The sequence below is a fragment of the Larus michahellis genome, chromosome 3, assembly GCF_964199755.1.
Source record: "Larus michahellis chromosome 3, bLarMic1.1, whole genome shotgun sequence".
In the NCBI taxonomy this organism is placed as follows: Eukaryota; Metazoa; Chordata; class Aves; order Charadriiformes; family Laridae; genus Larus; species Larus michahellis.
The window spans coordinates 15078653-15336684 of NC_133898.1; the positions used below are offsets into that span (position 1 = coordinate 15078653).

Below are 258032 nucleotides of genomic sequence, written 5' to 3' on the forward strand. Positions count from 1 at the left end.
TAGGTGATGCTGCTCAGCTTTAATTTTCGTCTGCCTGTTCCTGACATGGACTTTAAGGAGCTTCTTCGATCCCAGTGCTTCTTTCTATGGATTTAGGTTCCGCACTAGAGTCAACTGTGTGTTGGCTATAGGAGAAAGAATAAAACCTGTCATCACAGGAACATCTTTCCAAGGGAGCACTTATTTTTTCATTCTTTTCTTCACTCTCACCCATTTTTCACAGCCCTTGAAAGCTGAGAGGGGCCGACAGCGTTCTCCTGTCGGAGTACTCGGTGTATCCAAAGGAGACTAAGCTTTCTGCTGCTCCTCATTGCTGCTTTTATCGGATTACCGTGGGCTACTTTATCAGAGACGTTGGCAGCTCTCACCTGCGCAGTGTACAAACGTGGGATTAGTGTGTTTGGGGGTATTTAGTCAAATGCTGTATATGACCAGCTAGGCAATGTAAAAAAAAAAAAAAAAAAAAAAAAAAGCAGCTAGCATATTTGCCTAACAAAGCCAACCTGCAGAAAATCACATTGTCGGGTACGAATTCTATTCTTACCCCGTAGGTTTTTTATCAGCTGAAATCTCAGACAAAGCACCCAGCTGGCGTGTTAGACCGTGGCGATGCTAGTGGAGGTACTTTACCGTATACCCAAATGTTGCAAATAGGTATTCCACTCGTAACCACAGTCACGAAATTAGGACAAAGTGAATCTGAATTTCACGTCCTCCCCGTCTCCTCCTGCTGCTGCCTGGGGGCATTAATGCCTCGTAAACAGTATTTTGAGCCACATTTAGATTATTTTTAATACCTAACCATCTTCACTGGCTGGTGGCCACACTTACTCCTGCCTGCGCCTTTTTGTTGTTGTTGTTATTTTTTTTTTTTTTTTGCAGTTGCAACTGAGCAACAGGAGAATGAGCCTGCGTCAGGGAGCCGCAGAAGCTGACATACACTTGCCAGCAGACGGCTTCTATGTGCCTAAAGGTGGCCGTAAGTTTAGGAATGTTTAGCCAAGGAATGTGTCTGAGCCCTGTACTACCTGTGTACAAAGGACGGCTGGCGGCTTGCAAGCTGTGTCTAACCCTGTCTGCAGAGTCTCCTGGGCTCAGTAAAGGTGCCCGACTGAACGTGGTGAAGGGGCACGGACTTACAGGCTGGTGAAAACGATCCATCGTAGCTGCCCTGTTCCCTCTTCCACCACTCCTTCCCAACCTGCGTAAGGAACTGTACTGCTCGCACCCGGATGTGGTCTGCAGACGATAGCCACTCGGCAACTTGCACGTGGGGAAGTGACTGCTGTAGGAGCTGCCCTCGGCTTAAATCTCAGACTGTCGGTCAGTGTTACAAGTCAAACCGTGCCAAGTTACTGGTTCTGCTCCACTTCCAGCGTATCAACGTGCAGGTCCAACTGCAGCCCCAGCTGGCTGGTCTCAGCACGGAGTACAGATGGGGCCAGTGAAGCATCGTCAGTGGTGCTCAAATTGGGAAGACCATATAAAGCAGAAGAGCAAGAGTCCAGTCCTGTAAAACACTGGCCCTTGCCAGCTCTGGAGTTCAGTGAAGATCTTCCAGGCAGATCCCGGATGGACTGCATGGATCAGCCAGGCACGGGTCTCACAAACAACTGCACAGTTACTTAGCTGTGCCATCTAGGCTTCTACCCTAAAAGCATATTTTTTTTTTGTTAAAAAAGCAGGCTTTGCTCTCTGACAGCTGCTGTTCTGGCAGTGGACAGCTGAGCCTGCTGCAGGCAGCGTGGCTGTGAACAAGATTCATGGTGAAGGAACATGTCTGTGGTGCAAAAACCCTGGCATGAATACCAACAGCCCTGCTCTAGCGAATTTTTCCAAGTCGTCCCCCTGACCTTGCCTCCTTGCATGAATCACAAGCCGCCAAGAGAAGAGGGAGCAGCGTTACCACTGTGGCACAGGGAAAGGCTACCACCAACTCAGACAGCTCTGAGCTCCTGCGTACCTGTCTACAGGCACGAGGCAGGAGCCGCATCATCGATGCTCATATTAAAACAAGGGAATGCTCCTGGTCCTTGCCATCATGTGTTTTAGGGTTGGTCACAGCCGACTGACTTGTCGTGATGTCGGGAAGAATCACGTACCTCGTGGGGAAATCTTACGGCAACCTGGAGCACAGCTCTACAGGAGGTGTCAGAGAAGGAACAGGGGCTGCAGCTGAAATGAGACCCAGGTACCATCGTAGCCAAGGTCCCTTGCCAACAATTCAGGTGGTGTTTCTGCTTCACATGGCCACACCAATAAATGTGAGAAGACACCAATGAAAAGGTAGACCGGTTTTAATGGCATGATCAAGAATCCCCTTTTAATAACAAATCTAATGACAACTGTGTCTGGTATGAACAAGAATTGGCATCATCATTTATTATTTTTTTTTTTTTTAAGACGTGTTCTGAAGTAATGACAAATGCCAGGTGGATCTGTACACAGACAGGGCCTCTGTGATGCATGCCAGATTTTATGGCCAAGAAATTTGCCATGCAGTTGAACCGGATTGTGGTTCCTCGGTCGGAGTCGTACATTCTGTTTGCAGTGTGTAAACATTCTCCAGCTGCTTTCCTAAAGAATGCAAAGAAGATATGTAGAGAGATTTAGCCTTGGGACCCAGTCGCATTTCCAGGCAGGCAGTACCAAGGAGCAGAAGTCCTGTCTCCAGACCAAAAGACTTTGTCAGACTGTGCCAGAGGCGAAGGAAAACGACGTCGGTGCGCCAGATACAATATCTGAGTGTAGAGTCACATGCTATCGTGTTAAAAGGAGATATACAAAATTATCTGTGTTTCCAGCTCCAATTCCTGTCCGGAGAAGAAGCAGCCCATGGCACAGCCGTGTCGCTGACACTGGTTTTCACACGCAGTGTTCTGCCTGGACTCCTTGCCTAAACCCCGGCGTCCTGCAGAGCTCGTCACACCATCTGCAGGCGATCGTCCAGGAGCCCCTGCCCCGCACCCCGGCAGCCATTTACCCATGTGCTGAGTAAACGTCAGCCTGTGCCTCCTCCAGCGACCCCGCGTCAGACCCCCTCGGGCTCAGGGCAGGGGCAATATGAGGCAAGCCAGGGGCAGAGCAGCTACTGGCAAGCCCCATGCTAATACCAGCCCAGCAGAGATCTCACCCCTGCAGCCCACTCTGGTTTAGGAGCTAAGAGCAGGAGGAGTTCTCACCTTGGGCCCTACCTGGAACCCACCTCTGGGTTTGGTGTGGGACCTCACTTCCTCCTTTTAGCACAGAGGGCATCAACGCCCACTTCAAACCTGCTTTCCAGGCATTTGCAGCTCCAGAAATAGAAGGGATAGTGTTCCCCCCTACAACCCGGAGCAACCAGCCTGCTGCATAGGTTGGTGGCCAAGCCTGCCTCAAGCTTTGCAGAAATCCAGGAGGGCTCCAAGCCCCCGGCTAGAGATGGACTGAGCTGCAGGGAGTACACGGTGACTTTGAAGACAAGATTTGCTAGAGGAGGTAAATTAGGAACGAGGGGACAGCAGAGTTATGGCGTGCAAATCACTGTCATTTCATGGGATCCTGGCTGTGCCCGGGACCACGGCTCACCACAGCCTGCAACCAGGGCTATTCTCTGGTCTCACAAAGATACCAACCCCAACGCTCACCGAGATGCTGCCAACCTGTCTTAACATCAGCTGTCTCTGCTGTTACCATCAGCATGGTCCCAGCCCCTCGGGGCACAGCAACAGGCTGAGGAAGACCAAAACAACCATTCATGGTTCTGCAGGGGACCTCGAGAGCCCATGGGCACCCACCCAGTGGTACAGGCACGCACCACAAGAGGGAAGGGCCCGAACAGGAGCCCGAGCTCTCTCCCTCGCATGCAGCTGTGCAGCTGTCAGAGTAGCTGTCAAACAGATGGAATCAACGGTGGTCGCAAACTCCCAAGTTGTCCCACGTGCTTTGTGAAACCAGCCTAGCGACGCTGGAGCACGGGCACATTTCGGTTAAGCCAGAAGAAACTCATTTGAAACCAAACCCGTTATGTCCACAACAGGACTTTTACTGTGTTCACAAGATTAATTTAACGGCAGTTGATTCATATAGTTGATTGCAAGGCCTTAGGTGGCCACCAGTGTCTGTGCACGTGGAATAGTGGTGGGATCATGCCATGGATGAGTAAACTATACAGAGTAAAGAAAGAAGTGTGCTAAGGGACCATCGAGCTGCTACTGGAGCTGATCAGGCTATCAACAGGTACTTAGCCACCTTCTTACAGAGGATCTACACCGAGAAAATACCTCTGTGTTGGAAAGGAGAAACATCAAAGATTTTCTTGCTCCAACAGAACTTGCTTTGGATTGAAGTGTTTCACTAGCAAACAAACCACGCTCGTGTTAGTCAAGGGCAGCCATGTGAGCAGGGACTCTCCAAACCACGATCCACGCCACGCAAAGACGGGTGGCAGTCCACCAGTTACAACAACTCTGATGGCAAGCATCGATGGCTGCCCACCATCCAAGCTGGGGGGGGGTTTCGCCCCTGGTTCATGCTCTGGCAAGCGGAGCCTCACAGCTCACATGTGGTACCCTGTTCCTCCATCCAACATCTACTGCACACAGCGGTCAGTCCTGCACACATCAGAAGTCACGTAGCATCAGGGCGCTTCTTTGAAGGTAGCAGGATCCTTTTCAACCTTTAGCCACTATATATAATGGGCACTACTTATATTATATCATTATAATAATATATATATTATAATATTCTTTACTTAGAAAGGGCAAGCAAAGTCTCCTGCCTCTCACAGACTCCAAGCACACTGTCTCAGAGGTGTCTGCTACCCACACACCTTTTGCACCAAGACAAGCAGAAGCGTTTGTGCTGCCAACCAGATGAATCAAGTTAAGCAGCTCCATCCACGTGTTCAAGCCGCTCCACGGCGTTAGTCTGACTGGTGCCATCGGTCCTTTTGCTTCCTCTGCTCATAGAACCTGTCATCACACTGGCTTACCACTAAGAACTTTCAGATTCGCCAACTTGGCACGCCCCTCCCTCCCCCACCTCCCCGTATCGCTGTTTCTTTGCAAACATTTCCTGGACAGAGAGCAGCCATTGACTCATTTTTACCAGCCAGTGTGCCATCTTCTCAGCTGGCAGATAAGAAAGCAGGTGGGACCTTTGCAGACCCGAGCAAAGTGAAGACTCTCATCAGAGCGTTTGCTGTGACTCACGATACCAGGCGGTCCTAAAGACACTTATGCTCCCAATGTACACAGGACCCCACAGTGCTCCCCTGCACAACTCCTGTCCGTTCCTACCACCCATCACATGCACACACAGACGCAGGCACGGTGGCAGCCTGTCCCAGGAATCTCCTCAAAACACACACGGGCACAACCATCTGCAGCTGGACAGGACAGACCCTGCAGCACACATACCCATGGGGAACCACGTAGTGTCAGGCTGTTCCCAGAAATTCCCGCAAACATGGAAAAGTGCTGAGAAGCCTGCTTCTCCTCCCCTGTCCCCACCTGCTCTGGCATGGGGGTTGGACTAGATGATCTCCAGAGGTCCCTTCCCACCCCTATCATTCTGTGATTCTGTGATTCCTCTGCTCTGGTCAGCTCGATCTTCTCTCCTTTGCAGTGAAGCAAGGATGCAGCCATACATCAACAGCAGCGTTTGAGCAGCCCTGTGTGTCCCTGAGGCTTGACAGAGCTTGCACACCACGTATCATGGCGGAGAACAGCAGGGTCTTGCCCCTCCTGCCTTTCTGGGATGTGACACTCCACCATGTCCTGCGATGTCAGACTGGATCGTCTGGCATCCCTCAACCACCTAACTTCTCCCTAACATCACAGACCTCGTTCCCACCTTCCCCCAGACATGATCTCCTGTGTTTGCTCCAACTATGGCAGGTGCCCTTCTGGCCTCCATGTGGTGTAGAGGAAGAGGAGAAGATAAGAGGAAAAAGAGGAGTCGTTGACACTTCTGCAGGGCTGTTTTCACAGAGACACTAGCAGAGAGCATCACTACTGGTCCACCTGCCTGCCAGAGGATCCCTCCAGACAGACACACAAGAGGAATGGGAACTCCTGCGACCAGGGTGTGCTGAGCACCCCAGTAACGGGCGTACCCTGGGGTCACACCCACCATCAAGCAATGGAAGGGCAGAACCTTGAAAATCAGAGCCAGGGAGGGGATCTGGAGCAGCACCCACGGCTTTCTTGTGTCCCTCTGTTGACACCTGAAAGAGGGATCAAGCCATCACCACCTGCAGCACGCGGGCTGCTAACAGGGGGCTTACAGGGCAGGCAGTGCCCTGTGACCACCTCTGCCAGCAAAACGCGGGTCTGTGGACCACCTTTTGTTAGCAAATTCTTGACAGCCACCTAACTGGAAAAGGCCAGCGCCAAAGCTCCTGTAAAAATAACTTCAGTGAAGGAATGAAGAAGGCGATGTGACATCCAGCCAGGATCACAGCACCTCTTGCCACAAGGAAGGGGAGCAGGTCCAGAGACCCAAACCTGTGGGATACGCGGGGACAGTCAGGCCTCGCAGGAACGACCCTTTGAAACCCCTCAGTGACAGCGCCCGGCAGGTCCTGCGCAGGCTCTCTGGGGAGAAAGCATTGCTGCAGTCAGCCCCCTTTCACTGCCATCGCACCTGATGGCACAGCCCTCTCTCATCCCAAATGACCGGGGGAGCACCGTGCTGTTGACCCACTCTCCTACTCTCCTCCGTGCCAGAGAGAGCCGGGAAGCAGGGCTGTGCTGGGGCGGGGAGGCTGGAAGCACAACCGCAAGGAGACGACTCACGCCAGCCCCAGACCTCTGTGGGCCCAGCTGCACCCTCAGCCCAGCCCTGTCAGACAACACTGGGAACGGCTGTTATTTTCTGTGCTGGAAATCTTTCACTGGCTTTCCGAAAGCTGCGGGACTTGTCTGGTGGCTCTCCAACATGCGACAGCTTTGACATGGGCCCGGCAGGACCAGGAATCTACTGCACGACAAAGAGAGATGATACCTTGGTGTCACCAGCATCCTGCCTGCTACCTGTGGTTGGGTCATGGTAGGAAAACCTCTTAGAAGACAGCTAGGTTTCTCAGAGAACCTTTTAATAAGAAAAAAGTCCCCACACTCTTGTGAAAGATTTCACTGGACAATTGCTTCGCAACTAAAAGCCTGCCCTATTTCTTCAGCTGCCACTCTCAGCTACTCCATCTTCCCTGCTTTCATGTGCCAGACGGAAGATCTCTGCTCTGGAGCTTCCTTCCTGACATGGGTATAGCTGGGGCATGGAAAACGCTCCTTTAAACTTTCTCTTGAACAAATACGTCAATTGTGCTTTATTGGCCTCCCATGATAAGGCAGGTTTGCCACCCTGTTAATAGCCCTGTAGCCCTCTTTCCAAGTTCTTTTCATGTCGTTTTCGGCATGTGTATCTAAGACCTGGATGGAGCATCTGGTAAAGACTTCATAACAAAGTCTTACCGTCTGAGCACTCTAAAATGAATATCCCCCCAACAAATTAACAGGAGTGCCATTATGGTTTATATTTCTGGAAATAATCCGTGTTTGGGTTTACTCTGTTTTCTGGTTTCTAAACATGTAGGGCATATTTAGGTTGTAGCTTGACCCACACGTCAAACTCACATGAAGTTACAGTGCCACCAGAAGACCAGAAGATACTCTCTGTCATCTCCTTCCCCCACTTCTGCTGTGTGACCAAATGCTGAATCAGACTGAGGAACCGAACCAGATGAAAACCAAAACAGCAAACCAGAGCTCTTGGTGTCATGCTGGATCAGCATTTCCAGCCACTTCACCAAATAGTTGCCCCGGTGTAAGGGGGTGGGACAGTGCACGAAGCAGCTGGAACCTGGAGGGACCACTGCTTTTGGTGGCAACATCAGGTCAGTCCATCAAACCGCAACCTGACCTTGGAGTTCCCATTGCTTCTCTGCAAAGACGAGGGCATGTTTTTAGACTAGAAAGGGTGCTTCTTACTCTACCAGGGAGAACAACATCAATGAAAACCAGCAAACACTTTGAGCTAGATGAAATAAATTCTTAGTGTTGGCAACACTGAGACTGTCATATAAAGAAGTAATTCCTGTCACCTATTTCTATACATTTCCCTGTTCAGATGAGGCACTGGAACAGGTTGCCCAGAGAAGCTGTGGCTGCCCCATCCCTGGAGGTGTTCAAGGCCAGGCTGGATGGGGCTTTGAGCAGCCTGGTCTAGTGGGAGGTGTCCCTGCCCAGGGCAGGGGGTTGGAACTAGGTGATCTTCAGGGTCCCTTCCAACCCGAACCATTCCATGATTCTATGTCTAAGGAGTACCCTTTTCTCCCAGCCACCCTGCCACAGCTCTCATGCTCTTTTCCAGAACGGTTCCTGTAGATGTGAACAACTTCAGGATCCCTCGGACTCGATGGCCATCAGTGTGACTGTTTGTACCTATGTTCAGATGAATCAAGGTCATCACTCTCCAGATTCCTCTATCAAACTTTGTTGTCTGCAAATAGTAAATATTCGGAGCTAGTTGCAGCTGTGGGAATGAGTGTACAGAGCAGCCGCATTTTTGTTCTGCCTCATGCAAAACTTCTTTTGGGCATGACAATGGTGTGAAGCCCGAAGTATTTGGGTCTGGAGTGTTTCCCCCTGTGAGGTGCGGGGAAAATTTTGTGACTGCTTCAAGATCTCATCAAGCTCAGACAGGTATCAGTCTTCCTGGCTTTAATTTTTAAACCTTCCTAATTAGTCTGGGGGCTAAAAAGTTGGTTGATTTAGTTCTAGCTGAGTGCTAAGCTTCTGCTCTGGTAATATTACTTTTAGAGCACAGCCCTTGGTTTTATGTTCACATTGGTAGTTCTCACGCAACGTGTGGAAGAGCTGAGCACCAAGAAAGAGAAAGACATAAACTCAACTTCTGCAACTCAACCCACTATGCTCTCGGATAGAAATGCACGAGGAACCCATGGCGTGCCAGCAAACCTCTCCTCGCAAAGCAGCAGCTTTTGAGTATACTACAGGATAATAATTTCCCACCCTGCTGTGTAGGGGAACTTTCAACCACAGTGCCAAAATTCACAAACACCAAGAGCGTGACAATAAAGCACAAGGAATTTAGGTGCAAGGGGCACCCAAGCTAAAGGCATCCAGTGACTATTCACATCTTCAGCTGTGTTTGGTGGACTATAGGTCTGTGGCACCAGCCACACTCAGGTCGAGAGGAACCACCCATGTTGGGAGATGTGGTCTCCACAGATCACAGTTTGGTATTTGAGACAGAAGTGGCTGCAGTGTGCTCCCTTCTACATCAATTAGCAAGCGCTCTTGACTTCCCAGCAAGCTGCCAATATGCAATTACTTCCATCTAAATACCCACCACACAGGCATCTGCTGAGACATCAGCAGTGTCGCCGAGCAGCAGTGCCAGATGGCCTCCTCTGTGGGACATCCTGGAGCAGGTAGGAGCATCCAGCGAGACCTGCCTGTCTCCCACTCCCACTTGCAGAGGCATCTCTGGAAAGGAGAGAAGAGCCCCCTCCACCCTGCCCCTGCTCTTATCTCAGCTCACAAGGACACATCCATCCCTCTTGGCTAAGCTGGTGACAATCCCTTGCTAACACAGGTGACAGGAGGCAAGCCAACACTCGGGTAGATGGCGGTGGCCAAGGCTGGCATTTTCCCAGCATGGAGAGAGGAGGGAGCTGCCTGCAGGACAGGAGCCTTCCTCTCCAGCAGGCCTTGCTCTCGTCACCTCTGCTCCTCTTTCCAAAGCCAGGGTCAGTGTTGGCGACTGGTATTGCTAACAGAGAGAGGGGAATGCCTGGGGAGGGAGGAGGGTCAGGCACTAGGCGGGCTGCCTGGGTCGCTGCTTGGTGCTGTGCGTTAGCAAGCGTGAGCTGCGGGCTGGATGTCTCCCTTGAAGAAGGCTCCGTGGCTCAGAGGCTCTCAGGCCCGTGGGAGCTGATCGCGACGGTGTGGGGTGAGAGTGAGTGAAGCATTGAAGTACAGCTACTGCTATACACTCATGGGTCCAGCGTGGAAGGCTGTGCTGCAGCATCTCAAGTGTATACTATATGCAGAAGTTACCCAGTCTGTTGGGCTGGCAGAAGAAGATCATTATCTGGCAGCTGCCTTACTTTCCAGGGACACCTGCTTTCCTTTGGTTGCTGGACTCTGAGTCTGGGTTTTTCCTCTTTGTCGTTTTTTGGCCACACCAGGAGAGGGCAGGGAATCTCCTGTTGGCCCCAGGGCCTGAGCTGGGGGCTGAGGTCGGGGGGAAGGAGGAACTCGCTGAAGAGCAGTCCCTGGCTTATGCTGTCGGCCAGGAGAAGGACTTTCCCTCCGAGGCGGCAGCTGGCTTCTGGGGGAAGCACTGGGGTTTCTTGAAGGAAGGACAGGGCTCCGAGGGGATACACAGCTGGATCTCCGTGAGCTGCTCCGTGGAGGAAGAGAACTAGAGCTCGGTGAAGGAGGAACCCGACTTTGTATCTGCGTTATTCGGCACTCGTTTGGGACACTTCCAGCTGGTCTCTGTGCCTGAAGCCTGCAGGGGAAGAGAAGAGGGAGGATGAAGGAGAATTTCTGCAAGGGGCTCCAGGCTCCTGGCAGGTTTGGCACGAATGTTGCTGGAAAATTACAAGGAGTCTCCAGCACCAGGATGACAGGAGCTATGCCGTGAACAAGATGGGGCACTGGCTTGAACACCATCCTGTAACTCTCGATGCTGTTCACTAGCATTTGCCCTGATCCTCCAGCACCTTCCGGGACAACACGCAGGCATGGCTTGGCTGATAGCACAAACCTGGGACTCTTCTTAACATGCAGCATGGATGCAGCAACCTCTTTCAAGGCAGGAGATACAATCTGGGAATGTGGGCGTGAGCTGGATTGCACCAGTTGCACTGTGCTGGAAGATAAACCAACCCACCGGGATCCTGTCCCTTCACCCCATGTCTCTGAGAGAGCAGAATTTGCTGGACCTGTGGCAGAGTCACAGCAGCAGCTCTGCTCCTTGGCTGGACCTCCCAAGCCCCAAGGCCAGGCAGAAAAGCCAAACACTGATGAATTCAGAAGGTCCACCTCTACTTACATCTCTGTGCTTATTTGATAGAGAGCCAGGTACCTCCCAAAAAAATTAAGGCACAGGGATGTGTAGAGAATTCAGACCATGTGGAGGTGACCCACACTGTTCCAGGTCACTGCCAAAGCCCATGCGTGTGCACCTCCCTCTCTCCCGCTCTTCGCATGCTGGGCATCTTCTGAGGCAATCACAACTGGCAACCTCACAGCCCGTGCAGCTCTAATCACAATAGCCAGGCCAGGTCCCCCTGCAGGGCTATGGCTGTGCCAAGCATGCTACAAAACTGAGAGCTCAACACCAGAACGATCTGCTATTTGCAGGATCAGACCAAATGAATGAGCTCGTGGAAGGCAAAAAGGCCTTAAAGCCAGGGCAAGTGAAGAGGGGCTTGGCCCTTTGGCCAGACTGAGCCAAAGAAGACAGAGAGGTGGGAATTTCACACACCAGTGAGCTGAAATGACTGTAGGAAACAGGGATGGACCACGCATGGAAGCCAGGTGAAAGGCAAAGCAGTGGGAGGTGAGCCAAGCCCTGGCTGATCCTCCTTAATAAGTCCAACATTTTGCATTGCTCACTCTTTTAGTCTTACCTGTAGGCAACAGCCGCATCCTGCGGGGAGCTACACAGCACTGCCATTCCGACGGCCGTGGAGCTCTCAGACTTTGCCACCTCTAGCGGTGTTTTCACTGGCGTGATGGGCCGAGGAATTCTGCTCTTTGTGCTTATGGGTCTCTCTTCTTTCCCCAGGAGGGCAGGCTTCTCCTTCCCCGCCTTCCTCGGGACGGAGTCATCAGAGTCATGGGTGTCCTCCTCAGAACCGGTGGTTGACAAGGTTTCTGAGGCCCGCCGCCTCTCATCGCTGGAGGACGCTGAGGAAGAGGCCCCTGAGGCCAGCCGAAGGAGGCGGTTTTGCCTCTTCTCCATCACTAGGCGAGCCAAGTCAGGTTGCTTTGCCCTCTTATAAAGCCTCTCTTTGGCCGAGAGTGAAGTTGAAAGGTCTGAGCCGGTGTCCTCCTCAGAGAACAAAATGGGTATCCGACTTCTATACCTGGAGCCCAGAGGTCTTCTGGGGCCCTGCTGCGGTGTGTCGAGGAGGGGCTCTGCTCGCTTAAGGTGTTCTGCCACCGATGCTGACTTATCAAGGTCAGGCTCCCTTGTAACCATCTTGCTGGGCTCTTCCAAATCCAGCGAGAGCGCCACTTTGTCAGAGAGCTCCGGCTTGTCCTCGGGAGGCTTTGCTACACCATTGGGAAGTGCCAGCTGCTCTCCCACCGCCTCTGAGGTGGTTTCAATGGGATTAGCTGAAAGCGCGCAGCTCTCTGTCTCTGCCCCTTCTAGCCCCGAATGTATGCTTCCATTCTCTACCAGCACCAGGTTGTCCTCCAGCTCTTCTTCAATAATGACCTCCTCAAACTGGCCCGGAGGGCAGTATTCCTCATGCCTCATCAGCTGGCCACTGGAAGACATGACATTTAAGTGGGTCTTTTCAGCAATATGAACAAATGTGCGCTCAACTTTGGTAAAGGGGGAGGAAGCTGTAGCCACTGCCACGGGAGGCTTTGGTTCAGATTTAAGGACTGAGGAGAGGGTTCCTGGCTCGGATACATCCAGTTGGCTACCCATAGGCTGTGGCCGCTCACTCTGAGGTGTCAGTGCAGCAAGAGTGCCCAGATCAACTTCTGGAGCCAAGTCTGTGGTCACCGGAGACTTTTTCAGATCACCTGGTGAAAACAGCACTAGTGTTTTTGAGCCTTCCTCCAGCTCCAGGTCCCCGTCAGCCGTGGACGCTCGACCTTTGGATCCCTTCTGGTCATCAGCCAGCAGCGTGGATGGTGCACACTCCTGGCTGCGCTCTGTGCTTTTTTGACTCAAGTCGCTGCTGGAACCGCTGTGCATGTCAATCTCATCTCCTTCCTCCTCTGCCTCCTCCTCTTCATCTTCTTCCTCCTCTTCTTCTTCCTCCTCTTCTTCCTCCTCCTCTTTTCCATTCATTTCCAGATAAGGTTCCAGAGGTTTGCAAGGAGCAGTCAAGACAACATTTGAGAAATCAACTTTCTTTATCCGCTGGGATACCTTAGGCTTTTCCCAGTAGTCTGACACATCTTTTCTGAAGTCTTGATAAGGCAAACTTAAAGGCACCGCCTTGGGCAGACCATTCATTTCAAATGACTTCAGCATATACGCCTGCAAGAAGACAGATGTGACAAAAGAAAAGGGTTAGTATTCAAACATAGCATTAACACAGAAGACATCAGGATCAACAGCAGTGGGAAGCATCAGTGGAAAGCATCTAGTCCATCACGCTTCCAAAATACACGCCTGAGCAGTGACCACTTGATCATTCAATTTGTACAAACCTTAGAAAGGAGAGGTTCACAGATACGTATCAGCGAAGGCAAAAAAATGTGCCAAAGGAGCTCCTTTGTTAGCAGTCTTTAACCTGGACCTAAAAGAGCTGTTTGCAAGCAACTCCTCATGAATTTTCCACGTTTCCCAATCTTCTTCAGTTTTTATACATTTGTTTCAGTATTTATATATTTACATATGCACTCCTTCTTTACTGGAACCATTCAGCAACTCTCATGCCCAGGCCAGAGTGAACTCAAGGGGCCTCCCTTGTGCTAGACAAATTTTCTGATCACTTTTCAGTCCCATCCACCATTGTCTAGGGGGCAATAACCCTTCTAGAGCTCCTGTGCTCCCCTGCTGTGCTATTCATCCCTCCTTTCTGCTCCCACATCCCTCCAGCAACTCCTAGTTCTGTCTTCTACAGGCTTCTGACAAGAAAGTCACGAAAGCTGACATATAAAGTATCATTATTAGACTCTGGGGTGTCCATCCCCTAAAAGCAACGGGAGGACGGGACAGTTGGTGGAGGCGGTGTTTCTCGAGCAGCCCTCTGTGGCGGAGACAGCCCATAAGGTGCCAGGAGAAGGCTGCAAAATGACTGCAAACGATACTAACGGAAAAGCAGCAGCTCATACACATGTGCACGCGCTTGACCAAACGAGCGAAAAAGGGCAAAATAAACAGGAAACGCCTACGGATGTTTGGCCTAATTAACAACTGGTTGTAAATGAAAAGCCGCTGCAGCACCACTCCGCAAAATGGATTTAAAAAAAAAACATTTAGGTCACCATTTTATTAAGAGGGCTGGAAAACAAAAGCCTCTCCATAAAGTCAACCAGTCAATAATGCATCACATGTTACCCTTGAAAAGTCCTAATCACGAGCAGAAGGGCTCCAAACATCTGCGTTTCCAAGCGGCATTTGACAGCGTCGAATATTTAAGCTACACAACTAAACAAGCACCCATTTAACTCTGCGGGCTACAGAGCTGCCAACAGCTAGCACACTCACCTGGCTAGGGGAACAGAGACCTTTTGGTCCCTAGCTGGGGAAAAAAGTCCTCAGCAGCTTTTCAGTTCAATGACACAATTTCAAATTGTGCTGAAAATCTGCATGTTGTTCTGTGCAGAGCAACCGCCCTATCAGTATGCCTGAAAAATGCAACATCTTTATGCTCATGTATAACAGGGACATTTCAAGTAGGTTGGTGGGCAGCATCAAGCTGTTATGTTTGGTGGTAAGTTGCTATCCATTTAATCTTTATTTTTATAACTTATAATTAAAACGCAGGCTGGGTTTGGCAATGCCTCTGGAGTCCAAAGCTCCTTCTCTTTGTTCATTAAAGCAGAAGCCTGGCCCCAAAGGTGGGCCTCTATTAGCCTGATCTGGGCTTCCACTGACCCACTCTACCTTTTCTATCGGGATGGCAGATGTGGAACTTGGACTGGTAAGAGGGAGTTACCACCCTTTGCAAAGGAAATTACTCCCTTGGCTTCCTCCCTCAGGCATTTCTTGGAAATTAGTCCATTCGGCAGCCTAAGGTTGGATTCTGCCTGTTGGCTGGATTTGGTTTTCCCAAGAAATACACCCATGGCGCTATTCCTAGAGTCCTGATCAAACAGACACGCTTCCCCAGTAGGATTGGGACCTGATGAAGAAGCCCCGACCAACACTTTGCTTTGTGCTGAGCCTCCCGCTGGAAAGAGTATCCCCAACCCCAAAGACCTGTTTGCCTGTTGCTCTACTTCCCCCCAGTTTTCTAGATGCTGTTGTTGATGGTACAGTTGGAAGATTGCTGGTTTCTCTTTGCATATGTAAACCTTCAAACCTCCCTGCAGCTCTTAGGAGCTTGTGTCATCTCATCTGCTTTCTGGCCAAGGAGAACTGAATCCAGCCCTGCAGCCCACATCCCATACAGGCCAGAGATACAGTTTCAGTGCCCTGCAGTCTGTCCCACCAGCAGCTCTGTCTCCGGCAGCCCCTCTTTCCTCAACAGCTCTTTCCCTTGGAAGACATCAGAAATTTTTCTGAGATGAGATTGAACTAAGTGATAAGGTATGACATGGAGCTGGACAGCATGACGTTGCTGTACTAAAAATAACGGTTCTTCTGCTCTGGTTCCCCTTTGCTGTCATTGAGTCATGCTGCAGATACCTTTCTAACCTCCACGTTCTTCCACCTCTGGCTGTACAAATTCCTTGCGGTATTTAGCAAATGGACTGCCTTTCTGCCTGTCATTTCATTTTCCCCATGTATTTTCTATTTCCTTGCATGGACATTGCATCCTAAGCACAACAGTGATTGCTTGGCTTCTACCTACCTTTGGGAAAATGCCAGAAGGCATTCCTTAAAGCAGCCTGAGACTGTGGTTGTTTTGCCACTGTAAATGTACCATCCAAAGAACATAAATATGCCAAAAAATATGCCAAAAAATATGGAGGACAGAAGTTACCGACAAACCCAACTAAAAGAAACTTCACTGAAATGACTCTTGGGTCAAATATTATTTTAACACATATTTTCTTACCTTCATTACTATCAACACCTGAAGCTGTTAACAAGGAAGACTGTCCTAGGGCATCCAAGTCTGATACTGTCTTCACTGTTGAGTTAATGTGACCAGCAGCTAGCTGCAAGCGGACACCCTGCTGAACAGGGTGTTCCCAGTTTGAACCCCTCACTAGAGAAGCTTGTTTCCTCTCTTGACAGTCATCACGTGTCTTTTGTACTACAGCACACTCAGCTGCTCTAGGACCATTCCCCAATGGCTGGAGAAGAAATTTTTGGCTCTGGGGGAGGAACTGTGGGAAGGTGTCAGAAGATCAGGAGTAGAGAGGCTTAGCCTGTATCTTAAAATTTCAGAATAATAAAGGTGTAAGGAATCTCTGGAGGTCTCTGCTCCAACCACCCCTCGAAGCATGATCAACTTAGAGTTATCTGCTCTGGGCCCTGCCCAGCTGAGTTTTGAGTACCTCCAAGGGTGGAGATGCCACAGTCTTTTTGGGACCCTGTCCTAGTGTTTGAGGCTCTTCATGGTGAAAAAGTTTTTCTTTACCTTTTTTTCCCTGTATCTAATTTTCCTCGTGTCCATCACATCTCATCCTTTCACTGTGCACCTCTGAGAAGAGTCTGGCATCATTCTTTCATCAGGTAGTTCAAGGAAGAAATAAGATCCCACCCCAGTCTTTCTCTTTTTAAGGTGGAACCGACCCAGCTCTCTCAGTCTCTCCTCGTGTCATGTGTTTCTAGTTCCTAATCATCTGGGCAGCCCTGAATCTGAGTCAAAAGGGCGTCCTTTACCTCCAGCAAGCTGACCTCTGACTACGTTCCTCACTTTTCCAGAAGACACATTGCCTGTCCTTGGACGGTGAACCACTTTTTCCCACCTGCTTGGGCTCAGATCTTCACTCCAGTCTTTTGACTTGTTAGTCAAGTGTCCAGGAATGCGTATGGCAGTACATGTGTCTGAGTGTGTGCTCTCCACAAAGTCTGTACATTTCACCTCTTTAACACTCGGTCTCTCTATAAAACTTGACTGCATTTAAATTTAATTTGGCTAGTAACTACTTTGGGTAACAATATATATTTGGAAGACACTAAATATCTCTGCTTTGCACAGAAGGCAGAGTTTGAATATAGAGGGGAAGAAGAGTCAGGAGAGAAAAAGATCTACCTGCTTACAGTTGTCAGAGGCAGAAACCAGCCCCTTCAAGTCCATCTCTGCCCCTGCGCTCATGAACAGCTTAGTGGTGACTGGGGGTTTGTCTTTACTGTAAACTGGTGGGGGTTCAAATTAGCAGGGTCGTTGGAACCGGGACATCCTCAGAGGAGACTTGTATCACCCAATATGGGCAGCAGTAAAGTTCCTACATCCCAGTGATGCTGCAAATACTGCAAAAATCAGCAAAGATTCAGTCTCCACTTTGCTACAGCAAGTTTACACCCATGCATTAGAAGTTCCTAGGTCTTCGTGTAGCCGGGAAGGCAGCCAGACATGTCCTTCTCAGACAGCACCACGGAGCAGACTCACGCTGGTGGGTTCAGGAGCGGTACTGGCATCCAGCTCATTAATGTGCTCATCTATGTCCTGCCCCGTGCCAAGTCACACACACTCTGCCCAGGTCCCAAGAGCAATGAAGAGCGATAACAGTACCTGCTCTGCCTGTATGGCTTTCGGTGATCTCACGGCTCATGAGGGCACAGAGAAGACCTACAGCTTGCCTGTGCCTACGCCCCCGCAGCAGAGCAGTCTGTGGCACGGCACAGAGCAGGCCCAGTGTCCACCAGAAAAGCCTGTTCTCTCGAGCAGCTCTGCACTGACCTGGGGGAAAGGGAACAGTTTCCCCTGTGAGCCTAATCAATTTTCTCTCCCATCTCTTGGTTTCAAACAGTTTAAACGCATTAATTTGTAAAAAAACCCACCAGCAACAGTTACGGGAAAAAAAAATCACAATATTTGCCTAATTCATAAAATCAGGAAATGCCGCGACTCTTCTATCTACTCTTCTGTTTCACACCATGCTCTAAACCGTGTCCCAGACCGCAGTTACCGCTATGGCATCAGTGCATCCTTCTGCAGACGTACACACCTGCCACCCACCAACAGCCTTACAGAGGCGAAACGAAACACACTTTGAGGCGTTCAGCATAGAGCAGACGGGCTTTGGACCCTGCTAGTTGCAGACTCAGAAGCAGCCTGCCACCTCCAGACAGTTCCCAGGAGAAAAAAGGGACTTCCACGCTGTACAACCCTATCAGTCAGAGACCACAGCCCAATCCTAGCTCCTCCTCCCAGACCCTCACCTGCCTGTACGAACTGCTCTCTGCCTTTGAGGCGTCGGGGTCTCGTGCTTCTCCTGCGAGGGGGAAAGTTTCCACCACCCCTTCCACAGGTACCAGAGCCTTTGCACGCACCTACTGCCCGCAGCCTCGCTCCCCAGCAGCTTGCAGAAAAACACCGAATTCATGACTGCGCGCTTCACACCAAAGCGGACAGGGTCTATCGCTGTGTTTCGTCTTCCAACCTGATCCCAGACAGACCCACAGCAACTGGGGTTGAGCCACGTGCCGCTCTAGAGCAGAGACTGCTTTCAAATAGTTACGATAAAGGCAGAGCGCGGTCGGATCCACTGAGCAGCCCAGGCAGGAATACGTTACTTGCAGGACGGTCACAATTTTGCATCCATCTCCCTGGGGTTTTGGGGGGTGGAGGGGCTGGAAGTTTATCAGATGTTCCTAAACACCTTGTCAAATGTCTAGACTGAGGGAGCCACCCACCCACCCACGGCACACCGCGCTGCCAGCCAGAAGATGCCCACTGTGAGAAACCAAGAGAAATGTGATAAACTGTTTCTGCTGTGTTCATAGGTGTTGAATTGTACTAGCTTAAGTTTAGGCAGTTTGGATGCTGGTAACCATCAAGGCAGAGCTCTAAAAACTTATAAAAGTTGGGGCTAGGACTGGGTTCAAGTCAGTGAAATTGGTACTAGCCTAAATTTACATAAAGCGAACTCACATTGTGGCCTTCCCAAAATGCATGAAACACATCTCCAACAGTCACGGAATTTTGTTTCTATTCCCAGATCTGCCTTAACTGCAAGTTTTCAGTGATCACGTTAGTAAACGATAATTAAACTCTCCCTGCCCATGTACCCACGGATGAGCAGAGGACACCTTCCCAGAGCTGGAAAGCAAAGGGAGTAGAAAAACAAAGCAAGAAAGCAAACAAAAAACCCAGCCATCACCAAGGTGCTGCCTTCGATTCTTTAATAAGATTTTGGTAGTATACAAGCTCTTTTTTTTCTTTTTTTTTTTTTTCCCGATTGTCTGGATTAACATACATGGATTTAAAAAAGGCACAAAATCCATTGCACAGCTTCTGTTTTGTTTGTTTTTGATGACATTGCCTGTTCATTGTGGTTTCAAGTGTAGGATTTTACAGTACTCTGCAGCATTTACAGCATGGTCTACATACAGGTAATCAATGCATGCTTTTATACAGGAGACAGAATTCAAATTCTCTCTCAGTATTTCTATATACACAATAATACAGTGTTTTTCTTCTGAAAAAAGCTTTAAATTGGTCTTGCATGCTCGGTGTGCCAGAAGAATTAGTGCAAGCATATATTACAGTGTTATTGCAGTACAAAAAGGGGTTGACCTTAGGCTCTAAAGGGATTAGATACAGGAAGAATAAAAAGACTCAAGGAAAACAAGCTTTGGATCCCTTTAGTCAACTACGTCCTTCCAAATGGATCCCTACTCAGTACCGCCTTTAAAGCTACAGCAGGCTGCTTCCCCTCTGTCTCCCTGCTGCCCTCCCCCTGAGACGAACTTCCACAGCTTCTTCAAACCTTCCGTCCCTAGCAGTCGATGAGGACTTCTGGCAATTCGAGGAAGCCCTTCTGCTGCGCCTCCTAATGCTGGAGACCGGCTTGAAGGGGACTTTCCTGAGACCCACTGCTTCAAGGAAACTCAAGTCCCGGCAGATGAAATTTATCGAGCGAACCGGGAAGTACGACAGGTTACCTACAGCTTTTGTCGCCTCTCGGTAGAAACGACTGCAGAAACCCACATTCACCTCCCACTTGAATAACAGTTTGTTAAATATGGTTTGGACTTTCTCCTGCTTAGCAGCGACAGAAGTCTAACAGGTGACACAAGGTAATGCAAAGGAAGGATATGCTGGTCCCTGAGATTCTTCATGGGAGCTGGAAAGTCCGAGAAGCAGAAATCAAGTTCCCAACATGACGTTAATTGCTCCATTGGGAATGGGAAGAGGCCTTAGTCCTGAGAGATGCAGATGGCACACAGACAGCAAGAGCCGTGGTCCGGTCTTCCCTGTTACAGCTTTGATTTGGATACTATCAGGACCTTAGCATATCCTGGAAGTGACATTATCCTCTGCCAACATAGACTAAAGCTTGTTTGGGACTGGGAGATCTGGCAGGATTGGCAACAGCGAGTGGAAAAAAACTAGAATCTGAGTTTCTGAAGCAGCTCTTTCTTCAAACCAGCATCAGATGAGGTAAAAGTAGCAGGGGTCTTAGAGCTGCCAGGCTTGCTTACAGGATCTCTGCGTTCCAAGAATCAGCACCATAAATGTCAGAGAGATGTTCTTCTTTCCAGCATCTTACCATCAAATGCTCCACAGCCTTACTCTTTTTTTTTTTATTGTTGTTGTTTTTTGTTGTGTGTTTTTTTCCTTTTTTTTTTTTTACCAAGGTGAACAGGACAGTCCAGTCGTATGCTGGATAAGTGCTCTGCTCCTCCCCATTTGTGCTTTCATATGTTGTTAAGTTTGTGCCAGCTTTCCTAGCGTCTTGGACGGAAGCAATAGCTCTGTAAAGGTGGTACACCTGCCACTTAGCTTCCCACCTCTGCACCCACCAGTGTCTCCAGCAAGAGTCAATGCAGGGCTCCCTGTCTGCGCAGACACGAGGACCACCTCATTTTTATCACTCGTAAGAGACTCAGGAAATGGCAAGCAAAGTGGAAGGAAATGATAATCCAAAAATTGTTCTAGTCCCTAATTGTAAAGGCAACTTAATAGCAGCAAGAAAGAAGAAGGAGGTTCTGAAAGCTAAACATCTTCCTTAGTCATAAAAATAACCAGAAGTCAGCAGTGCTGAATAAGAACCTGATCTGGATTTTTTTTCAGGAAGGACCAAGCGGAAGGGGTAAGAGTCCCATGGAAATCCTCCTTATCTGACTTGTTCAGAGGAAATTTGTCATTACTGTGTTTCACGTTGCCAGATCAATTAATCGCACTCATAACTAAACTGAGAAACATGTCGGAGTTGTTGGAGGAAGCCCTGGGGATTCTTATGAGGCAAGTGCACTAGATGAGGTAACCGACCTGAAACACTTTGCATATGAAAAAATAAAACCTCCAAACATAAAGCAATTTTCTTTTCAAACACTAGAAGACATGCAAGTGAATGTAAAGTGGGGATTACTTCCAATCCCCAGGTTACACGGTTAGCAGCTTGTTTAAAATGTACATTCATTGTAACATCGTTTTTTTAAAATGGCAGGTGTAATACAAAGGAGTTGCAGTACATTAAATAATACTTAGAAACATTTCCCAGAAATTAATCTCTGCGCTTCCCGTGGAACTGCAAATGCAGACCTGTGTGTTATAGTGACCCAAACGCAACACACGTGCTATAAAAATGCAACAAAAAGGAAGGTAGTACCGCCATGATCGGCCTTTACACATTTTATTTAATGTTTTAACATTGCCCAAAATAGCTGTTTGCATATGAATAAATTATGTCCCAAGTGGCTGCACCGTTCCCATCGGCAGAATACTCTGCCACCAGCTGATGGCAAATGGAGGGATATGTATGCTACAAGACACTGAATTAAGAAAACTGGGCTGGGCCAGGTTGCCGAAATCAGATCTGCAACGTGCAAAGGAGGCCAGGTGTGCCACCTGAACCAGACACCACGAGGATACTTTCTGTAACCGACTGAGATTCGTTCTTTGCAACAGCCTTTTGAGCACTTGGATGTGTGCAAAGTGGCCCATTGCCGGCACAGAAACGCTTCTGTAAGGCATGACCACGCGTGGCCGTTCACCCTCCACATGTGGGTCACGAACACATGGAGATATACATACAATCAGAAAAGGAAGCTCCAGCAAAAAGCATCCCAACACCACCCTCAGGCCAAGAGCGAAATCAGGACGCACATCTGGCTTACTTTGGTCAGCCTCTCCAGAAGCTGTAATCTCCTCCAGTCACCCTGGGGAGGGCTGGCAACTACAGGGGAAGCAGGTCAAGAAGAAAAGCACCCCATGGTTCTCCAGCTGCGAAATATCTGGGGAGCGATTTATTGACTACAAACACTAACAGGAGTTTAGGGATTTGCAAATCGTCCACGATTTTCAAGGCTTCAGACCTTGTCTGCTAGCAAACACAATTTTATTTTCTTCAGCTAGCCTCTTGAAGCCCATCTGTTACTGCCAAGCAGAGCTAGACAAATATACAATAGCCATCTCCAAATAGTTCTTTCCCATTTGTCACCAAAGGAAAAACAGAAATATGAAAATAAAAATAAAAGCTTCCCTTTTGAATAGATTGGGATAAAAGAGCCCTTTCTTATTCAATCTGAAAGTCGCAAAATGGTCTCAGCTCCAGGTAAAGTTCTGAGAGTGGCGTGAATGAATCTCCACTGACAACCATTAATAAAACGTGTCATTCATCTAACCCAGCAATTTACAATAAAATAAAATAAATTAGGTCATCGACGCAGTATTATGTGGCTGTAATATGAACGTGACTGGATACCACAGAGACTCCACCTGCCTAGGGAAGAGATGCAAGACCCACTGGACAAACACGGTTGCTGTCTGTCACCAATCCCTCCAGATGAGCAGTAGAAAATCTCCTTACATTTCAAAGGATAATCTCGTGCCGCTGTCAGGCACTTAAAGTTCCACATATATACATCATGGAAGATCAATTGTTGGAGGCGTGAGAGGAAGGGCACTAGAAAACAGGAAAAGGACTGAACACATCTTTCCATGCTTTCTAATCTTCAGTCTCACAGTGCATCCTATTGTTGAGCTATTTTACAATACAGGACTAAACTAGCAATGGTTATATTTTCTGGCCTTAATTTATTTACATAGGAACACAGCACCAGATTCAAATAGTGCATTTTTACGCGAGAGAGCAAGTGAAGTTCCTGGTCATTTGCAAAGAAATGCCGCAATGATCCTTGTTATATTTGGTATATAGGTCCCACCCCCTGCCCTGACAATTTCCAGATCATGAAATAATGTTCTGCCTCCTGAAATTCTCTCTGTGCAATCAAACTCCCATGTCTGGCTTCATCCTGACATCTTCTGAAAAGGCTTTATTTGCTGCTGACTTCCTCCAGCTGTCCCGTGTGTCAAACAGCAGGGAAGTGACCCAAAGGAAAAAGAAAGCACTTGGGGATCTCTTGGGTTAAGAGGCCGTAGGAGGGTACGAGTACTGTGACTATTAGTGTTGCTTCTGAATAAACTCTGGAAAGGCTAAATCGAGGTGTTTGCCCTTCTCTCCCACCTGACTGCAGAAGGCTTCTACTACAAAACAAATTATCAGGTCTCTCAGAAGAGGCCTTACACTTTGGGGCAGTGTAGTCAGTGATAAAGATGGTAGCAAAGGCTGGCGATGTTACTGGAACAAAAGACAAATGAGGTAGTTAAACACTCCAAAGTGAACCCTTTGGAAGACATGTTTTAAGCACAAAGCAGAGAAATCTCCCGAAGAACATTTGTTTCGTTTCTCATCTTGAAGCGCTCACAGCCTGGAGGAGTTAGAAAAGAAGGTGGATGTTACTTGGCTTTAGTCACCTTTGGAAAAGAAACACAGCCCAACTATTGAACTCAACCACTCTGCCCAAAGACCAGGCTCGGGAAGCTGCTAAGGACACCTTTCCTTATTATCGCTGACCAATTTGAAACAATAGGCCTCTTTCCAGAAGCCCTATATGCAAAAAATACATCAAAAATTGATTTTTTTTTTCACCTCAAAAAGGAAAAAACATTGTTGACTGGTTCTTAAAGGCATGCTGCCTTCTCATGTAACACCCGGGTTTGACTGTCGCAGAAGCAGCTGGGGAGAGCTAGCTGCCAAATGGGATTGCAGAAGAAACGTGCAGCTTGTTTAAAACAAGAAGATACTTTGATGGCGTAATAATGCCAGTGGCACAGGCTAGATAAGGGATGAACTGTCACTGTATGTGTCAAAGTGAGGAACACCAATCCTCAAGGAAAAAAAGCCACCACTCTGTGATAACTACAGATAAGACAGGCAACGAGAAGAAACACCAGCGAGTTGAAGTTTAGAATTAATGAACAAAGTGTGAGCACTGTTGCACTTAAAATTGCCCTGTCCTGGCTGTTTGAAATACCCTATTTATGTATATTTTCATTTAGATACCCCCCAGCAACTCCCAGGCTGGAGAATGGGGACAGCCACTTTTGACGGCCCAGAAGACATCCAGTTGGAAGAGCTTGTACTATTTGCAACTGGAGTTGAGACATTTTCTCACTCACAGAGACCAGGCACCGATTTAAATGGAACTCGGAGACATGCTCACAACAATAGAAGTGGTGTTTAATCAGCTATTTACACGGTTTGCAATCACAGACGGTAGCTGTGTCTTAAGGGAAAGTGCATTGCCAACTCTCTAAATTTAGCTGCTCATGTACACAGTAATTTTGGGGAGTTTTCTAAGTCCGAAGGATTCCAGGATTTGAAACTCATGAAACTGTCCTGAAAATGAAGGTTATCTTTCATTATCATCTTCAAAATGAAACTACCTTTAAACAACATGATTGCTATTTCTCACACAGACTCCATGTAGAGCTGAGACTCCTCCACGTGCCAAAACTGTACCATTTTTCACTGTTTCCTCCAAGGAAATCAGAGGGAGGGAAGGCAAGAGGCTGATCAAAGTGCTACAGGGACTGTATGTTGCAACATGAGATATGCAATGCATAGGAAACTGGTGCAGGAGGCAAGCCTTGCATATTCTTGGGAACGGCAAAGGCAGGAGGTAGTGCAGGTACCCAGGGACGCGATAAGGATGCGAGGGATGAGATACCACAAACGGCAACGGAGGTAAATCATGGGGGCAGGCGATTGTGTGGAGCGGGACACGCGTCGGCAACTGGCATGGAGTAAAAAGAGTTTTGTCACATAGGAAAGAGATGGGATAGGCAAAGGGGAACAAAGAGGCAACCAGATTTAAGAGAGCTTCTCAAAAAGTGAGGTGAAGATGAGAAGGTTTTGCCTCCTCATCGCACCGTGTGTGATCAGCTACAGTTGACATCTGTTGTTCGTGCATCTAGATTCAGATTTAAATAAAAGCTAACTGGGTGGCAGCTGAGCAGCGATATCTCTGCTTATGGAACATTGGATGAGATCCCAGAGGAGAACGTCAGCCAGTCCTGGAGTCAGCTGCCTTATCTCAATCCAGTCTGGAGGCCAACTGTCCAAGTACAGCTTCTTCATCCTGGGCTGGGGAGCTGGCAACTGCCAACACCTTCCACAGCTCAGGTGGTGCCCGCTGCCTCCCAGCACTGGAAGGGAGAAGGTGTGCTCAGACTCTCCCCCTCAGCCGAGTACCTAGCTGGAGCAGCTTCCTACACACTCTTCAGAAGTCATTTGGACACAGGATTTGAGAGGTGGGCTGATCCGCCTCTGTCCTTGGGGACCCTTAGAGAATCACCACATGAACTACAGGAAAAGAGCCGAAGGAAAGGTCTTGGAGTCAACATCTGTGATGCAGAAAGGAAAGCAGCAGTCCAGGCTGGAAGTCTCTAGGAACGATAAAGACGCTTAGCCCAACAAATGCAACTTCTGGACCATTTGTCCCTTTCAGAGCAACAGTCTTACAGCAGCCTGGACCACAACAATGTCCAGGTTCAAAGAGAAGGAGCGGAAGAGCAAGAGATACTTTTAAAACATCATGAAGAGGTAGCACAGGGATGGGATTATATCACCCATATGGCTGTCTTACAGAGCATTTGCATTTTACATTTTGTCATCGCTGTAACAGAAGAGACCTTAAACAGTGAAAGAGGCGATGCAACATGACTCTTCCACTTACCTGCCCCTCAGCACTGGCAAAAAAGTATGGGAATGGTGGACAAAGTCAGGTTCACACCCGGGACTTTGTCAACATAGGTATGTCGACAGGATACTCCTAATGCAGACGCGCTGGCATCTGCAAAATTGTACCCTTGTCAGAACAGCTTATCTTCAGCCAACCCCCTCCCGCCAAAACCTTCACTACTGAAAGTGAATGTGTGCCGGCATAACTACATTTACCCAATTCATGCTAGCTTAACCCAAGTATTTACAGTAACATTTTCACAGAAATCACACCTCATTAGCTCCTTCCCGTGGGAAGGAGGCTGGGGAGAGAGTGATACATTGGAAACATCTCCCATTCTGCATAGAAAGAAAGTGAAAGGAGCCGAGGGACCAAGGTATAAAAAGATGGCTTTAGTATGTATATACAATTGATGTGCATTTGCTCACCAAAGTAGAGCATGAGATCCTAGCAACAGCTGCCTGTCCTTCTGAGGCTAACGATCTCTGTATTGTAAAGGAGTGGCAAATGCTCATTTCAATCGTCATTTTGGATTCTGAGGAGAACAACCGCTACGTACAATGGGAAATAAAACCAAGAACATCTCTTTCAGGATATTTTCCTGAAGGAGATCTTTTCAGGATCTCTTTCTTGGACCCTTCTGATGAACACAATTTGCCTAAGAGTCTGATGCTGCAAGGGAATTTTATTTCACTCGTATTGGTTTACACTGACTTACCCCAGCTGAAGAATTTAAGGAACCTTATAAAACATAAAAGGAAAAATAACCAGGGCAACTAATTTTTCAGCCCGTAGCTCCATGATCACTTTTTGTGTCATCAGCCCTCCATCGGTTGGTTTTTTCCCTGCTGATGGTGGCTTGCCAGAGCTGTCAGTTGTGCAAAGGGACAGTGAAGCAAAGCAGGAAATGAACCCAAGCTGAAACCAAATTTCCTTCTCCCCATGAGGTCCATGCGGCTACATGAACACCAGCACAGGCACAGGGGAAAGGGCTGAAAGGGATGGATGGGATGGGGTGGGGGTAGGAGAGTACCTCGTAGAGAACAGGTACTTCTGTTCCCCTAACTTGACCACGAACGCGCAGCCTTCAATGGGAAATGGCTGCTTGCCACTGCCTTTGAGCTTTCTAGTTGGTTTGTTTTTTTTTTAACAACTGATTTTGGACATATTTACATTTATAATTGCAGTCATTATAAATGAAACACAATAAATAAATGCAATATAAATGTAATCTACAGAAGTTTTTTAGAATTGCACTGTAACTAGTTTTAATATTAATTTATTACATTTCCATAGATATAAAAAGAAAGCTATTTTCACATTTCTTTAATTTGCCAACTGTTCCTCAACAATATGTGGATTCCACAGTATTTATTACAGCATTAGATGAAGATGTTAAAAAAATCTGCAAATTGACTATTTTTAATACTCTTTGCATACTACCGTAACACCCGGATTCCAGACATTAGCACCAATTAATTTGTTCAGAATTAGATTTTAAAAGCCATATTGATTATGAAATAAAATTTCCCATAAAACCCAGGCGATAGCAACATGTCCAATTATTCTGGTATAGAGCCCAACTGTGATGGTTTAACAGGATTGGTTTAGAAATCAATATCCCACCTTACAGAATCTGAACAGTGAAAAACTCAAGTGTCTTTTAATAATGTATTTCAGCGGTTTACTACCCACCTATGTCTTTAAAATGAGCATCTCGCTTCTAGTTTGACCTGTGTTACTTTATCTTCCAGCACCTAAACCCATATCTTTGCCTGGCGGATTAAAAACCCATCTTGCTCTCTTCAGGCATGTGCTCCTAACAGCAATCCTGCCACTATTTAGTTTTGCCTTTTAATAACAGACTGCGTTTCTCCAAGCTCATTCTCCAAGGCGGGTTTTACAGGATCAAACAATTCTTGTTTCACTTCTCCTTTTTTAGGTTTTGAAAATCTTTCAAAAAAATTTCCATACAAGACTTGGATATGATGTCTGGTAGCGATCTCACCAGTACAAAAGATCTCCCCTCTGCTCCCACATTTTCCTGCTGATACATCAAAGAAGAATTTTTTTTTTTTTTTTTTTTTTGCTATAGCAGCATAATGAGAGCTTACATGCAACTAATTATTTCCCCTAACTCCCACCTCATTTTGGGAGACGACACCTCCCAGGGCACGGTTTCTCCCACTCTGTGCGTGTGACCTATATTCTTCGTACTCGAAACATGACCTTGTCCCTGGCTGAATGCAATAATTAGTTCCAATGCAAGCAACTTATCAAGTGATCTAGATCTTTCTGCAAAGCTGGCCTGCCAGTGTTATTTTATCGAGCCACCCATCTCCCTGTCACTGAAAACTTTCTCCTCTGTGATTTCTTTTTTCCTCTTGACAGGCACTAAAGGCATGGAATAGTGCTGAATTAAGAGCAGGAGTTTAGGAGTCCTAACGAGAAATGTCCCCACTTGGAAGAGATACCAACATATAAACATATTTTGTTTGCTTAGTTGTTTTTCAATTTTTTAGTAATTTTAACTAGAAGAAAGTCTTACTGAAGTCTCTATAAATCAACCACCTTTATCAATCAGACTTTTCAACTCAGAGGAAGAACAGAATCAAGTTTAGTTGGAAAGAACAGTTCTATCTTTAACCATGATGAACGGCATTAGATAGATGACTGCCCTTTAAATTTCATGTACGGAGCTACTTATCGGCTAGTCATAGTTTTTGTTTGAAACGGGCAGGTTAGAGTTTATAAATACCCAGTTATCCTGTTTGTTCCCTTTTCTCACTGGCGAAACTAAAAATTGTTTTTTTAAAGAATAGAACAATAAAAATTTTTATTCCTACAACTGACCTTGAAAAGCGGACATTGGTGTTTTGGAGACTATGAACTCAAGATTATTAAGAGCTACTGATTTTAAATCTACTTCTTTCACAAATTCCATTTTCTGTGGAATCTGCTGTTCTATGAAAATCTCTACTGAACATGGAAAAAATAACATCAGAGCGGAGTCTACTTAAGGAAATCATCCCTTCTCATGTCACTTTGAGAAAAGCAAAGCCTTGCTCTTTCTGGTTTCTCTTGACAAGAGAAGAACTGCCAAATAGGATTAGGCTACTAGTTAATGCAGTCTAAGCACTTCTGGAAATGCTCACTGCCTTTTTTAAAAATAAAACTGATCAACAAATTGCAAGATAAAAACTTTGGCTGGGCAGTAAAGTGTCCTGTTCACTCATGTTCTTGGGGCAAATCAAAAGAAATTGATCTCAGTGATTCAAGAATGACTGTGGGAAGAGACTGGTCATGCTTACGCTGAATCTTCTCAAGGAAGGTGCGTTGCCCCCTCCATCTACATTCCTGCACCCACCGGGATGCTCTGTGGGCGGGCAGGAGGCACTGCACGCCCAGCCTGCCTGAGCATGTCCTACAGCATGCAGACCCACCAGGCTAGCGCCTACGAGCTTCAGAAAGTACCACCCACCCTCTGTAGGGTTGCGTTGTCTGGAGTTGCTTATAGAAGGGTGAATCTGATATTAAGGGGAGCCTCAGGCAGGCCAGGTATACCTACAGCAATCCACTGGAAACACCCTACCTGTGCAGTAATACCTCCATGTCACAACTTTCTTACTTTGGACTCGCACTTTCTTAAAGCCCTGAGTACCAGCCACGACCCCTTCTTCTTCTTTAACACCCATACTGCCTCTTCTCCCAGAAGACCAAACCAAAGGCTCATTTCAATAGAAGACAGTTACTACTTTCAGTTAACTATAGAAGCTCTTCATACAGCCTGGTGTTTTACACTGCAGCTATACTGCGAAGGGCAATGTATCCCACTGCATACGACAATTCCAATTAACTTTGATCTCCCTTTTCCTCTGAGATTCAAGTCAGTTTTAGACAAGGGCTCCAGGGGCTCCGTGTACTGAGTGCTGAGGCCAGTTTATTACTCAAGGGAGATCTCTTACCACAGGCATTTCCAAACAAGGCCAAGAAGCAGGGCTGCTCTGCCATTGAAAAGCTGCAGGTGCCTAAAATTTCTGGAATTTGGAAACAGCGCACTATACAGCTGGATCAGTAAGAAAATCCTTGCCATCCAGCTCTTGACAGGCAGCACCTCTAGGGGAAGGCAGGTAGATTTGGAGCAGCTTAGGAATGGAGAGCAGACAAACAGGTCCACCGTCATGTAACAGAGGCAAAACCAGAGAGACAGACATACGTGGTCAAAGTATGGAAACCAAACCGCAACAAAGCAAGGGGATTTCCAAAGCCAAAGCAACAAAGAGATACACGATCGTAACTCCACAAGAGGGACAAATCCTGAGGTCCTGCCTCAGGTGAGCTTCCAGTGGGAGTCTGCCTATATCTAAATGGAGTAAAACCGCCTACAGATTTGGCCCAGTGTAAGATACCAAGAAAGATGCTCGAACCAATTTGCCCGGGGAAGGTAACGCTTGCTGATACCTCCACGGTCTCTCCACTCGAGTCATAATTTGACAATGTTTGTGGCTTGATTGCGTGTGTTCAGTGAGGCGGCCCTGCGCTTCCTACCCCGGGGCTGCAGGACGTGCGAGCGAGTCTCTGAGATGAGACCTGGCATCCACCTCTTTCACACATCACACGTTCACCATCTGCGTTCTCATCTTCGGCCATGCTGCCGCCCCTCGCCCAGGTTGCTGGGAGGTTTAGAAAGGCAGATGTTTTCAGTCTCTGTGGGGTCTGGTTGCAGGGGCTTTGGAAGTTACAGTACCTTAGGCCAGTGTTGTCTGGGATTCAATATTGCATTAAGTGGTGACACATTGTGGGCAGGTGGGATCTATTATTGCATTATGGAGGCTGCTGCTTCCCTGAACAGGCTATGTTTTGTGTGTGAAGCGGGCCCACACCTGCTGGAGCTGGGACCTGGAAATGCGGAGGACGGAAGGCATGAGTCTGTGGTTTCCTGCCGTGAGGGGCATGTGCCTGCGGTGGGGCATGCGCACGGGGCTGCTCTCCGCCGAACGGCTGCGCTGTATGAAAGTGCCACCAACGTGAGGGTAGTGTTCTGTCTCCAGGGTTGAGGAGGAGAAAACGGAGGACGCCAGTCTTCTCAGGGGGCTGTACCTCGGGAGGGAGTGCTGAGAAGGCCTGTCCTCCTCCAACTGAAAAAGACCAAGAAGAGTGGAGGAAAAGGTGTCAGGCAAAGACTTGACTCGCCCCTGGTTTGTGATGCGCATGCTGCAGACATCTTCGCCGGCGGATGAAAAATGCTTTTGCTCTACGCGGGGCTTACTTACTGCTCTGTGTCTATAAAATTGCAAATCTAGAAATCTTCCCAGGGGTCCTACGGGCACCACGGGAGCCTGCCATTACAGGGGGCCTGCCATGCTCTCCCCAGCCACACGCGGACATGAGCGACACCAGCAGTGTCAGGCTCTGCTACGTCAGTCCCCTCCTCTGGCTCTTCAGGCCACACGCCTCACCTCTCTGTTCCTCTGGCATCGCTCATCTTGACACGTCACTAGGCTATTCATGCATCTTGCATATAGGTAACAGTCAAACACACTTGGAAACCATGTGTACAAGAAAAGGTGAAACACCTGGTACTATAATGATTACGTGTATTTAAAAGTGAGGGATTCTCAGAGGCTGTTTCAATGAGCCTTATTAAAACTCGCCCCAGGGATTTGCAAAGGCAACTTTGGGGGCTGTCAGTGGGCTTTTCTCTCACTCACGGCCTCCCGATACACTTTTATATTGAGTACCTGCAGGGGGAGTGTTAATGCTTCCAGTTTTGGTAAGCAGAGGACAGGCAGCAGCTGGAAAGACAGGCAGAGTATAATTCTCCTTTCAGTGAGAAATTCAAAACACAGAGCCACGGGAGGACATGAGGAGAAGATGCACTTTTAAGTCCCTTTTCTGCTCCTGTGATCCTGGTATGGCCAGGAGAGGAAGGAAAGTATACTCACAGAGGACAGCTTGTGCCAGGATGAGATCGCAGTCCCTACCTTCCCTTTATGCACCGAATGGAAGAGAGAGGCATTACGGGAATGACTTCAGATTCTTCACCCTGAAAATGCTAAGCTCTTCTTCCCCTTTCTACCTCTGCTATGAAACTAACACTTTCACAGGGGTCAGCAACCTCAATTTCCAAAACCAGACTGTTTTTCCTGGAATTACATTTTTCTTTTCAAATCCATTCCCTTCCTTGTGCTGCACTTCTTTTCAGGAAGTCTCTGCAGGTTTCAAAATGTAATTGGGAAATGTGAGAAGGCAATACTGTATTTTCTTAAGCCAACACTGATCTTCTTACCTTCCTAGAGATGTTGCCCTTGCAAATGATATGAGAAAAAGAGCTGAACTTCATCCAGTCTCATCTCTTTCCTGTCACCTTCAATATCTTTGCAGTGCTTTGAGGCAGGTATCTTATCTTCATAAGCATCTGAGCTTGTGGTGGGCATTAAATGTGAAAAGCAATTATTCACAGTCCTAAATGTACTGCACGTCACTGCATAGATCAGACTCTGAGATGATAATAATGTAATGCTGTCATACAGAGTACTTGAGAGAGACCAAGAAATTCTAGACAGCAGCTCTAATTTCTCATAAAGACAACCATCTCTTCTTTGCGTAGATGGAGTAGAAATTCAGTCCTGGGTGTTCTGTTTGTAGGCTGCACAACTAAGCATACTGGAATTATTATTATTACTTTTTGCTCCATGTTCGGGCTCAGCATATTCTATGATTTCCAATGTATCATCCCAACATGGTAATGAATTCTCAGATCAAAAAGGATCACTCCAACTACCCAGACGGACCTCCTTTACAGCACAGGATCAAGGACCTTGCCCAGGCCATGAAGGGGCAAATTGCACCACCCCACCAGCAAATGCACTGAGATATTGCTGCCTCCTGGCTGAAGCTGAGGTTACAGACACACCGCTTTCCTTCACTGATGCTCTAACGCTTAAATTACACAGCCAATGCTGGAGGTGCTGCCCCCTTTCATCCCTCTGCCCTTGGGAACAAACAGGCTGGACCACCTTCCGTCTGGCCTGCACGGACAGGAGCAGTATGGCACCTCTCATATGAATTCCCAGAAAAATGTGATGTTGATAGAGCTCAATATATTTTAAAGAATATAAAATGTAATTAGGAACTTCTACTGAACCTGAAGTTTTGATTGTTATGATTTGTATATATATAACGAGCATACGTGAGCATAACTTCTCTTATAGGATCACCCTTTTGCTGATCCTTTATTACTAACACACGGAAGGACAGGGATCCTGAATCTAAAGAGCATAAGGGACAGAGGACAACTCTACATACATCAGCATCTTCTCTATCAGCTGGCAAGCTCTTCTCATGAGGAGGGAAGCCGGAGGAGCTGAATGTCAAAGAATCGCATCATCTACAACAGGCACTAAACGCTGTTCAAGGGGAATTACACTGAGCGAGGGGCAATGAGAGTCTGCCCCTCTTCTGCAAATGCCCATTTCTCACCACTGAGAAACGGTCCCTCACGTCCCCTCAGAGCAGCTCACAGACAACGCTGTAGAAGCGAAAGGAAACCAAGACACACAGCACCTTTTCATATCTGATTTTCCCTGCCACCTTCTTCCCTACCTCCTCTGCCCAGGGTTATAAACCTGAGAGCCTGCTGTTTTGCTTCTACCCGTTGCTTGATTATTTCAGCCCAGCTTTTCTCCTTTCTGCCTCCAAGCCAGTGAAGCTGTAGTTTCCATTCTCTCTTCCTGCTGTCCGTAGGCACTCTGGGAGTGCCAAGGATTTCCCCACTGCTCCAGGGTCTGGGGCCACAGAGGTCACTGGGCCCAAAATATAATCCAGAGAAAACTCTGCTCAGCTCTTGGTCTTCAATCAAACAGAGTTTCTCTAGATAAGAGACCGGGGGCAACCCAGGCCTCTACACCACACAAACCAAAGAGGCAGTACAGATCACCCAAACTGCTAGAGCCCTATCCTTGCTGTGAGGCAGCCCTCTCCTGTGTCTCCATGTCCCTTTCTGAGGAATAATCATTACAAACTCAAATCAATGGAGGTAAAGAACTGCACACTGGGGTCGCTGAAGCGGTTGTCACCTAACCAGCTGCACTGCTCCCATGGGTATCAGGCCACGTCCAACTTGGTCTCTTCTCCCAAATAAGAAGCGATAGGACAAGAGGAAATGGCCTCAAGTTGCGCCAGGGGAGGTTTAGGTTAGATAATAGGAAAAATTTTTACACTGAAAGGGTTATCAAGCATTGGAACAGGCTGCCCAGGGAAGTGGTGGAATCATGATCCCTAGAGGTATTTAAAAGACAGGTAGACGTAGTGCTTAGCGATAGCGTTTAGTGATGGTTTTTGTCAGCCCTTCCAACCTACACAATTCTACGATTCTATAGCACCCCTCAGATGAGGCAATGGTGAAGTTCAGGAGCATGGGGACACCTGTGGGCTCAGCACCAGAACAGAGAATTTTTTCTTGGCTCAGTGAGGGTCCCAGAGCAGTTTTTTACAGAAGAAAACCAGTCATTGTACATAAAGTTGGGCTCCCAGGTGAAGCTGGCCCAGGCAGCCTGTGCAATGTGCTTCTGACTGCCTCCTGTCTTACCTTTTCTAAAAGATGTACTCTTGGCTCTGGGAGATGGGACTGTAAGACACAGTGCAGGCAAAAAGCTCTCTGAACACTGCAGAATATATCCAAGAATAGGCAAGGAAGAGTTAATATGATCTCCCGCTATTGCTTCACTTTTCTTGTGTTTTTTAGATGCAATATCATTTGGGCAGGCATGTTTTAAGAAGGCACGTCCCAAAACATTTCGTACAATGCCAACTGCACTAGCAGCAAGGGAGATTCAGAATCAAGAAATCTGCACAGACCTGAAGTCAGAAGTAATTGCTAAAACTCATAAATGCATGAACATTTGCATTTTTTTCCAACGCAGAAGACAGCAGTAAGTTGCCATCTCTGTCAAGCGTCAGTGAATTTACTCAGCTTATTTAAGAACTTGACAGATTTTTAAGTTATATTGCTAGGCGTGGATATAAATGACTTCCAACAATAACAACAATCCTATGCCAGGATTAATATGTAAACAGAAGTACAGGTTCAAACTTGTTTTTTTACTAATTTTTAGCTATTTCTATAGCTTTATCTGCACATTAGTGCATAAAAATAAGCAGAGATTTATTAGTACATTCTTAAAATGTATACATTAAAAAGTAAACCCTAAGAGCTCTGTTAAAACACCTTGCTGGGTGCTCATTGCTGCACTAAGCGGTGCACAGACAGAAGGGCTTGAATAGCCTGACAGACCTGGTCTCCCTCTGTACCAGGGCGCCCCATGAGGTCTACGCTCCACTGCAGCTGTCTTCTTGTGAGCTGAAACTGGAAGATATCTAATATGTGAGAATATTTGGGTCAGAAATTCCCCCAGGCTATTCAGAGCCTCCTCTGTACTTGACTTTTCCCACAGTAGCATCCGTTCACACTGCGCTCCCTCTTACACCCACACAGTTTCATGAGGACACCACCATCCCTCACACTTGCACTATAACATCTTTCTTCCAACAGATTCATACATTTGAACAAACATCTGAGCTCTAAATGAGGATAACTTCAGGAACTACAGGCTGGTCAGCCTGGAAAGGGCACGGAGCAAATCCTCCTGGAAGCCATTTCCAAATATACGAAGGAGAAGGTGGTGATTGAGAGCAGTCAGCATGGATCTATGAAGGGGAAGTCATGCCTGATGAACCTGATTGATAGCTTTCTGTGATGAGATGGTTGGGTGGGAGGTTGTTTACTTCGACTTTAGTAAGGTTTTTGACACTGTCTCCCATGACATCCTCCTAAACAAAATGATGAAATATGGGCTAGATAAGTAGAGAGTGAGTTGGACTGAAAACTAGCTGAGCTGCTGGGCTCAAACCATAGTGCGTAGGGAAACAAAGTCCAGCTGGAGGCCAGTCACTAGCAGTGTAGCCAGGGGTTGATATTGGGGCCACTACTGTTTAACAACTTCATTAATGACCTGGATAATGGGACAGGCTGTACCCTCAGTAGCTTCGCAGATGATACAGAACTGGGAGGAGCGGCTGAGACACTGGAGGGTTGTGCTGATATTCAGAGGTGCCTGGATAGGCTGGTGAAATGGGCAAAAAGGAATTTCACGAAGCTCAACAAAGGGAAGTGCGAAGTCCTGCACCTGGGGAGAAACAGTACACGCTGGGGGCCAACTGTCCGGAAAGCAGTTGGACAGAGAAGTACCTGGAGGTCCTGGTGGACACGAAGCTGAACACAAGCTAGCAAGGTGCCTTTGTGGCAAAAAGGGCCAACTGCCTCCTGGACTACATTAGGAGGAGTGTTGCTAGCAAGTTAAGGGAGGTGGTCCTTCCCCTCTACTCAGCACCGGCGAGGACATACCTGGAATGCCATGTTCCAGTTCTGGGCTGCCCAGTACAAGTGAGACACGGACATACTGGAAATAGTCCAGCGAAGGGTCACAAAGATGATGAAGGGACTGGAGCACCCCTCACTTGAGGAAAAGCTGGGAGAGTTGGGACTGTTTAGTCTGGAGAAGACAAGGATCGGGGGGGGGGATGGTTGTCAACATTTATAAATACCTGAAGGGAAAAAGAAGATGGACCCACACTCTTCTTAGTGGTGCCCAGTGAAAGGACAAGAAGAAATGGACAGAAATTGAAATACAGGAAATTCCATTTAAACATAAGAAAAAGTTTTTTTACTGTAAGGGTGATTGAACACTGGAACAGGTTGCCCAGAGAGGTTGTGGAGTCTCCATCCTTAGAGATATTCTGATTGGACACTGTCCTGAGCAAACCTGCTCCAGTTCATCTATTTTGGAGCAGAGGGTGGGACTAGATGATCTCCAGAGGTCCCTTCCAACCTCAGCCATGCTGTGATTCTAGGATAATCCAGAAGTCACTGTCTTTTTGCCAGTAACAAGTAATGGCTTATATACTGGAGTCAGAGAATGGAGGAACAGAAGAAAACATTAAAGCAGGGATTACCCATTTCCTCTCAGTTGGTACTCTGCTGACACCAATGGACGATCACCAGTTTTCACGAGACCAGAATGAGGTCCCAAATCGGTACAACAAGGTCTATGACCTTTGTGTCACGGTAGTTCTGCATTTAGTGACATTTTCACCTATCTTAAAGACTCAGTTCATATTCAAAGATAAGGAAGATTTACTCACACACATACTACCTAATCACAGTTTCAGTCAAACCCAGAGGAAGCCCAAGCCTGAGCTACAGGAAACATCTGTCATTGTTAGTGAGGCCTTCAGTATTTTCATTAGTTAAGTCCTTGGCCAACTTCTTATTAGCATCCCAAACAACTGTCCTTCCATCTCTGCTGTACCTGAGGAGAACAGGCTTTTGCTTTCCTTTAGGCACCAAGTAATTTTTCCTTTCAGAGTTAGCAGTTGGTTTTGTGACAGCAAATGGAAAAATATGAATGTCACTGCAAAGCTGTATGTATAGAGGCAACTGAAGGATCTAGACATCAAAGGAACCGCAACTACATACCGGAGAGCCAAAAAAGTACAGTGTTGGTCTGTATGTACAAAACTAGGCCCAGGAATTACTAGAGGGTATTTCAGAAGACAAATGTGCAAAAAAATGTGCAGTCTGCTGGAGAACTAAGGTTGTCTAATATATTAGCAGTGATCACCCACAATCCCATTGTTTTAGGTTTTTTGCCTGCTTTTTAAGTATCACTGTGAAGCGATAAGCAGCCTTCATACTGCACCATCCCCAACTCCCCCAGGCATTTCACATAGCAATATTATGTCCTATGGCCAAGAAGGCACCTCCAGCCTTCTTTACCTACACTACATATGTCACGGTGTCCCTGCTGATTCTTACAGCAGGTTCTTACCAGCTGGCTCTTACCATGTTCATTGCATCTTGCCGATCTTGCACATGTTGCACTGACCAGCCTAATAAGTGTACAGACAGCAAATTCAGGCCCAGACCCTTCCAACCATGCAACCTCTAGCTATTTGGGGCATTTAACATATCTGCTTTACATAGCAAACACCTCCACCTTGCAGCTGGATGCAGTCTCCATGAGAAGCATGTACTGCTACTATTCCGCGCTCGGCAGGACAGTCCCGCTAGTGCCTGCTGTCGCTGCTTCTATCCTTCCTGTACGTGCTGCAGCCTCATACACTTTAGCAAGGAACACCTTGCCTAGCAGGCAAGGATTTGGTTTGATTCTTTTAACATAGTTTCATGTATCATTCATGTTTTGCTGAAAAAACGAAGTCCCTTTTTTCTTGTACCTCTCCGGCATCCAGAGAAGAGAAGAATCTGGGCAAGACCTGAATAGAAGGATGTTCTTTTAACACGCTCCAGTCCAGCGAACACTTCCTTACAGAGTAAGATCAAGAGAGAACGGGAGATGGAGTTACCATCTTCCAGAGGGGAACAAGCGACCGCCCGAATGCCTGCTGTAGGAGGGTATCGCTGTGCACACGACCTGAGACTCGCCTGCTCTTTGCTGCGCTTATGGATCCCACGCACATGAGAGATCTTCATTAACATACCAATACAAAAAGCCCTCAGGAGAACAATTTTATTGTCTCTCGTAGTGAACACTCTGGGACAGCCTTCTTCTGAATGTCTGAGAAATGAAGATTAGATATGACAGAGGAACTCTGAGCCTAACAGTATATCATGTTTTCCCAGGTAATCTAATAAATTACCTCCCACTAAAAATTGAATTTCTCTATATCTTCAGAGGACCACAGAAAAAAGCAAAACTAAAAGAAAAAAGCCCTTTACTATCTGGAAAAAACACAGTAAGTAAAGAACATTTCTGTGAGTCAATACCTGGTAAGAACAATACCAGTCACTGAAGCAAGGTCGACCGGATGTGTATGCTGGTTACTCTGAACTTTCTATTTAGAAGAAAGTTTTATTTCAGGGAGTTATTTTGCAATTTGCATTGCTGCAGGCCTGCCCAGTGCTGGTGTGTGATTAGATTGGAGGGCATTCTCTTGCCATACACTGCTATTGCTGCTGTGAAACTACGCGGAGCAGATTTGCTAGCGACACCTCCATACAACTAAGCAGTTATTAACAGAACACCGTGGGAAAGCAATAAGAGAACTGATTAAAGATACTCACAACCACAGCTGTGCTCTCCTCTTGTCGCTGTGCCAAAACAACTGAAAGATCTTGATAATAGTGTGTCCTTGTTAGGGGACAAAATTACTAGCTATAGGGAGCACTTCTAAGGTGTTCACAACATTTGCAAGCACTGTCAGAAAGAGTTTCACAGGACCATCCATGCTTGGAATCACAGGCTTCTCCAGCACAGCTAACTTTTCCTAAGATGATGACTTTGCTATGCTAGGCAATAAGATACAGACCCAGGGATCTTACCTGTCTCTGAGGACCAGTAGGTTCAGATTCTCGTCTCCTTTGTCGGATGGCTGGTGCTGAATGTAGGGGGGAGTGGGCTGGACTTCCTGTCTGCTGTTCATGTTTACTGTCAGATACTGTTTGAGAAGGTCCTTCATGTCTGTGGGAACTGTCCTCCTCAGTCACAGGCTGCATACCCCGACTTCGCCCGTCATGCGTCTTCGGCCTGACTGCGGCATCTGCCCCCAAGCGCCTTCTCTCCTCTCCATCTTCAATAGGTCTTAGCTCCTCAGGCTCCTCATCCGTGGTTCCAGAGGTGCTTGGCTCAGCACCTGGGTGAAAGTCCTTCAGCTCTGTCTCCTTATCAATGATAACCCACTCCTTGCTATCAAAGTCCTCCTCCTCTGCGAGTGGCACTGAGCGGAATGCATTGCTGAGGGCTTCATGTTCCACCGAAGCAGACACATCCATCCTACCACTTGCCTGCCGGTCAGCCTGGCCAGTATCTATGGACAGCATCTGGGCTGGCTGGGAGGAGCATACAAGCCGTGATGGAGAGCCAGGTAAATCCATTCGAGATCTAAAAGCAGAACATGAAGCCATTAAAAATACATCAGATTTGTGGTTAAAGTTAGGAATCATAAGAGTTGAGAGAAAACCCATACAATCCTTCTCACTCATTTCTTGGTGCACTTCAGAAAGACAGGCTTCAGCAAAAATATTTCTCTAGAACCTACAATGGCATAAAGATGTTCCCCCTAAAGTGCTTCAGTATGAAAACCAAGTCATCATCTCTATTCCTTGTAGATGACTGGATGATAGCCAGTTTTCCTTAACAAAACCAATATACTCTTTCCACTTTGGTAAATTCTACTGTTTGTGGGGGGGGGAAAAATAATCAAACAAAACACCACTAAATCCTAAATCTACTGTCTGACCTAACAGTGTCTCTCCTGGGCTCCTATAACCTCTTCAGCTGCACTGTGCTATCTCTGTGGTGGCCGCTGAGGCCTCTAAAGCAGACACATGAGTTCTCCGAAGACAGCAAGAATCTTTGATCCCATTGTGCATAGATGACCCCAAAATACCTTGGAGGAGCAGGAAGGAAATATGGCAAGTATCCTTTTACAAAGAGTAGTACAATGTTCAATGGCTCACAGTCTAAATAGCAGCAGCTTCTGCAGCCATGCAGAAATACCTTTCAAAGAGGCCCTGGAAGCTCCCTTTGCCCCAACGGCCCTGGCAGCATCTCAGCTGGAAAAGCCAGTGGCACGTCTGTCTTTCTGCTCCACAATGTTTATGATCCACACTTCTCATTTGGCCTGCACCTGCCGCTTGCTTTGCTTCTCTGTCTGTCACAGAGGCTAGAAGCTTGCTGCACAAAGCGAGAGTGTCTGCTGCCCAGAAAAAGGCAGCTGCAGCGTGTTTTACAAAAGGATTTCAACGAGCACCATACAGGAGCCTTGCAGACTCTTCTGGGAAAAGCTTTCCACATGTGAGAACGCATGAGGGGAAACAGAAGGGACGGACCATTGGGTGGGGGCTGCTAAGCAAAACTAGGTGTCTTTAACGCAGTGGAAGGTCAGAGCTGAGACGGAAAGAATTACAAGCAAGAATGAAAAATTTTTGGTGAAGAAAGGGGAATTAGAGGAGGTGAACCAAAGGCTGATGTAGAGAAAGTTGTGAGCAAAACCAAAGATCTCAGCAAAAGCCATCTGATGGATCTGAAAGAAGCAAGGCTGTACTTGTTAAAGTCTTAAAAATACATTATTATGAATAGGGAACACTAAGTATGCAAAGTAAGAATGAAAAATGGCCTATACTGTCTGTGTAAAGAACTGGGATTTAAAGAGCTGTTGCTAAAAAAAAATAAAAGAAACTCTGAATTTAACCAATGTCTTCATCCATTCCCCAGCTGAGAAGAGACTCCTGGCATGGAAGAATTTACTCCAGAAAGCCAGAAGAATTTCCCAGTGCTGGGAGTCACGTCTGTGTTGTGAAAAGATGAAAACAGAATAAAGAGAAGACTGTGTGTCAGAGTGGGACTGTATTTGCTGCAGGTTACTTCAAAGATAAAAAAAATATCTTTCTTTTAAAAACAGGAGCTGAGGGAAGAAGGCAGGAGAAAGGGATGTGTTTTGGATAATACACATTTTCTATATCATTAGCATAGACAAAGAATAGTGTGAGAAATAAAGGAAGGAGTTAAAAGCATTCAGTGAATATACAGGGCTAGTGTTGCTGACTGGGTTTTTCCTTTCCTATTTTAAAGAGCCTTTCTTCTGAGCAAGAAAAAGAAGAGGTAGCAAGACCCAAGATTTGTTATTCAAACCCTAAATTATTAATAGCAACGCAATCTTTTGTGAATTACAGAGAAGCGTTACAGCTTCTCCCAGCCACCCAGAATAAAACAGTACCTAACAAACTCGGGGTAGCACTAGGGGTCATTCTCTCTCTCTAGTTCTTTTTGATCCCCCTTCATTTCCAGCTACTGTCTCCTTGTGACTGTTCATCTTGGCTGAAGTCTGTCAGATTGTCTCTGAGAAGGCGGCCTGTCCCTCCCCTACTTCTTCTAGAGAGGCCATTTCACCAGTACATCCTGCAACCACAGTCCACGCCCTGACTTTCAATGGGAAGATGACACAGTAACAAAGGATGTGAAGCGGGTTACCAGCACTAAGGGCTTATGGCTTGTAACACGTGTTCTCCAGCACACGAGACTTTAAAAAGCTTATTTTCATTATTTGTGTTATTCTTGGTTTTTTCTTTATTTCTTTGCTGTGGATCTGAGAGAAACTATTCATATTACCCTCAGAATCAGTGCGTAATGTGTACTTTTCACATGCAAACAAGTGCAACGCTATATGCTGAAAAATGAATACTATTATTACTATTAATGAAAAATAATGACATAATGAAACCCACCAGATCAGGATCTGCCAGCTAGCTCCCAGAATACATGCATTCTTGTACGTACCCTAGCAAGATCCATTCTTCTCTCCCACCTCAGGTCAGCCAAAAGCTTTGTGACTATTTACATTATCTCTGACCTGATGCTTTGCCTCCCTCTGACAAAAGTCCCTGCTTCCCTCTGTGGAGTTCTTCCCATCCAGGGACAGGATGAGAATCATTCCCACTGACTCTCCTTATTAACAGACATGAGTGTCTCACCAAAAAGATCATAAAGCCCATGAACACCTCCACCTAGAAATGAACTTCCAGTGCCTGCTTATCTAACGGTTATGTTGGTCTCAACAGTCAATCTTCAAGACACTCCTAAAAGCAGTAGGACACTACAGAGGTTAAGCAAACCTTCTTTCATGTAGATCTGCTTTGCCATCAGCAGTGGAGAGGCGTTCCGACTCAGGGCTGTTCACACGGCGGTATCTTAGGGAGCGCACTTGTGCGGTAGGGGACTCCGGAGGCACTCGGACAGGGGAACTGGGGCAGACACCATTTCTCTGCTCCTCTTCCACCATGCACTGAGTCTGTAGGGGATAAACACAAAGAACCTCAAAATCTGACCAAAGACATTGATTTCCCATCCTTCACTGCTGCTCTGTGCTTTCTTCCAGGGTACAGTTTCAGCTGCATTTTCACAATCCACACAAGCAACATTTGAAGGAACGCAAGGGCCCATATGCCCTGGCAAGTATCTAATATTAAAACAAGGTATGGATTTTAAATCAATTAAAATATTTAACAGATCTTTACAAGGTGGCCTTTCCATTTCAATAGTTGATCCAAAGGAGTTACCATGGGCAAACCCACTGCATACACAAACCCTAACTGCTTATCCCAGATGTCTAAGAGCCCTCATTTGTCAATATTTGTCTATGCAGCATCCATGTATTATAATGCACTATACATACTTCTACTTCTGATGAACTTGATATGACTAAGACCTCTCCTAATTCTCAGGGTGTTTGGGGATTTTTTGTCGGGTTTTTTTTTGTGGGTGGTTTTTTTTTTTAAATCTTGGTCCTCTAAACAAAGTCCTCCAGGACGCACACTCAACCGCAACATCTGTAAGAGCTTTCCACAGACCCAAGGTCATGCAGGGACTTGAACATGCTCGTGGACACTTGTGAACATCGAGTGTTCATACTCTACCACTACGTATTTTATATTTCCATATGGCCTTAGTGAATTTGATTTTTTTGATTTAGCAGCAAACAAAGGAGCAACAGTAGGTGACTGTAACACAGCTGCCTTCTGCCTTCCACTGTGCTGCTTCCCCTTGGAAGAGAAGACCTGCTTGGGCAAAAGAATAGAGGCAAAATGGTCCAGGGGCTACAGCAGCAGTCTAGAATTTGCATTCAACCATGTCGTGATGCCAGCCATGCAACATCAGCTGCTACTCGCTGCTTCTGTGGGGGGATGTGCCAGTGCAAGTTCCTAGCATGGAGAGTGTTTACCCTTCTCTGCAGCACGCCCTACATTCACTTGTCCTCTATTAATGCCAGAGGCTCTAAATGTAAGCAGGCTTCTCAGGAAAATGCTGCTCAGTAAAATGCTGCTGATCAAGACAGCTGCCTTTGTGCATGTACTGTGTATGCCGCAAGTCAGCGAGTATCCATAAATTAGCAGATCTAAACTATCCAGGCTGGGTTTGGAGTGCATAACTAAGGAGCCTTAGCAGCTAGGGAGAGCGGAGGAAAACTTGCAGGCATTACAGAAAAAGCAGAATAGATTATAATGATTTAATCTGTAATCCATTCAGGCCAGGAGAAGGTCAGTGACAAAGGAAGGCCAAATGTGCTTGTGAAAGGAGCAAAATGCTGATGTAACTGTAGGGTAACAGGCAACTTGGAAAGATCCAAGGGCAGAGAATTAGGGGAGGGTGTGGGAGAGAAGGAAGAGGCTTCTGAAAAAAAAACCAGAATGAGAACTTTGATCCAGTGGAGGAAGGAGAACCAGAAGGAAGATTTAGAAAGGTCAGTGATGGTAAGCAAGGAAACCGTCCTTAGCACAGAAATGGGAGAAGTAGGACAGAAGGAGATCTGAACTGTGTGCAATGAGAAATAAGGATGACCTTAGAGAGGTCTCAGGGAGAAAAAACATGTCAAGATCTACTCATCACCTAAATACAAAGAGCAAGACAGGGAGAGCCAGAGTTACTTCTAGTGTTACAAGACTGGAAGATGAAGGATGGTGAAGCTGTGAATAGCAGAAGGGTGATTTACACACCAGCTGCCCTTGCAGTTCTGAAAGACACAAGGGATGCCTGAGATTACAAGCAGAGGTGAAGCTGTGCCCTTACATGTCGAATCTGCTGCCTCCTTTTTTTCTCCGTGTGGTGACTGCAACTTAAATAAAAACCGATTCTCTCTCAGAGAGCAGTCAGACTAAAGATAATAAGCCTAGCAGAGCAAAAGGACAGGCAAGAGTCAGACTAAAGATAACAAGCCTCACAGAGAGAGAGGACAGACTTCTTTAGCTTTGGAGAGCATGATGCCCTGGGCTCTATTTCATAGACTGCTGCGTAGCTACAGAGCTTGTCAGAACTGAAGTGCTCATTGCCACGCTGACTAACCCCCTAAGCTCCTTTGCCAGTAAACTGAGAAGAAATAGCATATCCCTTGGCAGGAGAGTCACCTGGTCATGCTGTAGATCTTGTAGAAACCTCTCCTGTCTCTAGCTGCTGTTATGACAGGGCTTGTGAATGACAGTGCCGGGTAAGGTACCTAAGACATGACGTACAACTAGCACGCAGAAAGGACATTTAGGACTCCCTTGTGCACATCTCAGTCTGACTGAAGAGCATCAAGGCACCTGGTGGTTCAAAGGAACAGAAAAACACATAGGAGTTACCAGAATTTTTCTGTAATACTCCTTTTTTTTGTTCGTTGTGGAAGCAGAACTGTACCACTCTAACAGGATTTTCTTATTTCATCATGTGCCTTCAAATAAGAACTTCTGGGAATGCACACCATTTACCAGTGAGAGATGAAGAAGTGATTTGAACTTGGTTTATAATTCTCAGCACTGGGGAATGCCACTGGTAATGTTCCATACAGGTAACATGTTGATCCAAATTATTTGCATTGGAGAATTTAAAGCAAGTTAGATGAGATTACTTCTTGTCCATGAAAAATGTTTTCTAATAAGACTAAGGATAGAGGAGATATCTACAGAGCCAAAAGAAGGACTAATTTTGTGCCAGTAGAGACTGAAGGGAATTCCGGTCGGACCGAGAAGACTGGTAGATATGACACGCTAGTCCACAAATGTCCATTAAAGACAGGTTTGTGAAGTGAATCGGATATGCCTTGGTAATATTTTAAGTCTGTTTGATGAAGGTTTCTCTGCTAACAGATTCTGTATGTATCTGATGTCATGCCATGTGACATTCGGGTTTTTAAATAAGCGAGATCAACATAACAAATACTAATTTACTTACAATATGTAAGTTTATCTAATAAATACACTAACTGGTAGATTCTCATACTTAACTTTTACTATGGAATCATCATTCAATGGGGATGGGGATACCTTCAAGAAATTAGGTCACATTTACAAGAAAGGACTGAGAAATGGTTTAGGGATTATGAGAAAAAACAACTGAAGCATACACTTTATGCACGCTAAAAAGTGTAATATGATCTTGGAATGCAGAAATATGAGAATATTAAGTGATAGTTTCTCTCACTGTTCACAGGGGTGAAACCATCATTAGATACTCTTTATTGATTGTGAAACCCTTGGAAAGGTAAAAAATTGTAAGAGAAAAATTAGTGATGATTCGAGATGTGGAAAAATATAGCTTATGAAGAAATTTGTGAAGAAATTTATTTACCCAAGAGGTCAGGATACAATAAAGTTTTGGTTTATAATTTCCTAACCTGTGACATTTCTGATATTGTATCAGCAATGCAAGGATTAGAATTCCACTGCTTGAAGTATCGAGATCCTAGATAATGATATAATGATTGTATGAAAGAGTCACTCTAGCATTATTTGCCCCCAAAATGTCATTTGCATAAAAATCCAAATTAATCCCAATGGCTTTTACTCTGTGAAAAAACTGTTTGTAATTTCCCATTTCCACAGGTAAATTCCACAGTGCTTTTTGGGCTGCACTATGTAGGATGCTACATCAGTGGATCCAGATGGCTTCTAGCAGTCTATGAATCCATTGCCCTAAATCCAACAGCCACAGGAGATATATAAATGTTCTTTACTTTGCTGATGCTGATCCTGAGTTTGTTGCGATTCACATCTGTCTCTTCCCAAACTTCAGCCTCATTGAAAGGCGTGTTTGGAGCCTGACCGAGACCTTCCGCTGGCCGGCCTGACAGGATGGGAGGAGCGTTCTCTTGATCACTCAGGTGTTCACCCTGTAGGACATCCTCAGTGTTCTCACGAAGCAAGTCCCCAGGTACCGGAGTGACGTTAACCACCCTATGGAAGAGACAAGAAGAAAAGTAAAGTCATTAGTAGTTACATAAGGAGGCCTATCACGCTGCCCCACAGAAATTCCTCAGCAGCTTTTAGGGTATTACCAGGTTGAAAAAACAGGCAGTCCAGCATTATCCCAGATATGACAACCTGGAACGGCATAGGAGGATTCCACTTAATATATAATCACAAAAACAGTGGGATGGATCAGTGAAAGCATCTTGGAACTTTTTATATGCAGGCTGCAGACTTCTTCAGAAGTTCCCATTACACAATATTTAGCTTAGAAGAAACTTCCCCTCTTTGCATGAGCAAATGAGGCTTAATAGGCCTTATAGCTTTTGTCTTCTATAATATTAAGCTTTTACCTTCTATAATATCACTAAGGATTATTGTTATCCCTTAATGTCAGCCCCCTCAAAAGCACCCAAGACAGACAAAAGAGCTAAGCCTTATAGACTTGTGTTTGGACTCATTTCCATCTCTGAGCACCAAGCTCTGTGTACCTGTGCACCCTGTAAAGGTCGAGGAGCTCTGTTCGAGGTGTGACCAGTTCATGCACTCTGCTGTGTTCAGCTCACTACCAATCACAAACCCACCCCACAGCAAGGCAACAACTGCCTCACGGCAGGCGCTCTCACAGAAGCTCCAGCCATGTGTGCCATATAATGTGCAAAATATACAAGCATATGGGCTCCATCAATCCTAGACAAAAGTCTGCAGACATCCGTTAATGCGACTCCAACCCACACGCTCATCCCCAGTAGAAGATATGTTTTCAGAACAGCAAGGCTATGAAACTGGGTTCCACCACCTTAGATATATGTTATATATATATACAGCCAAATCAAATGGTGGCTGCCATGCAGCTCCAACTTCCCAGGACCATAATGGCCTTGAAATCTTTCAAATATGAACTTGTTACTAAGCTTTTTATTGAGCATGTCCACAGTCTGACTGGTTCAACTGTAATACTCACCCAAACATGGCTGCTGTTTGCCTGGTGTTTTGCTGTGGTGGAGTAGAGGTGCTAGTAGACAACAAGATATCTGTACCAGCCTTCTCCCAGTCAAAGGCTTCATTTTCAGTGATGCCTCTTTCTTTCATGCTGTTCTCGAAAACGGACATGATTAGCTGAAATAAATTTACAAAAACAATTTCTGTTACGTACTTGAGGGTGGGTCTCAGAAAAAACCTGAAGTATGAGCATGAGGACCAAGCGCAGTTTATAATCTCCATCTTGCCTATGAAAGGTACGAAAAAATGAAAGCAAATGTCATAGAATCGTATCAGTTTTTTTCTCAGGCTGGTTTTGGCTTGGTAACTGAAATTTCTTTGCATCTACAAAAGAAGTGCATGCAACATTTTGACGCTGATTTGATGAAATCTTGCAGCTGGCTTGTACTCTAACACTTAGCTTCGGCTCAGCTTTCCTGTAGATTAGACATATACAGAACAGTACATTTGATACGTAGAGTTCAAGGGCTGCCAGAAGACATAAACACAACAGAAAAACACAGTCCTGGGATGCTGACTCGTTGCAGTGTCTTGCCCAAGTACAGCTTGGTCAGGAGCCCTAGGATATGCTCATGCACGACGTGGCCTGCCACATTTGTCTGAGGAAGAAAACGAAACCATAAAAGGGATGATAAAATTTTCTCGGTAAGATGGCAGGTACAAATGCTCATGCTGACATGGTTTATGCTCGTTGCTTTCTAAGAACAGATATTCTTTAGGAAAGAATGAAAGTACTGGCAACAGTGCTCCGTGCATCAATGCGTTACCCAGGGAAATCTGATGTTCTGCTGTCAAAGGGAAACTGGATGCTATAGGCCAACACAGCCGTAGGTGAGGTCCTGCATTTCTAATAAAATTATGCAGCTGAATAATGCGGAACTGAGAGGATTCAGTCTAAAGTCCATATGGAGAGAGTATACGGTGACAAATACATTCGGCTTATGGCACAGAATTAGCATTAAGTTATGAATAAAAATTAGGATGAACAAACCGCCTATGTGTTTGCATTTGTATTCCAGTTCTGTTTATCAGCATGATCAGAAGGCCAGGAGGGACTGCCATTTCCTACTACCTTATACCAAACTACAGTAAAATACCTATTATTTGAAGCTTTCAGTTGAGCCATTTTTTCCCCTCCTTTTTTGACCTAGAATCTGGTGCTCCAATCCTGCAATGGCACTACGTTTGATTATAAGAATTCCCAGAGTTGATTGTTGGTCAGGCCAAGGAACAGGTAACACGGCTCCAGAAAATGGACATGACATGGCAGTGGCAGCAGCTTCTTTGATTTGAAAGGGATTTTACTGTTGTGACAGTTTAATATGACAGGACTGTGTTTCTGCTTGTTAGCCTCATGTCATGATGCCCCCTTTCACCTCTGATGGAAACGGGAGTTGTGCTGCCACTGTTGGCAGGGAATTTCTTGCTCAAAACTGAATGTGAGTAACTAAAGGGTCACAGTCTTGCTTTTAGAAAATGCATTTCTGGTATTTAGTAACCTGAGGCGGATGTTTTCTCATGAATTTGCCTAATTAGTTATTGAATGCATAAGCTTTTGGACTACACCTATTTTATGGCAAAGAATGCACCAATTACGTGAACTATCTTCTTTGCTCATTCAAACCTAGCACCTGCTAATTTCATTTGGCAGTTCCTCATTTTTGTATCAGAAGAAGCAGAAAACAATCATTCTCCATTCAATTCTGGCCATTCTGTGTTTGATTTTAAAGATGTCGTGTACATGTCAGTCCTCTCTTTTTTTTTCCAGAGTGTACTGTCCTAGTCTGATTAGCCTTTCTGTATCTGGAAGTGAATCTGTTTGGCCTCAAGTTGTGCCAGGGGAGATTTAGATTAGATACTGGGAAAAATTTTTACACTGAAAGGGTTATCAAGCATTGGAACAGGCTGCCCAGGGAAGTGGTGGAATTGTCATCCCTGGAAGTATTTAAAAGACAGGTAAACATAGTGCTTAGCGGTATGGTTCAGTGATGGTTTTTGTCAGTGTCAGGTTGATGGTTGGACTCAATGATCTGAAAGGTGCCTTCCAACCTAGGCGATTCTATGATTCTATCTCTAGCCTCCTTGTCACCCTTCCCTACAACTTCTCTGATTTCAAGATATCCTTTTTGAGATGCAGGAATGGAACTACACACTATATTTAAGAGTATGCGTCACACAGATTTACGTGGCAGTATAAGGATATTTTCTGTTTACCCTCTAATACTGCTCTAATTATTCTTAGAATTATATTTGCTTTCTTATTACTGGTTTGTCAAGGATTACTGTCAAATGTCTTTTAGAAATTAATACCCCACATCCTCAAAGACTCCTTCCAAGAACTCCATGTATTTGTAGGCTGATGCCCTTATAAAAGCCATGCTGACTTCTGCTCATTAGACCATCCTCACCCATCTGTCCGCTAATCCCAGTCTTTATCACAGTTTCTGACTCTGAGGATGAGATGCACCTCAGAAGAATCTATCTCAGTCTTCCCTATAGGTAGTAGAAGGCAACAACCAGGATCCCTTTTGTTCCTTCACTTCTTAAGCTCAAAGAAACCCGCTTCTCTCAGACTCTCCCGTTATGGCACGTGCTCTAGCTCCCAGTCATCTTGGTGGCTTTCCACTGGGCTCACTCCAGTTTGTATGTCTTTCTTGTACTGGACACAGCTTTCCTGATGTCATTTAACAAGTGCCTAACAGAAGGGAATAATCACTTCCCTTATACTGCTGGCTATGCTTGTCCTAATACAGCCCAACAAATGGTTAGCTTGCTTTGTCACAAGGACACACTACGGTTTCATGGACACCGCTAAGACATACAGGTCTGTCGAAGCAGAGCTACTCCCTAGCCAGTTAGTTGATCCCCAGCCCGTACTGTTCCACGTGTTTTATTCCAGCCCAAGTGTACGACTTTGTACCTGCCTTTGCTGAACCTCATGAGGTTCCTGTAAGCCCATCAAGGTCTCTCTGAGTTATCAGTACTACCCTTCAGCATATCAGCTGCTTCTCCCAAATCTTCTGTGAACTGGTGAAAACGTGCTCTGTCCCCCTGTCCCATCATCCAGATCTTTAATGAAGACACTGAACACTCTTAGCTCCATGAGAGATACCACTAATGGCCAGCCACCAACTGAACTTTGCATTGCTGATCACAACCTTCTGACACCCAGCAATCCAGACACAATTTGCCACCAACCTTGTGGTCCACTTATTCAAACCATCTCTTTCCAATCTGGATAAGAAGACATTATGAGAGACTGTGTAAGGTCAAGGTAGATAACATTCACTGCACTCTCTGCATCCACAGAAAAAGTCACCTCCTCGCAGAAGGCTGGTCAGGTTGGTCAGGCATGCTCTGGACTGGATAAATCCATGCTAGCTCTTCCCAGTTCCCTTCTGATCTTTCATGTACCTGGACATGCTTTCCAAAAGTATTTATTTCATAATGAGCCCAGCATCCCTCTTCAGCAAGAATATAATGCCCACCATAATGCCGGTATACACCACTCCGTTAAGAATTTTTTAGTTTGTATACCATGGACCTAAGGGTAGATAGAGGCTAAACTTGCCATATTTTCTTGTCCGTAACAGACCTGGCCTTTTGGTGCCTGGACAGAACACAAAACCAAGGAAAGTGATTAGTCACATTTTCCCTTGCTGCCTTTGAGAAAAGTCTGCCTCTGTTCTCCCCACAACTGCCCTTAAGGCAGTGGAAGACAGCAATCAGATCCCCTCTTTGACTTTTCTTCTCCAGTCTAAACAAGTCCAGTTCCCTCAGCATCTCCTCAGTCCACCTCCATCCCTCTATAGCCTTCCATCTTAGTGGCAAATGTTATTTTTCCGCTGTCCTATCCAGAAAGTATTTGCCTTTTTTTTTTTTTTTTTTTCTTTTTTAAAAAGTTGTGGTTGCTATGCTGCAACATGGACATGGCTAACATAAAAAAGCACTGCTGGAGAGAGTTTGCTGAAACGCCCTCCTACCATTTTCCCACTCATTTGATGCACTATCAACAGAGGCAGACACTCATTTAAGACTGCACAAATCAGCTAATAAAATGTTGTTTTCATCATTCTGGCTTTAATGTACAGTGAAAAACACTGTGATAAAAAAGGGACACAGAATCAAGTCGCCTCAGTTATACTGTGTTAGCTGAGCTACTGTAACTGATCACATATATGCTGACAACATTCAGCAAACAGTGAATGGGAGAAAAAAAAATGTTAAGATGAATATTAAAGAAAGAGACAGTAATAGCTAAGGCCCATATGAGTCTGCAAGAAAACAAAGGAGTTGGTGTGCACTGTTGAGCTGTTGGCATAGGCTCTTTGCAGACTTTGTCAAGCTGTGCTAAAATTCTGTCACGTTTGGAGTATCTCAAAACTTCTGTGTTTTAATGAAAGCCAAAAGTACTCTGTTGCTTGGGAAGAGCTTTCTGGTCTGGAGTACAGGATTACTTTGGACAGGGTGGTGGCAGGAGAAGAAAACACTTTTGAGATGTCGAAGAACTGTACAGGCCAACCTTTTTCTCCTGGTCCTAGGAAAGGTATTTCTCAGCCAGGTATGAACACGTGCATGGAAACGTTAGAAAATCCAAATGCCAATCCAGTGTGCCACGCATCAGACTGGTAACAAAGAAAGGCTCCTACCTGATAGTCTGGCTTGGTGAAGTAATCTAGGCTTGCAATATGATCCAGAAAAAGGTGGAACTCTGAAGGCATGTGTTTTAGCAGCATTCGGTGTTCATACTTTTCTTTTATCATGCCAACCTGCTCCTGGAAAAAAGAAAATATCTCAGAGCCAAGAATCTCTTCTATTGCTTCATAGTCATACAGTCTTATCATTCCTGGAATACCATCTAGTGTTATCATTCCTGGAGCACGGCCTCTACTTAGACCCAGCACTGTGTCCACACACTTCTCCTGTTTGGCGGCCCTAGCAAAGCGAGGTTGGTCACTGATGGTAAAGGTCAAAGGGGAATCCTGAGTCAGAAACGCTCTTCAGAAGCTGTCCCTTTAGCACAGCCTTCTGCACAGGTGACCTATTTCTTTCCAGGGATTTTATTCTCCAGCACAAAGTCTTTCCAAGACAACATGAACGGTTAACTTTATTCTATTTAACTTTCCAGTTGCAATTCCCATTTGGCTTGTTTGGCATGGCAAAGCGTTATCGTTCCGCCTTTCTAAAGGCTCTGCTTTTGTCAAAAGAGTAGCTCAGCCTTCCCACTTTTGTTGTTTGCTTTGCAAGAGCAAAGTCAAAGTCGCTTGATCAGATATGATTAACAATGTGCATAAGAAAACGTCTAGTTACTCCAAATAAAACAAACCCGACGCTGTGCGTCAGAACACACAAAAGCAGGTTAGCATCTTGCAGCGAGATCTGATGAAAAGCAGGCGCTGGCTTTACTTCAGCAAAAAGCTGCACTGAGCTGCAGGAGGAATATTAAGAGTCATAACTATAAAAATGTAGCACCCTATCTTAAGCACAGTCACTAGGTTTCCTACCTTATCTTTGATCTTTCGCCATGGAAGCTGACCAACCGCAAACTCCACCAACATGTAAAAGAGGGACCACAGATCATCATGTCTACCCATCTCCTGGAGAAAAGAGAGACGAAGACTGAGGAGCAAAGTTCCATGCTGCTCAGTAGTCCAGCTGTGCTCTCCAGATGAGCTACCTCATTTTAAAAAGCAGGAAGAGAAGTCATACTTCCCATTCAATGATTAAAAAAGCCAGATTAAAGACTAAAGATGTAAAATCAAGCATTTCTTAAGCTTGGCAAGGTAAACACAGTCACCTGAATAACCTCTTTTGTTTTTTTTTCCCCTTTTTGTGAATATATTAGGAAAGAAATTTTATCTATACAACAGAACACAAGCTTTCCGTAGGACTCTCCCTCACTGAGTATACAAGAGTGGAATGTTTATTAATGGGATGTGGACTAACCTAGATTAAGGACAAAAAACCCACAAACTGCATGTAGAAAGTCTTTTTTATTGTTGTTTTCGAGCTAAATACCATTCAAAGTCTTTTTGCAAGACAGCATTTACTCAAGGGCTTTTGCAAAACAACATCAAGCACCACAACAATTTACAGATGTATAACATTTCCACGTACCACTCTCCTCCTGGCCTAGCAAATGGGAAACTGAAACGTGGGGATTAAAGCTGAAACTGTCAAAGCACAAGAAGCCATTTTTGGTGCTCAACATCCAATGTCTAGAACATGATTTCTCAGAATAGCATGCATTATGCAGCATTTTTTGTGTCTAAATATACCTTCAGCTGATGCCAGCTACAGCTGGCACTATTCAGCTCTTTCAAAAATTATACCTCAGGTTTCTCAGTGTCCCAGGGAACAGAACGAATTCCTGAAGGCATTCAACTGCCCTCCCCACATCACACTTTCCACCTTCTGCAGACAATAACTTCCTTCCCTAAAAAAACTTGAAACTTTCCCTACAGACTCATCCCAGATAAGGCCAGAAACCTAGAGATAATGCAAAAGGGCTGACAGTTTCCATCTGGCAAGCACTTAGTGTCCGAACCAGAGGACTTACAGTGTACTGTCAACAAAGGAGCATTAGTGAAATAGGACAAACGAGTGTTTTGAGAAGAATGTTGGATGAGACTTCTGGAAGCGTTCAGAATGAAATAGGCCAGACACTATGTAAATAATGGCTCTTTTCAGGGAAAAATAAACCTAGCTATCACTAGGTGGCTCTTTGCCTGACAGCATGATGTTAATATTAAGAATTCCAGGTGGAGAATGGATCTGGGGACCTGGGAATTGGTCATTCACAGCCAAGTTCTGCTAGAAACTAGTAGCAAGCAGCCTGGCACTTAACCCGATTTCCACTTCTGCATAATTTCTTTTTCCCCTTAAAAAGTGTCTGATAACACAATAATTACAATAATTAAGGCCGCCAACTAAAGAGGATTCAATAACTCAATAATAATTTTGATTTTACAGTCAACAGCCTTGACCACCTAGTGGAATTCATCTGATATACTAACTTCCGTAGGTAACGGAACAGAACTCACACCTCTTAGTCCTCTGCTCCTGAAAACAGGTTTCTGAGGAGAAATAACCTTGCTGTTAACTCCTTAAAACCAAAAAATACTCACTCGGTTTTTGTGTGCATTCACCGAAGCGTAGCGGACCGTTCCTCGAAAACCAGCAACATTGCGAGGCTGAAGGGAGACAACAGAAAATCTCAGAGACAGAGCAGATTACTAAATCCCCTCTGCAGCTAACTCCTGAGAACTTCTCGTCTATACTGTGATTTCGTATGTGCCCAAGGGATACAAAGCTCTTACTGCCTCCATCTGCTCTAGCAGCCAGCTAAACAGACAGCATTCTCCAATTCTGCGTTTCTAGAAAAGCTTATTTTACAGAGAGGGCAAAGTGGTTACAGTGATAGGTTAGAAGCATAATAGTGTAGGCATAGAGCTAAGAACATTATCCAAGATCGTATTTTCCTTTTTAGACTCCAAGTCAAGGGAAAAGCTAGTAAAGAAGCGCAAGTGCAAAACTGAGTCATCACATGAGCTAAGCAAAGCTGGAGGGCAGCCTGGTCAGGCCAGATGACCATACGCGTTTGCTGACGCTGCGTGTTAACATCTTCTGTAAGACTTAAAGACATTAAGAACCTCTGACTTTCAAAGTTCTTGCTTTTTTTTTTTCCCCAGAGTGTTCCCAGTATATCCTAAACCATGTATCTTTATTTTCTCTGATTCTCTTGTTCCTCGTGTCCTGGGGAAGAGAAGGTTTGATACAGTGGCCTTGGCAAGAAGGCAGTTCTCTTGTGACTATTCCTCTGGGCTGGAGGCTTCCTCTGTTCTGGGGGCTGAGCAACACTTCCAACTCTTTCCACTGCTGCCTCCGCAAGAACATTACACCATGTGAGTTCACTTACTGAAGATGTCATTGTTCTGGAAAAAATGCATTTAAATAATGACATCCACCAAATCCTTTCAGCTGAGCTAGAAGCATGAGAGTTAACAGCAGTGCTTTCAAAACTCACATGGCAAAACCAGGTTCAGGCCCAGACATCTTCCATAATAAGGTTATGCTTGGGCGAAGAGCTAAACTTACTCATAATTAAGATCCTACTCTTGCAGAAATTGGAGCAACAACTCTACTTGGGTAACTTGTCCCACTTAGGTCAGTTGATTCATGTTTGTTCTTTCAGCTGTGCCTATGCTTTCAGAACTAAGCCTAAAACTGTACTTTTATTCTTGGGCACCTTTCTGTCAGCTTAAATACATACAATTCACTTGCTTCCTTTTGCGTTCAGGGAAGTTGCTCTTAGTTTCAATATTCTCAGAAAGGATAAAACTTCAAATGTTTTTTAAACAAGTTCACCAACATCGTGCCACTAACATACACCCGGATGGTGTATAATGCAGCTCTTAAGTTATAGCGACTCCAAGCAAAAAAAGCCACAAGTCTATCTTACAACTCCTTTACATTAATCAAATGCCCACAAGGAGAACCCGTATGCGTATCCCATGCACTTAATGTGGCATTTAATCTTGCAGTACACCAGCTTGAGCTATAAGCTACTTATTTAGCAGCAGGTAATAGTCGAGATACTATATTCATGACCGTGTACCTCATTGCTCCTGGGGCATGCATTTAGGATTAGCACTGAAAATGACTGTGAAATATTTTTCAGAATTCCAGTGAATTCACTGATGTGAGTTCCTGAAAAGCATAATATTGCCCACTGGAATACATCTGTTGGAATCAGCCATCACCGTAAATGTCCTCTACATATTCAAAAGCAAGAGGACGTTCCTCTCTTCCATTATGAGCGGAAGCTAGTGTGTTTGGATACTTTTCATAAGCCATAAAAAATGAGTGTATTGGAACAACTCTAGCGTGTAACCCAGAATGTTTTCAGAACAAATATTGTTCAATATTTGCAGTCCACGGGAGTTTGTCTTCCGTGTTCTTTCCCCGCTTCAATGTCATCACTTATCAACTGTGTATGTACTGAACCACGTACCACGTGTGCTGGTTTCAGTACGGTTGGCAATGTCTCTGAAAATCTCTTTAGATCAATACTTACTATTTCTGGCAGACAGGCTATCTTTGCAGTCTTTAATTAGATCTATTCTGAAAGCAACTCTAGGCAGTTTGCAAATGTTTTCCCCTCCTCTTTCAGAAGCAACCCAAAAACTCAGCCATCTTTTAACTGTGCATCTGTCCCACCGCCAACATGACACCGCTCACCAAGGCAGTCCTGCAGCTGAACCCCAAAGGGCTCTCTCTCCAGTCCTCTCTCATGTGGTACCTCAGCGAAGGCAGAGCACTGCAACTCAGCAAGACTTTGCAATTGTTTTGACAGGACGTTTAGACCTTTGGACAAAATAGGCAGATGCTAACTGTGTTAACAGCATCTTTTCCTCATAAAGGTTTCACCTCTTTTAACCGTATTTGACTGCCCTGCCAGTCACAAGGCAATTAGTCATGCCTTTTGACTGTGTCACTAATCACTGCAATCAAATATTTCCATGGCTGTGGAGATACTTTGTTTTTCATCCAAACAAACAGCTCCTGCCCGAGCATTTATTGTAGCACATTCTGTATACCCCAATGTTATTGACTTTTCTTCTGAATTCATCCATATTAATTTTCCAGATGATTTCTTTACACGCTTCGTTTCTTCCGGTTAACAAATTTCACCCCACCACTGCATTGCCCAGCAGTGGAAAAGAGCCTGGATAAAGCATCCCTGCTGTCCAGACTGGTCCACATTTGACACAGAACGGACACTGTAACAGTTAGGAGCTTCAGATGATGGAATCATATATAACCCAATTGATTTGAATCCCCCAAATGATAAGAAGGTAATAAGCTAGCAAGCTGAAATACAATTTTAAACCATGCATGATTTATGTTTTAATTTTTTCCACATCAGTATTACTATCAAAAACAGTACTCAGGGTAAAGTATATCTCTTCCTGCATTCAGATTGTGTCTAGCACAAAGCTAAAGTAATTTATTACACAGAGCTGTCAGCGAGATGACAGAGATATGAAGTATATTGAATTGTGTTAGAATTTGGTTTAAAATGAGTTTTAGCTTGGGAGAATATGTTAGATCACTACCACAGAGCAAAAATTATACTCTGTGTTCCTTGCAATATATTGGTGATGTACACTACATAAAAGACAAAGACAGAATTAGGTAACAAAATCCTGTCCAAAGTGGATGCATTGTTCCAAACTGTGCTCTTCTGCACCCATCTGCTTTTCATCATTCTCCAGTTCAAACACTCATGATTATTTGTATTTTAAGTGTCTCCCTTATCATTCACCTGAAGTCTGTCTTTCCTGCATATGCTCCCTTTATTTCAGGAGTGCTTGTATTTCCTCATTAATCTGAATCCCTGCCCCTTACACCACACTCATACACAGAGATTAAAATTTTTCCTCTCGCCTCACTGGACCCTAGGTTGATATTTTGAATGTCCCGGTTTCGAGCTTCCTTCCTAAAAACCTTAGATTTGGATGCCAGTACTTTCCTCCTGCTGTTTCTTATGCCTGTGGTCCTCTCATAGAACATGACTGCTGGTTCCTCCCCAACTTTCTGGAGGCCTGTGCAAACACCTCATGAGAGCCACCACCTTTGCCCCTGGCAGGCCTGCTGTCACCTAGGATCATAAACCCACCTCTCCTGGAAACAGGAAAAGGACTTCCAGCAGTAAGAAAATTAAAAGAAAGTTAGCGCAGATCGAAGAGAAGGTGGTAAGGGGAGAGTGGAAATGCCACAGATCATGGGAAGCACTTGGAGATTTATCTTGCATTGAAATGACTTGTTGGAAAAGTTGTAATAAGAAGGAAAAGTGAAAGGAAGCTTTAACTGAACTGAAAGGAAGTATCTCTGTGACTTCTAGGAATGTCCTGCTTCCATCAGTTATGCTCACGGGGAGATGCAGGGACATGCATCTCCACCTCTCCTGCGGAGACAAATTCTGCCCCTCTTATATGAGTTTTAACTTGCTAATTTCAACAGCAGCACTTTGTAGAATCATTAATGACAGCAGCATATTTTATCCCAATGGGGAGTCAGAAATTAATAGAGGAAGCTGGAGCCAAAAATGTAAGATGAGAGAACTCCCCTCCCCTTGCCTCTGAAACCACAGAAGTGACAAAACCACAGTCTCTGGCACCACCCAAATGTCTGCGAGCCCCTCAAGCAGAATCCCAAGTGTTCTAGGCCTCTGCATCACATTTAGGTAGCTGTCATGATCCTGCTGAAAAACAAACATATCATGAGGGAAAAAAAGAAAACCAGGTGTAATTCGGACTTCCATATATAACAAAAGCACAAAACAAAATGAAAACCCAGAAGCATGGTGATGGCTCACTCACAACTCATAGCAGAGATGGTTACGAGCAGCGGATGGGAAGCCAACGCATCAAACACAGCCTCAAAAGAAGAGCCCAAAAGAACTGTAAAACAGAGAGAAACCCAAAGAAAAACATGATAAAAAACAACAAAATGAGAAAAAAATTAAACAGAAATGAATTAAAAAACAATTTCATATCGTATCCCTCCAGAAACCTGAGTCTCTTGTTCAGCTGTTGCCATCTCCCGGCATCCTTCCCAGGGCTGTTGGCCCATGCTGTATTTAGTTTCATTTACACACAAAGCGTTTCGTGAGCCTGTGTGGATTGTGAGCGCTCTGTAGAGTGGTGAGAGGGGTCCCTCTAGAGACTAACTTCCCCCTGCTCACATATCACACCTAACAGTATAAGAAGCAAAGTTGAGAGCAGAGATGCACACAGCCTAGCCACAGATCAGTTGTATGCTTCTACCGTGATTTTCCGTCCTAAAATCATCTGATACTTACACATCCCTTCCTCCCCCAATCACACTGATCTAATAACCAGCAAAGGGATTTGCTCTTTCTCATCTCTTGCTCTTTTCACCCAGAGCAAATTCTAACATCAGCGCATAAGTTTCCAAAAATGATTAGAGATGCCCCCTTCCCCATTTAAATTGTCATGGGTTCCCACCAAGATGTTTGGCTTTTTCCCCAGCCACCACCTTGCTTTCTCACCAGCAATCTCTGTACAATCACTGACGTGCCAATTTTACAGGCTTCACAGCTTCATCTTCCCCTTCCCTGATAACCGCTGCAGTGCTCCACCGAGAAATAGCGGGGTCTCCGCTGCCTGTGGTGGGATGCAGCATGGTGGTTTGTAAGAGAGCAGAATGAAAGTCAGTGCTGCTTTTGGGTCGTGTGGGCAGTCACTGTATCTTAAGATGTGAATTGCACAGTATGGAAACACGAGGGCCACCCTGATCAGAGACCAGAGCTAATGTTATAAAATACTATATAACCTTAAAACTCAATTCAGTGAACTGAGGAAAGACCTCGGCTAAGAGACAATTATTGCAAAAGAAATCAACTAATCAAAAGCAATCAACCCAATGGAGCTTTTTATTTGAATCTCAGTATTTCTCTTCCCTAAAAACATGCAAGTTCTAAGAATTCCATCGATTTTGCACAAAATTTAGTTTTGAGAAAGTTACTTAATAGCCTCCTACTATTCTTTCCAAAGCAAAAGACCCAAAGGAGATGAGTTAAAAATGCCATCTTTCCTTCTTTACTTTAGGAGAATTCAAAATTTCCAACGGATTTTAACATCAGAAAAGACTAAGGTAATAATTTTGTCTTTCTGAATACCATGCACCAACCGTGTCATCATGCAATTCCTGCGCCAGAACTTGTGCTGGAGATGAGGATGCCTTTCTCACATTGGAAACAGGGCAAAGAATGATCACTTTTTTAATCAAAAGCTTATTCCAGCTGTAATCCTATTATTTGATTATCACTTGATTTTTAACAAGAGAATTTTGGCCTCAGAGCCACACTTGTTTCTTACATGTGTGGTCCCATAGAGGAACAAGTAGCACAGAATGTCTCCATGGAAAGTGATAAGTAAGGAAGAGAAGTTCTTCATGTGCTGTAACACAGAGCGGGGGAACCACTGACATTGAAATGTTTTGGAGAGTGCTGTAGAGAGTTAGTCACATCTCATTTGTGATTTACAGCTCATAATGCTTTCCTAGAGTCAGATGGAGAAAATGGTCTTTTTCTACCAAAGACGACAAAAGACAGTCCTGGCAATCACTGAGATGCTGCAGAGCTAAGTTCAAATCTCTCCACCCCCTGGACAGACATGAAAACCACACTTCCCTCCTTCCAGAGCACACCCTCACCCCTAAGCCACAGGGTGCTTTGAGATGCAAGTCTAAGAACATCCGTGTTGGAAAGGATCCCTTTTGCACAGAATAATTGAATATTTATTACCAAGAGAGAGAAGGTGTACAACAGGCACTCTGTAACTTGGCAGCAAATGCACTTACCTGATGGAGGGGAGACTTGACTGTCAATCCAACTCAACATGCACCTGCCCAGGGAGTGAAGCCCCTGTTCCCTCACCACCGCACACAGTAATAGTTTTCCGTTCCTCTCTCTGCAGTCCAGTGGGAAGAATAATCAGAGCTTCAAGTGGAACAGCATCGACCAGAAGGAAGGACACACTCAGATGTACCGTATCCCCCCTGCAGCCTGGCAGGAAAGGTGCTCGGAAATGGAAAATGGGATCTCAGTTCCCTGCAGGCATATACGGGATTTGAGCCTGAGCTGTCCTTCCTTTTCCCTCACCGCTCTAGCACAAGAGCTCTAACCAGAGCGTTGCTACATAAAATAAACCACCAACAAGCTGATGTAGATGATCTGAGGTCACCCTCACTGAACCAGGGCTGCCAGGGGAGGAAAGCAGAGAAACAGCTAGTTATAACAAGATACAAGAGTCCCTGCTCGCTAATAGATTTTCAAATCCATCAGCTAGTCTGCTTTTCGTACATTTAATTTCAATTGCACTGGCTTTCTGTAGTTGCAATGTTTTAAACCAGAACGTGAACTCTGTTCTCAAGTCCAATAATGAAAGTTACAACGAGAACCTTTACATAATTTTCACAATGATCTGTTTTATAACTAACCTATTCCCACAGAAACAGCATTTCTATAATATATTAAATGCGCACTATTTTTAAAGACATTGGTTCACTTTTTTTTTTTTTCCTTTTCCCCCATCTCTGGTGGCTCTAGTTGCATGCTCTAGTGGCAGAGATTGTAGGTTGTTTGGTTGGACTCGATGATCTCAAAGGTCCTTTCCAACCATGCAGATTCTATGATTCTATGATCTCTGTGTGAACCAATGTGACTATGTTGTGCTTTCAGCCTTTTCTCCAACTACCTTTCTACAATAGAAAGTTCGAGACAAAACTTATATCCCTTCCTAAGGGATATAACTCCGAGTACTACAGCTCCACAAATCTGTTTATTCTACTGCAAAATGTTCATCATCTCCTACATAACGTAACAACTATTCATGTATTTCAAGTACAAAGTAAGTATAAAAGCTAATGGGCTTCTATGTTTGAATATTTGGGGTCTTAGGATGTAGGTGTTAATATCCTTTGTGTTATTTTATAGTTCATTTTCCAGTGGGGGGAAAGTACTTAGTAGAAAAACATACCTTTCTGTCCTGTTCTAATACCTTGTTTGCTGCAGCAAAGTTTATTTTTAACACTATGAACAGACACTTGGAAAATAAATACCTTTTTTTTCCAATTAGCTGACACATTTCTGCAGCCTTCATCGTGCTCGTCTGAACAGGCTACGCCCTGCCCTGCCTACAACATCTTCTTTCTGCCCACTGACTCACAGAGCCGCCCTCGCACATGTACAGGATCTTCGGCAAGGCACTGCAAACTACTGCAGTGCAGTCTGAGCCACGAGGAGACCGAGATCTAATCAATGGGCTGCAGCTGACTAAGCTAAAAAAATGCTTTGCTGAGCATAACAGCCCAGTGTCAGATCCTGCAAGGGGAGAGAGACTCCAGGAAAAACATAGCCTCTCCTCTGTTTTCCAATAAATAATTAAGACCAAGCTGCTAAACCCTTGACCACTTTCAATTAATATTTGTGGAGCCCCAGGGAATATGTTTCTGAAGGCAGGGTGTCACAGACAGAGGAAAAGCATAATGCTTTCTGTACTGCATGTTAGTGACAAATCTAGCAGACCTGAACAAAGACCAGTAATGATCGAGGAGTTATTGTCCAAAACCTGACCTACATTAGCACAGAAGACCTTCATGACTCAGAACACCTCCACTATACAAGTGTTGTTCATCATATTATTTGTATAACAACATCTCTGTCTATTTTCTCCTCCAAGTTCAAATTTTCTGCTCAGCCTTGGTTCCCTGTATCAAACGCGTTCTGCTAGTCCAGCTCTCATGCTATAAAAATTAATGCAAGATGAAAATTTTGACTTGTGCACTTAGAAGATACTTCCACAAATTTAAAAAAACCCCAGCTTTTCTATTCTTTCCCCAGTTGCTTAGCTCTGTTGTCTGAAGACGTGCATCAACATTGACTGCTTATACTGCTGCATGGCAAAGGTAGGTTGTACAATCAGGACACCACAGTGAATAAAACTGCTCTTATCTCTACCTGAACCATGGCAGAAGGTTGCGCCTAGAGGAAATAATAGTTAAAACCCTAAAAAAGCTCTCTGCATCTTGTAATACAAAATTTGTTACAGAAGGTCTTGCGATTCACCCCAAAATGGACTTTTTCACGGGAGAGGTGAAAAAAAAAAAAATCACAGAGAGAAAACTAGACTTTTTTCTCAGAAGAGTACCCTCTGCATCTGAAAGCACTTATTAACTAGAACTGAACTAACAGATACCCTCCATAAGCCATCTCTTCTTAAGCAGATCTCCAAGACTTCCATGACTGAGAAACACATGGCTTGAACTTCAAACACATGCCCACTTCAAACCCACGTGGATGGGAACCCTCGTGCTGATAACGAAGAGTATAACACATCGGCATAACTGTATAAAAAAAACACGCTTCCTTGCCACTGAAGTTATACAATAGCACAAATCCTAGGAAGATCCCATGGAGAAAAAGGTATTGTGGGGTGTGGGAGGGTGCAGAATGTAAGCTGGAAAACAAGGACAGAGGCCTTGGATGAGGTAATGGGATTGCTTTAGGTGTTAAGGAAAGGAAATACTGCTTCCTATATGCCAGGTTAGATTGGTTCAAGACAACACTGCACCCAAGCTACTTATATTTCCCAATTTTCTTCTCCAGCAAGGGAAAAATGGGGTGCAAATGTTCTGCAGGCTGACCGTTGATATGGAAGAGAACACCAGTTCTTTCTTTTACCTCCATTTTTGATATGTTTCTAAACAGATTTTATATTTACGCGTTTTCCTGCTGCTAGTTTGCCTGGGCTAGTTTGCCCGCATGCAACCACAAAGTGAAGCCACTGCAAAAATCTCAGAGGAGAGGGGTTAAAAAGTAAAGCACCCTACAGCAAGCTCTTTTAATAGTAGATGGCAGGGATGGCCTATATCCACAACTGCTGCTACCATCACACTATGACCAACACAAAGAGAGAGGCCCTTTGCATGAACAAGGCCAATAGATACTCAGTCCACCTCAGCTCAGTCTGAAGTTTACTCTCAGGTATGGTATGAGAACTCTGAAAAGCCACCCCATTCTCATCAAAGGTCACAACAGTGATCTCTGATTTGTCCTGAATTCCTTTCCCGATGAATTCTAATGTTTGAGTACCTTCTTGTAAGCTGTTGAGTATCAAACCTATGTTTTCATGAAGCTATTCCATAACATCGAGGTCTCAATTACCAGCGATACTTGTCAGTTCAGAGGCCACTGTGAACTGTGAAATTAGAACTGTTCTCCCCCTGCCCCAACACACACCATGAGCATCACTGTTTATCTACGCAGAATTTCACCTGCCATTTTTTAGTACCCCCCCTATCTTCTATAGCTGTCCCTTACCTTTATCACAGCACACTCTGTCCCATCGCTGATATTTAGACCAGTCTCTGACCTGCACGCATGTGCTGTATTACTCTTCCCAATGCGCGCTTACTACCTGTGGCAGCAAGTGATGCCTCATGAATAAATGCATCCCTTTATTGGTTTAAATGCATCACCTATTTCACTGACTATCTTGTTCCTATGTAACCAAAGAGAACAGAGGCTCTCTCATTTGCTTCTGAAGACTTTATAGTATCTTACAGACTTGTATAAAATTTCTTTTATTTGTCTTCTTGCTCAGTTTATAATTACAATCTTTTCCATCCCTCTTCAGGTGCGTTTGTCGTTACTGTCTTCTGAATCCTGTTTAGAGCTGGATGGGTGGTATCTTATGCATCACCAACTGTTATCTCATCTAGATTTGCGTAAAGGCACCAAAAAAGCTTTCATCATCCTATTCAATATGGACCGTAACAATTGCAACACTGGCCTGACGCATTTGGTGACCTGCCTCCAGTCCTAAAGAAGGTGCTTCTGGATACCCTACAGGTAGGGTACATGTAGCTGGGCACATGCGGTCCCCTTGCATTCTGTTCAATCTAGCACGTGCAATACTAATTTTTAAAAGGTGTGATGTTGGTTCAGATCCTGTGCACCAGAACGAATACTTGAAACCCTCCTAAGAACAAAATCAATTGAAATATGGCTAGCTGGGATGCAATTAGGAAAAGTCTGCACAGCTTTTCTAAGGGAAAGTACCGGATCACCAACAGTATATTCTGCAGCATTTGTGCCTAAAGACAAGGGCAACATAGTCCATATAGTACATCTGAATTTTCCAAAACATCAGGCCCTGAGAAAGTCCACACTTCAAGAAATTACACTGCAAAAGACAACGTTTACCTCTCATTTGAGTTGTGGCAATTACAGTTGTCTTTTAAAAAGGCAACAAATTAAAGATGTGCACACAACAAGAACTGTATGACACAACCTAGTCAAAGTTGTGTTTTCAGTCTCCCCTCTCTTGTTAAACTATTTGTAGTATCACGAGACAAGAAAGTTTTGAGATCAGACAAATTCAGAACCTGATTTCCTGTAGATCAAAGTTTAACTGTGAGAGTCTCAATATTTAACAAAAACTTGGACATGAAAAGAACGAACATTTTGATTTAATAACAGAGCTGCAGCAGTTGTGACAGCAGTTAGCAAAACAAGGGTGTGAAGGGGCCCGGAAACATTGCTCAGGACAGCGTGGACCTGACTGAGGCTATAATGATGGTGGTGATGGGCCACAAGGCCTGGTCCCCAGCATGGGCTGATGCAACTATCTTTAGCACGCTGGAGACCTCAACCCAGAAAAAGCCTTAAAGGAAGGATATGGCCATTCACATTGGGCTTCAGAGAGCACCTGATGCCTCATTTCTAAGAGAAGTACTCTAGTTGAGGTGCGGAGTTACCAGTGAAGGAGCTGTAGTGAGGTGGGAAAGGAGGTGAGCAGATTGTGTAGCATCAGGGAGGGTGAAGAAGAGATCAAGAGAATCTTCGCAGAGTCTCTGAAAGTGAAGATCATGCACCCTGCAATGCAAGGAAAAAGGGACAAATAGCAGTTATGCTCAAAGGAGCAACAGATGGAGACTCCCAAGAGGAGGGAAGCTTGCAGCAGAAGGGAGGGTCCTGCTCCACATGCAGATCTGCAGCTGCTGAATAGATTTAGTAACCTGGGTCAGGTGAGGAGGAACAAGAACCGTCAGGGACGCCAGCTGAGCCTGTACCAAATGTCCATACCAAGAAGCAGAGGTGAGTGATGGTCACTGAAGACGTCTTCCTGTAGGAAATGGAAGCCCTATCTACTAGCCTGGCTTGATGTCTCAAGAGCTTTGTGGCTTGTTGGGGGTGTGTATGAGAGATAAGGACACATTGCCACGGTTTGTGTCACCCTCTGGCTATTAACTTTTGCCGCTCATTCATGGGAGCACCAAAAGCCCCTGGTTTTGAACAGGTTTTTGAAAGGGTGACCTTGAGTATACTAAGAGTGACTACACATCTGGCAGCATGGGGGCCCCGGTGCTGTCCTACTAAATCCTGACAGTGAGTGGGAAAGACTTAGGTAGAAGTGGATGCATCCTGCAAGTCACCACCTAGTGATCAAAGACAGGGCTTTGGCTTCTATGACCATGGGTCCCTCTTTGAGGAAAAAGGAATGTAAGTGAAAGAAGGGACTTATCTGGCAGAGTGGCGAGAGCAGCTTTTCGAAGGCTTTGCATCTAGGCTTGCAAACCTAGTGAGGAGGGCTTAAAGCAGGTACAATGAGAGAGGATTACCGTATCCTGAAGCGAAATGGAAGAACAGAGGCTGTGAGGAGGTGTCCTGGGAGAGGATGATAGAAGCTCTCATGCCTCCCCTGGGAAAGCAGCACAACTGGTGGCTCACCTCAAGTGCCTCTCCACAAACACCTACATATGTCAAACGAACAGGAGGAGTTGGTGGTCCATGTGCCATTGCAAAACTACGATCTCACCGGGATTACAGAGAGTTGGTGGGACAGCTCGCATGGCTTGAATGCCGCAATGAATGGAGAGAAGGACTGGGAAGGCAAGGAGGTGCATTTGTGCAGGAGTGGTTTGAATGTATGAAGCTCTCCTTGGAGCAGGCGATGAGATAGTCACTACCGATAGGTAAGTGATCAGCACCAACTAACACAGGTAATGTAATGGTAAGCATCTGCTACGGACTGCCTGATCAGAAAGAAAAAGTAGATGAAGCCTTCTTTAGACAACTGAAGGAAAGCCCTGCAATTGCAAGCCCTGGTATTCATAGAGGGCTTGAATTCTTGGGTCTGCCTGAAGAGGCAATATGTCAGGGTGAAGCAACCCAGGAGTTTTCTGGTGAGCATTGAGCAGAACCAGAAAAAGAAGAAATGAAGGTTCAGAGTCACAAAAAAAGGACAACACTGAAGAGGAGCACAGTTTCTTCTCTACAGCATTAGGTCATTCACACAAAGTTTGGAAGTCTCAGATTAAATAACCTCCTCTCCTACAGGTGTTCCTGCATTCTCACCTGACAGCAGGGTACCACAGACATCGTGTATTTAAGGTGTATTGAAGCTTCACAGCGTTGCGTAAAATTAAGACATATTCCCTAGAAAAGGGACCTCAGGAGTCCCACAGCCCTGGAGGTGGCCCTGTTTACTGTGACTAAGTAATTTTTCCACTCTCTGTTTCAGTAAATATGTAAGTATTGAGCACCAAAAGATTTACTTAGGGTAATGGACCAGGAATACTTTGTGAATTATCACTTGATAAATGGGAAATCCCAGTTCAAACATACCATGCTGAATACAGATCACAGATCTTATCCAGTGTGTGCTACCTTTCAAACAGGAGAGAGTGGGGCTTGGAGAGGCAGGGAGCAGCAGTAAAGAAATGAGCATCGCCTCCAGCAATTTTGTCAAGCTGCCTGTCTTTTCCTTCATTTCCCTGTCCTCACAAGTGTTTGAAAACAAAATCCTCTGGACATATTTTTGCACTAGCAGTCTGTCCTGTTTATCGTAATAGCCAGAGTCCCTCCTGCTAGCCAGGATGTTGACTCTGATCCAAATGACAGAAATGCTGATGGTAGTCAAAGTAGCAGCCTTCAGCCAGGCCCTAAGCAGTTCTCAACACACAACGGGCACCAAATGGCTACATGGCTGATGCACATCTGCTCTACCTGTCCAAAGGAGTAACTATCAAAAACTGACTTCTGCAACCCTCAGTATCAAGTAATGAGACTGTTGAGAACAGCTGAGTTCCCCTGATTGCTAACAGAGGGAAAATTGTTGCCGATGCTTCCTTACACACCTTCTGGCTCCAACCATCTTGTGTCTTTATAGTGCAATGTGAGTTCTTACAGACTGTAGGAGACTCCAGAATCCAGGAAATTTTACAACATCTGTCAAGAGGCTAGTGGTAGAGAGGTGAGACCATTCTCATGAAAGCAAGTCTCGGCAACAACAGCTTTTCCCCAATGAGTAGCATTTGTCTAATTATTAGCATCCCACATAAGGCAGATCAGTTTTGTTTTCCTAGAAGCACAGAAAAAATTCATATTCTGAAAAAATTTACATTTACCTAAGCCAAGTGGCCCGTAACTTTATAAACGCCAAGCAATCAAGCTGAACTTTCAACTAGCTATGCTCTACAAAAATATACAAACCAAATAAATAGTACTCATCAGAAGCTTAGCAGAGTAACAGCTCCCTAGGTAAAAGCTACTGTGGTGGCCCTTGAAAGAGAGTCTGTAAAGCCAGAGTGGTGACAGCTGACGACGGAGGAATTAATGCTCAATGAAGACCATGGACAATAGAAATGATCCCACCTCAGAGCTTTAATCAATCTCTAGAAAATCAGAACGAGACCTTTTAAATGACAGCCTATCCTATCTGCCTACTAAGGAGCTCCTTGCCTTTTCATATAAAAAATATTCATACTCTTTGGCGTCAGTGAATTGCATGTAAAAAGATAAATACATACATTCAGTGCCAACACAGCTTTCTAGAGGATCTTGCTCCACAGAACCACTGGCTTTTCTCTTTTTCAAAATCAAAGGTGTTTTCAAAATAGAAAAGTGACCAAAAATAAAAAGGCAAAAGGTAAGTTAAAAAACCGAAACAAAGCCACAGCATCCTAAAGGCCAGGCCGATTATCTGTATTACCAGCAAGTCATTCAGAATCTTTCTGAAAAGCTGACAAGCAAGATTGAGGTTATGAATCTCAGAGGATGTGAAAACAGCGAACACTTTTTATGGTATTATTCATAAAGTATGACAATGGTTCTGAAACTGTAGGAAAACTGCACAGAACCTACTTGAGCAGAAATCATCTCTTAATAAATGAATATGACTGAAAGCAAAATTCAGACATGCTTCCAGAAAAAGAGAAAGTGAGCTCCTTCCCCTACCTATCCTGTGTATTGTACCTCAGAACCGAATCACAAAAAGACTAAGCTCAGGATGATCACATTATAAATCTGGGAATTGTGTTCTTCATGGATAAAGGTACTGAAAGAGAATGGAGAAAGAAGAATCTACCTTACCGGCTAGAAACAATCCCTTTGGTGAAATAAAAGATTAAGTTCTTAATTAAAAGAAGAAAAAAAAAAAACATACAAAAAAAAATAAATCTCGTTTCACTTGGCTTCATTCTGTCCTTCACCCCCATCTCTTTCCTAATCGTCAGTGCATTATTTGGGCAGCAATCACACCATGCTTCGCTGGGCAAATGTCTCAGCCCTTTAAGTGCGACTCGACAGTGGCATCAGGCAGCAGAGACATAAAAGGATCAAACAGCCTGGTGACTATAGCATAACGTTAAAAGGGACTGAATATATTCTTCAATATATTCATCAATGACCTGGATGAGGGGATAGAGTGCACCCTCAGCAAGTTTGCCGATGACAGAAAGCTGGGGGGGGTGGCTGACACACCGGAAGGCTGTGCCGCCATACAGAGAGACCTGGACAGGCTGGAGAGTTGGGCAGAGAGAAACCTTATGAAATTCAACACGGGCAAGTGCAGGGTGCTGCACCTGGGGAGGAATAACCCCCTGCACCAGTCCAGGTTGGGGGCTGACCTGCTGGAGAGCAGCTCTGTGGAAAGAGACCTGGGAGTCCTGGTGGGCAACAGGATGACCATGAGCCAGCAATGTGCCCTTGCAGCCAAAAAGGCCAATGGCATCCTGGGCTGCATCAAGAAGAGTGTGGCCAACAGGTCGAGGGAGGTCATCCTCCCCCTCTACTCTGCCCTGGTGAGGCTGCATCTGGAGTACTGTGTCCAGTTCTGGGCTCCCCGGTTCAAGAAGGATAGGGAACTGCTGGAGAGGGTGCAGCAAAGGGCTACCAAGATGATTAGGGGACTGGGAACACCTCTCTTATGAAGAAAGGCTGAGAGATTTGGGTCTCTTCAGTCCGGAAAAAAAATGGCTGAGGGGGGACCTTATCAACACTTATAAATACTTCAAGGGTGGGTGTCAGGAGGATGGGGCCAGGCTCTTTTCAGTGGTGCCCGGGGACAGGACAAGAGGTAACGGGCACAAACTTGAGCATAGGAAGTTCCACCTAAACATGAGGAGGAACTTCTTTACTTGGAGGGTGGCAGAGCCCTGGCACAGGCTGCCCAGAGAGGTGGTGGAGTTTCCGTCTCTGGAGACATTCCAAACCCACCTGGACGCGTTCCTGTGCCACCTGCTCTGGGTGACCCAGCTCTGGCACGGGGGTTGGACTAGATGATCTCCAGAGGTCCCTTCCAACGCTATGATTCTATGAACTAAATATTTATGTATTTTGTATTGAATCATTTTTGTCAAAAAGCTTCACCACCTAAAGAGTGGCATGGGAGAATAGGTACATTAGGTATATGAGACTCTACCCCATATGATCCTCCCACATCCCAAACAAACTGAGACTTTTTGCCACTCTCAGCAGAGCATACTCCCACCCCTCTGGGGATCCCCATGTCTTTTTTCAGGAAAAGATTATGTGTCATAAGTCCTTTCACAAGACCCATCTGTGGCAAGCAACAACCATCCATCAGAATGACCAGAATTAAGACCGACCTTCTCAGAGTCGTGCATCCTAAAAAAGCCCATCCTCACCCACACCATCCCAAGCAGGACACAGCTTGTGACACACAGCTGAAGAAATCTTTTGCTCTGAAAAATGTCAAGGCTGGATGTAGTGCTGTTTTCAAAAACAGGGCCTGGGAGTATTCTCTAATGATGTAGCAAAATAACAGCAAAGTAATTTTAAATTAGTGGGAGAAAGGAAGAAAAGAGAGGATCCAAAAGAAGAGACATCTGGAAAAAATAGTTTTTTCAATTGTAAAGAAAGAACAGTGTTCAAACAATGGTATTTGAAGTACAGATATAAAACACAGTCGCTTCACTGAGGCAATGAAGAAATAAATTTTGCAAAAAACCAAATACCAATTTCAATCCATAATGATCTTGAATTCTGAATGCAGAAAGAGGAAAGGAGTGGGGCTGTATTTTGAGAAGGGCAGTATGGAAAAAGGGTTATCCCCAAACTAAACAGCTTTGACAAGGAAGACCAGTACATATAGTGTGTTTCTTTTTAAGACTAAGAGGCAGACACAACCTTTGGAGCTGCTCCCATCTACGGCTAAATAGAAAAGGCTCGCAATGTCCAACTGAAAATACTTATAAAAAAAGAAGAAAAAATAGAAGAAAAAATAGAGAAAAATCCTCCAGCTGTGTTGATAAAATCTGCTCACTGATCTTTGCTTTCTTCCCACTCCCCAACCATATCCTGCACTACAGAGTCTCTGAATTTAGCTCTCACGTTGTCAAGATGTTCTGGAACAACAATTATCTTGCAGATCGAAAAGATGTGCAGACCAAAAGGTATAAGCCTAGGATGATAAACAGAGAGATTGTCTGAGCCCTCCCTGCTTGAGCTGTGTTCCAAAATAAATCTGGGAATGCTCTGACTGATACCTAGAGCATCTGAAGCTTCGTGCATCCTTATGAGTGACCCCAGAAAACACAGTGCTGGTAAAAGGACTGGAGATAACACACACATCACGTGGCGCAAGTTAGGCCTCCTGCCCTTACCTCCCCTCCAAGCAGGCACACTGAAATATTCCTGCTAAGAAATCTGGACAGGGGGCAATATACATAAAACCAAAGCCAGGCAAGGTTGAGTACAGCATTACCAGTTGCAGTTCACAGTAAGCCCAGCCTCTGAGATCAGGTCAGCCTCTAACTTCTAGCATTTTTTTCATAAAAAGCTTTAAGAATGCACCAAACTGGTTCCTCAGATCACAGAGAACCGAACTAGACCAGTCCTCTGGGACTACAGAAGTTACATGGCCAGCACCGGGCTCACCCTCGTTGCTTGGCCATAATGTACTCAGTAAGTATTCCAAGCCTATGGAAAACATGATTATCCTAAAGGGAAAAAAAACAATAAATAAAAAAGCACACACCTTGTAAGACAAAAGCAAGCATCCCTTCTTAGATTCCCAACTCAGCTGAAGTCACCTGCTGCTTCTCACCTTGCAAAAATGCAGTGCAATATAATGACCAAGCATAACAATCACAAAACAAACAAAATCACAAAACCTTTCCATGCCTAAGCAGTTGCAAAAGTGGAAAAAAAATACTTAAAATTTACTTACTGGCCGGACTTCACCAGTAGTGTTGGTATACTGACGGGCCAGACCAAAGTCTAACATGTAGCACTTCCTGTATGTTGAAGGTAAGCGGCCCATGGCAAAATTGGACTAGACAAAGAAAGAAAAAAAAAATCAATTTGATACCAGCAACTTGGGTAAGAGTGGCCATTTGTTAACAAAACTTTCCCATATAGACACACGTGCCTCTGGTGGAAACATAAGTCAAAGGAACAATTTTAAGATGCATCTTAAACATCATGATTAGAGAATCACTGCAATGTTAAGAAGTTCACTTTGCAGATAAGTAACTGTGGAGTCTCAAAATAACTAAAATTCACATTAGCTTATCTAAATTTCAGCTGCTATGAGGAAGAGCTGCATTTAACACCAGTAGCTCTGCAGCGAGAGCTCCATCACTTGCATAACAGGATGGAGTTATTGTAGACAAACGCTTCTGTTCATGGTTCAGCTGCTAGCATGCGTTATTCTGCCCTAACTCCCAGAATCTCCATCCACTGTATTGCATTACCTAAATTTATCCGAACATTCAGACATCTAAAAACCACTAGGTTTGGTTCTTAGTAAATAAACTGACAACAAGCAAATGGAACAGCTCTTTTTAAACCCCCATCTTAAAGTTTTATCCTTTACCCTAATGGATGGCTGCCAAAGGATTTGTGGCCAGTCACATTAGTGACTGATTTTCAGCTGAATCTGATCAGCCAAAACCAGCTAATTTTAAAAGTAGCAAATGATTTTGCTGGAATCAAGATGGTCTCAGGTACAGTGGAGAAACAAGTGTTCAGGTCAAGTAGTGAAGAGCTACAGGAAAAAGACTGACTCCTACAGTGAGACTTGGAATTACTGTGTGTCACCTAGGCAGATGACCAACACTGTGACTGTGTTTCTGACACTGGAAACTGTACTCCAACTTTTTGGCCATTGCTCAGAAAAGATTAAGAGGATTATTTAGCTAAGTCAAAACATGAAATAGCATTTATTCAAGTGATGGGTCATAGAGCAAGACATACTTTCTGAACCCCTTTTATAGTAATAATTGGTTGGATTCCAAATGGTTCAAAATTAGATTGTTTTGCCATGTGATCTTGACTGGTGCAAGTATGACTGACAGCTACTAACCCACCATGAAGTAGCCTCTGCTCATAAAACCTAGTTTGCTCTGCCCTTAAAGGAATGACAATACTATATTACTATTCTGTACTTACAGAAAATAGCCAATGTATCAGAGAGTGGGAGTGCGCACGGAGGCCTAAATCCCTCCTTTGAGATCTGCCCATATTCAGGCTACCTTTATTGACTCAAGCAGAACAGAGACATACAACCAAAAGAAAAATTTCCAAAACAACATACAGGCTTGATGTCACGATGAAGGAATCCCACAGAGTGAATGGCTTCTATTGATTCCAGAATTTGTTTGCCTAATCGCAGCGTTGTGCTCAGCGTGAAAGTCCCTCGAGGCTGACTCCTTCTGAGATCTGCAAGATTTCGGCCCTGAAACAACCAATAAAACATTTAAACCGTGACATTAAAGCATAACATTTCACAGCTGCAAGTTCTAACATGCATCCCCCAAAAAGCAGAAATGCTAATCAGACAGGTGCTCACCTTCTGTCTGCTTTATTTCTTGTATATGATTTTCCAATACTTCCTTTTAAGTGATGTATTTGCTGATAAGAAGATATCAGACTGTTATCTTGGCAAGTCAGCTGATGTACTATTTGAGAAATAGGCACAGCATGGACAGCAGTGCCTCGGACTGCGTGGGCCCAGCATCTCCTCACTCTTAAAACCAGACTATATAGAAGCTGATTTAAGAACAACCTTTGACTGTTCTCTGAGCCATCTAAAGATTAAAGCAGTACAAAAATGATAAGCAGGTCATGAAGCCACTATATATTACAGCTCACAGGAGCAGTTTCATAAGAAACTCTCTAGCACCCAACTGTCTGGCTCAAGCTTAAGTCAGCATTGTTGTGGCAACACCACAATGGGGCAAGCTGCCTATCAAGAGAATCATACTCAAAATAGGAGAGGATTTTTCCACTGACTTAAAAAATACTTGTTAAAAAAATTGGTAATTTAACTCTAGTTAATTACATTTCTTGGGCAAAAATGTCTATCATCAGCTGTACATGAAAATAAAGACAATTTAGCAAAAAAAAAAAAAAAAAGAAAGAAAGGACAGACTAAACACCAGAAGAATTACAGTATTCTTTGATCTCTGTCATCTCAGTTTTGTCTATACCTCTTTAGATTTGTAAAGAGAAAGAAGGTGTTAAAACGAGTATATTCTATGGCACTGTACCCCTCTAATCCACAGAACTAATGCATTTATCAACTGATCGAAAACATTATGCATAAGAGTCCTCTGTTTCAGAGAACATGCATCAAAAACAAAAGTTACCGGGACATGCTAATTATCATTATACTATAGAATCTCCTGTTTCTGCTTCTGCAAAGACATACATACTTATATTACTTATAATCCAGATGCACTCAAACAAAATTCGCAACAGAAGATATATAAAAGATTCCAAACATTTGATGAGAAAGCACAGATGGCTCTCCAAACCAGTGAAATGCCATTTATTCGTCCACCCGTTTCCAGTTCTCAAGTTATTTACAGACATTAAAGGGCCAACTGCAACTGGCTCTTTCAGTGTATGACTACTCTCAAATTGCTTTGACCCATGTTTCACTCCAGGGCTCTGGTCCCTCGAACAACCACGCTTGACGTTGGTCAGCTAATACAGATACAGCCAAACCACAGCAACTGGCCCAGGTTTGCTCCTTAGCATGAACAAAATAAGACTAAGCTACTTCTCCAGTGCTTATCTTTTTTAATTCCTGTGAGAGTTTACTAGAGGCAGCACAGATTTGTCATCACTGTCCTGAAAGATCTGAGTTACTGAACTGACAGCAGATCTTTCTTTCCACTGTAAAGTGGTTCCTTGGACACGAACTCTCTTATCCAATAGTAATAGGCAAAGGCAGATTTTTTTTTCAGAGCCGCACACTGAAATGTGCCATAATTTTCCCCAAGCTGTTCTGGGAGATGGTCTCAGGCGCCTGCTCTGCAGAAACAACCCAAAGCATGTGAATATTCAGTACTGCCCCCAGGAAAAGACAGAAAATGAGCGTTATTTTCCAAATAAACACCATCAGGCTGGCTAAGAAACAGAGCAGATGCAATGAGTTGCAAAGCTTAGAGTGGAAGCCTCAGACCCAGTGACTGAAGAGAAAGGGATTCTGCAATACATGACAGTCAGAGGGACACATGATAAACCATGTCTCCGCAGACCTTGAAGCTGAAGGAGAATTTTAGCCTGAAGAGTGATAGTGCAAAGCTAACTAACGCTTTAAGTATTGAAGTCTTAATTTGCAAATAATTAAATGATTTTTAGCTCTGCCTACTCTATAAGCTCAGCTACATAGTCAAGAACAGGCTAGAAAGTAAGAGATTCTACACAGAGAAGTTTTTTTCCAAGGTATAGTCATCTTCGTCAGGCTTGTTAAGGACAGGATTGGGGGATTAGAAACTTTGTTCTTCCATTAGCTCCAGATTAGCCCTTTCAAGAATTGTATTCACACTCACGCTGCAACAGCAGCAATAACCAGGGTTGTTTAGAAAGCAAAAGGTTTCTCTTTCTGTAACAGCACCTGGGATGCCAACAGCGCGTAAAAGGCAAACCCAAGCAACCGGGAATTTACTGGTTTTATACATCTGCCTTGCAAAGCAGAACTACACTTCAAAAGAATCAGAAGTTTATTTTAAAGAAGCACTGGGGTCTGCTGGTGCCAATTTTACTTCGTTCACTAATTAAAAATAACCTTCCAGTTTATGCAGCAGTTTACTTCCCATTACTTAGTGCTTCAATCTTCTCACTTTCCTTCAGCACGTTCTATCACCCAAATTATACATAAAGAAACATGACATGGGCTGCAAGCTCTCCAGGGGAAGGGTCGGTTTGTATTGTATTGTCTAACCATACAGTGCTTTGCCCAGCAAAGCTCTGATCGTACAAACAGCAAGAGAGATAGGACAAGCTCCCTGTCAACGCTTATGTCAGGTGCTGGAACAGACCAGCTTCCAAGGCAACTGTGTCAGAAAGAAGCACCTTTAGTTTGAAAAACATTCCCCTCGAGCCAGGGACAACCTCCCTCTCCTTAAAGGCCTTTCTTCCATGTGTTTTTGACTCAGATATCTCTTCCCACTTGCTCCCCTCCAACTCTTTCTCCTGTGACTGTACGCTGTAAAAAAAAAGCTGCTTTCATGAAAAGCTGTTTACATGACAGAATGACCATATTTGGGCTCTGAAGATCGAACTATATATGCTTTCTTGGTGAAGTTCCATGCCGAACCATGCAGAGGTCCCTGCAGCTCCTGCTGTTATTGTGGCTTGCGTAGACACCCATGTAAGGCTTCAGGTGGCTAACTCTGATGGGAGCAGCTGGCTGTCTAGCAGTACAGTCACCATGTGCTAGCTGCCCAAGTATTTACCCATATTGACTTAATATCAGCAGTGTTCAAACGGGAGAAAACACTTTCACAGCAGACGCCAACCTGCTGCTGAGCTTGGTAGAGATGGGGGAGCCAGAGATCACTCCCTTTCACAGAGAGGACTGTGCTGCTGCTGTGACACCACTGGCTCCCACCGCACTCTGAGCTCTGATACAAGATGCATTTTGAACACTGCATCACAGAGCTCAGCAGGAGATATTTCAAACAGCTGCCACTGCTGCACGATACTGTGGGTAGCTCTTGCAGGCAATCTGAATTGAGTGCTTTCTCAGAAAATTGTCAGAAAGCCATCTTAAAAGAGAAAAGCAGAGCTATGAAATATCTTAGTGCATCTTGACAACTGGAGCTACCCCAAGGGATATCACAGCAACACCACCCCTTCTCACTGTCTCCCATTCCACCCACTTTCCATGTACAACAAAGTCTCTATACCAGTGCTTGGCCTTATTCTCTCACTGTAAATCCTTTGCTATGATGCAATCTCCATGGCAGAGGGGAAGCACAGAACTCACCTGAAGCTGCATGACAACATAATTAAATTTTTCATTCCTTCCACAGCCAATAAATCTGCAAACATGATCCTTCCCTGAAAAGAAACAGAAACATATAGAATGGAACATAAGATAACAACTCTGTGATCGCGATTTTTAGAAAAATGTTTTCTGATCAAGGGCTTGTAACCATGAGTGGCCTCAGGCAGGGAGTTTTGCGGAACAGACTGATTTTGTTTCCGCTTCCCAGTCTCATAGCTCAGGAGAGTACTGACATACAAGAAAACTGCCTGTGAAATAGCCATGAGTGGAAATCGGTGTCATGGATCCTCTAATTGTGACACAGGACACAAGTGAGTATGACAAACCACTAGGTGCAAGCAACACCACCACAGCCACCACCATCCCTGAACTAAACCACGGGTAGCACACATGACCACATGGTTTCACAGGTTCACTGGCAGCATGCTTAAGCTCATTAGAATCACAGAAGGGACCTTAAAGATCATGTAGTTCCAACCCCCCTGCCATGGGCAGGGACACCTCCCACTAGACCAAGCTGCCCAAAGCCCCATCCAGCCTGGCCTTGAACACTTCCAGGGATGGGGCAGCCACAACTTCCCTGGGCAACCTGTTCCAGTGCCTCACGGCCCTCAGAATGAAGAATTTCTTCCTAATATCTAATCTAAATTTCCCCTCTTTCAGTTTAAAACCGCTACCCTTCATCGTATCACTTCACTTGCCAAAAAAGAGTCCCTCTCCATGTTTCCTGTAGGCCCCCTTTAGGTACTGGAAAGCTGCAATGAGGTCTCCACGGAGCCTTCTCTTCTCCAGGCTGAACAACCCCAACTCTCTCAGCCTGTCCTCATAGCAGAGGTGCTCCAGCCCTCTGATCATCTTTGTGGCCCTCCTCTGGATTCACTCCAACAGGTCCGTGTCCTTCTTATGTTGTGGGCTCCAGAGCTGGACACAGTACTCCAGGTGGGGTCTCACAAGAGCGGAGCAGAGGGGCAGAATCACCTCCCTTGACCTGCTGGCCACGCTTCTTTTGATGCGGCCCAGGATGCGGTTGGCTTTCAGGGCTGTGAACACACACTTCTGGCCCAGTCCTTCTCAGAGCTGCCCTCAAGCCATTCTCTGCCCAGCCTGTATTTGGCCTTGGGATTGCCATGACCCAGGTGCAGGACCTTGCACTTGGCCTTGTTGAAGGTTCCCACAGGCCCATCTCTCAAGCCTGTTCAAGTCCCTCTGGATGGCATCCCTTCCCTCCAGTGTGTCGACTGCACCACACAGCTTGGTGTCGTCGGCAAGCTCAATTCCATTGTGCATGTCCCCAGCAAAGATGTTACACAGCACCGGTCCCAATACCGACCCCTGAGGAATAGCACTTGTCACTAGTCACCACTTGGACATCGAGCCATTGACCACAACTCCTTGAACGTGGCCATCCAGCCAATTCCTTATTCATTGAGTGATCCACACATCAAATCCATGTTTCTCCAATTTACAGATGAGGATGTCATGCAGGACAGTATCAAATTACACCAACTTTACTCAGTAAATGCTGACTTTTACACACCATCACTACACTTGCCTATGAGCATTGCTTACCCTGAAACGGCTAAACTAACACTACTTCAATGTGGACAAACTCTGATTTTAACAGTCAGAACCATCTGGAAAAGAAAGATCCTTAAGAAAAAACTCCACTGAAACGTTAAAGGAATTTCATAATAAAAGAAGGAAACAAACCCAGGCAATTTCATGTTGCGTACTGTCATAGTGTTAGAAATACAAACTACATCTACTCAGAGAAAACCAAAACCAACCAGCCCCCCCGCAACACTCAGCTACTCCTCCAGGTTTGTTCTCTGTGGTACAAAAGCGCTGCTGCAACATCTACATTTCTTCACATGGCACCAGGCAGGACCTATCTTAAGGAAAAAAAAAAAAAAAAAAAAAGAAAAAAAAGCAGAGAGAGTGGAGGCTGTGGCTTCAGATCCTGACCCATAATGGATCTGTGATGGTGTGCTCTCTGTATTAGCAAAAGGGGATGCATGTGTTCCTCTAATAGCAGACTTACTGATAACAGAGTAAAGGTTGATGCACACCACAATGACGAACATTTGATTCCTGGTGGGGTTTCTAAGCACGGAAAATAGTGAGCATCATTGCATAGCTTTGCCCTGTAGTTCTTTGTAGCACTCGGGCAATTGTGATTTTAATTAGTTTTTAAACCAAAGATTATTGTTTGATACTTCCCAGTTTTAAAATAAAAAAAGGAAGAACAGGAACATATAGAGTACTCGGTAATTGCACTGCCTGTAGCACCCTTGGGACCCTGCTTTTGCTCTCATTGTGTACACCATAATCCTGGGGCATCAAAAACCGTTGGGGACAGCAAGATGTGATAGAGTAGGGACCTGGAGGGCAGGAGACAAAAAAGCATCTTTCTCACTGGAGAACCAGAGCTTTGACCAGAGCAGTACCTACAGCTGTGGAATATGGAGCTCCATCCGAGGTCTCTTGGTAAGAGCATCAAGAGCCTGTCCTCCAGGGCCCAGCAGCATCCCATAACAGAACACCCACACACTCTCTCCTACCACAAGGAGATAACAGAGCTGCTGGCAACCAGAACTGGAGGGACAGAGGCCTTGGCTACTCCTTACTCCCTTAGGAAGAAAACACTTAAAACCAACCAACCAACTAATCAATCCTAGTATCCACCTCTATCTGGTTAGATAAGCAGGAAGGTTATGTGGCTGCAGATCCTTCATGTCTCTGGCACAGACTTAAGGACATCGTCCAGTTTCAGGACTGAGCGTGCAAGACCGCGGTGAAACCATCAAGGAATGCCACAAGCCACCATATTTCAGGAAAAGATATTCAGAGATCAGGAAAGCATCCTCTTCAGCATACATCAGGACAGCCCGCACACTATTGCTTGACCCTTTTTCTCACATACCAAGCCCACATCCTGTGTGTGCCCATGAGTGCTGGGTGCCACTGGTTTCCTACCATCTGCAAATTCATTGCAAATTCAGTGTTGATTTTGACATACGGGTCTTTGGTTTTCTGAGGGAACTTGAGACACTGTCTGGTTATAGCACACGTCCTGGCGTGGGCATTACCAAGAAGGGACGGCCGGCAAACCTCAACTGTCCTACACACCTTCCTGCCATGGGTCCCAATATGGATGGCTATGCTGCCTGCCAATCGATGTGAAGGCAGCCTCAAAGCCAGATTTGTAGCTACCAGGTCAACATATCTGGATAACCTCAGAGAGAACCGGTTATGTTTCTTTAGGAACTTGTGATACCGGTGTCCTTCAGCAAACTGGCAGTCTACAGAAGCCTCAGACAGGATGGACAGGCCAGTGCAGGTCCACTCTCATCCCAGACCTAACTCCTTTAAGTCCGTAGAAATTCACAGCCTGGCTTACTTATAGACGCACTGTGAGTCCCACTTTGCTTTGCCTTTCAGAACACCAGGAGATGGATATTGAGGTAACAGCCAAAACAATGACTGTTTCAACTGGCAAGGAGAGCTACTGTATGGTAAATTGCTCCAATTTTTACTGGCTTTTATTGTTTTAAATAATTGCAAAGCACTGATAGGCAGGACACCATGTGCTTTTTATTGCTGTAAAACGACAGACAAGAACATTAAAAACCAATCCTCTGACAGGGAGAGCCTGGCCAGCTAAATCAATCATTTCAGCGAACAGCAGTGTTAGTGTCCAATACGCTTGATTGTGACTTAAGACACATCCATGCTCTTCTGATTTTGAGTATATTCCTGAGACTTTTTTTTTTTTTTTTTTTTTAAAAATCACTTTCTTCCACAACATAATGGTTTTCTGGATCACAAAAATCTTACAGGAAGAAAAAGCATTTAAATTTTTAATTTATTGTCTTTGAGAATTACATGCATGTTTAGGCTGACAACATGTTTCTGTTTACTTTCATTTTTGAAAATGATGAACTGACTCACAGTTCTTGATGACCACATCCCCAAACTGACTTGATTTGATACTGAATCCTCCTTTCCAGCCTAAAATGAGCTCCGACCTGACCTGTTGGTTTTAGGAATTGAGGCGCTCCCTGGAACAGCTCTCCCATGTGCTATTCTGCAACACAAGCAACACCAGGAAAGGAAGAAGAAAGGGGGAGAGGGAAGACTGCCAATTCCTGCATGAGAAGAAAGGAATATAACAGCAGGCCACATTTAGAGGTGGGGTATGTACAGCCAGCTGGTCATATAAATGGGATAAATGCTTGCAGCATCAACCCCTCTGCGTTTCCGAGGCTTTTACTCATTTTTCAACTAAAGGAGGCAGCAGGTTACAACTGTTTGCTCTCTCAGAGGAGTTCGTGCCATGCAGAAGTAGCAGATGGAGGCCGACAGTCAGGCGTGACTTTGGGATTCCTGCAGATCGGTCCTGAGGCTGATCAGAATTATGAAGCCCACAAGAACAATCACCTTAATAACCTGCTGTGCAGCCAGGATGACGGGACTGTCATACTTTCCTTTAAGGCAGAAGGAAATAGCCCTCCTTCCTCACACATGCCCTCCTTGAGCATGAAGATCATAGCAGAGAGAGAAGCAAAGTGTATTTTAACCCAGAAAAGTAAGAAAAGGTAAAAAGTTTTTCCAAGGTATAGTTAGCATGGGGAGCCTCACAACCATTTCACTGCACTAACCGCCAGATCACACTTGCTCCTTTGCTGAACAGCTACTCTGGTATTACAGAAGATCACAAGCTCATACTTTGGAAAATAAGTCCTATGTCTGTATTTCTTTATTACTAAAACAAAGCAGTTATCTTCCAACAAAGTAAAGGAACAGAGCAAGAGATTATAAAGAGTTTTGGCCTGTTAACTAACATAGGTTGGAGGAATAAGTCAGCATGATTTCACGAACGCTGACCTGAGAAAAATTTCAGAGAACACGTGCTTTATTTTGTTTCACATGCATTCATTTTCCCAACCATTTAGTTAAGGCAATGCTTTAATATTCACCCATAGAAGAATATTCTTTCTACTGCTGCTTTTAAAATAAAATAAATGTAATAAACTCCCATATAACACCGTGTAAGAGGCAAAATATTTCGGTTACTGAAATGGTCTTCACCATCCTTGTTCTGAAGGAACTTAAAAATTACAGTCAATGGCCATGTCCTCATGTATAAAAATAACTTCAAGTATCTGGAAGACCCACCCTAGGATAGATATTCATCACCTTCTAGAGAAACAAATTAAAACCCCATATTAATACTTAAGAACTTTCATTACATGAAAAACTTTCATTACGCAGCAGTTAAAAAATTAGTTTATGATCCTTTTTTGAGTGTATTTTTCCACATGGATCAATTTCCAACTGCTAGAAACCAATATTCATTCCAATCTTTTACTCGTTTAAATTCTTAAATATTCCTAACGTATTTTCAATACAGCAATGAAACTAATCAAATAAATAGAGTAAGAAAGAAATATGTGACATTATTGTTGCAATTTGAAGTGTCTTGGTTTGGTTTTTTTTTGGTAGCAGACTCTGTATTTCCTGAATTTTTACCTGCAGAAAACAAATAACCACTCTTCTCCCCAAAGGAGTTCAAGAATTTAAGCTTTTAAATTTATGCCAAATTTATTTTGTGATTCATCTCCATAGATGAGCTGTCTCATTGCTAACAGTCCACCCAAAACACTGAAGAAACTTCTTCTGCATAAATTATCATAAATCTCATCGCAATTATTGTTACTCTTATAACTGTTACCTTACCGATTCTTGTACTTCTATGATTCTACGATTTCCTCTGCGGTACTAGACCAACACTGACATAATAGTGCGAGTCCATCAGCAGCCACCAGGATGGTTGAGGGAAAAGGAGAACGTGACATTCGCCAAAAGTGTCAGAGAACTGGATTTGTTCGGCCTTAGGAAGGCAGCAGAGAGGGATCTACCTGCTGGTCGGAGCCACCTAGCAGAACAGTGCCGAGAAGATGGAGCCTGACGTTTCTCAGAGGTGCACAGAGAGGCATCGGACACGAGCAGCAACATGTGAAATTCCCATTAGGTGTCCTTTCTTTTTCACCACGAGGGTGGTCAAACCCTTGAACAGGGGTCCAGAGATGCTGTGGGATCTCCATCTTTGGAGATCATTCAGAACTTCACCGGAAAAGGCTCAGAGCAACCTGATCTATTTCTTTCTGCTTGGAGCAGGAGGTTGTACTGGAGACCTCCAGAGGTGCTCCCTGCCAGCCTAAATTATCCTCTGGATCTATCCATGTCAAACACTCATGTTTCTTTAAGGCCTGCCTCTCGCATCAGCAGGGACCTCTGACCTCTCTAATCACAAACTTGGCTTAATTCCAGAATCATCAGTCAAGTATCTTTTTATTCCGGTAATCAAAACCAATGGTACACTGCCGGCCAAAAACAACCAGCAAGGCACAGCTCAACCTTAAAGACAACTACATAGGAAAAGCTCAAGTGCTTAGTGACGTAATTTGCTTGAGCACTTGGCACTGCCAGGGTCTCAATTATATGCACAGTTGTGGACATCTAGCTATACAATTGCTCTCACCGGCATTTGGAATGATGCAGCTATTTCTCAGACTCTACATTATAGACAGAATATACATTTTACAGCTATCCTGTTTTTTATTCGCCTGTCGACATCAGTATCAGGTTTATCAGCTAATCACAGATTTTGTATTGTGAGGATATTGAATTCACTTCTGTACAAACACTCTAAAGAAATGGAGGATCCATAGGACTAGAAAATGAAATGAGAATTATTTTCATCATCTTCTAACTTCACTTGAAAATGGTGTCTGTATCTTGGCAAAGCTGACTAGCATACAGTTTTCTTTCCTTTGCAGTTAGCAAGTTTCATTTCTGGCCAGACAAACTAGCTGACTTCAGGGACTTGTCAACGCAGCTGGAAACAAGGAGTTTAGAATATGAAAGGAAACAAATTCTATGTTGGAAGTAAGGCTTAAATAACTACATTATCCAATAGTAACCAACTAGGATTTAATCAACTGGGTTAACCTTGCTAGTGCTTCTGTAATAAATGAACGAACTAATGCATATAAAAACAAAAGGCTGATCATCATCTTCTAATCAAAGAGTAAAAGGCAAAACTACCTGACCTGGCATGGCATAATATCCTCTTCTTATTTCCCAAGACCACTAAAGACTTTAAGATAAGCAATTGATAATAGATCCAACACATGGCAAAGCAGAATAGCAAAGGAGCAAGAATTCAACAAAGCCTCAAAAAAATTATGTTTTAAATCCTCTTTCATCCATCCCATGTCCTTCCCCCATCCTGCGACACCACAGTTGACACAGAAAACATGTGGCCCAAAGGCCAGTTCATTCAAACACCCATAGGACTCTTCCACATGGAAAAATGCAGTGCTGAGCAGAGAGGCTACATCAGAGCTACATCAGGTGCCTGAATCTGCCACCCTGTCATAGCCTAAAGACCTGCCAAGAGTAATTTACCCTGCTTTCCGGCCTTTACAAATAGCTTGGTTACATCAACCTAGCAAAATACTACAGAAACATATAAAATGTGTCTACAAAAGTAACAGAAACTGAATCACAGAGAATTAAGGCACCACTTTCACATGAAAAACCCACATATGCAAAAAGAAAAGACTAGGACTGGCAAATGAGAAAAAAACAAGCAAGATCCCCTTCCTTCCCTTATTTTGTTAGGAAACCCTTACCTGTCCAAGCCCTGACAGTAACCAGGGAACAAGCAACACAGACCTGCTTCGCTATCTGCTGTAATAAAATCAGGTACTCAAAAACTACAATGCCTGTGACCAGGCTGCATCTTGCACAACTACTCAATATGCAGAAGATCTCTGCACTGCAGAATAAAATTAATCAGTCCTACGCAATGAGATCGGTCACACTGAAAAGAAGGCATTTACAAAGACAATGACACACTGAAGAGAACTTAGGAATATCTGGCTGCTGAGTGAGGTCGAAGGCAAGTACATGGGGCCTCGCAGCCTCACACCAGGGCAAAATTGCCACTGCGGATGAACAGAAAACAGTGCTCAGCACCAGAATAACCTGGCCACTTTAACTGACAATCTGGCTGTTACGCTGCTCCAAGGAGAATCCCAGCACAGGAAACTGAATGCCGTGGCCACACCCAAATTTTTGGAAGCCTGCGGACCAGAAGGCATCTGAAGTGCACACCTCGTGAGAGATCCTTTTGCACCGTCCGAGTCTCACAAGCCCTCTGAGTGCTCCCAGAGGGACCTATCAAGAAGTGGGTAAGGACAGGAAGAACACTTTTGAATTCAAAGCATCTGCTGCTGGGCCTCACGCAGCCCCAGTTGAGCATCTAGAGCAGGCACAGTGCCTGGTTTGGCATGTAAAGATGGTTTCCACACCCCTCTCTGCAGCAGCCTGAAAGCTAGAGAAAACAATCCACCGGATTTAATCAGGGATACTGCTTCACTATTTCTGCAATTAAGGCTGCTGTCGGAAAGGCAGAATGACACTGAGGTAGCTCAAGTCAAGCACCTCAAAAGCTCTACAAGAGCTGCTCTAACAGAGCCATTGGGTTTTGATTAACCTTAAAGACCTCAGAGATAGGAAACAGAGCGCGGATAGTATTTCACCTGAATGTCGCTCCACAGCAAATGCAGGGTGGGGAAAAAAAGTCACAGAGAGAGCAGGCAGATTTCTTTCTGTCTGTATTCCAAAGGATTAGAAAAGCATTGAAGATATGTAAAAACATCTGCTTTTCTAGAAGTGACAGGCTCTTCCATCGACGTGCTCAATGACAAGAAACCATCCCGTTTTTTCTCCCAATAATTCCAAAGAACAGGAGTCTCAGAGTCCTGCTTTATAATAGCAATGCGGTTTTAAAACAAGCCCCCATACTGCCTTAAACCATTGCAATTATCATGTCAGTGTTGTTCACAGAGTGGCTTTGGGTCATAGAAACATTTCTGAGCAAACAGACCTAGAAGCTCCATTCCAGCTACACACCAAATACTCCCCAAATCCTAAAGAAGACAGTCCAAACCAACAACTGGTCCCTCAGACAGGGGGACCAGATTAAAACTAACCCAAAGGAAGATCCCCAAAACACATGCTGTTTATGGCGTAAAATCCCCAAGCCATATTTGCTGGAGATGCATAGGCCTGAGCAACTGCTTCCATCCACTGATCTGCTGGTAACGTACTGCTCACGAACGTAGACATAGCTTAAGCGTGTGAAACACAGAAAACCCAGCAAAGGCCGTTCGTGCTGTCTGGATAATTAAGTTGCTAATTAGGCACACAGATCTTATTTCCATTCGCTTTTTAACATATGTGATGAAAAGGCTTGTCTACACAGCAAAACACTTGCAGATACAACTAAACCAGCATCCTTCTCCGCTGGAGAGAAGGTGTACCTGCAAGAACTACTTTGCCAATGCAGCTTAGGCTTGGTTTCAAAATGCTTGACTGCAAAGTAGAAAAGCCCAATAGGTTAAAATTACGTTCAAATGGTACAATCATATACATTTATGTCACTAAAGATAATTTTACAGTAGTGATTAAGGTAATAAAATGAAGGCTTGGCACTAAAATGGTATTCTTCTGACATAGAAGCTGTATTCATGCAGAAGTTCCCTGTGCAGATGTGCCAAACTATCCCTGAAACAGTTTCTGAATTTGTTATAGGTAAGATTTTCATCCCTAATAGGGTAATTCTCTATTAGCTGTCTTTAAAATTATTTTTCTTATTATCTTTTTTCATACTATTTGATTTATTATCCCTATGCTACCCAACTACATACACACATTTCTTATTGCTGTACACCATGAATTTTGGGCATAATTTCCGTATTTCTTGATACTTATTGCATATTTTAGAGATAAATATGTATATAAGAATCTGTTACTGCAAAAGTTTACTCTCTGATGTGGTTCCTTGGACTCTCCATGACACCCAGCAGCCTTCTTCAAGGAATGAAAATTTTCTGATCCTCAAGGTAAACTTAGTCCTGTTTACTCCTTCATCCACGGAAGGGACAGATAAGGCAGAGATAATCAAGCCCAACAGAAGTGGTGAGCAACTCCTGTAGTCAGGCCAAAAGGGTTGCTCAGGCTGGTATTGATAAGTAGCAGAGGACTTCACCTACAGCAGACAGTGGGTAAACACATGGTGGGATCTCAAGTAAAAGAGAGGTCCAAGGTTATAATCTCTAGTGGCCACTGGTTCTACAACAAGGTGTGCTTGCCTGAATGCCACCGCATGGTGAGGATTTGGAAAGAAAGACTTGTTTTCAAATGGTGACCCTCATGGAAGAGGCCTGGCATCATGGAAGATCCCATATGCTCATGCTGCAACGATGACAGGGGTAAAATCCGGCACTGTGGAGGGTGAAGGCCTCCTTGAGCAGCAAGGACAGTAATACACATTGTGATGCTGCGGTCAACATTCCTAACGGTACGAAAAAGAGAATGCAATTTCTCTGTTCCCCAAGAAAACTTACCAACACACAACGAGTAAATGGCCAAGGCCCTGTCAGAATAGAGGAGCAACAGGACAATGTAAGCCAAACAGTGCTTGACAAAGACGAAAAAGAAATGTTACCTTGTGGTACTCTGATTAGTATTGGCCAGATAAAGTATCACCAAACAGAATGTCCTGAGCCCTACAGCCTGAACAGGGAAATACTCTACAGCAACTCTGTGGGACCAAGAGGTTTTGATTTTCACTAAAATAGCCCATGGAAGGCAAGAAAAAACCCAGAAATTTTGCTGGAAACTTTTTGGGTAAATGTGCAACAACAGGACAACTGAGAGCTTCAGCTCCTCACCTGCTTGAGCAAGAAACTCTGTAAGCTGACTTCTCAATCATGTTTCACCCAAAGCCTAAAAGGACACCATTGCTGGTGCTTCCCAGCCCCAAGATAGTATAAAGATTTGGAAGGTTGGTCAGAAGATGATCTACAATCCTTGCAAGCAAGAATACAAGTCAGAAATAACTTTGCCTTTGGCAAAGACATTAATATCTAAACAGGTAACGAAAAAGCACTACACATCTAGAAAAATCAAATCAAGGAAGAACAGAACAGAATGAATCTACAGGGCAGTTGAGAGATACTGAAGTGGCAGTGATCTCACATAGCCAAGCACAAGTTTTACAGAATCATTTTTGTCGGACGGGACCTTTTGAGGTCATCTGGTCCCCTACCACTTTTCAAGCAGAGACAGCTACAGCAGGTTGTCCATGGAGACATCCAGTTGGGTTTTGCGCATCTCCAAGGATGGAGACTCCACAACCGCTCTGGGCAACCTGTGACAGTGTTTGACCACGCTCGTGGCAAAAAAAAAGCTACCAGCCTCACAGTAGAAAAATACACACAGTGTTTTCTTAGAAGGTATAGAGACTCTCCAGAAGAGTCATTAACTCATTAGTTCTGCAGCTGTTCTGTGTGGACTGACAGTGCAGAAAGGACATTGTGAGGGACCTGCAGCTGTGTTACTTATGTGGCTATTGCAGAAAGTGTCCCAGAAAGTCTGACTGTTGGCAACAGCCTGCAGTCCAAACCAATCAGGAGCTACTGCACTGAGAGGTCGGGCTGCACCTAAACCAGGTCCTGAAGTAGGTCTGCAATACGGGGTAATGGCCAGCCTTCTCTATGCCAAACTCCGTGACGCTCTAGCAACTTGCAAGACACTGATCACAAGCTCTGAAAAGAGTGGCAGCTCATTAGTCCTTTAATGTTGGTATGATACCTAAACAGAAAACAATAAAGTTGTACTATTTAAAAAGAACTGCAATGTTAAATTCTACCAGAAAAGTGCAAAGGAATTTTAGACAACAGTGTTCCCTTGCTTTTCACCTGGAAAACCATGAACCGACCATATCACCTATGGTAATACCACCAATTTCCTCCATCCGTGAACTGTTTGGATAAAGTCAGCATCTCCCTTTCTGAAATGTTTCACACCTTTTCGCAACAGCTCACAGTGAAAACATACACAATACATGATTCCCAACTCTCTCAACCTTATTTCTTATTTTAACTTTATCATTTATTTCAGTAAGACATTTGGGGATTAACCTTGAACCCAAAAAGCTAAATTCTTCACAGAACAGCTTGATTTATAAAAATATGGCTGAAGTAGTTTGTCATTCTTAAACGTGGGATAGCTGATGCATAATCAATTCTGCTTCTTCTGCCTTTTCTGTCCCTTAATATTTGCTAACTGCTTTGCCAAGGGACTGTCCTAATTTCACACACCACCACGCCCTCTCCCCAATTACCAGGATCATGCTGTGTACTACTGTGGGTGTTTTTTCAAGCATTTGGTATTCTCAACTATTTTCCATAAATAAACATTGATGTCAAAGCACGTGTATTAGTCAACTCCTTGCACATTTTCTGATGCTAGTTCTGATTTGGCAACTTCAGGTCATGCTTTTCAAGCATTCCCTGCCCTGGATGTACCACGTATTGACACTAGCCAGCATGATGGCATCGTCTCTTGGTATTTTAATAGTCTGTTGCTCTACACAGTCACACTCTCACTCAATTCAGAGCAGTTCCAAGTGTACAACCAAATGTAAAAATCTAAATCTCTGCCTGTCTTGCCCTCACTACGTTGCTTTCAGACCTCAGCTACCTGCTCTGCTGTTCTCTGGGAGTTCTGTGTATCCGGGCCTTTCACAGATCAACAGAAACCTTCCTCCTAAGGACCTGGGTTGATTTCTCCTTCGTTGCGATTCTCTTTGCACAGCTCAGCTGCATCTATTATAATACGGTGTATTCAAAAAAGGCCTTATCAGTCCTCCCCTTAAGAGCTGGACTGTGGAAAACTATTTGACCTTCCAAAATAATTCACTGACTTTTACCCAGAGGTTACCTGTCGCAAACACTGAGTAAACTCTGTTTCACAAGATCTGCAACAGTCGCCCCCTCTAATTCAATCATATCTCTGGAGATTTTGTGTAAGGGCAGAGGTATAGACACGGACATAGGGCCACCATACTCTCTCTGAAGCATAAGCCCTGGTGATAAAGATGCTACTCACTGCTTCATGGGAAGGTGTTTCCTCAGCCCAAGTGGGAATAATGCAAAAAGGAACATCCCTTCAAAGGCATACAATACTACAACATGTAAACTGTACCTGTCAATAGCTGGCCTTCACAAGGAAATCATGCGCAATGCACTTGAGCAAACAGCAGTTCTCTGATCCTCAAAGGCAGATTTGGAAATCTCTTGTTTACATCCTCCTCTAGCAATCAGTTTTTAGAAGAAGCCCCCTCACTGTTCCTTCAGCCAGGAACAACTGCAGCAGGATTGCTCCCTTGCACCCCGTGGTGTTAAACTGTATCCCATCAGCATAGCAAACGCCTTGGGGATACTGGCTGACTTCCTTCACCCTGCGCTACCAGTCCACTCCTGAAAATGACTGTGACTTTAAAGATCAGCACAGGAAGTTTTAACTTTTAGCCTTGTTTATAGTTTCACCTGAGCAAACAGAAAACAGCATCCTAGCATAAGGCAAGTCCCCTTTCAGTGTAATTTCTTAAGTAGAAGCAGGGTTGGATATGAGTCAAGGAAGGCTTCCATTTTGCTGCTTCCCAGTCAGTTTGAAACCTGCTTATAAGCTTTGCCAAGGTCAACTTAGAAATCAATGGTCCCAGGGTTGACTTCAACATCCAAACCAATACAAAACTGTGTTAGGGAAAATTAAGAATAGGCATATAATTCAAATTAACATAATTCAAAACCACCACTCCCCAGACTAAAAGGCCTAAAATCATTTCATACTTTGCCTTCAGGACAGTCAGGTACAGGAAAAATTAACTAATTGCCAGTTTCCCTATACTTCATGTAAACCCCTTTTTGCACTCATCTACTAGTCAACCATTTTACTTGGAGAGTCCGTCATGCTCACAGTCATAAACATTGTCCTGGTCCTCTGGGAGGCAATCAGCTAACCTCATTTCTTAGGCCGGCACTGCTTGCTCTATTCCTTATTATCTCATCAGTATCACTAGATTGCACAGACCAGTGTACCAACAGTTCAGTTCAAGATTCCTCATTGTTCTTACAGCCTATCAGACAAAAATAGTCCCTGTGGTTGGAACTCCCTTGAGCAGGACGCTTTGCAGAATGTAATAACTTTCTGAGCTGAATGGCTTAATGTAACTTCACATATAGATGGAATCTGAAAATTATAAAAAACATTTGCAACTTTGGATTCTAATTGTTAACATGCACAGTGACCTTTAGCACTTCCAAAGAGCTTTCTGCCTTACCTTGCAGCTTTTTCAGGACAGCCACTTCCATCTTGAGAACTTGCTTGGGCTGCTGGGCTGATTCCACTTTCAAGGCCACATTCTCACGGGTCAGCAGATCCATCGCCTCATAGATCTCCCCAAAGCCACCACCACCAATCTTCTTCAACTAGAAAAGTACGAAGAGATTTGGTACAATGGATGAGAGACCACATCAAATTGGCTCTCACAGAGCCAGGGACTAGCTTCTTTACTGCATAAGGAGAACAAGCCCAGCTCCCAATCTGTGCTGTGCCTGAATCCCTTCACTGCACAGCTAGGCAAAAGTCCAGCTACCCACTTGACTGTGCTATGTATAAATTCATTTTTGTAACAACAAAGAACAAGCCTAGCAAGCGATGACATGTGATACATTTAAAAGCAAATGATAACGCCTATTACTTCAGCATTGCTCTTGCAAAAATTCAAGGAAAGACCCTTCAAGGAGATAGTAGAACCACTATCCAGACCATGGTAGATAAAAACTGTCATTCCCTCTCAACAAACACATCTCGGCAGCAAAACACAACCATGGTAGTTGGAACTAATGCTTTCAAGAAATAAGTTAAATGAAGTTTACATCTCTTTCACAGGATTTTAAATACAGAAAAAAACATCCACTGGAATATTTTACAGGTTGCTTGACCTGCTCTGCTAGTGAGGTTACTTCAGTGACACATTTCAGAGAACTGCCAACTGCATCACCACAAAACAGTTACGTACAAGCCACAAGTATAACTCCATTGTTTCTCATTCTCTCTTTCTCTCTCTTTTTTTTTCTTTTTAATTTTAAACCACACCGAGCAAAATTAAAGTTTCTGAGCAAAATTAAAGACTGTTTCACAATAGAAGGATATCACTGCTTGGAAATCAAAACAATTTCAATTGACATAAACTCAAAGCTAAAGATGTCTAAGTTGCAGCATATTTGATGTGCCCCTGCTAGAGATAGATCGTCTGCCTGTTCTAGAGTAGCCACCCACTCAGAGAGCAAGCTGGGATCCTCTGCCTTTCCTGGAAGGTGATTCCTTGATTCTCCTTCTGCTGGGACTTGACAGCATATGCACATATGCATGTATAAGACAGACTCCTAACGTGTTGCAAGCGTCAATGTCTACGCCAGGAAAATTATTTTATATTTGTTTTTCTTTAAATATATTTAAAGAATACTATGCTGCCCATGAACAAACTCATGTTTACAGCAGAGCTACATCAGGGCTCCTTTGATCTGCTCAGCGCTTGTTCACTGAACCTAGCTGCAGCCCTTCCCTTCAGCATTTTGTGTTCCCTCTGCTCGCGACTGCTGAGGAAGCCCTGAGCATTGCTTCTTCCCAACGGCAGCAATGACACTTGAAGAGAAAAAGGAGTTTAAATCAGGCAGATAGTTAAACGTGGATCTTACGCAATCTTTAATGAGGTTTAGATGATATTTTAGTGTCTTCTGCGCTCCAGAAGGCCTGTCCAGTTTGTGCATCTGTCCAGTTTGCTGAACAAAGGGCCCTGCCTCTCAAGGGCAGGTTTGTTTGCGTTTTTTTTTTTTTTAAGGTAACCTGAATCATTTGCTTTTCTGGCTCCCAGGTCAAGAAAAATCAGCTCTGCATGAAGAAGGTAGTGGGTTTCGTATTAACAGCCTGACTATTGTCTCTGAAGCTACTTCTTGATAACCCTTTGAGAGTTGCTGCCAGGAGTCCTTCTTCTTCTCCTTTTACTTGTTATTTTTCCTCACAACCTTCCACTGGGCTAAAGAGGCATATTCATACAGTAAACAGCCCAATAAGCAGGTCACCACACATTATTCATACATTATTACAGTACAGCCCTATTTCTACTTGGAAATTCACACTAAGTGAGCTGGCTATTAAAAATCTTTCTATCAAAACAGTGCTACGTTCAGCATAGCAACAACATGCCAGCTAATACCTCAGGATTCAGTCCACAAGATCTTCTGTTGCCTGACGTATTGACAACACAGAAGGAAAAGGGAGAGGGACAGTAAAAGCTGCAGAAGGCAAAAAGTTTAGTTGGGATCTGGAAGGACTCTGAGGAAGATTAAAAAAGTCTCAGTGAGAAAATAGGTAACATAGTAAGCAAAAGTCAGTGGTAATAAATATAACACAACATAGCTGGGATGGACAAGAAACATAGGCGACCCAAACAGCTCATTGGATTCCAAATTCAAGAAATGGATCTGGGAAGAAATATTGCTGAGCCAGCACAGATGCACACAATGATCCTTTTCCATTCGCTAGCCTTAACAGGGAGAGCTCCCATGTCCAACACAGCTGTCAAAATGCAAAGCTACTAGAATATAAATGGAACAACACAGTAATATGATTAGGATAGCGGCACTATAAGGATCTGTAGGAAGGTCTAGTCATGTACAATACTGACCACCTAGGCTCTCACTGAGTTAGAAGTGGTTCATTTCAGGATTAAAAGAATGACCAGGAGCCTAAAAAGACTAAGAACAGACTAGGACTGCTACCTCAGAAAAAGCAAAAGAACATGTGCATCACAGGAACAGGTTCAGGAAGAAAGGTGCAGGCGTTCTAACTTCTGCTCACCTGGGAAAACAGCCAAATGGGAGGACCCATATAAGTCTACAGAGCAACAAATGCAAAATGAAATGAGATCAAGACCAAAGCTTTGCTGAATCAGGAAACCGGCTGCACTCACAGTTGCAGTCAAGGGCTCAGTGACCAAGTGGCAAGTGGCATTCCTCAGGGGCTGGTACTGGGGCCAGTGCTGTGTAACATCTTTGCTGGGGACATGGACAGTGGGATTGAGTGCACCCTCAGGAATTTGGCCAACCACACCAAGCTGTGTGGTGTGTTCGACATGCTGGAGGGAAGGGATGCCATCCAGAGGGACTTGGACAGGCTTGAGAGGTGGGCCTGTGGGAACCTTATGAAGTTCAACCAGGCCAAGTGCAAGGTCCTGCACCTGGGTCACGGCAATCCCAGGCACAAATACAGGTTGGGTGGAAAATGGCTTGAGAGCAGCTCTGAGGAGAAGCACTTGGGGGCGTTGGTTGATGAGAAGCTCAATATGATCTGTAAATGTGTGCACACAGCCCAGAAAGCCAACTGTATCCTGGGCTGCATCAAAAGAAGCATGGCCAGCAGGTCAAGGGAGGTGATTCTGCCCCTCTGCTCTGCTTTGGTGAGACCCCACTTGGAGTACTGTGTCCAGCTCTGGAGCCCTCAATATAAGAAGGACATGGACCTGTTGGAGTGAATCCAGAGGAGGGCCACAAAGATGATCAGAGGGCTGGAGCACCTCTGCTATGAGGACAGGCTGAGAGAGTTGGGGTTGTTCAGCCCGGAGAAGAGAAGGCTCCAGGGAGACCTTATAGCGGCCTTCCAGTACCTAAAGGGGACCTACAGGAAAGATGGGGAGGGACTCTTTGTAAGGGAGTGTAGTGATATGATGAAGGGTAGCGGTTTTAAACTGAAAGAGGGGAGATTTAGATTAGATATGAGGAAGAAACTCTTTACTGTGAGGGTGGTGAGGCACTGGAACAGGTTGCCCAGGGAAGTTGTGAATGCCCCATCCCTGGAAGTGTTCAAGGCCAGGCTGGATGGGGCTTTGGGCAGCCTGGTCTAGTGGGAGGTGTCCCTGCCCATGGCAGGGGGGTTGGAACTACATGATCTTTGAGGTCCCTTCCAACTCTAACCATTCTATGATTATAAAACTGATTTTATACACACATTCCAGCCAATGGATGCACCTCACTGTCCAAGAGCCCTCAAGCTGCCTCTACATCCTCACATCCTTTCTCACCCTCTTATGGAAATTATTCTCTGGCATACTTTTCCCAGCACACCAGATGGTCCTATTCATCATTCCCAGCACTGCCATCCTCCTTGATTTTTCAGCAACATCCAGAGGCCATCAGCAGCCATTTCCTTTTCATTGTTGCAGAGCAAGTTGTTATCTTGCAACTCAAGGTCTTGGCTGAGGTCAAGGGCTCACCACACATGCATTTCCTCATTGCTTGGGTACTCTGTGGAAGTTCACTGTTTAAGGTGAACTCAGCACAGCCTTCCGCTGGACACAAAGGAGTGATGGGCATATACCACTCAAGAAAATAAAACCATTAAACGCAAAGTCAAGAAAGAGAAGGGAACATCTCACAAGAATCACCTAAGTGGTAATCATGAGTCACCGGCCCATGCTAAGCCTCACTGCTCTTTGAATATTCTCTTCTCATCATGTTTCCTACCTTCCACCAGACCATTTACTTTTAAGACCGGGATACAGGCTGACAACACCAGCAGGATTCGTTCTACTTAAATGCATGAGCCTGAATGTGAGCTGGGTGTCCAGGTTCCCATTACAGCCTGTAGAGTCACGTGAACGATTCCTCTGATCAAACACAGGTATCTATTTGGACTTGCACACAGACAACTAAAATGAAGCAAGCTACATCTCAGACATGATTTCAGTCCTTTCAGCATCTTAATGGCCACACGACCATACAGCTCATTGCAGTGCTTCTTCCATATTCTAAGAGGTTTCATGCCACATTAGGCCCTTGGAGTACACTGTCACCAAAAAGCCACTCTACTTGACCCCCTCAGTGTGGCAGCCTACAACTATGAGATTCCAGTAATTCCCCAAACTGAACTCAGGACTACTGACAGAAACCAGCCATATCCTGATGGGAGAAGCCACTCTGAAAAGGCCTCCTGGATGTATCAGTAGTTACACAGCACACAGATGGCTCCCTTTGAAGTCTCCTTTAAATATTCTGAAATATTTTGGATTTATCCTGAAAAGACTCTTGCAGCACAATTCTCCAGAGCCTATTAAAATAAAAAAACCCCAAAACAACACCACACAGCCTTGCCATTAAACAGGAATCAGTACTCACAGCGGGACAGTTCAAAAAACCAAGGCAAGACCCCCCCACCCTCAATCAAAACTAGCCTTCAATTACAAATTTAGCCTTTTATTCAGCAATTGTATAAGACACCACTGCTCTAATCAAAGTCTGCCTTCCAAGGATATGATATAAAGACTAGACCTTCCCAGGAAAACGCTCTAGGACCAAGGCATGAGTGTTTCAGTCTCAGGACTGGTGGCAAGGTCAGGAACAGGAACATGGGCTCTGAATCCAGAGCAAAGGACCAAACCAATGCTTCAGCTATGGTGAACTCAGCCAGGGTCAAAGCTGTCACCCACAGGCTTCAAATGCTGACAAGGTCAAACAGTGACTACTGTGACTGCCTTTTAGGAGCACTTCTATAGTGAAGCCTACAACTCCTGCAGCCCAACTCAGTGGGCTACTTGGTCCACAAATGGCTACCAGGCCTCATCTGACTTAACAACAGGTGAGGAAGAGCAGACCTATATTCACCAAACTCTCAAGAGTCCACTCAACTTGCTTAGGAGGACTGGAGTTATAATGATCTCAAGGGAAAACTAACTTATATAAAACAGACATGAACTGAGAAGCCAATCAAGGAGAAGTCAACAAACCCCATTCTAGATCATCTGAAGACCTTCCAAAGTCCACTTAAAGCAATTCTGCACAGTGAGACCAAAACGGGCCCCAAGACTGACAAAGCACCTTCCTTGTCCTAAGTTCCCTCTTGGAACCATAAATGGCCTTTGTGACCAAGAGAAGGTGAAGAGTCCACAAAAGTTTGTGCAGCTTCCAGCAAGGTTTCCCAAATAAAAAGAGTAAGGACCAGTGTAGCCAAAACTGCAGTTCAAGAATTGCACCTGACAAAAGAGCTTACACATGTACAAGAGTCACCACTTGTACTCAAAGTTCAGTGCAGGAGCTGCCAACTCTGTCTTGCTAATAAGTCTCAGTAGTTAATCCCCAGTACAAAGCGCTTAGGTGAAATAGATACATCCATTCTGCCTTAAGATCAATACCTAGTTCAAAGCAAGTACAAGTTATGTTTGACTTTGTTGCTTCGCCCGAACAAGGCAGTTCACATCATTCAGAGCATGTGTGGATCAAGTCACCCTCTGGGGTCTCAACAAAAGTCACGTGGTTCCAGTAATGTCCAAATTTCATCCAGTCAAAGCATCAAAAATATCTGAAAGTAAAGAATGATGACTCAAAAGAATACTTGTTCAAGTCCAAAAGTTTTGATAAAAAGCATAAGCACTCCCTGTCCATCCCTTTCCCCAAAAGTAAGAACAAAAATATAATAGCTGTCAGACAGCCAAAATTTACTGACTTGGAGCAACAGGAAAATGAACTACAACAGGCTAACTGCAGAGAACTAACATCTTCATTTGTCAAAGCTTTGTCAGCCAGCATATAGGAGGAGACGAGGAAAGGAATTCAAGGAATACATTACACTGATCTAAAATTAGAAATTGGCTCAATGCTGGAAGTATGCCAGCACTAAGAACTGCAAGGTTCAAGCAGATGCCCAGCCAGAGACAGTCACAATGGGAGGACAAATTACACAAAAAAACCTTCTGGCAGCTGAACCCCAGCACCACATAAATATGCCACACACCTGCCTGAGCAGGATCCATCACTCACAGCAAAGCTTGGACTGTCCAGCTTGCATGCTATGGGTCAGATTCAGAAAGGTCTGCAATAAAGAAAAAGATGCTACAACTGACGTTACAGCTGTATGTTCACTTTAAGGTACACTGCCTTTTTCATCTGTCACTTGATCCTGTGCTACCCATTTCCTTTGTCCAACAGAGGTATTTTAATATTTTTTCCAAATTACTTCGAGCCCCATACAGCTCGCAGTTCTGACTGGTCCCACACCAACATCAAGCACATGAAGGGGACAGAAGCACAGAAGGCCTGCCTAAAGGGTGTGCACTTTTGTAGCGGGGCAGAAATGACTGTTCAATGAAGGCTCACAACGCACAACCCAGCTAGCACAAGGCCAAATTCCCAGCTCCACTCAGAGCTGGGAATTAGAATTTCTCATTGCTATCGACGCCCTTAAGCAAGTCATGTAATTTCTCAGGGCTTTCAAGTGGGGCAATGACCTCACTGCAGTATTGAAGACTACTGTGAGACAACATTATAAAACATAAAGGGCTATTTCTCTGGTTAGAGGTAGTTGTTGTTGACAATATAGCTGCACATTTCTATATTTTCTAAGGCAGAGTTAGTGGGTAGAGCTTCTAGCAGTCCCCAGTCACAGATTCATGCAACAATGAAGTCACTGAATCCCACATTTAGTGCCCCTACCAAATTTAAAATTAGTTTGAAATGTTCCCCTATGAGCATAACTGAGCATATTTTAGGCTTTATTTGGACTTTTTGGTGCTTTTAAGAGTTCTGCTGTTTCCAAGAACAAAGCTACTTTGTTTAGACTGTGTTAAAAAAATACTCCCATAATTTACAGAAGTTTTAGCACTCCTGCCTATGAAGGAGAAACTCAAAGTTTGATGAACAGTAGGAATGGCACAAGCTGAAGTTAGCTAGGGTAAAGGACAACGGAGAAGAATGAGCAACATGGACCTGAAGCAATGGCTTAGCATCAGGAGAGCATCTAAATTCAGCTTCGCAATGAACATACACCAGTCTGACCAAATTGTAGCCTCTGAGGAAATTTCCACTTGTGCAGGGAGGGTCAGATAAAAGCTGCAAGCAGTATTTTCTGAGAAGTCCGTAAGCACAGAGCATGTTTCAAGTCCTGTACGTCAGTTAGCCTGACATGTATCATCCTGCCAAACCAAGTATGCGTGCTCCAGCCCAGAGAACTGCAAGAGCACAGCAAGACTTTCCTTCAGCTGTGCCAGAAAGCTTGGGGAGGGGGATAGGGGTTGTCTCCATTTTGGTGTCTAATCACAGAGAAAATTGAGATTCTCCATCTGCTCTCAGCAAGCACGGAGAATGAAGAGCAGGTTGCATGGCTTAAATATAAATAGGCTGTTCGGGGATAGGCCAGACAGAAAAGTGAAGGCTGCGGAGAAAGCAGGAGCAAAGAGCTAGGATGGAGAGGCAGGCAATGGGGGAGTAACAAGAACAGGGCAAGGTGAAACTGTCCAGGGCAACAAAAAGATACAGGCACGAGGCAAGTCTAATGAAGGGATAATATGTTGTCCTAAGCGGGATGTTGAAAATAACCTGTCCTCAGCCTGGAACTGAAACGAGTTCAGAGTCCTGAGTCTCTTTAGTCCTCTGCTCTTCACAGCCCCACTGCAAAACTCACAGGGCAGCTGTACCACAGCTAGCGAGCACAGAGACATGACTTAGTGCTACTACTACAAATCACTTGCAGTTCATCTAGCGAGGCTTCTGCTGTGAGTTTAGCGATTCAGACACGGCTGGTAATCCCAGTTAAAAATGGAAACAATGGCACACATGGGATTTAATTTTTTTTCCAGCTTTTGAAAAGCAAAGCTTTTAAAGCCGGAAAACAAAAACCCTCAGAAAACACATACAGAATTTCAAGAGGTATAAAGGTGCATGATCTTATCAAGTATTATATTCTAATTTCTTCAACTGAGGTGATAATATAATGCTTCTTCCCCCACTATCCTGGAGACCTCACTTTATGACTAAAGAGAAAGTCTGATATGTAAGAGGAACTGCACTCTCTGAACAAATCTGGTGGCAATGAAACACATGTCTAGAGGATGAGATTGTCCCCACGTCTCTATCACAGTATTCTTGCATGATTCTGGTCAAGCTGATGAAGTCTCTGCTCACAAGCCATCACTAATCACATGCTCATTTGGTGGGTGCCTAAGGCAAGACAGACAGGACCAACCTATAGAAGTGCTGCGTGTGCCTAGATGCCCACGATGTCTACTGGAGTTGTGTTTTGGTCATAAATATTTAGCACTCAGTAAAAAATAATAAAAATCAAGATCAAGAAACTCTGTAAAAGCAAGCTAATAGTTCTGTCTTGTATCACCTGGTAAAAGCATGAATTAAAAAAAAAACACAACCCTATATCTGACACAGACACAACAGCAATGAGAAACATAAAGAGCTGAATTTAAATGGCAAACTCATGCCATGAATTTAAATGGATAATGAGATCTGCAGCCATACAATGAATGCATAGAAGACGAAATGGCTACTAATTCAGTGTACTCCATCCAGCTTGCACAATAGATGAGACAGCTGTCCCATAAGGACTAAAACTCTTTAACATGTGAGGATATAGTTTTAAAAAGTATCCTAATAAATTTCCACAGAAGTTGTACCAACAGGCTAATTATGGAATTTTTTACTTTTGAAGTAGCTGACATTCCAACCTGTAACATTTGCTTTTAAATTATTTTATTGTAATGCAATTTATTCATAGGCACATCTGTAGTATTCTTTGCCACAGTAACTCAATATCTAAGTTTCTTAGTAAAAGATGACTCAGCCTGCTGCAACGGTTCAACCCTACCTAAAAATCCTTGGCAGGTTTAGCCTTCTAAAAATACCAGACATTCTAAAAAATGTTAGAGCAATAGTAACCATCTTCTTGCAGTATCTTACCAACTTGTCAAACCATACCACTCCACTGTTGCTTGCCAGAGCCCGCGATTAACTAGACAAGTTTCTGTACTACTACAGGAGGAGGAGATCTGTTTGGACCACCAAAGGAAGCGCAAAGCCAGAGCTACTCACCACTTTCCAGCGATCTTTGACCACATAATTGGCCGGAAGAATGTCGACCTGCTCCCCTCCTCCACTCATGTTTGGTTCGTCCTTGATGACTGCTGCTAGGCACTGCATTTGCCAGCCAGAGAGTATTTTAGTAGCTCCCAATTTAAATGAGCCATTTATCTGGGGAAAAAAGGGGCGGGGGGAAGGAATGACAAAATTAGTACAGGTCACAGCAGAAGTACATGCTACATTTCCACAGGTTTTGCTTATGACTAAATCAGGACCGATGTCTTAGGAAAGAAGGCAAACTCACCTTGCAAACACCTGAGCTCACTCCATGCATAAACTTGGCAGACGCAACCATGCTTCAAGTCAGCAGCACAAACTAAAAGGGTGACAATTACCAGCTTTACCATGCAAGAGTCCAGTGCTCTCGGGCCTGACAGCCAGCAAGTCAAAGAGAATCTAATGCCAAATGCTGCAAGAGCTGTTATTGTTACCAGGCAAAAAGGTCTTGCTTTAACAGAGCAGCTGCTACATAGGCAGTTTTTATGGTTTTCATTGGACAACATCCAACACAAATCAGAAAGGTTTGCCAGGTATTGCATTCAATAAGCCTCAAAGCATCTGAATAGGGTAGAAGGGCCTTTACAGAGCCAGGATTACAGACACTATCACTGTGATGAACAGCCAAGCAAAGAAGATGGGGATGGTTAGAAAGGGCTTCAGCCATGGATAAATTAGTCCTTCTCATAGCATACACACAGTGCTAAAAATGATCAAATTAAAATACAGAGAGATATCTTGCTCCTATGGTGTTTGCATTCTACCTCATGCCCCTTTTTCCTGCTTTTAGAGGGAGCTCCAGATAGCCTATGCTGAAATTAATTTTGTTTTGACGTTTTTGGTTATAATTCTTCTACAAATATGACTTTCAGATACACATTAACTCCACTTTCCTGGAAGAAAATTAATTGGAACAGGACTAATATAAGATTTTTCTATTGCATTTCATCTCTTCCTGTTAGATATTTTGCTGGTTTTAGAAGCAGGCCGGATCTTTTATTAAGCATGGATCTTTTATTAAGCTTTCTCGGCAGTTCTATCATCCTTCTCCCAAAATATGTAATATTTTCCTTCCTAAAAATGAGTGTTACTGTAGCACTCTGACTGCAAACTTAAATAAGATTACAACATAAATACCAAATTAGGAAAAAAGACTAGAGCTGGTCATTCAACCATCACACTTCTTCAGGCCCAAAAAAAGGAAAAAAAGTCACCAGTGAATTATGAGCTCAAGTACAGAAAAGAGCTCATTCCCTAGCAATGAAAGGACTGAGAAGGAAAGATAGGAAGCGACCAGCATGTAGTGTGCACAAGGAAGCAGCAGACAGAAGTATGTCAAAAGTGCAAGACATAGAGGATGATCAAACGAAACATGAACAAAAGATTTCAAAGAGATCTTCTCAAAAGATCTTCACAAAAGAAGACTTCATTCCAGATATAGAAGGGAACTACATGAAAAAAAGGAGCAGCAGACTAATACAGAAAGAGGGCTGCTGAGGAACGTTCATACAATCCGACCTCTGCTACAGTACAATCAAAATGGTAGAAGAGAAATAAGAAGAAACTGAATATTAAAGAAATTCAGAAGAAAGATGCTGCAAAATGCTCTGAATTCTCATAGAAAGAGTCCTGCATCTGTATGGGGTAGCAGCCCTTTCAGCCATCAGGTACTAAAATAAGAAACTGGAAAGCTCTCCAATGAGAGAGTACACGCTGTGTTTGGCAGCACCACGTTTGTGCTGCTTCTTCCTAATGAGCAAGCGTGATGCCATTTCCAGGCTTCTTTATGTTCACCAGATCACCTGAACTGAACACCCCTAAACTACCAGCGAGCTCTGCAGAAGCTGTGCACACGCTGTGCACCCAGCCTCCCCGCACATCACCACAGGCTGCACAGGAGAGAGAATCCCCACAAAAATATCTTCTTAGGCTGGCTTTTCTTCTGTTATTTAAAGAAAAGTAATTTAATTATAGAGATCCGAAACTCCCAACATTACAAAAACTATAAAAACCCCAACATTAACACCCAGGTACAGAGGCAGGCATCCCCTCCCTACTCTTGAAGGTCTGTCTCTTGGCATCACTTCATGAAGACAGGTACAGCACAGTGCAGGCTCTGGGTTGCAGGGGATACAAAAGCAGCCAGAGATCCAGGACATGGGGTGGTAGTAGCAACAAACACAGGTAGAAAGAAGTTCAGGAGTTTTCCAGAAAAAGTCAGCCATGCGCTATTTTTCACTTTGAAACAAAACACCTGAAAACTATAGTACATGATGTACGCATTAGCGATGCATGTGCATAATAAGATTTCGGTCTAGTGACTAGCAGTGGAAAGTAATTCCAAGGAATAATTTTAGAGGAGAGACACAGCACGGAAGTCTACGAGCACTCAAAGCTAAGCAAGGTAGAACTGCTTTCCCTGGTGCACAATTCCATTTTCCTTTATCAATGTTATAATACATGTGTGCAAAGATAACACAATTATTATTTAAAGGAGTCACATAAATCTTCACTGGCTTTGAAACAGAACAAAATCCTCCTGGGCACTACCATAAATAGCAGCCATTTGGCAATGCAGAATTACAGAACTAAGTTTATAGATATACTCTGGTGTAGCCAGGGTGATGCAGCCAAACCAAAAGCCAATTTAATTACAGCCTAAGACAAATTTCAAGCTGTTTTAGATCACAGTAGCAGCACAAAGCAGTGTTAACATATCAAAAATTTCTTCCTGAGGCAGTACTAACACTGCAGAAACATGCTCAGGCCTATGGACCATGGGTTTACCAGAGTAAGACTGAAGCATTGCCTACACCCATGGCAAGACATAACACATTAACCTAGATCTCCACAAGCGTCACAAAGAGAGGGCAAAAGAAGGGATGAAGTTACCTTAGTGCAGAAAACATAAGCACATTTAAATGATGATTCTAACCTAGGCATTATTGCAATTCTTTCTAAATGAATAAAATATAGTGTAAATATTGTTTGAATAGCATCAAGCCTGCAGCCAGACATCTGCTAGCGCTGAATTTGCTAATGTAGCTACAAAAAGGAGGTGGTGAAGGATGGTTAGTGAGGGAGAGGTAAGGCACTACCACCTCTTCCCAGCACACAGCAGAGAGCATCATTTCGGCATGTTAAATGTTAAGTGGTGTTAAGGGGAACTGGAGGAGAGATGGAAGGATTGTCTCTCTCTTGAACTCCTGTAAAGCTGTTCCCGATTCAAAGGGTGACCAAGCTTATGAACTTTGACATATCTGCATTACCTTTAGCTTTAAAACGTACACACTGTAGAATGTAGAGATATGTAATTCTGAAGATAGTGATTGAGAAGACAAGAACTTTTAGATTGTCTTTTCCTGTAGAAAGTGTACAGGATGTCAAGAAATGATTGTACCCCCCTTCCATGAGGACAGGCAAGAGAGTTGAGCGATCCTAAGATACTGTAAAACTGGCTTCCTAGAAATAGCAAGTGAAGCAGAAATGAAAGCAGCTGTGAGAAAGAAACAGTGACAACAACAGGACCAAATCTCATCTCTTGGCCAATCTCAGCATGAAGAAGTGTGAAATCAGCTCTGGCATCCTGCTGTCTCTTCCAGCCCATACTGCAGAATCTTTATAATTTTATAAATCTGGTCTTGGCCTTTAAAAAAAAGGAATCAAAAAACCATGCTTCAACAGGCTAATAAGCCCCGCTATGTATTCTGACACACTGCTCTGCTAGCCGTTCCTTCCATTTGGCACCAAGACAGTTGCAGTCAATAGCACTCGTGGGTAAATGGTCTCCTTATTTTCAAGGCAGCTTACAAAAATCTGATGCACTATAGCAGCAATTATTTAGCCGACATGAAAATCAAGACCGGGCAGAGAAGCATGACTGGGATAGGCAACAATAACAAAATTAGGAGGAAAGTCTACAAGAATTTCAGTGCAAGGCCTGATGTTGCAATTAGTGTGGCAGAGTCTTACATCAAACGCATCTGCCTTGTTCACACGTGTGTTCATCAGGAGGCAAACTAGACCAAGCAAAAGTAACTTCATACAAGTTGTTAAGCTGAAGAAATCTTCGCTGCAGATGCTAAAAGCTTACATAGATTCAAAAAGTGACTTGACAAATTCACTAAAAATAATAATAAAAAAAAATTCCATTAAACAGTTACATACAAATATTCCATCTTTAGCTTAGGAAGCCTTCAATTCACAAATCACTGAAGGTGGCAGGAACATTCTGCGGAGTCATTTTATATGGTTTTCTGCTTTTATTCTCTACCCTAGATATCCACTCTTGGCCAACTTAGGACGGGACACTAGCCCAGATGACCTGTGATACAACTCAGTATGGCCAGACTTGTGTTTTTATCAGTTACTTCCAGCGGAAGTAGTGTATATATAATATATATGTCTCCTTTATCCCTTCAAGGGATAAAAAATCAGAGACTAAAAAATAAAGAATCAGTCAAAAAGTCCCATGTACACAACACAATTACCTATCTTAGAATGTTCTTTTTCATGCAAGCAATATTTTAAACAACTTTACTGGAAAATATATTTCCTAATTTTACAGGATCATAGCACTCTTAAAATTAAACTTAAATATGGAGCATTCCCCGTGGAAATTCCTAATGTATATACGAGATCTTTCCTATGTTAGCTCACTTCAGTCTCAGTATACTGTGGCAGCAGTGCTCAAAATACAGCCAAACTCAAACAAACATCAAGTTGAAAACTCATCAGTCGGAAGGTGGTTATTAAACAGCAGAACAAAGCTATGGAGGTCTGTCTCTCACCATCTTACTAAAGGTCCTGGATAATCTTAAGTGTCTTAATCTCACTGTTGCGGAATTGCAATATCCCACTTTATTTCAGGACACATCCTCACCTCTGGAAGCCTACAAATTAGAACAATTAGAACAAGTGAAGTTTATTGAGACCGCTGTAGCTCATGACCCTCTTTACTCAATCAAATTCCCCACCATGAGCACAGATCCACCTTAAGAGCAGATCCCAATGGTGTTTCAGAAAGGTGGTGCAAACTACAGCTTTTTAGGTGAGACAAAGCTGGACATCTGCAAAAACCAAAGAAGTAACCCCAGTAAACTGCAGTCTAGAAATAAGATCAACCTCCCTGTCCAATACTTGCATGGGAGGAACAAACAAAAACCAGTTGTAAATAGAATTTAAGCATAACTTAGCTGTTCCCAACATGAACTTTACTGGCATTAAGCCAAAATGGAACAGATGGGGTGGGGAATAAGAGAATATAACAAGTAGGATTGAGAGTGCTTAGAAGTAAGAAAATAAAACTGGAGCTTCCAAGTGCAACTGAGCAGCAGAACTAGGGCTCAGTTAATGGCAGCATTAACTGCACACAGTCAGTGTCGCTCACTGTTTTACAAACGTCATCTGCTTCCACCACAGAATATCAATTACAAAAATTAAATCCCTCACATTAAAACAAACAACCCCCCCCTCTTAAATCTTTATATAAATAAGTTGTACCATGCACTAGCATTCTGTTATTAGGGTAGAAATGCATATGACAGTACAGGAAAAATGTTCATAAAAAAAAAAAAATACAGTGCACTGGACTAACAGCCCCTCAGCCCTGGAATACATCATACCTCCTGCTGAACTTGAAACAGCAATTAAAAACAAGTCATACGCTGTTAGGGTAGTTCTGACAGCAGGAGCTCGAAAGGTTCTGAATTGTTCCTTGAAGACACATATCTTCCTTCATTGCCTGCCTCTGCTGTAGCAAACCCTGCTTAGAGAGCAGGCTCAACTCCTAGCAGCTGCGGCTTAAAGTCTCCTCTGTGACATATTCTTCTCATAGGCATGCAACGGCATCAGCCTTAGAAATTCTGGATTTGCTATTCACAGCATTTCATTTCTGTAAAAAACAAAACATCTAAAGGTGAGGTTGCAAGACACTGGGACTGTTCTTCACCTTTGAAAGGTTTATGACCCTTAAGGAGTGATGTAGCTATGACTGGGAAAAACAAAAACCAAAAAGCCAAACCAACCAACCAACCAAAAATATTCCCCCCGCAAAAAAAGCTGCAATCAAGACAGACAGGTCCAGATTCTCTGCTAACACGAAGCTGCACTGAACAGAACAGACATAAATATATTAAATATAACAGATACACCTTGACAGCATTATTATAGCTACCTGGTTGCACAGCCAACTGAACGTAGCATTGCCTGCACAGTGACACTTACGAGTAACAGCATACGACCTAAGCAAACCAAACAAAACCCCCAAACACATAATTTCATACTGCCAGAGACTGTATTCACATACATTACAGAGCAGCCAGACATACCAGAGATTTCTGTGCCAAAATCACCTATCTACAGGGAGAATCAGCACAGTTAATGATGACAACAAATCATTAGGAACGCACACCAGATAAGCATGCCTGCACTACTGGCAGTTTATGTGATCCTAATCCTCTCCAACTACATCTCGGCAGCAAAGCTAAAAAAATTGGAAGCAGGAGAGTTTGAGAGGAAAGTCTGTTACCTTCCACCGCTCTCCCTGACCCAGTTGCTCCAATTTTTGATCCAAGCAGAAAATTAAATCCAACGCCAGGAAATCCCTCCAATATCACAACCAGCTCAACCTCTACTAATTTAACAGGCAAACATTACAGTCTGCTTACAATTAACTGCAGCTTAAGTATATCTACCTGCAAAGTAAATATAGATCACTACTTGCAAACCTTGTAGTATATATGTGAATAGAAGCAAGAACTAAGCAGAGGTTATACTTATGGTATCAGACTTAAGCTACACCTGACACCACCAGAAACACCACACAGAGGTACGTTTTCACCACCTGATCCTGGGACCAGTTTGTTTAATTGATCCTTAGGCAAGTCCTCTCCCTTCTCCCTGCAGAGCATTTTTGTGGGGAGCCTGTTACTCATCTTCCCCCAAATGTGGCCACTCCAAGTCGCTTCTTATAGGTCGCCCTCATATGGTCGCCCTCATATAGTCGCCCTCATATTGACTAGAGGTCAATAGTACCCTCCTCAAGTCCTTATTCTTGGAGAACAGTATTTTACCTTGGAAAAATCAACTCAGCCATAACGAAAACTGAAAACACCTGTTGCTCAATGGTCTTGTATATAATCAATTATATCAGGTTATTAAAAGGCCCACAGCCTGAGATCAATCATTTTAAACCTCCATTCCAGGGAAAACAGTGCTCATCTTACCCATTCAAATCATTTTATGATAGACGCAGTCACCATAATTATCAAGGATTAATAAACTTGTCAAAAAACTATTCAGAGATTAGGAACATAACAGTAAGTTCCAGATCAGAGATTTGGTATTTTCATTCAAATTCTGGAAGACAGGGTATTTTGCAGGGAAAAATCAGCTATTTATAGATTTGCTACACAGACTTCATGTTGCCAAGCGCTTTCTGAAATTTAATAAAAATTAGCATAAGTGGAGTAACTGCCACTTACTGCACTGATACCTCATATCAGACTAAATGAGATTAAGCTGGACAAAAATGTTGCAGTTTTCAAGCCCACTGCTGATCATAGCAGAGATTCTGTTTGGTATTACACAGAAGAGATTGCCCGGGACTGACAAAAACATTTTATCATGCCAACTGTTAGTCGCTTAAATTGTCTCTCTACAGCACTTCTGTAACCATTTTTCCCATTTTTGTAAGGAACTCCTTCCCCTGCTTGGAGCATGCTCGGGGGAGCATATTCAACCTTCCTGCAAATCTACAGTTTCATTCTCTGATCTGCAGCCTCACCATTTTTTACTTTTCAGACAGCTGGTGACTTGCCCGAAGGTGATGTCCTCATGGCTGACCCACTTTTTCTTCTACCCTTGGGAAATCCCAGCGCATTCTCCACCATATTCAATGGTTTTCTGAGCTTTTTTCCCAAAGACAGAAGTCCCCAGAGGTGTAAAACTTGGTTTTAGACTGGAAGCTCAAATTTAACTGTTATTTGGAGGATCTACAGTTCTAGAGGAATTTGTTTCCTTTGTAGTTAATATCTAAATATAATATTAACAAAGAAAACAACATCAAGGCAGATAATGGCTGTGGCCTGCACCTGTTTTTCTCTATGCCTGAACACCATAGAAAGATATATGAAAACTCTTGTATATGCAAGCATGGTCTGTTTAATTTCTTTCTGCGCTGCTGTGTCACTTTCCAAGGAGAAATGGTGTTACTAAGATTCTGGAAGAGTTTTACAAGCTCGCCTGGACTGCCTCTGTTAAGCCACCTCCACATGTGTCAACGATGCCATATAGTCCGTAACTGTCAGTAGCTGCTTGCGTTCTCCTAGCCCATGCAAATAATCATTCCCCATCCATAAGTCCGGCTGTCTGTTGAGTTAAGCAGTTCTATGACTTAGGCATGTGTCTTCTCATTCTGCTATCAGATCTTACACCAGCTCGTCGTGCTTGACAGAAAAATCCCTTGACTATTATTCTCAGGTAAGAAAAAAAAAAACAAAACCAACAAACAATTCAAAATGTGTTCTTCAGGGTAGATTCATTGTAATAAACCTTATTTGTACTTTGATCCTTAATTTGCCAGTTCTATGACAGGTAACTGAATCCTGAGAATTTCCTATTACAGACCACAGATGGTCAGAATTTGTTTCCATAAAAAGCACCATAAATCTTATGTCATATTTGATTGTAAAAATAATTTCTATTCTATTCATAGCTGTAATAAAGTAATGGAAAACTGAATTTTGTACCTGAGCTGTCCAAAGCTCATAACAATTTTTCAAACTGATCTCAACCTGAAATGGGAAATTGCGCATTCTGTGCTCAACTTGCCAGAGTAAGCTGGCTACCGACAAATGCTTCTAATAATATTCCACAGACAGAACAATTACTGGTTTAAGTCCAGCCTAGGATGTTTGGAGGGGCAAAAAAAATGTATATCATTTCACCACAATCAGAAACACGGGCAGCAAGGTTAAAGAAAATCTGTTCCACGAAAGAAGCAACAGCCACACTATAAATATCAGCTGCTGAGTTTCCATTAAATTTGAATATATGCTGCAGAGACCTACACGACCAGATAGCCCTGAGTCCTAGAACCCAAATGCCTCCTGCCTTTTCCCCCACATCAACTGCTACAGGAGTGAGAAAATACTTGACTACCCGCTCTTTGCATTTGTACCTTTTACATTTTCTCTTTTTTCCTGTTAGGTCAATGGACAAAGCCCCTTAAGCATCATCTCTACTTGATAAGCAAGCGCTCCTGACTCTTTCTAGACACAGAGAACAGCAGAAAGAAAAAACGCATCTTCCACAAAATGCTTCTTAATACAACAAACTTATGCTCAGACATCTATGGATAAGTCATACAGGTCATGCATACAGAGCACAGCATTGCTACAGGGAGAAGCAGATAAAAAGGGAGGCAATTCGGTCCTTGTCTACAACTGGGGAGAGACAGTGGAGTCCGGTAAAGGACCAGCATCCTTGCCTCATGGTCACTAAAAAAGCTGGAGCTGAAAAAAGACTGAAAGACACCTTCCAGCCACCTGAAAACTAAACTCTTTAAAATGCATGTATCTTATCCAAAAGGCACACTGAAAAGTAAATTAATGTAGTGTAGAAGTATCTCCCTATGATGAAAATTTAAGAAACGGAAGGGCTCTCCCATTCTAGCTCATCTTCGGCTAGAAGCTGAAGCCTGACAACTACAAATTAGTTTTTCATGGCAGTTTTCCTTAAGGACAAGGCCTACAACGAGGGAGATGGTGGATTCTAGATCTCTTGCTCTTTTCAGATCAAGGCTTGGCACCTTTAAAAAGGAATGTTTTAGCTAAAGCAAATTTTACTAAAAACAAAAATGACAAAAGAGCAAAATAAAAATCATATTTTTCGGTGCTTAGACACTAATGAATTAAGGTTGAGAATCAATATGGAAGCACTGTTACACTGGATTACCTACATTCCCTCCTCCATAAAGCCTACAAACAGACGCTGATCCTGGATCCACAGCCTCGGGCTCCTGGTTAGCCAATCTAAAAACCTACCTGCAATGAAGAGAAACAGTTCCCCTCTCTGCTGCCATCTCTAAACTCCTGCACACAGGATTCCACCACGGGCCAGTTCAGTGACTTGTACTAGCAGAAAAACTATTCCTCTTCCTAATAAATACGGTTATTTCCTTGGCTTAGAGCTCCTTTAACTGGTTCATGGCAGGGTCCGTCAAATGCAAGTGCCAGCACAATGGAGGAGCGGTACCTCAGATCCATTTCAGCCTCAGTCAAGATGTGCTCTGTGTTCTCCACAGCAGGAAGCCCTCGGCCTTCCATGAGATCACAGGATTCAGCAATTTCTGCTTAAAAGCAGTGGAGTGACTCTACCTGAGGCCAACTTTTTTGTTTTCAAGGAAAGTAAAATTTAAAGAAACCAGTTAGTTTCGATAACTTACTTACATAACCCCTAAACTAGTAAATTTTGGAGTCTGATGCAGCTAGATTCTGTTCACATAATTCAAGACGTAATTAAACCACAAAGTGCTAAGTCTCCTAACACAATGTCACCACAAAGGTGACTTCTATTCTCTGACCAAGGCACTTCGACAAGCAGGCAGCAACTTTCTTTTCTTCATGAAATGAGGGAAACAAACCACACAATTTATGGAGCGTCCAATCAAAAGAAGCATTGCGCTGATGCCTATATGAAGGGAAAAGCGTAAAACAGCTACACCCTCCCCTTGTCTGAGTGAGCAGAACACATATAAAGAATTTAAGCTATACGTCAAGAAGACTATGAAGTTCCTAGTCCCTAACTGTAAAAGTGAAATGAAAAAAGTGATGCTAAAAGAAGAGGGAAACAACTGAACTACCTACCGACTGCCCTCCACTACCTCCAAAAAGGCTGGAAGCTGGGAAGCGGGCAGCGGTGCAGCAGAAAGGTGGGACAGCTATAGTCTCCTCCAAGCACTGCGTGTACAGCTACCTACCTGTGAAGAGATGTACGCGCACCTCTCAGTCCTCAGAAGCAAAATGTTGCTTCTTCACATTAGGGATGGATGAACTGCACAAATTGGGGGAAAAGAAGAACTTCAGGTACGTTCCTACCTTCAGACTATGCTCCTACCAAGGAGGGGAAAACACCTTGTGGCAATAGGTCTGAGGGTGACTAGCAAAGATCCTGTTGGTGAAACCTCCTCACCGGATGGCAGTATCCCGTCCTCTTGCACCAGGAATACCCACCCGCTGGGCAGAGGAAAAGGAAGGCGGCAGAGGACACTCAGATACCTGGCAGGCACACAGTTACATCTTAGGTGACAGGACTGTGCGGTGTCCTGCCCGTCAGGTGCGAGAGTGGCACACCAGCTGCCGGGAGGCAGATTCTTACAAAGAACAAGTTGAGGTACAGTATGATTGCGGTCTACACAACCAAGTTCCGCATGGAGAAGGTGAGCAAGAAATGACTGTTCACCAGTTTTTCCAGTATGTTACAGAAGCAGCAGCAGACAACTCTAGCAGGTGGCATGTTTGAAACAAATGTAAAGAACAAATGAGTTGTGCAACGCCCTGCTGCAAGACACAGTGGAGGTTAAGCATTTACACTGAGTCCAAAGAACAGGGCAAATTCATAGAAAAAAAAACCTAAGAAAAACAAAACAAAACAAAACAAAACAGCCAGTAGAGGACAACTGAATACAATGACAAAAATCTTTGACCAAAAAAATCACTGAGCTGAAAGCGACTGATGCAGGGTAGGGAAAAAATGGGCAAAATTTTAGAAGAAACACCCCCCTGCCCTCCAAGAGAAGTTCTGCGGGTAGGTCATATTTAAATGGGACTCAAAAAACCAAACAGATGAATTAGGTCTCAGAAGTAAGGTGGAGAACTAGGATGTCCATATGGATTCAAGGGAGAACATGGAGTCAACACATACCCCAGGAACTTGTCAACAGAGTGGCATTCTCCAGCGCTCCAGGGAACAAGGTACACAGAAAAACACCAGGTCACTCAAGTGGAGGAACAGTGCTACATACTAAAAAAAAAAAAAAAATAGACTCAAAGGAGATAGATAAATGAATTGTATTAAGCCCAAATGGAAAAACTGTAGCAGCAAAACTACCCCGTCGGCCCAGAACAAAGCAGCAACGGTGATATGCCATGGGAGAGCAGAAAGGCTGTGCCTTTAGGAAACAGGCAGCAATGGGGAATTTCAGTTTCCTCATGGAGATCAGGACATGTCATCAGGATGAAGTTTTAAATAGTAACGTTATAACTCAACAGCAACTCAATTTTGTTGAGTAAGAACAGAAATATATCACCTTAAAAAAAAAAAAAAAGTCTTTGGCCAGTGCAACTTCTGCTTGGTCCTTTAAATTGCTTGATTTAAATTCTAATTGACTTATTGTACAAACAAGAAGTTTTTAAAAAATAGATGTGCACAAAATAAGAAAACAGCACAAATTCTTCAAAGTTAAGTATGATATTTTTTTCTTAATGATTTTAAAGAGATGAAGAAAATTTCTGCAGATAAAAACTACATATTTTCCACACATACCTGACCAGAGGCCAGCCAGCCAGTCTGCTGGATGACAGATAGACAAGAAACAGAAAGACAGAACAGAGAAGAAGATGCCAAGGATTTGGGGTTGTTGTTTATTTTAAAAAGCTCTGCAGAAGATCTGGAAAATCAGCGAATCTTACTTCTGCACCAGACATGCCCAGAAAACTGAAAATGAAAAATAAAACTAAGTGGCAGGCAGAGGGGAGAAGTCATGATTTATAAACCTATTAGGAAAGGCTAGGTGCTTTTAGGACGACTCGACAAGCACACAGATAGGGCCACCTCACTAATAACAATGTCTCTGGATAGCCAAAACCTTCTGGTGTGGTATCAGACCAGAAGGATATGTCCCAGGATAAAACCAAAGTTTCTCTAAAACTGGCTAAAAGAGAGGGAAACACACAGGGATGCATAGCTAGGTTTCACAACAGAGTGCTGCTACCAGCGGAATGACACACCCTGTGTACATACAAAATTATTCAGGCTAACAAATAAAAAGACTGAAAAACCGCAGACTGCAACAGCAAGAACGGTGTAACTGGGCAAGCATGTTACACGTGTCCTCTTAGCCTTTCCTTAAGCATCATCTCTTGGTCACTGGTAGAAGTAGGACTGGAGCAATACGGGGTTTTGGCCTGAGCAGTTGGGTTTATAATCCTATAAACAAAACCTTTTCACTAGACATCAACTTCTCCTTATCCCTTTTGCAATCTTTTCATATCTGATTGGTAGGCCACCAAAGCTTTCTACACATACAGCCTCCAGGCTGATGGTGAGCCTCCTAATATTTACTGTCGCACGGACAGCGAGGAATCCACTTCCATCTGTCACAGCTGAGACTAAATCTCTTTCTTAAGGCTAGGCTGCCCCGCTTCTCCAGAGAAGAGGAAATCTGCGCCCACAAGCATTCTCTCTGCTCCCTGTTGCGCCTATACGGCTGGAGTCAGCCCATGATCCGCAGTTTGTTCCTTTCATATTGTTACCAAATTAAAGATGATACGGCTTGACACCAAAAGGAAAGGGTTTCCAAGCACATCGTATTTGATTACATCTACAGTCCATCATGCTGTCAACATCGTCTCAACCACAAAAAAGACCCTTTCCCATGTTTCTCTTGAGTAGTGAAGAAGACTTGATGGGAAATAGCGTGGAACTGGGTAAGACCAAAAGGGATTTTGAGTCTAATGAAAAAAGCTAGTGTGAAAATTTCTACACCACCCCCCCCCCCCCCCCCGCCCCGTCAAGTCTAATACATTGATGTATCTGCTGGTTTCCAAAAAATGGAAAAGTTCATGTGAAAAAACACTTGATACATTGAGTTCTAAGTCACATCACTATTGCTAGATTACTTCCCATATTTTCTGGGATAACTGTCGTGGGTCTCAACAGTGTGATACACAGGTTGCATGTGGGCACTGTTGTGGAGAAGACCAAGAGTTGGTCCTACATGACACAAGAGGACTGCCATTGCCCAGTTTGTAGCTGGTAAGACTCGTAAAGGCAAGGGAGTCTCAATTCGGGTCCAGACACATGGTGTAAAAATCACACCATCTCCCTCACCTCCCACCTCTCCTTCCCAATGCTTCGATAAACGTCCTACAAATTCTCCCATTCCTCTTCTGCCCTAGGTGGGGAGGCCTCATAGCTGGCCTTCCTTATTGCTTTCTCTCAAAGCAATCTTAACATTTATTCCCAGTGGACGGTGTCCACTAGGGGGATTTCAGGATGTTTCAGAGGAATACCCACTTTCTGGTTATTTTTCATGGAAGAAGGGGAGGGAAGCACTCATCATGCCCATTCTGTATCTTACTCAGTGAACTAGCAGTGCTTAAACACCCTTTTAGCAAATGCTTCCACAATCACTCTGGCAAATACTGGGCTGTGCCTTGCAACGTTCAAAAGAAGATATCAACAAAGCCAGCAAACCCTTAAAAACGAGGGAACAGTTTACAAAGCCCTTGAGGACTTTGTAGAGACATAATCCTCTGTAAGGCTCTATTTTCTGTCTTCTGCTGTTTTCAAAGTGAAACAATGTTATTGGAAGGTCATTATGGAGCTCTGGCAAATTATTCTAATCTAGGACCTTCCCAGGATGGGAAGCCACTTCTGCAGAGTTTATCTGGACATTGATACATACATAAATAAGACCAAGGCAGAAAACTGACAGGACGCAGTTGAAGGGATGAGCCCACAGCAAGACCCACAAGAGAGTAGTGGGCTACCTAATAAGCTATAAAGTGACGTGTCAATCTTTCTGCAAGAGAGGGCAAGAAACAGCATGAAGGGATCCCAGCACTAAAGATAAAAAAGGAGGAGGGATTCGGCTCTTCCTGGATCTGTCTGATCACTCCTGCTTTGGAAAAGAATGAGTACCAACTGCTTCCATCAGAGGAGGGCTCCATGCTGCCTGTTGCAGTGCATAGGTACACTTGCCTTTGCCACCAAACATTGGGGTTGGGATGGAGAGGGAAGGGGAAGGAAATCCACACATGGGCCACAAGCGCCACTGCATTAGCATGAACCCTGGGAGCTGGTGAAATAGATTTCCTAACACCAGAGACACTCCTTTCTGGAGGACCAAGAGCATTGATGGCGATCCAACTTTCCTCTTGCTAACTATTCCAAGAAAAAAAGTTTACTTAGGTGTCCCCGAGACTGATTCCGATAAAATTGTCCTACAAGGGAATGATAATTCCAGTGTTTTTCTTTGCCAGTCAGAGAAGAGGAACTTTGCCCATTCCTGAAGGAATAAGATTATCATAAAGCATACAAAAGCACACAGAACACAAAAGAAACAGCAGCAGACACCACATACACCATTCATGAGCATCGCATCTCAATAGTTTCTGATCCCACATACATCAGCATGAGAATGCTTGTTATGAACTGGATGATCACTGGCATACAACGGAAAAAAAGCCAAAACATTAACACATAATTCCTAACCTACCCCTCTTACACTGAGAGTCTCAAAAGAAGCTGAAACACTGAAATGTGGTGAATAACTACTAGTGAGGCAGTTCTGATACATACTGCTCTTTAGTCATCGCACCTTAGCACAGCACCTATAAGCATTAGTGTTGAGGGAGTATTAGCACACCCTGTCTCACACACAACGCAAGGTTAAATTTCACTCATAGAAAGAAAAAGTTCTCCAGCTGAATATCTCTGTTGTGACTCACTGAGAAGTTTTTTGCTAAAAGGTAGCATTTTCAGTGACAGTACAAGGAATATAAAGAAAATTCATGTGCAATGGTAAAAATAGGAAACCTTTCCTTCTATCAATCAAATTGTCTATATTTCCTCCTTGCAAGCCTAAGGAAATTAAAAAATATAGAAGAAAGATTTTAATATGCAGCTGGTTTGGACTGCTCAGAAACATGATACCAACAGGTATTGAAATCCCCGGCCCTCAGAAAAACACAGGGGGTCTTGAACTTGGCACGCGAGTAGTTCAGCAACACTGATGGAGTGGCAGCATCACTCTGGCGATTCTCATAGCATACTGGTTCCTCGCTAAATACAAGATGCACTTCAAGGTCATGGTGTTCATCTTGAAAGTTCTCAGTGGGTCAGACCCAGCTTCCTGGATACCTCCTCTCCAGGTAGACAGGGAAAGCACAATGACTACAGTCACATTCACCAAACACAAACTTGGGCACCACGAGCAATAAAGACACAATGGCAGGAGACTTCAAGCTAAGGAGCCGCAGAAGACACAGCAACGCACACAGGAGCACAATCTCCCACCCCGCGAAAGCCAACGAGGGGAAACTCTCAGCCTCCCGCCTCAGACCCGAGCACCGACACATTACCCCAAAATATAACACAATGAAAACGCCCCCCTCCCCAAAAAGCCCCTACAAAACGGGCTGGCTTTCCAGCATTTGGTTAAGCAGGTGCCCAGTGGTGGCTGGGAGGATGCTGGTCCCCTCGCCCCGGCGACAGCTGGGATGAACCCACACCCCCTGACAGGGCCCCGGCCACCCCTCACAGGGCCGCCGGCTGCCTTCGCACCTCAGCCCCCACCCCGACGGCACCTGGGGCCGGGCGGGCGACGGAGCCACCTGGCAGCACCCGGCGGGGCCGCTCCCGCCTCGGCGGAGCCTGTCATGGCGCGGCGGGGCCGGGGCACCCCCCGCTCAGGCCGCCCGCCGCGCCCCACACGACGACGCCGTCGCCCGCGCCCCTGCGAGGCCACCGCCCGCCCCTCCCTCGGCGGGCACCCCCCGCCCGAGCCCCGAGCTCCAAGCCCCGGCACCCGCCGGCCCGGGCAGGAGGCGGAGGGGAAGGGGAGCCGCCGCCGCCGCCGCCCCGGTGCCCCCCCGGTTCTGCCCCTCACCTCGGGCGGCCCCGCCTCCCCCCGCCGAGGAGGTGGCCGCGTCCGCCCCTGCACTGCAGCTGCCGGCACGCCGGCTCCCCCCCCCCACCTCGGCAGATGGTTCGCCCCACCCCGGCCCGCCTCCTCATTGGCGGCACCCGCCCGTCACTCCGCTACGGTCCCGCCCAGCCCCACGGGCATGCTGGGAAACCGAGTCCCCCGCGCCGGACGCTTCCCCTTTCGCGGGCGGCACTGGGCGGAGCTGCGAACTACAGCTCCCACAGTGCCCTGCGTGCAGCCCCGGAGAGGAGCGGCCCGGCCCGGCCCGCTGCGGCCCCGCGCCTCCACACCTCCCCCGCCGCCGGCGGGGCGCCCCCTCCCCTGACAACGGCCCCAACGGCCGCCGCGGCCCGTCCCGTCCCGTCTCACCTGGCCCCGCCGCCGCCGGCGCCTCCCGCTGCGGCCGGCGTGGGCAGCGCATGCCCCGGGCCCCTCAGTGCGGTTCGCCGGGCTCGGTGCCGCCGGCCCGGCGCGCTGCGGCTGCGGCTGTGGGGCGGGCCGGCCCCCGGAGCATCCTCCCCCTCGGAGCCGCGGCGGGCGGCCGGGATTCGCCCACAATGCACCGCGCGCCGCACCGACAGCATCAGCCTGACATCACCCGCGGGCCGCCCCCGCCCGCCCGGGCCCGCCCCGGGCCCGCCCCGCCGCCACCGGCAACCCGGCACCCGGTACCCGGTACCCGGCAGCGGCGTGGGGTTGGGCACGGCACCGCCCTGGGAGCGGCGCCGGCAGCGCCGGCACGGCCAGGGGCATTGGCAGGACGGGGACTGGGGCAAGGCTCGTCTCTGCGCTGCTGGGACCGGCACTGGCATCACCAGCGTGGGGCTGGGGACTGCGCAGCCCGGGGACTGGGACCAGCACCGCCAGTATGTGGCCAGGCACTGCATGGCCTGGGCACTGGGACCAGCACCACCAGTATGTGGCCGGGCACTGCATGGCCTGGGCACTGGGACCAGCACCACCAGTATGTGGCCGGGCACTGCATGGCCTGGGCACTGGGACCAGCACCACCAGTATGTGGCCGGGCACTGCATGGCCTGGGCACTGGGACCAGCACCACCAGTATGTGGCTGGGCACTGCATGGCCCAGGGACTGGGACCAGCACCACTAGTATGTGGCCAGGCACTGCATGGCCTGGGCACTGTGACCAGCACCACCAGTATGTGGCCGGGCACTGCATGGCCTGGGCACTGGGACCAGCACCACCAGTATGTGGCCGGGCACTGCATGGCCTGGGCACTGGGACCAGTACCACCAGTATGTGGCCGGGCACTGCATGGCCTGGGCACTGGGACCAGCACCACCAGTATGTGGCTGAGCTCTGCACTGCCCAGGGACTGGGACCAGCACTGGCACTGTCTGCACGGGGCCAGGTGTTGCGCTTTGACCAGGACCAGCAGACTGGTCCTGGGACAGTCTCACCAAGACCGTCCCACTGGGCCTGGGACTGTCACCGGCACCTTCAGCGCAGAGCTGGACACTGCGCTGTGGGGACCAAGACCAGCACCAGCACATCTGCCTGAGGCTGGGCATTGCGTTGCACTGGGGCTGGCAGCGTCACCAGCATGGGGCTGGCACTGCCCCGAGCTGGCAGTGGTGTCAGCCCCAGCAGTGCTGGCCTATTTTATTTTACCCCAGTCCTCTGGGGCCAGGACCAGCTCTAGCACCACCGGCAAGGGACTGGTGCACTACACTGCACTGCCAGTGACCAGCACCAGCATAGCCTGGGCTGGACACCGTACTGGGACCGGAACCACCACCACCAGCATTGGCTGGACACTGCACCACCAGAACCAGTGCGGTCCCCATCTGCATCTTCCAGAGGGCTACGGTGCTCCCCTGTCCCTTGTGGGACATATCTCCTAGCCAGGCCTCTTCCTCCCACCGAAAGCAGTCGCTTGGGGCCAGGGTGGTAACGACAGGGGTATGTTAGGAAGATTGACATCCCTGCAGACATGCCCATGCAAAGCAAGATCCACCACAGCCATGGCCACCCCCAGCCACTCAATCCAGGGAAAACAGGGCTGCCAGGCCCCCGTGATGTTCCTCCACTGGCTGGAGGTGACCCTGCGCCTCCTGCATTAAGGGCTTGCTCAGTGGAAGCATTCTGCAGACTCCGGGGAGTCTCCAGCCCTGCAGCAGCTCATCCCAAGGGTGTAACACAACCCTTCACAGGCAGTTGCATTCTCATAGAATCACAGAATGGTTTGAGTTGGAAGGGACCTTAAAGATCACCTAGTTCCAACCCCACTGCCATGGGCAGGGACACCTCCCACTAGACCAGGCTGCCCAAAGCCCCATCCAGCGTGGTCTTCAAAACTTCCAGGGATGGGGCATCCACAACTTCTCTGTGCAGCCTATTCCGGTGCCTCACCACCCTGATAATGAACTCTAGGTCTATGATTGTCAGTTGCCGCATGAGCTCTCTGTGCTGCAAGTCAAGTCCCCCATCACTTGCATCCCCAAGCACTGTCTCCTGGTGCTGGGCTTGAGAGGGCTCGAGGGGAGCAGGCAGAATAAAAGAAGTTGGGGAGCTGTCTTCCTCTGCAGTGGCCCTCTCACATGTTTCTCAGTGCCCTTCAGACCCCTTTTTCAGAGGGCTGGTGGAGCACCAAGCACACACCCAGTAGCAGAGTTGGATTGGAAGAGACTGTCATGGTTCTGAGTGCACCTTAATGGCCCTTACGAGCCTCAGCTGGGGTTCTACCCACACCCTGCCCGTGGGCCCATGAGCTCCATTTCATCTTAGTCTTCAGTCTTCAGTCCCTGCCTGAGCAATGCTGTGCTGGTCTCCAGCTCAGCCACAGCTGTACCTGTCCATGGACTCTGATGTATGGATGGACTTCCTGGCTTGAGCTTGAAGCTGTCTTGTTACTATGGGCCTGCCCAGGAATCACTGGAGAGTGTCTGAGCCAGGCTGCCATCACTGGACCTGATCCTGGTCTGTAACTTGACTACCTGGCTTGACCTCATACTTGCCTCATCACCACAAACTTACCTGATGACTTGAGCTCTTGGTTGAACCTGGCTACCACCGCCGCATCCACCTTGCTTGTGTTGTGCGACACTGGGCCCTGGCTGGGGAGAGCCTTGCCTTGCTGGCAGAGCTAACTTCAGAATTAGAACAGGGACTTGTCCAGGCCAGTTTGGAAGATCTCCGGGAATGGAGACACCACAGCTTCTCTGGGTCCTTCCACCCCTTTTCCGCAAAAGCAGTTTTTTGTGCCATCACATTTATGTTGCAACTTGCATCTCTTTAACCTTAATTGAAAGGAGAAGGCAATACCACTTGACGAGCTGAAGCGGAAGTCAAGTGAGAGCTGGAGGCTTCCTAACTTCCTCAGTTGTTTCCACCAGGCAACTGTCTGCCCATGAGTGGGCTTCTGCCACGCATGGACACTGAGCCCAGAGCATCAGTACCACGCTGGAGGGGATAGAAGAATTTGGTGCTGAAGCCTTCAGTCAATTTCAATTTAAGGGAAATACCTGCAATCTCATGTTTGTAAGACAGTGCTTTAATGTTAGTGATGTTTTTTAGTCTTTTCACATCCGCCTACAAGCACTTTAGTTATCTGGATATTTCTGAGTATTGTTTTTCTCCCTTGTCACTTACCGGGCATTTATTACACATTCATAAATGGAAGTGCAGCGAATATTTATTTTTCACGCTCTTTAGACCTTTATTTCAGGTGCGGCTAGACGTGGGCAGATCTGGCAAAGATTCACGTCCCCGCTTAGCTCAGGTACTCTGCTCCTTCAAACTCGCTGTAGCTCCTGTCGCTTTGGACCCAAGGTCTGTGCTGACCTGCGCCACTGAGGTAAAGTGGTACCTGAACAGCTGCGTTTTAGCTTTACTTCATCTCTGCTCTAAACCTCCCTCTGAGCCTTCTCCTCTGCAGGTGGAGCTGCATGGGCCCACAAACCCACTGGAACAGCCACCTGGGAACATGTCCAATTTCACCTGCAGGCCCAAAGGTAGCTGAAAATCAGCAAAAGATTTTATTAAAATCTGGGTTAATTGCGACTTGGGAAGATTTCTAACACAGACCAGTGTGTACCTGGCTCTGTAATGATGTTTTTGCCTGGCCATGCCTTTCTTTGTGGAGCCGGATATCAGCTGTGTGCACGCCACCGTGGGAAGACTGCTGGAAAGGACGGTCACGAGCAGAACAGTGATAACCAAGTGGCAGTTCGCCGTCTTCTTACTCTCCTTTTTAGGCCATTATGGGAAAAATAGGGGGATGAGCAATTGGGAAACATAACTCAAATACCCTCTTTGCTAGAAAAGACGGAAAGGCAAAGCAAAGCGCTCAGAGGGCATCGGTGCGCGTGCCTGTAGGGTAGCTGTGCCTGGGAGTGGGGCACAAGCAGAAATCCCAGCACATTCTTTCTCTCCCTGGTGGCACAGGACCAGTGGTCTCCAGGGTGTCACACCACAGAGAGCAAGAGGTGATTTGGGGGGTAAATGGAAAACGAGCCCATGGAGAGTTAGCGTGGCGTGGAGGCCATGGCTGGGATTAGCCTGGTGGACTCCTGGCTCTAACCAGGATGGTTTCAGCTGAAGGCTGAGGCTTCAATCTGTCTCCAGTGGGCCAGAGATGGATGTGGAAAAGCCAGCCAGGCTTGCTAGGGTGCCAGGTGCTCTTTAACCTGGCAGGGACAAAAATCCAGTGCCTGAGTGCTTCCAGTTGAAGGTCCCCATCCTGCAAGCACCTCTGCCTATGCTCAGCTTTGTGCTGGCAGTTTTAGGGCTTGCACGCCACATTGAGTAAATCTTGTACATGTTGGCAGGAATCAAAGATGAGGCCAATAAATAACTGCTGGTAGCAGCAAGAATAGGAGTAGAAAGATGTGGGAGGTTGGAGGGGTTTTTTGTTTGTTTTTGATTTTGTTTTGGCTACAGCTCCGATTGTCAGCTATCCTCAGCCAAACTCACCCTCTACTCAAACCACTCACTACTGCCTTGGTTCATCAGTGCCTGCCATGGCATCAGCACAGAAGACCCTTAACACATGCCAGGGGCTGCAGCTATTCAGCAGGTGAGCCTCTTGGCTGCTAAAATCTCTTGCAGGGCAGTGAGGTTGTCTGGCTGGACCAGGAGGCTGTGGCAGGGAACTTGGCTGCAGCAGGGAATGTCTTCTTCTGCCCTGGCGGCCACAAGACATTGGGAGCTACCATAAGAGAGACGGCCTTTGTAGATCACAGTAAGTGGACTTCTGTGTCAATCATCGCTGTTTGGACTCCATAATGCCAGGAGGATCTTCTGACACAGCGAATGCAGGAAGCAATTCCATAACCTGTATTTTATCCAGCACCAGCCTTTCCTAGCATACTCAAGCGCCGTACTTAATAATGAGAATTGCTGGAGCACCCCTTGGTTCTCAAAAGTCAACAGCCTGCTGCCAGCCTTCACTGTCTGAAAGCCATAGCAAGGACAAGTAGGCATCGCAAAATCTCAGGGACTCATCTCCCTTCTCCTCAGCTCTCTTGGAGGCAAGAAAGGAGAACTGGGGCTGTGCTTGTCCTGCCCAGCGGCCCAGCTCAGGTGGCCTCCAGGCTGGATTGCATGAGTTGTGTTGATGGCGGTCATGGCTTTCATTGAGGAAAAAGACAATCAAAACTTGAGGGTGGGGGGGTGGTCTGGTGAAGGATGAGAAAAATAAAACTTGGGGGTGGAAAAGGAAAATCAGCCTTATGTGGAAGAAAACCAGAGAAGGGCACCATTCCCAGAAGATTTCAAGGTCTGCAAATGAAGCAGCTAGCTTTTCAGGCCGAAGAATTTAAATTCATGCTTAGTTTTTTTGACAACTCATTTGCTTGTTTTGTGAGAAGCATTCCCCTGAAATCCTGGGTGGGGGTGTGGTTTGCATGCAGGCAACATTTGATAGAAAACTTTTGAGCGCCCCTTAAGCAAACCAAGCGAAAGCTGAAGAGCTCTCCATACTCCCCTCTGGCACCAGGTGGCACAAGTGCTGTTTTTTGTAACAGCACTTTGCAACCCGAAACACTGGCATTCAAAACACAAGGAATGCCGAACTACGTTAGCAGTGCAGCAATGCCAACTTTATGAGGAAGTTAAGAGTATTTTTTTATTCTTGTACGTTACCTGTAAAACACAGCCGAAAACGCCAGAAGCGGCAGAAATCCAAATCCTGATAAAATCTTTATTATTTACCGAGATAAAGTGTCTGCTGATAGTTCTAGCAGAGGAAAAATTTGTAGAAAACACTACTTGTCTCTGCCACTGCCAGAACAAGCCTCAGCTCAGCATAAAGAGTAGGCTCAAGTTTTTAATCTTGAACGTGAAATATGCTTTGTGTGCCCAGGCTCTGGGAGTGAGTTGAGTTGGCGCTTGGGCACTTTGGCACTTCTTAAGGATGCCCAGACCCTGCTGCTCTAATATGACTTTTCAAACTCTGTGATGGGAGGCTGGAGCGAATTGCCTGAGAGAATTAGTTTCTCCATGCCAGCAAAGAGGTCCCTGCAATGCTCAGGGAGGAAGCTCTGTGTCACCTGCTGTGAAATCTTGCTGCTCTTGGGGCAACACTCATTGTGGAGGGTTTGCACTAGAAAGTCAGGGTTAAATCTGGTCCTGAGGTTGAGAAGGAGGAAGAAGTGTCGTGATACCAAAGCCAGGAGCTCCACGTTGTGGTAACGACGATGCTCGCAGGGCTTGCCAAGCAAAAAGTCGATGTGTACCCACATAGAGAGACTTACCCCATTTCCATCAATTTGGGGACAGGGGTATGGCACGTGGCGGGGCGCGAGGGTGCAGTGTGTTTGCCACCTCCCCACCTGCGCAAGCCCTGTCGGTGCGGGAGGGCTGGGCGCGTTGTCTGAGGACCCTGCCGCTGATGTTGGGGTGGGTGTCCAGGCGTGTAGCTGACGGACAGCCGCTGTTGGGACAGCGAGTGTTGCTGTGTGTGCCACAGTGGGCGGCCGTACCTGGGCACCCGTGTCTGTGGCAGTGAGGGGGTGTGCAGGGGTGCACCTCTGCCTGCATGGTGGTGCTGGTGATGGTCCCAGGGCGGTGTACACGCGGGGTGTATCTCTGCAGGTGACTCTGGGGGTGCGGGGAGGGGGTGTTGCTCCCAAGGCTGTGTGGACACAGCATTTGGGTGCATTTGGGTAGGCGTTTTCTCTGGGTGGAGCGTACCTGCGGGTGTGCTACGGGTGTGCCCAAGGCTGAGAGGCTGCAGTCGTGTCCCTCTGGGTGCGGGGCACTCCCGGGGCGCCTGTGGGGGATGTCTCTGGGGGTGGGATGCTCCCAGGGGTGTCCCTGGCTGCGGGATGCTCCCGGGGCACCCTTAGAGGGTGTCTCGGGCTGTGGGATGCTGCCAGGGGTCTCCCCGGCTGCGGGGCGGTCCCGGGGGGTGCAGGGGTGTCTCCGGGTGCGGGATGCTCCCAAGGGTCTCCCTGGCCGCGGGGCGATCCCGGGGCACCGTTGGGGGGGTGTCTCCGGGTGCGGGATGCTCCCAAGGGTCTCCCTGGCCGCGGGGCGATCCCGGGGCACCGTTGGGGGGGTGTCTCCGGGTGTGGGATGCTACCAGGGGTGTCCCTGGCCGCGGGGCGATCCCGGGGCACCGTTGGGGGGGTGTCTCCGGGTGTGGGATGCTCCCCGGGGTGTCCCCGGCAGCGGGGCGATCCCGGGGCCGCGCGGGTGCAGTGCTGGGGGCTTCCCTTGGGGCGCCCCCGGGGGTGTGAGACGCCGCCGGGTGTCCGTGGGGGCGGCGGGTGTCTCCCGGAGCCGCCCCGCTGGGGGCAGCCCCTCCCCGCAGGCGGTCTCTCTCTCTCTCTCTCTCTCTCTCCCTGTGCCGGGCGGAGGCGGGGGCGGCGCCGGGCCCGGGCGCGGCGGGGCCCCGACGGCGGGCCGTTGCCCCATGGCGCTGGCGGCGGCCCGAGCGCGGGTGCTGCGGTCCCTCCGCCGCCCGCTGCCGGCGGGAGGGCTGCCGGTGGCCCCCCGGGCTCGCTGCAGCAGCAGCAGCCGCCAGGCGGAGGGCCCCGCTGAGCTGCCGCCCGGCGAGTACCGGGTCTGGCGGGAGCGGGCGGCCCGCGACCCCGCCGGTTTCTGGGCGGAGGTGGCGCGGGGGGCCCTGCGCTGGGACAGCCCCTTCCACGCGGCCTGCCGGGCCGGCCCGGCCGCCGGCGACACCCGCTGGTTCCTCGGCGGCCGCCTCAACGTCTCCGGTAAGGCGTCCCCCGGCCCCCGCATCCCCCGCCGGTGCTGCCCGGCTCCCACCCTCGGGCCGGCCGGGAGGTTTCCCACTGGGATCGTTTCCGCCCGCGCCCCTCATTTTTTGAGAGGGGAAAAAACCAAAACCAAACCAGCCCCACGAGGATTTCGGTTGGGCAGCGCTCGGAGAAAATCCGCCGGGCGTTGCGACCTGCTGGGAAGCGGGGAGAAAGATCCCAAGCCAGGGATGAGACGGGCGAAGCCTCTCGCCCATGGCGCTGCTTCCCCGCCGGCCGCCCATGGCTTTGGCCGAGAGCCGGCCGCAGCCCCGACGTGGCCCTCGGGTGTGAGCAGGGTGAAGGCGAGCGAAGGCCTGCCGAAGGGCTGGCACGCGGCGTCCCCGGCGCCATGCCGGCAGGGATGGCTTGACCTTGGCTTTGCCACCCTCAGCCCCGGTGGCCGGGTGCTGCTTGGTCCCGTGGTGGGGTCCACAGCGCCGATGAGAAGATGAACCAAAGGTGGGGGACGGTGCGAATCCCAGTCTTTTATGGTGGAGGCTGCAGCCTCTTTTCTGTCTTAAACGAGGAGCTGGGTCTTTTCCTCCAACTTCGCCACTTACATGAAGGAAGAAAAAAATTGCCATGACAGTCCTGACCACCTCTGAGTTTCTTCCTGGCCATATCTCGCCTCTTCTGTGCTGTGACCCTGCTTCATCGAGTGGGAGTAAACCCCAGCCCCGTCCAGGGTACAGCTCGGTGGTGAAGTCTTTTAACAGTGATGTATGTTTCTTGCCTTCATGTCTCATCCCTGGGAGAGCGCTTGAATCACCAGTTCGGTAGTGCAGGAACTGGAACATCTCTGGACACCTTTTTACATGGCAAAAGGGCAAACCATCAGGTCTTCCAGAGACCATAGGGGAGCATCTCGTCCCAGGAGATGGTTCCCAGCAGTGGATCCCAAGTTGACAGGGGTGTGTGTACAGCCCTGCTTCCAGCACCCAGCAGTCAGGGGGATTTTAGCCAGATTTCTGTTTTCATTGATTCCTGTTGAAAGGAGGATCTTGGCTGAGCACAGAGACTTTCAGGGATCTGTTTCTTTCCTCTGTAGAGTGGGATCATCACCGCTTTCTGGATCCCACATGGGTCAAGTGTCTGAAATCCAGATATTGCTGGGCCCGATTTTAGATCATGTCTTGGGTCTGGTTCTTCAGCAGGCACTAAGTGCCACTGAGTTTTCTTTGCCTAGGTAAAAGGAAATCTCAGACCTCTGAAACATAGATGCACAGGATTAAACCGTTTTGCTATTGTTGGTTTTGTTCTTTTAAAGCGCGATGAAGATGGTACTCGACCACAGTCGAGTGGCTGGTTTTCTGCTAAGAGGCTCTGGTTTTGTCCCTTGCTCTCTTGATTTGAACACTGGTTACAGAAACACGGCAACAGTTCAGGTCCCTGATCCAGAGCATCCTGTGTGCCCGTCTCCCAGCACGGCTGGACCACAGGCAACCAAGTCATCTGCTGCTTTGTGCCTGGGGAGACCTTGCAGTAGGATTTGGGGGAGCTGTGAGCTTCAGCACTTCTGGGTTTATTGTACCATAACTCCTGGCCAGCAGAATAACCTGAAAAATGACTGCGCTTCCAACCAGTGGGTTCTCGGGAGCATGTCCTACTGAAATGAATCGTTTCCAAGCGTTGTTGAGGAGGCAAGAAACGTATGGAGAAACCATTAGGGTATAACAGTAAGGGGAAGGTCACTAACTTCTATTTTGTAAAATGACCAAAACGCTCTTGTAAGCCTCAGATCAGGAAGGAAATAACAGCATTTGGCCCCGGTTCACCTGCCGGTTCTTACTGTGCCAAGAGCTAAAGCTATAACTTGGCTCAGCTGGGGCTTTCTGCAACAGAAATTCCCTCCGAAAAGCTAGTACGGCTGCTCACGAGTAAGAAATGCTGCTTGAGCAATGAATCCCCGTTAATGTGATTTACTGCAGTGTGGCGCAATATGTGAGGGCGTTGCTGCAACGAGCTCGGAGGTGGGAGTTGCTCAGGGTCAGGGACCAAGCCACAGCAGATCCAGTTACCTGTGGAGGGGTGGCGGAGGAAACCAGTGTTTAGCTGCTTAAAGCATTCCCCATTAGAGCTTTTGTCTTCCCATGTCGTCTTAGGATGGCCTAAGAAATGGCTCTGTATCGCCTTTATTTTTATAGTATCGCTGCAGGAATTTACATTAAAAAGTAAAAGACTTTAAATGGCTGAAGAGCGCTTGTTTATATTTTTGAGATGGACAGTTGTCTTGAAATGAAATACACCAAATTCTGAGGGATTTCTCTCTTTGTACACCTTCGGGGGCTTATTCCACCCTGCGGTGGTGCAAATCAGCTCCGATCAGAGAAGCGATCACAGAACAGCCGGAGCTTACTCCCGTGCTGCGGTTCCCTTAAACTTCACAAATTGTGACGGCAATAGGCAGCTTTTGTTGCCTTTGGTTTATCTGGAGAAATGAAATCCTTCCCCCCCAGTATTAACGTTTCCACAAAATATGATCTGAAACTCAGAGGTAATTTTAAGGGCTTTCTCTGAGTTATACAGCAGCGTGCCTGCCTGGTTTTTAATAGCTGTCTATTGAAATAAAGTAACTGCCTTTGGAAGACTGTCATGAAATAAGTAAGCATAGTTTAGGCTTGAAATTAATACTTTACAAGGTTAATTTCTAACTTGCTGTTGAGCATGCAGGCAGGTTTCTTGGGTTGATTCTCTATAACTTTCTTCAGGGTGGGTGCTTTCCCTCGGTCCACTTGAGCAGCTCACGTAGTTGTTCGGGTTTCCTCTACCTCAAGTTGTTGGGGGGAGCGATGCACCTTCAGAAGGTGATTTTATACCTTTAAGTTTCAGGAGGTGTAGTACACAGCTTGAGACATGTTCGTCGTTCCCCGGTGTCCAGTAACGTGTAGATGTCTGTGCTCTGTGAGTTTACCCTAGATCCTAAAGTTTTAGGTATTTTCAGTCGGCTGAGGTTCAGCTCTTCTGTTGTACCCTGGAATAAGAATGTTTCACATGAGCTTTAATTAGAAAATCCAAGCGACGCAGTGCTAAAAATGCAAGCTGGGGAAGACAGTCTGTCAGATTTATGTCGTGAAGCGCTCTGGGGAGCAAAAACGTCAAAAGAGTGTCTTGTCTTTGTGCTGCGGGGAGCGGGGGAGAGATTTGGGCTGGTTTAAGCTTAGCCGGTGGAGCTAAGCTGAGCTGAATCAGCTGAGGCCTCCTGTGGGGATGCCATCTCTAAGGCAGCCGTGCCAATAAACTATACTATTTGTCGTATTTGCGTACTACAGATATGGCGAAGGACAGCTTTACCAGTGCTACAGATGCTGTCACTCCCAGCGTTATAAACGAGTGTGTGGCTAGCTAGTGACAAATGATGATTCATCTTACTCTAGCTTGCTGTTGCGCTTGGCCAGGCTAAGCTTACGGAGCACCTTGCATATGATCAGGCTTGGTTTAACCCTCTGTTTTCTTACAGTGAATTGCTTGGATCGACACGTCGAAAAGTCTCCGAACAGAGTGGCTTTGATTTGGGAGAGAGATGAGCCTGGCACTGCGGTGCATGTCACGTACAGGTACGGCGCCTTCTCATGATGCTGTACGATGCCGGGCAATGTGGTGGGGTGGGGAGAAGAGCTGCTGCCCTGAAATCGGACCTCTGTGAAACTCTGCTTTCTTCCAAGGTACTCCAGCAGGTAGGGCACGCAGCTGCAGTGCTGCAGCTAGGTTGTGGCGTCATGGTGAGGTAGCTCCTGAAAAACGGAGGCATCTTCCCTCCGAGAAATGGGAATTATTTTTCGCTTGGGCTCTTCACGGAGAGGGGTCCCCGACCTTAGGCACCTGTATAATAAACATCTTACAGGGTGAGAGGCACAGGGGATGTGCGTTAGTGACAGCTACTGGAAACTTCAGATTGAGATCTGGCATCATCTTCTGGTTATGGCGTTAACCAGGCCTGCCTATAGATTCCCTCTAAGTGGGGGCTTTTAGAAGACAAATGCTGTTTTTTTCTCCCCGGCTTATGTTCTCACCTGCCAGTTTTCTTTTTGCGCGTTAGATGCGTTCATGGGAAAATTTCTGTGAGCAGCTTTTGGTTTCAGCACAGCAGCAAATGTCTTGGTGCAAACATCTTGTGTTGATGGTCAAGAGCATGATACCAAGTCCTGGCTGGAGGGCGTTTGAAGCTCCCCGTGTTCCTCTTCCCCATCCTCAGTGCGGTTTAGAACAACCTTATGGCTGCTCTGAGTGATGCCAACTTGTAATTACTGCTGTAGATTGTAGGGTTTGTTAGAATATGGCAGTTTTCAAGCATATTTCTCTTCTCCGTGTCGTGTCGTTCCCGTGTCATTCTCCCTCATTTAGGACACAGGCCTGTCTGGAAAAACGCCTTTTACATCGTCACTCTCTCTAGTAAGAGCTAAAGGTTTCCCAGACTTGTACCTTTCTCAGTGTGTCTTTTAGGGAGCCAGATGTTTGATCTGCTGGATCTCAGGGAGCCACATGTTTGATCTGCCGCGTCAGAAAGCAGAGGAGACCTAGGAAGTCCTGGCATCTGACTCTCTTACAAAATGTTTTTCTGTAGCTTGATAGTTGGGATTCCTGGAACTCCTTGAGTCTAAAAAGGTTCTGGTGGTCTGGTTCACCTCCAGAATTTATTAAAGCTCCTGACAACATTATTCATTGGAGTGAGGAAGCTAGTCAGCAGGTAGGAGCGGTTGTACGATAGACACTATCATATAAAGCTGTGGAATAAGTGTATTGGTTTTAATCTTGGTATTGTTATTTGACGGGCTGTGTAGGCATGTTATGATATAAATGTGTTGTAACCAACCAGGCAGCTTGGCCAAATGCTTCGAGTTTTGCTTTTGCCATCCTGGTGGTAGAAAAGGAGACGGAACTGAAGCTTCCTCCCCGAGGCTGGGGTGGTGTATGTACTTTTTACCGCTCTCTTCATGTCCCAGGTGTGAAACTGGGGGTAAGTCAGAGGCGGGAATTGTTCTGTGATTAACCTGAGAAGGAGGACAGTCCATCAGATAGCACAGCTTCATTCAAGGCAGCTCTAGCCTCCCCCTTAGGCGGCACTACTTGAAATGTGCTGAGCTACTCCAGACCCTCAAAGCATCTTCTCAGGATCTCTGGAGATATGAGAAGGCCTTTCTGAACAGCAACACAACTGCTTTTTTCCTGGCCACGCCAAAATGTATTTGGAAGAAAGCATACTTTCATTTCAGCCTGTGGATCTGTGATTGCTGTGGCTTGAAGACAAGTAACCCACTGAATCCCCCTTTGTGCAGCCTTACAAAGATAAGGTAATCAGCAACCAGACAGAACACGCAAGTGAAAGACAAGCTGGCAATCTCTATTATCGAACTTCTGCTTGTATTTGAGAGCCACGGTCCTGTTTTCGCCTGATACTCTTGGTGAGGTGTGACTGCGTTTGAGTGACACAGTTCCACAAGAGACTTTGGTCCTAAGACGTGGTAAAACAGGTCACTTGGTTTTCTGCTTATCTCATTAAGTCAGGAATAGCTTTGTTGAAAACAGCGGTATTGTGTGGGTGTGTACGCAAGGAGAGAATCAAAAGTTTTGCCTTTTCTGTGATCTCTGGGCTGCATTTTTAAAGGTTTTAAATGGGTTTTCCAGGGTGCGTTGGCACTGACCTCCCTATGAGGCTGAGCTTAGTTGAAATCTTTGTGCAGTAGTGCCTTCTTTTAGCTAGAAAGCGTATCAGAAAAAGAGGTGTCCCAGAAGCTGTGATGCTGCTTGAGTAATCCTCCGAGAGCCTTCTGTAGCAGGGTGGTCTCTGCATGCTGGTCTCAGTGCAGGACAGCCCCAGCATACAGAGGGAATGAGAGGGATGCTGGATATCAGGAGGACCCAAACTCTGGTGTCTGTGCCAGAGGAGATGTGCCCCTTTGCTTAGGTTCTGGATGTGCTGGTAATGGGGCAGCAACCTTAAAGTCATGCGCTAGGGAGGTGAAGACTTTAATATGGCCACTGCCTTATGGACCAGCCTTGAGGAAGGTCCTGGAATCTCCGCTGAGGGGTGTGTCCAGGGCTTATGTGCAGAGAAGTACAAGGCGCCAGTTTTTTATATTACCTTCTTTGCAAAGCTTGCTGCTGTGAGCTTCTTCTCCTTGTAGTTAAGTCCTGGGTGGCACAAGGAAAGACATGGGTGCTTTCCCTTCTCCTCTGGGGAGCCGTCAGGGGTAAGAAACCAGCTGAGCGCTGGCCCCATTCCCATCACAGCCTGCAAAGGAAGCAGGTGGCTGTGCAGGAAAAGGGCTGGAACAGGCTTCCTCCTCCCTGAGGAAGGGAAGGGCCTCGATCAGTGGGACCTCCTCCACGCATTGGCAAGAAACGCAGCTGCATTGCAAAGTGCTGTCCCGGCGTGCTCATCCTTGGGAGGCAGAAGAGCCTCCGTTTGCCTCTGCTGCCCCACTAAGCGCCTAGCTTGCTGTGGGCAAAGAGCTGGTGGGGCCGTGCCGTAAGGGACGTCCTACGTCCCTACACACGCTGGTCAGCAAGGCGGGTTCGGTTGCTGCAGCTGAGTTCAAGTGCTCTGCACGAGGAAAGGACTCCAGACGTCTCCGCATTGGCAAAGACACACAAAACCATGGGTGAAACGTTGCAGTTTCGCTTGAATGACGATTGCTTCCCTTACAAGCTCAGTTCGTTGTGATGATCTTTTTCACTGAAGAGCTTTGTCCTGTCTCTCCAGCTGATGCAATTCAGCCTTTTGGGGGAATAAAAAGTTCCCTGGCTCCTCTTGTGCTTTTTCCCCAACTCTGGTTTTCATTTTTGTTAAGTAGGAATTCAGCTAAGTTTCAAACTATCTCCACTATCTCTTTCAAACTATCTCTTCAAAAGGGAAGGCAGGAGACTTGTTTTTTTTACTGCTTTGTGACAACAGGGACGCAACCCTCGTGTCTGCAGTCAGCAAAGTGGGGACAGATCATGCCAGTCTGTTACCAAAAGAGGTCTGGCTCTCCGGAGGCTGAACCACCATAAACTCATTGGTAGGGCAGCGGCGACGTAGCAGTTAACCCCCAGGAGCGTGGTGCTGCGAGCAGCCATCTGAATTTATTGGCAGAAGGGTCCAACCCGGCTGGGAGTGTTTTGTCCTGCTCTGTGGAGGTTGTCAGGGCCCAGGAGCTCTGAAACCTTGCAGAGGAATTCCCCAAAGCGTTGCTGAGCCTGGGTTTTAAAGGGCACTATATTATCAAGTGCTTTATGTAAGCTGGCGGAGCTGGTGGCTGGAGCTGTCGGGTTGCAGCCTCTGTAATCTCAGCAACAGGGAATGTTAAAGACAGCAGCTAAAGTTAAGCCAGACCTCCCCCTGTCCGACATGGAGGTTATTAATTCTCCCTGGTGTTCCCTTGTTAACCACGGTCTCTACTATTTAGCCACCTGTGAGCCAGGATTTCCTAGCACTGCAAAATCCTATGGATGTTGCCAAAGGGAGCTGTGCAAAGAAGTGGGCAGCAGGACGTGTTAGCTAACCTGGTTTTGCAAAGGATTGCGGGCTGGGTCTCAACAGAAGGGTTTTAGTTTACGAAGGAGCTCACTCCGGTGCGGAAAATGTTGCGGGCCAAGGGAACGTCCAAAATGCAAAATACAAAGTAGGAAGAGGAAAGCAGAAGCTGAGAGGCCAGAAATTAGGGTCCTAGGTAGCTTTTCGTAGGGTCCTGGGTAGGTGGGAGAGAATCGGTTGGACATCTTCGTTAGCCACATCACAGCTATCCCTTTAACAAGCCGACGACGGATGGTGGTTCCTCAACCCGAGCTGAAATAGTTGAAATTGTATTAGAGATCACAGCGACAACTGCAGCTAGAAGCCACGTGGGTTCTCACCAGGCTGTGCAATGCGGAAAGTGTTTCTCATTGACAGCAAACTCTTTTCTTTCTTTTCCAGTGTTGGCTTTCTAAGTTGAAGCTGCACGTAAATCTTGCCCAGGCTTTTGGCTTTCTCCGTCCAAGACAGCTCAGGGACTTTTCACTTTCTTAGCTGAAAAAGGTCACAAGGGGTTTTCCTTGCCTTGGGTTCAGGATGTCTGCAGGAAGACTGGACAATTGTGCTCGGCTTAGCAATTGAACCTACAGCCAAAAAGCCTCTTGTTGAGCTTTATATTCTTCAATTATTCTCACTACAATGGAAAAAATGTTGAGTTTTCCGTTTGGTGAAAAAAAAGGAAACACACGTTTTCTGTATTTAGCAAAAAGTGAGGGAAATGGAGGGTTAAACTGAGGCACTGTCACAGACGCTGCAGTGAGGCGTGAACAGGTTTGTGCATTATCCTTGTGTCCAGAACATAGACCCAGGAAGGAGGGATGGGTGGGAAGACCTACTGTGTCCCAGGGGACTTGAACCCACCCATGGCGCTGTGATCGCTAGGTACAGAGGTGGGCTTCGAACTCTCCTGCCCCACAGTAGTTCACGTAGAGCAACAGCTAGGAGGTGAGATATGAGGGTGTTGGACTCTGAGATGCCCAGATCTGAGTTGTTTGTTGTTTTTTTTTTGTTTTTTTTTTTTAACACTAACCTTTTTGGGACATTTGACCCAAATTTTCAGATAGTTTCAGCCTGATACAAACTATGCTTCCAGGCAATAAACAGGCTGCTGCAAGAAATACTCAACCCAGCTGTAGTGCTGGGACAGGAGAGAACGTGGCTTGTGCCGAACCTCCTAAACAGGCACCGTCAAAGCCCCCCCATGGCATTGGATATATTAGGAAAATGTCTAGAAATGCTTTGCAAGAGGCTGCTTCCCAGAGAAGGTCTTGGTGCTATTTTTTTGGATGCAAAAAGAGCTGCCTGCCTTTGTTTAGGGAGCTGCAGGCTGTCTTGCTGTGGTGAAAGATAGCATCAGACTTCTTGGGAAAATGTTTCTGCCAGGCATCCCTGAAACGCGTCAGAGAAACGCCATGTGTCGGTGATGGGTTTTACAGGAGTTGTTGTTCCAGACATTGAGCGATGGGCTTTGGAAACACATGCACCACTATATCTGGGAGAAATATGGTCTGGTGGTTTCTGAATAGAGATGTAAAGATAGGGATAGAAGCACTGAGTGTGTTAGATTAAACAGAAGTACTGGCCTGAACAGTGATCTGCTGGCTCTGCTGAGGGTTCAGCCTTGCAGGTCTTGCGCTTAGAAGTGGTGCTGTGGTAGCCGAGGAGATGCCTGCGTAAAGGGTGATGAGTCTGTAGCAGACAACACTGTTGATGCTCAAAGTCTTGTTTGTGGGCAAAAAGGAAGCACACCTTATAGAGAGAGCAAAGAGTTTATTCTTAGTATAACTGAGCCCTTAACATTCTAAGCTTATTAGTCAAGATGTAATTATTACAGAAAAAGAAAGAAAGAGGTCCTGTTGGTTACCACTTCCAGCATCAGGTCCACATTTCTTGTCGTTCACAGCGTGGGGCCACCAGTGCCAGCCTGTGCTCTATCTCTTGTCATCCCATGCCTGTTCTCCTTATCACCACGTCCTGTGCCTCCACTTCTCAAGGCCTCTTACCATACCAAGCCTGTATTTCTTTATACTACCTCATTATGCTGGGGTTGTAAACCTATGACAGTAGCATAAAAAGATAAAGAAGCATAAAAAAAAAATTAGCCATGGTTACGGGATCAAGTAAAAGAATTGCTGTTGCAGCTAAAGCAAGCAAAACAAATCTTCAGGTAGGTCAAGAAGCGCTCAGGCAGAGCGAGCATCGCAGGCTGCATTCCTGAGACCTTGCAAACTCACTACAAAGCCTGTGACATGTAGCTCACCACGGCTGTACCATGTTACAGGGCTGCAGGGACGCAACAGGAGCAGACTGCTCTGTCCCGCAGAAGAGATGGTTTTCCATCAGGTCATGACATGGAACAGCTACGTGAAGGGCTTGCTGCAGAGCTGGTGGAAGTCAGCGGACAGCAGGTCAGAAGAGCAAATCCGAGAGTGGCTCTGTGACAGGGTGGTTGTTACGGATGTGGAGGGAAGGGGGGGATTTACGTGCAACCCAGCCTCTCCCTGCTCACGTTGCCTGCTGGCACGGGGGGAGAGCCAGCTCTCTCCGCAGAGCTCTCATGCGTGGCGTTTAAAGCCTGTCAGTGTGTCACCTGCACTGTGAGCAGAGGACAGGCAGTGCTTCCCTCTGATTTTGGAGGTACAGGGTTGGGAGGGGTAATTTCACGGGAAACCCACCTTCAGCAGCTATCTACCCACACACCTGCAGTACAATGAATGGGTTGGACTTGTCTGCATTTAAGTTGAAAGATAACGTTTTCTGAAAGCAAGTCCAGAATCTCTTCCATGTATCGTAATTTTTCACCTTCCCTGCCCGTGTTCATTAATGCACCTACCATCTCCTTGGCTTGCTTTGTTTTAAAAGCACATACTACAGATACTGTTCTTTCTCCTGTGCAAACGGCCTCGCCTCCTGGGTCCAACTGGTCGCTGCCTCCCCATTTCTCAGCTCCACCCTGATACTTTACCCACTGGAGTGGCGTCTTGCTGCCAGATTTGCTCTCTTATTTGCTCTCAGCTCTTACGATCTGCTTTTCATAGACTCATAGAATCACAGAATCTTCATGGTTGGAAAGGACCTTTGAGATCATCGAGTCCAACCATACACACAAAAAAAACCCCCAAAAAAACCCACCCCAAACCCTAAAGAAAACAAAAAAACCCCATCAACCTACAATCTCTGCCACTAGAGCATGCCCTAAAGTGCCACATCTAGATGTTTCTTAAATACCTCTAGGGATGGTGACTCAGCCACCTCCCTGGGCAGGCTGTTCCAGTGCCTGACCACTCTTTCAGTAAAGTAATTCTTCATAATATCTAATCTAAACCTTTTGCAGAGTTGCTGCAGACCGTTGTGCCGTGAACTGACTTTGTAGATTCTTGGCTGTCTCTCTCCAGAGGGGCTGGGCACTTCCTTTGGTTGCAGCACATTTCCTTCTCCTCACCGGCTCTGCTGAGATCTTCCTGTTGTCTGCCCGGCTTACGCACAGGGGACCACAAGAAGCCAAGTGAAGATGCCGCCTTTTGCACCGTCTCATAGGCTCCAGGGTGACAGTGTCTGGCTCTATTCAGCGTCTCATGCTCAAGTTGCGCCGTGGGAGGTTTAGATTGGATATTAGGAAGAATTTCTTCACTGAAAGGGTTGTCAGACATTGGAACAGGCTGCCCAGGGAAGTGGCGGGATCACCATCCTTGGAGGTATTTAAAAGATGGGTAGATGTGGTGCTTTTGTCAGTGTTAGGCTGATGGTTGGACTCGATGATCTTTAGGGTCCCTTCCAACCTAGACAATTCTGTGATTCTATGATGTATATTTTCAGTAGATGTGCCTTGCTACCAACACACCTCCTGGGGGTGGACGGGAGGCAGATCCTTCCCTGTGTGCAGCCTGCCGGCGTTGGATGGCGTTGCCTCTGTGACAAGGGTGGGGCAGTGCTGGGATTGAGGCCAGAATTGCTTTTGGTTCTTCTAACCTTGTGTGATGGAGGGACCACAATGCCAAGCTTGGCAGCAGTAGCGGGTGGGGAGGGTAATGACCGTGGTTTCCTACTGCTCGGTTCGGTTAGGTCTGTCCCACCCAGTTCTGCGGGGCAGCGACTCTGCAGGGTCCTCGTTCCACCCTGAGACATCTCTAGGTTAAGTGCTGGAAATGTGTAACTTGCTGGCATGGACTAATTGCCTGCCTGTTAGATAGCAAAAAGTGTGTGAAGGAGTGAGGGAGTCAAGGGAAGGATTCCCGACACAGCATTTCTGCAAACTCCCTTTCTTGAACTGGAGGGGAAGCCTGAGTTGCTGCTGCAGGAGCCAAAGGACATACCTGATGCTCAGGGATTTGTGTATTTCTTGGTTGGAGTTCTTGGCTTTCTCTTTGCCTTCACGTCCATTCCCCCATGTGTTGCACCACCAAGGGACCTCCAAGGCCCTTTCAGAGCACAGAGCAAAAAGCAAAGAGAATAGATCTGAGGGTAAAGACTTGGCCCTTATTGTCGGTCTGCTTGCTCACGCGCTCTCCTTAAGCAAATGTTAAGTTGGGGTTAATCGTAAAAAAAACAATGAGGGCTTCTGCCATCATGGTCACTGAGTCCTAAGTAAGCAAGCGAACCATGGAGTCGGTCAGGAAGGACGCCCTAGCCAGAGCTCTTCTGGCATTTCTGTTCGGGAGGAAGAGGCTGCAGCTCTGAAAGCACTTGGGTATTTTCCATCGCAGATAAGTGGGGTTTATTTTGCTTTCTCACAACTGCCTGTCTGGGGGTTGTATCACTTCCTGTGCTCTGCAGTTGAACAGAGCTCAACTTTGTTTTGGCTCTTGAGTATTTATCCACATCGAGATTTTTCTCTAATGCAGCATGGGATGAATTCTGGACCAGAGAATGTGACCTTTTAGGACAAGGCACAAAAACAAACGTTAGGTGGGAATGCATTATTGGACAGAGTCACTCAGTTCAGGAACTTAGTAAAAGTAAGCAAAATCATACATCTAACAGTCTGTGCCCTTATGTAGATAGCAGGAACGTGCATGGTCATAAGGCGCTTGGGAAAAGGTATTGAAAGTGCTTCAGAGTTTAGGCTGATAGCTAGCTGTAAGGGATTAGGAGGAAATTCAGTCTGGGGTAAAGACACTCCATATCTGCTTTCTGCAGGGTTGTGGTCTCTCTGCGGTGGCAGCTGTTACCAGCTGCTGCCAGAGAGCAGGCGCTGAGCACATCTGGCCACCTCTCTGAGCACCTGTGCTTCAGGAGTGGCCTATCCACTTGATGCCACAGGAATAGTCTTAAAATAAATTACACAGGGTGCCGTGGCTGGGGTTGAAGGCTCGTTTTCTTACCTTCCAAAGGTGACAGGGGAGTGGTATCCCTCCAGCCATCACTGTATCCTCTTTGTACTTTCTCTATGGCTGTGTCGCTTCACTGCCTTCACAGCACAGATGGAGTTTTATCCTAAAGAAATAACATGCCAAGTTATTCTCACCCCGTGGTTTTAACGACATTTCCAAAGTGGAGCACTTGGGTTTTGCCTATTTCCAACTTGCGTTGGTTTAAAAAAAGAAGCTAAACAGCTTTTTAATGGACCAGAAACTACATTTCATTTTGTTTGCAGCTTAGCCACTGGCTGAAAACTGTTTTTGTTTGTTTTTCCGCAGCTATGGCCGGTTCTGGGAGATAAAGATACATTGGTAGACTCATGCTTTACAGCTTATTATGGAATGCAGACCCCTGAAATTCATTTGTTAACAATTTTTGGAGTCCTTGGTGTCATAGCTTACAGACCCCTAAGGGTTCACAGGTGACAGGTTGAAGATGAGCGTGCTGAGGAGTAGAAGATACCTCTCTCCTCTGGGTCTCAGTACTCAGCGGGTTCCTGGACCCAGAGGACAATTTTTATTCCTGGCGGACTCTGCGAGTCTTCTCCTCTGAGCTGATGATTGCCACCAGTAAGGGGTGCTCTGCTGCCCCTCGTGAGGGTCACCTCCTTCCTTGGCGTGAGACCACTCCTCCCCTGGCACAGTTACCTGTCTTCTTCTCAAAGCCCTTCCACTGCAGGCATACGGACCTGTTCCGTTCATGACAGCGTCTTGGTCCCAGGCGCGCCTGCAATCGCGTTATCCCCCGTGCAGCCATCAGAGTAAGCGTATGTGCGAGTCCTTGCCCGCAAACTGCTTTTTCGTTCCTTAGAGGAACATTTCTGCTATTAAGTCAGCACGTCGCAGCGGCAGGCCCTGTGAAAAGAGCCTTTGTTCCTGTTCTCGATGTTCCCAAGTTTCTCTATGCAAGAGTGGCCGCAGTTTTACTCGGAGCACTGTCTCCGTTCTGCGAGACTGTTGCGCTCTGTGGCATGGCAGGGTGAAGTGACAGGGAAGGAATTCGGGCTGCGGGCAATCCGGCTTTGATGGGAGCCTCTTAAAATCTGCCACTCACACAAGTGTCTGGGGACTTCTCCTTTTCTTCCTTATGCATGCAAATGCGGTGTTTACCCTTGCAATTTAAAGAGAAGCTCCTAGTTGTGAAGCACTTCCAGCAGTTCCACAACATAAACAGTGCTGGGAGTCTTTGGACAACGGCTTCCATTTCATCTTGTGTTTATCCCACACGTGTTCCCAGTAGCTGCTTCTGTCCGAGCCTCGTGGGTAAAAAAGGCATCAAGGATGGCTAAAACGGACACCGACTTCTGGAGCCACTGGCTTCCTGGCTGCTCTACCCATGCCAGAGCCCGGCAGCTCCGGGCAGCACCTGCAGCTCTCATTCGCTCATCCTTCTTCTCTCCCCAATGGCAGGAGCCGTCTGGCTCTCACCACACCCCAGGCCACCCTTCTTTAAGATGTAAAACCTGGCGTGCCCTATACTGCTGTGATGACAAGGCCCAGAGGTGGTCGCGATGCCTTTCTCGGTTCAAGTTCATCCTTTTTTTGCTCTCCCACATAAAACAGATTATGTGGTTGCATGACAACGTTGCTTCTGTACCGCAGGGAACTTCTGGATCTGACTTGCCGTCTTGCCAACACCCTGAAGAAATATGGGATACAGAAAGGGGACAAGGTGGCCATCTACATGTCCGTGTCTCCCTTGTCTGTGGCAGCCATGCTGGCTTGCGCCAGGCTTGGTGCCGTTCACACCGTGGTCTTCGCTGGATTCAGCGCGGAGTCCTTGGCTGGGAGGATCACGGACTGTAAGTAGATGCAGACTGGGGAACGAACCCCTCAGGACGGGGCTCCAAGACATATCCCAATTCTGTGTTTTCTTGGCAGAAAGAGAAAAGGTTCATTCCCAGCTGTCAGGATAATTCACTCTCCTTTGCAACGCGCTGCGAAGAGCCTTTTCCTTAGTGGCAGATGCAGTATCCTCTGGCTGTCCAATACTTTATAAATTGCTTAACAGTTCAGCCTGCGCTGGGTTACTGCCAGACAGCAGTGAAGCTGGAGGGAAAACCAGAGCTTAGGCACGGGACCTGATTTGTTCTTTCGCAGTATAATCGCAGCGTTCCTTTGATACTCCTGCACAGTGCTAATGCTGCAGTCTCGATGGTGATACTGTGATTTATGCGCAGCACTGGAAGTGCTGGCAGCCTGCCCCGGCTCTGTTAGCCCGTGTACCAACAGACAGAGATGTTCTTAGCCCAAAGCGCTTGTAGCGTGATTAAGTAAAAAGTAATGCTAAAAATACCAGTAAAAGAACAAAACAGCAAGTGGCTCGTGTCCTAGCAGTCACATCAGTTTCTTTATGGCTAGTGTGAGGGAATAAGTCTTACAGAAATTTTCATGCTTTTTTTCTGTTTCAGTAGAGTTAATTTACAGAGAGCAAGTACATGTTTCAGTTATCCCTCGCTTTTCGCCACTTGTGTGGAGGTGATGGGCTAAAGAGCCATTTCTCTGCAGCCACAGCTCTGTACTTAACGCAGTGTGGTACGGTTTGAAGTGCTCTGCCAGAGTGCTGCTATGTGCTATGGCTTCCAGGAGGCTTCCCCTCAAGGTACGGGTGAGTTTCAGAAGGCTGCAGGTATCTCAGAGCAGGGTAACGCCTCCGAGAGGCTGCTGAGCTTGGTGCTGTTCCCTTCGGTTTGCAATGGACAGTCCCGGAGAGAGGATGGGAAAGGGTAAAGAAGGTCCTTGTTCACTAAGGTCGTAAGAAGTCTTGCACTGGTTTCAACGTGTGAGCTGTTGGGTTACAGCAGCAGTATTTGCTATAACACAAGTAATTGGGAAGAAGCTGTTCCGCATGTCGGCTTTGCTAGGCTGGAATTGAGGCATTTAAATTGCAGCGAGTGATGCATAGGAGAGACATTGTGAAAGACTTTCTCATGTTCGTGATAGGCAGTGGAGTGGTCTGGTCTGGTGGGAAGGGGTAGAATAGCAACCATTGGGGTGTTTTAGGACGACTGGACTGACATGTCTCAGAAATGGTTAAGCTAGAGTGGTCCCTGCCTTGGGAGGCGGTGGCCTAGACAACCTATGGAGGTTTCTGCTGCCCCTGATCTCTGTGTGTCTCAGGTTTTAAAGTGTTTTCGTCAGTGATGCTGTTTTTGATGGACAGAAGTTCTGTGTATGTGTCACACATGTTGTACTATACGTCATCCACAAAAGTAATGAAAGCAGGGTGCTCATACTAGCCTGAAAAATGGGTGGTGTGCCTGATATTTTTTTCTCTTTTTAGCTGGATGCAAAGCAGTTATCACCTACAACCAGGGAGTCAGGGGAGGTCGAATCGTAGAGCTGAAGACAACTGTGGATGAAGCTGTGAAGAACTGTCCAAGCGTAAAACACGTCTTTGTGGCTCAGAGGACAGATAACAAAGTCCAGATGGGTGACCGTGATATTCCCCTTGAGGAGGTATGTTGGTGTTGGTAAACCTTGCCTGTTTCCCCTGATGTTTCTTGAAGTATGTGATGTTTACTGTGCTGGGGGAGAGAAATAAGGACACTAATAAATGTAGGGACCAGCTAATAGAGACATCTCTGAGAGACCCGATGCAGGGCTGTGCAGAACATACGTGTGAGAGTCTTGCTGAATGCGTAGATCGCGCACACTCTAATATTTGGCTTTGGTCTTCGATCTGCTGTGGGCTACACTGGGAATCGGCAGCCAAGGAGGATCGGGCAGTCTCCATACTTTCCTTGCATATGTGAGCTGAGCTAAAAGCCTGTGAAGCAGCCGCCGCACTGGAGCTTGGCCCCCTAGTGCAGCCACACCAGACCTGCCAGCAGTGACTGGCCTTTACACTGTGCCTGGAGCAGGTTTTCCGTGTGAGCTGCTCTTCCCATGCTGCCACAGTACCCCAGTGGGCTGATGGATACAGCTAGTTGCAGTGACAGCATCTGTATGTCCCTGCAGTCACCTAGCTCTGCAGACGCTCACTGGCGCTCCGTGTAACTCCTTATAGGTCTGAGTGTTTGCTAGGTCGTCTTTCTCTCCATCTGTGCCTTTTGGACCCGACTTCAGCAGATTAAGAGGAGATGCCCCTTACGGCATCTGGATCTTCATCCTCAAATGGATCGCCTGTATTTACAGTTTGCTGGGATTGTGAGTTGAAGCAGCTCAATCTATGTTGCAAACGGTGCTGAGATTTAAGGAATGAGTGTTTCCTGAAGCCCAGAGTGCACTGACGCCATTGCTGCTGCTCTTGTACTGTGTTCAGATGCTCTGTTCTGGTTTGTCATATGTCCTCTCAGAGCGGGCACTGTCGAAAGGCAGTGCAGAAATAATCAACTTCCTGGAGAGACTTAACATAGCCTGTGAACAGTGTCGTGGTTACCCCATGATGGGAGGACAGTGATGGCTTGGCAATATTTAGAACCTGTGCTTCCTGGGGAGAAAACAGCAGTCGTTTTAATGTGTTTAGCTGGTACACACGGGACTGCAGCCCAATGCAGAAGTAGTTTTATCAGTTTGCCAGCAGCAGTAAACAGAAAGTACTCATCGCAATAATGCCTGGAAATCAACCGTCTGCGGCCAAGATAATTACTCAGGAGTCCCTGTGCTGGTCATATGAGATAGGAGCAGCTACTAGGGTAAGTTAAACAGAGAAGGCAGGTTTTATATGGAAATTGTCTTCCTCCTTACTCCACAAAGCATATTCTGAATGATTTTCCCTAGTCTGCAAACAGCCGGAGGCTTTGGTGGTCTGAGAGCTGAGCTCAGCCCATTGTCAGTTGTAGGGTCTGAAACAACAAGAATTAAACCATTAATGCTGTTAACTCTGTCATTACTGATCTTTAGGGCAGTTGTGCTTTCCAGCTTTTGTGCAATGGCTTACTGCAAAATTTGACCTCAGGTTGTAATGGAGCATAGGAGAACTCCTTCATAGTTCCAAAAACTGGCAAGTCAGCCTGAATTGGTAGGGCTGAAATGTCACAATAAATACCTGAGATGAGCAGGAGTGCCGTAACTCAGAGGCTACGAATTACATCTGACCCTATCAACTCTTCATATTTTACTGAGCGTTGTTGTCAGACACTTATAAACAATTGGGCCTGCCGTTGGTGGTGTTCATTTGTAAATATAGCATGTTTACAGTGTATGCTTGTAGAAAGGCAGTACCTAGAAATCCCTTCAAAGAGCCACCTAATAACCCTTGCAGGAATCATTATTCATCTAGGACAGTACAGAGCTTGAGAGAAGCAAGCCAGCTGTCCTTTTTTTGCAGCCATATGTTGAGCATCTGGAACGCATGGTGATTACTGTGTGTAATTAAGTCTGTACACGCATAAGAAAAATGTTCAACCTCTTCCGGAAAAATCTACGGTCGGGGCAGACAAGCCCTCTGCTGCTGCAAGGTGCAGTGACCACAGGCATCTCTTTCCAAGCACATTATTTCCCCTTCCTCTGCCGGACTGGGCACACAAGCTGGGCCAAAAGTTTGCTCTGACCTAGGAGGACGTTGCATCCTTCCCTCCTGTGGTTCTGAGCGTAGGGATGAGGAGAGGATCTCCCCGACCTGGCCAAACGGTGGAGTATGAGGAGAGTGACAGGGGAAGGAGCGTAAAGCACTCTCCTTCTCATGGGTAGAAGCAATTAGAATTTGATGATCGAATGGCCAGGACAGTCATCCACCGCTGGGGCCAGGGAAGGGAGATGAACACACAGTTTAACCGTAGCACCGCAGGTTTAAAAGGAAAAGGAGGGTCCTGAACAGCAGCCGGTCAGCCCTGCTGCTGCTGTCAAGTGTGGTTCATGTTTACAGTCACACTTTGGTTTTCTACCAGCAGCTTGCAAAGGCTGGAAATGTAAGCTATATGACTTAACCATTTTTTTCCTGAAATGTTGTTTTATCTGGCCAATTCCCCTCGACTTCCGTGCCTAGCAGAGGTATTGGCGGAGAGGTGAGGTGCTATGCAGCCACAGGAGCCTTTCCACCAGGTGAGCACGTGTAACCTATGATACATCTACGGATGTTTGTGAGGGGGCAACAGCAACGGTGATTCTTGTCTCTGGACACTGCTGACATGCTGACAGATGGAAAACTGATCGGTTCCATATAGCCAAAGTCTACCTGTCATTGCCACCTTTTTTTCCTTAGGAGATGGCCAAGGCATCTTCTGTATGCGCTCCAGAGAGCATGGACAGCGAAGACACGCTTTTCATGCTGTATACCTCGGGCAGCACTGGGAAACCCAAAGGAATCGTTCACAGCCAGGCCGGATACCTGCTGTACGCTGCTGTCACGCACAAGGTAACTCCGCTGCATCCTCTGGAAAAGGTTCGCTTACCTTCCGGCAGTACTAACCAGAGGGACTTGGACTGGTGGGGGTTGCTGTATTCTCCGTTCGCTGCCCAATTGGCTCACTGGGTGTAAACAAACTGAAAAATACCTGAGAACATGTAATTAATCTTCAGGATTTGTTCCTGGGGAATACAATACTATGCAAACCAGAGCCTAGAGTTATGAAAGGAAGGAAACTGCGCTTGCTGCTACTTTTGCATTTAAAATGTGCTAGTGTTGCAGGTCAAAATTTGCAGACACTGAAGTGATACAGTTGAGGAGACTCTGCTACGTATCTTACTGGCATTGGTAATGTGAATATTACTGTATGTCGTGGTTTGGCCTTTTTTATTTCAGAGAGGATCTGAACTCTTAAAACAACCTCTGCAGAGCACTTCTTGTCTGAAGATCAAAAATGATATTCGTGCTCTGTGGTTGTTGCACCTTTGTGCTGCTTTTCTGTGTGATCTAGGCTAAATGGTTTAACCCCCTTTCTCATGAAAAAAAAAGTCAAGGCACTGCTTCTTCAAACTTCTGGTCTCAGCTCTGCATATGAAAAGGTAACTGTGAAATGTGGAGAGGACTGCAGTGAAAGATCTCCGCCTGGCTTTAGCGGTATCACCCTGTTTGTAATCACACACAATTCAGGCAGCGGGTTTTTTTTTTCTTTAGCCTGACACAGTTGAATTTTTAGAAGATTTGAATGTACGAGTGAAGGTATGTGCATGAAAGGTATTTGTTGCGTCAGCCTTTCTAAGTGACATCTCTCCCTTTCTTAGTCCAGAAGGTAGATCCTGCACCCTGGTGCAGACATGCAGGGAGGCACTGTATGCAGCTGCGCTCCCTGTAGTGGTGCTTCGGAGCCTTGGGAGAGGCAGGGAAAGGCACTTGCAAAGGTAAGGTGAGAATTAGCTCTCCTAGGTAGAGTGATCAGCTGGCCTGTGTGGCCTCTGTGGTCTTTGTACTCATGTGTGACACTCTTGTCCCGTACTCCTGGGGTTTTCTTTTAGTTCTGATCCACTTTATTTCATTTAAAACACAAAACTGACTCTCCCTTATGAGTCAGGACCTCTTCGCTATACGGTTGAGGAGTTAGATTTACAGTGGGAAGCATTGTCCATAACCAAGACAAGATAACGAGTTCTCCAAGATATTTAACTTGGATTTGATGAGCAAGGAGAGCGGAGCATCTGGAAAGCGATACACTGATAGAGAAGCTGATCAGCTAAGAACAGTTTGCAGAAAATGTTTCATGGGCACATACCAGTTTCTCCAGCTTTCTTGTGGAAACCTGTTGACATTGGTGAGGGGTCTGAGTTTCTGAGGCCTTCGGCTTCCTTGCGGTTCAGGGTTAGCTCTCCCATGTGGACTGCCTCGGGTAGGCAACCTTAGGTATCCAGGGCTCTGGGCTTTGGTTGTAGCTTTGTTGCTCAAATCTGAGCAGCTCCTGGTATAGCCATGCTCCCTGTACGGTTGCAGAAGCAGTCAGGAGCCTGGAAGCCCCGGTACTGGTCCCTCTGACTTGCTTCCTCGCCTTGGGCTGGCCTTTGTACTGCTGTGTCCTGTGTCCCTGGCTCCGCTCGCCCTGCGCGCTCTCTTGCTCCTGCGTGGATGCCCGGTCCAGCAGCTTACCTTTAAGCTGTGAGCCTGCCAACAGAAAGTCAGCTGGCCTTACATTTATCTTTGCAGTATGTATTTGACTACCAGCAAGGCGATGTTTTCGGCTGTGTGGCTGACATTGGCTGGATCACGGGACATAGCTATGTTGTGTATGGACCACTCTGCAATGGAGCCACCTCTGTCCTGTTCGAAAGCACTCCAGTGTATCCTGACCCAGGTGAGGAAGTGGCGGGCAAAGGTTTGGCTAGATATGGCAGCGTGACAAAGGTGACTTAGAAACCTGCCCGGTGTGATCTGCCTGCTCAGGGGAGGTGAGCTCCATTTCTTTGGACCGTGTGTCTATGACATTCAGGAACATCTGTGCATCCAGGGTGCGGGAAAAAAAAAAAAAGTTGCCATTGGTTTTGCTGTGTACTCACAGTAGTCACAGCTTTAGCTTTGGCTGTTAACCTTCCTCCTGCGCATTTGCGGCAGTATGTCAGTGCTAGACAGATAAAAAAGCCTGTTTGTGATCTTGCAGGTCGTTACTGGGAAGTGGTACAAAGGTTGAAAATTAATCAGTTTTATGGAGCACCTACGGCGATACGCTTGCTGCTGAATTATGGAGAAGAGTGGGTGAAGAAATATGACAGATCTTCCTTGAAGACCTTGGGGTCAGGTAAGGGGCATGAAATCTTCTTCTGAAAAAGACAGGGGGTTCGAGCCGGTGAAATGAAGGTACCAGAGGAGCTCGGCTGACCAGATGGGATGTGGTTAAAAATAGATGATAAAGCAGGCTCCCTGTCTGGCTTTTCAGATATCTTCTCAGCAGAAGGAGAAACAAACTGAAATTGGGGTCACTGAACCTTAGTGTGATTGCCTGCTTCCTAGCTTATTTTGAAGGATTACATTCTTTGCTAAAAAGATTTATCCAATGGTAAATGACATAACTTTGAATTTTACTGGCATAGGTGACCTAAACAGCGTTTTCCTGCATTATTTAGGATTCCAGAGGTTCTTACACATGACCTGCATTGATTAGTTACTTTCAGTGATATTTATTGCTTGCCTTTTGGTCTTTCTGGAAGTAGTCAGTCCTCAGTTCCATGAGTGCATTGCAGTCCTTTGCGCATCCCAGCCAAAATGCTGCCAGCGTTCTGCTTGTTGTGCACCAAAAGGGAGAACTCACTGCCTGCCAACCCCCTGAGTCTCAGGCTGCTTCCTTTCTTATTTCGGTCTAGTGGGAGAGCCCATCAACAACGAAGCGTGGCAGTGGTTCTACCACGTGGTGGGAGAAGGGCGCTGCACCCTCGTGGACACATGGTGGCAGACAGGTAAAAGGCATCCGCGGGGAGCGGGGACGGGTTGCTTGGTGGGTAGAGGAGGATTAATACATTCCAATTCGATCCAACGAGTCCGTCAAAAAAAAACCCCTCTCCTGGCATTTTGATCAGCTTTTGAAAGTCACCGGGGAGTTTCAGCACATAATAGCAGTGTAACAGAATATGAAAGCAATAGCAATGTTAGGTTGTTTTTTTTTCTTTTCCCCTCTAAATGTTCTTTGATATTTTGAATGCCGGAAAATCTCAATTGGTTCTAGAAACAGGAGGCAGAGGTTGAATTTCTGGGCAAAGCTGCGAGTAGGCAGCTTGAATTGGAAACCTCATTTTCAATTATTTATCCAACTGTACTGACCTTGATATGGTCTTATCGTGAGAAGGCATTTACAGCACCGTATAGCCACAATCTGTACATAGGTGTGCTTTGTTTCCCTTCCTGGGAATGGTCAGAGGAGGGTGGAAAACTAAGCCGTGTAGTCAAAGGGACCTAGCGCAGCTGCTGTGGCGGATTGGGAAGGAGCGAGCGGAGGCGTGTGCATCAGGTGGGCAGGGGACAGTGGCTGTCCCCCAGCAGGGCTGCCTGGGAGCAGCTTCTCCCAGAAGTAGTACGCGGTACTTGCGTTGGCCCTGGACCTTTGATGCCTCAAAAAGGAGCGTGCTTCTGTTTTGGCAACGTGCTTGGCCCAGCTGTGCGCATCAGTTGAGGCTTGTTGTCCATTTACAACCTGCTGGACAGAGTGACTGGCTGTCATAGGTCCCTGTCCGGTTGGAGCAGAGCTGGTCCCTGCCTCCTGCCCTCTGTGGCCAGCAGCAGAGAGAGGCCACGGCGCTGCATTCCGGCTGGGGCTGTGCTGCCTGATGGAGCTCTGTGCTTGAAGGAGTCCTGCAGCTCCTTCCCATCTCCTTCCTCAGCACCCGGACCTCTCTTCTGGGCACCGGCATTCAAGAGGTGTCTTGCAATATGTCCTTCTCAAGTCATGAACCACAGTTTGCCACGGAGCAATGGACTTAAAGGATGCAGCACAGCTGATGGGTCGATTCAGACTGGACGTTAGGAAGAGGTTCTTCACCATGATGGTGATGAAACACTGGAACAGGTTGCCCAGAGAGGTGGTGGATGCCCCATCCCTGGAAGTTTTTAAGGCCCGGCTGGATGGGGCTCTGAGCAACCTGATGTAGTGGGAGGTGTCCCTGCCCAGGGCAGGGGGGTTGGAACTAGAGGATCTTTAAGGTCCCTTCCAACCCGAACCATTCTATGATTCTATAATTCTGCCTCTGCTGAAAAAAAATCCAACCCTACTCTTAAAATTTCTAGCTGCCATTGGCCAGAATATTCATTGTCTTTCCAGTCAAGCTGCTCCTGATTTCATCCTTATTCCTGCTTGCAGGCTCTCTCTTCAGGATCTCTATGCCCCATCTCAATGGGATGAATTAGCTTCTGGCATACAACCAAGTTCCATTTAATCCAGACCAGACTTGCAGGCTCTTTTTATTTTCAGATTTGAAATAAAACAACCTCAGAATTCAGAGCAGCAATGTTAACTACTGTCTACTTCGATTACTGAACTCTTAAACCACCTGGGTTCTCTCATGCTGAGCAGAAGCAAAGCCGACTGGCTGGGTGCTATACGCTTTCCTTTTCACTGCTCTGAAGTAAAACACCATGGAGCAGCAGTTGATTACTGTACAGTGACGGAGTTGAGAAGAATCTTTTTTTCCCCTAACATTGCTTTTGTTTGTTTGTCTTCAGTTAACTCGTGCATGCAGTGTGTATGCAGTGTCTCCTATTTCCTCTGAAGTACAGGGTTAGATCTTATATTAAACTGTATTTCTCCTGGGTTTTTGGAGCAACCACTGTCAGGTGAGAGGTTGAAGAACGTTTGCTGCAGAGAGCAAGTGCAGAGTGCTTGATCTTACCTTGAACCGGGCATAGTTTTGCAGGTAAACAGCCACCAGCCCCTGGAAGCATAATAGAATGATAAATATTCATTAAATTGATTTTGTTAGAAAATAGAATCAATCTTTCTCCACAGATGATGCTTCCAATAAAGAGGAAGCCAGATTAACCTTGGAAACATTATATGTGCCATTTGAATGTAAAGGGAGCGTGGCAGGAGATCATAGAAGCAGTTTGATGGATGCTGCTTGTGGTCCTGCAGTGTCACCTCTCACAGCCAATTTCAGTATAGCTTGTTAATTGCGGTGTTGTATGCAGTGTCCTCTACGGTATGTTGCTCTCTGAAGCAGCAACCTGTTGCCAGCTAATAAAGCCTGGTAGGCGTAAAGATCAGCAAATGGTGATTTAAGAATCCACTTGAAAGTCTTTGAATGAGCAAATGAGTGAGATAGTAATTACGAGAAGCAATTTAAGTAGTGCGGTATGTGCAGATGAGAGAGAGATGGAAAATCCCTGTGGGTCTTACTGCTAAAATATGAGGTAGTGCTGTGCTGCGATTGACAGTAATAGAATCAAAGCTGTGTTTGAGTTTCACATGTAGTTCTTCACAGTGCAGACGAGACACTTGGTAGTTTTACTTTTGTCCTTGGTTTTATAAAAAAAGTACAGCTGTTGCATGCAGCTGTGAACAAAAGCTGGTTTTGAAAGACATCTCCGAATAGGCCCTGGAAGCTTTTGGTTTTGGCATCATCTTACAGTGATTTAGACTGGGCTGGTGTTTCTGAGATGGATTCCCCCCTGCAGTAGTCAATCCAGTCTGTCTGTGGTGGTGAAGACCATGGTGGCAGAGAGTAGGTGCTCCACCCTGCTGCCAGCGGTGATTCACCCACGGCAGAGGGGAGCCTGGTTCCACGCATCACCCTCCCCGCTCAGACTCTGCTGTCCTTGCTTGAAGTCTGGGGTGGATTTGAGATATGGTGATGGCGTGGGCACAGGTAATGTTGAAGCACGGCTTTTCTTCTGCCAGCTCTGCCTCTAAAGAGACAGACTTCGTAAAGACGGGGCAGAGCTTAGAAGTCTTGATAGCTGTCATCTATCAGTGGCTAAAGTCAGTACTTTTAAAGCAGTTTAAAATAGGTCTTTACCATGCAAATAATTTTTCAAGCACCCTTTCCACCATGCAGCTCCCTCTGGAATGTGACTTCACTGCCTTACGGGCAGCTGGCTGCAGGATGTGTAGGAAGTGTCAAAACCCATGTTGAAACGTAGCTTGCAGTGCTGTATTCAGAATGAGTACTGGCTTAGGAAGAGCGACCAGCACTTTGATCAGGTTCCCTGCTGTGGTGCGGTTTTTGTCTGTGCAAACAGAGAACACCAGGTGTCTGGGGTGCTTTTTTCTTTTTCTGAAAAAATTCCAAGATGACCCTTTCAAAATAAGCAGAAACATTGTGAAGTGGATGCATGCCCATCAATGAAATGCGAAATAATTTTGTGTGTAAGCCACATCTGAAACTATTTTCTGCAGGTTTGAAGCTTAGGGATCCCCGAAGAGACCCTTCCTTATAGCTACGTCAGGGCAGCTGGATGCAAATTCAGGGTCAAAGTCAGCCTTTCCAACCCCTGGTTTCAGTTTTCACAACCTCAGCAAAGCCCGTAGAGGAATGCACTTTCCAAGCGTCAGAACATACCTTCATTTATAGAGCTGTATTTTTAAAAGCCTAATGCTCCTTTGCTTTTGTCTCTCTCTTGTGTTTCTGGATTAGTTTTAGAATAGAAAAGATCTGATTAAGGTTGGAATCTCATTTAATGTTCGTCCCAGCAGGAATGAAAAAGGATGATTAAAAGGTTCAATTTTGAATAGAAGATAAGCTCAACCTACCTGTAAGGGGTGGGTTAGTCTCATCCTCTGTAATAATAGTAATTCAACCTCCTGAAGTGCTTTTCATGCCAACCTTAGGCAGCTGTAAGAACAGCGCCGGGAGATAAATCCCCTGACATGCTTATACTTTCCCTGTAAAAACACTTCTGGATTCGGAAATGGGGCTGGTGGGTCCCGCCCCCGCCCCCAGGCAGCCGTGTTAAGTGTGAGAAAGACCTGCAAGGCTGTACGTATGCGTTAGAGCTGCCTGTGTCTGTTGCTGGTTGGTGGCTGGAGGACTGGGTTTATCTGTGAGCTGACTGAGGGCCAGACGTAGGGATCAGAGCGTGTGGACTGAACCAATGGGGTCTTCGTTGTGCCCGGTTCCTTTGCCGTGGACGGGACTGTGGGAAGGCTGTTGAACGTAGACGTTGTGGCGCCTGCTGCAGGGGCCGCAGGCCATCTGGTGCAAAGCCACTACTGTAGAACTGTGTACTGGTCTCCTCTGAGCCTTCGAGGAGCTAAGCTGGATGCCAGCGATCCTCGTGCTCTGGGGCATGGCAAGCTGCTCTTCCCCCGTGGTGGCTGCTTGGCCACACTCTCTGGTTTGTCACCGGTGTACAGAAGGGACAGTGATTTTTGCAGCCAGCACTGAATAAGGGAACATGCAAACAGGGAGCAGGAGTAGTTCTTGAGCCGAGCTCACCAAAGGGAGACCTGCCAGCAGCTCTCCCCAGCTCTCTACCACCTGCAATGTCCCCTGTAGACAGAACAGGCCTTGGTGGTGTCATCTTGGGTTGCCAGATGTTTTTCTATGTTTAAGTCTTTGTTGTATTCACAAAGAGCTCTTGGTTTATCAGATCTGTGCTGCTTTCAGACGGCTGTGCTACGTGGTGGTGTGTAATTCCTTCTCAGTTGCTTTTTCTTGCAAGGTGGCTTAGCTGTTCTTTTCTTTAACTAAAAAGAGCTGGAATTTGCTTTCATCCAGCACCGGATGGACCCTACATATTTTGTTTTTCATTATTCTTCCAGAAACTGGTGGCATCTGCATTGCCCCACGGCCTTCAGAGGAGAAAGCTGAGATCGTTCCGGCTATGGCTATGAGACCTTTCTTTGGGATTGTGCCCGTGCTGATGGATGAGAATGTGAGTTGAGGGTGTGCTGGGTGCCCAAAAGAGAAGCTGGTGTGTGTTTCTGCCTTAATTGCCTTTCTGATGGCAGAGGAATAGGATCCGGAAGGATGTTTGTTCCTCCATTAAAATGGTAGAATAGATGATCAATTTATATATTCAGCATATCTCAAATGTCCGTACAGACTGTCGCCTGGGCGTTGCAAGCTGTCTGCAAATCTCTAGAGGAGCGTTTGCATTTTCAGCACCTCTTTTATGGTCTTACCCTGCTTCTGATTAAGAGCTGCTGCTGTCGCACAGCTCCCGGGAAGCAGGGAGCTGAACAGTTGGATGCAACGTCCAGCGAAGTGGCAAGACTGGAACAGCCGATGGGACTGGTGGAGTTTTCCAAGGGAAATGCAAGGCATGAGGCCCTGCAACTGCGTGTGCCTGTGAGAAAACTGGCGCTGCTCTGTGAAGCTGTGCAGGGCGATCCCCATCTGCGCTCCAGTGCTCTGTTAAACAGTGAAGCATGTAATTCTCCTCCAAATACAGTTTGGTAAGGGAATGTGGAAGTGAACGAAAGGGAAAGTGGCAGGCAGGGGTCCAGGCATTTCCCTGCTAGCCCCATCCCTGGCATCCTCTGGCTGCTCGGCACATCTCTGCTGTCATCTTTGCTGGCATTGCCCTCCGGAGAATCACAGGACTCACTTTTCCTTTAGTCTTACCTGCTGTGCTGCTGGCCTCAAGGGGTGAGGAAGGCAGGATACAGCCAGTGCGTAGTAGCTCCACGAGTGTATTAATTTTCTCCACCCGTGGCCCTCCACTGGCAGCCTGCGGTGGGCAACAGGGTGACTCTTGCCAGATCACTGACAAAAAGCCCTTATTGTTCGTATTTTGTTCACCTGATCATCCTTCCTGTGCTTGAACCTGCAGGGAAAGGTAATAGAGGGCAATGATGTGTCCGGTGCGCTCTGCATCGCCCAGCCGTGGCCTGGCATGGCAAGAACAATCTATGGAGATCACCAGCGATTTGTTGATGCCTATTTCAAAACTTACCCAGGTAAGGAAAGTGCCAAGGGAAGGCAGTTTGGGCTGCAGTATAAGCACACTGAATATTTTCAGCAGCACTTTGTGTTATTTCTGTACCAGACAGATCTTGGTTGCCTGGGGTCGTGTGTCACGTGTTGCAAGCACACGCTAATGGTCGTAGATAGCGTTGACCTTTCTAACTGTCAAAAAGGAGTGTATTTTTTAGAAAGTTTAATGCCTAGATTTTAAAGTCCAAATACCTTTTCTTTGGGCCATTTGTGTATCACTTGGAAATAAGCATATTGAATGGAAAAGTACCTCCTGCATCACTGAATCTCACCCCTGCTGTCACAGGCTGTGTTACATCCTTCCTTTTTAAAACATGGTCAAGTTGTGCCTGGCAAGTAATTAGAAGTGTCGGGGAAACGTTTTTTGTAGGAGATTGGACAAGACCACTGTCTTCACTCAGGGGAGCAACTGAAGAGGATTTGAAAGCTACAAGGCAGACAAGAATTAGAGAGACAATCCTGCAAATTGTACAAAATGGGTTGGAAAATAAGAATGGGAAACTGTTAGAAGTTGAATGAGCCCATAGTCCCTTATTACTCACTACATGTTCCCATCTGAAATCTTGTTGATATGTAGTTGGTAGTTGTTTAATTGATTTAGAAGGGCAGGAGGCATGACTGAAAGACTATGAATTGGCCAGTAATGGGTCCTGGCAAGAACCACCTTCGGATTTCACAGCACTAGGTGCCTCCTGCTGCTCGGAAGTGCCCCAGGAACAATTCGTATGCGGACGTGGCTTTGATGAAGAGCCAACACAGTCTGTGTCACCAGATGTGTCCTCAATGACACTGGAGTTTCCTGGAACCACTGGGTCTTTTTCAGTTTCCATCAAATGTTTTAGACTCTCCAAACACCGTGCTCGTTGTATTCAGCCTATTTTTTTCAGCTAATCTGATAGCAGTATTTCTGCCACGCTGACATGCTGGAGAGGGACTGTTATCTGAGATGTGAATCTTTGTTAGCCAGGAGGCTTTTCATCCATCCCAGTGTAAGTGATTAAAAAAACTGGCAGTGTTCCCATGTACAAAATGTAATAGAACTGCTCCCTTTCAGCTGAACAGTTGTAGTTTTCCACGAGCGCTGAGGTGCAGCTAGCAGCAGACCCGAGTTTGACCAATAGCCCGCGGCATGATGGCAAATGGCATTTGAAGTGGTTTTCTCTTAGTGCACCAGGCCTGCGCACACAGTTGCTGCGCGGCTGTAGGCATGTAAAGCCTCGGGAGGTCAGAGAGCCCCCCTTGGTTTTATAAATCCGACAAAGCATCACCGTGTTGTATTGCTGGACTTGGCTTTACTACAGGGACATCAGCCGCTGGTTGCTGCTCATTGCCTACAGTGATTTTGCCCATCTTGGCAGAGATCTGAGCTCCACTGTCTTGGTGCCGCTCAGGTGCTTACTAGGAGCCAGCGCAGCCCAGGCAGAGCAGACGGAGGTTGGAGATGGCAGAGGGAAGTGGGAAACGGTGTGTGGCAAGTCATGCAGCTGTAAGCTTTGGAGGCCCTGCGAGCTGCCGGATCCACGCTACCCAACTCGCCATCCTAGAGCTGTGTCAGAGCCCAAAGCAATAGGCTGGCGCAATTCCTGCTGCTGACCACCCACCTGTCTTTGCTGTAGGTTACTACTTCACAGGGGATGGTGCTTACAGGACCAAGAAAGGCTATTACCAGATAACGGGGCGCATGGATGATGTCATTAACATCAGCGGACACAGGCTCGGGACGGCAGAGATAGAAGATGCGATGGTAAGTTCCAAGCAGGTAGATGTCCCTTGACAGGGCATATCTGTGGGGCACGGTGGCCCTTTCAAAGAAGTTTTATGAATTTAAACAAGCGCAGGGTCGCTTGTCTTCAAACCCCTGCCCCTGCACACACACAGCTTGGTGTGTAACGAATAGCAAATGTGCAAAAGGAAACGGCTCCCTTAATAAGGAGACAACGAACGGGCAAGTGAGAGAGGAGTCGCACCGTGGGCAGCCCCTGCAGTCGAGCTGTCAGACCTGTGTTTCCTCTCAGTGTTGGTTTACTGTTGCAGTTGTAATTTTGGATGCTGGTGGAGTCTCCATAAGGGATTGTCTCTCCTGTTTCTTCCTTCCCCTCTGCTAACACCTAACCTCTCCTTCCCAAACCTGTGGTTCTTGCTTGTCCGAACTAGCCGAGTATGCCGGAGAATTCAGCAGTGTTAAATACGGAGCAGCCTTGATTCATGTCAGCTGCAAAGCTTGCCTGTCATTTTGAGAGAAAATAATATTAGCTCAGGGAATTGAAAACAAAAAGTCCTCAGAGCATTTATCTTCAAAGCTTGACCAGAATATTTATTTCTATATTATGTGCCTTGCCTGCAAATGGCACTTAAATGTAACATTTGGTAAACCTGAGCTGTGTTTGCTGGCACACAGGATCCTCCTTTCTCCTCGGTGAGGGATTTTTTAATATGTGTGGGTTTATGATTGTAGATATAGGATGCAGTTCCTCTCCCACTCTATCTATGTGTATACATGTGATGCAAATATATTTATATGGTTAATTGCTCTGTGATGTTTTCTTTCATATTTTAATCTAGTTTAAAATAGCATAATCCAGTCTTTGGTGTGGGATTCGGAGATGCGATTTCTTCTGGTCTGTACACCCAAATTGTCTTCTTACTGCACAAGAATCTTAAATTAAACTCTGAAATGTGACAGAATAAATCACTGTTGCGTAGCATAATAATAAAAAAAATGCATTAAGCAAAACAGCCCTTTTCCCCTTCTGGGAAGATGAAGAAGCCTGATCTTTCTGCCTTCTGGTGTGCTTTGGGCACTTCTAAACACCAGTCAAACGTAGACTGTGATGTTGGCAGCTTCACTTTTGCTCTGCTGGCAACAGTCCCCTGTGGCACACAGCAACGCAGGACTGGTTTTGCTTGTGATTTGGCCGTGGCCAGTCACCACTTGGGACCGTAGCCGTGCACACACAAGAGCACAGACAAAGAAAGAGAAAGCAGGTTTCCAGCTGGTGCAAATTCAAGCTTGGTGTGCAGCGGGCTTAGCAGTGCATGTAGAAGTACTTATTTGCATGTTTAAAAGCAGGGCCAGTCCAGTGAGTCAATTCTGCCCCCAGAGCCGTGGCCATGCCCGTGGCCACCAGCTGACCATGCAGTAGGAAGGCGGCATCCAGCTTTCCTGTTGTGCTTTCAGCAGGATCTGCCAAGCGGAGGGTGAGATATGGCAAGGTGTTTTGTTCCCAGAGCAGTTGGCACAAACTCTGCAGGGCCTGAAGCAGTTGTTAACGCTCTGTGTACTTTTGTTTCACTTTTTGTGAAGGCTGATCACCCTGAGGTCCCTGAGACCGCTGTGATTGGGTATCCACACAAGATCAAAGGAGAAGGTACGTGAAAAGCAGTGTCCTGACATGACACCTACATACACTTCCCTTAATTTCTAACCTGGGCTCCGTGGCAGGAGGTGCCTAGGGAACGGGAGGGCAGTTATCCTTGGGTTGACTGGTGTTGCAGCCCCAAGAGGCAAAGACAGCCACAAAAACAACTGCATGTTCCTAAGCTGGGTGCAGGTATCACTCCTCTAAACTGTTTTCACACAGTGTTTACGTATGTGGTAGAGCTTCCTTAAAAAAGGATTGTGCTCAGAGATGTCCTTTGAGCAGAACGGGAATAGCTGATTTGCGTTGGCCAGCTTTTGATCCCAGTGACACTTTGGTAATTTATGTTGAATTGTCATTGTCACTGAGATCAGTCTGGTCCATAGATGCCAAGACAAGGCTGGGCCATCATCTGAGGGCTGGAGTCTGACTCTGTTTTGTAAACAGGATCTATAGTTTTCTTGGCAGTCCCTAGATTGTGCATAGGAACGATTTGAAACTTGCCTTGGGATTTGAATCAGCATCCCTCGTCTTGCCAGCCGGGATCTAATATGAGGTATGTGCCTTCTGCTCATTTGTCTTCCAGGTGCCTTTGCTTTCATAGTGCTAAAGGAGCAGACAGCTCATATAGACCGTGTCAAGGAAGAGCTCAAAACCATAGTGGCTTCCAAGATAGCAAAATATGCCGTGCCTGACCACATTCTGGTAAGTGGGAGACTGTAACTGGGACCAGGAGCAGGCATGGTGACATTGAGCAAGCCTCACCTTCCTGCCTGCAGTGTTGCTGAAGAAGCAGAAAAACAGAACTAGCTGGAGGGATCCCTAGGCAGGGGAGGGCAGATGCAGTGGTCCTTCTCCATCCCTGAGGATCAGCAGTGACCCAGGGGGTCACTGGGATGGACATTACAGCTGCTCCAGCCTGCAGAGCAGCTTGTTGGTGGGGCTGTTACAGAGCGTGGTTTAGAGCTACCCTGAGGCTGCTCCATTTGGGCCGAATGCTGAACAATCCTTTAAATGGGATGCAGAGGGTGTTGAGAGCATGATACTTGGCAAGAGCCCTGGCAAAGGAGAACCACAGGTTCACCCTGTGCCTCAAGATGCACTTGATGTCCCTGTTCACCATGCGGCAGCATTACTGCTCCGCACAGCCCTCGCCCTCAGCTAACCCCTTGCTGAAGCACTGTAGCTCTGCTCTCCGTGGCCCTGTGCAATGGGTCAGATAAAACCCCACCAAACCGTAGAGAAACGCCACAACCTTCAGTGTCATTGAGAGGCGGAGTGACACTTCCCACTGCCCTGCTATTTTGTGCTGATAGTTAGCATCAATCCTAGATCCCAAACCACTGGCTGTTCCTGTTGTGTAGCTCAGATGCTGTTCAGCCTGGCCCTGGGAGCACTGATGAACTCCAGGCTCTGTTTCAAGCCTCCTCACCTTTCAGCAGCTCCCTTTGTGTGTTTGTCCCTCAAGGCCCATCTGCATCCATTCCACTCTCTTCTTGGAGAGTGGCCACTCTCCACTTTTTTGAGGGGCTCTGCTTTAGCCACATCCTGGGAAGGTGAACACCAAGACACAGGTTACAGAATTACAAACAGGAGCAGGCTAGGGTGGCTCATTCAACTTGGAACAGCCCAAGACATCCCCGGTGGATTGGAGCAGCTCCCAGAACTTGCAGGTTTGCAAGGAAACATCTCTGTTTCCCTGTGTTTGGGGACAGTCCTGCAGAGAAGTCCTACAGCTCTTTCCTTGTGTGTTAGTTAATGCTTTGGAGTTTTGTAGCCCACTGGCCTGATCATGTAGCAAAACGTGAGACCTGCCTAGCGTCTCTGTTCAGTGCCTGAGAACTCTTTGCCAGGCTCAAGTCTATGCTAAAGCCTTTGAATCGGCTGCTAAGTCCTTTGCAGGAAGCATAGCTGAGACATTTAACATTCTTCTGGTTATGAAGGAAGGCGTGTAGGCTGACAGATAACAATCAGACAGAGAGATACATCAGCAGAGAGGAGTTATCCCTTGAGTAGGTGACCCTGTAGCTAGCGTGCAGTATTGTGTGCTTTATATTCCTGCCCTGTAAAGGGGACTATGAGTGTCTGTTCTGGTAATGTGTTGAGATGTGTGTCATCATCAGCGCTTGAGTTTTCAAGTGTAACTAGCTTTCTAGTTCGATAGTTAACAGCTTATTCAGGACCTGATTCTCCAAAGAGCTGTGTGTCCCGCAGCACCCAGCCTGGAGATACACAGCAATGAGTAAACGGGGAACAAAAGTCCACTTAAATAAGAATAAAATTTGTAGCACAAGGAATTGATGCTAGTGACACTCCTTTCCTTGGACATAAACCAGTGTGCTCAATGGTCTGGTATTTCCCAGGAGCCTCAAAGGAGCTGTGGCTGTGAGATAATGTGCCAGGCTTAGGACAGTTCAGCCAGATTTCCTTGTGGTTTCCAGCAGGACCCAGGTTCTAACATAGGTATGTCTTTCCCTTCTCTGCAGGTGGTGAAACGCCTTCCTAAAACCCGATCGGGGAAGATCATGAGAAGGCTGCTGAGGAAAGTAGTCACTGAACAGTCAAGAGACATGGGAGATGTCACCACACTTGATGATCCCAGCGTGGTCAAGGAGATATTGGAGGCTTACCAGAAATACAAGGAGAAGGGTTCCTCATAACAGGCATCTCTGGAATCTCTCTCGTCTGGAAATGTGGAAGGTCCTGAATAGTCATGCAAACAACATAGTTCTGTCTTGGTGTTTTTTTAAAAACTCTGTTTTTTAAAAAAAACTCCCCTTCAAGGGGAACAAGATTTTCCGCTCCACAACGTATTTTGAGATGCACAGAGCTAGGAGCAGTGTGCAGTTTTGCACAGTCAGTGAGCTCCCTTTCATTGCTTTTAAGGCTGTTGCAGAGCAGCCATTGGTGGTTTCCATTAGCTATGATGAAATTAATGCTAGCTTGCTGAAGCAAGATGCAGACGTTAATGTTTCTCATTTTAATGTTACTGTACAGGGAAATGTTTTTATACAACATTTTTGCTGTTTTAAAAGAAGCCCTGGAATACACTTTTCCAATTTTTCCTTCAGCTTGGATTTCCGAGTTCAAGTAGCTGTATTTCATTGCAACTCCGGTGCCTTTTTAGCAGTGCTGGGTATTCTAGTAGATGTTCCACGTGTGTTATTAGTGAAATGAGAAGTCTGACAATTCTTTCTTGTGTTTACCCAGTTGTTCTAAAAACTCCTTTGGCTTTCTTCATATGGATTTGTTCCTACCACTATATGTCATGGCACTTGCCAGAGATGGTGAGCCCATGTCCCTTCATGTCCCACCTAGGCAACCCAGCACTAGCACTTCCAGCCGCAAAACTGAGCCACAAAGCCTGCTACCGCTGGGCTTCCTACATGTCCTCAATGTGTTGCCAGTTGCGTAGGAGGGGCCTGGTCCCACGTGTTTTTATTCTGCCTTGAGAAACTGAGATCACCAATTGGGTTTTTAAAGTAACTGTCCTCTTCCTCATCGGTGATGACAACTGGATCAATGTTGTCCATTGTGGTTCACTTCTGCATATTAGGAGCGGTGGTCTACAACTGCTAGATCTTTGTTGCCAGTTAGTGATTTGTGTAGGTGCCTTTGTTTCTTGAAGTTGCTATGAAAAGGGATGATGTTTGCTTGCTGTCTGTCAGAGAAGCATTTGGAAACGAAATCCTCAAGTGCTCGAGAGAGGTTTGAAGCCGAGAGAGATGTGCTGGAGGGTTCATTGTGACTTGCTGGGCTGTGTGATTTCTGACCAAGGCGTGGTTATTTTAGCCCACTCCCAAATGGCCTGTAATCTCGTTTGCTCCAGCAAAGACAAGCACCCAGTTTGGAGGTAGGTTGGTTTTCCTGTCAGAAGTTATGACTTAATCCTTATTATTTCAAGTTGGGTCCTACCACGTCTGCCCCTTCCACATGCTGCCGTGCTGATCTTCCAAAGAGTTGAATGCGGGTGCCCGCAAATTGCACAATCTACAAAGAAGAAGGAAGTGCCTCTTAGATGCCTTCTGGAAAGCGATGATAGCATTCCAGACCAGCAACCTCAGAATAGCAGGGAACAATAGCCTTTGGCTTTCATATGCTTTCAAAATTGTAACTAATACATTCACTGTTTTATTTCTGGACTTGTTCTATCACGAACACATTTTGATTGAAACACTCCTTATATTTGGGCTGTTTGGAAGAATTTGCTAGTAAATCTCCTGTCCTCTCCTATGCCACAGAAAGGCATGGAAAAGCCAGTAGGTGCTGGATGCCTTTGAGAGTTCTGCCACTGCTAAGTTTGATTTAAGCTCGCTGAGGGGTTCAGAGTGGTTGGAGGGGCCACAGAGCATGCCAGGAAGGCATGGTAGAGGACTCCTCCCCTCTCCTTGGGTGCAAAAGCTCAAGGTATATGCCAGTGTAGCGTGCAACAGTGCTGATCCTGGGAGCGTGTGCCACAAGGGCGCAGGCAGAGCTTCTCTACCTTAACCTGCCTAAGCCAAAGGAGTGCTAACCACCATTCCAGCACTGTGGCTGGGGTCACTCCATCAAACCTTGCAGTCCTGCCTCTGTCTTTCTCAGGTGACAGTCTGCTTAGTTTCATGGAGCTGTGTGTTTTGGCCCGCCAGACCCCTGAGTAATTGGCAGAATTGACAATTTTTGCTGTAGTTTTACAGGGGTTACTTATTGCTGAATTTAATGGGAGCAGCGCTGCCTTTTCCAGTGGGGCTGTGTACTGGAAAGACAATCTGTGCACCTAACTGGAGGCAGGAAAGGCAGGAAGGAAATGGCTAGGTGATCCTGCAGGACCGGGAGAGGAGTGGTGAGTTCTTTGGCCAGCAGAGATTCTGGTACCAAACAGGCAAGCAGACTACTCGCAGTACAATGTGTTCTCAGAAACAGGCATGTCTTAGATCCCAGAGTTCCTCTGAGTACACTAGCTGCATTTGCTGTTGGGTTTTTTTTTTAAAGTTTATTTTAAACGTCTCTAGGGACTGGGTAATACCGTAGGGAATATTATGCTTCGTTAAAATTCCCATCCTTCTGACTGCAATCCATTTTTGCTTAAGGTAAGTAGACACCCTCTGGACTTTGTAGGAAGTCGAAAATCAGAAGGTTTGATAGAATTGACAAGATGTTAATATTTTAGGAGACAGCCCCTACATACATCTATTGCCATTGCAAAAGAAAAAAAAACTCAATTCCTTAAGTGATTTTCAAGTGGGAAGCAGCGAGGAGTTAATGCTTTTGACAGAAAAAGTAGACTCCCTTATTTAAATGAGTTGTCTCCACGCAGTCTGAAATACAGCGTGGAGGAAGAGAAATGACTTTTGAACAAGATTACACACTTTCCTTTTAGTCAACAAAGCGTTTCCTATATTAGGGATGTAGAATTTCCTTGTCCTGTTGACCTGAAATTTCCATGACAAGGTGTGACCCAGTGTAATTCATCTAATTAGACCCATGGTCTAATTCAGCTGAACTGTGTCACGAAGACTAGCTATGTGAGGAGCAGTGTGCCTTGAGACGTTTGTCATACTGTTCCTCTGCTCAGGGAAAACGAGAGCTAGGTCCACTCCCTCACCTGCATCCCTGCTGTCTCAACTTGCACGGGCTTAAGGACCACAGCTGCCAGGGAGGTTACAGACTGACCAGGTACCTGCAGCACCCCAATAAACTGACAGCCATTGCAACCATGGTGTGGACAGACCAAGCTTCACACTGTGAACTTCTGAAGCCTTACAAGCTACCTTTGCTAAAATCATGTCACCAGCGTGTGCCACATGCCAGCCATCCACCACGATGGCTGCTCCGTTTCTTCCTTGCGCATTTCCACAGCTGAGCTGTGGTCCTTGGGATGTCCATCTGCTCAGAGGCCACCTCGAGGTGTTCAAAGAGAGGACGTGGGGCTGTTGTGCTGCCCACGTGGTGTTCTGCAGTGGACACGGCTCCTGCTGGGCAGCCTCATCCCCCACATCTCCTGGTAAAACTGCCCTTCTGCGAGTATAGCAGCATCGCTCTTGGAGCTGACACCCTGTGCTCAGTTCTCTAATACCACCCTGGGAAACAGAGCTAGACAGGGCTTGGAAGTGGTACTTCTTATAAAAAGAAGAATATTGTGCTTCACTGGGTAGGCTACTCATAGAAGGCTTTGCCAAACAGCTGAAATTTTCCAGCCAGAGAAGTCTCCCGTCCTTCTCTTCCCCCATGATCTTTACTAACTGCAGCGGTTGCATCTTCAGTGCAAGCCTGAGTTGAGCTTTGCATTTTCGTTACTCCCTGGATGTCACGAACATCAGCACTGGTGCGTGGCGAGGGTGCTTTCTGCTTCGCATGCAGCAATTTCATGCCCCCGCCAGGCTCGTGGTTCAGTGTGGGGTTCAGCCTGCAGAACTGGCACTGATGTCCTCAGTTCTTGAAATGCCAGGCTGGAGGTAGCGTCCGAAAGACACCGGGGCCTGCAGTCTTAAGAGCTGATCTTCACTAATCAGCGAAGGAGGTAATGATACGTGGAATACTTTACAGTGGGATCGCGGGACAAACTTGGGGGTAATTGCTTCGTTTAGAAAAGCAAAACTGTTGAATTGTTCTAAACCTTTGTGTGTCTATGAGTAATGTGCAGGTTATTTGCCACATTGCCTTTGTAGCTTCATTAAAAGAGAGCCAGAGTCACATTCACTGCTTGCAGTTTGTTGCAAAGTGCAAATGTGCTTGCTTTTTTCCTCACTCAGTTTTGCCAGCGAGACCCAGTCGTGGTGCCTTTTCCCCCACTGGAGGCACACCATGATTTTCTTAATTTTAGGATGGGAAAATCCCTCTTTCTAGAGATGAGGTGTATGTTGTACGGTCTAATGTTAAGCCTTTAATTTCATTTTGTATTCTTGTAATCATGCTTTACACACTTTTATTGTCCTTGACCAAAACCAGCTTCTTCAATGACCTCTGTATTCATATTTTCATTAAAGGAAGTATCTTTCTCTGTGCGATGGGTTGGCTTTGCGTCATAGGTGCCCGGCCCTCCATCCCCTGCAGGGTCTGGGACTCTTTCAGTTCTTTCAACCTGCTTCTGCCAGTTCTGATTATTTTAGTCTGCCAGCGCAGAGCAAAGAAAGGCAAAGGAGTTCGAGATCAGGATGAGTCATCTTGTGGTCCAAATTGCTGTTTTGCTTTGCTGCTTCTCTCTAAACAGTAGCTCACAGGAAATGAGTTACTGCCAGAAAACTGCCACTGCAGAACAACTCAAAAAAGTTGGAGAAGGAGCATTTGCGTGTCAGTTAGAGGCATGTCTCCTGTAAGTCCCGAGGTCCCAGTGCTCTACGCTCGTTTTCCCGGGAGATGCAAACAGAGAACAGTTAGTGGGAACAATTAATTACCATTAGTTGATATGGATGGTTCAGATGCTAATCTCCTTGTCTTGTGCACAGCATGCACAAGTAGAAAAGGACTGAAAACAGGATGGGCGTGTCAAACACGAGAGACAGCATTATGTAGAAAGTGAGCGTGTAGCTGCCCCCGACCTGAGCAGATGAGAGAAGAAATTTGTTTCCAGGTGCCATGGATTGCTTGTAAGTGCCAGGAACGCATCCTCTGCAGGGCGCCTTGTCCATTAAGAAGTGAGGAAGATTGCGTTTCACCCTCTGTGTACCACATGGATAACACCATAGTTGCAATGCAGAGACGGACACTGAACATCCTCATTAGCCAACTTCTCCTGTTAACCTCCAGCGGCTGCTTCTGGAACGCTTCCAATTTACTTGGCTCTTGCAACCCTCTGGCAGGTGTCTCTGACGAGTCACGGAACAGGCTAGATAGAAAGGCAGGTGCCCAGCTCCTCACTTTGTGTTCTGCTACTGCAGCAGCCCTGATTTATTTACTGAGAATTTATTGGTAAAACGGAGACTGTGTTTTCCAGCCTAGCACAATTATATTCAGGGGCCGTCTCTGTGGACAGTTAAAACCACAGAATCTGATCTCAGCACCAAGTTTCTGCTTTTAAACTAAGCGGGAACAGACGATTCTTTTTCAGCTTGAAAAAAGACAATTCCAGACAGGGAATTGTCTTCTGGCTGAGTCTAGAGGCACAGCATGTTTTTCATGGCAGTGAGCCTATCCCTGCTTTGTCCTGGATAGAAGGATCTGGGGACGTAACCACCTTTTGGGGTGGAAATGATCACAGCTATGCAAAATTACCAGCCTACAAACACTGTTAATGAACCTGCTGCAGCAGCTTTTTCACTCTTGCATCTGTTCCTCTGTAGCTGGTATGTATCTGCCTGGACTCACAGCGTCTGTAGCAACAAAGCTTTGGCTTTTTGGTCTGTTGAGGGTGGGAGAGTGGAAACCCCAGAGCTTTTTAGTGCTTGTCCTGCACCTGGGATGCAGAAGACTCAATTAAGTTTCTTTCTCTACCTGTCGGACCTTAGGGATGCTATTTGACTTCTCTGTGCCTCAGCCCTCAACACCCCCGGGAACAGCGGTAACCTCACAGCAGAGTTGGGAGGAGAGGTTGTGGACTACTACTCACAAGGTCCTGGGGGGAAATGGTTGTTCAGGAAAGCGGGTGCCTTTAGGGAACAGTGCTGCTAAGCTTTTTGGCAGCTGCTGAGCCTGTTGCCTGAATTCAACCCAAACAAAGAGAAAAGGCCCCCCCCTCTCCCCATGCCCCCCCCTCTTTGCCTGGCTGTAGCCCGTCTCTGTGGAAAACGCCCACGTTTCTTTACTAGGCGTGATGCCAAAGAGCCTTTCCCGCTCCTTGGCACTGCGCAGCTGGGGTGGTCCCCTGTTCCAGCCCCTGTCTGTCGAGTTACGCTTGCGAAACGCTGGTTTTTTGCAGTGTTGACAAAGCCGCGGGTCCCACCTTGGCGTTGGCACCCAGGCTCCTTTTTCTAACGCTCCTGCTCCCGAGCAAGGCAAAGACGACAGAAAAATCTCAGCACGTTGCGCTACCCTTTTTTTTTTGTGTTACCTATCTCTTTGCACCAAGAGAGGCGCAAAGGTGATGTTCTGCGAGCCCGTGGGATGACAAAGGCAGGGGGTGCGGCTGTCGCCCCTCGCACCTGGGTGAAGCCATCCCGTGGGCGCACAAAGCGGGGGGATCGGCAGCTCCGCCGGCTCACCCCACCCTAACCGGCTCCGGGAGCCAGCGGGGGATTTGCCTTCCCCGTCCCAGAGCCACCCCCCCCCACCCCGGGCTGCCCTCTGCCTCGCTGTCCCACCGGAGAGACCATCTCTCCCGCCTCTCCGAGGGAAAACCGCTCCCTCCATCGCTCCCTGGCGGTCTCCTGGCGCCATCTTGCGGGCCCTGCGCCTCGGCCTGCCCGCGCCGCGCCCGGGGGAGGGACGGCTGCAGCACCGACCACCACCCACGGGAGCCTCAAGGGGTCAGGAGGCCACGGTAGAAGCTCGCCGAGCCCCCCCGTGACGGCGGGCACGGACCCGGCGGAAGGATCAAGCCGCCCTTTGCCTCACGCCCGCCGCGGAGCGGGGCCGCCTTCCGCCTGAGGGACGGTCGGGGGCGTGGCCTGTGCCGTCGGGGGCGCGACCTAATCCGTGGAGGGCGGGGCCTAAAGCACGGGGGCGTGGCCATGGGGGTGTGCGGGGCGGGGGGCGTGGCCATGGGGGTGTGTCGGGAGGGGGGCGTGGCCGGCGGCGGCAGCGCCGGTGCGCGGCGGCGGCAGGATGAATGAGGCGGAGGGCCTGCGGCAGCGCCGGCCCTTTCGCCCGCAGGTCATCACTGAGGACAGCCCGGCGCAGGAAGCCAAGGAGGGCAGGTGGGGCCCAGCGCGGTGGTGTGTCCGCCCCACCCGGCCTCGACGGGGAGGGAAGAGGGGCCTGCCGTGACCGTGAGTGTTAGGGCAGGCCCGGCCTGTGAGGAGAGGAGGGCCCGGTGGCCGGTTGACGGGCAGTGCTGAGGGGCCGGGCCGGGCCGGGCCGGGGAGGGCTGTTCGGTTTGACCCGAGGGAAGGGGCCGCTATGGCCGAGGTGGGGTGGTCTGGGGGGCCCGGCCTGGCCTGGCCTGGGGCTGTAGGGCGGCGATTGGGCCCGGCCTGAGGGAAACCTGGCTGGGAGGGGAAGGGGCTCCGCTGGCCTGGCCTCACCCGGGTGAGGGAGGCCCTGGTTTGGGCGTGGGAGAGGCTGTCCTGGGCGAGAGCGGGTGGAAGGGGCAGGCTGGCTGTCCCGGGGCTGAGCAGGCTACCGCGGGCGTGGGGAGCCGCGGCCCCGGTGCCCCTCTCTTGGTCGGCGGCACAGGTTGATGCTGGGGCACCCCTGGGTGTCAGCCTGTGGGGACCCCCGGCCTCCCAGCACCCCGGCGGGGGCTTCTCTCCCCAGTGCTGGCGCTTCTGCTGGGGGCGGCTGGCAGAGGGAGGAGGGTTCTGGGCAGGGCCTGCACACCTGCTTCTGCTGAGCTGCAGGGAGACCTTTTAACCTCCAAAATGGCTTAATTTGTGGCTGTTTGGGGTTGGTCGTGGTGTTTGGCTTGTTGTTGTTTTCTTTTATCCAGTGGGTCTAAGTACAGTTTATCTTTTGCTAGTCAAGAAACCACAGTTATGCCATTATGGCTTGCACAGGCTTATTGTGGGTGTGATTTAAGTCCTGTATGACTCTGGTTAGTCTGTTTATATTTGGCAATAGTTTAAAGAGTAATCTGCATTTTAAAGCCTAGTCAATATGTGTCTGAGATGTAAACAGTTTATTTGATTGCGGCTAAGTTTATTCTAAGTTAAACAAGATTCCATTTACAATTTTCTGTTTAGGAATTTTATACAAAATTAGCTTCGGTGTAAGTAAAGGCAATAGCTGCAACGAGAAAGTGGTGGTGTTTGCTTTGCTGAAGAAAACCACTGAATAAAGTGGTTGATGACTTGTAATACTTTGGTTCGCCATCTATTATGTCTCTTCTGACTTGTGTACCTTGCAGATTCTTATATCTGCCCTTCAGGGTCATCAGAATGAAAGACTGTGTATGGTGGCTTGCATACATAGCCCCGTTTTTGAAGGACAGCATCAGCATCTCACAGCTTGAGAGACTCTTCTTCCTGGTTTCATTCTCTCCTGGTAACTTTGTTCAAATCACTTGAATTTCTAGGGCTCCAGCAATGGTCCAGAGTATCCCCAGGTTCTGTTCTCATGAGACTGTCCTGCATGAAACCAGTGGAAGACATTCTGGAGGCTGCCCTTTTTCTGGCTGGGAGGTGTGGCAGAAACTCTTGATGACAGTTGCTTTCCCCTCCAGCCCCCCAGTAGTTCTGCCAAGAGGATGAGGCAGCCTGGACTCCTCGCTATGGTGGCCCGTAGTGTCGTCTTGCCAGCCTTCTGTCTGTCTTCAAGAATTGGTGCAGTGGCTTCTCTTTTTAGTTCTTAGTGACAACTAAATTGCCTTTATCATAGCTGGAGTCCTGGTAAGTTGCATTACTGAGACTGTGGCTGGAGTCCGTGTAGGATTAATTATCGGAGACACAATTAACTAAGGATTTTGTTTTGATAACCAGTATTGGTGAACCATTACTTCAGTGATTCTTTCCAGTGACCAGTCAGTAACTTACAGTTGTCTGTATTCTATATTAGAGTATATTTTGTTTGTTTGCTTTTATAAGGATTCTGAGAAGCTGACTTTTTTTTTAAGCTTTTGTGTTTTATTTAAATTCTTGTGGTTTCAGCAGTGTGTAAAATAGGTCTTGCAGTTTGCAAGCTTGAAGTGTGAGTTTGCTTGTCACCTCATTCTTCCTGCCTTTTTCCTTTATTGTCAAATCCTTGCAAGTTTGAATGAGGATCAGAAATGTGACCTTTACTTAAATCGTGCTTTCAGGAGCTTTAATTAACTTGGCTTTGGCAGATGAATTCCCATTCATCTTCATCCACTTCTTTTGTGTGAGCTGTTCTCAGCTGTCACAAGGATGCTTAGGTGTCTGCTGACAGTACTTTTAATCTTACAGTATAGAGCCTTCATCTTTTGAAGGACAGTGGAAGGACAAGGCTGCCAGCTGAAGTCTTTGTCTTTGTGTAAACTTGGGGATTGCCTCATATCTCTAGCACCCGCTCTTGATTCCAAATCCAAGGGGAGACAGACTGGGAGGTTGTTGCTTCCTCGAGACATCTGCTGTTAGAGCAGCAAGTGCAGAATTCTTCTAATTAATTACAAGGGCAGTCTGGCTCTTGGGAAGTATGAAGAGGTCAGTGCAGATGAGAAGGCTTGTTTGAAGCAGTCTCCCAGCCTAGTCCAGCTCAGGCGGAGACAGTCTTAGTGCTGTAACACTGCCGAAGTTTGTGATGGGAATGCTGTGCTCTTGAGTGTGAGAAATAAAATTTGTTTCTTAATTTATCTGAGAGCAGGAATACTTGAGCATGCTGGTGGAAAGGAAGTAGTCTCAGGTGGCGAGTGCTTTGGGAGAGCTGGGGAACGCTTGGTGACCAACAGCAGCAGCGCTAACAACATTTCTTGGAGGGGGCTGAACTGTGTGGCTTTGGGCTAGCGACAGCGGCAGCTCTTGTCGTGGCAGGCTGTTGGCATCCTTGTAGCAGTCGCCTCGGCGCAGCCTGGTGATTTGCGCAGTGGCTTGCAGTGGCCCGTTGGGTAGCACGCAGAGCCGGGGAAACTGGGGCAGGCCTCCATCCTAACCACCTCTGTCTGCTGCCAGAAGAGAAGGGGTGGCGGCAGTTGTGCCGCCAGGGAAAAGCTGTGATGGATTATGAATATTCCAACTTCTGTGCATGCAGGCAGTGACCAAATCCAGGCCTAGTTCTGCCCTAGCTGTTCCAGCTGATAATCCCAAAGGTTACCTTGATGCTGTTGTCAGTACTGTAAGTACATGTCATTAGTTCCCCAGTTGTGATGTTTGTGCTCTGGGCAGCAGTTCATATTTCCTACTGGCTGGATGATTGGCTAATGAAGGGCAAAACAGTGGAAGTGGTCCAAGGATTATTACGGAACCATCAGGCACTGTTTCTCTTTATTTAATTGATACTGCAAGGAGACCGGCTGGCTGTGCCAGTGCGTGGTTCAGAGCAGCTAAAATTGTGGGAGCTGCCTTTCCTGTTCAAGGCTAGGATTTGTTAAGCATGGCCCTGTGCCTTCCTCTCTGTAAATGCCCGATTGATGCCTCTGAACTTGTTGAGAACAAAACCTGGTTTTCTCCCGTGGAATAACATTTCTTGCTTTTTTGTTGAGTGTTTTGATGGGTAAATAGAACATACTTAATTTCTTCTGTGTGCTGGGGCTTGAATTTCAAACCAATGTTCACTAAGTTAAGCAAGCATTCATTTAACTTCCTCTAATGTTTGTTCTTTTAGTTGAGCGTTTGCACTGGTATGGAAACCATTGCCAAAACTGAAGATCAAGTTAAAAAACCCTCAACCAAACAGCACCAACCCCCCCCCCCCCCAACCCAGTTTCTTGGAGGTTGCGTTTGGTTTGGTTTTTTTTAGTTATCTGTAACTTGTAGCATGCATGAAACCTGTACATGAGAATACTCTGCCTCATATGATGCCAATAGGCTGAGACTGGATAAATATCCTTTTCTCTTATCCTAATGAGTTCAAACTGGACCCTAAGGGTCATTCAAGATGGTGGTTGGGGAAAAGTATCTCTGGTTCTGTTTGTGAAGAAAATAGGCTGTTAAAGAATTGTTAAAGACTATTGTATATTAAAACAGCTTAGCATGTTAATTCTATTTCTTGTCTGGTTTTGGCAGTACTTACAGCAGCAAGGTGTTCCGTGTTACCTTCTTGACTTTGGCTGCGTCTCTCACTGTGCCCCTGCTTGGAGTAACTGTTCTACTGGATTGTCCTATAGACCCTCAGCCTATAAGGTAAATTATTGCTTTGTTTTGAAATAAATATTGTTGAAGCATAACACTCGTATGTGTTCTGTTGTGGGGCTGTTTTTTTTTTTTTTCAGCAAACAAGAGTCAGCTGTGTAAAGTGGTTCTAACTGGATTAAGAAATTGGGGAGTGATTCCAGTATTGTCCATTGCCATGGCTTGCTTTGTATACCCAGTCTGTTTCTGAGCCATCTTGTGCAGTTGTGCGTCACTACTGATCATTGAAGGAGCTGAATTACTTTGATCGTTAATCTAGAAAATGATTTTCTGCTGTCTAAACTGCCAGTGGAGCTTGTGATTACTTATGGGCACTCTTGCCTTCTGTGAGATAACTGCATTTTCACTAAGGACTAAGCAGTACCCCAGCTATTATAGTTCTGTCAAAGACAGCCTGTTTGTCTGAGGATGAAAATTGAAATGGATAACCTGACCGGGTTGATTTGGTGCTTTGTACCAGTGGAACCATATGGTGATGTTATATTTAAATGCAGATCTCATAAAGCAGTGCAGCTAGGTGATTTCTGCCGTGCCTGAATTCGTAGACATCTGAATCGAGGTCTGTATCAAATCTCTAGCATAACAGTGAATCAGCTATGCGAGGTGTGACCTGTGTTGGGTGAAGTTGTGTGAGAGACACTTTGACTGCTAGCATGGGGTGGAGTCAGGCTGTGTAGTGCTCCTGGCATTTTGATGTAAGTGAAAATGCTCAGTCTGCTAAATATTTGTGATCAACTTGATAATTCCTTAATGAAAAGGAACGACAACACTGTAAATATCCCTAGAGTTGAAAGAAACTGGTAACATGGTAGGGTGGTACTTACAAGTCTTGCCAATAGGCTATTAGACATAAGCTGCCCAAATCACTGACTTACATTGCTGTACATTCTTAATTAGCTTCTTAGTTTCACTGCCAGAAGTGGTTCGGCCTCAGCCTGTACAGTAGATAGGATGATTCTGTGTGATGTTTATGAAATCTTTTGAAAAAGCTCAAGAGGTAGATGCTGTCTCAACCAGTCCCTTCAGTAAAAGAACACATAGAAATCTCATTTTCCAATAGTGATATCGTTCCTGTAAGCCACTAGAAATAATGAGGAATAAGAGGGTGGAGAAAAAAGCAGATGTGATCTGTGAAACTCCTGCAACTGTGGTTTATTTCAAGTTCTTTCTCTATGAGCCCGTCTCGGATAATATTGATCCCAGGGAGGATTTTCTGCTTGCAAACACAACTGTCCAAAGTTCCCAGCAAATGAGTTCCATATCTAAAGCCTGTTACCCTCATCTGGAACTCTCTAATGCTTGGAAGAAGAGGTGGAAAATGTATTTGTGTTAGCATTGTGAAGATAACTCTGCTATAAATCTGCTGTGGACAGGAGCTAGTAATTCAGTTGGCTTTGCAACTGCAGTAATACATGCTTAAAGGAAAGTTTACTGTCCGTAACCAGACAGATAAAAGTATGTGTTTTTTTCTCCTTCTGAATCATTTGTGGTGTGAACCTGTTTTTCTCAATTGTCATGGCTTTTATAGTTTGCAATTTCAGTTTGCTTTTTGCCTTGGTCGCTGAAGCTCTAGAAATTGTAATGATTTTCACCATATGAGCAGTAGGGTTGCAGCGTTGTTGGTGACAAATCGGTCCTGGATGCTGTGAAGCTGGGCAAGTTTTGGAGTCAAACCTTGGCTTTTTAAAATTCTACAGGTGGAAGGCATTTGCCTAGGGTCACATTTCAAAACTTGGCCTAGGGAGCTTTAGCATACTCTTCTGAACGAACACCTAATGAGCTTACCGCCCTGGCTGTGTATGCAGCTTTAGTAATAACTTGAAGTCCTTAACTCACGGAGACTGAGGTGGTTTATGTGGGTGTTTTTAAGAAGGTAAGAGACTGAAATATGTTCAGGTTTGTCAGCACAGCTAAATCTATTTTTTAAGCACAGTGCTTTGGAGCCTGGTATTTAAGTTGAAGCTGTGTAGGCATCTTACTACTTCCCTTCTCCATATCTCTGTAGTTGATTGGAACTGCCGTTGGCTTGGACCTGGCTATTTATGTGGATAAGGACTTGCAAGATTGGACCTTATTTTGTCATTTTGAGATTTCAGTTCAATACCCTTTAAGTTTATGTGCAACTTATTCCTTTGAGTTGGTCTTTCTATATGGGAATGCATTCAAGTCATCAATGAGAATACAGGTTTCAATATGGTATGAAAGCATGTGTGTCCTAGTGCTCAAACTACTGGAACACTTTTTTCACAAGTTGTGTGCTAATTAGTAATTAAAAAATATTTTTTCTCCATGATGAAAATGTTAGGTGGTGTCAGATCTTGGTGTATTGTAAAATGCTAGCCTTTTGCATTTTAAAACCTTTTTGTTTAGGAATATGCATATATCTACTTAGGAAAAATATTCTGGTACAAACAATTAATTCAGCTCAGTAAGAAAGCAGTTATTCTTTTGCGTTGTGGCAATGCTGAAATCCTTTGCGCTTGTGTAAAATAGATGAACTGGGAATGTATTGTTGGCCTTGAAGCTGTATAGATTTCCAGACATGTCTTATGAATGCGTAACTACAACTTTTCTGATCAGCAAAACCAGAAAATTATGAACCTTGATGAACAAGAGTCAGTCTTTCAGCTTGTCAGCTGTGATGTCTCTTTTCGAAATACGCTGTATGTTAAGCATAGGTCAGGTTTGCAGGAGCTGGCAAACTAGGGAAAAAACGATCCAATATGTTGCTCAAGAGTGTTTGCAGATTTGTGCAAAAGATCATGAGGTCTGCGTTCTGTTTCGCAGTTTGAAGGAACCTCCCCTCCTGACGGGTGTGCTAGAGCCCAATATCGAGTTACGAAAAGCTGAGCGGTTATGGGAAAATCAGCTGGTCGGACCAGAGTCCATTGCCAATATTGGGGGTAAGCACTGCCTAAATAAGCTTTTAAAGTCTTTAAGTGTTGCTCCATCGATACGGGTTTGTTCAGCAATATAGCTCTTAAGTAATAAACTCGGGAAGCTCTCTTGAATATGCAGGTTTTTTTAAAATAACTATGTTATGCAGCAAAACCTGGCTGCTATATACTCCTCTTCTCCTCTTTCCCCAGTATAAATTAAACCTTGTTGCCAGATTAAAAAAATCCATTCTTCCAGGACTGAAAGCATCAGCAATGGAGTCAGGGGCTACTTTTGTTTGGAGGAAGTGGTCCCATTTTTCATTTGACTAGCTCTTAAGTGGGAATTAATATTTACAGGGTAATACCTACGCTTTTAATACTCATTGCCTCTGAGGGAGCCGCGTTTTGTGGTATTAATTTTTACTTATATGACGGTAAAAGATCTTAAATTGATGAATAACAAATTTACATTTTACTGCTGTTGCATGCACTACAGGTGCCATCCTATACTTCTCTATTATGGCATGTGTGTTCTCACCAAATCACCAACCTATTCCGTCTCTGAGCAGTTTCTTAAAGGGTTTCTTAATGAGACTTGTAATGGCATGACACTCAGTAGGAAACCAGCTTTGTGCAGGGGTTGTTCCTGTGTCTCCTGAAGGGGATAAGGCTAGAAATTACTCTTTACATGAGTTCTTGACTGTTTTAATGTGAAAAGAAAAGGGTCTGGGAGTTGCAAGCAAGGCCCTTACTGAAACATCCTTCAGTACAAGAGGTGCTCAGTAGCCATATCACTTATTTTCCCTCTTCTATATCTTCTAATAAATGAGTAAAATATCTTTTATAATTATTTTACAGCAAGAAACTACTGTAAATTCCTTCCTCAGATTATGCTTTTTCTGCCTATCTCTGTTATCAATGTGCTGAAGTGATTACCTGAAGCCACTGATTCTTTTCTGTTACCTCAGAAAAGTCTCATTGGAAACTCTTTAAGGAAACCTTCCTGCAAGGGACAGCCATGGGTGAAATAATCAACCTGACTGGGAATACGTTTTGTATGAATAAATGTTGAAGTCTGCTTATTCCCTTTTAAAAGTGTAATTAGCAAACTTAAAACTTCAGTTAAAATGGAGATGGAAAAGTCCAAGCGATGGGCTCTGCTAATTCAACAGTCTTTAATTTGGTTATATGGAAAAGTTTGTGTTTTGTTTGTATTCAGTGAATCTGTCTTATGCTATCACATGGCTTGGCATGAATACAGTAATTTGGCAATGCTTTTGGTCTTGTTGATTGTTCAGTTGCTACAGTTTTTGTAATTCTTCTCCAGAACCAATACAATGTGAGCGTTGGCAGGTGTCCAGCAGCCTATATGGACTGCATCAGAATAAGAAGTTTTATTTAGTCAGTCTCTCTTTGAAGAGTGGCAAGATGGATGCAGTACTGATCACATTTTACTATGATGTAGAAATTTGCCCAGAGGGATCAATCCAGTGACTGGCCATTAAGTTATGTCTGCTGTTAAGCAAAGGTTTGGACCACTTATGGGTAAAAAGCTCCATATTCCATATTTGTAACTCCTAAGGCTTAAATCCTTCCTCTTCTTTTTGAGTTGGAAGAAATCTAACTAAATACGCTTATTTGCCTTCATCTTTCCCCTCACCTCTTTATTCTTTTGTTATGAATGAAGACTGCTACTTTACTGTATCTTAAGCATGAATTCTACTTCGTGCTAGTAGAAGGATCACGTAGAAGGATGTTTACCACTACGGTTTTGTGATCAAGCTAATCACACCCGTTGTTTTTGCAGATGTGCTATTTACTGGGACAGCTGATGGGAAGATTATCAAAATTGAAGATGGGGAAATACAAACTATAGCCAGGATTGGCCATGGTCCTTGTGGTGAGTGACAGCTCCTGAATATAGTGTACCTAAAAACATCTGGGTCAGGGCTTATGTTGATTAAACTGGTGTTTTGTCTGGATCGCTCATGGAAGTGCGTATATTCTTCTGTAGAGATTTGTAACAGAAATATTAATATTTGTATGAATGAAGTACGAGTGGAAATATGTATATAAGCACTGGAAGGAACAGCAGAACAAAGGGCCAAAAGAATGGGAATGGGTGCTTTTGATAACAAAGGACAGTGTTCCCAGGAGTAAAATTTGGGAATGTGGGTGTTTCATGTCATGACTACGAGGCCTGCACTCCTGTAAGGCTGCAGCATGGGTGATCTGTCGGTAGAAGATCCTGAATCTTAACGCTGGAAGACGAGGTGGAAGTGCATCACAAATAACGTTCCTTTTCCTGTTAGTCCATCCAGAAAAAGCACGTATCCTAAATAAGAAAAAAATGGGCAGCAACCTGGCCTAATATTTATGGAAAGTGAAGTCAGCAAGATTCTGAGTTGAAGGGCCACCCCATAAAAACTGAGGACTTCTAACCAAGTGTGAGTGAATGAACTCTGAGATAACGTGTGAGTGGGAAAGATTTTTGAAAATAAAAATCACCTTCGCCATCTACAGAACTTTGCCTTGCATTTTTTTGTGCTAATTTCCCTTCCTCTGTTTGTGAGTACAGTGTGGGGGTTGTGGTGGCTGCACCTGCTTTAGCAGAGATCTTCCATTGGTCGTGATGTTTCTGTTTTCTCACCAGCGGCCTGCAGTTGTTTCTTGTTGAATTTCCCTCCTCTTTCTGAACCACTTATTTGCTTCATTTAATGAGATTTCTGGAACTGAGTGAGAAAACCTGGTAGTGGCTTGTTTATTAACAGAACTATTTCTATGGGGAAGCTTAACATCAGGCATCTCAGTACTGCCTGGGCAGCCTGAGAAGCCTGGCTGGTGTTTGTGGGGACTGTGGGTGGTTTTGTTTACGGTAACAATGTAGAAACTTGCATGAGGTTTTGCAGCCCTGCTCTGGTTGCCAGTTAGACAGAAATTATGGGCAGGAACTATTGCTGTCTTTATGTATCTCTTGTTGACACGTTCAGTGTTTTAGCTGTGTAATTTTTGGATGTTCACATGATTAGGCTTATTTGGAAGCACTCTCTTGGCTACCTAACAGGTAGGACAGCCAATGAAGCCTGCTGCTAGCTGGTAGGAAGCTGGACTTCCAGCTGCTGCTTAGGTATGAATGTGGGTTGGGATGGATATGAAGAATCATCTTTCCATTCCTCATCTCCATTCGACTTGTATAGCTTGGGAGAGGTGGGAGAATTATGCTGTCCAGAAGCTTCTCTTGCTATCTTTCAAACTACAGATGTTCTGAAGTTCTTAGTTCTTCTGGACTCAAATAGACACACATTTTTCAGGTTTGCAGTATTCCCCTTCTTCCTCATGTAGAAGTCTTTAGTGTCTATGTCTTGAGAAACTGGCTGTTTCATGACAGCGTTAGACCGTTCCAAAAAAAGGAAGTTCCAAGGTGGTGGTGGTGGGGTGGTGGTGTGTGGTGTGGTTTGTTTTTATTTAAAAAAGAAAAGAAAAAGAAACCTGCAGGAAAACTGATTCCTTCTGAGAAGAAGCATTTAGTTAAATCCAATTTTCTGACATTCATCCCTACTCAGGCCAGCTGTTAGCCCACTACCAGCCTGGCAAATGATAGGATTATCTCCAGACTGGTGAAAACATGGGGATACCTGTTTCACTCACACCTAGGAAAGTAAGAATCATTTCTCTAATGAGTGTGTGTGGTGCCGGTTGTAGAGTTTTGTTAGAGTTTGACCTATGTAGGTAGCCTTGCATTTATTTCTACTTGGAAAACCATATTAAAATTGTTTCCTAAGGAACACGTGAAGATGAACCAACGTGTGGAAGACCACTTGGCATCAGAGTGGGGCCAAATAATACCCTTTTTGTGGCAGATGCTTATTATGGACTCTATGAAGTTAATCCTGGTACAGGTATGACTTTTCTGCTTAGAAGTTGTCTTCCACTGACAAATCTGGCCTTTATTTGCAATTTTGCCGGACACTGCAGGCAAAACCATGCTTGCCTTTGTAAAGTGGTTGGGAGCTGTCTGGGTGAAATATGCCATGCACGAACTTGGTATTTATTTTCTTGTAGCGATCACTTCCTTTCTATATCTGTCTGTTTTGATCAGGGTTACCAGTGGCTTATCTGCTGTTGACATATGCTTTTCGTTGTCAAAATTGGTACCTCAAGATCCATGAATAAAGTTCTGCGTAGCTGTTTCAGTTTTCATAAAGGGGAAAAAGTATTGCTGTTACATAAACTTTCTGTTTCTGTACTTTTGTTTCTGGCTTGATCTCGCTGTGTCGTAGTAAAGAGCTCTTAACTTCCCTGTAACCCCAATCTATAGAAAGTGAAAAAAGATGTATTTTGGTGCAGCTGAAGATCAAGTGGCTTGTTCCTGCTGAAAAGGCACTGTTGCATCATGCCCTTTGTTGTATGTTCCTGACCCAGATCTCAGTTTTAGGAGCTGTGCTGTCAGAAAGCCATAGTTGCTTTCATGTAGGGTTGATTTTCTGACAGTTTACATCTCCAAATTGGTTTCAGCTGGGGAGAGGGAGGCTGGCCAAATGCTAGGTGAGACGCAACTGAAGGGTTCAGACTGTGTGGCCCTGGGAGGGTATGATGCAGCTGCCGTATTAGCTCAGTCATGACACAAACCAAGCAGATGAACCAACCCAAACCCCGTGCCTAAAGATGACTTAAACAGATTTTGGTTCATTTTTAGAGATGTGACCTTAATAATTTGCCTGGTAGTAGGTGGCAGAGCTGACTGTGGCAGAGCTGTTTAATGAACTTGCTGGCGTTTTAATGTTTAGAAGGTACTACTCCTTTTTCATACAGATTTATGGGGAAAGAGGTAGTAGCGATTGGCTTGCCTGCATCCTTCTACGAGGTTGGGACCTGAGTTTGCACTTGGCTGCGTATGAGCTTCAGAAATGTGAAAAGTCTGGCACTTATCAATAGGGAACATCATCTACTGTTTCGGTTTTTCTGAAGAGTTTTTTGTTCTGGTCATTCACATTTGATGTTGAGTTGTTCCATTACAGCCCGAAACCTTACTACTTAATAGAAGCACGAATGGAAAAAATTGTGAAGTGCTTGCTAATTTCATGTTAGTATTTAAGCCATTTCCATGGCAAGACATACAAAAGCTTGTCTTGTGTGTCTTTTCTTTTAATTTCTTTTTGTAACCAGGTGAAACGAAAATGCTTGTGTCATCCAAAACACTAATTGAAGGTCAGAAGTTGTCATTTGTGAATGATCTTACAGTGACCCGGGATGGGAGGAAAATCTACTTCACTGACTCCAGCAGCAAATGGCAAAGACGGGACTACTTATTCTTGATTATGGAAGGCACAGATGATGGGCGGCAAGTATTACTTCCCCAAGGCATTTAACTTATTGTAAGCTCAGCTGTAGAAATGGACTTCACCACTTCCTTGGTCTTCAAGTTTTTTCTCTTTATAAACCACCTGTGCAAACACTGCAGTGCGCAGGAGAGGGTAAGAGAATGTGTGGATGTTGCTAACGAGACCTGCAGTAAAATAAATGAGATTCCTATTTTCCTTGAAGAGGGCTTGCATGGAACATCTGTATGAAAAGAGAAAGTGTTAGCCTTCCATTCAGCCTAAATCGTTCATGAATGCTGCCAATCTCAAGTGGCTTAGTATTTCTCCTGTGTTCATAAACAAATGCTTCCTCACTATTCTGCACTTTTAACTTAGGTTAAGTGCATGTGAGAGAAGATAGAATGCCTGGAGAATGAAACCAAGATGAATAAATATTTGTTTTCACTCAAAACCATATACAATGCTTTCTTTTTAGCCTGCTTGAATATGACACGGTAACAAAAGAAGTGAAAGTCTTAATGGTGGGGCTGAGGTTTCCCAATGGTGTCCAGCTCTCTCCTGCAGAAGACTTTGTCCTGGTGCAGGAGACAACCATGGCTAGAATCAGAAGGTGAGTATGACTTTGCTGAAATTATTACTACTCTCTGTTTAGAGATTGTTTAAATAAATGAGTTGAATGACAGAAGAAACACTACACTCTACTCATGCCTGGTTATCAATGGCAAAGAAGGTGGCCTTCCTCAATACTTAATTTTTTCTGTCACTGTAAACATCTGGACTGCATAATCTTTCCATCATGGGCTCCTTGAGCATAGTGGAGTACGCTGACTTTTTCTCGGGAGAGGAATGTGGCTATGCTGTATTTCCCTGTACCAAAATAAGGAAAAAAAAATATTATTTTTTAAAAGTTAATTCCTTTTGAGCCTTTTATTTATTACTTAGACTGCTTGATTTAAGGTGTCCTAATCCTACTGTCTATAACTTTCAGGTATTATGTGTCTGGGCTGATGAAAGGTGGAGCAGATATGTTTGTTGAGAATATGCCTGGTCTTCCAGATAATATCAGGTTAAGCAGCTCTGGAGGATATTGGGTAGCTATGTCAGCTGTCCGGCCCAATCCTGGATTTTCTTTGTTGGATTTCTTGTCTGAAAAACCATGGATTAAAAGGATGATATTTAAGGTAAAAAAAAAAAAAAAATTAGAAAGAATTTTTAAAAAATCACCGTTAGTATAGGAATGGAAGTGATAAATGTTTGTCCTGTTTCTTACTCTTTGCAGGAAGATTTAAAAAATTTTTTAGTGTTGTGGTTAAAACTCTTGTGGCTGTCTGCAGGTAGAACAGTCCTTTTGTATTCATAGGTAGTAAAACTAACATTTGCTTCTCTGAGTAACAGGTACACATCTCTTAAGTTGCCTTCCACCTTGATCTCAGGAAAGAAAAAGAGACTATCTCTGCCCTAGCCATGCAGCAACACAGGATCTCCATTTGGATACGTGAAGACTTCACCTTTGTACCCGAAGTGCCTAAACTACTTATTGCCAGGTGTCCGGAGAGCATCTGGGAAGTCTGACCTGTTCTAATGACTACCCTAGGCATCCTAGGAGAGAATGTGTATGTTATGTCTGCTGCTAGGTGACACTTGGTTCTGACTCAATATGCCTGTCGTTATGTCACACCCCCCTATAGGATGAGGATGAGCAAGAGTAATGTATTTTGTAAGGGCTATCTGATACTAAAGAAACAGCATGGTGCTTTTTAAACAATACAAAGACTTGAAAATACGTCTGTTCTCAAAAAAGAAATAATAAAATCAACAAGCAGTGTTTAGGATGGAAGTGCCATTTCAGCTGAACAAACTTTGTTGTTCCTGTAAAACCTGTTGTCTCTCCTGGTGCAGTGCAGGAGCTTTAACAAACCGATGCTATGGGGAGCAGAGCACGATGTCTCCTGCTTGACATCAGCTGCACCAGAACAAGGTGGTGTCTCCTGTGTGGACATCCTTTCAGCCTAGCGCTGAAGTAGAGTATGTTTCTGCTGGTCTTTTTTGTTTTGTTTTGGTTTTGTTTTTAAAGTTGGCTTTTCAGTTGTTAATGTATTAAGCCTGTGTAATAGTGTTTACTCAAAACGTGTGCTTATGTTCTTAGCCGCTTCGTCCAAGGAGCGTGGAATGGTCTTTGATTGTGTAAGTGTCTTGAGATCTAACTGTGGAGTGCAAAATCTTTTTGTTAATTTTCTTTTTTTTTCTTTTCTTTTTCTTTTAGTTGCTGAGTCAGGAAACCGTGACAAAGTTTGTGCCCAAATACAGCCTTGTGGTTGAACTTAGTGAGACAGGATCCTACAGAAGAAGCTTTCATGATCCCAATGGAGTGACGGTAGCCTATGTTAGCGAGGCACATGAGCACAATGGATATCTTTACCTGGGCTCCTTCCGGTCTCCGTTTATTTGCAGACTTAATCTTCAGCATGTTTAACTGTCCATCCACGATAAGGTGCCACTGTCCTATAATACTCCAGAGGTATGAAGAAAAAACGTGCAGTGTGTGACCAAGGACAAAAAAGCGAAAGACAGTCTGTTAACATGCAGTAGCACTGTTCTGTTGCCATAGGAAAATGTACAGCTTGTGGTACCTGTCCTCTTACTTGGTTTGACATCTCTTGCTTTGGAGTTGGCATGCATAATTGTTAATATCTGAGGAGTATGGTGGGGCATCTTCATACGGTTATGTGCTCCTTAAAGAAAATCCATTGCTTTTCCATGCCCAGGCCTGTTTGGAGTCGTCTTAAACAGACATCATCTGTCACCTTTAATGCAACTGGATGTCTTCTTGCACTGGAAGGATTTGTGGTGTATGGAATTTAATTGTGTATGATTTGGATTGAAGAGGATGTCTTGCATGTGTTTATTTCTGTTTTGGAACCTCCTGTTTAGGAGTGATTACAGTGCATGTTCTAATGTCATACCATAGTGCTGTGGTAGAGGCAGCAACATCCAGAACATGCCTAGAAATCTAGTTACACCATTTGGGTTTCTTCAATTCCAGCCTGTGTAATCAACATCAGACACTACAATTAACTGTTAATCAACATGCAGAATCAAATTTGATCATTATCTGTGGACTCCTGTGTTTCTTTATAGAAATGTAGTCAGATGATGAATGAAAGTTGCATTTTCTATGTTATTAAAGACTAGTTCCAGTGGGTTTAAAAAGGGTCACCTGTAGTATTTCTTCCGTGTTTACCAGGTTCTGTAAGTCTCCTGCTCATTATGTAGGTTGCCATTCCTGACAGACGTGGGAGGGAAGAGGGCCAGCTGCAGCAATCCTCTTCAGCGTGCTTTTTATGGAGAACTGGTAAAGGTTTTGGAGAAGATTGTTGTCTGAAGGTAGATGTGGACTGAAAGGGCCCCTGTAAAGTATAGTAATAGCGGACAAGGAAGGCTTTGGTGGAAAGTCTTGGAATGCGGTAGGAGCTCATGGATCCTTTCTGGCATCTTCAGAAGAAATGGTTCGGTTTACTTCCTCAGTTAACAGATACTCTGCTTGGTAAATCCAGAAAATGCTTTTCTGTCAACTACTACAAAGGAAAGGCTGTGCTGCTACATCTTAAATAAGAGGTTTTGTGTCTTGAAGAAATAAAGGGGTTACTTCAGCAGCTGTGTGATTTACTGGATTGATTCATGCTCTGGGACTGAAGACTTTGCTGCTCTCTCTTTTTCTGCCACTGGGTGATAGTCAAACATAAACTTCCACTATTGCTTAATTTCCTCTCCTTTGAAGAGGAAATAATCAAGGCTTGCTTGATAAATAGTGAAAAGCACCAGAGAAGAGAAGATAATGTTAAAAACGTTATCTGCTTCACAGGCCTTCTGTGTGTGTCTTTATTAATGGAGGCATATGAAAATGAAAGTGATGCTTTTCTGTCAGTGCTTTTGTCACCTTGTTCTATGTTACTACCGGGCTGCAGCAGTCCTGCGTCTGATGGTTGCTGGATCAGGCTGACTTGTTCGGTACAGAACAGGGGCTGCAAACCCTTTTGCTTGGCCTGGTGGTCACTGGATTTGGGAGGGAGCTCAGTAAGAGACAAAAGAAGCCTAGTAGATGAGTTGCTGCAGGCTCTGACCTTAGGTCCAGCTGAGCCCTCTGGAGCCCTTAATGAGCCCTTAATAGCTTGTGGACAGTGGTACTGTGGTAAGTCTGAAAGGCTGGAGAGGTGTGACCTGCCTGGTGGGGGGCAGACTTTTTGCTATTGGAACTCTGAAGGGCTGAGAATGGGACATGCAACATCTCTTTCTGGGGAAACCCAGCACAGGGCAGGCTGTTTAAACAGCAGCTGGTTAGCGTTGCTCTGCCAGCCTTTGCAGCTATTTGTCCCATTCTGGTAGGATATGAAAGTTGAACTTGGTGGGATCTTAAATTGAGGTTGTAAAAGCAAGTTTGTTGTGGGGCTTGTTTCATGCTGCTGCTTTGGTAACCTTGGGGCAAGCATGGCTTTGCCTGTTGTCGCATAGTTACGTCTGGTGATTCATTTGCCAAAGTATCTAACTGAATAACTTCTGCTGTCTTTTGTAGTTAAGTAGACCTTGGCTGGTTTGGCCTGCCAAATGTGATGGGTTTTGCGTGACTGATTCGCTTTCAAGTCACTGTCCCTGTAGTTATGAAGTGTGAAAGAAAATACGTTGTAGTGCTGCTGATGCTCAATAGGGACAAGATGCATGAAGAGCTGTCTCTTGAGAGTTTTTTGGTTCTGATCTCTTTTTCTACATTTCCACCCCCTCACTCTTTCCTGGCCGCTGTTGGAGACTAACTTAATACACTGATGATCCTGTGGTCCCACCAGGAAGTTCTTGAGTCTTTACGTCTCTCTGAGCTCTGAAGCAAGTACAGCAGACATAGAGGTCATGTGAATAAATTGCTTTTCTTGGGTAAGGGGAAAAGAGAATGCCAAATATGAGAGATATCTAATAGAGTGTGGCTTTGCGTGGTGTGACTTTTGAGCAGTCTAGTCCAAATTGTCAGACAGTGGCCAGGCATAAGTATCTTGGGATCAGGTGCAAGAAGACTAGAAATGGTTAATCATGGCAGAATTGAAGCCTAGATGCAGCTTTCCCAAACCTGAAGATAGCTAATGTCCTTATTCACTGGGGCTCTTGCCTCCTGAGCACTTCTCTTAATCCTGTGATAGCAGGAAGGGTTGTTTTGATAAGTGCCATGGTAGGGAAAGGCAGCTGGACACCATGAAGATATCAGAGCTGTCTGCACAAGAGTCTTCCTATGGGGAGCAATTTGCGTATAAAATGCAGCAAGAGAGTGGTGAAGGCCAGTGCTGTAGCACAGAGGAAGCTAAGCTGATGCCTTAGGCACTTCAGTTCTTTGTTGGCCCTGGTGTCTCATGAGAGTTCAGTCACTACTTCTCCTTCCTGGCTAGTGCTTTGGGTTCTTTGCTGGATGGACCTCTCCAGCTGTGCAGAGTGGGCTCCTAGGTACAGCCGCTTTAGAAATAAGCACGGGCAGACAAAAGGCAGGCTCTGCACTGAGGGCAGGAGGTGAATTCTGGCAGTAAGGTTCAGAGGCAAGAAGGAATTTGTGCCCATAAAAGTCATCATAGTTTCTGATGTCTTGCCCTGCCTGTCATTGTGTTTGCCTTGGGCAATAGAAATTTTTCATTGTTCTTGGCTGTGCTTTGTTGGAAAATAGCTGAGTAGCTGTCAGTCTAAATGAGTTTGTCTAAAGGTTAAGCCTTTGGACAGTGTGTGCAGTTCTCAATTTAATTCCTCAGAATGAATAAAGCCTGTCTGTCCAGGCTGTACAAATAGAGTTCTCTGGGTACAGGTCCAGTCAGTCAGCAGTTCCCTTAAAAAAAAAAAAATAAAGACCACTGAAATCTGGAAAGCACCAAATGTAAACTGTGGTAGGTGGCACAACTTAATATCATTCTAAGCAACAAACTTTGCATGATGACAGGTTACTTAACCAGCCCATTGCTATTTTATTTGTCATGAGAACCGTAATACTTCATTTTAGCTGGAGCTTTATGGACATAAATATGGGTCAGTCTTTTCCTCAGAAGGAGGTGATCTGGCTGTTTCCTGTGTTTTGATTATGACCTGAAACTTGTCTGCATGGTTTTTCAGTGCTGTGCTCGGCCCTGCAAGTTAGAGGTGGTGGCATGTGAGGCACCAAGGTCTAAGAGAAAGTCAGTATGCTTGATGTTTTCTGGTGAGAGAGATATCTGCCTCAAGACTGCTGATGCCCCCATGGCCACTAAAATTGAAAGGAGGCCAGTTACTGTCATGATGTCTGCGACGTTGGTGGGGGACCAGGGTGGAACTGCAGTACCCGGTCTCATTGTGCAGTTTAATGATCTTACGACATTTATCTGAATGCAGGGTCTGCATACCTCCAGTCCAAGGGGACCCAAAGTCTGCAGAGGCCGAAAGGAGTGTCTTTCCTGAGCTCAGATGGTGTTGGCTCCCATTCCTGGCGCTGTGCTGGATCCTGATAGTCCATCCTTTGTATGCAGAAGTGGGGTGGTCTGCTGTAGAACAGGTTGACTGACACGCAGCTCTTTCATTACTAAGCATAAGGGATGGTTAAGAACAGTATTGCCATAGAAGCTCACGTGCTTTTAATCCCTGATGGTTTCTCAAATGCAATCCTCCCAGAGTGATGCAGCAGCATTAAAATGCCTGTGGAATGAACAAACGGGCATAAACTCCTCTTGGTGCTCCTGTGAAGACTGCTTTTACGGGCTCGTTCCGCTTCCACAGAAGCGTGAGTCAGTGGCATGTTACAGTTTCAGATGGATGGTGACACATCTGCCTTGAGCAATGGGGAAAGCTGGAACAAGTCAGCCTTGGAAAAAAACAGCTGTCTTCTTGCTTGATGGTATCAGTGCAGGGACATGACACTTGCAGCTCTGAGGCTGGCTCTTCTCTTTGCCCACACTGGAAGAAGCAGGAGCATTTACATCAGTATCCAAAGATCTTGTTAGGGCGAGATTGTTTTTTTGGTGACAGGAGAAAGGGGTTGTGGCTCCTTAGGAAGGGAGGAAACCTTCTCTGCACAACTTCCAGCAGAGCCTGAGGGTACTTCCCGTGTCTTACCCAAACTTCTTTTGGGATGTGGAATTGGAGAACAGTGCCTGGTCTCCTGAAGGGCTTGGAGAAATCTTTGCTTTAGTGTAAAGCCCTGCAGTAAAACAGCCTAAGGAAAAGAAACTGAGCTGGAGTACACCACAGCTGTGCATTTTAAAGATATGTTTTGTTTTGCCTTGTTGGTGGAACAGATGTTTCTGCACGGTACAAGTATCAAGAAGATGTTGCTGAAGCTATTTAAAATGCTGTTACACAGCTAACTGCCCTGTCCCTTTTCTGGAGCAAACTTCTGTAGTAGAGCTGCTGGAAGATCGCTCATGTATGCCCCTGACACTTTTACACAAAGGTTGGTATTTCACTGTAAACAGCTGATGAAAGTGATTGCGAAGTGTAAATCCCGTTCTTTTAAACATGAATCTGCTTTGTGTCAGTAACCTTTGCAGATGATATAATGAGCGTCTAAGCTTCTGGGTCTGTCTGCTCGGTGTTCACAACAGAGATCTGATGATGCTGACTCTCGGACCTTCTCATCTAGCTTGCTTAGAAAACGGAGTGCTGTAAAAGAATAAGCACATGGGGCAGTTCATTTTGCTGCTCTGTTTGAGGTAAGGACTGAAAATTTTAGCAGTAGGTGATTGTACTTAGCCATATACAAGTTTTTTTCCTCCCAGCCAGCAGAAGTCTCCTTATCTAGCTGCTGACAGTTAAACCTTGTCTTGGTTCTGTGCAGCTGCATGCGTGACTCCCCCAGCTGTCACTGGGTCCCAAAATTCAGTCATGTTGTGAAATCGGGTACAACTGGTACAGAAAGGTCCTTTGCAGGTCCTTAATGTGGAGCGGCTGATGTGAAGAGAATGTGAAGTGGGAAGTCTGTCAGTCAGCAATGCTTTATATTTTGGTGGCAGGCAGTTTGTTTCCTATGCAATTTAAAAAGTAGGAGTGTGAGAAGAAATATTTGCATAGCAAAGCTTTTGAGGAAATGCAGATCTCTGTCTGAGGATCATTGGCCCTGTGAAGCTCTGATGAAATGTGGGCTGGCTTGGTTTGAGTAGCGCTGTGTGCACGGAGATCTCCTCAGTGTGCAGCCAGTCCCTCCGGCAGACTGTCAGGGAACTCTTGTTCAGATGAGGCGAGGTATCCCCATGAGCAGGTGAGCCAAGAAACTATGTCATGCACTGAGCCCAGTGCTTCCAGCACACTGGAGAGAGATTTGAAGCTGAAGGAAGATGCTCCTCCAGCTTGTTTGTAGCACTCCTGCATGAACCTCTGAAGCATCAGCTTTGCGTGTCCCAGAAGCTCCTAGTGTCACTGCTGGGATTGTTCCTTTTTCTCCAGCGTCTGGGGCTGGCAGGAACAACTTTCCCTTCTCTCCCTATGCCCCAAATCTTTACTAGAAATCTTTATTTAATTGCCTTTGTGGCCTGGAAGAGAAGTCAGAGCCTCAGCACGCTCTGCAAGGATATGAACTCCCTGGAGTGAACTGGTGAATAGTTAACCTTGTTGTGAATTCTAGCAAGGATGCGGAGAGCAGAGACTGGTTTCGTGACTGCTGCGTGTCATTGTGATTAAATGGTACTTAGCTGCAGTTCTTTAGGTCAGTGCTAGCAGTGTTCTCCTGATGCAAGACTCTTTTAATTGCCCAAATCCTTCCTGAAGGAAGTGCTCTGGAGTGGTACAAAGAGCTCAGTTGACCTTAGCTCTGCTCCTTTCTTTGGTGCTCATAACTCCGTTACCTGGGGCAGGATGATGGATGCTGCTATTCCAGTGTGCCTTTCTTATTGTAATGCTATAGTAAACGCTTTGCTGCAGCTGTAAACATAAGGCTAATCTGCCTTTCTCAGAAGGTGCTTGTCTCCTTTCCCACTGTGTTGTTTGCAGTGAGGTCATCTGTGTTGCAGTAAACGCTGGCAACAGTTTTATGTAAAACATGCTTCCAAACAATCCTGCTGCATTTTAATTGAGAGAGCAGCAAGAGCACGTTGGGTTTGTCAGTCTGCATGATGCCAGGTTTGCCTGGCTTTAACTTTTTTGTTTCTTTGACAAATGGGGAATTGCCTCGGCAAGGGGGCTGAGAGGAAGCCCTTTATGCTAGGGGCTTAACGGGTCACCCGCGGGAGACTTCTGTGGTGTGTGTGAATCTCTGCACAGACCTAAGCTGATTGTGTGCTGCCATCTTGCCCTCACTGTGGCAAGTGGAAAGGCTGATGGCATCTGTTACTGAGCACCAGGCTGTCCTGCTGGCTGAAGGAAGAAACGTGGATCTGTCTGGCCTGTTCTGGGCCCAGGCTGCCTGGAGCTGACAGCCTGGTTGGAAGCCCTTGGCATCGTGTGAAACACCAAGCTGAAGTGGAAGAGGGACTGAGACCGTTGCTAACCCCTTGAGATGCGGAGAGCAGCTCCTCCTGACTCCTCTTGCCCTCTTACAAATCTAGCGGCGGCTTGGCTTTCCTGCTTTGCGGACAACTCAAGACGCCGTAGTTGGCTTTCTTTTTCCTTGTCTTTGGCATCAGGCTGTCTGGTGGCTTGTGTGATAGATGAATGTAGTACCGCACTACATCCATCCGTGGCCCTTCCAGAGGTTTCTTTTGAGCGCTTCTTTTTTTCTAGCTAAGAGACTGCCGCCCCTAAAGCTAAGATGCAGCACAGCTGTCTCTCCGGCAGTGGATGTTGAAATTGAACTGCTGCTGGGCTACCTTTGCAATCATGCCCTTTCATGGTATAGGTTAGCTTTTGGTTAAAGTAGAAGCACTAGTTTGTGTAATTTCTGGGCTGCGGATGTGTTTCAAGACAGCCTTATCCATACTCTCGACTTGAAGAAAGAACAACTCTACTTCACACATTCGTGACAGATATGTCTAACCTTTTATCTGGCACTGGAGACTCTTAAGGTTTTGTGTGTGTGTGTCTGTCTGTCTGTCTGTGTCCCCAGGCAAAACATCCCATTGTTGTAAAGCTTTCCTCAATGTTGCAGTCACATGTACAATTGTTTATGTAATAGCTGCATGAAGATTCATCACAGAATAAAGCGAGTCCAACAGAACTTCCCGGGTGTGTTCACACTGCTCGGAAATTCAGCCAGAGCATGGGTGGCTGTCTACTGAATGAATGACAACACGCTCTCATCTGCAGTTTAGTTTTCGAAAAAACAGATACACAACTGGATAGCAATAAATGCAGTCAAGGCAGGTCTTTTTCTGTCACTCAGATTTTGAGCATCTTTCCAAGAGAGAAAAACAACCACGTGATTTGAGAGAAAAGTTCTGTGGCAGTTCTGTACAGCCATTCCTCGCTTCAGTTTTGGCCTCAACAGTCCAGGCAAGGAAAAACTCGCGGTGGTAGATCTCCCGTAAGTCAGGCTCTCATGGGAAAGGAGAGTCAGTCACAGACAGCCGTGGGGACAGATGCTTTATGTAACCAAGGTGTTATCCAGACCTCAAAATAGCACCTCAGTATCTGCAAATAAAAGGGGAATTGGTGATGAAGTTCAGGTGGCTGCTGGTTGTTCTCAGCATTGTGGATCATGACGGAGTAGGAGAGAACAGCATCTTTTTGTCTCCCCCCTTTATCCTGGGAAAAGTATTGTTTGCTAAGTAATCATGTCTTAGTGGGAAAGCCCCTGTAAGGATTTCCTCTGCCCAGGAAATCTCTCTATTTAGCACGTACTCTATTTCTGCACAATTTTACTCGTTTATCCAGGAATATGGGCTGGATGGCTGGGTCTGGTTCAACTCCTTGCAGATGGGAGCTGGTCCTGGATGCACGAGAGGTCCTGTGCTGCTTATACTGATAACCCTGCCTCACCCCAGCTGGTTCTACACAGAGGAGGCTCGTACATCTGTGGGGACATCACAGAGTTGGTCTGAAGGTGACTATGCAGCTAGAGATGGCCAAGAATCACCGGTGGTTACTGGGTACCCCGAAGGAACTGGACACATACCTGTTGCAGGCTTTTTTTCTTCTGGAAGTGACAGCTGTCCAGGTTGGAGTGCTCCCTCTTCTCACACACGGTGCGTCTGATTTCGACGTGGAGCATGTATTTCAGCCCTCTGACAATCTAGAGAAAGTAGTTTCCTCCTTTGAAGTAAGGGCAGGGGAAGGGGATGCCAAAATTTTGGCTAGGAGTCAAATGCCACACCTGTGATTTGTGCGTGGTGGCGTGAATAGAAGTGTGTTATGCTGAATTACTGGGGTGCGTGTGCTCTTCTGGAGCAATTGAATGGGACAGAGGGACGTGTGCTGTTTATCTTTAGGCATGCATATCAGTCCTGAGGAGGATCAGGGCTCCCATGTCTTGTGTGCTCTATAGAAAGGTCAATTGGTAAATGGTTTGGAGGCCCACCAGTAGTCTGGGCTCTTCTTACCTGTACCATGGCTTTGGTTATTTGTGATTCCTTAAACAGAAAGAGGTCATTGGAACTGTTGTTGTATCTGTAAACCCCAAAGCGAGCTGCCTTGCGAACACCAGGATTGTCCGTGTTCATCGGGACAGGGAAGCCAGGTTTCGTGGTCGAATGAGGTGGTGGTACATACGTAGCTGAAACAACACAAAACATGAGTGCAAAACACATCAGATGCCTGAAACGGTGGGAGTGAAGCTGAAACCATGCTAAACCTTCTTACTTGTCCCACGCACTTGTGCTTCAGAAGAACTCTGCTAACATCCGCTGCAACGTAATTTTGCTTTATGTGTTTGAAATGGTGAAACAATCCTGCGGAATGAAGTGACAGAAACAGATGCTGCTAGAAGTGGCAGCAGAGCTCAAACTGACTTAGAAGAAGCCAGGGTATCATGAATGTTATTTAGAACATCTCTGGTACGACTCCCGGCTCATAGAAGGCCCAACTTTGAATCGAGTTATAAAGCTAGGTCATGTTGCTCAAAGTACAGTATAACTTTGATAACTTATTGAACACTGGCTGGCAGAACCCTGCTGCTCTTAGTTGGCATGCCAAGTTTTACTCGCAGGCATTAGTCTTTCCCACCCCCCCTTTAATCCTTTGACGGCATCTAAAATGAAACCCTCTAGAGGGATTTAGGTGGTGATAAAGTTGGGGGGAAGATACCCTCCCTCTACATGCTGACAAAGGAGAGGCTGTCCCTGTTCTCCAACTGGGCAGGGAAGGGCCTGGGGCAGAACTTGGACTGGCTCCCCACTGCCCTGGAGAACGGGCTGCTTTGGGTGCTGAAGCGCTGCTGCCCTGACCCAAATGCCAAGGACCATCTTATTATCACAGCCATTAAGTGGAGGAGCAAAGTGTGGGGGAAATGGAGGTTGCGGGGGAGGAGGGGACCCATGAGCTTTCAAGTTTGAGCAGTTCTTTCCGCACAGCCTTTATTACTATATATTCTTACTTGGTTGTGTAGCTAATTTCCTCATGCCCTGCTTGGTTATTCAATAATTTAAAAGAAGCTCGAAGCTTACAGTTGATGTCATTATTTCCTCCCCCTTTATTTTTGCCTTCCTCTCCATTTTTCCACTTCTGAAATACAAACACGAGGAAGAAATCCTCAACCTGCGCAGGTTGCCGTGGAGCCACTGCTGATGCCAAGACCTGCCAGTGCGGGAGGTGGCCCTTGGTGTTCACGCTATGTGTGTGTGTGTAGGTAGTGAGCCAGCATGTGCACAGAGAGCTTATACTAAATTTGCTGTGAAAGTCAAGCTTTTTGTCACCTCCATTTTTTTTTTTTCACAGCTACATCTCTCACTTACAGCCAAGCACAGAGCACAGACTGTGTATTTAAGCCAGTTCGTACTGAGAAACCCAAGTAGAAGAGAGAGGGGCAACCTGGTGACCTAGAATCTATTTTAAAAAAACCAAAACCCCAGCATTACGTGCCATCATTGGCATAAGAGGCTGCAAAAATTCAACTTTCAGGTTGTTGACGTTCGTCCTAGTTATGCTACTATGTCTTCCCCCGCAGGTGGTAATGGCTGCACCGTCTTGTAACACTGCTCAGGGATTAGAGTGTTGACCTGCAAAGGAGAGACTTGGTTCCACGTCCTTCCTCAACCCAAGGATGTCCAAATTCACATCTTTTCCTGGCTGATAGCCCAGCTTCCTTAATGATTAGTAATCTTTGATTAGTAATGACCCCCATGTTTTCTTGCAGGTGGGAGCCAAGAGACCCAGGCCATGTGTCTGAGAGGAGCGGATGTTCTGCAAGTGGCTTTGTGACTGGTGTGTAGGTGACAAGCTTTCTTGTCCCACATCTCTGATCTATGTTGGGACTGAGTGTGCAGCCAGTGCTGGGCAACCTGGCAGTGTTTTTTCACCTAACAGCCCAGAATCCACTTATATGTCCTGAGACTCTTCTCTATGAGATATTTTCCCCCTGCAGCAAAGGTGGGAAACTCATGACCATGCAGCCGAGGACTGAGGGCATTTCTCAGGCAGCACATCTTATCCAGTGCTCAGCTCGTGGATAAGACTTTCCAAAGCATCTGTTTGTCCTCTTGTCCTGATCAGGGACTTTGCCTGGGGGTTACGGTGGTGTGCACACTGGCTTGGGCTCTTCTGTCTGCTCTCCAGGACCTTGCTCAAATGTGTGCTCTTATACCTCTTGGAACGTGAGATGTGGCAGTGGTGGGGATGTTGACAGCAGATATTGTCCTTTGTAGTAGGAGGAGATAACCGCAGGCTTTTTCAGTCTTAGCGCAAAGTCACTTTGTGGCTTAATAGCCCTCAACACCACCTGAGTCATGGTGACGTCTTCTTTTTTTTTTTCCATTTTTTTTTAGGCATGGGATGGTAGGGTGAGTGAGGCTGGCTGAAGTCACACCATGTGCATGGGAAGAAAACTATGAAATGTGTTCCTCAAAGCAAGAGGCAGAGTCCAAAGTGCCCTTGTTCCTGACTCCAGTGCCTGGTAGATCCAGCAGGCATACCAGTACTGGTGAAACGCTTGTTGTCCGTGCCTGGGTGGGATCAGAGGTACTGCATGACCTGCCAGGCACCTACAATACTCGGAGGCCCAGAGGATGTGGTCTCATGACCTGGGAAAACAGCTCTTGCATTTGTATTTCAGACCCCATCCTTGCTTCTGAGTTTGAAAATGTGAAGAGAGGGCAAAAATCTGTCCCTTCTCCTCTTCACTTCTGTTGGATGGTAGTAGGGTAGACTTTTCTTGCTCTGAGTTAACAGGCCACTGCCCATTATTAAGGAAGAGAGAGCTGTTCTTGCAGAGGTGAGTTGAATGTTAAGAGGCTCTCTCTTGCGCTTTCCTCATTGAGGAATAATTTGGGGGCCCCGTTCTTGCAGTATGAGAGAAATCCTCTCCCAATCTGCAGCGAAGCAAATAGGCAGATCGCAACAGGTTGTTGGTTTGTTGCGTTTTTGTTTTCTTTTCATTTTTTTTTCCACGGGATGGTTTCAAAACCTCCTCCCCGTTACTAGGAGCAAGGCTAGGCTTTATCTTTACGTTTAAGACGCAGCAGAGTTCCTGCGTGCCTCTGCAACCCCCAAAGGAAACCGCAGCCGAAACAAAAAGCTACTGGCTAACCAGCCACGATCCCTGGGTGGATTAGTACTTTGTGTGGGGGAGCCAAAGTAAAACTGAAGTAGAGCTAAAACCTTCAGAGAGAAAAAATTCCTGTCTGCAGCTCCCATTCCGAAGATTTAAGGCCAGCTGCAATCAAGAGAGTTTCCTTGCTCAGCAAAGAAAAGAAACGATACTGAGTAATGTTTCATTAAAGTCAGCTAATCAGCGCTCAAGTGCCCATCTGTACTTAGCAGTCAAATTGTTACCCACAGCCTTTAGATTTAATAATCAAGGTCATGCAGAGTTTAAACGCTGACAAATAAGTTAAAACCAAAAGTTGACTTTAAAATCCTTAGATGCTCTCCCCGGATAACACGGGTCGCTACGGGGGGAGAAAGTCTTTTAAGCGGTTGGATTTTCAGCTGCCGTTTGAACCCTGCGGCGCTGAGCCAGCGGGGGCAGCAGTTGGAGAAGAGCTCTTATTTACCGGTGCGTTAGAGAGCAGCACCCGCACGACCTAAAGCACAAGGAAAACAGAAATTATTTTGCGCTCTTACCATCTGAAGTCCTGGTGAAGCTCCAGAATGCTAAACAGCAAAGTGCGGTGAGGCTGCAGGTGAACTTCACCGCCATCTCCACCGCTTCAGAAGAGGAGCCCGCCAGCGAGAGGAGTGACAGCCCTGCTTCCTGCAGGGGAAGATGTGCCTCTTTGAGTACTCTTATTGGCTAGTAGCAAAGAAAAAAAAAATCACCCTAAAACCCCCTGAATCATCACAGCTCTGATGCAGACTTTGTCTCCTGCTGATGACCACACGCCTCGAAGCACCACCACAAAACTCTTGCTTGGTGATAGTAGCACCGTCCTGCATCAGGCGGGGATTTTTGCTTCCTGGTCCTCAGGGGCTGTGCAGAAGCGTGGGCAGATATGTGTGATGAAACACTGGGGAGTGGTGTGGGGGTGAGGAGAGTAACATTCATGTGCTTTAATATTCATGGGGAAATTTATTCCCCAAGAACTGGGCGGTGAGCCCTGGGGATGTAGTTCTTGACTTGTGTATGGGTGTCTGTGTGTGGAGAAGCCTCTGACAGAGAAGATGGGCCCAATGCCTTGACTCCCCTGACATGGAGATGTGGGGTTTAGGTGAGAGAGACAAGGAAGTTTTAGGGGTCCCTACCTGAGGGCGCTGTGTGGAGCAGAGCCAGTAGGAAGAGGGTTTTGGTGGTAGAGGAGAACATTGTGCCCCACATTAGCAAGAGGTGTTTTGACAACAGGGAAGGGCTGTGTTAGGCTCAGAGGAGGTGAGGTTTTCTCTAGGGGCTCCCCAGAGAGCAAGAGAAACACAAGGAGAGAGGTAGTTTGGCTCTCTGGGAAGTGCAAAGATTTTCAGCTCTGGGGTTGGATCCCAGAGGGGTCAACTCCAGGCAGTGTTGGTCCATGCTGAGGAGTTCACAAGTCTGGGGACATGCGTGTGTTGCCAGACCTTGCCATGCATGTGAAATCACCAGCTGCCAGATTCAGGAGACTGGGGAGGTGAACTGATGTCTCACTGAAGGGCTGAGTGTGGTGGACTGCGTGTGGGCATTTGTTTCTGGGGAGCAGGAAGATGGTGGTTGCCTTCTCACTTGCCCCAGCAGTGAACTGTGCTCCTTTCTGAGCAAAGAAGGAAAGGCCTAATGTAGGCCAGTGTAGGTGGTGCATAAGAAGCTGGAGGAAAATAATCTTAGTGTTTCCTTGTAGGAAGGGATTAGGTAAACCCTCTGTTGAAACATCCCATCAAGAAGGAATGGGGCAAACATGGTGAGTCATATTTATCATCAGTCCTACTTGTATAGAGCTTCTGAATAACTCCAAAGCCTGTGGAAAACTTCGAGACATTTTTGCCCTCCTCCCCCCTTTTTTTGAGCTCACACGATGTCCTAACCCTCCACTGTGGCACAGATGGCTGAATCGGGTATCTTCAGCCCTCCCCTTTCTCCTCAAGAACGGTACTCTGTACTTCTACCTCACTGAGGGACTCTGGGGGAGTGTCTTTGTAAGCCTATAGTTGAGTCCTCCTGCAACACGCAAGAGAGGGGATGGTCAGGACTCTCGTCACTGGATCCCAACACATCTCTGGTATGCTGCAAGAGCCTGTTTGTCACCCTGCCACATGATGCACCAGAAGGGGGTTCAGGCTTCCTGCAGGAGCTCAATCCCTGCTCTCTTTTCTTCCTGGTGAGCTCACAGCCTTTTGATTTGTGTCGAAAGGGGCCCGGTGTGAGGGTCCACTCAGGCATTTGAGGGGATTTTTCTAGAGGGTAGGGGACTTTTCTAGAGTGTAGATTCTTTCCTTGCTTAAAACGAGCACTGTGGGACGCTCCTAGCAGCCCTTTGACAGGGTTTGGTGTGAGCGGGGAGCACGACTAATGGAGGCAGAGAAGGTGGCGAGATGCATCTCCAGCACCCGCAGCCCTCCTCCCACCCGGCTCTGTGCGAGGCCACCTAACTTCGCTGGTGGCACTAGAGGGCACCAGAAGGTAATTCACGGTGCCGGAGCCCAAGCTTGCCTGGTCCAGGCACCCACAGAGCACCTCGAGCAGCAGCTGAGTGCCGGGGAGACTGGGGTGCCCTTGTGTGGAGCCCCTTCCTCTGCACAGAAGCCAAAGGCAAGAGCAAACCTCACGCAGAGCGCAGTTGTCCCCAGTGGAGTAGGGACAGACCCCCAGGGACGCTGGCCCTGATTCAGCCTCATCCAAAACTAGTGATGTCCTGGGCTCTCGTCTTACCTAGGAGGTTGCCTGTGGCTTTCACAGATCAGCTCTTGGGTGCCTGAGAGTTGGTGCCCCAGGGCAGAGGGGACTGCCCATGCTCTGATGCAAACCTGGCTTGTTCTGCCTTCTGCTGTCTTGCTGTGGTGGCATCTGTGCTGCCACTGACTTTCTCCTGGGGAGCTCAGGACCTGCTCTAGGACTGGCTCTTTCCTGAAGAGCACGGTTTCACTGTTAACAGGGTTTATAACTCCCAGCAGTGACTTAAGAAAGCAGGGTGTATCTGCAGAGGCAGGCACATTTTTCCTGCCTTCTTCCCTCTCCCTTCTTTCCGTAAAATTGCTCATTGACAGCTCTTCCAAATCAACTTTTCTTAATGACCCTTTTATGACTCCGCTGGGAAGTTTCATAGAATCATAGAATTGCCTATTTTGGAAGGAACCTTTCAGATCATCTAGTCCAACCATCAACCTAACACTGACAAAAACCATCACTAAACCATATTTCTAAGCACTATGTCTACTCATCTTTTAAATACCTCCAGGGATGGTGCCTCAACCACTTCCCTGGGCAGCCTGTTCCAATGCTTAATAACCCTTTCAGTGTAAAAAATTTGTCCTAATATCCAGTCTAAACCTCCCCTGGTGCAACTTGAGGCCATTTTCTCTTGTCCTATCACCTGTTACTTGGGAGAAGAGACCGACCCCCACCTCTCTACACCCTCCTTTCAGGTAGTTGTAGAGAGCGATAAGGTCTCCCCTCAGCCTCCTTTTCTCCAGGCTAAACAACCCCCATTCCCTCAGCCGCTCCTCATAAGACTTGTTCTCCAGACCCCTCACCAGCTTCATCGCCCTTCTCTGGACCTGCTCCAGCATCTCCAAGTTTTTTTTGTAATGTCTTTTTTGTAGTTTCTCCACTTCTTTTCTCCTAGGAAGTAACAGAGTGCTCATTAATAAGCCATAGTATCAATAGTGCTAGGTACTATTATGTAAAAAAAAAAAGCCCAACAAAACCCACCAAAAATCCCACCAAAAAACTCCCCTTCTCCCCCGATAACTGTCAAACAATAGCAAACTTCTCCAAGCTCATAATATGCAAATACTTGTTATTTTTCTTTGGGAATTTCTGTGTCTGGAGACTGGGACTGTTGTCCCCCTGACATGCCTCATTCCAAGCAGGTGCCATCTCCTGGGACGCTGCTCTGTGCCCCAAATCCATCCGGAGGAGGCGTGGAGCGTGGAGCAGCATGATGTCTCATCTGACATCCAACCCAGGAAAACACTGAAGCCCCCTCAAGGTCACTGACGGGAATTTCTCCCACTTTCCCTGGAACGCACACGTAGACCACCTCCTCCAGACCAGCGCGGGGCATGAGGGGTGGTTTTCACTCTCTAAATTTCCCACTCTGTGGCTGTCCCTGCGTGAGCAGGAATCCTGAACAGGGAGAAGACGAAACTAAATGGGCGAGGAAAGGCTGGCTGATTATCCTGGGGTAAACAGAACGTTTGCTTTAAGCAAATAGCTAGCCCTGACCCAGTCGAAATCAAGCTTGGGATCTTTCTGCATTAAGCTGGGTTAAATAGATCTTAAAAGACTTGCCCGCCTGAAGAACCCTTGTGTTTGTTTTTGTGTGAGTAGGGAACGTTTCTTGCAAGTTGTGAGAGACCAAGTCCGTGCCCTTTTTCTGCAAGGGTGTTTTGCAGAGCCTGGTTATTCTTTCACTGTTGGGCTGGGTTATTAGAGGCTTGGAAACAGTGTGCAAGTCTGGAGGGATTATTATTTATTTTTTTAAATTAAAAATGCCCCCTCCCCCCCAACTTTTATTATCCATAAATCAAAGATGTAATTATCTCCTCCTTTTCTATTGAAGAAGCAAAACCACAGTACCTGAAGTTTGATTTTTTTCGTGACATTTGCTGCACGAGGTGGACTTTTTTCAGCATCACTTTTTGCTTCTGTCATTCAAGGCAGACCTTTGGGCATGCAGCCCAGCCCAGCAGTTGCCACCGTGGCTTCCTGGAATAATGCCAGCGGGGTCTGCAAGGGGTCATGGTGGGAATTACACTCCTGTAAACGCAATCAGCATCTAGCCCTGCACCCACAGTTTTTCATTTGCAGTTCTGACTCTCTCTTTGCACTTCACGGATCATTGGGGGACTGTAAGAAAATTCATCTCGTTGACTTTTGCAGGGGCTTGGAGAATGACCGGAGTGTGTTTGAATCGTGCTTTCAAAATTTTTATTTAAGACACTTTTACCAGTGTCAATACTTGGGTTTTTTTCCCCCTTTAATCTTTTTTACATTTTCCAGGCCTTCATCTGATCCCCAGGACAGCTAATTTAGTTGGCCGTGTTGTAATGAAGGATCTGAGCAGGAGGATGCTTTTTTTCGCTCTCATCTGGAAGAGAGAAATCGCCACACTTCAGTTTTTGGCGTTCAGTTTCGGCGTTTTTGCGGTTTGGCACTGGTAGGTTGGCCTCACCTGGGCAATTTGTCTCCTTATGCTCCCTTGTCTCTTCTGCCAGGTGCTCTGGAGCTCACCAACACCCCACCTGTGCCTCCACTTCCAGAGCTGAAGTGGCTCTGATTTTTCAAAGGGATCGAGGCTTATGCAGTTGCAACTGTTTTTTCTAGCGGCAATAACTTTTGAACTGATGAATTTCAATCAAACGTGAAAGTGGGCTGGAAGACTTGAGGATAATCTGTTTACCATACGTTTCTAAAGAAGAGAAGAGAGACCCGAATGAACGGCTGGGCTGAGGTGGGGAGCACAACTGTGGCATTGTCTAGTCTGTCTGCCAGCGGCACTGTCGACTGGTGTGCAGAGATTGCCTACAGTTTGCACTATGGGGTATTTATAAGGGATGGATGCATGTAAGAACCCCTCCGTATTTTACCTTGTGGCTGATCTGCTCATTTGGAGATGAACGAACCTCCCGTTCCCTACCTCTCCATCTGAAGATTTCAAGTAGTCATCCTCCGCGGCAAACTTGCTCCTCTCTACAACCACTGCAATGAAAGGAGACACGTGTTTCACTAAGATCCCGGTGCTGTTCCCACTGCAGCATCCAAGGTTGGCGACTTGAATTTAAAATCAGCAAGAGCCTGATTACCTCAGTAAGAACAAATCCTCTGTTTCTAATGGGAACGTGACATACAGATGCCCAGAGCAAAGGTCCCTTTAACCCTGAACCTTCTCTTGGAGCACAGCCTGGAGGGGAGGATTATTGTTCTCCTAAGCCCGCCCCGAAAGGATTTAAAATACAGTTAATTACCTTGTTCTCAGTCCCATTTGGGAACCACATTTTTTTCTGGGAGCTCCTGATCAGAGAGGTTGGTGACCCTGCAGATGTTCCCTGCCTCAGTTTCCCCACTGACCCTTTCTGCATTTTGCTTGTTTTGCTAATGGCCATCTCTTTTGAGGACTCTGTACAGCACCTGGCACCCGGTAGATCCTGCTTTTTGATGGAGCCTCTTGGCAAGATCATAACTTAGATGAGTAACGATGAAGTGCTGCTGGTTTATCTCTTGCCGCTGTGGCACCTTGTTTTCTCGAATGCCTGTCCTCATGCAATGGCTTCTCACTCCACGCTGTTGCCCCCGCCCACAGACAGCTGTGCAGGCCCCTTCGCAAATTAATTAAGGCTTGAGAGGTGACTGAGAGAAGCACTGGCCCACCCGATGACCTGGAGGCCTGTCTGAAGGAAATCCACTAGTTAAATGGATCTTCTTTTTTTTTTTTTATCACGTTGGAAAGTGCCTGGGCAGAGGCGCGTAGGCTTAGGCAGACACTTGGTGTTGCTAATGGCTTGTGTTTCAGTAGTGCTGGAGGTCCCTGCCATGGGCTGGGGTCTATTGGGCAAGAGGTCCGTGGAAGACACAAACCAAATGAACTTGTGAACTCTTCCTGTTAGACGCCAGCTACCGCGGTGGGCAATTCAAAAGTAATTAGCAAGTCTAGTTTGCTGGTGGTAACACCCGCAGCTCCGGGTGACCGCTGCTTTTCCTCCCCTCCCGTAACCCTGGAGGAAGTGGGACGCTGTTGTTCCTCTGCCAAGAGGGAAGGGGTTGTCTCAGCGGCGGAGGCGGGAGGTTGTGGGATGGTAGATGAGCTCCACAGGGGTGGCTAACGCTGGAAAAAAGGGGAAGCGCGGTCTGCTTGGATTTTGCTTCCAGGTGCGTCTGCATGGGAACGCGCACACGCAAGCATAAAGGTGACTTTGTTGTGTCTTGCCGCTAAAGCCATGTTAAGGCTGAGGGACGCTCTGAAAGCCCCTTCTTGTCCTCTAAGGGTATGATGCAAGGGTGGCTTCAGATGATTTGGTATTTCTCTTCCTAGATGTCTTGCAAACGTCTTGTGTATTCACCCAGCCTCCACTGGACATTTGGGAAATGATGCAGCGTGTTTTGGGGACTTGGGACCAGTTAGTCCATTGTCCAGGCCTTTGCTGGGTCCCCTGCTCTGCTTGCACTCGCTTTCCATCTGCTGGCATCCTTACTGCTCACTCTCATGTTCAATAGTTCTCTCTGGACAGGGCAGATGTTGTTGACAAGAGAACAGCAAGTGTTATGCTCTGGTTTAAGAACAGGGTGTCGGGAAGCGGTGTTGAAATGCAGGGTCCCTGCGCTCTGCCGTATGCCCCGCTCAAAACCACGCTTGGCAGGAACATCTGCTCTCGGGGCAGAGGGGTTCAGCCAAGACAGGGTGGGCTGCGCTCACTCTCCACCTCTTTAAATGAGATGATCGGGTCTCTTCTATGGGGAAAATTGACCAACCTCCTGGCTCTGAAAGTATTTGCCATAGTGTCCTGTGGGCAAGGACGGGGCGGGAGGGGGGACGCTGCAGGAGATCAGAGCTGCTAAAAAGCCATTGGGGTGGCCAAAGTAGGGGTCACAGTGAGAGGCTGTCCCAGGCTGGCAGCTGTCTAGGATTGCTTTTCAGATGGGGCATGGTCTTCTACATTCAGGCTCAGTCTTGGCACAAGCTATGAAAAAGCAAGTGCAAGACAGAGTGAGGATATTGGTGCTGCAACGTAAGCCTGTGTCTGCAATGCAGCGCGGGCTGCAGGTCTCCCGCTACGAAGGGAGACAAATCTGTGCTCTCTAGCTGTGCTTAAAGGTCCCATACCCAACTCCACGGAGCTTCTCCGTCTGGCAGGTGCCCGGATACTCGGCGCTGCTGAGACTTGGATCTGACAGCCCCCGTCTGCCTCTGCTGCGCTGCGTTCTCTTTCACCACCACTGCCAGCGCTTACCCGGTGCTTCAGATCCGTGAGGAGACAACCGTCAGCTGATTCAAGGGTGATTTCACACGCAGGTTGGCAACACCAACACATGCTCCCCAGGCAAGGAGGATGGTGTCAGAGGTGTTCTCCCAGGGAGAGCAGAAAACTGTTGTGTCCTGAACCTAATTTAAACCAAGCGGAGCGGTGTCCATTGCCTCGACGCCCCAGGCAGAGGGATAGCTTTGCGCTGCCCCTCTCCGATTAGAGGTACGCGTGGGTGCCCAGGATTAGGGCAGCAAATTAAGTCTCTCTCCCTTCTCAGCCGCTCTGCATCTCTCTGCAGTTCGGGCAGAGGCAGGAAAGCCACACTGCCACCCAAGGCCCATAAAGCAAGTGTTATCTACTGAAATCCGTCACTGAGAAATGTGGTTAAGCCAGTTCCATAGCAGCAGAAATGAAGAATCAATCAGGGCTTCATTATCTTTCAGGAACGCAACAAGAGCCGTTTCACAGCAATTCTCATCCTCATCCCTGCCCTTCCACTCCCCCTGAAAGGTGGTGTATATATTTTCCTTTGTTCAGCTTTTTTCCCTTTAACAGCAGATAATCAGCTTAATAGAGAAAAGATTGTCCTTACAACACAAAAGAGCCGTAATGGAGAGAAATCTGCCTTGAGAAAAAGAAAAAAGAAAAGGCGCGGCTCACATATAGCAAAACTGTTGGTTTTGCACTTGGGGAGTTTGGGGAGTCTGAGGGGGATGTGTGAATCAACAGTAACATCTTTCTCTGGGAAAGAGCGCGGTGGGGCTGCTGATACGGCCTCTGCCGACCGCTGCCCGCAGAAGTAGAAGAGTTTGAGGAAGTTTTTGACCATTGTCGCTAGGCTAGAGCTTCGAGGCCCTTGTCAACAGAGAAAAGGGAGTTCTCAAAACCAGCTCCGCCTGGGCTGAGAGTCATGAACGGCACCTGCTTCATTAGTGTTGATGAAGCAAACCAGGTAGTTAACAAGGATGGAATAGCTGTGCTTAAGTTTTATAAAAGAATCCAGAAATGACACTACCCTCCATGCCTGCAGGGCGCTGTGTGAGTGGAGGAGTGGTGGTCAGGGAACAGCGTGATGCTTGGTTACCCCCTCTTCAGGTCCCATGGGATTTCTGCACTTTTCTTGGAAGGAGAAAGTGCTGCTCACTGCTGTAGACTGGCAGAATGAATTTAGCCATGCCGGAGACACTGGTTGGGAATTTTCTGTGAAAAATGTTTTTTTGCAATGCCAAAATATATTCCTGTGAAATGAGATCTTTCGGGTACCTTAGATTTTTATTTTATTTTTTTTTTCCCTTCTGTTTTCCACCAGACATATAAAATCGGAGAAAACCGGAGTGCTCTGGGTTGTGCTGCCGTTAAACGGGGCTGCCGCAACGCATCGAGGGAGCTGTGACGAGACACGCCGTGTGCCGGCCAGCGGAGACAGGGCAGCCCGTGCGGGAAGGCGTAAAGCTGTGCATTAGCTTTGATCTCTCTCTGGGGCCGTCTCAGTTTCCCAGCACACCTAGGGGTACCTCGTTTTGCAGTACGTGCCCTGGGTGCAGCCGAGCTCCATCGCTTCCTCCCAGGCCCTGCTTTGGCTCAAGGACGTCTCTTCTGTACAAGACCAACGTGGTGGGAACCTGTGTGTCAGTGGTGGAAGTGTTGCCCTATGGTCCTTCACGTTGGCTTTGTTGGGCTGTGTCTGGGGGTGAAAGGTGCTAAAAAGTGAGGAGCCATCTCTGGCAATGGGAGCAAAGCTGCAAGGGGGGAACAGACCTCCTTGAAGCTCACCTTCTCCAGCCTCCTCAGCAGCTGTGGTGACCAGGTGTCCCCATATCTTTCTTCCGACTGCGGACCTTTCTGAGACAGCGGGATGTCAGGCTTAGAGCATTTCAGCAGAGATCAGTGAGTGGCTTTCTCTGTCATAACCAGCTTTTCCCTGCAGAACACAATTACTTTGTCACAAGCTGCCTGAGAAGACCCATTGCCAACGCAACGAGGCAAAATGAGATTGAGACTCTGCAGAGTTTCTGTGCGAGAAGAAAAGAGCTGGAGAATCTCAAGTGAATGCTGAGATGTGAGAAAAATCCCCTGGATGCTCAGGGAGATTGCACTTCTCCTCCCTATGCTGGGCAGCCCGGCATCTCCACCTTGGTGTCCTAAGGAGCCAGACGAAATGGGGACAACAGCTATGGGATGTTTCCACCAGTCAGCAGTTTCTCTCAGTGCTGGGCCAGAGGCTTGGTCCCCATCGCTTTCTCGCCACACTTGTGCCAGCGGCACTTGGCCAATAGAAAGGATGGGAGAGGGATGGGGATGGCTAACAGAAGGGACAGCGAGTGGGACTTACACTGCCCAGAGGGAACTTGGGGTCGGGGTAATGTCATGGCAGTGAGTCTGTGTCTGCTGGCACTGAAGAGAAGTGGTGAGGGGAGCGTCAGCCAGGTTTGAGGCACTGAATGAGTGTTGTCTCATAATGCCATCAGCGCACACTTAGGCGAAAGGCCCCAGAGATGAAGATCCTGAGAGAAGAAAGGAGTTGTCCGTCATTAGAAGCCTGTGAAGGTGAGGGACAGCAGAGACGACAAGGGATCTGCCACGGCAGGGCAGCAAGGTGCAGCTACCAATTTGTTCAGCAGTACCCTGGGGAAAAAAAACCCCAAACTTGGAGATTTACAAGGTAGGTTTACAAGCATTAGAGGGGCTTAAACAAGAGTAGCTTTGGCCTATGGAAGTATACATGTCTTTTGCGTAAGTACCCTCATCCTGCAGGATGTGTATGGCTTTGCCTAATGAGAGGCCTCGTCCATTAACCTGAGCACATGCTCTCTTGTCAAGGGCTGCTTATTGGTAGGAAGGCATCATTCAGAAAGCCAAGGAACCAAAAGACTTGCAGGAAAACTCAGGGAAGCAGTTGTCTCACTGAAGAGCTGGGAACGTTTATCTTTTCTCCCTCCTGTGAATACATTTTTCTCGGTAAAACAGCAGGGTAAGAAGAAAAAGGTGGAGCAGAGCTGAACTCGGAGTCTGTAAGCTGCACTTCTGCCCAGAACGGAGCTGAGAGTCCAGGACCCTGTGTGCCCCACGCTGCTCTGTGGACAGGGGTCCCTCCTGGCGTTGATAAAAGACGATACGTGTTAACCTTGGAGCAGGCAGAGCTTGACACAGAAGGCTAGACCCTTTTGGGATTCAGCCAGCAGCCAAGGAGTTCGTTTCCCTCCCTCCGGACTCCCAGGTGTGGAACGGGAACTGCATCGCCTGCGAAAGCACTCAATGCTGAGCCGAACGTGAACCTCCTCGGGATGCAAATGCAGTTTCCATCCTAGAGCTTCCTTTAGATTTAATTAGTGTCAAATGGTAAATCATCTCCAATAGCTTGATGCGTCTGCCCGACCTCAGCTCTGGGACCACACTGCTAAGCTCCGCAGACCTGCAAGAAAGCCAGAGTCAGTGACTAGGAGAGCTTTCTCTTGATTTACAGGGCCTGTGACCTGCAAGTCAGTACCTATTTAATTCTGTTTTATTGCCTGTCTCCTGTAGATCAGTTTAAATGGGAGAAGCGACTGAGTACTGAAAGCCAGTTCATGAAGGGCTCTTGCGTGCGTGTGCGAACAGGAAATCTTTTTGCTTTTGTTTTGGATTTGTTTCGTTTTGTTACGCGGAAAGTGCAGCTATTAACGAGGAGCTTTCGGGAACGGGGCAGCCAGCTGTCAAACTACTGGGATGCCTGGTGTTTCAGTCCTAGCGCACACAAAACCCCGTCCGGAGGCCTGAGCTCTGTTATTAGCAGTTGCAGACAGTGTGAACACATTGACAACTCCCGCTGATTGCCCTGACACCGGATTAGGCGTGAAAACCTTCTCCCAAGCAATATCCAGGCCGTATATAAATGCCTGTGGGACAGCGTGTCAGGGATATCTCTTGGGCTGGAGTAAACGTGTGCTGGGGGATGGCAGTAAACCCTATCCCTGACACGGCTCATCTGGAAGGGGTGAAGCCAAATCATCAGCACTTGGGCTGGGAAGACCGACAATAAGTCAGGGAGCGCACAGCTGCAGGTTACTGTCACCAGCAAGGGCCAAGCAAGGAAAAAAGTGACCTAGAGAAATCCAGAGGCTGGGACAACACTGGTTCCTGCTAGGAGGAATTGTAAACCTGGTGGGTGTGTGCTGTCGCTGGAAAGGGGGAACAAGGTGGACACCGGGGACAGCCTGACTCTGGAATCAGGCGAGCTGTGCCCTGACAAGCAGCAAGTGCTGCCCGTGTGGCCTGACTACTGAAAAAAAGCAGGAGGAAAGGCTGGGAAACCAAACCAGGAGCAACCGTGTCTGAAAGCAATGACCGTGCCAGCGCTCTGAGCAAACAGGCTGAATGTTTTCCATGCCCATATCTCCTGCCTGCTCTTTCTCCCCTAAGAAAGTCACAGCCAGCGGCTCTCCCCAGCTCCTCCTCTTTCCAGGCGCTCTGATCCTTCAGGGATCCAGGGCTGTGAGCTGCTCCCCTGCGGCAGAGCAGGGGAAGCGGGGATGGTTTTTGCACAGAGGGAGTTTTGCCTATGGAGGGTCAGATCGCACAAAGCCCAGCTGTAAAATAACCTTGAGAAAATCTGCATGGAGCTGTGAGCAGGAATGGGGGAGCACGCTGATTTAGAGAGGAAATCTGAGGCTGGATCCGCAGGGCAGAGAGGATGTCACTGCTGGAGGAAGAATTGGAGCGTATCTGGGGGCCTTCTGACCTTGGATGCTCTTGGGAGGAGGCCATCTCTCCTAAAAATGCCTTGCTGGAGAGCAGGAGAAAGGTGTTACAGAAATGCTGTGTCTGGTAAGTGTATATGTCCGGCACTTGTGCAATAAGGGCCTGAAAGGTTTGGTGCACAAGCTCGTCTATGGAAGGGTGAGCCCCACTCTTGGTGCTCCTTGGCACAGGCTTGTGGGGACACCATGAAAGCCCACGCAAGCCAAAGTCTCTAATAAGGCTTTCAATCCTCCTGACCCTGCAGGATGTGGTCAACAGGTCTTTCTGAAAGTCTTTGGAAAGTTGGAGAGGTTGAACGTGGGTGGAGTTGGTGCAGATAAGCCCATAGGGAAGGAGATCTGGAGCCTGCAGTGCCATTGTGGGTTGAATCAGCAGGGCACTGTGTTCTTAGGAAGCATTTTTCACTTGCTGCGTGTCGGTCCTTGTCTGTAAGAACATCCTGATCATGCTGCTGCAGATGTTGGCCTCGAACCTCACTTCAGCCCAGTGTGATGGGGAATGCTGGGGACAGGGTCTTCAGCTGTCCGGTCCAGGAAGAACTTGAGATACCCGGGTGTGTAGAGATGCCAAGGTAGGAAGGTGGCTGAGGCAGTTTTGGGGAGAGCAGGTTAAGCTGGTATGTAGGTAGTCTAAGCCAAATAGAGACTTTTTGTTAGGTACATGAAGAAGTTGTCATACCCTTCCATCCTAGATGTCCACAGTCCTTGAAGAAAGCCTTTCTTCAGGCTCTGTCTGTGCACAAGACATCAGAACAAAGGCCCCAAGCACAGGACCTTGGTGGCACTGCGGTCAGCGGAGCATGGGTGCTCCCCCAAATGCCTACTTCATGTCCTGCCTGTGGGAGGGCAAGATGTACAGCTCTGCCTGGGGGAATGGAGGGAAAGTACCGGAGTACCCAAGCAGCATTTCATCGCTTTAGCTGCATCCACATGGCGATACAGGAATACAGGTTTCTTCATGGAAACCACGGTTCTTCTGTATCAGCTAGACAGATCCATGTTCACAGCCAAACCAAACAACTCGCAAACCCCCAGCATCTTCCTAAGAAGGCCAGTAGGGGACTTTCAGGCCCTCCCACTCTGTTCCCATTGCAACAGTGGGAGGTGTTCCCTTACGTATGATTCCTATGCAACTCTCAACAATCAGGCGCTTTTAGGGAAACAATAGTCTGATTACAAAGCACTTTTTTGTGGTTCATTTGTACTTCATGTGGCCTTTTCTGCCCTAGTCCTTGCCAAATGGGAGCTAGATATATTCCTGGAGCTAGAGCGCAACTAGAGGAGCAGGAGGAGCTGGGCCAGGACTGGGACCCTCTGTGTTGTGGTGTCTCAATGACTGCAAGCCTATTTACTGTGTCAAAAAAAAGTCTGATGAAATGTCTACCCAGGTAGAGGAGGTTTTAGAGGGCTTCTTAATAGGAAAAGTTGCAATATCAAGTGTCTAGAAATTAAAGTCAGCAAAAACCAACCTGGAAATACAATGTAGATTTTTAAGAGTGAGAGTAATCGGTCATTGACACTGATTTTCAAGGGACCGGGTTCTCCATCACTGTGAGTCTTTAACAACTTGCAAGGACCATGGCAGGAGAACTTTGGGACTTCATGCAAGGGCGTTAGATACAACAGGACCGAGCAGTCAGTCTGCGTGTATGCATGTGGAGTGCTGCATCTCTCCAGCGGGGCTCCTAGGACAGAGCCCATCTTGGGTTGGATGCATCTGGAAGAGAAAGACCGACAGGATCAAGCAGGTGAGGAAGCTTAGCAGCGGGCGTTTAACAAAGCAAGGGAAGACCTGCACATCAGGCTTCCCCACAGCCACATCCCTGGATCAGCTGGGTGGGAGCAAGGGCAGAGGAGGTTGTCAGCAGAGGTAGCAGAGCCGTGTGACTAAAGGGTTGTCCAATTCCTCGTCTGAACTCCATGTTTCAGGAAAATAACACTTGTTATGGGCAAAATGAGAACTTGAACATGCTGAGCGCTGAAGATAAAGGCTTCTCCCACTCCCAGCTGGGGGCCTGAGCCGGGGTTTGCTAGATTCATTGAAAGTCACCGCTATCCAGCAAATGGCTTAATGGGGCCGTTGAATAGGGTGGGTGGACACAAGGTCAGTCAAAGGGGCAGATGTAAAAGAATCTGTGCGACCTTTGCTTTTGGACAGTTCTTGATTTTTCAAGGACCTCTTCATACTGGAAGCTCTTTTATTGTGTCTTTCATAAGCTATTGCACTGCCACTGCTAACCAGGAAACCATTCTACTTGGAGAGAAATATTTACCTGCCATTTCCACGGAAGTCATACGAGGTTTTCAGAGAGTACAAATTCAGAGATAAATTGTGGGAACTGTCATTTAAAATTTCCCAGCTTTTAGATGGTCTTTTTTTAAAAGAAATAATAATATTTCTATAGTATTTTAGCAATGTTGTATTAAAAGAACCCGTGCAGTGTCAGAAGCTGGTGTTATTAATCTGGAAACGGCCTGGGCTGTACTGTGTGGGAGCATACCACCGCTCAGTTCCCATTACTGCTTACCGTACGGTGCCCACAGGCAGAAACGCAGTGATAAAGGTAGAAGAGCACTTTTACACCAGGGCAGTTGATTTTGCCTCCTGAAGTGGTGGGACCCGTATACCCCTGGAAGTACTTTTGGGCTTGATAACCCGCTCTGCCCTTCAAGGGCGTCCCACATGAATTACACTCAACAGGCAAAGCGAAGAGCTTTGACCTGCGACAAGGCTTCGTAGCCAAAGCCTGGGTAAAGCATCAGTAGGTTTTGGATAAAGCCTGTTGGCTGTAGAGCATAAAGTTTAATGGAAGACAGGTCTCCAACAGGATCTTTCCCAGCCTGGTGTCCTCACTTAATGTGTAGTGGTCTCTGATCTATTTGCATTGTGCGGCTTGCTGAACTGCTCTGCTGTCCGTATGCGAGCTCTGTACTTAGAGGTGCTCTTCACTTACAGCTTCAGGTTTCAGTTGTTATTTGAGCTTTTTATTATTAAAAGAAAGGGAAGTTTCTTTGCCCACCCCTTCTCCTTAAACTTCTCTATTGCTGCATTTTATGCTGCACACATTCAGAGGGTAATAAATTCAGTTGGTTTTGGTCTAAGCATAATTCCTTAGTAATTGCCATCTATTTATTTTTATTGGTAGCAATATCAGCTTTACGAATGCAAGATCTGGGCTCTTCTGGCAGAGTCTTAGGAAAGGCTTGCTTAATAAAAGTAGAAATGCATTTGGGAAGGTTTAAATTGGACTGCTGCAGAGAACTCTCTTTTTTTTGCTGAACGTGGCAAAATTCATTCCCCAATAAGGCCATAAGGGGCTGTAGGGGATGGAGAGCAGGATGAAACCCTTCTCTCTGTGAAAGTTTAGGACATCTGATCAGCCAAATGATGCCTTGAAAAGTGCAGATGGCACGAGACTCAGATCCTGAAGGGCCAAACGTAGTGGCTATTTCAGCCTTGTCAACAAGCAGTGGCTCCAACCCAATTTGTGACCTTCCCCTTCTCTTCCGATGCTGCAGGAGCCTTCGCATAGCTGCTGACGGCCTTCAGAATGGGCTCTTACTGATGTATGGTTTCCTCATTCAAACTAAGCACGGCACTGGGAACACTAGTTATTGTAATTTTTCCATCCCTTCCACGGTTTTCTTTCTCATCTTTTGATCCATCCACATTGAGAACAATAATCCCCCAAAACTCACTCTGACCCACATGCACACGCAGCACAGGGCGTGTTTTTGCTAGTCACACTGGGCAAACTGCAAGAGAAATTCTGGGCAATTTTCATCTCCATTTTCATCTCCGTTTCACCATCAGATCATTAAAACGGGACAAGTAAAACATCTCAGAATAAAAATGACAGACACAAACGCACGTCTTCAAATATTAGCAGCTTTAAAATTAATGTTTGATAAGATTCCGTGCTGACTTTTGATTACTGGTGCCTTTTACAAAGTTCGGCTATAAGATCTGAATCTTTTATTGTGCATTCCCAGGAAGGCAAAACAGAGTTATTGCTAATGCAGTTTGGCTTCCATACCCTTAACAAAAATGCCTGTTCCTTGGTTGCCGTATGCTACCAGAAGGGATAAGATTTTAATCACCAGTCAATAAAGTCCCTTCACATTTTTCATGGCAATAGGCCTAAAAGAAGTTACTTTTACTCACTAGTTATATAGCGCCTCTTAAAATGTCGGTGGTTAGGTACATATCGGGGTCACTGAAAGTCAGAGCGGTGTTTATTTGCAAATCACGCCCCCCCACTCCCCGTCTCTCTGTTCCCTGGCAGTGGTTTCGGCAGAGAGACACCCAGGATCCTGCGAGCCCCATGCGTTGGTTTGTCTGGGACTGTCACTTGTCCCATGCCGAAGCATGGGGACAGCACTGGCAATTTACCAGCGGGGCTCTGCGTGACCGTGCGTGCCTGTCCGTGCACAATATTCTATGTATGGTCTCTGCTGCTGGCAGGAATGCCTCCTGGAGGGTCCTTGCTTTTATTGCTGCTTCTGGCTGTGTCCAGGAAGCCATAAAGTGTAGTAGAATGTGAGAAATAGTTTAAGTCCTATGCTGCTCATAAACACTTAACCCTGCTTTTCAAGAGGAGTACTTAATCAAGGGGAGGAGAATGTGAAGTCTCTTCCAACTCACTTGGGCCATAAATGAGCCCTTCAGCAAGGGTAAAGTGGGGCACACAGAGAATTGCTGCCGTTTCCACTGGCTGGAAAACCGGCTATAATGATTGTATGATTGTATGATTCTACTTAGACAACTCCATCTCATTAGGATGGTGGGTCTAAACAACCACTTAATTCCTGGAACAGAAGAGGACCACAACCCTAGAGATGTGACTAATGCTAAAATGCTAAACCCAGACCTCTCCGGTGCTTATTTGTAAAGCCTTGCCCCGACCATCTTGCTGCCACCAGTGGGGGGGGGGGGTTGTGTGTGCCTCCAGACGCACTCCTTTCTTGAAAGGTGCCTGCCTTTCTCTCCCTGGAGAGGGCATGGAAAAGGAGAGCAGCCTCCTGGCTCACATCTTGAGCATCTCCAGCTTTCCTGTTGCATTTGGCAGTCAGGCTGGTGAGGTGAGGGTGGGTGACACAGAGACATTCCTTGGGTAAACCAAGTGCTAGGATGCACGCAGACGACACCCCAGGAGATGTTTAGACTGCGGCTGAGCGTGGAGACACTGCTGCAGACACCTAGTCTGTGTAAACAGGGCTGTGCCTCTGACCCTGCGGACCTTCAGCTTAGCAAGCAATTCTGGGTCACTGCTCTGCAGTAATTAAATTTAGCCGGGAAACTCCTGGGGGTGTTGCCGTGCAGGTGGGAGCTGCTCTGCCGGGGCAGCCATGAAGGAGCATTGCTCTGTCAGAGCCTCGGGCAGCACGTGGCTGGACAAACATCAGCATCAGGGAAGCAAAAATTGCTTCCATTAGCAGCTAAATGGTTCTGCCCGTCTGCAGATGACAAACGCGCTGCTTCTGACGACAGAGGGCATGCTGACACAGTTCTGGGAACTTAAATCCAGGCAGATTCCGCACTGGGGACACACGTCGTTTCATGGAGAGGGGACAATCCTGTGATCTTTACAAGTTCCCTTCCAGGAGAAGGGTGGCTTGACTGCATAAGCCTGTGTGGGGCTTTAATCAGCTTTTTGGGGGACTTCCTTGCACGAGCAGACCCCGAGGTTTCGTTTGGGCTGTAAGCGAGTCAGATGCTATTGGAGGTGGTGCAGAAGCAGAAGCGGGTTTTACACTGAGCCTGCAGCAAGCTGTGGGGAGAGGAAATGGCTGTGAATAAAAACATCAGCATCTGGCCCAAAGGGACTCCCTCGCAGCCGGCAGGCTGACAGCAGGGAAGTCCAGGGGGGCAGCAGTGGTTAGTTTGACTCGCTGATCGTGGCGGGCAGGCGGCTGATCTAAATTCAGCTGCAGTGCAAAGCCCTGGGCAAAGGAAGCGTGAGGGCCATGAATATTACAGAATCACAGAATCTTCATGGGTGGAAAGGACCCTTAAGATCATCGAGTCCAACCCAATGACCTACAATCTCTGCCCTTCAGAGCATGCCCTGAAGTGCCACATCTAGACGTTTCTTAAACACCTCTAGGGACGGTGACTCCACCACCTCCCTGGGCAGGCTGTTCCAGTGCCTGACCACTCTTTCAGTAAAGTAATTCTTCCTGATATTTAATCTAAACCTCCCCCGCCGCAGCTTCAGACCATTTCCTCTGGTCCTGTCATTATTCACCTGGGAGAAGAGGCCAACACCCACCTCTCTACAAGCACCTTTCAGGGAGTTGTAGAGGGCAATGAGGTCTCCCTCCCCTCAGCCTCCTCCAAACTAAACATGTCCAGTTCCCTCAGCCTCTCCTCACATGACCTGGTCTCCAGACCCTCACCAGCCTGGTAGCTCTCCTCTGGACCCGCTCCAGCACTTCAATGTCCCTCTTGTACAGAGGGGCCCAGAACTGAACACAGTACGCGAGGTGAGGCCTCACCAGTGCCGAGTACAGAGGCACCATCACTTCCCTGCTCCTGCTGGCCACGCTATTCCTGATACAAGCCAGAATGCTGTTGGCCACCTTGGCCACCTGGGCACACTGCTGGCTCATCAAAGACACAGAACGTTTTGCACTGGCCATAGGGTTTGTGTCTGTTTTTTTAATAATTCTGTGTAGTTTCCAAAGAGATGAAGCCAAAGCATGGGTCCAAAATGCCACTGCGGAGGAGCAGCTATATTTCTTAGTGCTTACACTAAATCAGTCAGTCTACGTGGCACAAGAAAGAACTGTCTTATAGTCCTTCTCAATGTTGGATGGTCCTTGGGCTGATAGCTGTAGCTCACAGACAGCAAATCAACAGGTTCTTTTCCGAAAGCTGCTAAAAGCAAAGCCTCTTTACTACAGGTAACTGGGACTGTCAGGAAGATGTGGATTTTAAACATCAAACACGCAGGGCCACTCTTTCCCAGGAGATCCCGGGTGGTCCCAGCTGCTCTGCACCCTCCGTGCACTGTCACCTCGGCCGGGCAGAGCGCGCTGGGTGCTCGGTGAAGATGCTCTAAGATGAAGTTGTGTGTGTACCTCGGGGGCAAGAGGCCAACCTGCCTCTTCTTTCCTCAGTTTCCCTTCAGTGAAACGACAGTCCTCTCCCGCGGGCTTCAGCCCAGCAGCAGACCAGGCTGGGGAAAAGACGAGATGCTTCCCTGCACCCAGCTGTTTCCTGGGATTTTGTCTGCATCGGCGCCTGGAGTGGCAGCGTCCCTCGTCGCCAGCAGTCGTGCAGGGAACGGGCAGCCTCACGCTCGGTGCTGCCGCAGTTACTGCCCCTGGCGATAACGTTGTGTTTGCTCTCTGGAGCGGCAAACGCTTCCTGACCCACGTAATAGCGTGGCAAATAACCAACCAAGCTTTCGTGGTTTTTTGCAGCCCGTTTCACAGGCCATCTGGTGAGCCGGGCTGTAGGTTTGCAGGCGGGTGGAGAGTAGACATCCAGCCCCGAAGACTTTAAAGGTGACTTGCAAAAATCACACCCTGCTGCAAAGGATACCGAGAACTTCTCTTAGTGGATATTTGGCTCAGAAGAACGAAACAAGCAAAGCAACAACAGCAACAGCAATAAATCCAAAAGAAGAAAAGACCCTGACCCCTCTTGTGGACTTCCAAAAGTTCTTTGTGATTTCTTCTGTAGCGAAATGGGAGTGAACTCTGTGCTACCAAGGCAGACCACAAGTGGGTGGCAGGGAGGTAAAGCAAACAGTGGGGAACTCACGTGGCCTTGAACTAAGCCATCTACTACTGTTTTGCCGTTGCTAGGAGGAGACCAGGACAACCCAAACGCCGGGCTCTGCAAAGGGCGCGCCTGCTGAGAGTTATGTCCCTTTCATAGCTTTCCGACTGTGATTGCTCGGCAAGCCGGAGAGGTGGCAACAATTTATGCCGTTAACTGGGACCCTGGGATCCATGTGCACAGCATCTCCTCCTGTCAGACGCGGCTGAATTTCAAGCCGTTAAATTTGATGGATGTGGGAAAACTGCAGGCTGTACCGGGAGGCTGGAAAAGCAAGGCAGGCTGCTGGCGAATGAACGGCGGTTTATCGTCAGGACTGAGATTTGGCTTCAGCATTTGGGCTGTTTGCCTGCCCCAAGCGTGTCTCCGGGGCTCACGTTCTCCACGGTCTGTACTGAGGTCAAGGCAGCTTTGCTGGAGGAGTGTGCCTGCTGACCCACGGACGTTCCCTGTGAAGCCGGGGTTGTCCTGAAATGGTTGTCGCTTTTGGGAATGAAGGCAGGAAGGAGAGAAGCTCTTTTTTCCGCTTGGCGCACTGTGTTTGTTTGGGTGACGGAGGCAGCTGGTGCCCAGCAGGTCGAGAGCCACCGCTCCTGCCTTTGCTCAGCCTGTCTGCAACCACCTCTTGAATCCCAGATTGCACAACATCTTGCACCAGCCCCTGGGATGGAGGACTCCAGCCAAAATCATGCTACTAGACCCAAAGATGGTGCTGCAGGGAAGAAGTGGAGTGTCCTAGGAATAACGAGCTGACTTTCACTGACTGTGGGATTGTGAAACTCTGCTCGTGGTGCCTGCTGACACAGGAAAACATTGTTTGGCCTTCTGCAGGGACAAGGCGAGGTGGGTGGGTGGCTGTGGGTGGCTGTGGGTGTCAGTCCCTGCCTGGGGTGCTACTTCCCTGCGGTTTCGGTGAAAAGGCAAGCCTGTCCACAGAGCAGCTCAGGGCTTGGTGCCCAGATGCTGTCGAGGTTATTGAAGACGCATCAGTTCGCTCCAGAGCTTGCTCCATGATTTCAGTGGGGCTACACGGATTTACAGTGACGCAGGAACACGCCTGCTGCCCTCGGCGGTGCTGGGAAGTTCGCTGGTGGCCGTCCGCACGCGCCGTCTCCCAGCTCGACTGAGAGGCGAAACGCCCAGGCTGCCGTAGGCACAGAGGCCACGTGGGCAGACTAATAAATGGAACGGCGCAAGGCAACGCTCCCAGGCACTCTCCCGGCACTCTTACTGTTACATTTTTAACATTCCCAATGTGGTTTTTGACCAAGGCCAACCTAGCGCTTAATTCTCAGTCACGAGCCTGGTAACTGAAAAAAAGGGGGAAGAAGATTATCGTGGGTCTCATGGAAAGAGTAAACCTGTGATGGGCCGTTTCAGGAGGCGAGCGGGATCGCGTAAAGCTTATTATTGGATGCTTAAAGGGGATTGTAAGAATGTACAGAACATTATGGGATGTTTAAGGGAAGGGTCAGAGATGGGGAAAGGAGGGGTCAAAGCAAACTGGGGGGGAACGAGCATGGGAGAATGGGTAGTAGAGGGGATAAAAAGGTCCAACTGTGTGTAAGCAGGCTGCTGATCCGTGTGCCTTTCTGGCTGAGCCCTGTGTCTGCACTTCAGCCTGGCCTGGCCTCATATTAAACCTGAATCATAGTTTTTTTCCTTTCTCTCTCTGTCTCAGTACGTGTGAATATGTGTACGTTTCACTGGCAGACTTCAAGCTCGACTAATTGGTGAGTAAAGAGCAGAATGTGAAAGCCCAAGGCTGGACATAGGGAAAGTGAGACTCGTGATCCTGGTATGGAGTCTGGATGGAGTAAGTGTCTGGGGTCGGAGGTTTCTGCTGATGCACGAGTGCCTGTGGATCAGGAGAGTGAGGAACCGTGCGTGTCCACTGGTGACCTTCAGTCCCGACTGGGGGACCGGGGAAGGGAGGAACAGGTGGGGCTGCTCGTGTTTGTGCTCATGTGAGTACTGCTGATGGTTTGGTGGGGGCCAGTAAAGGCACTCTTCTTTGTCCCTCTTGGTCGGTGTGCCCCGTTGTGTGTGGTTTGTGTGCATCTGCCTCTTTGGGACACCACGTGCTTTGCTGTGTGGAGACACTCACCAATTGGTGAAGTGGCAAGCAGACTGGTGAGGAGGAACTCCTTGGGTCTTCAAGCCCGCTGCGTTCAGCTTCTCCTAAGGTGATGCTTGTTAGAATCAGCTTTGGAAAATCCAGTTCCTCACTTGGGGAATGTATTTCAGCCTGGTACCGTAGTGGCTTTCACGGAGGATTTGTTGCAAGAACTGCAGACTTCTGCAGAACAGGCATTTCCAAGGTGGAGTCAGCAACTTGCTGCAGCTACGGGACAAGGTAACAAGTCCAGCTGACCTGTGGAACCAGACTAAACACGGACCATTTGCAGTTAAAATTTTGAGCTTGACTGGTAAGCTACAAAACCCAGGAAGTCCACATCCGAAAATCTTGGGGAGGGCAGTCTAGCACTGTATTTTCCAAACCTAAATGGTTTGGAAAATGGTGTGCTCATATTCATCTTCTGCACGTGCTGTATACCTGGTGTTTGACGGTGCGTGTCTTGGGAAGGTAATGTTTTGCATTACCAACGCTGAAATAAGTGGCCCAGATATATTCTTTCTTGGAATGTAATTGTAAATGGATTTCGCTTCTAAAACACCATGACATTGATTTCCAACAAAGTGACAGTCTTGTCTCATTACCTAGATTCATTTGTTGTTTGATGGATTTTAACAGCAAAGATCTGAAATCTGATGATTAACCCCCACCCCCAAAAGAAAAGAAGAAGTTCAGAGCTGTGTCACATCCTTAACAGGAGCTTCAAAAAGAAGCATGACAAGCAGTGTGTTTGCGAAGAAACTCATGCTATTGGAAGTCTGATGGCACGGAGTCTCAAACAAAAGGAAAACACTGAAGGAGGAGTGAGGGGGGAGAGAAATCTTGGATGGCAGAGGCATTAGCATCAGGCAGGCAGGCACAGTGTCCCTACCAAGAAAGAGCAGATCTGTCTATATGTCCGAATACCTTTTGCTCTGGCTTCATCCCCTGCCTGTGCTGTGGTCATATTTCCCTGGTAATATTTCTTTCTCATATTTGGGTCTTTGGCCGCCTGGCTCCAAAGGATCAGCATCACTTCCCTAAGCTCAGTGTAGTATGGGATAACTGGGGTAATCTAATACACAGGATTTTCCAGTGTGTCTTATGTGCTACAAAGAGCTATAGATTTCTGCCAGGATGGATTTGACTTGTGAACTTGACAGATGCTGCTTCTGAAATTGTACTAAACACAGGAGCAGGAAGGAGGGAGTATAGCGTGTGCTCATAGCCAAAGAAATACAAGGAGGAGGAAAAAAAGCCTTGGGAGTAGGCAGGGATGCTGGGGTAAGGCTTGTCTGCTGTGTTTTAGGATTTGTATAGTAGCCTAATTATCTGGGACCTCTGGGCTCATCCCCCGCAACGTGGCAGCTAGGAAACTACATTCTCGCTTGGGAGTCTTTCGGGACGCAAGCTGTGCTGCTTCACCAGCGATGGCTGCTGGTTTAACAAGCCACGTTAGCCCAAGATTGATTGTCCCATTCGCAGCATGAAAGATCCGTGCCATTTGCAGCCGCGAAGGTCTCCCGTCTCTGGGGTTATGGCTGCTGTGGAGGCGTCAGGCAGCTGCCTGCGCGGCAGTGCTGGGGGGGAGCCTGCTCTCCCGTAGCTGGGCATCGTGCTGGGGACGTGGGCAGCCTCAGACGTCCTGTGCTGCTTGTGGGGACGCTTGCAGCTCTCTCCTCCACTGGTCCAGTGACTGAGTGCCTGTGGGGATCCTTCATTTTGGGATCCCTTGTGCTTGGCTGTGCAATCCCAGTCCCGTACGGGTGTTGTCTGCAGGGATGTTGTGGCTTTGGCGAAATTGGCCAGTGGCTGTCGACAGATGCTCCCCCCCAATCTGTTGTACGCATAGGGGAGGTGGAGAGATAAAGAGATTTACGAGTTTAGAAGAAGCTAAACTAATGAAATATTAATAATAAAATAAAAAGGAAAATAATGAAATAGATACAGTATATACAAAACCGTATTAAGCTCCCAGGATGATGTCACCGGCAGGCACTGGGGAAGTCCTGGGCTGGACTCAGCGACGGGTGGGAACTGGGTTCCAGAGCTGGAGTCAGGAACCCACAGACTGGGATCAAAGGCAGATGAACAGACAGGGTCCTCCTCGGGTGTCAGCCATTGAAGAGAGAGCTGACCCTTTGTCCCTCAGCTTTTATACTGAGCATGGGGCAGATGGGATGCAATACCCCTGTTGGTCAATTTTGGGTCCCCTGTCCTGTCTGCTCCTCCTGGCAGGTGGGACCCCTCTACGCTTTTCCATTTCCGACCCTCCAATGGGGCAAATAACGAAATTAGCTGACCTTGGTTGTTATAGCAATAAGTGTAAGCAAGAGCCTCTCTGCGTGCCGTTCCCTGGCACAAACTGTAAACATTGGTCTCATTACTCTGAGAACGGACCATTTTTGACACAATATGCTCTTAATTTCGGAGCGTTAGAAGAGGCCTAGCTAAGAAGTGAAATTACTGAACAGAAAGTTGGTTCTGTTTTACCTCAAACCAGGACAGCGGAGCAGCAGCAAGACTGGGAGCGGAGAGGGCGGATCTGACCTTCCTCTGGAGGAGTGAGTCCATATCATCTGTCCCAGACCGTGTGGTTGTCTCAATGCAGAGCTAGCCTTGTGCTCGTGGTTGGGACCAGAAGGGTGACTGGGACCAGGAGGTTATGGGGTTACTGATGGGGGCTATCACAGTCTCCACACGCACTGTATTGCCCATGAGGCTGGGTCTTAATCCACTTGGGAAGTGCTTCCCTTGGCTGGTGGATGGTCAGTCCACACTGGCCTGCTGTCACCCCTTCTCCAGTGAGCAGATGTGTAAAAGTTGGGTGGACCTTTCGAATCAGGCTGCGGTGGCAGTGGTGGATAGCAGGGTGCAGCTTTGCTGAGGAGGAGGTACAGACCGCGAGAGACAACTGTGACCTGCTGCGGGTTTAGGGCTCTCTGGGAAAGCACAGAGCATCAGGGGTTGAAAGTCTCAGCACCGCAGTCCCGGTGGCTGAATGCTTCACACAGACATCGCACATAAGGCTCCTGGGCTCGTGCCAAATGCTCTTGAAGTATTTCTACTAACTCGGCCCCAGAATAAGAAAGGTTATGTGCAGGGGAACAAAAGAGCATGGAGAATTTATAGCTAAATGAAAAGCCAGTGTGCAGAGTTGTGTCTAACCGTTTTCTGAGACCCAAAAAGCCACACAATGTCCTTAGGCTGTGCCTGCCTTTATTTAAGTGGGAAATTTTTTTGGCTCCATGGGAGAGGGCGAGCTCATGTGACAGCAAATGAAAAATGTGAGGCCTGAAGCAGTGCCCTTAAGTTAACTTCAAGTTGGAGGAGACCCAAATTCGGTGCAAAGGCTATTGTGAGGCATGCTGGAGACAGCCATGCTGCCATGCACCGAGGGAGGCATCTGGGGCTTACTTCACGGCTGGCTGCTTTTTCAGGTGACTCCCCCCGTCCCTTGCTCCCCCCACCCTGCGACTTGGCTCAGAGAAGGCGAGAGGTGACAGCTTTTGGTCCTTTTAAAGTCATTCTGAACAGATCTGAACCAAAAGCTAACTGTGAAAGAAAAGTGAAAGACGTTTTAGGCGGGTATATAAACATACAGCTAAAAATGGTAATGGTGGGGTGAAGTAGGGAATAACAACAGCAGCTGGCTCTTTCATGGGTTTCTTGCTGAGACCCTGTACTGGCAGGTCAGCATAAAGTCTGTGGTCCTTTGCCAGTTAGGACCAAATTCGTATCTACTGGGCTGCGTTGGGTTTTACAACTGGAGGCTGCAGCTGGATTCAAGGCACTGATGGTGAAAGATGTGATTTCCCTCTTTCAGTATTTCAGGCTATTTTCAGATGACTGACTGATGTTCTTAGCTGGTCTTCATGCTTTTAAGAGCCTATGTCTGACCATCTGTCTCCAATTAGTCCTTTCAGCCCTGCAGTCTTCTCTCTTTGAAGTTCTCACACTTCTTTTTTGATACATTAATAATAAAAGGAACTTCAAAGTACTCTCAAAGTACCATTCTCCCTATGCAAAGCCATATAACTTCACCCTCTGTGAAGGGGTGGGACAAGAAAAGTGAGGTGAATTTTTTCCCTGTACTTCCTTATCTTAAGAACCATTATTTTGTTCTTTCTAACCAGTACCAGTTGGCTAAGATAGTACTGTGGCAGAGGCCCTGGTAGAGGGGCAAAATCAGGATTCGGGAGATCTGGGGTCACTCTCACCTCTGCAGAATATCTCCTACCTGGGCACTGCATAATGCCGTCTGTATCGTTACTCTCTCTTGCTTCTAGTGCTGCCCTGAGCAAACAGAAATGGGCTCTGCAAACTCTGCACCTCCTCCTGGGAGTGTGACTGCTTGTTCTCAAGAGCAGCTCCAATACGCTGCAGCTGCCACCAGGGATCATGCCGTTGGGAAAACAGCTGAGTAGGAAAGACCACTCCTTTGTCTAGGGGTTATATTTAAGCTCGGGCTCTTTGCCTTGGCCGTTCCTTGAGCTGTGCTGTAGGTGTGCCTATGCCTGGTCCTGTACCTTGCTGATCCTGACCTCACCATGTTGACTTGACTTCCCTGCTTGACCTTGAACCTCTCTCATCGCTACAGATGTGTCTGGTAATCACTGGTGTCCCTGGTTGCTCTCATTGGATGTGCTCTGCTCTCCTTCGTCAGGTATTGTGGGACTGTCCTTGTTAAAAAAGGATATTGAGGAAAGGGAGCTCTTGTGGACCGGACCTTCTCTTTCTGACCAGAAGTGGCTAGAAGAAACGAGGTGCACAAACAGTCATTTCTCTTTGAAGGTTCTTCCCAGTTTCTGGCAGTTAGGGTAGGACCTGTTGAGACAGATGGTATGGCTGTACCAGGTAGGCGTTCGTTAGCCTGTCTTCTCTCAGTGTAGTGATTACTGTAGGCCTTTGTGTGCCAAATAACTCTGAATAACTTCCCTTTCTTGCATGTCTCGTGAATTCAAAGGTCATCTGTCCATCTTGGTTTGTTTCTCCAGGAGCAGATTCCCTGACAATATACATGAGGTGAAATTACTACCATTTTGTGTGTCTTGGGCTAGCAGTTCAAACCTTCCAACCAGCAAGTATTGCATCATTCATTGTTTTTCACTGAACCCCAGATCTTAAAAACCTTTCCTTAAAATATCCACCTGTGCTAAGCTCCTGGACCTGAACTGGGGGGTTGGTGATTTTGTTCTTTTTGGTCTATTTTATCCAAAAGCCATTAGGTGGAAGACTTTTACATGAATGTCCCTGGAGAATTAGGATTTCTTAGCTGGCTCCTCTGCTTCGTTATTGACAAGGAGCATTAGCTTTACTGTAACACGCTTCGTGCGCGATGGGAAATAGGTACATACTGTACGTGTAAAAGCCAAGGCCAAAGTAACAAAGAGCAGCCTTTAAATAACTCTTATGGTCCATTAGCCAGACAGTAGCACCTGGTGGGTAAAGAATACAGTTACAGAGACCTCTCAGAAAACCCCGCAAAAAAATGACTTCTGAAAACTCTCTGTAAAATTGTAGGCGTGTTTGTGATTTGTGTAACTAATAGACAGTATTGTTCGCACATGGCATGGTCATTAAAATGACGTGTTCGGCCTCACCTTTGTATTGTGTAGGGAACACTCTCTGAGCCTGTGATCAAATTAATTGAACACCTACTGTCCTTCGTCATTTGCAGAACTCTGTGTGATATGCCCAGGTTTGGATGGTTAATGAGTCCCCTGGAGTCCTCTCTTTCAGCAGGTACGGCATGTTCTTTAATTTTCTCCCTTTCTGAGCAGAAAGGAGCCAAAGAGAAAAAAAGCCTATGAACGAGGGGAGAAAAGGAGGTTAAGGCTCACGTATGCTGTATGTAGGGAGAAGCTAAGTCTCATTTTCTGTGTATGGCCTTTCTCCTAGACAAATATGCAGGAGTATGTGCTGACAGATCAGAGAGTCACAGAAGGCACCTCTGAAGACTATCCAGTCCAAGTCCCAAAACAGGATCAACTAGATCAGGTCGCTCAGGGCCTGACCCATTAGCTCTCAGCTGGCTCATCATCCATCCCAAAGCACAACTTCATACATTCCTGCTTTCCTCTTGTATAAAAGGGCCACGAGGATGATCAGAGGGCTGGAGCACCTCTCCTACGAAGACAGGCTGAGAGAGTTGGGGTTGTTCAGCCTGGAGAAGAGAAGACGCCGGGGAGATGTTATAGCAGCCTTCCAGTACTTAAAGGAGGCCTACAGGAGAGACGGGGAGGGGCTGTTTGCAAGGGCACGTAGCAATAGGATGAGGGGCAATAGTTTTAAGCTAGAGCGGGGTAGGTTTAGATTAGACATTCGGAAGAAGTTCTTTACAATGAGGGTGGTGAGGCACTGGCACAGGTTGCCCAGAGAGGTGGTGGAAGCCCCATCCCTGGAGACATTCAAGGCCAGGCCTGATGAGGCTCTGAGCAACCTGATCTAGTTAAAGATGTCCCTGCTCACTGCAGGGGGGTTGGACTAGATAACCTTTAAAGGTACCTTCCAACTCAACACATTCTATGGAAAGGCATCTCCTCATTCTTGCTGTTCTGGCCAGATCAGGCTAAAGAGCTGTATCCATCCATCACGGTCCTCCAGGCACGTGAGCCTTGAGGCACCACATGAGGCACCGTCTCTCCATGATCCAATGAGATTGTAGCCCTGTAACTGCACACAGACTTCTAATTCCTTACGCTGCATGGATTAGTGTTCAGGCACTTCAGAGAAGAACCCCATCATGCTGATTTCAAGGGAGAACGTGTAAGAGTTTTCTCCATGATACTGTCCTGTAGAAACTTCCTTCACTGTGTGCATACTCTGGGACTGAGCCCTCTTCAGCCCTGCACTGTTAATTATAAGGTCTTTCTTGTCTGTATGACCCTGCAGACTTTGGGGTCAACCCACTACACCACTTTCTTAGCTGCAGGTTGTCATTCCCCCCTTCCCCCGATCCTTCCTAGTTTAAAGCTCTCATCAGCAGGTTGACCAACCTGTTGGCACAGATGCTTTTGTTCCACTTAGGGGGGTTCAACCTCTCTCTAGCAGCCCTTTATCCTCAGATAGGGTCCATGATCATAAAAGCCAAATCCCTGTTGTCATCTCCAGCTTTGCAGCAAGCTGTTGATTTGCAGTATCAATCCATTCTTCCTCAAGCTTTTCCCCCCTCTCCTCATTCCCTTTTAGAGGCAAGATCGAGGAGAACGCCACTTCAGCACCCATGTCCTTGGCCATCACTCACAGATCCATGTAGTATTGCGTGATACTTTCCAGGTCTCCAGAGGCAATTTTGTCGCCGCCCACATGGATAAGCAGCAGGGGATAATAGATTTCTGAGCCTTTTCTGGCCTTCCGAATATCCTCAAAGTCCTGGATCCTACCAAATCTCCCTAGGTAGCGTCAGGCTGGCAGATGGAGGCCTCCATCCTGCACAGCAGGGAGTCTCCTATTGCTATTACTCACCACTTTCTCCTGGTGCTGCCATGTGATTTGGGCTCAGGTGGCTCCAATGCTGCTCTGAACAGAGCTCCCAGCCCCTCACCTGCTACCATGGCATCAAATCTACTCTGTAGTTGCTGATCTGCAGGTGGAGCAGCAGCCTCCCTCCTGGTATCAGAAATCACCAGCTTCCATCCTTTTCCATCACGGGAGTCTCCTTTTCCCAACCCAATGAATACAGACTCTGAATGCTCCTCCATCTGTACAGTTGGGTGTTCAGGCCCTTGCAGGATCTTTGAGAAGATCCTGTCCTCTTTCATAATCTCTGATGCTGTGCAGACTTCCCACCTCCTCCTGCAGCTCCTCAACAAACGCTCACTTTCTGCAGGCAAGACGACAATTTCCCCTGCCTCAGCCTCGTTGAGGGGCCCCAGGCACGTGCTGTAGTGCTGCATCCTTCCTTGGGAGCTCAGCCTGTGTTGAGGCCTCTGATGTGCCAGGAGTAGTTGTTGGTGTTGGGCTGTGCCCTGGGGTGCATCACCACCACTGCTGAGCACACATACGCTGTCCTCAGCAGAATTTCTGGCTCCCTTCTGTGTGCTCTTCTGTGCAAACTGGAACATCTGTTTGCACCTTCTGTTACAGCAGCTGGGACTGATTTTTTTGGTATTATGTAAACTCCAAGTGGTGGAGATGGAAAGCCTTTCTTTTTCCAAGTTTGTGAGCAGGGAAATCATGGAGCAGGCGGAAGACTCAAACACAGGTTTGTTCTCCTCCAACCTCCTCCTGGCTGCGTAGATGCCTCTATGTGGAACTTCACCACCTTTTCATTACTTGCATTTCAAGGCAGCTGATAAAAGCCCAGGCCTAGACGCTCATCTGGCACACAAAACCTTGGCCAGGCCTCCTCGGGTCAAACACGGCATGGTTGTAGCTGCTTTACTGGTAAGGCACTAACTGCAGTAGGGCAGAGGCCTGGAGTAGTTTTCTTCTTCCGCTATGCCTAGCTCCTGAGAGCATTACACTGATGGCTCCTGTGCCAAAATGCAGGCAAGTGCAACATCTGAGATGGCGTTTGATGGGTTAAGAAGCAGTCGCATCCAGAGCTGTGATAAAGAAGGAGATGTTTCTGTGCTATATTCGGGCTCATTCCTGGCTGGGGTGTGCTGAAGTATCTCAACTACTTGTTTGGCCTGTTTTAGACGTATCTCTGTCGTGGTGGGGTCCCAACTAGAACAGCTCTCTTCCATCTGCAAATGTAGACCTTGCTGATATTGATGTGTCCCTGTGGGTATCTTTCACAGACAGCAAGGAGCAATGAAATTCTTTTCCGCACAGTGACGGCCGAATGAGTGAAAGCTACTACCCAGAGGCTAGGCTGGATGAAGGTGTGGGAGCTGAGGACTGAGCGGGTCACAATGATCTTTATGTCTGTTTGGGTGAGGAGGGAAAGAAGAGACAACTCGTCTGGAGAGAGAGGTGGAGGACAGGCAAGGAAGAGTCCTTCTGGCAGTAACGAGCGGAGAAAGACAACCGTACTCTTTGGGCAGAGGACGGGATGGAAAAGCAGGCTTGGAATTAGCAGACAAACTGTTTTCTCTCTGAACCATGCTTTGAAGAAGGAAGATGTTGAGATACGCTCTTTGTAAACAGATCAGCATCCAAGAAAAATCTGGCTTATGAGTTTGCTTGCTCTTGCTAATACAACAGCCTGAAAAACTCCGAAGATGGGTTTACTGCTTCCTCCAAGAAAGTCAATAATATCGCGCTGGGATTAGCTTCGAGTCAGCCAGGGCTTAATGTAACATGGCATGTGTAAGATTTCTGAGCTTGATGCCATCTGCTCACAGAGAGCATTGGATCGCTGTAAGAATGTCAACAAATAGTCTTGAGAAGCTTGTGAAAATGAGGAGGGAAACAGCAAGCTCCAGGGTGTAGGAAAAAATGACGATTTTTCTGTGTGGCTGTTGCGTTCGTGAGATTGGTTCGTCTGGTTTTTCAATCTGCTCCCTTCCCACTGTTTCTGGGGAGATGCCTACAAGAGGAGAGACGTGAGTCTTTGAGTTAAACTAAAAGAAATGTGGCAATGAGACTGGCAGACTAATCAGACAAAAAAAATAACTTCCACATGGTCTTTGGAGACATCATTTTGTGAACGCCCAGAGAATTAGGGTTGGTGGGTTAGTGGGGAAAAGCAGCTAGTGGGCATTTATAGCTAGAAGCTATAAAATCTCTTTAATGCAGCTCCCAATATAATCTGTGAGGTATCTAGTTTAAAAAAAAAAAAAATATAAAAAATGTGAAATTTAAACCCCAGGTGGTAAACCTAATAGGAATGTTCTTTGCTCCAAGAGTCAAGATAATTGTACTTTGAAAAATTCTTTTGGTATAACATTAATTTTGACCTTTCTGTGAAGTGTGACATAAACATGTTTAAAATGGATATTCATGCCCAAGCCATTTCCATTATCAGCTAAAAAGATTTGGGTGTTATGTTACAGTTAAGCTGTTTTAAATAAACAATCTCTCTTGCCGTGCTGTTTTCATGCTATAATGGAGGCGCTTAACAGACTGCGCAGGTTTATCTTTTCCTCCTCCTGTGTGGAAAACAAAACACTGTTTTCCAACAGCTGATGCTTGAATACATACAAAATACTTTGTGTATATGCGGATTGCCTGTCACAATTATTAGCTACTTTAAATTATTGCTCACTAAAGACTAATTTTTTTCTCCTGAACCCCTGTCCTACTTTCACCCGTGACAGGTGAAGAATAGTTTATTCATAATAAGGATTGTTGATATACATCAGTTTCTGATTGCTGTCTTATTTTCCCCACCAGCTACTTGAAGGGCAGTTACATGGATGATGGGGCTAAATTGTTTAGGCAGTGCCGGACAACGTGAAAATGTCCACAGCGTCCACAAGTTGAGATGTGAGAGGTTGCGTCGGTTTCAGGATCAGCCTGGGGGCAGGTGACTGGGAGTAAGGGGGTGGGATCTCCTTCCTTGGAGGTTTTCAGGACTCTGTTGGGCAAAGCTGCAACTGATCCAATCTAGTTTTGGTGCTAGTGCTGCTTTGAGAGAGACAATGGACTAGAGACCTGGCAGATGTCCTTCCCACCAATGCTTCTGTGAGCCTATGCTCACACTCTTCCTCTCCTCTGATCTTTTCCAGAGTTGGAGACCAGCTTTATTATCTCTACCTTACGACACCTAAGAGTGAGACCAAACGTATGCCAAAGCCTGGACTCATCCTTCTTCATCTGCATCTGTTCCTTCATGATTCCTGCAGGGACAATTCATGGCCACCGTTCTCTAGAAGTCAAGGGTAAAAGACTTTTGCAGCAGTCTCAAAGCTGGGGCTCAGGGTGGGTGTGCGTTGGAAGCCATGGGCCTCCATGGAGTGCAGGGGGTGGCTGCCTTGCTGTGTTGGGGGTAAGAAGGGGCTGATTTCCACGGTGCCTAAACGCACAGTTGTGTCTGTGTAAGGTACAAGGGCTAAGGAGAGATTGGTGGCCAGTGTAGCGCAAGGGGCAGTTTCGAAAGTGTGGGAATGGATAAGCAAGGCTGAAACTCAACTGCATGGTATGTGGACTGCAGATCATGGGCTTGCTGGGGTCAGATCCCAAGCCTGAACACCCTTAGCTCCTGGGAAAGCACCCCAGAAAAATGTGCTTGTTTACCATCTATTTGTAGCTCAGTATTTCTTCCTCCGTCGCTGTTTTTGCGAGTTACTTTGATGTGTGTCTGTCCTTGGGAGCCAAGAAGTGGAACAAAACTAACAGCTGAAGATGAGGTTACAGTGGTGGTACTGCTGGAAACTAATGTTCTCTAGATCGGTGTAATGGTAATGTCACTTGGCAGTTTACCAAACTCAGTTTTTGCTTATTTCAGTTGCTCTCTGTTTCACTCCGAAGTGATTTTTTTCAGTACTTGTGATGATGTGTCCTAAGAGAAATACATAAGGTTGCTTTAGGGATTAGCCATTAGATCCAACTGTTTCAAGAGTGTAAGCCCTGGAAGTGGAGAAATCTTGATTTATGCTCTCAGTGCCTGAGGCTAGCCTGGGTGATTTCTGAACTGTGAAGAGAACTTTTCTTTGGGAATCCAAGGTATATATTTTTGAGAGGAACAAATTTATAGTTTTTCTCACTGGCTCGTTTCATTTATCTTCATGAAATACTCTTGTCGTGTGCATGGACCGCTGAATGACTATTGCTTTAGGGCCTGAGCGTTACCTCCTTTCCCTTATATTCAGGTGAAAACTCAGACTGGGTTTTGCTGTTGTTGTTTTCCTTATGTGTTGTAGGGATTAAGACCCTTCTTGGAGATTTCCATCCAAAGCTCTCTTGGGGCAAGCCAAAAGGGACCAGCCTTGTTGGTTTCTTTTGGAGATCCCTCTGTTAGCAAGGGCTAGCCTCCGAGCACCCGTGAGCATCTGAGTTCATCTTCTCAGCAGCAGGATCAAACACCCCCCCCACCCAGGTGTCGTGGGTCCCAGGCTTGACCAGAATAGATCAACCTTCCTGCCCTAACAAAATGTAATCTCCAAATCTCTCTTGGGCTGAAGGGGGAAGACAACTTGAGGAAAAGCAAGGCCATCAATACTTAAGCTGCAGTGTTGGGTTTTTTTTCTGTTCTGAAGTTTTTGACCATACTTTTGACCCAGCCTCGCACTCTCAGTGATAGCAATCAGTTCTGTAGCCACTTCAGTGGCCTGGGGTTGTCCTCTGAGCCTGCGCTGTGGTCATGAACAATTTCTCTAGGATGTGGAGGCTGAAAAATTCAGCTCAAGGCTCCTGGGGTCTTTTCCTCACTGCCTCTTTGATTCACTCACTGAGGTTGTGCTGGAAGGAAAACTTCCCTAATCTTCCTGATGCCCTTTCTTTCAGTGTCCTTTCTTTTCCTTTTGGACACTGGTAGCTCCTGACACCCGTGACGGAGAGTGAGTTAGAAGATGCTTGTTTCTGCTGGTGAGACCCAGGCCTGGGACAAAAGTGACAAAAGCTGAATCTCCTGCATGCAGCCCCAAGCTTTGCCCTTACAGATGGAAATCCCCTGCAGTGGTTCAGGGTCCGGCTGGTACCAGCTGAACTGGCGGCTGGAAGTGCATTTCTCCATGGTGGAGAAGATGAATGAATTACTTTTTTCTAGTAATTTGGGCAAGTCCAGCTGAGGTGGACAGGGCAGGGCTCAGAAGTTGGTGGGAGCTGTGGAAATACGCTCTTCCTACCATCCCACAGTGACAGCAGTGCTCTCAAAATGTTGCTTTCCTGCTCCCTCAGCAGTGGCTCCAATAGTCTAGGGAGGTAAAAGCATGGGATAGCAATGGGATGTTTTCTACCCCTCAAGTAATATCCTTATGCCCCACAGCCATTAAGCGTGGCGAGCAGAAGTACTGACCCACCAGCTCCTGCATGGAGCGGGTTTTGGCCAGCAGCTGGATGAGCCATCGGGATTATCATGCAGTCCTGGTACACAAGGCTAGAAAATGCAGTCCGGCCTCCCTTCCCTGCGTTGGTACTGCACACTAATTAGGCACCTTTCCACCGGCAAATGAGTTCTCAAGTCTCCTTTGCTCATCCCCCTTCATCAGGATGAAGCCCTTTCAGCGCCTGTTGCAGTTCACTTTCTGCTGTGGCTAATTGGATTTTGCACGGTGCACAACAGCATTTCAGTGGCGGGGCTGAGAGATGTGGTAGAGCAGCTCCTGATTACGACAGGACAAATTGCGTCTCTGAGCACGTGCCGAAAATCCATCTCCTGCGACGTGTCAGTCTTTCCATATAATCCCATTATGTGAAGCAAGTGGGCTGTGCTCTTCGCAGTGAGCGAGCAAAGAAATACGCTTTGGAGCACGATGAGAAGAGAAACCTTTCTAGATCGGTCTTGTGCTTGGGACAGTGCCTTGCTTTCACGAAGAAGTAGGATGAGAAGGCATCCCTAGCACTGCTACGTCCTGGGCTGGATTTTCAGGCACCGTTTGAAGTCTTACTGGCTGCATGTGTGTTGATGCTGTTTGCAAAGAGCAGGCAGCTCCGTGCTGATGGTTCACTGGCTGTTTGTGTTGCGCAGCCGTGCACGATTTGGCACAAGCAAGCAGAGGTGGGTCTGGGAGGTTCAGGGATGCCAGACAGGGAGCAGCTGGCTGTGGTTTCCCTGCCTTGCTTTCGTTGTTGAAATGCCCTGTAGCAGTCTGCACCCCAGTTTCCTTTGCTGAGCACGGGGTTGCTGTTACGTTACAGAGCAGGATGGTTTCGACAGCGCCACCGCGCACGTTGGGAGGCTCGGCAGGAGTTCCTGTCGGTCACCTAGTCAATGGGATCTGTCAGAAGGTAGAAGCGCAAGTTCCTTTGCTTCAAGGGGCATGAGTGAGCCAAATGGGTTGAGCTTTCCAGCAAGATTGTTGAAGTTGGTGTGTCGCAGGCAAAGCACAGCTGGTTTGCAAGTCTAGACGTGACTCTGCAGAGGACAAATTAATGAGCGTCTGGCCCTGGGCTCTTTGACCAACCAGGGAGCAGAAAGACTCATGAATGAGTCCTCTTCTGCTCTGTGCAAAGGGTATACGAGCTTCTTGCAAACAGGCTGTGAAATAAAGAACCAGGTCAGTGGGTTCTTTTAGTAAATCTGGACATGTGCAGGGTTGGGCCTTTGGCTGCTTCTGCCTCGGTCACCCGGACCAAGGGGACACGGGAGGGTGCTGGAACTCCTGCTTGGGCTGCACGCTTGGCTTGCACTTGTGTGGCAGCCAGGGTGACAACCTCCGCCCGGCTGTTGGGACCAAGCTGTACCTTGGACATAGATCTCTACAGGACCTGGGGAACGTGCCAGGGTTTCCTCACTGGGACAATCCCTCAAACAGGCTCTTTGGCAACATGGCAGGGGTTAACCGAATGAGGATTATTAGCTTTTTACGTTGGTATGGGGAGGCGATAACTCTTTTTAAAGTCTGTGCTGAAGTGGGCACTGGGAAAGGCTGACATTTAACTTTCCAAAAAAGCTCATTTCAAGGAGTAATTCACAGTAGTGCTCTTCAGATTAATTTTAAAGCAAGTAATCTAAGAAGCCTGAGGAAAGTGGAATTTCAGGCAGTCTAGAGACCAGGCCGGCTGGGGATTGCAAGTCTGGAGAGGTGGCTGGGGCTGCTAAACTCCACACAGAGGAGAGGACTTTCAGGAGATAGTTTGTTTCTGGTACAATGGTTGTTAACGTGGGCGGGAGACAAATGTGCTCCGGCTTTTTAGAGCAGAAAATGTTTTTCTGCCTTATTAATGTGTCAGGCCCCATAACTACACAATCTGCAGAGGTGTTGGGTTTTGTTTTGTGGTTTGGTTTTTTTTGTTTTTGTTTTTTTTTTTTTTAAATTTCCAAAAGGCTGAATGGAGGTAAAGAACAAGTGGCTCCTTCCAGAACAAGGCAGAGAGAGGCAGCGCTGTGTAGTCCTGGGTCCGGTTCTCTGCCAAGGGACCTGTCGAGTATTCCAAGCTGGGACTGCTCTCCCCCAAGGGAGTCACAATCCCCTGCTTGCCCACATTGCCAGCTGGCTGCTTTGTCATGGTTTGCGTGAAGCGTTTTATCTGGTAAAATTAAGGAAACTTTTAATGTCTCCTGCTCTGGGTAAGGGTATGTTTCCGGAGGCTGCTTTCTCCTCGGTACTGGCCAGGGCTCCCCGAGGTGAACGCCATGCAGGGTCGCCTATCAACGTTAGCTCTCCATGCAGGCTTCCCTTCACTGTGCTGCCTGGTGCGTGGTGGGCATACAAAAGGGTTCTGACACTTCTCCAGGAGTGTGGGCTCTCTGATACATTCAGATGTGCTAAAATCAATAGGTCACCTAGCACCTACGAACAAGCGGGACTTCCAGCAACAAGGAGGGGTTCCTTGAATGGGTCACACTGGTGAGCAGGAGCTTTGCCTGAACTCTTCAGCCTCTGAGATTAACAGTTTCTCGATGTACACCATTAACTGGGACTGGATGTCCTGACCGCTGGCAGACAGGCTCCCTCTGGAGGGGCCAGCCAAGACCCCTGGGTTCTTGCTCGGTCTCCATTTAAGATGCACCTTGAAGTTCCTGGGGAGAAACACGGATTGTCTTCTCTTTCCCGTGCCAGAGCGCCAGCTGCCCAGACAGTGCTATAGGCGCAGGTAGCAGGCATGGCTTCACATATATACCCAATCTGAACCCTGTGTCACTGACTGCTCTAAATCCTGTGGGATGGAAAGGAGACAGACGGCAATGAAGATTTTGTTTCTTGCAATGAGAATCTGCCAGCTGAGAATCTGCTCCCGGCTTCCTTGACGCAAGCGAGGATGTGCGGAGAGGTTTCAAGTTGAGAGGGGGAAACAGCAGCGCTCTGCAGCTTCCGCGGGAGAATTTCAGAGGTGCTTTGGGAGCACGTCGGTTCTGACAAGTGCAAGCTGGTTTGGACGGGAAAGGGCGGAATCCAGCCCCACATCTTGCTGGGTGAATGGATCCAGGCACTGTCGGTGGAAGTATTCCTGAGGATATCAGTTGTGTTTGTCCAAGGGGAATCATAGCAAGCCATGTGTCTTGTTTCGGGGTGCATGCGTGTGGTGTTTAGCACAACAGCATCCTGGTGCCTGACTGGTGTTTCCTCTGATAACCTATGATGGTGAAAACTGGACTTTTATAGTGCAAAGCAACCATGTTGCAAAGGAAAATTATAAAAGTGTTGACATTATTTCCTCTTTGTCAAGTCTGCCTGTTCTTGGGAGCTTTGTTGTCTCCATGGAGTATATCACAGCTCCAAGCAGGGTGGCTGAACAAAATCAGGAGCTGGGGTGTCCTTTCACTGCCCTTTGTCACAGTGATTGGGTGTTTAGTCACATCTTTGCAGGGCAGGATGAAGAGAATTTGTAGATGGTGGTTTCTTTTGCTACTCGGATGCCTGGATCCAGGGTCGGCAATCCCAAGTTAGGGCACCTCCAGAAGAGAGTGACTGTGATTTTACAGAGTTTTCCTTCTCCATGTCTTCCTACATGTTATTCTGGGAACTTACCCACTCCTGATAAACCGGGGGGTGGGGGGGGCAAAGCCACTTCCCCCCAGCCAAAAGGGAAAAAGTGCTCTGGTCAAACAGGGGAGTGGTGTCTGCTGTGAAACTTGAGATAAAGCGTCTCTTTAACATTGGCGTCCCACGCCCCGATCTTCCCTTTTTTTGAAAGGCCACCCTGCTCTTCCGCGTGGTAGAATAGGACTGGTTAACTGTGAAGGGACAAATGCCTTTCGCTCTGGCAGGTTTCTCGTATGACTCTGTCTAAGGAAACGATGTTCCAGCAGTGCAGGAACCGGGTGTGTAAAGGAGGGAGAAGCTGCTGGCATTCAAATCCACTAAATCCTAGACCTGCTGTTAGCCACAGCAGGGAAGGAGTCTGTCTTCTGCGTACGACCAGTGTGAATCCTGTTGCCTTGTTGATTCGTTCCTGTAGGGTTTAGAGAAGCCAGTCCCTAATCCAACAGAGCTGTGTTTGTGCAAAGTGTTTTAATTGCCGTATCCAGCTCTTCTGTATTTAAATGCTCTGTCAGGATGTCTGCTTAGTGTGTACTTCTAGTGACCTTCACTTTGATTGTCTAATTGCTTTGGATGATTCCAGTAGTGCCTGCTAGCTCTGATTAAGACTGGTTTCTTTCCAAAAGTGTTAAGTTTCTTCCTCTCGCTTCTTTGCATGAGTGAAATGCTGGGGTATCCTGAAACGCTGCTATGGGATGGATTGAAGAGCTGAGGCACCTCACTTCTTACTGCCTTGGGGGACTTGAGGTTGGTTGTTGCTATCTCCAGGTCCCTGACCTGTGATACTGGGCTCCAGCACTTCCCAGCTCACGTTGCACGGGGAATGCTCTGGGCAGGGGTGGCTGAAGCAAAGGGAGCAGGAAGAGGGGATGGCACTTCAGCAAAGCGAGTGGTGCACTTCCCCTGGGCTGGGCTGTCCTAGAGCCAGCGCTCCAAGGGACAGGGGAAGACATCAAGTGATGGGGGTTGAACTTCTGACCCTCTGCTCCAAACCTGAAGAAGGGTGCTGGTTTCAGCTGGCAGACGGCAGGACACCATCAGGAATCCCTGCCTAAAAAAGCAGTTGCCCACTATGCCCACAAGTGCTTGCTGACTGATCAGGGCTCAGGGAGGTGTCCACTCTGCTAGCCAGATGAGGAAACGGAAGGAGAGAGGAGGGCCGGGACCTACCCTGTGTCAGAGGGCAGTGGCAGGGCTTGAGTCCATCCCCCTCTTCCTCGGGGTTCGGCTACCTGGTTCAGGGTCATCTTAGGTAAGGTGCAGGCATTCGGCTTTGAAGAGAGCTGTTGGAGCAGGTGCTGCTAAGAAGCTCAGTGGGGACTCCCCATGCCTTTGGTTGGATTTGGCTTTTAAGCTGAAGGTCTCACCGGGTCTGTCCTACCAGCCTTACTAGGAGATGTGGGACTGCATCCTTGTTGGTGAGGCCACCACCTCTGCTGGTGTAGTTACCTCGCTCGGCTCCTGCAGAGACAAAGGTTCCCAGATGCTCAGTTCTAGCGTTAGGGGACAGGAATATGATGTTTGGAGAGGGTCTTGCTGGGAACTGGCCTGCACTGTGTCCTTGCATATGTGGTGGGTGGCGCGGGGAGAGGCTGAATGTGGTTTGGAGAGTGTAGGCTGCTTTGCAGGTGTTCCTGGAAATCAGATGTCTGTGTTTTTTGTGTCAGTTCAGAAAGCAGAGCAGAGCTTCACATAGACTTCTTGGGTTTCTAGAAGTCTCACAGAATTTTAGAGTGCTTGAGGTTGGAAGGGACCTCTGGAGCCATCTGGTCCAACTCCCTTGCTTAAGTAGGGTCACCTAGAGCTGGTTGCATAGGACCACATCCAGGTGGCTTTTGAATATCCCCAAGGATGGAGACTCCACAACCTCTCAGGGCAAACTGTGCCAGGGCTTGGTCACCCTCATAGTGAAAAAGTGTTTACTGATGTTCGGTCATAACCTTCTGTGTTTCAGTTTGTGCCCATTGCCTCTTTTCCTGTCATTGGGCATCATTGAGAAGAGCCTGGCTCTATCTTCTTTGCACCCTCTCTGTCCTTGGAGATCTCCAACACCTGTCTGGACAAGGCCATGATCCTGGCTGGACGCACTTTGAGCTGGAGGTTGGACCAGAGACTTCCAGAGGCCCTTCCGAACTTTCATTTTCATGTGATTTTTATGGCAGTGCCTAAGGACGGTACCTTAGGGATACTTCTTCAGAGACTAATGAGGGGACCAAGCTACCGCTCACCCAACAGCTGCAGCACTGAGTGAAAGAATGCCGTTATGGGCAACCTTGCCCAGGTTCCTCTTTAGTCAGAGCGTACTTCTTTTTGTAAGAAGTCTTTAATTTTGATTACTGCAAACACTCCAGTCAAAGGCACTCAGCAGGTAGCTATGGCAACCCCTGAGATAAGTGGTCTAAAATATACCAGGTAAAATAATGAGGGGATAATAATACGGTTTTAGTTCAAATAAACTATTAAGTGTGACTAATGGTTTTACATTTAAAAAATATTCATACACCATATTTCTGGGCTATAAATTAGTAACGGTTCGAAGCCCATTGTTCATCCCAGTGCTGTAGGTGGTCTCCAAAGAATACTGTTAATATATGCCTCCTGCATTTGTTAACCCAGCACTCAGCGGGAGAAAAAAAGGCTTGTAGCTCCACAAAATAAAACTGTTAAAGGGAGAAGAGAGAGGGAAGCACGATTACCCGTGCAGAGCGTGCTACAGCCCCTTCTCAGAGGCTGACCTAACTAATTTAATGTGACTGTCTTCTCAATGCTTTTTTTTTTTTTCCTCCAAACTGTCTCTATTGGACCCAAATCAAAACTAGCAATTAGCAGCTGGGTGATAAGTGCTGTGCAGGCTCAGGATGGGACAGTCGTGACCCAAGGAAAGCTTATGATTTAAAGAAATAGTCTGATGTATTTTCTTAACTTCTGGTGAGGAAAAGTGCAGCTGGCATTCCCCGTTCCTGAGGAGCTGGTCTCCTGGGATTACCCCTCCAGCGAGACTGCTAGCCCACTAGTAACGGGGAAATGGCAGGAAAGCAGAACTGAAGTTTAAGCTACTCATGCTGTTTCTGGTGGGCAGTAAACCTTTAGACAGCTTGATTTTCAGAATATACCCACAACAAAAATGGGAGACCACCTTCCCTCTTACCCTCCTTTTCTCCATATCAGCTTCCCGTCTTCATCCTGTCCTGCGCAGACCCTGGCCCTTATAAGCTTTCCTTTGCCCTTTGACTGTGGGTCACACAGAAACAAACAGACCTGTCCTAACATCAGGGAAGAATTCATCCTTCACGCCTGGCAATTACCCCAAGGGTTTTGGATCATAATTCCTGCAGCAATCTTTGCAGTTTATTTAGTCGGTTCACCTTGAAGTTTGTTTTTTTTTTCCCAAAATACTGGCATTATGAAGTGGACATAGTAAAAAAAAAAAAAAAATAAAATTGGTGTATGTCCCTTTTTTGGGTATCCTCCCTCATTTCTAGGTAGTTACAGAAAACCCAGAAAATCATAAGCAAATGGGCTTTTTTGAGTTAGCTTTTGTTATCAATAACAAAAAATATATTTGGGTGTATTTTAGGCCAATGGAGAGGATCGTGTGAGTAAAAACAGAGTTCTCCATGGGGTTGCTTTTCAAAATGGATTTTGTCATTGATTTTTATTTTTCAGAGGCTCTTTCTGGCCAATTTAAATTCCTTCTCCAGGAGCTCTAAGTATCTCTGTATGCTTGTTTTTGTCAAGTGTTGCCTCTGAAAGAAGTTAGGTTTGTATCACGGCAACAGTGTCTTAAATAATGCAGTATGCGGTGTTTAATCAGCCATTGCCTGGGGCAAGGTTTTGCAGGTAGGGGAGGGAGGAGAAGGTGCAGAAGATGGAAGGCCTTCATCCTCTCCAAGCAGTGTGTCCCATCAGATGGGGCCAGGCACAACTCCAGCCCTCTGCCCAACCCAGCGGTGTTTCCCTTTTGCCTGATGGGCCCTCCTGCCCTTTCCCGGCTGCTGTATTTCACCAATAATCCTGCAGTGCTTTGCATCCGCTGATGGCCGAGGAGGATTTGAACCATCCTCCTCCCTATTAGTGTTGTTCCCTGCTGTCTGTATGGCCTTTTGATCCTCCTCCCTGTTAGCAGACATTTTGAGATGAGGGCTCGCTTCCTCATAGAGGTGCTCCAGGCAGCCGTGGTCTCAGCAAAGCAGGGTGCTTTCTTAGGCCTGGGGTGAACTGGGGATCAATGTTCTGTATCTGTTGGCTAAACTGGCTTTCAGCCTCCCTTTGCTCATTGACTTTCACCTCTCTGGGCTTGACACAGCGTGGCCTGGATGTCAGTCAAGTTGGTACCCAGGACCATAGAATCGTTTTGGTTGGAAGAGACCTTTAAGATCATTGTGTCCAACCGTTAACATAGCGATGGCAAGTTACCACTAAACCGTGTCGCTCAGCACTACATCTAAATGTCTTTTAAATACCGCCAGGGATGGTGACTCAATGACTTCCCTGGGCAGCCTGTTCCAATGCTCGATAACCCTTTCAGTGTAAAAATTTTTCCTAACACCCAGTCTAAACCTCTCCTGGCGCAACTTGAGGCCATTTCCTCTTGTCCTATCGCCTGTTACTCGGGAGAAGAGACCAACCACCACCTCTCTACACCCTCCTTTCAGGTCGTTGTAGGGAGCGATAAGGTCTCCCCTCAGCCTCCTTTTCTCCAGGCTAAACAACCCCCGTTCCCTCAGCAAACCAGCAGTTCCTTTCCAACCCCTGCGCTCCTTGGTCATTACTGGCTTTTTCTTTGTTGTTTGTTGTCTCTGATTTCCTCTTGCTGCCTCCGTGCTGCCCCTCAGATCGCAGTGAGGCTTTCTCAGCCTCTCCTTTCACAGGCTATTGAAAGGCTATTCACATGGTGAAAAAGGAAAGGCAAAGCTCAGATCCGCTGCTGAATTTTAATTCTTGCGTTGGCTTGTGGCAGGGAATTAGCCCGTGAAAGTCAATGGACGCTGACACTTACCTGCTGGCCAAGTGCTAAACTGAGTGTTGTCAGCTTTTAGCAATGACAGCCAAGCTATGGACTGCAGCCCCCAAGTCTCATCCCACTCTCATCCCGGTGCTGACTCCCCGTTAGCCATAGCGTGCGGCAGGAGACAGGGGCAAGTGTGGGTGACCCTGCAGGAAAAGCTGGCAACATAAACATTTGATATTTTTGCAGCAGAGAAAGCCAGCCGTATCCTGTGCCGCATCGAAAGAAGCGTGGCCAGCAGGTCAAGGGAGGCGATTCTCCCCCTCTACTCTGCTCTTGTGAGACCCCACCTGCAGTCCTGCGTCCCGCTCTGGAGCCCCCAACAGAAGAAGGACACGGACCTGTTGGAGCAAGTCCAGAGGAGGGCCATGAAGGTGATCAAAGGGTTGGAGCACCTCTTCTGTGATGACAGGCTGACAGAGTTATAGCAGCCTTCTAGGACCTATAGGTACTGACCTTTAGGGGCCAACAGGAAAGATGGGGGGACACTCTTCATCAGGGAGTGGAGCAATAGGATGAGGGGTAACAGCTTTAAACTGAAAGAGGGTAGATTTAGATTGGATTTTAGGAAGAAATTTTTTAGTCTGAGGGTGCTGAGGCACTGGAAGAGGTTGCCCAGGGAAGCTGTGGCTGCCCCATCCCTGGAGGTGTTCAAGGCCAGGCTGGATGGGGCTTTGAGCAGCCTGGTCTAGTGGGAGGTGTCCCTGCCCAGGGCAGGGGGGTTGGAACTAGGTGGTCTTTAAGGTCCCTTCCAACTCAAACCATTCTGTGACTCTCTGATTTAAATGACTATTACTGACGAAGATTTATTTTTTGTGTTAATGTAATGTAAGCTAAAAGCAACAAAACAAGGGGCAAATAAAAAGGGGGGGCAGAGGGAGTAATTCTCACACCAGTGGCAATTGCTTGTAAGGAGGAACCCTTCATAACATTGGAGCATGCAAAACCATGGGAACAACAGGATAGAAAAATCAGGTGGAAAATTTTGCCCCAGGGGCTCTGGACAACACCGCTGTGGGAGTTTTGGTGAGGGGTTGAAGATCTGGGAGAGAAAGGCAGACTGCAGGATTGAAAATGGAAAGCCTCTGGTAGCTCCTGTAGCTGACAGGTTCTGAGGAACAGCCTGACTTCAAGGGAGCTCTGGGAAACGGCCATGTCCCAGGCCCTTTGCTTTTCTGGGCTCCAAAAGCATCAAGTTGCTGCACACTAACAGCAGTGCTGGGTATTACCCTTGTCAGCAGTGTCTCCGTTTCGTGACTTCTGACTTGACTTGGGTGTTATCTGGTTTCCGTAAATGGGGTTGTATTGTATCATCCCCTGTTTTTGTTTCAGGGAAGGCTGTAGTCTCATCAGAATCCAGCTTCCTATTAACCTGTGGTAGTAAACTCAGTATTTCCCAGTTTCTCATGAAGCCAGGGAAGCCTTATGCTTCCCCAGGATTTAATTGTGCCTGTCGAGGATCGCAGCCACTGTAAAATACAGGCTGCCGAGAGCATTCGTGTGCAACGGGCAATTCTTTTCCAGTTCTGCCATGGCTTGTCACGATGCTTCTCTGGGCTCGATTGAGCAGTGAGCAAAACACACTGAAACAAACACACACCAAAGCATAAGAAAAGAAAAAATAAGGGGGGGGGGGGGGGGGGGCAGGCAAAAATTTTCTCCCCTGACCCCAAAACAGCAATAAGGAAGAACTGTGCTAAGGATTTCTGGAGCAGGAGAGGGGGCTGAACAGCCTGGTGGCAGCTTGTACAGGCGAACAGACGTGAGGGTGCACGTGCTCGAGGGCCAGAGGGGAGCGGGAACGCAGGGGTGTTGAGAGACGGGTTACGTTTCCTGGGCTGCGGAGCGCATACCTCCCAGAACCTGTGTCGTCACGCCGTAAATGAATTGACACTGCAAGGGACCGCCACCGGAGCTGCTTTGTTTGAAGCTATTAAGCCCTGCATGGGTGCCATGACTCTGCTCTGAGTTTTGTGCAGCAGGGAAAGATAGTTGAAAGAAAACGCGTTTTTGCATGCTTCAGCATCCTCACCTGTGAAAGCACAGCTTCTGTGTGTCTGCCGCAGTACGGCATGCAAACATCTATAAAATCCAACAGTTTGTTATACACACTGTTAGGTATACGCGTGAGCCCTTCAGAAGGTGAAGCAATCTTCACTCCCCCTCTGGGCTATTTGGGGACTCCCTGTCACCTTGAAATAGGGCAAGGGATCGCTCAGGCCAGCTGAAGAAAGGTGATAACGCTTCATATTTGTTCTGTGTTATTGATTTTAACTGATCTAACCTCTATTTAGAAGTAGGAAATAAAACAAGGTGAGAAAAGGTTTTCTGAAAATACCCGAAGTATCTGTATTTCTGTGTATGAAATGTGGAGGATTTTTGCAGCTGTTGTCTGAATCACCCCAAATCAATTAGCTATGGAATTGGCCATTGATTCCTCCCCCCCCCGCCCTTTGATTAAAAAAGGAAGCTTAATCCATTTTGATTTCGAAACAATCCCAAACCGGAAAGCAAAGGATGGAAGGGGAGGAGTGGGTATAGCACATGGCAGTTGTGTTATCAAAACAGCCTCTTTCCCTAAGAATACTTTTGGTTTGTTATAAACTCTAATTTTTTTTTGGTGGAGGGAAGAGTATGAAAATAATGTCCTGCCTATCTCTTATTGTTGTTCTGGTGGAGAGAGACCTCAGAGAGGGACCTGGTCAATGTGCCTTACGGATGTCCACCTAAAAAGTGTATTGCATTGCTGTGCTCCCAGGAGAAACTTCTTTGTTGTGCTCTTCGTTGTCACTGTTTTCTCCTTCCTTGCCACATTGGTATTTCTGGCTAGTTTTCCTTTCCTTTGTGGTTGCCTGCTGCCTGCTCCTCACACTTCTGTCTGTCACCGGTGCCAGCAGTGGTGGTGAAGAGCAGAAGCCCAATGGGGTGCAATTGGTTGTGTCTCAGGGTGGCGGCTGCAGAGATTATTGTCAGGTTGGTTATGTGCTTCCTCCACCCGGCGCATTGCAGCTGGGACTCAGAGGGTGGACAAAACACCCTACCTCGTCTCTTGTACTTAGAACCTGTCCTATTTCAAGCGACAGCTCCCCACATCGCAGCTTGCTTTAAGCAAGAGTGAGGGAATGCTTTGTTCAAGTGAAAGACCCAAAAGAGGCAGCTTCTTAATCTTTCCGTAAGATGCCAATGAATAGACTGCCTCTGGAAATGTATTCTGGGCGCCACGAGTAAGTGCTTTAATTTTGGGGTGGAGGCACGCACAAGAATGAGACTGATTCTCTGCTTCCAGTGCAAATTCCTTCATAATTGAGCTGCTATTAGCAACTCCGGGGCGGTGCACTGTGTGTTTTTATGGACCAATAATAGATGTCTAGGGTGATTGGAGGCAATCAGCCTTCAGCCTAGAATTTTACGAAGCCCCAGATGTGTAAAATGATAGGCCACTGAAGTCTTCCCTTCTCAGACTCATAAATACCCCATGCTCCAGGAAAGTGGGCCAGCTGCTAGCTAATGGAGACCAGGCAAGAGACCTGTGGCCATGGTGTTGTGTATGGCCTGGTGGACCACTGTCAGCTGAATCGGAAGGGTTGTCCTGATTGCTGTGGCCCATAGTGTCCAGCTGGGGGTTAATGGTATCAGTTTGAGTGGTAGGGAACGGTATGAACCAGCTGGTAGATGTGGCAATGGTCTGGCAGTCCCTTGCAGGGGCCAGGAGGGTTTGTGGGTTTGGAATACGTCAGTTTTGCTAGAGCAGGGACGTCGCAGAGGTGAGGCTCGTGGCCCATCTGGGACCCTGCGTAAATGCATTTTCCAAACTCCCTTTCAGGGCCGGGTATTACTGCTGAGCCTGCAGCGGTGGTGAGCCTTCTTGTGCAAGAGTAAACTTAATTTCATTGCAATGCTCACGGGTCCTGGAGCACAGCCGTGCCCAATGGTATTGAATTTGGAGGTGCTTTCTATGCTAAAAGCAGTCTTTGTGATCTGGCATTGCCCAGCAAAGATCAGGACATCTCCTGCTGGTGCCCAGGAATGGGCCCAACACGCTGCCGTCTCCTCTCCATGTTCAGCAGCCACGGGTGCACAAAAATCCGCACGTACGTGGGGAGCTCGGTGGTGATGTTCAGAGTCGCTGCCCAACGGGGCAAGGGGACCGTGTGGGCAGCACCCAGGACAAGCAGGATCCGGGGCTGAAATGGGGCCCCAGTGCGGCTGCCCTGGTGCTTCTTCTCAAAAAACCCAAGTGCCTTCCGTTGTCAGGCAGGCAGTGAGCCTTTTGACTTTGAACCCATCTAGCAAACGGGAGAAATGATGGATGCTCATATAAAAAAGATTCAGCTGATGGAGGGAGCAGCATGGGGAGGCATTTAGTGTTTCTCAAGTGAGAAATCACTAGGGAAAGAGAAGCAAACTGTGCTTGGAAATAGATGCTGAAGTGTTTAAAGCCAGAGGAGAAACTCCGATCAAGGCGTTCTCCATTTTGGAAGTGCAATGAAGACAAATTTCCAATACTTTAATAAAGAGGAGTCTATTAACCATAACCTAAGCTTACCAAGGGCAGTCAGTTGTGCTCTAGCGGTGTGAGATGGATAACTTTGCAGTCTCTCCCGGCATTGATATTGTACAGTCTTGTTAGATGCAGCACTAAGACATTCCTTTCCTGGCAGCTCTTGGCTTCATCCAGGAACATCCAGGAAGGGGCTTGTGTCTCCGTTGCTTTATGCTCTCTTTTCCATTCCCAGCTGAAATGAGGTTTCAGATGAGACTGGGGGGAAATGGGAACAAGCAGAGGTTCCCGATGCAATTCACACTGAGGAGCTATGTGAGACGATGGACGAAGATGTGTTGTGAAAACCCTCCCTGGCTTCATGTTGGGTTTCTCTTGCCAAGTTTAGAGGGGTAGGGGTTTATGTGTGAAAAAATAGCTGCTGAATTAGAGGTATTAATACTGTTACGGATGTGGTTAATTAAGGTGGCTCCCAAATCTGATCTTAGGCGCATTAGCCTGTAGGGTGGTGGTGACTGGGATTTTTCCTCATTTGACTCTTTTTTCTTTCCCTTTTTTTCCTTTTTTTTTTTTTTTGTCTCTTGGCAAAAGTATTTGCTCAGTGTAGAAAAGCACTGCTTTCGGTGGCGTATACTACCTGTGCAGCAAGGGAAATTTTGGTTGGAAGAGAACTCTGGTTGGAAGGCAGGAAAGAAGTGCCTCTCAGTTGAAGAGCAGGAGCGGAGCAAAACGAAACCTGCACTGGTCTCTTTAAGCCATAAAAATAGATGAAAGCATAAATCTGAGCCCGTTATGGATCTGCAATAAACGTGCTGATAAATCAGAGGCAGCTGATAATGTAAGAGTAATGCATGTTTGCAGTACAATCACCACATGATATTAAAAGATAAGTGTCCATTTACAAAGCAATGATGAAGCAGTCCTGGGTGCCTTGGAGATCACCTTGTGGAACTGCTAGGTGAAAGGAGAAGGTCCAAAGGAAGTGTCAGAGACACTGGACTTTGGGAAAGAGGGTGAATTACCTTCCCTTGCCCAGCAAGGTTGGCCTGAGGAATGGGGTATCTGTGCTGATCTCCCCAACTTGCGGTTCCAAACCTGTCTTTGAGTCAAAGGGTCCGACCAAGTGAGAAGGACGATGGTTTGCCTGCAATGCTGCCAGATCGAAACCGTGCCTAAAAAAGTACTGCGAAACCCTCATAAAGCACGCAGTAAATATAAACGTCAGTTGTGATTGTGGTAAGATGAAATGAAAGCAGTAACTAACAGCCAGGATTAACAACTAAAAATGTCGTGTTGCTCTATAAACCTTGGGCTAGGCAGTGAAGCAACGAGCAGGGCTGCATAATTACAGCCATAAAAGTGCAAGTGTTTCTCGGCGCACTCAGAGCAGAAGAGTCAGATGAATACTGCTGAGCTTGGGAAGCTGTTAATTTGTTTCGTTTCTGTAAATTTCCATCCCGTGAGCTGTATCCTCAGCTGGTATCCTCACTTGCGCAGCTTAGATCCAGTCTACGCAGTGGAGCGCTGGGGACTTGCATCCAAGACAATGGCAGCTGCTAAAATGAAAGCAGAAGTAATTGCATTGTTCGTAGATCTCAAGGCTGGACGGGGTCATTGTGAGTCTGTATCCTGCCCTTCTACAGTGATTCAAGCCTTGAAACTTTACCCAGGAATTTCTCTATCCAGCCCATAGCTCCTGGTTTAGTTAGGACGCATCCTTTAGCCAGCGGGCTGTAGACCTCAGGTGATGGTGATTCTGCTGTGTCCCGAGGGAAGCAGCCAAGGGAGCAATTTACCTCACTGTTAGATGTGTTCAGCTTTCAGTATTGACCTGTATTTTGGGGTTGGTTTTTTTTTGGAGAGGGAAGAATCCATACTTCTCAGTAACTTTTATAATCCACATCGAAATAATTTAATACAGGCAAGAGCTTTGGTCTACATTTTTCTTTATACGGCATCTTTTCCAGAAGTCTGACGAGCTTTTTTGCTCTTTTGTGAATAATTCTTTCTTCTTTAACCTCCATCTGGAAACACAGATACAGGATATGTTATAATTTAGAAGAACTGCTTTGTTCCTATCTGGTATTCCCTACGGCTGGACAAGAACCATTTTGCCTGAAGTAGCAGGAAATTGTTTGGGGTTTTGTGGGTTTTTTTTTTTTTTGTTTGTTTGTTTGGATTTGAATTTATTTCTTCTGTAGTCAAAAATTCATCTGAGGGCAGCCAAAGTTTTTGCTGAAAACTGTCATTCTGTGAAGACAGGGTTATTTTTGGTGAGCTCTTTGCTCTTCTCTATCTCCTTTCTGTTTCTCTCATGGTTTGCAAGACATTGTCTATTAGAAAAGTGAAATAACTGGGTCATTGTTTTCCCTCTCTTGATCCATTCATTTTGCCAGTCTGTCTTTGAGGTGGGGAGGCATATTACCAAAGAAAGTAAATAGCTCATTAACAACCTTGACAACACTAGCTAATGACCTTGAGTTCTTCTGGAGAAGATGGAGATTGAATTGCTGCATGTGATCACAGCACTAGTTCTTGTCTCAGTCCTTTGTGCTCTGGGACCCCACTTAGTGGTTACCAGCACCTAAGAGAGATGCTCTGATCAAATGAAAGGCTGACGTCTGGATTTTCTTCTCTGTCATCTTCTCTGGTCACAAAGAGTGCTAGGCCTTGCATTGGGTGTCATGTCACGGCCTGATGATAGGCATGTAGAAGGTGCAGGACCGGAGAGCATCTCCAGTGTCATTGCATCCACCCCATGTTGAGCTCCATCTTATGTTGAGCAGTCATCTTGGAAGGATGACCCAGAACAACCAGATATTGAGATGATACATAAAACCGTGGGGAGAGCCTGTGTTTAGTTTACAGCTCTGATGAGACAAACTGTGTTTCTTCCAAATTTCCTCAGTTTCCTCTTGTAAATAGCAGGGATAGTATCTGACTTCTCCTCGGTAATGAACTTAGAAGTTAGAGGGTGGAAAAGACTTTAGAAAACATAGACTCTAATGCATATGCATGAGGAGCTGACAAGCATTCCTTGATCTGATTAGACATGTTTTGAGCAGATGGATGGGCTAGCTGACCTCTGGAGGTCCCTTCCAACCTAAACTGTTCTAAAATTCTATGAATATGAGTCATTTGAGGCTGTGTTGTTGTTTTAACATGTTAGCATGTTTTTATTCTGAGGCTGACAGTTGTAGTTGCTGGATTCACTTAAGCAGCTGGCTTGACATTTTTTAATAGTTTCAACTTATTTTTTTCAAGTGCCTTAGCAAACCGATGAAGACCGATTTTAAAAAACCCAAACAGATAACTTACAGAACGGAGCCCTGCCCCGTGCCAAATGATAAAATGATCAAGGTGCTCAATGCTGTGTGACCTGAACCAATGCTGTCTGAAACACTGAAACAGAGGGAACCTTTGAGATCCAGGTTGGGTCTCCCTTTTCTTCAACGTGGATCGCTCAAATCCAGAGACAATCTGCTTTACGTGTGTGTACTGGTCCAGCCCTTGGTCTTTCTTATTCGATCTCCTGTGAAGACCATGTTTATTTGCCCCTGACTTTTTGTTCCTCAGAGGCAGCCTTCAAGCGGCCCTGTTTTAGGTTGTGTTTTTGTCATAATCCTCTTCTTTCTAAAGTGGGGAAGGGGATGGTAGTTTTGCTCTTTCAGATCTCCCAGACTAACTCCCACCCAGCGCTCGCCCCCCACCAACCCCAACAGGATGAGGGAGAAAATAGAACAAAACCCCCAGGAACTAGAAAGAAAGCTTGTGTGTCGAGATAAAGACAGGACGATTGCTTACCAGTTACCATTTCGGGCAAAATAGACTCAAATTTATGAAAACTAATTTACTGCAGCTTCTGACTCGTCTGCCTCCCCCGTCTCCCAGAGCAGTGCAGGGGGGATGGAGAATGGGGTTGTGGTGGTCATAACAGCTCCTCTCTGCCCCTCATTCCGCCTCACGCTTTCCTGCTGCTCCTGCATGAGCCCTCTTCATGGGCTGCAATCCTTCGGGAAAAATCTGCTGTAGTGTGGGCTCCTCCACGGGCCACAGTTCCTGTCAGGAGAACCTTTTCCAGCATGGGGCCTCCACAGGCTGCAGTTCCTTCAGGGGATATCCATCTGCTCCAATGTGGGGTCCTCCATGGGATGCGGTGTGGATATCTGCTCCAGCGTGGCCCTCTTCACGGGGTGCAGGGAAAATACCTGCTCCACGGAGGTCCTCTCCACAGGCTACAAGGAAACATCCACTCTGGTGGCTGGAACACCCCTGAGGTGAGGCTGACCTGTTGTTCCCTGGAGCCCCCTTCTTTTCTTTCTTGAAGATAAGAGTGCCACCCGCTTTCTTCAGTTCCTATACACTAATGCAGCGTGTTGGTTGTGGATAGAGTACGGTGTGAGGGGCATGTGTCCCCCATGTCTGGATTTCCTGGTTTGAACTTTTGTGCCTTGTTCTTGAGAGCTTATTCAGAAGAAAGTGGTTCAATAATTTAAACATGGATGAAGGTATCTCTTTCTGGCAGGTCTGATCTCCTTTGCCTTCCTTTTTTTTTTAGTGTTCAAGATCTACTACAAATTAGTTTCTCCAGGGAATATTTGCCTTAGCTTCACTCAGAAAACTTACTTGTTGAAAGAAAGAAACTGTGTAAATAACCCTCCAGCTCAGGCACCCTGGCCAAGTGCCTTATAGCATTTTTCCCTTAGAATTTAATTTGTTCTAGTGATTTAAAGCGCAGCATTCACACTGAGCTCAGAAGCCTCTGTGCTTCCTTTCATCACTGTCTTTATCATGATCAAATGAGCCCTTATGATGTACAATGAGACTTCTCCGCATTATTAATAGCAATTCAGACCTATAGAGATGCTGTTTGTTTCTGGCAGGGGAAATCCATCCGCGATGGCTCAGGAGCAATTGCCGCCCTTTGTGCTTGTAGGTGAGCATCAGTCAGTTTTACGCACGCCGCAGCTTTGCACAGCCCCCGCCACTTCAGCCAGCGAAGAACAACACAAAAGGCAGAAATATGTTTTTCAGCTTGGCTGCATCCGGAGCCTTCAGGAGGTGTCAGTGGGCCATTGCAGGGAAAAAGTCTGCAGTGCAGTCGCTTTGGGTTCTACCTGTCGTTCAGACAGTTAAAGGCACTTAATTAGCACTCCGCTTTCTTTAGCTTCTACGAGCATCCTATAAATCGCTTTCAAACTGGAAATCTGGGCTGACTCTCAGGCCGATCGGCCGCCAAACATCTGAGGAAGATTTGCAGGGTCTTTTCACAAGCAATCGTGCTCAGTCTCGACGTCTGAAGTAGGCAGGCTTTTTTGATGTGTGTATTTACTCATGTTTCATAAATGCCATCTACTTGCGAGAGAAGTGTGCATTAAAAAGCTATTGTAATTCAGAGCTATTTTTCATATTTTCAGGTTCTTTTTCTTTGAGGTGTCAAAAAAACCCGTCCCAGCCTGCAGGAGTGTCTACTGTTGCTGCCTATTAAGTATACGAAACCATACAGTGGTTTGACTTTCATGCATGACAGATTTCACACGCTGAATTAAGTAAAGAAAAATAAGTTTCCTCCTGTTTGTCCCCTATTAAAATGTAATATTTTTACTTCCAATATGGCTCTAAATGGTTTTTCTAATGTGAATATTGTTGGCTAGATTTAAAACTGAGCAAGAAATGAGTGAAACAAGAAGAGACCTGGGTTACAGTGATAATTATGTTCAGAATTTCCTCTGTAAACATTTTGGTGGATTTGTAATCAGAATTTTGAAAGTACAGGCCAACATCTAGTTTCAGTGTTGTGCGCTCTACACTTTAGGTTCCTGAGGGAAGATCTGCACCACGTGTTTTGGAAGTCCAAGGGCTGGCGATAGGGCAGCTGTTTGTTCTCATGAGAAGTATGATTAAAAAAAAGATTTCATCCAAGCGATGCTTCGGGTTATGAGCATGCAGACGTAGCTTGCCGCATCATCCCATACAGCTGCCATTTCAACCCTGCTGACCCATATGCAGGAAGAACATCCTGGCCATCTCCATAGACAGCTTTTCCCCACTGTGTGATTTAGAATTTGAATTCTGGCAGATCCCACCCAGACTCCTCCTGATGGACAGTCCTGTGACCTGCCCAGTCCTGATGCGATTCCCTCCTGAATCACGCGGACAGGGATAATGCAACTGTCGGATTTCTAATGTTGTTTTTTTTTTTTTTTTTTTTTTAATAAAGCCTCTTACTTGATCTCCGACATAACAGAGATATTTTCTACACGTGCCCTAGTGTGATGAGTTCATTGTTCACCAACAATGAAGGCCTGATTATAATGAAGATGTGATGCCTGATAATTACTGCGGGGCAGCAAGTGTGTTTGTTTCCGCAGATCCCACTGCAATTTAGCCTTCCCTGAGACAGTAACTGTTGTCGGTGTCTGCTGGAAAACATGGCCTGCATAAGTAATGCTGACTGCAGCCTGGGTGCTGGAGGGGGAAATGAGAGAAAGATGTGGACGGCAGACAGCTTGGTACCTAACAGAGAGCTGATGAGGAAGGGCCAAACATGAAAGCTTCCTGAAGGACCTCGTCCCTGGTTGTGCAGTTAAGAAGAGCTGCCAAAATTTGGGCATGGTCTGCTTGGTAGCAAAGTTCCTCTGCTGTTTCACCTCTTCTGTTGTCCGACTCTGTGACAAGGAGGTTAATTCTCAAATATTTGAAGAAGCAGCCACTTGGCTTTATAGTGCCCATTTTTCCTTCACTTGCAATTGTTTTATTTCAGCCTCCTTTGGGTTGCTCCAAGTCATTTTGGTTGTTGGGGACAGTTTGCAGCAGTGATTGCTTGAGCTGCTGGAGACCTCATTCAGCTTTGTTTGCTGTGCATGAGTTGCATGTTTTGTGCCCAGAAGGAGAAGAACTGTAGTGTTATTGCCACGCTGACCCGCAGACTCTTGGGGGAGCAGCTGGCCCAGCAGGAATGACTCACAGCCCAGGACTTTGGTGAGTACCTAAAGGGGGTCTACAGGAAGGATGGGTAGGGACTCTTTATCAGGGAGTGGAGCGATAGGACAAGGGGGAACAGCCTCAAACTGGAAGAGGGGAGATTTAGATTAGATATCAGGAAGAAATTCTTTACTGTGAGGGTGGTGGGGCGCTGGAAGAGGTTGCCCAGAGAAGCTGTGGCTGCCCCATCCCTGGAGGTGTTCAAGGCCAGGCTGGATGGGGCTTTGAGCAGCCTGGTCTAGTGGGAGGTGTCCCTGCCCAGGGCAGGGGGTTGGAACTAGATGACCTTTAAGGTCGCTTCCAACCTGAACCATTCTATGATTCTATGAGCTCCAGCCATGCATGGGTGATGCTCTGAAAAATCATCTTGTCCTTTTAAATGTGCTGATTACCAGCCTCCCTATCCATGAAGTGTTCTACTCCTGTAAAGAGGAGCACAGAGGTCCTAATTTCCCTTATGTCATCTTCTCTGGCAGAACAAGGGTCCAGGAGCTTCGTATTGCATCCATGAGGTCTGCCCAGTGGAGTGGAAGACTCACGTCGCACATGGGGACCTTAAAGGCTTGTTCCCTGCAGCAGCTGGAGAAGGAGAGAACGCTGCTCCCCAGGTAGGGCCATCCACGTGGGAAGAGGGATGCCTCCTCACAGCTGAGTTTTCGTCTAGCAGAAAGGGGCAATGACATCCCAAACAACCAAAGCGAGCAGGCTCTGTGTTGGAAGGTGACCCAAGCGCACACCATCCTGCCTGCCCCGCAGCCTGTTCTGCTACCTGCAGCAAGAGGGTGGCTTTTCCACTCTCCTCATGGCCTTGAGGCAGGGAAAACTCTTCCTGAAGGGCACATAGATATGACGAGTGTGTGGGAGAAGTGAAGTAAAGAAGCTGGATGGCAAGGATGGAATGACATAAGGGACACAACGATTTGCAGGGTCCAAGCTTGTGATGCTGTTGTGCGTCCTCCAGAAAGCCTCCTGCTTGTATTTTTAACAAAGAGCTGCAGCTCTCTTAGTGAAGGGCTGTAGGTTGCTATTCTCCTTCTCTTTTCTTACTGTATTTCCTCTTTTATCTTAATCTTTTTTTTTTTCCTTTTCCTTAGAAAAGCAACAAAAGCAAAGGAACAACGAAACCTTCAAAGTAATTCAGTCTGGCGGTCTCAAGACAGCACTGCTAAACTCACCTTGGCAAGCTCCACTCGGTTAAAAGACACATTTGGCAGCTTCTTGCTGCTTTTCTTCAGGAAAGTCTGCCCTTTTTGGTTTGTTAAGCACCTAAAATGCCTGGGTGAGATTACAACGCTGTCTTTTAACGATCCCAGTAGAGGCTGATGCTACATTTTCAAGGCAGACACTGCCCATCTTGTAATTGGTAGCAGACAATTGACATGCAAGTGTCTCATTTGGGGAAAATTGCAAATTAGAACGGCTACGATGCTGCAAATTAGAGAGACGTAGCACAGCCCATTATTCCCAGTCCTGCTTGTGTGACACTGGGCACTGCTGATGCTTGAATATCACCAAGGCGCTCTGAGTGACGTCCGTAGATCTCCCCTACCTGCAGCAAGGAGCTGTGTGTGACAGGCTGGGTCTGGTCTGCAGACTCCATATGGTCACAGGGCTGTGGGTGGACACGGCCTTTGGTCACCGTCTTGGCTGTCCATCAGGAAGAAAGAGGAGTCCTTGAAGCTGAAGGGCAATGCTCAGAAGAAATGAGGATGCGTACGGTGAGGGTGAGGGCCTGCCACAAAGGTCTTGGCAGCTCGAGCTGTATGTGCTCTCTGCTAGTGCACTCCTCTCCCTGTCCCCCAGCCCCTGGACTTCTTTTCCACCTTGTCTTTGACTTTTCTGTGCTGTCTTGATCTCCAGATGCCAGAAGGCTGCATAGTGTCCCAGGACTGGTCTCCTCATCACAGCATGAAAAGTCACATGTGGTCTATCGGTAGACAAGGATTCTGTCTCTTTGCCAAATCCTCACACTGGGAGGTCACATTCAGTCCCGTGTCATGGCAATCCCTCTTTTGGGGTACGGTCCCAGTCCTAAGTGTGTCTGCTTGCTAGACACATGACTTTGCGTATTCAAACCACCTCTGTGTGAGTGGTCCCTGCTCCCCCAGTGACCCAGGTGGCTTGGCATGGCAGCCTTGTTGTCATCATCAGCAGCTGAGCTGCTGGCATTTGCATCACCGGCCAATTTTATCTGCATCGACACCCCGAGCACAGCTGAAAGCAGCAAATCATTCCGGGCATAGTCTTGCTCCTCGTGCCACCTCACTAGAGCCGTTCCTCTTTAATGCTGGTTTCCCCTGGCTGGTTGCTCCTTGATATCTGTCAGGTAGGCAGTTCTTAATCTGTTTAGTTCATGCTTTATTGATGCTATATAGTACAAATTTTTTTAAAACCAAATGTCATTTGATGCTAAGTCAAAGGCCCTCAGAATATGTAAGCCTATTACATCTGGACAGTTCCCTTTATCAACCAAATTTGTAATCTCATCACAGAGTGAAATCGGGTTTGTTTGACAAGCCCTATTTTCCATGAAAACAGATTGATTTGCCTTCTTGTATTCCCTTCTTTAATTCTTCAGAGAATGGCTCCTGTGTGGAGATTTCTACAACATTGTCCTGGATTGATGTTACATACCCCTTTCACTCTGCTCGCGTTTTTGCAACATTGGCAAGACATTACTTCCCTCCGAGGCTGCTGGGCGGGCTGGGCTGCTCTGAGATGACAGAAGAAGTAATTTCGCAGAAACCAGACTCCCTGAAGTGCCTCGGAGCAGCGGAACAAGGGATGCCATGGGAGGCAGTTTGAAGAGCAAAGGAGCTTAGGAAAGGTGACACGTCTTGAAGTACAGCGTCCTCCAGGTGCAAGAATGGGCCATCCTGATATTAGGGACCCACAGGGCACCTCCCACCAAGGCACTAGGAGCCAGGTGGCTCCTCACAGAGCAGGTAATGCTCTTTCTCTGCAACCCCGAATGAGTCCCGTACCCCTGGGCAGTAAGCCCCCTTATGACTCCCAGAGATGGTTGCCCCCCAGCTGATGGCTCTCCTGCGACAGCCCTGGGAGGAACTGGGGAAGGGTATCTTTTGGTGTTTCCTATTGCCATTCTTCCTCTGTGAGCTGGAGGTAAGACTTTGTCACGTAACCTATGAACTGACGCTTAGAAAGACAAACAGACGCATCAGGAGACTGGCTTAGTTCGGGGGTGGAATCGTGATCTGACCTGTTTCATGCTCACCGAGAATGGAAAGGAACCAAACTGAAGCCAGTTGTTTTGCAGGGAATAGAAATTCAGAGATGTGTTTTTATAGCACTGAGAACCCGGGGGCTTTGGGGTGGGATGGGGATGATGGGTGGTTACTGCATTATCGACAACTCATGTGACTGCTCTTCAATTTGTAGCTGTCCTTAGTCTCTTGGAGTGCGTGAACCAGAAAAACCCAGATGAAGGTGCTCACTTTGATGGGAACCAAGGCGTTAAATGCAGTTTCTCATCATCTTTACCTTTATTACCTGCCCAGAATCAAGCCAAGCCCAACACATTAGCAGTGACAGTAGGAAGCCAGCCTTAAGGAGACCTTCTTCTAAAAGCTGTCAATAAAGATTACCTGTTGTAATGCCTCACGGATAATGTGCTCTCTGCCTGCCTGCCGGATGATAAGTCAGCACAGGGAAGATCACAGTGTGTTCAAAAGTAATACCCCGATCGATGCAGACTGCCCAGCTGTCTGATGCAAGACAGCTTTGATAAGCAGTATAGGGAGGCTTGGTGAGTTTACACACCCCTCTATTACTGTGTAGACTTCCCTAAGTTCACCTGTGACCATGTCTTTTTTTTCCCCAGCTTTCCCTGGAAATCCCTTGTTAACCTGACCTCTTCCAATCTGCTATTTTGTCCACTTGTGCTATTATCCTTTTGGATTACTCCCTAAGCTACATAAACATGCCAGCGTTGGGATAATGCCTCCTAGGGCTGAGCAGAGAGGTTGCCTTCCTCACTGTACACAGTGTCAGTGGTTAAAAAGATGAGGAAGGCTGATGTGCTCTAACGCGGCAGCTGAGATACTGACGCATGGCACGGCTGCTTCAGCGGAGCAGCTTCTCACCCTCCTTAGTGTCGCTGCCTGCAGTCTCCTCTGACCAGAGGTAATGGCTGCAGGGCAGGTAGATACCTTCACCTTTCAAGAAGGGGAGAGGAAAAGATGCTATGGGAAAGGTGGAAATTCACTCAGGAGGCTAACCAGGGATGGCTGTCTCCCATAGAAGAACTTTGTGGATTTTATTTTTTTTTTTGCCCAAAGGAGGTCAGGTTTTGCCCATCTTATTTACTGGAACGGTCTCGTATGTTATAACCTTCTCTCATTGCCAGTGGACTGTCAAAATTTCCAGACACGCAGCTTAGGGAAGGAGAAAGGCTCACAGTAGAGGAGACATTAGAGGGAAATGTCTTGTAGCAGTGCTGCGCTGGAGGCTGGAGCTGGTGTTCATGCTGGAGTCAAAGGCTTTTGCTATTCAGCCTCCCCCGTAGCTTGATCAGGTGGGCTGGGTCGGACCTGAATGTTGACGGGGTCCCCTTCTAAGAGGTTCAGCCAACTTACAGAGGTGGAAACACGTTAGATGGAGAGGGTCTGTCTTGTGTAGGTGGCCTCAGCCATGCCACTTGGAGGGATGAGAGGAATTTGTGCCCCACAGCTGCCTCTTCTCACAGGTGAGGAGGTGGCTTATCCTGCATCAGTCAGAGGCAGCTGAATGTGGTGTCGTGGAGGTCAGCACAGAGTTCTCCCCACTTTCACCTGTTCGGCAAACAGGAGATGTCACATGGAGTTGAGAAGGAGCAGAGCTTCCCACAGGGCGTAGGGAGAGCCTGGGAAAGAGGAAAGGCACTTGACTGCAGAGGACACCCTGTCTGCAGGGTGAGACATAACCTGACTATGACCGATTGTTCTCCACTGCTGATGAACATGGCCTAAATTACTGTCAGATGGTTTATATTGATGATGCTGAGCTCAGTTTTAATGACCTGTACGTCCTAACTTGGGCAGCAGCCGCAAACACCAGAGCTAGAGGACATATGGGAGGAAAACATGCCACCAAGAACAGCTGGAACTGGGGCAGCTGCCCCCGAGACACAGGGGTTTTGACCAGCTATGAGCCCCTCTTCCTGCAGGAGCTGCAGGGCTACAATTTGAGGCTGCTACCTTAGCTCAGGACTTTAAAACCCATTTTCCTTCTTGTTTGTGGATATTACTGAAAACCATGGGTCAGCAGTGCCTCCAGCCAGTTAACCCTGTTGTCATGTACCCATCTACATCCAGGTTTCTTCCCTGGCCTGGTTGGAGGGCTTGTGATCTCTCACTCAGCAGAAGTCTGCCCCATGGGAATAGCGGAGCTGGAGGGAGAGGAACAGGCTGATGTTTGTGGGTAACACCTCGGAGACCACCTCCCTTCAACCTCAGAAATCCCGTTTGTTCATTTTTTGGATGCAGTAACTATAACTTCAGCCACCTTTCCCAAGACCAATTTAGGAAACGGAGCTGCAGGTGACTTCAAATTCCTCGAATGACCTTTTTTTTTTATATCTCCCCCCAAATCACTAATTGTCTCTGTTGTTAAATGCTTCGTGCCTGTCTTCAGCCCAGCCTTGGTGGCCAAATACATCAGAGCTGGGTGTCACCGCCACAGGGGACACAGCTTTTCTCCTTATCCCTCAGGCAGTGGGGGGAGGCCTGCAGCATCCATGCTGTGTGTTTTGTGTTGATATCCACGTCTATACAGATATCTAGACGTCTGTGGTATTTATACCCTATCTACCACCTTGTGTGAGGAAATCTGGAGACTGTCCTTGCTTGGGAACGTCCCTCTTTCCTTGCACACTTCTGCCCCAGCTCTTCACACTGCTGCCCATGCACATTAGCTAATATCTCGTAAGCGTTTTGTCTGCTTTAGTGGCACTGACACAGGGTCTGCTCCTTGCTGTGTTCACGCGTGGCAGCTGTAGAACCAGGGGGAAAGCCTGGTGGGACTCCAGCTAGCCCGTGTTATGGGAAGATATTCTCACCACCTCACCTGGTGCCTGAGCCAGCTCCATTTGGCCCTTGTCTTCCCACGATATTTGTCAGCCAAACATCCTTTTCATGTAGCCGGAATTGCTCACGCAGGTCTCATTGGAGATGGAAAATTGATACAAATTTCCTCTGAATGAGGCTTAGCTAATTTGCAGTGTCTCTTGGCATCAGAAAGGCATGGTTTAACCAAAACAACTGCAGTTCTGCTTGTTTTCTTGGCAGCGATCCTCAGAAACTGGGTGGTGGAGCAGGTCCTCAACCGACTTTGCACAGCCAGACCTTTATGACCTTTCATGAAAGAAAGGTGGGGGCATATGAGTGTGTTCATAATGTATTTTATTGTTTTGGAAAGTGGAATTGGTTTGACTGGAAGCCTTCACAGCCTGTTTGCTTGTGTTGCATCTGAGTAGTAAAGCAAAGGAGGACCACTTTGGGGTGACATTTTACAGCAGAATCTGGGTGATTTTGGAGTCTCTGTTTTCCAGACTCCTGAGACTGAGGCTTTGGTTTCAAACTTCATATTTCTGAGAAGCCTATTTGTGACTGGTGTCTCTAAGCCCTGTCTACAAAGCTGCGGTATTACGTCCTTGGATCCATCACTATTTTGCTTTTCCTGTCTATTTGGAGGAAGATACGGTCTCTCCTAAACACATACACAGCACCAAGCGCTCAGATCTTGGTGGGCGCTTCTGTCCACGCTCCCCTCTACTGGTCTGAGTTACCAGAGGGTTTTGCAGATTTTCATGCAGTTTGAAGTTTTGCAACAAAATCATGGTGAACTCTATGACTTCAAATATCTAAACTTTGAAAATTTATCTAATACTGAGAACAAGATTACTTGGCAGCTCCAAAGTTGGAGAAACTTAGGGAAATAAGTTATTTTGGAAGATGTTTGAGAAGTATAACTTTTGGGCACAAAGGAACACCACAGAGAGCATGGAGAAGAAATAGGTAAGGATGCAAAAACTTCTCTTTTTTATTTATGTTAAGAACCTGTAGAAGGCAACCTTGGCAGTTCCTTTGCCGTACTCTGCTTATTTTGTTTGGCATTTGTTGCGTGTTCATCTTCACTTCAAGCTTTATCCTCAATAACTTCATTTCCCTGTGTCTTTTTTTTTCCTTCAAGAAGCAACGCATGAAGGAATCAGGATAAAACCAAGCCTCCTTGTCTCAGGAACGTCTGCAGCCACAAATTTTGGAAAACGCGAGTCCTTAATACTCCTTTATCATTTAAAAATAAAAGTAAATAATCTAACAGAGAGTCCTATTTGTAGCTTGAAATTAAGTTAGAAAATTA

The 258032-nt window shown here is 46.6% G+C and overlaps 4 protein-coding genes across 21 annotated transcripts; 2 read left to right on the forward strand and 2 right to left on the reverse strand.

The window, feature by feature from the left end:
- Positions 1-206: 206 nt before the first annotated feature.
- Positions 207-119294, reverse strand: TTBK1 (tau tubulin kinase 1). 9 transcript variants are annotated; one of them, XM_074578776.1, is made up of 18 exons: positions 119155-119294; positions 107518-107745; positions 106643-106744; positions 105825-105975; positions 101808-101966; positions 92219-92366; positions 77935-78008; positions 74251-74391; positions 72883-72987; positions 54946-55011; positions 53323-53415; positions 52468-52593; positions 47781-47935; positions 46585-46804; positions 42713-42888; positions 39422-39980; positions 11648-13242; positions 207-10521 (listed from the first exon to the last, which is right to left on the reverse strand). In XM_074578776.1, exons 4-18 carry the CDS (start codon positions 105894-105896, stop codon positions 10095-10097), a joined length of 4116 nt encoding a protein of 1371 aa, XP_074434877.1. In that variant the 5' UTR covers positions 105897-105975; positions 106643-106744; positions 107518-107745; positions 119155-119294; the 3' UTR covers positions 207-10094. The 9 variants fall into 9 exon arrangements, with proteins under 9 accessions (XP_074434877.1, XP_074434879.1, XP_074434874.1 ...); XM_074578778.1 differs by having other exon boundaries at positions 53323-53412; positions 107477-107745; XM_074578773.1 differs by having other exon boundaries at positions 107477-107745.
- A 7316-nt stretch (positions 119295-126610) lies between these two features.
- ACSS1 (acyl-CoA synthetase short chain family member 1) lies at positions 126611-165440 on the forward strand. Its single transcript, XM_074578783.1, has 14 exons — positions 126611-126973; positions 130476-130572; positions 141470-141669; positions 143151-143326; positions 146013-146165; positions 147885-148032; positions 148336-148473; positions 149036-149128; positions 153922-154034; positions 154935-155061; positions 156715-156842; positions 158403-158466; positions 159044-159162; positions 160944-165440. Exons 1-14 carry the CDS (start codon positions 126667-126669, stop codon positions 161115-161117), a joined length of 2037 nt encoding a protein of 678 aa, XP_074434884.1. The 5' UTR covers positions 126611-126666; the 3' UTR covers positions 161118-165440.
- A 2601-nt stretch (positions 165441-168041) lies between these two features.
- On the forward strand, positions 168042-183582 carry APMAP (adipocyte plasma membrane associated protein). Of its 10 annotated transcripts, XR_012585961.1 has the most exons (11): positions 168125-168299; positions 169544-169649; positions 172146-172262; positions 175059-175174; positions 176958-177050; positions 178933-179049; positions 180317-180491; positions 180947-181081; positions 181460-181652; positions 181867-182084; positions 182735-183582. XR_012585961.1 is itself a non-coding variant. In XM_074578790.1 (10 exons), exons 1-9 carry the CDS (start codon positions 168136-168138, stop codon positions 182482-182484), a joined length of 1152 nt encoding a protein of 383 aa, XP_074434891.1. In that variant the 5' UTR covers positions 168042-168135; the 3' UTR covers positions 182485-182496; positions 182735-183582. The 10 variants fall into 10 exon arrangements, 6 of the variants coding, with proteins under 6 accessions (XP_074434891.1, XP_074434890.1, XP_074434887.1 ...); XR_012585964.1 differs by lacking the exon at positions 169544-169649 and having other exon boundaries at positions 168042-168227; positions 181867-182496; XR_012585963.1 differs by lacking the exon at positions 169544-169649 and having other exon boundaries at positions 168042-168227; positions 181867-182449.
- A 2736-nt stretch (positions 183583-186318) lies between these two features.
- On the reverse strand, positions 186319-195728 carry CST7 (cystatin F). Its single transcript, XM_074578791.1, has 4 exons — positions 195604-195728; positions 191928-192100; positions 191504-191620; positions 186319-191019 (listed from the first exon to the last, which is right to left on the reverse strand). The coding sequence occupies exons 1-4, from the start codon at positions 195677-195679 to the stop codon at positions 190942-190944; spliced, it is 444 nt and encodes a 147-aa protein (XP_074434892.1). The 5' UTR covers positions 195680-195728; the 3' UTR covers positions 186319-190941.
- Between the last annotated feature and the right edge of the window lie 62304 nt (positions 195729-258032).

Coding starts and splice junctions, on each gene's coding strand:
- TTBK1 (XM_074578777.1), bottom strand. CDS start 105,896: ATGAAGTTACTTTTGCTTGGTCTAGTTTGCCTCCTGATGAACACACGT. Junction 53,416..54,945: donor TGAATGCACACAAAAACCGA/GTGAGTATTTTT, acceptor TCTTTTCTCCAG/GAGATGGGTAGACATGATGA. Junction 52,594..53,322: donor GGCGAAAGATCAAAGATAAG/GTAGGAAACCTA, acceptor TCTTTTTTCCAG/GAGCAGGTTGGCATGATAAA.
- ACSS1 (XM_074578783.1), top strand. CDS start 126,667: ATGGCGCTGGCGGCGGCCCGAGCGCGGGTGCTGCGGTCCCTCCGCCGC. Junction 143,327..146,012: donor GTGATATTCCCCTTGAGGAG/GTATGTTGGTGT, acceptor TTTTTTCCTTAG/GAGATGGCCAAGGCATCTTC. Junction 159,163..160,943: donor CCGTGCCTGACCACATTCTG/GTAAGTGGGAGA, acceptor CCTTCTCTGCAG/GTGGTGAAACGCCTTCCTAA.
- APMAP (XM_074578784.1), top strand. CDS start 168,140: ATGAGGCGGAGGGCCTGCGGCAGCGCCGGCCCTTTCGCCCGCAGGTCA. Junction 172,263..175,058: donor ATAGACCCTCAGCCTATAAG/GTAAATTATTGC, acceptor TCTGTTTCGCAG/TTTGAAGGAACCTCCCCTCC. Junction 179,050..180,316: donor TGAAGTTAATCCTGGTACAG/GTATGACTTTTC, acceptor TTTTGTAACCAG/GTGAAACGAAAATGCTTGTG.
- CST7 (XM_074578791.1), bottom strand. CDS start 195,679: ATGGCGGTGAAGTTCACCTGCAGCCTCACCGCACTTTGCTGTTTAGCA. Junction 192,101..195,603: donor CTTCACCAGGACTTCAGATG/GTAAGAGCGCAA, acceptor GTGTTGTTTCAG/CTACGTATGTACCACCACCT. Junction 191,020..191,503: donor AGAAAAAAAGCCTGCAACAG/GTATGTGTCCAG, acceptor TTTTATTTGCAG/ATACTGAGGTGCTATTTTGA.